This window comes from Cottoperca gobio, chromosome 19, assembly GCF_900634415.1.
Source record: "Cottoperca gobio chromosome 19, fCotGob3.1, whole genome shotgun sequence".
NCBI classification, from domain to species: domain Eukaryota; kingdom Metazoa; phylum Chordata; class Actinopteri; order Perciformes; family Bovichtidae; genus Cottoperca; species Cottoperca gobio.
This window is the reverse complement of record NC_041373.1, coordinates 3,815,626-4,042,248: the sequence shown is the minus strand read 5'-3', so window position 1 is coordinate 4,042,248 and position 226,623 is coordinate 3,815,626. Positions and strand designations below refer to the sequence as shown.

Here is a 226,623-nt window from a genome sequence, read left to right as displayed (position 1 = left end):
GTCATGGAAGAAACACAGAGAGTGAGAAATGCATTGCTTTGTTTTTGGTTTGTTATACAAAATAGTTTATGTGTTTTGTCTAATATTGAGATATTGTGTTTGAGAAAGACATTCTTAGAGTCAAACTTGGCAGTACTGACTACTGGAACTCCTGCTCCATGGACTGCACGAAGCAGCAAGGCTTTGTTAAGTCTCCAGGCCTCCTGCTGCAGGTGTCACTCTTCATCCAACAGGGGATCTGATTACCAGACGCTAAGCTCTACTGTTCTTTTTTTATGTTCCAAGAAGAGCTGACCTTGGCCCACAAGGCAGATGTGATTAGTTGGATATCCTTTCTGATGCAGAGCAAGTAAATGAAGACACTTGCAGAGTGTGAACTTACCATGACATGTGAGGGAGGCCCTGTATTAAAGGTATGCTGCAGGAGCTGTCCCAAGTCCTCAGGTATCAGCAGTATCATGTTATGCAAGTAGGGACAAGACCTGTAAGCCCTTTTATCTCTCCATGCCGGCCGGGAGAGATCTTTCTCGGGCTCACCTCCTGATGTTTGATTTAAACAGCAGACCCAAAGCTGCGTTAGAATAAGTTGTGTTGTAAAAAGAAAAGAAAAAAAAAACATGAATGTATGAATGTTTGACATTATAAATCAATAAAGCCTTGAAATCTGATTTATTAGAAAACTTATGTACAAAATGAATTAAAAAAAATCATATATATTGTTTTCTATTATTCATCCTGAATCTTTTTTTGTTGGTCCTTCTAATTCATTCATTGTTCCTATAAACAATGACAATGTATAAGTAATAAGATCACTTCCTGTAAACTGTTCAGTGTGTCACAAGTGTTTCAGGTGTTTCCAGGGCTGAGCACACCATCTAGTGGTTAACTTGGAATAACTGTGGCACGCATGCATATAGCTTTACCATCAGGATCATGTTTATTATTGGCATCAATACTTTAGGCTTTAATGGTAGAAGTAGCAGTAGAAGTTGTGGAAGGTACATCAATATGTGTTTAAGTATTAGCATCAGATTTAGTATTAATATTGCCACGGTAGCATTAGTATTACTCTAAGTACAAGCTGTATCAATGTTAGCGTTGGTAAACTTGGTAGCAGCAGATGTGTCATACTACAGTCAGGATTAGGATCAAAAAGGTTGGTATTATCTACTTACTTATAATAAGGGGAGAGGCTACAGATGAAAAGGGTCAATTCAACTTCCCCAGTTGATTAGTTACATTAAGACCTTTTTTTTTTTTCAATGTTCAATTATGTTATCAAATATGTACTGATTTGCATTCATTTCCAGAATATATATATTTTTTAAACGGCCCTTAAAGATTGAAAAGTATTGTAAAGCTCCATACATATTTGAAGACAAAATAGGTAAAACAATTGAACTAATAGATATCACCATGAAACTCCGCTCGTTGATTATTTACTTTAAGACAATTGTTTTTCTTTTATGTTTAAATATGCAAATAGGCATATGGGCATATTTTTGGTCACTTTAGGCTCAACTCAATAGACCTCAATAGAGAAAGTAAAAAGTAAAATAAACACCTAAATGTGTATTTTGGATTTTTTCTTTCCACTAGTCTAAAAGAAGAAGCAAAATAACCCAAACTCTCAAAATTGACCAGTGCATGAAAAAACAATGTTTTCTCGCCATAAATACTTGAATACTCCGAGTTCACTTTGACTGGTGTAGTGTGAATTGCTTGGAGCAGACTTTATAATGAATAACTCAAAAATATGTATTATAAACAAATGAATTGGTATAAAAGGTGAAGGAGAGTGATGGGACTCAACTTCCACTATCACAACCTAGCTTTATATTGAGTAACAGAACTGAATACCTCGGAGCACCACCCATCAAAGGAAACATTGATAGCCATAATTAATGTATTCTCATAATATGAAGGCTGCTACGGAGTTCTGGCCCGGTGTACAGGGACCTGATATTTCAGACACACATAAATCACATAAATCATACCATCAAGTTCTTTATCAATGAAAAGTTTATTGAAATAATAACTACAAAACTACATGAGTACAATGAAGGCAATGATTAACAATGAATAACTGAAAGCGGACTTCGTGCGACCAGGTAGAATCAGTGACTCGTATCTCTGTCAGAGGTTCACCCGTTAAACTACATTTGAATAGATTAATGTACCGTTCAACAGTTGAGAGTTTAAGAAGCACCAGGAAAGGTTGTGAAGCAATTTAAATATTTATTCTAATTTTATGGAGACCTTAGTTTTGGTCTAAAGTTAATCAACGCTTATTGAATTCCTAATTTGCTCATTAGTAACAGAATCAAGCATCTAATCATGAAGCTAACATCAATTCCTGCAAACACATGAACATGTTTTACCTGCTGGTTCTGATGGACAGATGAAGTTGCTCTGGTGGGAGTGGTAGCAGCTTCTGTTTGGGCCTCGGCCCTTTTTGGACTGCATCGGTTCTTTGGAGCTCGCCCATGTGGCTCGGAGCGATCTTCTCCATCTCTCTCTCTCTCAGCATGTCGCTAGGTCATCGCACCAATCAGGAGAAAAGCGTCAGACCTGAGAGCGACCTGTGTCTTGTTTGTTGTCTTATAGACTTCTATCCAGGGGTCCAGTGTCACTGGTGTGAAGAGCTGACCACTCCCATTTGTAAACCTTTCTCATTAGATTATTTTGTCCTTTTCATAGGATTAGAGTTCATAATGCTCACTTCACATATTTAATACTTTCATATTTGAAGATCTGGCTGTTTTAGGTGCAGAACGGTACCAAACACTTGATTTCTACCACTGAATAAAACCTGATCTATTGAATAAAAAAAGAATGAAACAATCCCACAATAAAATAGATGCAAACCTTTATTCCTATCACAATGGATACATACATGTGTCTATATATGCATGTGTATAATTGTATCCAAAGGAAATGAGTGAAATAACATAAAATCAACGCAGGTCAGTGCGGATGAGAAGTCGACACCTTGACAAAGCCTCATGTTCATCGAACTCATCATGTTAAAGCACAACTTCCTCTTAATAAAACATGTTAGCTCAGCATAACATATCAATGAAAGTACATTTTATTTTGCAATCAACATCAGTCCGTGTCTGTGAGTCTGCTCCTTATCCCTGGTCAGGAATGTGTGATGGCCATAAAAACAGAAATCTGTTACAGAAATCTGAATATTCTGTAATAATGTATTGCAGTTGTAGTCATCTACATCTGCTACACTAGTTCACATTACATGTCTTACTTGACTTACTCAGCCTGTATACTTTTATATATTATGCTATATTGTGCAATATCTTCTGTAGCTCTGGAGGAAACTTTGTCAAGGCAAGATTACTCCTGATGATGTCATCACTCAGCGTTAATCATCATCATAACCTCTGTTTAGGCCTGGAGTCTCCAGCTTTATAACAGAAAGCCTGCGTTACAAGCTGGAGGCGTGGAGTTTGCATAAACGTATAACACCTGTCAAATCCTCTAAAGTAATTACTATTGAGGATTTCCATGTTTTGCTGTCGGGTTGTTTCTATTTAGGGTTCATTTGATATATTTTGCGTGTTCTCTAAATTAGGCTGCAGAATGAAGGTGCTAGATAAATGGAACAAAAACTCCCACTTACTTGAATACATGTAGGCTACTTCATTACTCACTTCTGGTATTCACATTAGTAACAGTAGGTAGCCACTGATTTCAGATGTTTTCAGCCTATTAATTAGGCTCAGTGGTTATCAGCCTTGATATTCTATTTTATTCTATTCTATTATTCTATTATTCTATTATTGATATCTATTAACACCTCACACCACATTGTAAAAGTGAAACTTAAAAGCAAAAGGAACACGTCGTAAAACTGAGGTCAGTGTTGTCTTCTTTATTCTACCAACTGTGTGTAGATGATAAAATCTCCAAGTCTGTCCCTTCTGACCTACATCTATAAGACCGCTGATAACAGCCATTTAGTAGGCTGAAAGCATTCCGACCGGTGAGTGTGATGTTAGTAATGTTATGGAAGAGCTGTAAGGTTGCAGCTTTTTTTTTACTATTCATTAGTGGTGTTACATTTGCAAACAATCCAGTTATTGTGAACGGCTCTGTTTAATATGAAGGGAACCAAGTCATACTTGGAGAGAGATGTTCTTTTTAATAATGTGTCCAGATTGCCCTGCACTAGATCTACTCCCCTTTACAGAAACAGTGAGAAGCAGCCGGTCACAAGAGACAGACTCGTAGGTCCTGTCACGGTGTGGTGAATGTCACGGTGTGGTGAAGGTGAGGACCCAAATGCAGTTCACTGGATGATGTTAACAAAAAACGAGCTTTATTGAAAACAAAGCCGAAGCTAACAAGGTACAAAAATACAACGTAACACACGAGCAGGACACGAGCAGGACACGAGCAGGACACGAGCAGGACACGAGCAGGACACGAGCAGGACACGAGCAGGACACGAGCAGGACACGAGCAGGACACGAGCAGGACACGAGCACACTGGGGCAGACAGGGATAAATACACAAACACCAAACGAGGGAACAAGACACAGCTGGGGAGAAAGGCAGAAACACAAGGGCAGAGTAAATGGACACAGTAGGAACACATTAACAATCAGAAGGGGAGGGTAAAGACACAGACAGGAAGTACCACTAGAAATATAACAAGGGGGAGTGAACACTTCAACATACAACAGGACACCAAAGAACAAGCAGATTGTTACAGGTCCTTTTTTTCTATTTCTATAATACTTAATATTGTTCAGAAGTTGGATGTAGTATGGGCCTTTTGCACCAAGGATTATTATTTTGATAAGTTCTTTTACGATTTGTTCTTTAAAAAATGTTTTCCAGATAATTGTTTATTTATCTGATTTGTACTTTATTGTACATATATTTTTCTTTATTGTGCTAAATAAAGGTTTTCTAATATTTAATGTTGCATAAATTGCACTCGATGCACGGTGAAATTCAAAGTAGTAAATTCCCTGACAAAGCCAGGGATATTCATGGCACCTTGTGTAATGTGTAATGTTAACAATGCAGATCATTGGCATTGGGTAATGCAGTGCTGCTAAACTAGTCCACACATGCAAAATAAAATGATATTTGTGGGGATGTCTACATTTGAATCTTATCTCTTATCATCCTCGTGATTATTTTTTTTATTTCAGATCTGTGCAGCCAGAAGATGGAGTCATGAGCTCAGCAATGTTTGGTCCCTCGGTTCATTAGGTTCATGATGCACACAAGGGCACGTTTCTCTGCTGATTTGTATTTGAGTTAGAGTACAAGTACAATTACAAGTAGCCGACAAGTTTTCCTAAACAAAAGCATTGCCGAGATAATAAATAATTGGCTTTAGAAGTGGTAAAAACTAAAGAATAAAAAATATAAAATAACTGAAACGCATACTCCGCTGAGGATTTTATTTTGAAAGTTTTAGTATGGGTGGGCGGGTGCGTGCACTTGGCATCTCCAAGCAGTTGCGCTGTCGACGCGCATCTGGAGAGCGGGTTCGATCTGAATTTGAAACAAATTGCCTCCTCCGGCAGCACGCGGAATAAATTATATAATATTAATTGTTCCCCTGTGTCCACTTGTTGACATGTCCGCAGCCAATTCTATTTTACTCATCTGATGTGTTGGAGTCACAGACAAAGTGTGAAGTAAAGACTGAACGGGGAGGCTACGGCAGCTCTAACAATTGGATGAGAGCTGGAAACATCTGCAGCGCCTGGTTCGGAGTGCGTAAAGTGAAGCAGTAGCTGAATGGCTTTGTAACGCTCGTCCTGGTTAAAACATCCCAGGAATGAAGCAAAGCAATCCGTGTGCACCGCTGGCTCCTGGGACATGGTAGGAAAACATTTGTCGTCATTTAAAATAATCTGGAACCGTTTATAATCGAGCAGGAATACTCAAATCCATCAGACAGGAATGCATCAGATGAAATTTTCCTCAGAGGAGTTGCGTTCTCTCCCACCAAGACCCCCGATTTTACCTGCAGCTTCACCAAAGAGACGGTTTGTCAAGTTGGGAAGGAAGACAAGTGATGGATCTCAGCAGTGAGTATGAACGACTCTTTTACACTTTGTACAAATGCATTTTAAGAGAGTTATGATGACTAGAAAAGTATTATGTGTCACTTTTGTTTTGCTTTTAATTTTTTTTAAATTACGTTATTTTCTTTTTATGCTTTTAAAAATGTATTTATAAATACCTGTCAGTCTAGTCTTTTTTTAATGTACCTCAGCTGTAATGGGTTATGGAGATTGGAGAATGATTTGATGGAATAAAATGCAAAAATCAAACACTAAACTCTTAAAAGCACATTTTAAATCATATATGGGTTTTTTTTAACAAGCCTACACAACAAAACCAATTAAATCGTCAGATCTGTGTGATGTATTGAAATCACTAAACTACTGACAATCTGCTCATGTGCCAACATATTACATTCCACTTCCTGTTGTTTTACCACAGATTTGAACCAAATCCTAAATCTTTTATATCCAAGTGTTGGCGTAACTGCAGAGAACCTTTGAACCATAGTGATAAGAAGCTTACAGGCCTGGTCAGAAATACAACAACACTTCATTATTTCATTAATGTACTGAGAACTGGGGGACGCATGGTGAAGGAGACTGGACGGCATTGTGCTGGGGACAGACATGTATGTATGGTGCATTGTAGCATACATGATGGAGGTTTTGGGGAGTAATCCTCATGTATTGTCTAAATGCCTGTATGTTTTGTGCACATTTTCTGCTAATCGTCTTTCTTACCTTCTTTTTTCTCATGTTCACTTTACTTTCTCTTTTGCTGTTGCATCAACTGTAGTTGTAAATTCTGTTCTTCTGTCTTCTGTCTTTATCACTTTTACATCATCACTCCTTTAATTTCTCTCATCTTTGAACAATGTATCTCCATTCTCCCCATCCTTCTGTTCAGATGATGGTGAGAAACTCTGTTGGTCCCTATAGAGAACCCTCCTGCCTCTCTTACTGGAAAAGGTTCAGATCAGCTGTTAGGGATTCAGCGTCTTGATCAAGGACTCTCCTCATCCTTCTCCTCTGTTCATCAGATCGGCTTCATCCACCGGCAGTTCATCCACCAGCAGATCAGCCGAGGGTGTGGCCGTCACACAGCCCAGCAAGAGCCGCATCCGTCGCCAAACTAACCGCCTCTCAGGTGTCTTCCTCCGTGGCTCCGCCTCCAACACAGGCTCCATGGCACTGACAGCGGGCATCAGGTCCTCACTGTCCATCCCAGCCAGGAAGGGAAGCAGTACGTCACAATGACTTTTTATATATATATTTATACTGTAGGCCATAAGGTTGCCAGTGTTATTTGTTCCATTTTAACATTAATAAATCATTGCTGCATTCATTTTGAGATTTTAAAGGAGCATCCTGTTTTAGTTTGTGAATACAGTTGCTTTATGTCTGACGTGGCTCTGAAGGAATAAATAAATAACCCTGATGATAACACCAGAGGCCACACATTTATAACAAAAGGCCTCCATTACTTAGTGGGGATATGGACTTGGATGTGGCGTTTAGCTGGCATGGAAGGGTTTTACAAAGAGATGCTTTGGGTGGATTATAGGAAACCAAGCATTTTTGGAGCTTGAACCATTCTTAAGGCTAAAAGCATGTTGTGATTGTCTTTTCTATTGAGTTTATGGTAAATGGTAAATCTTCCATACATACTAATGAACCACAACTGAGACCCAGCATTTAAAACATCTTCCCTTTGTTGTCATGTCTTGTGATGCAGTGATCTGTGCAGATGCTTTAAGAGCGGATGACCCATCTGAGCTGTCCAATCAGATAACTGCTCCAGGAATCCTGAAGATCTTTGGAAATGAAATCTGTGAGGGAGCTCACTATAAGAGCGTGCTGGCCACCACACACTCTAGTGCAAAAGAGCTAGTCAAAGAGGCCCTTGAACGGTAAGGCCATGTGTTATCTGTGTATGTGTGTGTGCGCCTGCTTGCCATATGTGTCTGCTTTGTATGTGTGAGTTATATTATGTCCATCCACATGCTTCCTCTGCTGTAATGTACCTCTGTGCTACATCATTTGTATATAAAAGCAGTCAAAACAGTCCTTGATGCACAAAACTTTGGCGGTTGATGAAAGGAGAGAATTTTCATTTTGTTGGGATTAATATATTTCAGATGAACCAAATTGACCGTTGTTCTGTTTATTATAATTGTAGTGCAGTGCGCACAGCATGTGTGTATGTGTCTGAGCGTGTGCCAAAAAGTTTATTTAGTAGTTCTGAAAGGTCTAGAGCAAACCACAAATTTGTGTGAAAGAAAGCCAGTGTCGGCAAGGGCTCTAAGGCGGCCTCGAAGGAGAGTGAATGTCTGTCAGTCTTTGCTTGTGTTTCAGCCAAAAGCATAATGGAATGATTAATACAAGTGGTATTCAGCTTGTAGAGGAAAGAGTAAATCATTTTTCTTTTCCCTCAGTAAAAGTTTACACTGTAGCAGTGACATTTAGCTATATCATTACTAGATCTCTTATTCAGTAATATGTTAGCACAATACATTTAGCAAACAGCAAGATTATTCTCTTGATATGTTCATTCCTATATTTTACTCAGGTCTAGTGGAATATCCATGATAAGGGAATCATTATGAGTATTAGTTGAATAAACTACTAAAACATCCCTCCATCTGTCAGCATATTTGCATATTGAAGTGTTTTACATTAAAGCTGCTCTAATCAAATTGTATATATTAATAATGGATTAAATGACAATGTGAAATATCAGTTCTCCTCGGCTCTATGGAGCATTTTAGCGTCTTTTAGCTCATTACAGGCCATAACTTTACTGTCCTGCTTCACCCTCACTTACAGCAGCAGGCAGCTCTTTTCCTCGTAAGAAAGCACTGATAAAAAAGTACCAAATGGCACACAGATAACATTAGCGATTAGCTGGTGAACATAGTGGCATATATAACTGCTATATGAGACAGACATTTCCTGTAAAGAGTTGGTTAAGACCAAACCAGAGCTAAAAGTAAAGTGAATATTGGAAGTATGGTGGCTAGAAAAATGAATGAAAATGAATGCTAATCGTCTGCTGGATGTGTAAATAGGCAATTGTTTGCCATTACGTTCACTGTATCATCTTAGTGGTAATACAAATAAATGTCAAATAAAAAATAGACTAATACAAGTTTAAACCGAATCTATGTAACTTTTACAGAATGGGCTAATAATAGATGTGGTGTAACAGTATCACGAGATGGGACATAAACTCAGTTGGATTTTGCTAACATTATCAAAACAATATTGCTAACATTAACTACTATATATACTATATATACTATACCAGACCAAAGACTGTACTCATTAAGTGTATTGAATTCAGCAACACTGCGTGTGACAGCCTTTTTTTCTTTGAAAATTACAACGTTTTTTGTAGCCCCTATGTTTTGAAATGTTATGTACTTATTGCTGCTTTCGAATTATTTTAAATTTATGGAATATGTAGTTAATGTATGTCGAAAAATTAGATAATGTCATTGAAAATTGGTTCAGTCAATATTGCTTAGTAGAAGTAGAAGTGTGCGTTGAAATAACAAATAACTTATAGGGGCTTTAAAGGTGCAATGTGTAAGATATGGCAGAATGTAAATTTAAAACATTTAACAATAACATTATCAACAGTGTTGACGTTAAACACGTCTCTGTGTTGTGTTGCAGAGATATCTACTGAAGTTAGCATGCTAACAGCTAGCTGCGCTCCGTCCAGTCTGTAATACCGCTTGTTCCTCTAGAGGTGATAGTGAGTCACTGTAGCTGCAGTCTGCCTCAGTACAGAGGGAGAAGAAGCACAGCTGCCCCGTCTGGCTTGTCAATAATACATCCACAGTCCGTGTCTGTTTTATAGTTTGTTTATTAGATGAGATTCAAAGTGGCAGAAACGAAAAAAAGACTTACACTATCACCTCGTCCTCACAGCGGCCAGGAAGCTGTTTTGCCGGGCGTAGCTTCAATCAGTAGGAAGATATCAGGAAGATACCAGAAGTTTGTAGGAGTACTGAATACACTTTGTCCAGTTTTATCCTTTAAATTATAATATTTAACAATGTCATCTAGGTATGGTCTGGGCAAGGAGGAGGCAGAGTCCTATGTTCTGTGTGACACCATCGGCTCCACTGGAGATCATCGGTGGAGGACAGAAGGGTTCCGAGTTGTGAGCGACAATGAGAAGCCCCTCCTCCTGCAGTCACTATGGAAACCCAGAGAAGGCCTGGCGAGACGGTTCGAAATCCAGAGGAGAAGCTTAGTCGAGGAGAAGACCTCCAAAGACAAAGACACCATCACTGCGGGTACGCTGTCTGATTTTAACCTCAGGGTTCAGTACCACATCCTTATTCAGGGTGTCTACATGTCCTGGAATAAAAGTTTGTGCCATTAAATGTATTATTGTAGTATTAAATCCAGTTTTTCAGTTCTCACAGTAAAAATGTGGTTTGTTGTTGGCATGCTGTTTTTCCAGTAAAAATCAGCCAAGCCACACAGACCAAACTATATTTTAATAGGTCTACGATTTCTTTTTTTTCTTTCTTTTCATTATATTTTACAAATGTATACTTTCATTAAAAAGGTCAGAGAAACTTTTAATTTAAATGAACAATGCAGACAGTGTGTGATTCAATTAAACTTCTTCCAGTGACACACCCTTTCTTTACAACACTTTTAACATAATGCCATAAAAGCTTTTCACAGCCAGTGATCTTATTCATTGATATTTACAAAGTATGAAGCAGCAGAATAATACCCAGAACTTTCCATGGCACTGTAAACGTGCAGGGCGGACCACTCACTATCATTCCCACTGCAGGCCCCAGCTGTGGTTGACACAGCTGTGGTCATGGTGTAAGAGTGCGTCCTGTTTTGTGTTTTGCTTTTATGAATGGCACAGCTCATGATAGCCTTCTATCAGTGTCAGCTTGTGGATGCCTGCTGAGTGGGTGAACTTTTTAGTTCCATGAGTTCTGTCTTTCTTTCCACTGAGGTCTGTTTCCTGTATGGGGCTTCTCCGTGTTGACTCTGGCATAAACACACGATGTCCAAATGGCCGAACACACACAGGCTAACACACACCTCACAGTACCTCCGGAAGAAAACGGGTGTTGTCCTATCACCACATTCCATTACTCATGTGTTTTAATGTATTTATGTTGCAGCTCAATGTACACATTTTAAGAGCAGTGTTCAATCTAATTCCCAACTGTGTTATTTGTTTATTCAATCTCCCTGTTAGGTATAAATGCCCAGGCTCGAAAGCTGCAGAAGAGCCGCTCCAGAGTGACCTCCACCCTTATAGAGAGGACCAATGGGAGAGGTTACAAACTGTGGAGGAGCAAAAGTGAGATGGACCTCATAGATTCTGATACAGAGACCAAACAGGACACAGATCATGATCAATGTCAAAAGGATCGAAGCAGTAGTCTGAATCAAACCTCAGAGCAAAGTTACGAGCACTCAAAAACAAGCCCAGAACAGAATCACATTCACAGCCTTGCAGCTCCCGCAGAAGGGGACGGTGGGTCACAGGCCAAAACAGAGACCCTCTGTCCATCGAGGCTGAGAGGCGAGCGGGAAGGAGAGGAGTCAGAGAGGGAGGAGACGGAGAGCAGCGACGATAGCACCACACAGTACTCCATTCACCCTCCTCACGACTGTCCATACCTGCTGTTGCTCCAGGGCTGCAGCCTTGCACAGGTATCTCATTTAGACACACACTCTGGAATAGGGTTGGGAAGTTGGGGGAGCAATTTTGGTCGCCCCTGTTTCTGGAAGTAAAAGTCCCATAGATTTTTCCTATAGATAATGACTCACAGTTAGAGCTCTTCTCTGGCTCGGATTGGCATGAAACTCCTAGTTGAATCATCAGTCCAGATGTAAAACTACATTAGAAATTATTTGGTTCCTATTTAATCAAAGGTTCAAGCTTGTTTACATAAACATTACAGGCTGGTGTTTGAGGTGCATTTCAGCAAGTAACATCCCTAAATACTAAAAATGTGGTTATGTGTGCCACTACCTACCGGTGGGTCGAAGCTAAAATATTGTTGAGAAAACATCAAATATAATATGCAGCTTTAATCAATTCACTTCTAAACTCTGGGTCAATAGTGAGTGAATTCAGCCACTATTCTCCGTGGTTACGACAAAGTGTTTAGAATTTGCTGCCACTCTGATTAGTGCCTGGCTCATGGGTATTGTAGTATTCAGTATGTCAAGCCAAATTACGGACAAAATATGATTTCTCAGAAATAAGGTTGAAACCATTTAAAATGGTGGCCATAACATAAACCTATCAGATTGTTACATCTTCTGCAAGAGTCTAGTGTTTCTATGTATGTAAAAATGTGTATATTGTTGAAAGAAATCTTTTAAATTGGCATGCAGAATGGAGAAGAACACTTACGGAAACAGTGACCCCACAACTCTATAGTCTAATGACATCATCAACAGCAAGTCGTCCATTTTTGGAGGATACCAACTGTCACCTGTACATGTCACCACCCATCTAGCTAGGTAGTCTCAACCCAAGTCTCAAATGTGTCATGTGATTACTTATGGTAGCTACTAAGGATCTTGGCGTGACTGTTTCTACACGGTTAAGAGTGCGATCCGCTGGCTGCTTACTGTTAGTGTCAAAAACAAACTTCTAAGCTAACACAAAACAGTGAAAAAGATTCAAAAGATGAAATGTTGCAGTATACAGTATACAGTCAGACACAATTGTAGGCTACATGTATTTCATTTAGCTAGATACTGGTAGATTATGCATAGTAGCCAATGTTTTGTTATCATTCAATCAGCATAACATTAGCTAGTTTACCTTTGTCTGGATGATAGTGTAGTTACCATTTGGCTTGTAGATCTAAAGGTCCTGTACCCACCTGTTTGTAGATTAGACAATCAAAAGACTTAAAATGTTTGCATTTCTGACTGATGTAGGCGCTAACGCCAAACACCAGATAGGCGCCAACATCAGTGACCATATTGTTAATGGGTGGCAAGCTGTCAAGGTCCTTTGACCATTATATTATATAAATGGTAAGGATTGATATCATTAACTAACTCCAATTTTGTAAATTGCTTTGTCTTTCATTCTTACTTTTTACTGATGATGAAGGATTGACAGCTGACAGCTAACAAATGACTGGTGACAAAAAATGACAACTACTATCTACTAAGTTATCCACCCCAGAAAGGCAAATGTTGTATTTAAAGAGTTTGGCTAGCGACATTTGCATATTTTAGGCAGCTATTACGGTTTTCTCGTTTTTAAACGAGTCAGCTGTAAACATTAAAAAGTCAGCCGGATGTTGCTTTTTTAACCAATTCATAACATTAGTTTACTTAGCTAGCTAGCTATATCTAATCAAATCTGCCAGTCATCATTCTAGCCACTTAAATCAGTGGTCGTCTGCTAAAAATTAGAAGCTGCTTTTGTCTCCCTCTCTGTAAAATGCAGGACCCGTTGTTTCAAAAATTATTTTTAAAAAGCTGTTATTGTTATTGTAAACTGCATACGCTTGATAGACGAAGCTACAGTAACTAAGAGGAGTGGGGTTTAGCAAATGGTAAATGTTACCTCTCGAGCACCTCTTACATAAATTACTCACATGCTCGAGGCCAGAGAATCGTTATGTGAGAGGTCAGTAAACAGTACGTAGAAAAGCTGTGTGTCAAAACACTGATCAGGAAACAGAAAAAGACAACCCTGGCTGCTTCCTGACTGATTACACAAGATTTTAATGCAGGCACACACAGGGAGGATAATTCTAACATAGCCTACTGCCATGATTTTGACTCAAAATTGTTTTCCCAAAAGGCCTATCACATAATCATCTTCCAGAGAAATACTATTGTGAACAAGTTTTAGGGAGTTTATTTGTGAATTAATTCAGCTGGTTAAATCTTTCCTGTTGGAAAAGACCAGCATCACAAGGGCAATACCAAACATAATAACCCCTGCCCATTGTGCTTGCCACTGATTAATAAAAGATTGTTTGTCTAATCAGGCTTGGATCAAGACTATAATTCTAATACCTCCACATGATCCGACTGCTTTCATTGAGAAAGACTGTTGTTACGTAGCCGGTGGTGGAAGTATTACTAACACACCAAAACTAAAAGAGAGGTAATATTAGACTTAGATTCGTCAGGTGGCCGGAAACATGAATGCTAATGAATGCTAACGTTGCTCCGTGTCTGCTGGGTGTGTAAACAGTCAACTGTTTTCTAACCCCAAAACACAAACGATAGTAGGCATATCAACTTCATAAGATTGGAAGGTCAATGCTGTGTTTACAACCTGTTGCGCAGCCCACAATCGATTAATTGTTTGGTTTATAACATGTCAGAAAACAGTGAAAAATGTCCATCCCCGTTTCTCCAAGGTCCAAGGTAATGTCTTTAAATTTCCTGTCTGTCCAAAATCCAAAGATATTATTATTATTATTTTTAATAAGATATGAAACAGAGAAAATCTGGACATCTTCATATTTGAGAGGCTGAAAGCAACATTTTCTGTAAATTTTGCATGAAAAATGACTTTAACGATTTATTTATTATTCTGTCAATTGACTAATCAATTAGTCGTCTCATCATTGCAGCTCTACCCACAACTGACAAAAAATGCATTCAAGGCAGGATTAAGTGCAGTTTTTACGTTAATGTAGGCCAGCTAGTTTTTTTTACTGTTCATTTGGAATAGACGAGAAACAGAAGAGAGGTGAGCTGGCTGGTTAGGATAAGCACGTCTGAACCAACAAAGAAGAAAAGAACGGCACCTACAGGAGCATATCAATAGAAAAGCTAAATGAGAATATGTTACAGTACTTGACACAATGAGTGTGAGCAAAAAATTAAAGAATGGAGAATACCCACTCAGTTGATTGTGTGGTAACTTGTCATTTTGCTCTGCACTCAGGACTTCGTCATCTACCTACTTGTTGGGCCAAACATTGTATTTGGTCGGCAAATTGATCAAGAAGACGAGTCGAAACCTGACGTCCTTCTCTTTGACACTGACATCCTCCCGAAACACTGCTATTTCCATCGCCATGGCGCTGGCAGCCCCACCCTGCTCTGCCCTTGTCAGAAAGCCATGGTCACGAGAAATGGCGAAGTGCTGAGTAAAGAAGTGCAGCTTAACCCTGGTGATGTCATTGGGTTGGGAGAGCGCTACCTGTTTCTTTTCAAGGATCCCTTTGCTTTGACACACAAGGTAAGAGTGAGATGCAGAAGATAAAGGAAGGTGAGGTCAGATTGCACATGTGCAAAGTATCTACTGTATTTGTTCTGTCTTTTTTCCAAATTCTTAAAGTGAGAACATATCCACATACGTATAAATCGTGCTTCATGCTTCATTCTTCTTTCTTTGTTCTGGAAATGAAGGATGTGTACACTGCGGCTCCTGACTCCAGCATGGCTGCTGTCCCCTGGATGCTGGGTCACCCCACTTCTGCTACTACAACAAGCCATATTAAAGAAATAATCCTCTGCAACACCTGCATCACAACCTGCACTGACCTCAATAGATCAAGCAGCAAACAGTCCCTAAACACAGGCCTGCCCTTTTTAAAATCACCCGAGTGTCTGAGCCTGGAGTATGAGAGTGAGGATGAGGATCACATTATCAAGGAAATAGTTGCTATGGGAAGGACCAGCGACAAAGGCAGACCACCACTGACTGTGGCATTTCTGCTGTGTCAGTGTGTTCAGTATTCATCCATGTGTCTTCATACCTCGGATCTGCGCAGGCTGCTGTTGCTTATTGCAAATGGAGTTCAGAGGGCCATGTGGGTGAGTTGTAGCGCTGCAACGATTAGACTGTAAAATACATTAAGTCAAGTGATAATCGATCAAGTAATTTTTCATTTAAAAATGGCAGAAAATGCATTTTCAGCCTCTCAAATATGGAGATTTCCTGCTTTTCTCTGTTTTATATCACATTAAAGTGAATATTTTTGGGTTTCAGACATTTAAAGACATCACTATTTTCTGACTTTTTATAGACTAAACGATTAATCGATAATGAAAATATTCCTCAGTTGCAGCCCTCGTGTGGGGAAAACATGCTATAGGATGTGTGCTACATTAGTTTTTAATTAATTATTACTAAATTGTATAATTTGGGAATATAGCTACAGCATTACAGCACAATAGAAACTAAAATGATAATGTTAGCAACAGAGGTAACAAACTTGCTGTTTTGCCATTAATTGACAGTTAGCCAGCCCTGCCATCTGAAGGACTGTTGGCCTCTTTATTCAATGAAATGATGAGAACAAAATGCCAGCGGGGAGCAGACAGCCCAGTATGGAGAAAATAGACAGAAGCTCTGGGAGCTATTGCGACTGATTAGCGCAAGTATGTTCACGGCTCGCTAGCGTGTCCATGGTCAGCTCGCCAGCTGCAGTTGTTCACCAGCTAGGCCTGATGGTAGTCACTATGTCACAAGATTACACCTACACTCTCAGCATTTACTATCGTACGGACGGATTTCTGAACCGTGCCCTAAGATTCACAATCCGAGCAATAAGAAAGTAGCAACAAAGAATTGCTGCTAATTGTTCATTTTAGTTCCCGAAAAACATCCAAAAAAACACTGACACTTGATTTATCACCTGCTACTGTTTTTTAAATATAATTTCAAATTTGGTGTTGTCTAGGAAGAAGAGACACATTTTATAAAATAAAACCAAGGCATTAACAGAGATAGTATTCTTTATAATAATGTCTGTGCTATGATTTATGGCTGTTACTTACCATAGAAAAAGGTTCAAATTCAAATTAAATTAAATTATATTAATGCTAAGTTAATATTAAGGCTAAACACACATCTCTAGCAAGTACTACCTGTTCCTATTTTACCTGATGTAAGATAGGCTATCAAGGGGCTGGAACTTGTCTGTTTTATTCATAGAGCTTAAAGTAAACACAGAAATCATAGGGAGGGAATGGGACAGGTTAACATCTGTGTTCCGCTAACAGAAAGGGCTTTAAAACATGCCTATTGGATGTTTGGTTAAGACATCGCTGCCGATTATTATAAGTATGGTGGTGTTTATTATGGAAAAATTTCTACGACCCAGACAGAAGGGTACCACGATGAAATCATGCACACGAATCTGAAGGCACGGATTTACACTTTGTTTCCTACAATGTGACTCCAGAGGGGCTGCATACTATTGGCAGTTACAAAGTTTTAACTATAAACAAAAAATGCTCTGTTTTCATTAAAGCCACTGAGGATTATAGGATGTCTCCTCTTAAAACTCACAATCAAGACTTATGGTATCTTCTTGCCATCTTCAAATTTCTATAAATGAAGGTTGTTGTTATAAAATTACATTTTCATGTTATCATTGCAAATGCTTTCTTTTGTTGTCATACAGGAGCACACTAAGGACATAGCTGCAGTTAAACCTGGAGTGTAAGCATACCTTGGTTTTCTTCAGCACTCACTTAACTTATATTAAAATTCAGAGACTAATCTGCAGATCCCTTCTCCTGTATTGCAGAACCAGTATCAATGGAGAAAACTCAACCCTGGAGGACCTCCAGGCTCTCAGCCAGCATGAGGTTATCTCAGGACTGCGCCCCCTGGTGGTGTGGATGTCCAACAGTCTGGAGCTGCTGCAGTTCATCCAGTACCAGCTGCCTCTTATTCTACAGTGGAGAACCCAAAAAGAGCAGGGACATGAAGAGGAAGAAGGAAGGGAAGATGACGAGAACAAGGAGGGGGAGAATTTGGGTTAGTCACCTATTAAGCTTCAAATGTGATACAATGAAAAAGTAAATCTGCTCGACCTACTTCAGATTAAATCATGAACACACAGATTTATTTTTCCTGCTTAAAGTAATTTCTGATTTAGGGTTGTAGACATCTATGCACACATAATGTTAACACATAATATTCTGTGTTAAGTAATTCAGTACATTTACTCTAGTACCGTACTCAGTTACAGGTGGATCAGGTTTAAAGTTAAGACCAAATGCAGAAATGTTTACTACTCAGTACTCAGTACTACTTTTCTTCATCTTCAAAAAAAGACAGCAAAGTAATGAAATATTAGAATATTACTGGTAAAAGGAATCCAACCAAAGAAAATGTTTCTATCTCACCGATAAAAGGTTTAATGTTGCCTGGTGAAACAAAAACACTGGAGCTACACCTATATCATTTATGTTTATGCATGTGATTTCAGCCCTGTTGGAGTTACGTCTGTCCTGTGTCCGTCCAGCCAGTGAGGAGACAATGGCTGTCCTGGAGGAGGTCATGATGCTCGCCTTCCAGCAGTGTGTGTACTACATCACCAAGGTGAGAGGATGACCCAGCACATACCTGTAGCATACACAGAATTCAAATAGACGTACCGTATTGTATGTAAATAGTACTACATTGTCTTAGGAAGCTAAACATCTACCTTACATTAGTCAATAAGGAACTGTTTCGGGCCAAAGGAGAAGTGTCAAGGCAGGCTTGTTGAGCGGCTCCATCTGTTCCTCTCACTGATGATTATGAGGTGTCATTTAAGAAAAGGAAAATAATCAGAGACGGGCTGAGAATAAAGAGCCCAGTGAGCCTCACTGACAGCTTACTTACACACCAACCAGCGACACTCCCAGACCACACTGGGGGCATTATGACATGGGAGAGAGACAGGACACCAAGGGCTGTGTGTGTGTGTGTGTGTGTGTGTGTGTGTGTGTGTGTGTGTGTGTGTGTGTGTGTGTGTGTGTGTGTGTGTGTGTGTGTGTGTGTGTGTGTGTGTGTGGTGTGTTTGTGTTGGGGAGGATGAAGGAATCAAGCTAGGGATCTCCAAGCTCTGCCAAGGAAGCTTTACATGGCAACCTATAATATTTTAGCACAAGGCATGTTCAACTTTAAAAAGACTGAACTGAGATTTTTTTTTTAAATGGCAGCCGGCAAAACTATGCCGTACACCACACGTTACAATTTACAAAGTGCAGACGTTCCTCTGTTTGCTTGCCAATGAAAGGATTCACAGAGTCTCCGGTTTACACAGAAGTCTCAAGATGCATCGCTACAGCGAACACTGAGGCGGTAATATTCACAGTGGAAAATGAAATTCTGGTAGAGCCGTACCATGCGGTGGCTTAAGTAACCAGGAACAGTTGCTTCTCAGCAAGTACAAGCTGCACAAGGCAAGCTCTTTGCACTGATCAATATTTTCATATTTCTTGGAACAAAGGATCGAATGATTGCGTGTAATGTGAGAGGGGTCACTCCTACTGTTAGAGAAAGATCACTCCACTCTGCAGAGCTGTCTTACTCTCATCACCGTTTTCCAGATTGCCCAGCACCAACAGCAGACACGCATAGTTAGTGACTAGCTGATGAACATAGTGCAGCATTTAGCAGCAGAAGAATCAGATATTTCACTCAGGAGTTGGTGGAGACCAAAACAGAGCTAAAAGGAGACTTGGATTTATACTGGACCGCCAAGGAGGTTAAGTTTCATTTGTCAGCAGGATTAGGGAAAAACAACTCGTCCGATTTTCATGAAACCTATTGTAAGAGTGAGGCAGAGAAGGAACCCATTAGACTTTGGATTGGATCCAAATCAGATACGCAAATAATCTTTTACTTTCGTTACCATTGCGAGATAGGGTGTGACCTTGCTGGCGGTCTGTGCTCTCAGAGTGCCGTTGTAGTTATAATCTATTTGTTGGGTGGGCAGAGACACAACTCCAAAAGAAAGATAATGTTATTAATGTCTGTTCGATGTGTAATTAGAGAACTGATTACTAACATTTCAGCCATGACAGCACAAGTCAATATTGCACGTACAAGATGTTCCACTGCCACCAAGTGGCCAAAGATAATAATTAAAACTACTTTTATTTGTTTTATTCTAGTAATTTAAACTTTGTAGATGTACTATTTGCGGAAATTTCTTCTATGGTCACAAACAATAATTATTCTAGTTTAATAATAAGTGATGAATAATTTGATCAAAACTCCAGTCAACATTTATTCCCTGTGTAGTTAAATAACATAGCTTTACATGTTGTATTTGATTGTGCAAAGTCTGTTTCATGCTTTATTCTCACAGAGTGTTATTTGGAAAAAGAGAAAATGCTATTTTATTGTCGTCACAATTCATTTGTGTTCAGTTTCACTGAAGCACCACACCCATTACATGGAAGCGTGCCGGGAAAGTTTCAGACAAATTCCCAGTTGAGCTGTGTGGGTGTGGGCAAAAATACCATCCAAAAAAATAATAATGTGGAGACTGGCCTACTTACTCCTCCAGTCAGTAGCTGAACTAGGAATCATAGCTGATAGCTGAGCTGCACGTGCACATCTCTCGTGCACAAACTCACCAATGTCCTGGATGTTCTAAACAGCAAGGCCCGACGTAAAAGGAAGCATGTCAAGTGTTCACACATCAGAGGTCAGCAGCAGCCGTCCCAAGGTCTCACAGGTCAAGCCTGTTGGGATTCAGACAGACTTTGTGCCTGTAGGTTCAATGAATCTGCTATATCAGTTTCCCATGCAGGAAATATGAAATTGTATCTCCAAAGAGGAAACTATAGGAATTCCTGAAAAGTTGCTGTCGTGCAAGTTTTAGACAGCACATTTTTTGCTCAGTGCAGGAGGATGTGGTTATCTAACTACCTGCCCCAGACAGCATGTACTGTATTTCTCTCGGCAAGTCTGCCTGATGAACGAAAATTACTTCCAGATGTGGTTTGACAGTAAATCCAGAAATAATCTAGAAATATAATACAGTATGTTCATGAAGATTTAACTGGCAGGTTCTCATTTAAAAGTGACATTCACATGTTCCATTACAGTTCCTCTGTCCTGATCACTAGCCAGGGAGGCTGGTTGGGTACAAGCTGATTTGTCTTATAATATTAACTTCATTAAAGTAAACCTTTGTTTCAGTTTTCCCAAAAAGCAGTTTTATTTTCTTGTCAATGTCAAAATTAAGTATATACATGCATAATAAACAAGAGTTTGGCCCTGAATCATATCCAAAGATTTTCATTAGAGGAGGAAATAAACTGTGTGATATGTTGGTATCGAACATACGATGATTTAAGAGTCAACTTTCCATGAAACAACACAGACAAAGACAAATAAAATATATCTGGTGTGCAGATGATCAATAAGTGTAGTTGTTAGTTATACTGTTGATTTTAAGTCTGCAAATTATATTTCTAGACTTTTTATTGTATTGTTTGAAAATGTATTCACAGAAAAAAACTGAGTGCTTTGAGCTAAATGCTAATGTCAGCATGCTAACACGCTGATGTTTAGCCAGTAATGTTAACCATGTTTCCCATCTTTTAGTGTGTTAGCATGTTAACATTTGCTAATTACAGTAGCAGGACTGTACGGAATGGTTTGAAGCTTCAAGGCTTCATTCATGAATCAACATTCGTATGCTGTGCAGGTTTTTTTGTTTTGCATATTCATTCTGTTTAAACCAGATTCCAGTGGGGCTGCATAGTAGTTAGCCGTGGGGTGAATGGGTTCCGGGAGGCTATGCTAACTCCATTTACACAAAATATATATATATATATATACACACACAAGTTATATTCATTAAAGAATTGATTCAGTAAATAATCAAATTGAGAAATTAGTTTGAGTTTGAGTTCAATTTTTATTTTTATTTTTTAGTGTGACATTTGAAGCTTAATTCAAAAAACCTCAATAGAAGCTTGGACTGTAAACAAAAATGACATTAGCTACAGCTCTACTAATTAGCAGTAAACACAAAGTGCAGCTGAGGTTTTGTTTTGCAGGTATATTGTCATAAACCAGAGTGTTGGATAAAATGAACAAACATTAAAAAGCTTCTGATGGCACCAGAGGAAATCTAAGTGGATCACCAAAGTCAGTAGGATTTATCATCGTGTCTGTTGATCTCTGTAGGATTGTGATGGACTGACACATCAACTGCCACACAGACTGTATTAAAACATAGTATTGGTGACCACGGAGAGCCAGAGGGAACAGAACACAGCTTGATGCAGCTGAGAGTTACCAGATGCTGGCTGTGATGCACAATTGTTTTGCATGCTGAACAAAAGAGGAGGAATTCCGTGTTTCATTTCAGTGTGGATAAAGATCTCTACAAAAAGAAATAGTCTCCATTTCTCTTGTCAATCCAGGCGTGTCCTGTCATCCATCATGACTGTCAATTCACAGCAAGCTCCCATCCACATCTTTCCTGCACTGACAGACCAGATTTGTGAGGAATGTGATGGAGTCACCAGCGTCAAGCTGAGGAGTAATCTGGCTAAGGCCTAATGATTTACTCTAGTGTGTATCCTTTCCCTTGACTGGAGCAGTGAACATAGTGATTTATGTCAGCGTTGATTTCAGTGTCTGACCCAGAGTTCAGTTTGTATTAATGTTCCAGGGTGTAAACAAGGCAAACATCAGAAGACTGAGCTGAACTTCATCGTCTTCTGCTTCTAGCTCACCTTTTTATTTAACCTCCCATCAAACAAGACACAACGTGAACTAACCCCTCTATGCTATGGTGTAACATTGCACTATATGTCTGTTTATTTTGGGGTATTTCATGCTCATCCGTCCGATGTGAGGGTAATTGCTCTGGGATGGAAAACAAAGGGCGCCACTGGTGAGCAGCTATTCTAACTAAAGACATGTCATGATAAATACAGATGCAATTTAACACTCTTGTGGGCAGACGCTGTGTTTACTTGTCCTACACAATGAATGCACAAATAGGCAGACAACACAGTATACACACTTTATGTTTTGACTCTGGAATAATGCGTGCCAATGATGCATGTGGTAATGGCAGAATGAATTCTCCTCCGGCTTGGCTCCGCTGAGCGTCATTTTCCAACCAGAAACACTGCAAAATTATTTGGCTTAATGTTCACCCTTTTTTCCATTGTCTCATGTGTGATGGGAGCCGTGGCTGTTGTGTTCTGCTGTTCATGTTCAGCCTGCTCTGGCTGCGGGGCCTTACAGTACATGTAAAACGATCTGCTCAGGGTGGATTCCTTCAGAACTCTTCACTCAGCAGTCCTGTTGCAGCGGCATGCCAAGCCCACATGAGCCATATTCAGCTTTTTAGGAATGTGGATCCACGGCCGGCGCTGGCCTCGGAAGCTTGGTGGGTGTAAGAGTGAGATTGGAGGGGAAGGGGGATGTCTGTGTACAATTAGCCCGAACAAAGCTATCGTTGTCCGGGCTCGCCCTCAGGAGCAGTGAGGACCGTTGGCTGCAAAGGAGGAAATGTTAAAAACTTTCTCTAATATCTGTCTAATCTTATATCATCTATGTTGTAGTGCGAGAAGAGACAGACATGCAGAGGCAATATGGGTGGTCTGAAATCTGGGTTGGAGGGTTACATGTTTTAGTTACTCCCAGTGATCAGAACATCCACCACACAACGTTAACTGTTCCAACCTCAAATCGAGCCACAGGAATTGTCAACAATCTTTGGTTCCACATGGATGAGTGATTTACTCTCATGCTGATCTGCACAGTTCCCTTCATTCAACTGATTCTGTCTCATCAGGTCCTCTACCCCGTCCTGCCGGGCCTTCTGGATTGCAACCCGTTCAGGGAGAGTCCTCACCTGCAGGTGACTGGCGAGAGCGCTCAGGTCCCGGGTAGTGCTGGACTGCAGGTACCTGGTGAGATCCAGCATCTTATGGATGTTCTGACCGACACCTGGAGACTACTGTCTGACTGTCAGCTCCACCCAGAGATTTCCTCACAGCTTATTGGCTACCTCTTCTACTTCATCAACGCATCCCTGTTCAACTCACTCATGGAGAGAGGTACCAGTGCACGAGTGTCCACATACTTCTAAACTCACTCACTCGCCCACGTTTCCTGCTGATAATTCTTTGTAACATGACCTTTGAGGTATGTCAAGTATGTCTATACAGACAGACAGACAGACAGACAGACAGACAGACAGACAGACAGACAGACAGACAGACTATTCTAGGTTTTATGGAATCGCGACACTGCTCCCTAGTGGGCGTTAAGTGACATGGCAGCCACTGCAGAACCTACTCCTCTCCTTTGTGATACTACTCAACTATAAGGACTGACACATGCAGAATGCATAATGAACCTTAAAGAAAGTATTGTTGCTGTAGAATTGCATCATTCAGGGTTTTTGCAAAGACCATTTTTTTACATCTCAAACCTGTTTATGGCACTCAGCCGGCCTGAAGACATGAGTCTTTAAAAAGTAATAGTGAATTTGTTGGGGACTACTTTCAGCTGTGGATTAATACACATGTTATTTAGTGCGCTAGAAACAGAGTCATAGACTTATAATAAACTACAGTATATTGCTTGTGTTCATGGTACTGCCACACGTTGCCGCTGGATACACACACAATACTTGTTAGTATTGCTGGTATAAATTCATTGTTGATTTTGCTTTTTTCCTGGGATTCATTGACGACGAGAATAACAGAATAATGCCAGAATAATCCTTCATTTTTGCTTTGATTGTTGTTTTGCTGTGTCAGTTCTACAAATGATGGGCACCCTGTTTACCTGTCAAACCTGTATTACCTCTCTTTCATACAAAGGCAGATGTCAGATTTCAATGAAAACAGATTCTCTGGAATACTGGAGTTTACAAATGTATCACAGAAACATTATAACTTCCTGGCGGAACTGGAAAAACAAGGAATACAGCGCGTATTGTTGCTGTTGACCTAGAAGCTCAGAAACCCAAGTAAAGGAACAAAGAATTGATTTTAAAGGTGACCTCCCCCCAATTTGTACACAGGCTCTGAGCCAGGTTTCTACCACTGGTCCAGAGGCGTACGAATGCAAGCCAATCTGGACTTGCTCCTGGACTGGGCCCACACAGCTGGACTGGGGGAACTGGCCTTGGAGCACACACACACACTCTCGTCAGCTATCAATCTGCTGGCTTCACCCAGAAAGAATTTACTGCAGGTACAAATCACACACACTACACTTTCAGCACAGTTGGGTTTATTTAACTATAAATAATCACTAGAGACATAACAAGAGAAAAATGATATTGGTTTCAAATCTGAAGTATAAGTTCTGCATAACATACACAACAGTCAAAGTTACAATTCTGAATACAATGTTTTAGTGTTATTTATTAAGAGTTTAACTGTTGAGGACTGTGTGGGTGTAGTTTGATCATTTTAGACTGTATATATACATCTCTAATATCTTTATATACAGTCTGTGGTCACAGCCCTGCACTTATGAATCCTGGAGTAAATGTATTTAAAGAGTGTGTTGCAAATAATCTTTTGTTTTATTACATATTACACTTATTTACATTTTTTTAAAGGGGAATGTGCAGCAGGACTTCCTGTGCTCTGTACTATGTGGTAATACGTTTAAACCATAACACTGTACGGTTTGAGGTTTGCATGCACAATTCCCATGATCCTCAGTTGGTACAGGGCTGCGGTCAGCTGACACATATTTAGAAGACATTTCAAGAAATCATGCAGACTTTGATCCAAGAGCTCAAAGTTTATACAGATATGCTCCTTGTGAAGTGAACCTCACGTCCGTGTGAAGGACCGCAGAAAGAGCTTATGGATAAACAATGTAGTCAGTTTGTCCAATAGAGCCGCACAGTCAACACTACAACATAGCTTGTACACATCGGGTTTGTGTTCCAGGCATTGTCACAGTGCCAATACCATCATTGATTCCTAATTCAAAATCTCCTTTTCCTGCCATTAATTTAAGAGGACAGTTAGGATCTAACTGTACTTATGTAAGTTATGTCATCATCTTTAGGACATTAAAGCCTTTCGTCATCCGAGTAATCGGAACAGATTTCCGTTGAGCTGATATCATTTGTTCCATTGACATTAAGTCACTGTGCAGGTACAATAATTTCCCATCAGAGAAAAATGATCTTTCAAATAAATATTTCCTTAAAGATTCATTGTACATATCAGGGAAAATGTTAAAGCTGATTACCGTTTAAATAGTTCAATATTCGTACTTTAAAGGTAAAGTATTGAATCAGTAATAATAATAATAATAATAATAATAATTATTATTATTATTATTATTATTATTATTATATAATAATAATAATAATAATAATAATAATAATACATTTTATTTGGAGGTAATAGTGGTAAGTCTGATGCTTGCACAGAACTAAAGCAGCAAGGTCATTCATATTGTGTGTGTGTGTGTGTGTGTGTGTGTGTGTGTGTGTGTGTGTGTGTGTGTGTGTGTGTGTGCGTGTGTGCGTGTGTGCGTGTGTGTGTGTGTGTGTGTGTGTGTGTGTGTGCGTGTGTGCGTGTGTGTGTAGACATCTTGGGTGTCTTTGCGGTCGCACTACCCCGCCCTGAGTCCGGCCCAGCTGAACCACCTGCTGAGTCTTTACAGCCCGGCATCTCCCTGCAGACACACCTGGACTCCGTCTGTTCAGGACCAGGCTGCAGCACACGAAACTGGTGAGAGGTCAACAATATGTCAATAGGATAATCCGCAAGACTCACATGAAGATCTTGTTAATATAATGCCATTTTCTTTACCTCAGCTGATATCCTGGAGAATTTTGACACCCACCATCCTCTGGTGCTGCCAGACGGGGATTACCAGTTCCAGCTGAGCAGGCAGGTAACAGATTCAGCCCTGAAGGAACAGCTGGACCGGCTCAAAGAGTTCATGTCCACCCTTTCTAACTCGCAGTCTGATGAGTCCACAGCTCCCGAGGAGCAAAAGGTAAAACATTCATTCCTTTTGATTTTTACATAGCTATACTGAACAATATAAATAATATCATCAATGTAAGATTCACTCTTGGCCAAGGTGGCATATTGGTAAAGCAGACTTCACACAGCTCCCTCTGGAGACACAAAAGGCTTTATACAACTTGTTTCCCAGATGCAGTACTACTCCCCAAAACCTGTAAACAGACTTTGATGTGTAGAATTGGTGGCTTTCCCCTTTAGAGTATGCCAATTTTCAAATGTGGTTTTCTAATTGACCCAAACGAGTGCAGGGTCCAGTTTGGATGATAACTCAGCCTCCGGTATTGCTGCTTGCAGCTTTCTTTTAAGAACCTCTAACTCATACACCTCCTCACTCGACACCATGCGTCCGTGGGTCCTCAGCAATACACCCGCCAAGTCCACCGAATGAACGGTTGTCAAGACACTCAAAGGACATACAGACGGACAAAGAGTCCTTCCAGTTAGATTGTTCTATTTGTATTTCAGGTTGGTAGCATTCCCAAAAAATGGACTGAGATGGATATCTTTCCAAAAGCCAGTCTGGAAACCTTGGATACATCGCCGGTTGAGATGGTCATGTCTCAGGCTATTGTCCGTGACCACCGGTCCCCTTCTACTACCGTTGGTGTCTTACCTCCATCACCCTCATCCCCTCCCTGTCCATCCTCCACCCAACACCTGGATGAGTTCAGCTCCTGTGGTGCCCTCCTTTTGTCCCAGAAGCTAAGAAATCTGGAGCTGCAGACCGGAGGTACCAGTGAGATGAGGAGGTCAGCTCTGGATCCCTCGTGTCTCCTCACCCCACCCAACACCCCCCACACGATAGATCCTGTTGATTTGGGGAAGGCAGACCAGGATAAATGGATGACGGGTGACAGTGAGACACTTCCCTGGTCCACTGGTGTAGATGCACATGATGAAGGTACAGCATAGAACTGCATCACCATTCATGGTTGTCTTCTGGTTGTCGGCAGTAAAATAAAAAACTAAACATGTGCTTTATTTTCTCCTTAGGTGGATTAGTGTCTGAATGTCTGGCTGCTCTAAAAGTAGACCGTTTGAAGTCAGATTGCCCCAGGATGGAAAGCTTTGTTGAACTGAGAGAGGAAGTGGAGGAGGAGGACGACCACTATGATGACAATAATGACGAGGTGTTTAGCTTGGAGCTGGAGCGAGGTGAAAGGGGACTTGGTCTTGCCCTGGTTGACACAAGGGTGAGTGAAAAAGATGAAGACCTCACAATTTAGAGTTAAACCTCTGTTCTCTCTGTCCTGCTGTGATTAAAGACATGTAACAACATCATTCTGCAACATGGGGTTGCCGTTGTAGTCAAAACCTGACAAGACAAAGCTCAACAAGCAGTAATGCATTCCTGTTGTGCAATTCTTTCAACATTGCATCAGGATGAATTTCAACAGCAGCAAGAGTTTTCCATCTGGTAGTGCAGGTTCACACAGGAACCAACCCAGAAGATGAAGAATAAGCAAACATGGATCAACTGGAAAAACTATGCTTTTCATTTTATGTGAGATTACAAAGTTGCAGCGGACTACAACGTAGAACTCAGATTGTAAAAGTGGTTATACCACAATGTAAAAAAAACTGTGACGAGTAAAAGTCCTGCATTCAAAATGAGTATTAGCATTAAAATGTAAAAGTAAAAGTAATCATAATGCAGAATGAACCCTTTCAGAATAATATATATTATTATTGTTGATGCATTATTGTGTTCATCCATTTCATGTTGCAGCTGGTAAAGGAGGATCTTATTTATTTGTACTATATATACTGTTGGGGAGTTTGTGAATTTTACCAAGCGATCAATAAAGTTTATCTTAACCTATAATAATACATGATACATTATTTTTTGATTACATTTTGTATTATTATTCTGCAACCTCAAAGTAACTAAAGTAATCAAATAAATGTAGTGCAGTTAAAAGTACAATATTTGCCTCTGAATTGTTGAGGAGTAGAAGTATAAAGTAGCAGGAAATGGAAATACTCAAGTAACAGTAGCTCAAAATTGTACTTAAATACAGAACTTGAGTAAAATGCTTTCCACCACTGTCCGTGACATGTTGAGCTCATTCCCCAGGACACCTCATTGAGGGTGAAAGGCATCTTCATCCGTGCAGTGGTCCCAGACTCTCCTGCAGCTCGCTGTGAGAAGCTGCTACCAGGAGACAGGATCCTGGCTGTTAACGGAGTCACTCTGCTTGGACTGGACTACCAGAGGTAGGAATGATTCAAATCTAATACAAATATAACAAAATCTCATTTGGATAACAGGCTGTTATTGTTTTTTTTACATGTCTTCCACCTGTGTGTCTCTGTGTTGTGTCTGTTAGTGGAAAGGAGCTGATCCAGTCATCAGGGGACAGACTAAGGTTACTGGTGGCCAGATCTGACTGGATGGCTCGGGCTGTACAGACTGAATGCTGACGGCGTTTATTTACTGCTTCATTTAACCAAGACTCTTAATTCACCACGAGCGCACTTAAAGATGACTGTAAGAGCTTGTTCAACACTCAAGTTCAGGACATGTACTAGGCTATGGGTGTTTTGGAGACAACAATGCACTATAAAGTGAGCTCTGTCCCGGTTGTATTGAGCACCAGGTTTTAGCGTTTTCATTTACATTGTAATATCATGATATATTGATGTGTATATGTGAGGCTGTGTTCGAGTGAAAACAGCATTTCTGATTTCAAACTGAGAAGACTTTGACGTTCTAAATTGGTTTGTTATGGTTGGGTTGAAACATCACTGTTGTGAACACTAAAGTCTTATCCTGCCCCTATTTGAAGCAGTATATTTAAACTCTAAAGCCAGTGGCAGAAGAATATTTCTACGACTGAAGCCTTCCGTACAATCACCCTGCACGCCACCACTAGAAGGAGCTGAACGCTTCAATGAGGAAACATCAGAAGTTTCACCCCATTGTAAAGATGGTCTGATATAGCTGACAAAATGACATCACTGCAACATGGCCATTTGTCAAAAAAACAAGCACCAAATAAGGTGTTATCTCAATGCTATTCTTGATTTTTGTTTTTTTTAATTCCTCATCTGGATAAATGATTTGATATGATGGTTGTTACATGTTGTTGTTAAATGCTAGTCTGAATGATAAACACCATAAAAACATAGTTTTCTTGTGTGTGTCTTCATCAACCAGGGGGCTTCTTTTCATGATTTCTTACCACCAATTTATTTTTCCTTTATGCCAGGGTTCATATTTTATTGTTATTTTTAAATACCCATAGGCTTTTTAAACAGTTTTTATAGTTGGGGGGATTGCTACATGATATTATGTGATATATAGTATAAATAAATTGCTCGATGGAGGCTCTCTCCTGCACCGGTGTCTAATTATTCTCTTCATATTGCTCATATCTTGTGTTAGCACATGTTTTTCCCCTCCTGTGCACTACATGACCCCGGTCTCCAGAGTGCCTGATTGACAGTTCTTGTAGATATCAGTGAGTACTAGAGAATTTTGGCAATCACTTTGAACTGAATTGGCAACCATTAATAAAACAAACCAGTGATGCAACTGCATCTGCCCCTAAAGGATCAGGTTCAGTTTGGTGAAGTCCAAAACAAGCAGTGTGTCACACTCAGGAGGACTGAATTGTTCCTCTGTGTTTAACTGTGCTGAAGGCAACAGAATTTATCCAGCCAACTTTCTTCCCTCTAGCCGTTAATCTGCATACTCTCTATAACTACACATCACAAGGCGCCACAACATGGATTCAGCCCTGTTGTTACCTCTGTCTGGTGGCAGGCTTGTGTTCATTTATCAAGGTTGCTTACATTGCATAAAGGAATTGCACCTGCATGTATTACAGCAAGTGGCTCAAATTGATTCATAATGCAAAAACAGCGACTGTGGACGAGGTAAAGACTGGGGCGAGAAGTGATTTAGATTTATCTGCAAAGCAGCATATGTGCAGTACATAGAGCATGGCTTTCACACTCCAACTTTACCACTGTACTCTTTCTCTCGCATGACAACTAGTTGCTGTAACATAAACTATCGTCCACTTACTCACATGTATCCCCTGTTGTACAGGGTCACTACAGGGTCAAAAACATTTTTTATAAGCTCAAAGTGTTTTAGGTCCTGTATTGATCTAATCCAGAGAATAGCAGCAGCTGTAGTCAACTTTAATTCATTAATAATGAATTAATAGTTAATGGCTTCCACAGCAACCCAGTAACCACAACAACCCAAATAAAACACTGACGCTGTGTTATCCACTTCTCTGTTGTTCATCTGTATTCTCAGTATGTTCCAATTTATTATATTTTCTCTAGATTATGGCTTCAAAGCTAGGTGTAACCGACATAAGCAAACAATTGCATTTGACACGTAGCTATCTGTGCTTGACATAAAGAGCTGCATATCCGATTGTATTAATGTCTGTTGAATTTCCAAGATGTTGGTTGGTACAAAACAAAGTTTGAATTATGTCTTAATTGTATTCCAACATCAACAAGTCAGGGTGACTTCTTGCCTGGAGGTTTTGTGGTTACATATTAAGCTAGCACTGGAAAGGGAAAGGAGAGGTCATTTGAACCATTTGAACAAATGGCAGAGCTGTTTCAACAGTGTTTCCATGTCCTGAGGGACTTTATGTCACATCGTCAGCCTGATGTTTATATGTGCTCTCTGCCTTTGCCATACTAGATCTCTACTAGAAATTGTTGTGTACATAATTGTTCTAAAAATGTAATGATAAACACTATAAAAACATATAGTTTTCTTGTGTGTTTCTTCATTAACCAGGGGGCTTCTTTTCATAATTTCTTATTATTATTATTATCCACCAATTTATTTTTCCTTTATGTCAGTTCAATCAGGAAAAAACCAGCAAGCAACCCAAATCAAAAGCAAAGCATCCTTTAGCGCCTTCTGAGTACAGTGAGTAATGTTGTGGAATATTCTTCTATATTATAATAAAGTTCTCGGTGAGATGTTCAATAAAGTTACGGAAAACCAGGTTCGTCTTTGACACTTTATTCTAAGATCTCAGAGGTACAAATCATACAGAGTACAACGTAGTCCGCAGGAGAGTGCTGGAGAGTGCCGAATACGGAGAGAAAACATAACGCTTATATCCAGGATGTGGTGCCCTTGCAAAACATTAGTTGCCGTTGGGACATTTGTCCTGAGAAAGATGTTTTCTTACTGTTGCTTCAGATACAGACATATTCACAGCAGCTGCATGCAGTGGGAGCAGAACGCCTTTGCACACATAGCAGTTTTCTGCTTAAGGAGGAGTGAATGTTTTGCATTGTTACAGAAGAACATAAAAGTACATGAACATATAATAATTGCTATCACAATGACAAGGACCTGCACGAACACTGGTGGCGAACCATTCACTTCCTCGCTTGTGTAGGCCAAGCGGGCATCGTGCTGAATCCCGACAAGTTCCAATTAGGACAAAGAACCGTGGACTTCTCCGGCTTCCGGATCTCTGAGTCGTCAATCGAACCGCTGCCCAAGTACCTGGACGCCATTCGCAACTTCCCCACCCCAACTGCTACCACTGACATACGCAGCTGGTTCGGGCTGGTCAATCAGGTCTCCAACTATGCCCAGCTACGCGACACCATGGCTCCCTTTAAGCCCTTTTTGAGCCCATGGCAAAAATTCCAATGGACGCCTGATCTAGATGAGGCCTTTCTCTCATCCAAAGTCTTAATTGTAGAGGCTAACCGTCTGGGTGTGGAAATCTTTGACGTCTCCAAGCAGACCTGTCTCTGCCCAGATTGGTCCCAACAAGGCATCGGCTACTTCCTGTCCCAAAAGCACTGCTCTTGTAACTCTAAACTACCCGACTTCTGCACCGATGGGTGGCGAATCACCTTGGCCGGCTCAAGATTCCTCTCCTCCGCTGAGCGACGGTAGGCCCCAGTTGAAGGTGAAGCCTTGGCTGTAGCGTGGGGCTTGGAGCAAACCAAGTACTTCACCCAAGGGTGCGACAACTTGCTTGTGGTTACTGATCATAAGCTGTTAGTCAAGATACTGGGCAACCAAACCCTTGACCCTTGACGAAATCACCAACATCCGCCTGTTTCGCTTAAAGCAACGGACTCTCCTCTGCCATTTCGAGATAAACTACCTTCCCGGGAAGACGAACCTTGCAGCAGATGCAACATCTCGTCACCCAGCTTCCTGCGCCAACATACACTCGACTATGGAGGATGAGGAGCGTGCCATAGCGGCGGCCATCCGTCGAGAGGCCAAAGAGTTCACTGCATTGTCCTGGGATCGCCTCGCCAATGAGACCTCCACCGATCCCAACATGCACTGTCTGATGGACTTGATTGAAGCTGGTTTCCTGCCAACCGCCGCAGTATCACCAATGGTGTTGCCGCCTTCTGGAGTCACCGCAAGTCGCTGTATGTCTCCGATGGTGTCATAATGTACCAGGACCGCGTCGTCATCCCGCCCTCTCTCCGTCATGAGGTTCTCCAGACACTTCATGCCGCCCACCAGTGTACTTCCACTATGGAGTCACGTACCTGTTCAACCGTGTTCTGGCCCATTATAACTGAAGACATTCACATGACCCGCAAAACATGTAGCAACTGCAACAGGAACGCGCCATCCGAGGCTGCCACACCATCCATTCCCTCTGAAGTGCCATCCAGCAACTTTGAGTCAGTGTTCACAGACTTCTTCGACTACGGCAACATTGGCCCAACAGGTTCTCTCGACAATGACAACCTGCTCCACACAATGCTCCAACTCCGCAACACTCCAGACCCGGATTGCAACGTATCTCCAGCGGAAGTTCTATTTGGCAAGCCCCTGTGTGACGCGTTTGCTTCCATGAACCGCATTCCTAAGTTTGACAATCCATCAATCCGCCTGATCTGGCGCAAAGCTTGGTCAACAAAAGAAGATGCCTTGCGCACCAGGTTCACCCGCACTTCGGAGTTATTAAATGAGCACGCTCGTCCACTCCCTCCACTCTCTCACGGCGACCGGGTCTTCATCCAAAATCAGATGGGGCAGCACCCAACCAAATGGGACAAATCAGGGGCAATAGTGGAAAGAGAGACGATAACCAGTATTTGGTAAAGGTCAGCGGGTCCGGACGCCTAACTCTCCGTAATCGGCGCTTCCTCCGGAGATACACTCCTGCCTCGCCTGTCATCGGCCAGTCTCTCCTCGAAACCCAGCCCTCATCGAACACTCCACCCCACTGTTACCCCACCAGTTACCTGCTGACAAATCCTCGGCGCCACTGCCACCGACGACGCCACTGACGAACGCCCCAGCTTCCCCACAACCGTCAAGTCACCTGCCACCCACGACCTCGCCAACACGTGAATTGTCGCCACATCGGCTTGCGACCCCACCTACCATGTCCACGCCTTCGCCCGGACTGACACCTGCACTTCTGGCGCCAGTCCCAGAGGCAATCTTCCCTACCATTCCACGTGTGCGTTGCCCTAAGCACAACTATGAACCTGAAACGGGAAAGTGGGTCTGATGATTTTTGCTTTTTACTTAAAAAGCCAAGGGGGATGTGGAAATGTTACGTCACGGACAGTTATCCGTTGTATAAATGTTATTAGAGCCATTCTTATTGACAATTATCTGTATCTAATTTCAGGAATATCTCTCACATTTTTGAGTAATTAATAAAGATTCTTCAAAAACGTGTGAATTTGACGCATTTAAAAGCTACATTTAAAAAAGAAAAGAACACCAACATACTACAGATCATTTATCATCATTGATTAACCCTACAAAGAATAAAATATTGTTTTTAAACTTTGCCTTAGAATCATTAACATGTGAAGTAGCCTAGTTTGTGCGTCAGCTGCGCGCGCTCCCGCTAGGTGCATGCATTTCTCGCGGCCCCGGACAGGGAGTGTTTGAACCCCGGGCAGCTGTATGCCTCTGTATAAATGAGCCTCGACTCCAACATTTGCATTGAACTATGACTGAGGCAGAGTTATACACGCTGCACAAGGGGGTCTACATGCCCTCATATCTGCACACGCCAAAGAGCCTGGAATACTACGAAGAGTTTACTTTTCGCCCAGATGACATCATCATCGTAACGTATCCCAAATCAGGTGAGTTGACACTGTTCAGTCTTCTCGTTCAACCAGCCTTGAATGTCTTGAATACCGCAGTGTGTCGCACACACCACAAGTGGAATCTCTTGCAATTATGTCACATAAAGACGAAACTCAAGCACATTTTTTCCTTGTAAATGTACTCACCAATAATGTCTGCTTTCCTCTGGAGCTTCAGTGCGAGTTCTCCCTATTGGTCATAAAGAAACATTTTGTTCAACTCGCTTAATTTCAAGCGTCACCTGGACATTTAACATTTTGTCTTACAAGTACTTGAATTGTAAGGACTAACTTTCTCGTTGCATAATCATTTGACCCACTTCATAAAATCCTAGTTACATAATTGTAGTATTCTGAAAAAACGTAGCTGGCAATTTAGTTGGTTCACTGACTGTGGCCAGTATCAAAGGAGCTATTAGCACCTGGAACACATAAAGGCTGCCCTCCTTCACGCCTTACAGTTACATTCATTAATATTTCCGTAGTAGGAATGCTGCTTCTGCTGTCTCCACTGGCAGCTTCAGGCTAACAAAAATGTGTAGATGCCAAGGAACAAATGAGGCAAACTGTAAATCAGATACACCCGTAGTTTAGGATGAACTATATCAGATGGTGATTTACTCTAAATCTACTTATTTATCAAAAGCAAAGGTAATCATTATGCATGTAACCCCTTAGCATTTATTATGTAGTATATTATATGCCATAGCTTATCAGAAAGTACACAATATGCATACTTTCTTACTAGTTAGGCTACTTAGATAGTGCCTATGCTTACTTTTCTTTTTCGTGTGTGTGTGTGTGTGTGTATATATAAACGCACGCACTTCTGTATTTCATGTAAGTTTACCTAAATGGCAGTTAAAAGATGAATAGGGGAGCGGGGGAGCGGGGGATTTGGGCACTTGTCATTCCTCTACTCCAGAGGTCTTTAACAGGGAGTGTGCGACCCCTAGCGGGTCCGTGGAGGTACTGCAGGAGGGTCGTGAAAATGTTGGTTGGTTAGAATTATTATTTATTTTTTTTACCAATTTTCTTTCCACATTTAAATGTCTTTAAATACACATTAACATGAATCCAACATATAACGGATAAATGGAGGCAGAAGACGTTATCGTTCAGTCAGCAATGCACACATTCAGTATTAATTGAATAGCTTGGTAATGAATGCACAATAACAGGGTAGATATGTTTATGCACACATTCAGTATTAATTGAATAGCTTGGTAATGAATGCACAATAACAGGGTAGATATGTTTATACATGGCACTAGGCCCAGTTTAATATAAAACACAATTGTATACAATATATATAGTAGGGGGTCCCTGCTCCATCTCTCCATCAGTTTGGGGTCCTTGGCCTGAAAAACATTGAAGACCCCTGCTCTACTCTCTTTTCCCACATTACCTGTCTCTCTCCACTGTCTCTGTCAAATAAAGGCATAAAATGCCCAAATAAATAATCTAAAATGAAAAAAGATGAATAGAATCAATATTTATTAGATATTAGTGTAACTATACAGTTCAGAAAACCTCTTGTTTCCTTTGTTTAGGCACGACTTGGATGCAGGAGATTGTCCCTCTGATCATGAGTGGAGGAGATCCAGCGTCTGTTGAGACTCTTCCTAACTGGGAACGTGTTCCCTGGCTGGAGGAGACTCACGCCTGCAATTTTAACCTTGAACAGAGGCCGTCTCCACGAATGTTTACTACACATTTCCAGTACAACATGATGCCTCCATCCTTCTTTGAAGTAAAGCCAAAGGTAAACCTATTGTATACTTTGTGTCATGGTCATTGAGGCCTTCAAGGCAGTGAATGAGTTGTAATTCCTGAGATGTAGTTGAATACAACACACATCTTGGGGGTTTGAGTTTGGTGGACATTACATGTTAGGAAAGACGATATTATATAGATGATGTTAGGAAGGGGTTACTAGGATGTTCCAGTTGGTTGCTATCATCAAAGACACTCTATAGGTGAAGATGCTGGGCACGGTCTAATGTATGTATATCTTACTTTGCTAACATTAGATATTTACACAGTTAATAAACATATTTAGCATTATACATTTGAGTTAGATAGGGTGTTCGCGGACAATAGTTGATGTTAGCTTAATATGTTGACACAGTTTGACGAACGTTAACGCTCTGTGTTGCCAGATCTTGGGAGTTTGTTGCTGAGACAAATCAGACAAATTAGTCTCGAACTAAGTTAATGGTGCCTTAATATAATGCTTCATTCACAGAGTTCAATGTGAACATTTACCGGCTCTACATTCTGTTCCCCCCCCCCCCCGCTGTCTCTCCCTGCCCGCACCTGTCCTCTGAGCAGCAGCGACTCTTACTCACACTTCGGAGGCAGCCCATTTAATTAGCTAAATAAAATGACAAATATTGCGCAAAAAAGACAACCGGTGATGTACTTAGCCACTGGCCAATAGCCGACATACCCTAGTGCAGGGGTCGGGAACCTTTTTGACTGGGAGTGCCATAAAAGCCAAATATGTTTTATGAATTTCCTTGAGAGCCATATATTTAATAAAATTGAATGCAACTTTATGTGTGCATTTTTTAAGTACAACACGTCTCCGAGTACTAAAAGCGTTATCAGTGTTTCATCGAACAGGTGCTCTTTTATTAAATAAACTAAACGCTTATGTTATTTATCTCATTTATGTGCACGTTTCAGTGTTTACTGCACGGGTGTCAAACTCAAGGCAATTACAGTATATCTCAAAAGTGAGTACACCCTTTAGATTTTTGCAAATATTCTGTTATATCCTTTCAGGGGATAACATTATCCTACTGAAACTTTGATATAACTTAAAGTAGTCAGTGTGCTGCTTGAATAACAGTATAGATTTATTGTCCTTTGAAAATTACTCAGTACACAGCTGTTAATGTCTAAACAGCTGGCAACAAAAGTGAGTACACCCCATAGTGAACATGTCTAAATTGTGCCCAAAGTGTCAATATTTTGTGTGACCACCATTGTTATCTAGCACTGCTTTAACCCTCCTGGGCATGGAATTCACCAGAGCTGCACAGGTTGCTTCTGGAATCTTCTTCCACTCCTCCACGACGACATCACGGAGCGCACGGATGTTGGACACCTTGCACTCCTCCACCTTCCTCTTGAGGATGCCCCACATGTGCTCAATTGGGTTTAGGTCTGGAGACATACTTGGCCAGTCCATCACCTTAACCTTCAGCTTCTTCAGCAAGGCCGTTGTCATCTTGGAGGTGTGTTTAGGGTCATTATCATGTTGGAAAACTGCCCTACGGCCCAGTTTCCGAAGAGAGGGGATCATGCTCTGCTGCAGGATGTCACAGTATATATTGGAATTCATGTGTCCCTCAATGAAATGCAGCTCCCCAGTGCCGGCAGCACTCATGCAGCCCCAGACCATGATGCTGCCACCACCATGCTTGACTGTAGGCAAAACACATTTGTCTTGGTACTCCTCACCAGGGTGCCGCCACACACGCCGGACACCATCTGACCCAAACAGGTTTATTTTGGTCTCATCAGACCACAGGACATGGTTCCAGTAATTCATGTTCTTGGATTCATTGTCTTCAGCAAACTGTTTGCGGGCTTTCTTATGCATCGGTTTCAGAAGGGGCTTCTGTCTGGGGCGACGGCCATACAAACCGATTTGATGCAGTGTGCGGCGTATGGTCTGGGCACTGACAGGCTGACATCCCACTTCTGCAACCTCTGCATCAATGCTGGAAGCACTCGCACGTCTATTTTTGGAAACCAACCTCTGGATATGACGCTGAGCACGTGGACTCAACTTCTTTGGTCGACCCTGGCGAGGCCTGTTCCGAGTGGAACCTGTCCTGGAAAACCGCTGTATGATCTTAGCCACTGTGCTGCAACTCATTTTCATGGTGTTGGCAATCTTCTTATAGCCAAGGCCATCTTTGTGAAGCGCAATAATCCTTTTTTTCAGCCGCTCAGAGAGTTCCTTGCCATGAGGTGCCATGTTGTCCAGCATTCAGAGAGAATTGTGCCCAAAACACCAAATTTAACAGCCCTGCTTATCATTTACACCTGAATCCTTGTAACACTAACGAGTCACATGACACCAGGGCGGGAAAACAACATCATTGGGCACAATTAGGACATGTTCACTATGGGGTGTACTCACTTTTGTTGCCAGCTGTTTAGACATTAACAGCTGTGTACTGAGTAATTTTCAAAGGACAATAAATCTATACTGTTATTCAAGCAGCACACTGACTACTTTAAGTTATATCAAAGTTTCAGTAGGATAATGTTATCCCCTAAAAGGATATAACAGAATATTTGCAAAAATCTAAAGGGTGTACTCACTTTTGAGATATACTGTATATCTGGTCCGTGAGAATATATCATATGTCCATCATAACTGGCCAATGCATGGCACAACCACGGGAAAATACATATTTGAGGAAGTATCTTAATGTGTGAATGAAATGAAACTTTATAAGAGACAATTTAAGTCTTTTCTGAACATGGCGGTGCGATGGCTCAGTCGAGGGAAAGTGCTGAATAGATTTTACGAGTTGCGTGAGGAAATCTGCCAGTTTTTGGAAGCAAAGGGAAACACACCACAGATCTCTGGGACGAAAAGTGTCGATGTGAGCTGGCCTTTATGTGCGACATAACCAAGCATCTCACTGTTAAACCTCCAGCTTCAGGGCCGTGTGATCACGGACATGTATGATGCCAAGCTGCCTGTGGGAGACTCGGATGCAGCAAGGAAACTTTGGTCACTACGTGTTTCCAAACACTGACAAACCATCTCCATCGCTGTGTTCCCGACAGCATTCTGCTCATAAACTGAGCGCATTTACCGACTTTGCAGCTCAGAAATAAAAATTTAACTGCTCAGCAATCCGTTTGCAGTTGACGTGGAAACCTATGAACATCCAAATGGAGCTGATTGACCTCCAGTGTAACGACACACTGAAGGCAAAGTATGACTCTGTGGGCGCGGCACAGTTTCCAAGCTTCATACCCGAAATGATGCCTCAACCCGCCTTCATGCCGCTCAAATGCTTTGCATGTTTAGAAGCACACACCTGTGTGAGCAGATTTTCTCTGTGATGAAGATGAACAAAAACCCACACAAGAGTCGTCTCACTGATGCACACCTTCACTCACTGAGGGTTTCCACAGAACCCCAAACATTAAACTGGCAGTTAAGAAAATATTCCAAACATCTGGCTCTGACTGCATAAAAGGAGAATGTAGCCTACCTAAATATGTTCAATATCTTTTTGCACTTTATCCAATATGTCTATCCTGATCATTAAATGTGGACCGTGTTTGGCCCTCGACCTCGACGTAGTCCCAGTATTTAATGTTGCTCGACGTAGTCCCAGTATTTAATGTTGGCCCTCTCTGTGATTGAGTTTGACACCCCTGGTCTACTGTTTGCTTTGCGCAGTTTCTCCTCTGCTCTGTTTCGCGAAGGGCGGGGCTTCGCTGCGGACACACACACACACGTGCGCACACACCTACAGTCAGAGACAGAGCGGAGAAAAAGAGAGGGGAGAACAAAAGAAATAAATCCGCTGCTAAATGTTTCACTTTAAAATGACACAGTATACGGTAATTATTTATTACTTGTTAATCATGTTACAAAATGTCAGGTCAAAATTGTCTGCGAGCCATATTGCATCATCGAAAGAGCCATAGGTTCCCGACCCCTGCCCTAGTGTCTTCTACCAAAAACGGGCCTTGTCTTTCTTTGGCACGTGGTATAGACACACATATGTCGAGAAAAAAACCCTTTGTGGCAAATTAAAGCAGAACAGATTAAAATGATATTGATGATGATGCGTGATATATCCCAGTATATTTGACGAAAAGGGTCTTCAAAGCTCCATAAATTATTAATGTGTCCTATCATCACTGCAGGTCATCTATGTGATGAGGAACCCCAAAGATGTATTTACGTCTTCCTTTCATTATTATGGGACGGCGTCCTTCCTCGTCAACCCAGGCCCACAGATCAAGTTCCTCCACAAGTTCCTTGATGGAAAAGGTAGTTCTCATTGAAACACCTATACAATGCACATTATGTATTGATAATACAGTACACGTCAGTAAGTGACAAGAACCCCTTAACTGGACTGTGTTTTATGAAATAGATATATTCTTTAACCTGGTAACAAGATTGTAAGGTGCAACGTGTAAGATATGGCAGAGTGTGAAGAGGTAACAGTGTTGACGTTATGTCAAAGACGTCTAAGTGTTGTGTTGCAGAGATATCTACTGACATACAGTAAGTATGCTAACAAGCTAGCCTCGGCCTGTCTTGTTACACTACTTGTACTTCGAGAGGCGATAGTGAGCGCCAGTCTGCCCTCAACCTGAGAGGCCGGAGAAGTTGAGCTGCCCCAAGTGGCTTGTCAGTAACACATCCATGGTCCGTGAGCGGTTTGATAGTTTGGGTTCCATCCATCCATCCATCGTCTACCGCTTATCCGGGATCCGGTCGCGGGGGTAGCAGCTCCAGTAAGGAACCCCAATCTTCCCTTCTCCGGGCCTCCTTCACTTGGGGTAATAGCTCATTCCCTACCCAGAGTAGGCAATCCACCGGTTTCCTGCTGAGAGCCATGGCCTCAGATTTTGAGGTGCTGATCCTCATCCCAACCGCTTCACACTCGGCTACGAACCGATCCAGTGACTGTTGAAGGTCACAGACCGATGATGCTATAAGGACCACATCATCTGCAAAGAGCAGCGATGAGATCCTCAGTTCACCGAACTGCAACCCCTCTCCTCCACGACTACGCCTCGATATCTTATCCATGAAAATCATGAACAGGATTGGTGATAAAGCGCAGCCCTGGCGGAGGCCAACATTCACTGGAAACGAGTTGACTTACTGCCGAGTATCCGGACACAACTCTCGCTTTGGGCGTACAGGGATTGGGTGGCCCTCAAAAGTGACCCCCTCACCCCATACTTCCGCAGCACCTCCCACAGTATCACCCGGGGGACCCGGTCATACGCCTTCTTCAGATCCACAAAACACATGTAGACCGGATGGGCGTACTCCCAGGCCCCCTCTAGGATCCTTGCGAGAGTAAAGAGTTGGTCCGTTGTTCCACGACCAGGACGGAATCCGCATTGTTCCTCTTCAATCAGAGGTTCGACTACCGGCCGAACCCTCCTTTCCAGTACCTTGGAGTAGACTTTACCAGGGAGGCTGAGAAGTGTGATACCCCTGTAGTTGGCACACACTCTCTGGTCCCCCTTTTTAAATAGGGGAACCACCACCCCGGTCTGCCAACCCCTAGGCACTGTCCCAGACTTCCACGCAATGTTGACGAGGCGTGTCAATCAAGACAGCCCCTCAACACCCAACGCCTTCAGCATTTCTGGACGGATCTCATCAACCCCTGCGGCTTTGCCACTGTGGAGTTGTTTGACTACCTCAGTGACTTTCATCAGGGACATTGACGATGATCCCCCATCAGCTTCCAGCTCTACCTCTACCATAGAGGGCGTGTTAGTCGGATTCAGGAGTTCCTCAAAGTGCTCCTTCCACCGGCCGATAACCTTCTCAGTTGAAGTCAGCAGGGTCCCACCCTTGCTGTACACAGCTTGGATGGTTCCTCGCTTCCCCCTCCTGAGGTGCCGGATGGTTTTCCAGAAGCACCTTGGTGCCGACCGAAAGTCCTTCTCCATAGCTTCTCCGAACTTCTCCCACACCCGCTGCTTTGCCTCTGACACGGCAGAAGCTGCTGCCCTTCTAATCCTTCGATACCCTGCAATTGTTTCCGGAGTCCTCCCGGATAACATAACCCGGAAGGACTCCTTCTTCAGTCGGACGGGTTCCCTGACCACCGGGGTCCACAATGGTGTTCGAGGGTTACCGCCCCTTGAGGAACCTAAGACCTTGAGACCACAGCTCATCACCGCAGCTTCAGCAATAGAGGTTTTGAACATCGCCCACTCAGGTTCAATGCCCCCAACCTCCACAGGGATGTCTGAAAAGCTCCGCCGGGGGTGTGAGTTAAAGATCCCCAGGACAGGGGCTTCCTCCAGACGTTCCCAGTTCACCCGCACTACCCGTTTGGGTTTACCAGGTCTGTCCAGAGTCTTCCCCCACCCCTTGATCCAACTCACCACCAGATGGTGATCAGTCGACAGCTCCGCCCCTGTCTTCAACCGAGTGTCCAAAACATGCGGCCTCAGATCAGATGATACGATTACAAAATCGATCATTGACCTTTGGCCTAGGGTGCTCTGGTACCACGTGCACTTATGAGCATCCTTATGTTCGAACATGGTGTTTGTTATGGCCATTCCATGACTAGCACAGAAGTCCAACAACAAACGACCATTCGGGTTTAGATCAGGGAGGCCCTTCCTCCCAATCACGCCTCTCCAGGTGTCTCCATCGTTTCCCACGTGTGCGTTGAAGTCTCCCAGCAAGACTACGGAGTCCCCTACTGGAGCCCCCTGCAGGGCTCCATTCAGGGTCTCCAAGAAGGCCGAATACTCCGAACTGCGGTTTGGGGCATAGGCACAAACAACAGTCAGAGTTTTAGCCCCCATAACCCGAAGGCGTAGGGAGGCGACCCTCTCGTCCACCGGGGTAAACTCCAACGTAGCGGCGCTCAGCCGGGGGCTAGTGAGTATCCCCACCCCAGCCCGACGCCTCACACCTTGGGCAACTCCGGAGAAGAATAGACTCCAACCCCTATCCAGGAGTACAGTTCCAGAGCCAAGACTCTGCATGGAGGTAAGCCCCACCAGATCCAACTGGTAGCGATCCACCTCCCGCACTAGTTCCGGCTCCTTCCCCCACAGAGAGGTGACGTTCCACGTCCCCAGAGCCAGCCTCTGCTGCCCGGGTCTGGTCTGTTGAGGTCCTTGACTATCACTGCCACCCGTGTGACAGCGCACCCGACCCTAGCGGTTTTTCCCATGAGTGGTGGGCCCACAGGATGGATGGATGGGAGGCACCACGTAGCTTCTTCAGGCTGTGCCCGACCGGGCTCCGTGGCAAACCCGGCCACCAGGCGCTCGCTGTCTGACCCTCCCTCTGGGCCTGGCTCCAGACGGGGGCCCCGGGCTTCCTCCGGGCAAGGTCTCTCCTTTCCTTTCCCTTGTTTTCATGAAGTCGTTTTTGAACCATTCTTAGTCTGGCCCCTCGCCTGAGACCAATTTGCCTTGGGAGACCCTACCAGGAGCACTAGGCTCCAGACAACACAGCTCTAAAGTTCATAGGGACACACAAACCTCTCCACCACGATAAGGTGATGGTTCCCAGAGAGTTTCCCAGATAGTTTGGGTTTTTAGATAAAAATTCAAAGTGGCAGAAACGAGAAAACTAATCGTACGCTCGCCTCGTCCTCGCCAGGATGCTTCTTCTCCAGGAGTGGAGCTGGTGGAAGCTCCAGGAGGTGGACGGAGGTTTGTTAGCAGTACGCTTAAATTCAGCCGGAGCAACACCTAGCTCAGGGGAAATGCAAACTTTCTGTTGCTGATGTTACACACCGGTGCTCCACACAGAGGGCTAACGACTCAAAATGTAGATTATATGGATCAGTAGTAAAGGTGAAATTCTGACCCGTATTCCTGAGTAGGTGGCTCAGTGTTACATATTGGATATTTTAACATGTTCAAGATGAGTTCAAGGCAAAGAAAATACCTTTTATGATTGTTTTAAGTTCAAATGTACTCATGATAATGGAATAATTGTGACTTTCTTTTCCTTCTAGTTATGTTTGGCTCATGGTTTGATCATGTAAAGAGCTGGCTGAATGCTGAAGATAAAGAGTGCATACTGCACATCTCCTATGAAGAGATGATCATGGTGAAATTTAGCAACAATCCTCAAAACTGCTTACTAAAATCTCTTCTCCAAATATTGTATATACACCCAGAAGAATACACAGTCTTAGTGTGAGAATCATTGCCGGAATATGAGATGAGCTGTGTTTGTCTGTGGTGCAGGACCTGAAGGACTCTTTGGCCAGAATCGCTCAGTTCTTGCAGAAATCTCTGGACGCTGAAGTGACAGAGAAGATAGCAGACCGATGTTTGTTCAAGAACATGAAGCAGAACAAAATGTCCAACTACTCTGCTGTTCCTCGTGAATTCATGGACCAGACAAAGTCTGAGTTTCTCAGGAAAGGTGAGTGTCAATAACACATGTGAAATTTCACTGTTATTGATCCGATCTATATACAGCCAAACAACATTTACTGGAAATGACTACCAATACAAAAGTACTATACATACCTTGTACAATTTAGCATATTACATACTGTATTTCTTTCAATTTAAAATATAAACACAGTGTTCTCCAGTCCCTTTCTTTTCCCTTGTTAGCTCTCTGTCCTAGAGTTGAGAGACACCTGATTCAGCTACATTATCAAGGGTTCAAGGATCATTTATTATCATTTAGCAACACAGGGTTGCACAACAAAATGCAGTTGTTACTTAATCCATTTTTCTACACATAAAAAAAAATGTGTGTGTCTTGCTCTCTCTCTCTCAACCGCATTCGCTAGTGTTAAACACAACCTGCAATTATTACTTTAGTTAATAAACATCTTTAAAAATACATTTAAAAAAGATGCTTAGGCCCAGATTGCAAAACACTTGCAGAAACCCTGAAGAAGGTGCAAACATTATGACCCCGTGCTCTCTATTTAAAGACATTGTTCAGCCAGCGGAGAAATCTAAGTCTGTCACCAGAGATCTTAAAGACTTCAAAAAGAAAGACGGAGATTCTTCTGGCATTCTTTCACTCTCTAAATACTGGAGACGTCCAGTAAATGTCCAGAAATGGGAACATATTCAGAACAAATGCCACTTAGATGTGATGCGTCTAACCATTTCAAAAACAACAAGTGAGCACTGACATCAAGACTCTTAAAGATCAACTGATTATCAAGGTCAATCAAGATACTTTTGATTAAATCACCAAGCCCTAACCTCATTCCAAAAACACCTCCATTCCTACAAAATAAGAAAAATGAGCTGGTCACAAAAGACTATGTAGAGGGCAAAGTCTACGACCGGCGTGGGGCTAGAAAGAAATTCTCCAGCACACGACCTTCACTTTCCACAACATTGAGAGAGAGTCATCAGAGGGGAGTGACGTTGAGCAACAGGTCACAAGTCACAAGTCCCACCATTCATTATTCGTCCCTCCCAACGAAACAGGAGGCAGACAATACAAACAGACAAATACAAACGGTCACACACTACAAATGAATGAACACAATATCCAGTTATTATGCAATATTAAAAACAGTTAAAACAGGCACAGTTTTAAAACGATTTCAGCGAGAGATCAAGAGCAATCACATTAACCAAGAGTCAGGCCATTTTCTCTGAACTGTGGACTGAAAGTCCCCCATAGTAATCAGCTCTGACAGTTTCAGGTCCTTTTGGACGTTACTCCAGGAAGAAGGGGCGACGTCTTTAAAAGCTCACCCTCGAAACCATGTCAGGTGGTGACATGATAAACTCACTGCTCCTTCGAGGGAGACCAATATTGGATTCATACTCTTAACACAGTTTAGCCCGTTGGCCTAAAATGAAGAACTGAATAATTCATATTTCCTTTAACTTGTTACTCGTCATGGATGCAGTAAATGTCCTTTGTGTATGTTATCTTTATGACTTGAAGAGAAGAGATGCTCTTATGTTCCTTACAGTTTGTGTTTGTGGTGCATAAGGTGTGGCTCTTAGACACTGATAACAGAAACTCCCACTCATACAATGAATAACCAATTATACAAGGAGAATTACTCACCTGTTGTAGGTTGACTATATATTTTTGCCTTTTTCTCTCTGTCCATTTTTACTCTGATGAAGATGCAGTTAGTCTGTGTGCACAATTAAAGGCTGCAAATTAGTCAGTGTCCTCCGGTCCCTTTCTTTTCCTTTGTTACTTCTCTGTCCTTGAGCTGAGAGGCACCTCCACTAAACCCTGTTTCAACAGTTTCACATACCTTTCCTTCAAATGTTATCTGATTCCTTTTTTTGCATGTTGTGTTTCAGGAATTGCTGGAGACTGGAAAAACCAACTAACAGTGGCAGAAGCAGAGTACTTTGAATCTGTTTACAAAAACAAAATGAAAGATGTCAAATATAAATTTGTATGGGATTTTAAAAAACCCTGAAAGGAAATAGTTATGTCATTCCACTATCCAATGATGCATAAACATGTATAGAAAATGCAGATGATTGTGATTTACTTAAAGGTTCTTTGCATATATAGCATAAAATAACTATTTGCTATGTAAAGATGTTGTGGAGTAATGTCTTGAGAGGCAAGCTAGAAAACATTATTGCTCTTAGTCCTATTTAGAACATGGGGTAGTGGTGCACTTCAGCCTCTTGTAGCCGAAATTAGTATTACAACAACAAGCACTTAACTTTCACAGCTGATCACCAGAAAAACACGACACTACACTACACTAATGCACATCTAACACAGTAAACGCACAATATTTTGACCATTATGACCAATTTGCTCTTCCTAAAACAATCCCCCAAAAGTTGCATTTTTCAACATACACATAAAAAATGTTGCTTTCTAATCTTGTGTTTTTCATTCATCTGCCCTTCCAAACAACTTAAACAGAACTTTACATTTGAAGTCTTCAATTAGTATAATAAGGAATCATTTTATATAAGGAACATGAGTGTGCCACACCTTTCTGTTATTATATACGGTGTAAAACAAAAGACATTGAAAACACATTTTGAATATGTAATACATATGTGCATGAATGTAATCCATTGATTTATTAATAAATGATATACCTTTGCACAAAGAAACTGTGATTGTCATTATTTGAAAAAGAAAAAAGCCTATATTTCTAATTGACATAATATAGTTAATTTTGTGAACATATCTCCCACCAGTCTGGATCTATTCAACAGCGTGTTTAACGGTTTATTGAAAGCTATAAGAAGCTGCACACAGACACAAACAAGCCCAAATCAAGGAAGGACAGTAAGGAAGAAGCCCCTCAAAAGAAAGAAAGAAATGAACTCCACATGACAACTTATAGTTCCAAGTAGTTTTGTAAAAGCAATTCCATAGTCCGCTTATAAGAGGACATTGCAACACAGTAGACACTGGTTGAAGTGGTTGGAGGAGGACCACAGACCACTAAAAGTAATATTATCGGGCTACAGACCATCTGTTGTGGCAAACTCCCCTGCTTTCCTCTTACCACTCTCCTTTCGGTTTCTGTGCGCCCGTATGGTTTCAAAGCCGGTGATGGAGGCATTAGAGTGGAAAATCCCTGTGTAGCCATGTCTCAGGGAAACAAATTAAACTGCACAACCTATATTCCATTTGAGTCCTCACCAGGGAAGTTAGCTCGTCCATCTTATTAGCCAGAGACCTCACATTGTTTATGACGCGACATTTCCTTACACGTATACAGAGATAGATTTAGGAAAAGAAACGCAAAACCCATGAGGCAGTCAGGGTTTTACCAGGTGCTACTAACTATGTTTTAATGCACTGACTAGAGAAGTGGTTTTAACACTACCCCCTCTTTTACATTCACAACTCAATATGCTTTCTTTTTGGTAACTGTAGCTTATAGAAAGTACAGTCCAAGAAGATGTTCATGCTTCTTCTACTTTCCTTTACTCCTGCTACTGAATTTCAACCTAACTAGAGACCATCTTGCGATAGGGATCACACCAACTCACCAGGACCACTTTCTATCTCCTACTTGTGGCCGCCTTCAACACAAAATGAATGTTCATTTTAGTAGCTTTAATGATTTCTGTGTTGTGTTTTGTGAAAAACAATGACAAACAATGTATTCAGTTATTAAAGACAAAAGCTAAATAATTGTCCTGTTACATGTTTTTTTCTTTATTGAAATATGACACAGTTAATGCATACATCTTTGTTTCCTAGATCTGCCATAATTTGTGGCCACCAAGTAGCAAATTAAAGTTACACTGTTATGACTTGTGAGACAGAACTTTGGAGAAAATATGTCATGTCATGGCAATCTGTCTAATCATAGTTGATATATTTTACTACTACTACTGACAGGGGGGAAAACAACTAACACTTTGCTGCTGTGTATCAAGACAGAAGGAAAGATGTCTAATGGAAATCGAGCAATGATTGGAAGGGTTTTGTTTATGAAGGCCAAAACAATCAGTGTGTCCACATAATCCTCTTTTATCAGACCATTTTTTAATAACTTTTGAAGTCCTGTTACTGGACTACAAGCGAGTAGGCAAAATATCCTACGCTCGATGTCTATCTGATAGTGCTGTGACTAAATTTAAGGAAGTGATTCCATCAGCACTTAATTCAATACCAGGACTCAATATCAATATGATGGAGGACTCCAATGCTAACTTTAGTCCCTCCCAAATTAATTATCTTGTTGATAGCGCTGCAGCCTCACTGCGAATAACACTCGACTCTGTCGCTCCTCTAAAGAAGAAGATCATAAAACAGAAAAAGAAAGCTCCATGGCTTAATTTACAAATCCGCAAACTAAAACAAAAGTCGAGAAATCTTGAAAGTAAATGGCGTTCCACTAAATTGGAAGAATCTCGTTTAGTCTGGTTAGATCATCTTAAAACGTATAAGAAGGCTCTCCGTAATGCCAGAGCAGCTTATTACTCTTCCTTAATAGAAAAAAATAAGAACAACCCCAGGTTTCTTTTCAGCACTGTAGCCAGGCTGACAGAGAGCTACAGCTCTACAGAGCCTTCTATTCCTATATCTCTCAGTAGTGACGACTTCATGAGCTTCTTTAACGATAAAATTATAATTATTAGAGACAAAATTAATCTCCTCCTAACCTCAATTGGTAATGACTTAACTTCAACTGCCGGAATTTTAAAAACATCTGTAACTCCTGAAATATATCTAGACTGTTTTACTCCAATCAACCTTAACCAACTAACTTCAACAATCTCATCGTCTAAGCCATCAACCTGTCTTTTAGACCCGATTCCAACTAAACTGTTTAAAGAAGTTTTACCCTTAATTAACACCTCGTTATTAAATATGATCAACCTGTCTCTATTATCTGGCTACGTACCAAAATCCTTTAAAGTAGCTGTAATAAAACCACTTCTTAAAAAGCCTGGTCTTGATCCAGAGGTTTTAGCCAACTATAGGCCGATATCTAACCTACCCTTTCTCGCTAAGATCCTTGAGAAAGCAGTTGCAAAACAGTTGTGTGACTTTTTACATAATAATAGTTTATTTGAGCTTTTTCAATCTGGATTTAGAGTTTATCATAGCACAGAGACAGCACTGGTGAAAGTTACCAATGACCTTCTATTGGCATCAGACAAAATACTTGTCTCTGCTCTTGTCTTGTTAGACCTCAGTGCTGCTTTCGACACTGTTGATCATGACATTCTACTACAGAGACTGGAACATTGTGTTGGCATAAAAGGAACCGCACGAAGCTGGTTCAAGTCCTATTTATCTGAGCGATCTCAATTTGTACTTGTTAACGATAAATCCTCCATGACAGCAAAAGTCAGTCTTGGAGTTCCGCAGGGTTCTGTACTTGGACCGATTCTATTCACCTTATATATGCTTCCTTTGGGCAATATTATAAGGAACCACTCTATAAACTTTCATTGTTATGCGGATGATACCCAATTATATCTATCAATTAAACCAGATGAAACCAATCAATTGGCTAAACTTCAAGCATGCCTTAAGAACATAAAAACTTGGATGTCTAGCAACTTTTTGATGTTAAACACAGACAAAACTGAAGTTATTATACTTGGCCCTAAACGCCTCCAAAACACATTTTCTAATGACATAGAAGCTCTGGATGGCATTAACTTGGCCTCCAGCACCACTGTAAGGAATCTTGGCGTCATCTTTGATCAAGATCTGTCGTTTAACTCCCACATAAAACAAATCTCAAGGACTGCCTTCTTTCATCTACGTAACATTGCAAAAATAAGACACATCCTGTCTCAAAATGATGCAGAAAAACTAGTCCATGCATTTGTTACTTCAAGGCTGGATTACTGCAACTCATTGTTATCAGGTTGTCCCAAAAAGTCGCTTAAGACTCTTCAGTTGATCCAAAATGCAGCGGCACGTGTATTGACAAGAACAAGGAAACGGGATCATATTACTCCTGTATTAGCTGCTCTGCACTGGCTCCCGGTAAAATACAGAATAGAATTCAAAATCCTTCTCCTGATTTACAAAGCAATTAATGGTCAGGCTCCAGCATATCTTAAAGATCTCATAGTACCTTATAAACCAACTAGAGAAAGCATTACGCTCCCAGACTGTAGGGTTACTTGTGGTTCCTAGAGTCTCTAAGAGTACAATGGGTGCCAGAGCCTTTAGCTATCAAGCTCCTCTCCAGTGGAACCAGCTTCCAGTTTGTGTTCGGGAGGCAGACACACTCTCCACATTTAAGAGTAGGCTAAAGACTTTCCTTTTTGATAAAGCTTATAGTTAGGGCTGGCTCAGGTTTTCCCTGGATCAGCCCCTAGTTATGCTGCTATAGGCTCAGACTGCCGGGGGACACCTCCCTGCTCTCTTCCTTCTCTTCCTCTCTCCTCCCCTCCCTCTCTTCTTCTCCCTCTCTATCTGTATGCATTTATGTAAATGTATGTTACTAACTCATCATCCGGGGCATCATCCCCGGAGTGTCTGTCTCTCATGTGGCAGGTTGCCACTGATAAAGTTTACGTCAGGATTATGAATCGTGGCTGCGCCTGCTGACCTGGTCCTGCTGGACACCGGGAAGCCTTTTTGACATTTTCCTGGATTCATCCAAACTTTCTCTTTTTTTTTCAACACAACATAATTTCTGTCAAATGTTGTATTTGTACCATGTTGTTTATCCTGTACACACGACATCTATTGCACGTCTGTCCGTCCTGGGAGAGGGATGCCTCCTCAGTCTCTCCCTGAGGTTTCTTCCATTTTTCCCCCTTTCATTTTGGGGTTTCTTTTAGGAAGTTTTTCCTTGTGCGATGCGAGGGTCTAAGGACAGAGGGTGTCGTAACCTGTACAGTCTGTAAAGCACACTGAGACAAATGTATAATTTGTGATATTGGGCTATACAAATAAGTTTGATTTGATTTGATTTGAACAACCACCCAGGTACAATTAGCCTAGATGATATTATGTATATATATATATATATATATATATATATATATATTATTTAAAAACAAAATATTTAAGGTATATTGATAAACAGGAGGAATCTCCTTTTTTCTGTTTTGTTTTCCTTTTTGATTGTTGAGCATCCTTTCTTACACTTTAAAAAAATAAAAAAATATTCTTTAATGGAAAAATATAAGCCTATACCTTGAATTTGATAGCTCATATAGGCCTATAATGTATATGATGACTGACTATACAAATCTAAGTTATTTAATGGAATAGGCTATCAAATTGTATTTCTTGCTGCCTTCGTGAATATGTGCACCTCTGTTTCCAGTGTATCGATTCAGAATCGAATTCAAGAATGAGTTATTCACGAGGCAGTTACAATCTACAATCCTGGCAAATATTTATGTCGCTTCTTCATCTCAACACTGCATTCAGGCTACCGGTGAGAAAAAACGTCTGACATTTGTCTTCAGGTAGATCCCTCTGAAACCTGTTAACTAGATAGTTAGTCGTCTATTTTTGAGCAACCAAGCTTCTCTTTTACACTGAAAATAAAAATAGTTAATGTGATACGGATTGACTGAAATACATCAACAGCTTTCTACGTCATTTGATTACTATTAATGATAAACATTCACGAACAAAATAGGGGACAAAATAAACAATAATCAAGAAGCATATAACAGCAGAAAGCCGGGATAGGCAATGTTTGTGATTGAAATAAATTACATTTTGGAGAATTCTTTGTACATTAACAGTTTTCTTAGAATAGAGCGTTTGTATTTACAATCTTTGTTATAGAACTTGAACGCAGCATAACGTTAGCTAGGTAGCCGGCTATTGTTGCAAACAATATGAGCATCTTATGACTTTTGCTTCTTAATTTCGTGCCATATGAAACCTAAATGCAGCAGTGATACGATTCCAAATTAACAATACTGTGACACCGGCTTTTGTAACGTTCGTTATTGATCGACTAATATAGTTAATTAATAAAGTTATATAATACTTCTGGTATTAATAGCTAACGTTAGCCGGCATAGCAGCTCCGCTAATGGCCCCATTAGCTCTACATTGCCATGGTTATTTACGTCAGCAAAGAGACGGAGGATGTTGAATGTAAGTAAGCGAAGATACACAATCGACAACTGCAAGGGGACAATAACAAGGTAGCTGGAGAGTCAGTCAATCATGCTTAACCCGCTATTTTAGTTAACATTAGTGTTGCTATTAAGTTTTCAAATATTGTTAGAACGTAAGTGAACTTAGTTGGTGTTTTGCTAATAGTACTTTGTCTCTGGTTGCACGCGCGTTGTGCCATTTAAGTTAACGTTACATTACCGTCTGACAGGGGGAGGAGGAGGAGGAGGCGCACATAGTCATATTCCCCCCCCCCCCCCCTTCTTTACAATGTATTTGCGTAATATTATAAGTAATAATCTAACATGACTGTCTATACATAAAGCTATAAAGCTGTATTCTTTTTTTAAAATACATATCTTATTTTTAAAAGCTAGTCCACAGGCATATAGTAGCCTACATGCCAAGCAAAATCCTCACCGCCTGCCCTCACTGTAGATGGGAAACGTCTCTTTGTGTCAACTATGCTGGGTCACTAGGTCAATACTTGTCAAGGATCGTGAGCCTGGGTTGTAGGACAACACTGATTTAGGTAAACATGTTATTGAACCCTGGGACCTTATGTTTTGAATGACTAGTTTTAACTCAGATAAATGACCCAGAGAGTCCTGTCACTCCTCTGCTCTTAGCTAAGTTTCTATTACATTTGTCTTTCATATTTGTTTCCTCCTCACCAGTTGCCCTGCCTTCCCCATGCTACAAGCTACAACAGCGCCAGCTGTGAGGAGAGAGAGGATATGATGCATTGACCACATAGTCACAAACTGACCAATGCAAGGTATGTTGTTGGTGGCTTTTGCCAGTGGATTTTTCATAAATGCACACAGCTGTTTTTAGTAACCTAACTGACTTCTTACAAACCCTGCTTTGTTGTTCTTGAAGCAGAATAGTTTACATCATTGCATAATATCTGTCTACAGAGACAATGGGCCAGATTTTCATGTAGTACAAGAAAGCACTGTGCCTTTTCAATCAATTAATAAATTGTCACTTAACATTTGATTTACTATGGCTGTAGCTGAGCAGTGCCATCAGCAACACCACTGCCATCTACTTGAACCTTTCAAGTGAAAAGAAGCTAAGAAAGTGCGATTCAGTTGTGTAAGAGTGATACATGCTAACTTAGAATTGGTTGTTAAAGAAGAACTAAGCTGATTTTACACATCAAAGGGTGTTTGTTCTTGGGGAGTACAATTGTGAAGGTTTGCTGGTTATCATCATGGATGGTGCTCTGTACCCTTTGACAGTGGATTTATTAGCATGAATTTTGCCATCCATTCTTTACTGTCAATGTGCAAAGATAACTATTGTGTCAGTCTTTCTGGTTAGTTTGCAAGACGGTTTCCCGAAAGAGATGGGCTGGTAGATGTAGATTAGCTTTTCAAGAAATCCAGTGTCAAAGTTGCATACTTAACTTCTGTTTTGTTTGACGTAACGATATTATAAGGGTCACATGGTTTGTTACACAGCAGTTTCAGGGAATCAGCTGAGGCAAGTCAGGAATGTGAAACTCAAAGCCAGTTTCTTTCTCCTTCCTTCCTCCGTCACATTTCTTTTTGTATTTATGTTCCCGTACAATCAGTTTTACCTACTTCTATTACCCCGTAAGAATAATTACCCCGTCATCTGGTCTCTACAAATATCCTTTGAATATAATAACATGCCTAAATGAATTAGTGCCTCAGACAAAGAGATTTACTGTAGGTCATGAAAGACCTGTATGATGAACTATTTCAATCCCAGCTGCTTTTGTTTGCATAATGGTTTTAGTACTTTGCTGGTGAGATGAGGCATAACCATTTCCAGGAATATGAGAGTCAACAGCAACCATATACTTGCATGAGCTTACCAGTTACTTTCAGTTTCCTTTCTCTGTAATTTTCATCAGAAAGGAAAGTAGGAGGGAGGGAGGGGAGTATGAAAGCTACAACAGGAAGGTTGCTGTTCTGATTTATACACAGTAGTTAACCTTCTGAGAGAGATGAACCACAAATCTTGTCATTTGAAAGAATAGGTAAGATAGACCCGATCTCTATTTCTTTTCATGCAACTTTGTACTGTTGACTTTAGTTTACCCACGTGCCTCTATTTATGTTGGGCATGTGATCCGTAGGCTAATTAGTAGCATCGCTGTTTGATGTTTTGGTACAACTACAGTTTTTTAATAATTATTTATGTAATTCTTATGGTTTAAGAAAATACAGTACATGTTTTTTATTCTTGACAAGCTGGGGTAGTATCATAGATGGGTGTGTTTTATAACATATTACTTCAGCCACATGCATTGTATGTAGTATATTAATGAGTACACAGACTACTGGTAAACTGCTTTGCAGTGTTTATCTGTTATTGATGGTCAAAGGTTTCCTCCGATAGCATCACTCAAAATGGAGAAGGTTCTGGAGAATATAGTGGCCATGGTGAAGCAGCACCCAGCTGGGATCCCCCTTAAAAAGCTGGCTGTATTCTACAGCCAGACCTACCACAGCAACCTGACCTTATCCTCCCTGGGATTTGACTCCATGGCTAGTCTGGTTGCCTATCTGAAGAGGGATCTGGTTGTGGAGGGAGAACTGGTGCTTCACAAAACTCCCAGCCGTTCGAGACGGGCTGGAGCATTAACAAAAGCTACAGAAGACAGCAAGAGTGTGGAAAAGGTTTTGGAAGATGTAGTGGACATGGTGACACAGCATCCAGCTGGGATCCCCCTGAAAAAGCTGGCTGTATTCTACAGCCAGACCTACCACAGCAACCTGACTGTATCCTCATTGGGCTTTGACTCCATAACTAGCCTGGTTGCCTATCTGGACAGAGATCTGGTTGTGGAGGGGGAACTGGTGTTTCACAAGTACCATCGCGGTGACAGACGGGCAGTAACTGGAGCTAGAGCTGGACAAACAGCAAAAGCTACAGAAGACAGCAAGAATATGGAGAAGGTTTTGGAAGATGTCGTGGCCATGGTGAAGGAGCACTTAGCTGGGATCCAGCTGAAGAAGCTGTCTGTAACCTACAGCCAGACATACCAAAAGAACCTGACTTTATCCTCATTGGGCTTCGACTCCATAGTTAGCCTGGTAGCCTCTCTGGACAGGGATCTGGTTGTGGAGGGGGAACTGGTGTTTCACAAGTGCCATCGCAGCCGGGCTGTAGCTGAAGCTGGAGCTGAAGCTGGAGCTGAAGCATCAGCAAAAGCTACAGAAGACAAGGAAGACAAGGAGAAGATTGAGAACGTTTTGGAAAATATTGTGACCATGATGACAGATTTCCCAGATGGGGTTCCTCTGAAGATGGTGGCTATAGTCTACAGCCAGAGATACCACCACAACCTGGCCTTAGCCTCTTTTGGCTTCAAAACTATTTCCTCCCTTGTAGCATCTTTAGAAGGAGATCTAGTTGTACAGGGGGGCGTGGTTTTCCATAAGATCTACCAGCCTCAAAATCAGCCTGTAGTTGGGAAGCCAGCCCCAGAGGACAGCAGGCCTGCCACACCACAGAGAACTGAAACACTTATTGAGAAGAGTAGTGCTACTCCAAGTGTTACAGTGCCACAGGTTGATGTCAGCTCTCATAATGTACCTCCCACTCAGACAGGAATGAACCTTTTAGGTCCTTCTTTGATTCCCATTGCCTCTTTGTTCTCCTCCCACGGTCTTCCTGTTAACCCACTCTTTACTGCATCCGAGCCAGCTGAGAAATTGACTCAAGAGCAGCTGTACCAGAGGGTCATAGAGGTGAGTTATGAAGACAAATATACATATGGACCACAGAGTATTTTTCAGTCCAATTGTGTTTTCTCTGTTAACATTTGTTTGCAGTGTACATCTGAGTACCTTTGACATTAAAGCAAAACATACAATAATACTCATTCAACTTGTACCTAGTAGTGACCCCGACAGTGCATGTTTCATCCTAACATAATGCTAATTACCTTTCACCAAACTCACATTTGGTTAAAGGTCACATTTGCTAGAAATGTGGTTTATGAGTTCACCATGCTTCTGAGGCTGGCGCTCGCTGGTTAACAAGGCACAGTAACAATCCAAATGGAAAATCCAAAACCAAAAATCTTTAAATACTGCTCACAAATGTAAAGTAATATCCCAAAACAGCTGGGCATTATTTAAAAAAACAAAACATTACTGAATTAAAAAAAAACTCTTTTGAAATTTGAAAAAACCGCAGCCTTGTCCCATAACTAATGCTTCACCTCAGTACATTTAAAAAGGGCATGTCATTTAATTTGTCTGTCAGATATCAACCAAGCAAAAAAGGCAATTTTGCATTTGTAATCCCTTTTGGCTGACTTTGACAATGTATTTTTGAGGTATATTCACAGATATAATTAAAGCATTTGAGAAAATTAGTATTTTGTGTGTTAATCAACTAATAACAATTCACAAGCTTATAGTCATTATTGATATAAACACACTCCAAAACAAAACATTTAAAGATATTAAGCTACAGTAATACATTGGACATTGTTGTAGTTTGCATTTGGATGTTGGAGTGTTTCTTTGATGTACCTTTCTAACCTAAAAACTGACCTATGACCTTTACAGCATTCAAAGTAATTACCACAGTCTACCTTTTTACTGTATATAAACCACCTGGTCAGTAAAAGGTTATTGATGTGTTCCAGGTGATGAAGAAGTACCAATTGAGTGCTCCATCAATGGACCAGCTCCAAACCTGCTATTCTCAGCAGTTTGGTGAGCAGTTTCCTATCACACAGTACATGTCTCTGTATGACAGCTGGGAAGCATCTTCCCCGAAGAAGCTTCCCACTCAATCTGAACCAACAGCAATTCCCAAGACTGTTGTTTTGCAGACAACTGCAGGTAGCTAATCATGACAACGTTCACTTTCATGCATAAAAAACAAAGATTGTCACTTATCCATACTTATAAAACAAATTGTTGTTGCCATATCCTTCCACAGCACCACGGGATCTTCTGAGAGAGCCTGAAGAAGAACAACCGCAACAGGCCATTGTGTCAAACTTCCTCTCTAGCTCTGACTTTCCAGTGCTGGGGGCAGATGGGAACTCGACCAAAGAGAAGAAGAGCAAAATTAAAGATGCGACCCAGAGAGAGGGCAGACTCACCGTCTTTAAAGAAGCTTATCATGCCCAGCTGAGGGAGGTCCATGGAGGTAATATGCGAGCAGTAGAAGCGTTGGAGGAGGATGGGGAGGAGATCACAGGGTGGAGGAGGAACAGGAACAGAGTCCTGGATCAGGATTCAGTCAACAGTCTGATGGATGATGTGATACGAGACATCGCTTCAGAGGGAGAGCTGGTCACCAAAGAGAAGGTGAGGAGGAAGAGGACACATTTGTATTGATTTTAATATCGCTCTCATGGGGCGCTAGGGGTGCCTCGCTTGGTGGAGCGGGCGGTCCATGTGACACAGCGGCCAGGATTTTTGTCCAGGAAATCTAAACGGTCTTTCACAAGGTCATCCTATTTACTTAAGTTGCTTAAAAGAAATCTTCCTTAAACACTGCGATCTCCATTCGGCACCAACAGTCAACTGTCATAGATATAAATGTATCAACCAGCAGTAGACAATGATGCAATGTAGCAACATGACATGTTGAACTTTCAGAAAGTGACCTTGTGAGAAATGTTGGAAAAGTAAAGAATTAAATTACAATACTTTAACGCAGAATAATTCATGTGACAAAAACACAAATGTATGGTTTCTATTAGCCCAAGGGTAGATTTTACCCTCAATGTGTTAATTGTGTGAATTAATACAACTAACTAATGTACTGTATCTCATTTCCTCCTTGTTCCCTCAATGCCTTTCACAACTGTATTCAGGTGATATCCAGGGTGTGCAGGCTGATGCAGATTCCCTCTTTGGATGCAGGAAGGATACAACCCTGGAAGATTCCGGCTTTGAAAGACCTTCAATACATCATCAGAGAGATCAACATGTTCATAGAGGTTGGTACACATGCATTTGCTAATACTTGTTATAAGCTGGGTGTTTGCTCGCACCATTTCTCTGAGCACCAGCTCCTCACAGTGCTGCGTTCTGAGTCCACTGCTGTTCACCCTGATGACCCACGACTGTTGTGCCAGGTTCAGTACGAACCACATCCTGAAGTACGCGGACGACACAACTGTGGTGGGACTCATCAGGGACAACAACGAACTGGCCTACAGGGAGGAGGTGAAACATCTGACAGACTGGTGTCACACCAACAACCTGATCCTGAATGACAAAACAAAAGAGATCATTGTTGACTTCAGGAAAAAGCGGCACTGTCACACACCACTCCTCCTCAACGGCTCAGCAGTGAAGACCACAGACAGCACAAAGTTCTTGGGGGTGCAACTCACAAACAGTCTGACCTGGTCCCTTCACACCTCCTCACTGGTGAAGAAGGCACAGCAGCGCCTGCACTTTCTGCGCAGGTTGAAAAGAGCACAGCTCCCCCCTCCCATCCTCACCACGTTCTACAGAGGCACCATAGAGAGCATACTGACCAGTTGCATCTCTACCTGGTCTGGAAACTGCAACACCTCAGACTGGAAGTCTCTGCAGAGAGTGTTGAGGACAGCGGAGAGGATCATCGGGACGTCTCTTCCTTCCATCAGAGACACTGCTAATAAACGCTGCCTCACCAGAGCCCAGAACATTATAAAAGACCCCACTCACCCCCACCATGGCCTGTTCTCCCTGCTGCCCTCTGGCAAGAGGTTCTGCAGCATAAGGAGCAGAACAACCAGATTCTGCAACAGTTTCTTTCCCCAAACCATCAGACTGTTGAACCAAAAATAACTTTTTCTCCTGAGCAATGTGATGTGGACTCCACTCTAAGGACTCTTAAATGTATATATTTTATAGAGTGTATATATATATTTATATAAAGTACATTTATATTTTAAGTACACATTTTATTTTAGATTTATGCATCAGCACCACGACACTTTTAAATATTTATGACCACTTTTACAGTCACTTTTACAGTAAGCCAGGACAAACGAAATTTCATTTGAATTGTACTTTGTATAATCTCGTAATGACAATAAAGTTTTTTGATTGATTGATTGATTGATTGATTGATTAAAGTCTTTTTTGTTTTCTCTTTCTCTCAGTCAAGTGAAGCAGTGGTGTCCATCTGTACGCTGTATGAGCTGGGCCAGTCACTGGCTGGCCTTAAGAACAAGAAGCGCTATGAAGAGCTGAACCTGGGGCCCCTCTGCAAACTCCCCCTCATCCACCGCATGTTCAAGATTGACAGTAACACTAAGGATGACGATATTCACCAGATCGAGACAATTGACATCTTAAAGGTAGCACTCACATGGCAAATGATATTTGGATTCATTTGATGAAACTGGTGATTGATGATATTTGTATTTATTGGTATAGCTGTAATGTACAAGTTACAAAAAACATCAACTAACTAAGAGATTGCAAATTATATCAGGAAGGCCATTTAAAAATAATGCAAAGGACCTCAAGGTGTCACACAACAATAAATCCCTGTGGCTGAGCTTAATTTGGCAATATGTAAACAATGGCGTGCAGCTTGTAGATGACTCGGACTGTATTTTAGTTTGTGCTGCACGATGATCATTCTTAACATTCAGCACAACAAAGTCCAGGAAACCGGAAAGCAAGTAACAGTCACCGATAATACACCTGATGACAAGTCCACACAGTTTTTACATTTCAACCTAATGAAAGTGAGTTTTGTGGCGCTTGATGTGCGTTCTGTCTTGTCTGAGCTTATTCCACCTTTAATTATTTAGCCTGAATGTTACTGCTCTGTTTCCATTGTTTAGCAACTTCGTGTCTATAGGAGGCAGCAGAACAAGCCAAAAGTAGACCTGGCTGAGTTTATGAAGTATCTGGCTGACCACTACAACTGTGACTCTCCCTACGAGCTGGGGATCAGGATACACAGCGTTGGACTGCCCATAGCGGTAAGGGACATGACATCCTGCAGCCTTCCAAGGTTGTTTTATTCTGCACTATTTTATTCTGCACTTATTTTTATTTTCACTATTTCTGATGGAGTAAATCCCGTAAAATATAAAAGTGGCTAAATCATTGCTGAGAATATTTACATCCTCTATCAATCTCTACATTTTCATGTGTTACCTAGTCGGATCTCAGTGTCCTCTTATGATCCAAAGTTAGATGCTTTATAGGCAAAATATATCAATAAAAATATTATATCACATTTTTACATGACAGATTTATGCACATCTTTATTTCACCATTATAAAACCATAGCGTCACCTTCGTACTGGCTGACCTTGTCTGGCAGTTTGATGCAATGAAGAAAATACTGATCATGTTGCTGTTTATAGAGTCTCAACATTATGTAGACTGAACATAGTTTGTCCTGAGAGTGTTAGTGTCATTTCTAAAAGTATTGCTGAACCGAAGCTCTTTATAAAATGTGTTTACAGATTATCTTGAAGAAAACCTAAAATGTTGAATTGGTGGTCAAAATCCTTCCAATCCATCGCACATTTTCAAATAGTTTAGTTGCACCACTGAATCCTGCTTAGCACTGATCACTTTTACTGCACCACATGCTCCCCCCCTTCAAAATAGCCACTCCCCCTGCTACCATGGTGTTGCATAAAAACTTGGCACCTCTCACCTGATCCAAGTGTATTTTGAACACATTGTTATGGAACAGCCACTGGGTAAACGCTAACACTCTTTCTAGTTCAGCTATAAATAGCTAAAACATACTGCTACTTCACCACTGTGTACTTTGTTTATGTGTGTTGTTGTCGTCGTAGTTTTCTTCTTCCTGTTTAGTCTTGAACTTTAAATAACCACGAGATGGATGTGTCGGAACCAAACACTGAGACCGATGAAGGAAACTCTATTTCTATTCTATTTAAGTGCAACGTTTTTAATCTTCTGATTTGCAGATGAGCATAATACAGATGTGAAAATACGAAGAGTGTGGATTCAGAATGAAGAGAAAATATTATTTCTTCCCCTATCATTTAAAACCTTCTCCTGGTGATTTGGAATATTTCAGCGATCAAAACACAGAAGTCCCTTGAGAGTCTCTGATTGCTTGTGAATTAAAAAACTGGTTGAAGTGCCATTACAGTCTCGCCCACGTGGAGGCACTATGACACTATGACACACACTTACCTGTTAGGCAACAACAAGGTCATTTCTTATATCCTCTCATCCTTTTCCCACCAGCTGCATCAACAATTAGACTCTCACATACACATTTCTTTGTTACAGTAGGGCCACAGTTATCTCACAGGGATGTTACAGGGACGCTCAAACCTCCCATCCAGGCTGGCGCCGTTTACCATGAGCTTTCTTGTGCTTCATTTTCAAAACAACGCAGACTTTGCTCTTAATCTACAGCTGGATTTGAGGCACATCTATTCATGCTGGCAAGGAATATGATAACATGAATTCCCCTCAAACACCTTATTGTACAAAGACTCTCTTAAGGAACTTCCTCTCTCTCTATATTTACTTTCTGATCATCTCTGAAAATCAACACACATTTATGCTAATAATATATGTTTTGTAAAAGCAAATAAACACATCTTAGTTGTTAGTAATTTAATTTCCTTCAACACATCACAGGTCCACAAGTACTGGCACACTTCAGTTTGTTGTTGGACGTACTTTGGTAGTAAATCTGCTGGACATGTAGTGGCACAGTTGAGATGAAGAATATGTTTGTTTGTACATAATTCTCAGCTTGTTTAACTGTCCTTCTCCGTCCCCTTTAGACCTTATTGAAGGTGAGTCGATGTGAGCACTCCATCTTGGAGCAAGCCAGGGAAGTCATCCAGAATGAGATGGAGGAGGAGACCTACGAGCGGCTGAGAAAGATAAAGAAGGGCATATTTGAGTCATTGCATGTAGCAGGCAGCTTAGACCTCAGGAAGAGGTATGCTTCCATGCCGGCAGCAGAGGTAGCGCTGGAAGTCTTCTCCAACGTAGAGGGGGTGTTCAGTCCCAAGATGGCTAAGGTGGGTTCTAAACACTGTCAGCTGCATTCCATTAATGAGTCTGATTGGTCAGATGCATCACACGGGCTTGCTCAGTGGCAGTGTGGGAATCAATGGTTCTGACACTCTGGTCTTGTGTCCCTAAATTGCTACTTTAAGCTGCTGGGTGTTAATTCCACTAAGCCTCCCACCATGAGGGGGATAACAAAGACTTACAGAGCTGCTCTCCAGTTCTGAACTCATTAACAAAATTTCACCCTTAATCTCCTAATCCTTAATGAGGGCGTAAGAAAAAAGTTTTAGCTGATGGAAACTGGCTAGACATTAGATTTGTGGCTTAACTCCTCTTGACAGTCGCCTACTTGTACATGTTCTGGAATTATATTTATCCTGTAGAATTTGGCACGGGTGTAAAAATGTGTGTAGAAGTTAACATTTTATGTTTGAGAAAGCATAGACTTCCTGGGTTGCCTAAACAACTAACTGTTTCCCACAACGACAAGGATCAGCTCCCAGCTCCTCCTTCCAAGGCCAGCAGAGGGAGTTAGTAGCAACAAGCACTGTGCAGGCAATCGACCAGTCGAACTTAGCAGACAAAGGGCAACAATGGGTTAAGGTTTCACACTGGCAGCATGTATTCAAACTGCTAAGCTTTTAGTAAAGTCTTAATATTGATCAGAACAGCTGAAGGTGGGCTGCATGGCACATACTGTACTGCCATGCATGAATACTGGCCAGAGTGATTTTGTGTATTTGTGTTTGCTTTGTACACAGATGGGGTGATGCATGTTGTTTAAAGCAAAGACTTTGAAATGGAATGCTTGTTTTGTTTACACATTAACAACAATTACATTTGATGACTACTGGAGGTGCCCTGCCAGAGAACACCTCGTTCTCATTTTACGCAATAGTACTCAATAGTCATTTGTAATGTCAACGACTACCATGTCTGTACCTTTATGTACCTATACCTTTTTTGTTTAATTTCAAATCCAGCACATCCAGAGCTTCCTGCTGCAGGTGTCAGGTAACCGGCTGGCAAAGGCTCTGTTTCAGCTGGCGATCTGTGGAGGCTCCATGGCTGTCCCACTAGACCTGGTGCCCAAAGAGAAGACATCCAACACCACCGGACAAACTAAAGATCAGGACAAACCCACCACCTCCCTCCCCAGTGAAGGTATTAATGCATGATATAGTGTTTCTGCCCCACACACATTAGCTAATCTAATAATGTCTATTATTAATGTACCTGCTCCACATTAGACTATGATTTACAGACATTTCTGCCCTCAGCCAAAGTGAAGCAGTACCTCAAAGACAGCCTGTCCTCTCAGAACACAGCCACCACTTTGGCCAGCATGGCCTCTTTGGAGAAGAAGTTGACCAAACACTTCCAGGTCAAAGATTTCCTCTCTTTAGAGCAAGGAAACTTTCTTGAGTTCCTGGTTAAACACATTCAGGTACAAGTTTTTTCATCTTTTATTTGACTGTTAACTCAGAGTCTGTAAAATAGATCTGAAGTGTTTTACCGCTCTTGTAAAGATCTATAAAAAATCTATATACCGTATTTTCCGCACTATAGAGCGCACTGGATTATAAGGCGCACTGTCAATGAATGGTCTATTTTCGATCTGTTTTCATATATAAAGCGCACCGGACTATAAGGCGCATTAAGCGAAACAAAACAGTCAGATAAGTCAGTCAGTCAAACTTTATTAAACGTGTTCACAATAACTCAACATTGTTCAAACGTTAATGAGCGTATTCACAATAACTCCCAACCTTGTTCAGTTGTAACACGTAAAAAAAACAGTCTGATACCGCCAAATCAAACGTCATCTTCTTGCTTCCTCCACTTCCGTACCATTGATTCATTAATGTTGAATTCTCTCTATTCCCATGTTCTACTGCGTGACTGATAGCCTTGAGTTTGAAGTCCGCGTCGTAAGCGTGTCTCTTGACAGGTGCCATTTTGGGGTCCTTATACACACACACTGTAATATTATGGTGAAGCACAGTATGTATTACTCCGTGACGCTCCTGACTACGGTAGCCGTAATGCTGCAAGCGGTGCGGCTTTGTAGTTTACCAAAGTTGTACTAAAACATTTTGACAGAGCGCCATGTACCACACAAAATCGCTTCATGATCAGTAACCACAACCAGAATTAATCCATGTATAAAGCGCTCCGGATTATAAAGCGCACTGTCGCTTTTTGAGAAAATTAAAGGCTTTTAAGTGCACCTTATAGTGCGGAAAATACGATATCTATATATATCTATATATCTATATATCTATATATATATATATATATATATAATATATATATATATATATATATATATATATATATATATATATATATATATATATATATATATATATATATATATAAAATCGTCCTGTTTATTGTCTGTGGTTGTGTGCAGCTGCTGCAGGACACACTGGGGTCTACTTTGATCCTGGGCAGTGGCAGCATGGAACTTGCGGGCAGTGGATTCGGACCCACCAGACAAGACGTGTTTGAGTTCATCACACAGTGTGGCGACTGTGACTCCACTGATCCAGATGAAGTGAGTCATTTAAATGCACATCTAAAAAACATATACACTTAAGAACTAAATCAAAGCTCTTCCGACCCTTTCCCTGTACAATGTTGTAGAAGGTGACAGGAACATTAACATTCACCTTCCTTTCCCCAGCTCTACCACATTGAGTCGGCACTGAGATCACACTACAGGATCCGGGACAGTCGTGACCTGGGCTACGGCACTCTTCACATGCTGGCTGGCCTGGTCCAACGGCAGAGACAGCTGGCTGGAGGAGGACTGAGCCAGGTCTACTACGAGTCAGCCCTGTTTGCCAAACACAGCAAATCAAGGTTAGCAGTGTTAGTAGTCAGGCTTTCTGTTTTGGAGCCCAAGCTCAGTAACCTTTTTTTCTTTTTCTTTTATTTTGGAAAGCTTCGTCCAGATCCACAGGCTGTACAGTATCCTACTTATCATGATGAATAAACTTAACTTTGTGTGTGGAATCGCTGAAATGCTCCTTAAATGGAGATTGAATAGTTGAATCAAAATGTTCCATCTGCCAAAACATAACTTGCAATGCGATGACATTTTGATCGAATTTTGAAGAGATTGTTGTTGCATGTAACTAAACCTGCAAAACTTTGTCCTCATCTATGTCCTCCTGTCTCCCACATCCCTCCACAGTACTGAAGGTGGGTGTGAGGCAGTGGGGCACCTAGGTGAGATGTCCAAGGTCCAGGCCCTGGCCAGCTTGCTCTCCTGTCCTCTGCTGGAAGATCTAAGTGAGTGGAGCCAATGGGAGCTGATCTTCAAACCCTTGCATGGCTCCCTCAGAGATTTCATTGAAAGAAATGCAGGTAGGAGTTTCTGTATGGCTCGATCATTCCTTAATAAACGTCAATTTTAACTCGCTGTTCTGCTGTTCCTCAGACATGCCCATTTGATGAGAGAAAATATTATTAAATGAGAATTTTATTTGCTTCCAACACAGCTGATACAGGCCTGGCAGCGTTGGAGGTGACACCAGGTTTGCTCCTCAGGATCACCACACTCACAGGAGACAAGCATTTCTCCAGTGCCGCTATGATCCTCGACCCTGTCGGCACAGCTGGCCACCTTGTGTCCATGGTAGTAGCTGATGGGATCGTCAATGCTCCCACAGCCCTCCTGGCCAATCACATGCATAGCTCCCTGGCAGCAGCTGTGGCTAAAGAAGGTAATGATGCATCAGGGCTGATTTAAGTTCAATTTTAATTCCTTATGCCTTTTTAATTTGCAAGGAAATAAGTGCTGCTGGAATGATTAATTGCATTTAAATGCAGCATGATTGTGTCATCATTACTAAAATATGATTGTGTTCCTTAGATCTGTCCCAGGCTGAAGAGGGTGCGTCATGTTACAGCAGAGTGGCCAAATTCTTCTTGGAATGTTTGACACGAATCCCCTCTAGATCCTGCCGGGCTCTTTTGAAGCAGGTCAGTCGCACTGCTTTGCCCATGTAGATTTCAGGACTAAATCATATCATATCATAAATTCATCCCATGGCTCCTTAAGTAGGCTGAAGAGGAAATGGAAATGTATGATGATTTGCTACAATCAGGGCACGGAGCGAGCCAGCCTGCCAGCCAAAATGTTTCCGCACTTGAGCCCATTATACGTAGAGACTGACACAGTAGAGACGGACAGAGTAGAGACGGACAGAGTAGAGACGGACAGAGTGGAGACGGACAGAGTGGAGACGGACAGAGTGGAGACGGACAGAGTGGAGACGGACAGAGTGGAGACGGACAGAGTGGAGACGAACCACAGCTTTTAACAAACGCACACAAAAGCTGTACCAACATTTCAGTGTGTCCTTGTCAAAAAGAGTGGGCAGCTTTAGCCTGTGAATTATATCTGCTAAATTACATTTCTGAGGAGGTGGTTATTCGTGTTACAGTTGTCATGCCAACCTGGTCAGACATATACAACAGATTTCTGGCTAATTGTTGATTATTGTTTTTACTTACTGCAGTGTAAGCATACCATGAGACACAGGATTAAAGCTACCATTCTAACACCTTTTCGCAAGAAATAGTTATTGAAATTGCATTTATGACAACATCGTTTCCGTCAACATGTTTTTGGACATGAATACGGAAACTCTGTTGAAGGGAGTGATGTAACTCTGATTAAGAAATGATTGTGTATGTTCTTGCGTGAATGTGACTTCCAGGTGTTTTTGGAGCCTTTCTCTCTTGTCTTGGGCCAGGCCAAGTCTAAACAGATCCTGATCACTGTGGCCCAGTCCGACCCGAGACACATGAACTGTCTGCATCGGCTGGGGATCCTCCTGGGCATCACGGACTGGGTCAAAGACTACCAGAAAAAGCTGAACCCACAACAGAGCCTCAAATGCAACGCGCACACAGCCCCGGTGGAGCAGGCCAAGGTCAGAATACAAGTCAGAAAAAATGTAAAAACAGTATTACGATTTGGTTGGAGGAGTCATATTTGAATATCAACACGAGTACACATGTCCTAGTGCTTAAATGTAAGGTCCTTGTACATATATTGTTCTAAACATACAGTGTTAACTACATCTTTCTTGGGGAAAAACAAAACAATAATCTGATCCACAGGAAGTGATCGGTTTTACATTCTGAGCAGCAGGATCAGTGAAATAAACAGAGAAAGAATTGGTGCCCAGACGAGTGATCTCTGGGTAGTGTCATTACTGCACTACATCGCCAGGACAGATCAAATCAGCTGCCACCTAATAATATTAATTCCATGAGTAACTTGACGACTTGCTAAAATGAAACCTGGCTGATGTCTGGTTTGTGTGCTCTCTGCAGCCGGTGTCTGTACTTCCACGGTCACACCTCGGTGCAACAGCAAGTGGAATGTTTTGTGGTTCACTGGACATAATGAGTAATGAGTAAAAACGATAGGAGATGCAGTCGACCAGCTCAACTTTTTTTATTCATACCGTACCAATAAGTTACATTTAATGGTCCTGAATCAGGACCTAGAAGTTTTTGGAGGAAGTTACTTGTATAAAATGATGTGTGCCAATATCTATGGGCTACTGTCATTCCCTTGTACCAGATACTTAATCAACATCTCACGTCTTCTGCTTCTTTGGTAAATTAATTGTTCATATATACCGAGCATCTTTGGCACAAAAACAGCAGCGTAACTTTCTTGATTATTTAATCTTGTGTCATGAAAAATAAATGAATTAAGCTCCTCTTCATGTCATTTCTGAAAATGACACAACTGTCATTGCATCCTGTCCCTGTGTCAATGCAGTGACAGGATACATCCCAAAATACATGAGTTTGAGCAGGCACGCCCAGATGCGCTTCAGTTGATACCAACTCTTTGAAGACGTTAATAATGTCCCTGTAACTGCGTGTGGCTTTTAGCACTGATCTTAGTGAATTGGTCTGTTTTTGCAGTCAGGCTCCTTTGCATAGAAATGGGATGATCTGTATGAAATGTATGCATATTACCTACTTTAAATATGTGCAAATAGCACAGGTGCACCAAGTGTGCTTTGAGAAACACATGTTCCTTTTAGTCTTATTTGCACAGTTTTAGCGGCTGCAGAAGCCGTGCAACCTTTCATGAATTATCCCCTGTGTGTTTAATGTAAAAATCTGATTCACTAATGTTATTGACTTGGCTTCTTATTTTCTTTTGTTTTTCTTGACCAGTCTAAATTGATAGATTCTGAGAGCAGTGTCCTGTCAGCTCTGAGTGAAGATGAGTATCTTGAGGATAACACGATGGACAACAGCTTTGCCTCCTCTCAGCTCAACCAGAGCCTACAACAAGGTGATTAAAAGTAGTTCTCCCCTTGGTAGCCGAACGGTTACTGCGCATGCCATGGAACCACAATGTCCCTGGTTCGATTCCAACCCTGGGACCTTTGTTGCATGTCATACCCCCCCTTCTCTCCCCATCTGCAGTCTGCCACTACACTCTTCATCTGTCCATCTTGTCTAAAAGCAAATAATGCCCCCAAAAGACAGAAGTTCTTCATGTAACTTTTCATTTTGTACTGCGTAAGAACCGTACCAGTTTCACTTTCTATTTTATAATTGCTAAATGTTTTCTTCTAGTCAATGGTGAGCAAGACGTAGAGGTTGAGGAGGGAGAGGATGAAGAGGAGCTGTATGAGTTGGCCTCCCTTCCTAACGGAGAGACATCAGACATCAGCAGTGAAGCTGAAGGAGGCCTAGACGAGCAAAATGATGCTTCTCGCTGCCAATCAGCGACCACATTAAATCCCCACAGAGCCATAATTGAGGACATCAGGTTTGTTCTCATTATGTCACCCTTCACAATTACCCACGCAATTACCACTAAAGTGTCATGATTTTGTTTTGCTGATCTATACTTTCTTCTTCTTCTTCTGTCTCTGTCTGACAGGAAGAGTGAGTTTGGAATTGGTGTAGAATTGACCGCTGAAGGCCAGAGGCTGATGCAGGTCCACCAGGAAAGGCTGGGTCGCAGCTTAGACCGCCTCTCCACCGAACTCTACAGCAAAGACACACACTTTGTCCTGGAACTCATTCAGGTGGATTCTCTAATATTTAAAGTGTTTTAAACGTTTTGGTCATTTATATTATGATCAGATTGTTTTAATTTCTGTAAAAGTAAAAAGCCACTTGAGATGTTTTTATTAAGTGTTTTATGTCATAAAGTTTCATTTGAAATGGTCTAATTAAGAGTTATTCTAACCACCTTTGTTTCCATTTTTCAGAATGCTGATGATAACAGTTACCCATCAGAGGTTGGTGTTGTTCCAGCGCTTGCCTTTGTGGTGGAGAGAGACAGCATCACCATTCTCAACAATGAGACCGGCTTCCAGGAAAGGAACATCAGGGCCATTTGCGATGTGGGCCAAAGCACCAAGGGCAAACACAAATATGGATACATTGGTAAGTCATGGTTAGAAGAGGATATACTAAAGGTGTGATGTTAGAACATGTGACTTTGTTTTAACACGGCCTGTTAATGATCCTGATTGCTCTACTCATCATAGGTCAAAAGGGCATCGGCTTCAAATCAGTGTTTAAAGTCACAGACTGTCCAGAGATTCACTCCAATGGCTTCCACTTGCGCTTCGACAAGACCTGCGGCCCCATGGGATACATCCTCCCCCACTGGACTGAAGATGAGAGGCTTCTCGACACACGGGACATAAATCCGCACAGGTTGGATGATTGAGACACAGTATGCCGGAGTAGCAGACTTTTTGACTGGTCATAGTAGGAAAAGCACAGGTGTTGCTAAAAACATTATCGATGGCTCGGTTCTATTCAAGTGTCCCAGTAAGCCATGAAGGGGTCATCGTGAGGCAGCATGCACAACACCAGCACCCTGACACTGAAGCAGCTACATTAACTTCAGCCAGCATTCATTTGATTATTTACACCTGTGCTTTTCCTACTGGGACATGTCTTCTCTGAAACAGGCCTTCACAGGTAACACAAACATCATGTTAATATTCAAGTTATTTCATATACTTAACGATGGCATCCATAATCCAAATGTATCAATAAGTTTAATAATGTAATAATGGTAGTAAATATACAGTACCTAAGAAAAAATAGCACATGACCAAATGGGCCATTTTGGGTGGTTGGGATTGATGATTGATGATTTTGATACTATAATATATTACTACCTGAGCTGCATGCTGCCAATATGTAGACTACTAACAGTATTAATAGTGTGTCGTGTTACAATTCTCACCACCAGAGGTGGTCTGGATGAGCAGCAGAAGAAACAGGAATGACTTTATTTTTAAAGCTTTATTGATTTCTTCCACTAGTTTTCTTACTAGCTAACAGTGTTTGTTCTCTGATCAGCTGGACCACTAAGATCTGCCTTCCTCTACGCTCCGAGAGCAAACAGACCAGGAACCTGTTTCATGACGTGCACCCCTCCCTGCTGCTCTTTCTGCACCGCCTGCGCTCCATCACCATCTACAATCAGGTAGCTCCTGTACTTCCACATTTGATCACGTTCATGCGAGCACGCGTAGTTTATGCCATTGTTTCAATCCTGAAGCAAGCCAAGAAGAAGCACCTGTTTTTTATACTCACACCACCTACTGCCTCTGTCTCCCTGCAGAGCGAGAAGCGTCTTGTGACGATGACTCGAAAAGACCTGAGTCACAATGTGTTAGAGGTGGAGCACACAGAGGGCATTGAGCGCTGGCTAGTGGTCAAAACTACGGTGCAGCCCAAGAAGGTAACGGCGACACACTTACATTCAAATCTCATTCTGTTGCTTCATTTTCAGGCACACTTTCTATATTTCAGAACAAGAAGTTGACGTCTGTGTTTACACCATATACTGTGTATATATATATATATATATATATATATATATATATATATATATATATATATATATATATATATATATATATATATATATATATATATATATACTGTTATATATATATATATATATATATATATATATATATATATATATACTGTTATATATATATATATATATATATATATATATATATATATACTGTTATATATATATATAACATATATATATATATATATATATATATAAAACTGTTCCTCGTTCTGCTCCGTAAAAGTCTTTCCCTCTCTGCTTCTTGTCTGACCTCGTGAAAGTCCCTCATTAGGCAGGCTTTTGGTTGCCACATCAAAAAATCCAGACACTCGTACAACACCAAACAGATTTGAATGATCTGTCGGTCTGAATCGAGGCTGTAATCCCTGCTGCTCTTTCTTCTTACCTTTCCTCTTCCATTTTCCATTACCTGCAGTCAGGTTATTTAAGAGTAGAAACGAAGCTGAGTGAGAGAAAAGATGTTGAGACATTCTGTCCTCCAGGTTCCCAGCAGCGATTTTAACAGGCACCAACATCCACTTCTGTAAGAAGTCCGCTTGCATCGAAGTTGTTGCATCTATTTTGACATTGATGTGTTTCTCTTTCAGATCAAAGAGGATGTTGAGTCCACTGAGCTTGCCCTGGCTTTCCAGCTGGACAGCAACATCACAGAAAGCGACTTTGTGTGTCAGCCACAGAAACAACCTGTGTTTGCGTACCTGCCCTTGCGCAGTTTCGGCTTCCGTTTCATCATCCAAGGTGAGAATGGAGTTCAGATTTCTATTTTTATTTATCTATCCATTCATGGACACGCAATCAGAATCAGAAATACTTTCTTTATTCCGGGGGGAAATTGCTCCATTTTAGAATAAAATAAAATACCTGAGCAAGGTGCTTAACCCCGAGTCGCTCCAGAGAGACTGTCCCTGTAGTGCGTCTGCTAAATGACCTGTAATGTCAAAGTCAAAATGTGCACATTGTACTACAATATAATATTGTTATATAATAAAATCTGTACATTACAATATACAGCAGTGTAATAATATTAATAATGATATTATTGAGTATTGTCCAGAGTATTGCACATTGTAATGAAGAAGAACGCTGACTCATGTCATTCTGTTCTTCAGGTGACTTCGACATCCCTTCCTCTCGTGAAGACGTTGACAGAGACAGCTCATGGAACCAGTGGCTTCGATCTGAGATTCCACAACTCTTCCTCCAGGCCATGGATGTCTTCACTGTGAGAATACACTCATAATACACATCTGCAGCGCCGTCGGAAGAATCACTCAAAGACATGAGATGATCCCTGTCAGGAAGCCTGATCATTTACCAATACAAATATAATACAGCAAACTGGGGAGAAGCACACCGATGCTATTAAGCACAAAACTAGAGCAAGGCGACAGGACATTAAAGCAGAGTATATTACTGAAAGTGTCATTTAGGAAATAAAAGTAAGAAACATTGTGGGGGGGGTAAAGTTACCTGAGATATAACAGGTTCTACTTCTTTTGTTCACATTGTAACTCCAGTGGCTGTCTAAGGGAACCCAACACTTACAAGGAAACAGGAGGGACGATGCCCTTTGAACCACTGAGATGCTTCTAAAGGCCCAAAAAAACACTTTTTCAGATATTAAGCTTTTCTCCATAACATTGGATATTCAGAAATAAGCAACAATTAAATCTTTAGATATGATTTATTGTCTGTTTAGCTCTTAAAAGTAATCTGTTTCAGGATCGCGTGTGTGTTTTTGGCCACTATTTAAGATGTTTTTTGGTAAATGACAAAAACGTCTGGCTCAGCTGCAGGATGTCCGATAACTAATATCACTCTTTAGTCCTTGTGCTCCTTTAAACCAGGGTCCTGTTTTCTCCTTATTCCAGGATCACCCAGAGTTCACGGGGCTGAAGGGCCTCTGCCAGTTCCTGCAGTTTATCCCCCTGCCTGACGAGGTGTTGGACTTCTTCAAGCCTGTTGCCGGGCAGATTATTCAGATGCTCAAGGGCAAGGCGTTCCTGCCCACACTCAGCTCAGGTATTACTCACAAATGCAGGTTGTGACATTTTAAAATCACAAAGAAACCAGCACAAACAAAACAAACGACAATCTAATCATGAAAAATCTATTTTCTACCGATGCTGTGAGCTCTGCTTTGGTTATACTAGCAATTAAAAGCATTGTATCTAACCCTGTAAATGTCCCTCTGCATGCTTTCTCTCCCAGATGGTACGGTTGTGTACAAGCTGCCGTCCCAAGTGGCCGTCTGTAAGGACGCTGTGATCCGCGACGTGATTGGCGGAGACGAGCTTGAAAGGCATCTCTCTCTCTCCTATCTTCATCCTGGTTTGAGCCCTGCCCCACCCACCTCGCTGCTCACTCACCTAGGAGTGCGATACCTGCGGGGATCTGACGTCACCTCGGTAACCACAGCAATGGCCAAGAAGCTGATGGAAGGCATCCATTCAGGTGTGTGTGGAAGGGAGGGAGACATTTCATGAAAAGTCATGTTACTTCAAATTACAGCAGAGCACAATGGATTATAACTGCTGACAGAATGCATCGTGTGCAATAGACATTTTCCCATGAGCACGACAATTAATGATAGAAACTTTGCATTCCTATTTGTCTATGAAAGAGATAGAGAGATTTTGAAGCATTCGCTGCAAACCATCACTTATTTCAACCATGTAATATATGAATACAAGTATAATGTAAATTCATAATTTTCTTGGCACCAACCCACTGTCTTCTAGATGGCGCCCTGCGTCAGCTGGCCAAGCTGCTGGTTTGCAACTTCAGAGCTCTGGAGCATGGTTACGGAGAGGCAGACTCCATCTTGAAAACCCTCAGGGATTTACCCATAATCCCCCTTGCTGACGGACGTGTGGTTGCACTGAGCGGGGAAGGAGTGTTCTTTCCAATGGAGGAAACCAAGACCAATAAAAAGAAAATTCAAGCTCAGACAGGTAATTTAACTGAAGTTTAACTGAACTACACTTATTTTAAAATACAGTTATTTATTCAATTGAGTAAATACCAGAATATACAGTTAATAGTAGTTAGTGGTCGCAGTAATATCTTGGATATCATACATCTCTGATGCTCATTTGGCATCAAACCCCTTTCCATCGCTGTGACATGTTTTTATTTATGACATGTGCTTGGTGAGTTCATCTCAAACTGAGTGTCTCTAATTTGACTTCACTAATAATTACAGATGTTTCATTAAGAAGCTGTATATTTTTGAATAGACATAAGACTAAATCAAAAAGACAAAAAGATGCATATTTTCTTTAGGAAATTTGTTTTCTCACCAAGTGATTTGCTGAGACGCTGCATCATAGTTAAAAATAGGTCCAATACATAATGTACAGGGCCTTGTAGAATTAAAGGGGAATTTGGAACGTGGCGTGTGCGTGTGCATGTGTGTGCGTGTGCAGATTATTATTACCCAGCACCTGCAAAGACTTTATGGATGTGCATGTGCCTCCTGATCGCACGGTGCTAAATCAACCATGACAACAAAAAACCGACAGAGCAAGAAAAGCAGTCTGAATGTAGGGCAGCACCGTTTCACAGGTTTCCAAAAATGTGGCAAACTGATGTAGAAAAACAAAAATAGATAAATAGAGGTGCACATGTAGCACTTTCCATCTGTGCTCATAAACCTCAGCAGAGAAATACCATACTTGCAGAAACTGAATATTATGGTGGAAATTCAAGAGATGAATAAATATGACATTAATTATTTGATCGTCAGATAAAGTGACATTGTAATGCAGGCTGTATGACAGATAAACGCCTTCTTTACCAGTGTCTGAGAAGCTCTAGAAATAGCCTGTGTTGTTTGTCAGAGACTCTTAGCCCCCTCAAAGGACCTGCATCAGCAGATGTGTCTGCTCCCTTAGAACTCAGCACATTCACACACATTGAGGGCAACAGAGTAGGTGTATGACAAACTTCACCTCTTCTTCATTCTAAGAATAAGCAGACATACAACCACTCGCATCAGAACATGCACACGCCAACAGTGTTGTGCGTCATCACATTTAAAAACGGTACCCAAAGCAGAGGTTTATAATACCAAGCATGAATAATTGATTTTTATACTCTGATGTAAGCATCCTGCCACTGCACGTTGCTGGCTTTAATAGTCATGCATTCTGAGTGCTTATTATGGACTTAAAATGAATTCTCCGTTCTACCTACACACTCTTAATCATCTCACTTCACTGCTTCACATGAGCAGCACTAATGTCTTTCATTACCAAACATCAGGTCAACTAACTGATCACATGTGGCTAATAAATCACTGTTCCTTTAATGAACTGAACATAAGATGTCAGTGATGAGCCAGTGATCAGTGTGAAGATGTTAATCAATGAATCCTTTAGTCTATAAAGTGTGAGAAAATAGTGACATCTGATGACCAGTCCAACGCCCGCAGATCTAATATCGTTGAAGTGGATCTCCACTCATTTACAAATAAAGTGGAGCTTACTCTCCATCTCGGCCTGTGGAAATATAATAATGTCTTGCATTGACTTGATCATTTGTTGCTGAGTGTCTAACTTTATGGAAGTGCAACACTAAATTACTGGTGTTCCCCTTTAAATAGGTACATCCCAGCAGTAATGCGTGTATGACAACAGTTACGTTTCATAAATTCTGTTAAGGCATCATGTCAGCCCTTAATATAAAAACATATACTCAACTTCCCTCCAGAACCAGCTCAAAATGAGACTAGATATCCATACTAAATAATGTCTTCCACAAAATAATAAAAAAGCAGTATTCTGCTTCTCTTAACCTTTGCTGTAAAATAATCTAGCCCTGTACCAAATTCGGCCTTGGAAAGTTTGAACCCTTTTGTTACCGTGGCAGAGAAGTGATACTATTGTGCTGCTATCCTCTCATTCATTGTCTTTTCTTAGGCCCTCTGTCTGCATTGTACAAGGATGTAAATGTAGTTCACCCCTCTCTGCTGAGCTGCGTGGAGCCGCTGGAAAGTCAGCAGGTCCGGGAGCTGCTGAGAAGACTCGGAGTTCACGACCTGGAGCCTCAAGAGCTACTGGAGCAGCACATCTACCCTTCAATACAGAACAACAAATGGAAGGTACCATACTGTATGAGCTGGATCAACACGCACAGCAACTATTTTATGCTCATTTTATATTGCAAGTTTTATGCTTCAAACAAGTATTTGACTTAAATATCTCTCTCTCTCTTTCTTTCTTTCTTTCCTTCTTCACCAGTTAAAGCCTGAAGCAGTGGTGGTGAGTTACTTGGTTTTCATCAAGCTGCATTCCTCCTCCAGCCAGGAATACTCCGACATTGCAGTACCCGTCCTCACCAACAGGGGTCTGCTGTGCCCAGCCGATGAAAGGGTGCACTTCTCTGAAGAGTACGGCAACATCGACCTGCCAAAGAAACTGCCCGGTACGCAGAAACCCAAAGTTGTTAATACTGACTCTCATGCACTGTGTTTTTAAAAAGCTTGACTCAACTGAGCATGAACCTTGTGCTTCTTCCAGCTTTTGTTCTGTCTTCATGTTGACTATAGAAAGCTTGCTAAAATATCCCAAACAATCCCCAAGACTTGTTCCTCACTGTACCCAGCTGCACCGCTCCCTTTTCTTTCCTAAATTAGGACATCGTCTGTTTGTATACGCGTATGGGTTTGTCTATTTTTTCCTTTTGTGAGGAAAGTTATGTGAGGCTTTGCTTCCATTGTTAGGGTTAAAGAAAGCATGAAATACCTGTGTGTGTGTGTGTGTGTGTGTGTGTGTGTGTGTGTGTGTGTGTGTGTGTGTGTGTGTGTGTGTGTGTGTGTGTGTGTGTGTGTGTGTGTGTGTGTGTGTGTGTGTGTGTGTGTGTATGTGTGTGTGTGTGTGTGTGTGTGTGTGTTTAAGTGGAGGAGTCGTTGTCTTATGGGAAATGGATCAGAACGCTTGACCTGCCTTTGGAATAGGAGAGGGGGGGCTGAGGTCGCAAATGAATGTTTTCTTTATGATGTTTCTGCTCATTGAACCACATTAGCTGGAAGCATTTTTAAACATAGATATTTTACATTATTGAGGCGATGTGTCATTGTGCTCTATTAGTAGTATAATTATCAACTAGGGACACTGATAAAGTTTCCCCTGGTCGCAGTCTGAAGCCAATAACTATTCTCATTCAATACATATTTTAGAATTTAATTGTGTTAAACTTTCCATGTCTATAATGCGTTAGAATTATACAGCTTTAAATGCTGCTTACAGCACTGTATAATTGTAGTTATAAGCATATTCATAATGCTTTTCAATAATAATCCTAACACATTAAAAATCACTTTATAATGACATACTGGTCAAGTGTCATAATACTTCATAATTGTTGTAGTTTCTTTGCAAGGATCATAATGTATTATAATTCCCATAAATGTTATATATCATGTTTTATAATGTGTTATGTTATGTTATGATTGTTATAAAGCATTATGAATATTTATGAGTGCTTAAACCTATAATTATAGGATCTTACCTTTGGGCCATAAAGCAGATTCCCTTTGAGATTTGACACTAATGTTTCACCTGATCTGAAACTGATACAAACATTGCACTGTCCTTTCTGTCTTTGAGTTCTTCATCTCCTTTGCCTGTTTACTGTTCTGCTTTGATTTATGCCACCTATACAATATTCAGCTTTTGTTCTTCCTCCTGTAAACACTTCTCCTGTCCTCCTCTTTCTCCACCAGGCTGGGATTGGGTGTTGCTGAGTCCCTGCTATGTGCAGACAGACAGCGATGTAGCAGGATGGAGGGAGCTGTTCAGCCATCTGGGAGTCAAAGACGGTCTCATCATCCGCAAAGAGAGACAAACACTCACTGCTAAAGAACTGGTGAGGACACCCCTCAACTCTTACCTCGGCTATTTAGGAATCACACTCCACTCAGGCTGCAAAAATGCAATTATACTAACACAAAAAGAGCAGGCCGAGGCCGTGACACCCCCACCTGTGAGCGCAGATGATAAAGGGCTATGGATGTGTTGTGTAAGGACACAATATTTACTGGTTGCATGGACACCAAAGGCTGAACACGATCTTCCTGAAGCTCACTGCTTTAATAACTAACTGTGACTCACCAGGATGACGAAGATAGTGATTTAAAGGATAAAGTTATTAAGCATTGTGAGTCACACGAGGACTAGAGAGACTATAGCTGCTTTAGGGTGATGTGGTCCGGGCTACAGCCAGCACGAATAGTATTTGGATTTGTCATGATACCATCAGTCATTGTGTGACTTATGCTGGTACTTACATTATTTCGGTATCAGGTGCAGATACGTGGGAATTAACTGTAATCTAACCTATCCTACTCCTCCACCAGGCCTCCAGTCCTTGGTCAGTGGAAAGTACAATGTGGCCCCAAAATCCAGGAGGGGGCTTTGTGCTTGATGACTACCCCTGTGAGGAGTTCCATGCCCTGGCCACAGCCCAGCTGCCCGGCCACCTCCTCCTGCAGCAGAGAATGGCCTTGCTCAAGCTTCTGGCAGAAAACTGGGATACCGGGTAACACACACACACACGGAACACACTCTCACTTACATATTTCTCCTGCGCTACTTTGTTCTGTCGAGGGAAGATCGTCCCATTTGAGAAGCAGGTGCATTCACTCGGTGTCTGTAATGTTCAGGAAACCTAATGGTCAGAGATAAAGACTAAGTTAATGACTTTGGGGTTAGTCCAGTGGTAATCCCTTTATTTTCTGCTGTGAGTAAGTGATTACTGGGGTCAAGTGGGAACATTGTTTGACTGTTAAATGTTGTTTTCATCAGCCTTTTGTTTGACGTTGACAGAAAGATTAGTGAGTTACTATTAAAGCTGTGTGTGAGTAGAGGACAGGCTGATGAACAGTGCACACCATCAGTGCAAGTACAGTATAGAAGTTAAAGATGAATTTGCATACAATAAAACATTATTAGTAACTATTCTGACATTTGATCTGATATAATGACCTTGCATTGTGATAAACAAAATCTATACATCAATCATGTTTATCCCTACTTTTACTTCCAGGGTAACACAGTAGACTGAAGGCAGGGAAACAGCCTGTCGATCATCGGGCAAATAACATACAACAAATACACTTTGTATTTTTTAAAGAAGGCACATGTGGAGTATAACTCTAGTAAACTGGTTGATTAGACACAAGTGGAGTTTTTTCTTTCGAGCGCTGATAATAATTTCTCAGTGCATTGAACTGATCATTGTGCACATGTGATGCTGAGGGCTGTGTGCTCTGCAGAGGAATGTAGGTCACACAGTTCTGCCACTTTGATGAATTGTCACAAGTGGCATCAAGATCCCTGAACGACAACTGAAGAGGCTATAATCCATGCATTGTAGTCAGAGGGTCTTTGAAGGGATATGATCATATATTGAATGCATCGTGTAAGAAGCACTCATTGATTGCTGACCTATTCCAAAAATCCCCTTTCTCGTTCTTCCAGACACCGCTACTCTCAGTACCTCACAGCTCAGGTGATTGACAGTGATGGACAACCAATCAAAAGCATCAAGTCCTCCTTCTACCACTTCTTGTGTCACCTTGAATGGGTTCCAGCCTATCGCCCACTGGAAAGAGAAGAGCAAGAGAGAATGTACCTCTGTCCAAACTCAGTCTACCTGACTTCACCTGAGGTCTCCAGGCTGCTCGGGACTCATGTCTGTTATGTGGAAATAGACCCCAGCGAGTTTAGCAGAGCTTTAGGTAAAAATGTGTATACTATTGTGTAGAGCTCTGGTGGTTATCCTACAATGCTGCAGGTTATTTTGAGTCAGTTACATAATAGACAATCTGTGAGTCACTGTCTTTTCCCCTCTTTAAGGAATGAGACATAGTATCTCAGTGGACACTCTGATAAGCTACCTGAAGAAATGGTGTGTAAAACCAGAAGCCGATGACCAGGAGCAGAGACGAGCTGAGGACGAGTTAGAGGGGGCAAACTTCTCTTCCACCGTTGAGCACATCTGCAATGTCTACACCTATCTGCATATGAACTGTACCCAGAGCACCCTGAAGGACCTGTTCCAGCACACGCCTGCTGTATTCATAGAGTACAGGTACGTCGTCAGCTGTGTCAGCATACTTCTCTTTAAGGTGAATGTCTAAATTGTGTCATCTAAGGCCACAAATCAAACCCTGCCCCCAGGCGGAATGATGAGTGGTGCTCAGGACGTTTCTACCACCTGAAGGATGTGTGCTGGAGTGACCCGACGGGGATGTTCCAGCGCTACAGACAGCTGACCCAAGGATTAGACAGCCCTGTCCAGCAGCCCAAAGTCCTGCATCCCTTCTACAACCACCTGGATGGCATGAAGAACTTCTTCATCAAAGTAAGCTCACAACATTTCCCTACGTCTGTGTTTTTACATGAGATAAGCGAAGTCTGTATTTTACTCACATTTACTGACAATATCTCCAGAATATGATGACAAGGCTCTGGGTAACGTCCTCTTGTATACACAATATAATACAATATTTAGATGTAATATTATATTATGTAGACTTAATTTATGTGTCTATAATATTTACAGATGCTGTGTCGCTAGATGAACCTCCTAAATGTGCACCAAAAATGCTGTCAACTTATAATCCTTTGATATTCTATTATATCCTATTATTATATAATATAATATTCTCAACAGGCAGAAGAAAGGCACAGAGAAAACAAATCATTTCAGTATAGAATCTGTGTAGAAGACAGTTAGTTGTAAGAACTGTTTTGTTATAAACGTTTTGCTTATACTTATATCGTATTATTAGAGTTTAGGCTAGCACTAGTCATGGATGGGGCTTTATTTATTTATTTACTTTAACAGAACCTTTAACCCCACACACTTGTGTAATTAATGAATGAATGTGCTTCTTGGCCTTTGAAGTCTCACTCAGTTACTACTGTAATGAGCTAGTTAGCGGGACATGCTAACATTTGCAGCTTACGTTAGACAACATAAACGTAATGTTTTATTCATTCCTTACACTTTTACTTTTGTGTTTTTGTTTTTTGAAAGGCTGACAAAAGACTAGAGCTCCCTGCAAACTCTTTAATAACGAGTATCTATCTTACTGCAGTGAACCGTCAGTTACTTAGATGTAACACTGTATTGTTGAGGACATAGTATCTTGTCTGTCGCCCGTCATTTATAATCAGGGTTCTGGTTGATGATTGCAGTTTTGGGACTTTAGGTGGCAAATGTGTTTTACTATGAAGGCTCTTCTCCTGTCTCTGTGTTTAAAAGTACACCCTTATTGATGTAGACTATATCTTCATCTGTGCTTGCGGAATCTTGTGTATAGCTGCTGGATGTGGATCTCAGTCCCAATATGAAGCAGTATGTCGGATTGTTGGAACTGATCTGTTCATCATCTCCCATACCAACTGCTGAAGTGCTGCAGGATGTGTCGGTGCTCTATGCCAGACTTGGTGAGGACATTTAGATTTCCAGTGTTTCGCATTCAGTGACTCACACGTTTCCTTACTCTTCAAGCCACTGTCTGCAGCTTGTGATATAATATAACATATCATTTCTTTTTGCTTTCAACAGCTCAAAAGTGTAAAATTCAAATGTCTGGTGACCAGGAAAACATCTCTCCGTTCGGACTCAATTCCGGGTACTGCTCCACCTTAAAGGGTGAGTAATGCATACACCTTCATGATGCAAATCCACCCTTCGTCCCTCTTCAATCTGTGTGTCTACTCCACTTCCTATTGGCCTGAGTATTTACTGCAAAGTATTGGCTGCAACAAGCATCATCCACCACCTGTCTGTTCAGCACATATTTTGAAAGCAGCTGTGATTTCACACTGGAAACAAAAAGGCAGATACCGAGAGAAATGATTAAGGACACGAACAGCATCTATAAAGCCAACTGTTCTGCATGCAGTGCAGGTGTGTGTTGGTTTGGCAGCAGCAGAGTGAACTACAATACTAATGTAATCAAGGACTTTAGGAAACACCATCTGTCATGATTTCTGATTAAACGTCCATAGATCTGCTTAGAATAATAATAAAAAGTCTTATAAGGATCAATCGGAGGATGATATTCCTTTTCAACATAAAAGCATAACAGTCAGCACTCTGGTGAATAAAATGTGTAACAGCAACACTAAATGACCTCAAACTAATTCTCGGCATTTCTGTACTGCAGTGTCTTTTGAAACATGAACTAAAATTGTATCATAACTTTGGCAATACCAACATAATGGTTGGGATTTTTAATTTTATTTATTGTTTACAATATCAGAGCTTGAAAATGTATCTGCATCAAATTTTAAAAAGCCACAAACTATTAGATTCGTACAGAATTATTCTCTGGTGCTTCAGAAGAATCTGTCCTTTCATATTTCAAATATTGGTGTTTTGGTTAGATGCACTGAATGAAAGCTTTACTTTGTTTGTGTACAAGAAAACTAGAGCGGGCACTTCAATGATCAAAGAGCAGCAGATGTGCAGGACTGCAGTTGTGGAAACTGACCCCGGTTGTCCTTTATGCCTCTTGTACAGGTATGGTGTCCGATAAAAGGGTCTTCCCCACCAAGGATAACAGCTGGGTGAGTCTGGCACGCAAACCCATGATTGCTGACAACAAAGAGGTGGAAAAGATCTTTAAACCTCACAAGCAGATCTGTCTGCTCAACCTGCCACCAGCAGAGAAGAAGACTGCTCCCAGGACCAAGACCTGTGGTACGCTGCTGCTACACTATTATTTGTTACGTATATTTGTCAATGTGAGATTTGTACTTGATTACTTTTCACCATACCCACTAGGAATTATGCCCAAAACTGCACAAATATAACCGAGGTAAAAAGGAGATTCTGACTATTGTTGTATTATTGCCTGCCAGTGCCGGGAGAACGAGCCAACACCGTACCTGCCTTCAACGAGGAGGACCGAGGTTTGTTTCTGGAGATCTGTGGGATCCGTAAGCTGACCCAGTGTGTGAAGACTCAGCCTCAGACTGAGAACCTGAGACCCTGTCCGCCCATGCAGGCCATGGTGCACGCTTTGATGCCCTACATCCAGAGGTTCCTGTACCACCACGACGAGCTGGCTGAAGTCTACTCAGAGCTGATTGACAACAAGATCGGGGAGAAAATCAAGCGACTTTCCTTCGGACAGGTCAGGAATCACACGGAGTTTAGAGCAGGTTAACACCTGGAGGCACACACACACACACACACACACACACACGCACTGATTGAACAGAGGACTCTGAACATAATCATACCCATCTAAAGGAAATATGTATCGTATATCCTTTCTAACAGCAGGACGTTTCTCCTGTTTACAGGTGGGTAAGCTGTACATCTGCTACCAGCTGGATGTTGCTGACAGTGAGGCTCCAGTGGTGGAGTTGCAGGATGTTATCTGTCTGCTGAACGATGAGAAGGAGCTCTACATCCAGAAAGATCACCTCTCAGCCAAGCTGGACATCTGCAGGTTCGTGTGATGGATAGAATCCAACACTCACTTCTGTTGTCAGATTCCTACATGTGATCTTGATCTTTTTAAACCACCATCAAATCCAGAAATGTCCACAGGGAACACTTTTCCCACAATGCTTCAGCACATTCACACCTGAGAACAAAGGTTTTTCTAAAAGGTAATTGAATATGATTACAATATAAAGTCAAATGAATAAGCTGAGACTGAAACAATAGCACCTCAATATTCTAAACATTCACACTTCTGACATAAAGAAAATATTTACATATAATGTATATAATATCATGTTTTACAAAAACTATACACTAATTCCATGTCTTATTATTGTTGGGCACCAGGGTAGAGGACAGTGTGTCTGTACAGTTTCACCGAACTGAAAGCATTAATTGTCTGGTGTGATTCATAATCGTGTTCAATATTCTTTAGATGGTTCCTCATTTCAATCAAATTGTATTTAAAATGAACAGTTGGCACTAGTATGGAAATAATTTGAATAGAGATGCTGATCTATGACAGAGATATTGAAACTGAGCTTAATAAGCAGATGAGATTATTCCAGATGTGACTTATACACATTAAATACACATTTTACATTTTTATATATAATTCTGTATTTGTGCAAGTAATGTTCCTTTAGTCATCAGCCACTGATCTTACATTACTTTTCATGAAATTGATAATAAATGAGTATCAGAATAATTCTAGAGAAAGTTGAATGGACCGCATTTATTAAGCGCTTTTCTAGTCTTTGCGAACACTTAAAGGCTTTTACATAACAAGTCCCCTTTTCACACATTCATACACTTGTGACAGAGGCTCCATTAACATTCACACACACTCACACACACTCACACACCGTTGGCTATTCCATCAGGAGCAATTTAGTGTTCAGTATCTTGCCCAAGGACACTTCGACATGTTGACCGCAGGGGCCGGAGAACAACCGACCTTCCAATAGGAGGACGACCGCTCTACCTCCTCAGCCACAGCCGCCCTCCAAGTTCAATCTATCAACACATCGTGTGTGTGTGTGTGTGTGTGTGTGTGTGTGTGTGTGTGTGTGTGTGTGTGTGTGTGTGTGTGTGTGTGTGTGTGTGTGTGTGTGTGTGTGTGTGTGTGTGTGTGTGTGTGTGTGTGTGTGTGTGTGTGTGTGTGTGTGTGTGTGTGTGTGTTTCAGGGAGCTGGTGAAATTGTTCTGCACAGAGAGCAGCCACAGAAAAGAGCTGATGCATTTCCTGAGCGGCCTGATAACCTCCCTAAATGTAAGTGACGTATGATCCCTGCTAACTTTGATCACTAATCCACATCCAGTGATCACACACACACACACACTCACTACTACCACCACCGAGCTGACCGTAGCTAGAACTAATAGGCCAGTTCCCTGGAGGAAGTAACGTTTGTATTACATGGCAATTTACTCTCATCTCTGTCGAGCAGTACAGAAGCAAAACTCTGCAAAGTCCGAGTTAAAAGGCTCACATCAGGCCTCCACTGTGTTGAATATCTTACCTTGTGTGCTTTTCTTAGTGCAGCAGCAGAACTGGGCTGCATTATATAATCAATGTTGAAATCTTAATGAGACTAAGATTAAGTTGTATGTCTGGATTTGCCAAAGTAAATAAAATGGCGTTTTTGAGTGATTTAAGATGTGAATCTGAAGCGTAACAACGATACACTGGAGTCAGACAGATGCAGGTTTTGGGGAAACTGCATACAGATCTGCCTTTTCACTTATTTACCCGCTTATTACTCTAACTTTCATATTATTCCAGGGAAACAAACTGTAACTGAACAGTACATGTTAATTAGGTCAGAGATGTCTCTGAAGCAGCAATGTTGGGAACATCTGCCACTTCCTCTATTGGCAAGAGAATCAGAGAGGAGAAACACAAAATCTACTCTGCTCTGATCTTCAGGCATTCAGAAGTTCTTTTTGCAAATCCTGACTAAATCAGTCCTGCGTGTTAATCCTCAGTTTCTGTATGTAGTATTTAAATTCACAAATGTGATGTTTTATTGACTGAATGATGGAACTGTTCTTGTAAAGCATTAAGAAAGTCATTAACTGTGTTTGTGTCTGCAGGACCAAGGCTCTCTGATGAGGTTCTTAAGCAAGGAGGACATCAGAGAGCTGCCCAGTGGGGAGGAGCTGTGGGAGGTCCCGGAGCCCCCCAAACCAGACATTAACCTGGAGAGAGGTACGGAGAGCACAGACGCTGAGTTAGCCCTCACTGCTCCTGAAGCGAGCGGAATAAATAGAAATAAATTACAAATGATACGTTTAATTCTTAAGCTTTAAAACACAGTGTCATGTTACCTTCTTGTGGTCTCATGCCAAGCTGTCGTCTAATGCAGAGGTCTTCAACAGGGGGTCCGCGGAGGTACTGCAAAATCTTTGGTTGATTAGAAAATTCCCACATTTAAACATCTTTAAATACACTTTAACATGAATCCAACATGTTGTAGCGAACAGAAGACGTTATCGTTCAGTCACATTCAGTGTTAATTGAATAGCTTGGTAATGAATGCACAATAACAGGGTAGCTATGTTTATACATGGCACTAGGCCCAGTTTAATATAAAACACAATTGTATACAATATATATAGTAGGGCGTCCCTGCTCCATCTCTCCATCAGTTTGGGGTCCTTGGCCTGAAAAACGTTGAAGACCCCTGCTCTAATGACTGTCTTTGAAGGACTCCAGAGAATCTAGGAACATCGTGCTTGTACTGTAATTCACTGATTACTCTGTAATTCCCACTTGAGGCCGCAGTAGTTAGTCTTACCTGAAGCCACAAAAACAAATACATACATCAGCTGTTTTTTCTATATGTTTCCTATGATTGACAAACACTACGTGTTAGTCCGTCTCTCTCTACGCTCCGCTTTCTCTACCCCGTCCATTATTCCTCCTGAAGATAAACATGTTTAAACGCCGGTGTCAAATGTTTAGGTTCATTTTAATAAAAAAGCTCAGTAAGCTCCAGTGAACAGGAGTTAGTGCATTTGTTGGAAAATGTTTTCAGCAGCGGATTAATATGTGTGTGTGTGTGTGTGTGTGTGTGTGTGTGTGTGTGTGTGTGTGTTAATGACGGAACATCAAAGATGGAGCTCTTTGGCACAGAGGAATAAGAAACATAAATCTTTGGACACCCTGCCCAGCTGTCTGTGTAACAAAGCAACAATTAAACTGTATTTGGGAGATTTTAGGATTTAGAAGCAGAAATATCTATTAATGTTATTTGTTGATTATTGTTTTGATGGACTCTCCGTCTTCATTAACATATCCACACCATGGTTAAAGTGTAGACGATGTTAGCAAAAGACAGTGTAAGAAGCATGTGTGTTAATGTGGTAAGAAGCAGTTTGATGCAGAACACCAGCTTGTAGCTCAGCGCTCTGACTGGAGCATCAGATGAATTCCAACAACAGCGTCTGTTCGTCTCATCTTACATCTGCACTTTCTCCAATTCTCTCTGAGACACTTGTCCCAATTTTCATTATCATTTCATAACATTCAAAGTCTTTTTTAGTCTCAGTCTCAGCCCTGCTCAAACACTCTCCTTCTACACACACGCACACACGCACACAGAGATAGATAACTGCTGTCACATATGCTAATTCAGGTTTGTTCACTGTTGTGTGTGGTGACATAAAAGTGCAGCTGTTGCCAGGGCTCAAAGAGCGAGAGGAGCAAATCCCTCACTGCAGCAAAGAGCACACACATACTTGCTCTCTCACACACACACACACACACACACACACACAGGGATTAATATGATCAAAAGACATTTTCATTACTATCTGTTTTTAGGGCATAAAAGCACTGAACCAGGCTTACACTGTGATTGGTGCTTTACAACGCTTATCCAATCTTCTACTCCTTTGGCTTTAACTCCCTAAAAATGTTGTTCTTCAGTGCTATCAAGGAGTTACTCCTCCATCAGCTCCCCAGAGGAGCCTTCTCGCCCCGCACAAGAGGATGGGGCACAGACCCTGGTTTGCTGGCCTCCTCGAGCATCTATACTGAACACTGGAGCCTGTCGCACAGGTACACTGAGAAGGATATCGTCTCAGCATGGTCATTTCTTCACAATGGGGAAACTACATTCCTCATTTGCTATAACGTCTATGTGCCAACAGGTCAGGCAGATAGCAGTGTGGTAGAAGCAGTCATGAAGATGTGGCCACCTCCAGCTGCGCCTAAAGACCGAGACCAAGAAAAGGATGCGGCCCCCAGAGGGAGCAGCCATGTCGTCCCCCAGAGTCCCAGCAGCAGCAGCAGCTACGAGGGAAACCATCCACTGGGGAGCATCAGCAGACTGACAGAGCTGCCCGGCCTTCAGAGAGTCCTCAGCCCTGCAGACCAGCCTAACTCTGCTGCACCTCCAGGTTACACATCCAGCAAACTCCTGTCTTACTTCTTCATCTTGCTTTAGGGTTACTCTGTACTTGTAATTGTTGCAAATAGAATCATTTTAAATGAAAGCTGCACTCATCAATAGTTTTGTATTTACAATGGATCAAATTTGAAAATGTGTAATTTATAAGCTGGAAGTTTTTGGTTATTATAAAAATGTTTTAAAAGTTGTATGGTAAAAATGACATGTAATAAGTTCATATTGTTCCGTTTGTCATGTCATTAGATTGTGTGCACGCTGCCCACAGGCCCCATCTTTACTTTACTGTGTTGGTTGAAGGGGTTAAGATCTCTTTGGGATTATGTTTTACAAACCACCTCCTTCATTGTGGAAATGACTAAAGAGAACAAAAACACACACAGCCCTCATTAATGGTTAACTTTGATAAACACATCTGTATTCCCCAGTAGAGGTAAAGCTTAATATTGAGTCCTATGTTTGGTGCTAGAGAGGTAGAATGTTTGCTTCTTAATTCTTTGTAAACAAAGCGTCCTGTGTTAAATGTTTCCATGTGGTCTTGTCGGTCACTGACAGAGAGGGAGTCTGACATTGCTGAGAATGCAGAGAGAAGCCGCGCAGCTCCCAGACCTCCATCTGCACAGCCTGCTGAGACAGCCAGCCACCAACCCGCTCCAAACAGCCTGTAGGCTTCTTCCCCTCATCCCCAAACATTTGAAACATTTATGTAGAAAACTAATATTGATTTTTACTGTTACTCAATAATTAATCCCATATCTCCCTACGCTCTTTTTCACTCCTCTCCTCTCCTCTCCGATCCTTGGTCTCTCTATCAGCGTCGTCCCTGAGGCCGTGGTGCTTCCCAGTTTGTTTCAGGGGGCTGCAGAGACTCAGCGTCCTCCTCTGAACCTGGACTTCCCTCTCTGGAACAAAGTCCAGCCTCCACAGGCCACCCTGGAGGACATGGAGCTCACCTGCCAGAGACCCACCACCGTCAGTACATTCACTCCATGTGATGCTTTCTCACTGATTGAGTGTTGGCAACATTTTCTAAATTGTACTATTCTTGCGTAGGTGGTGTTATCTGATGACCTGATGGATGTGGCAGCGATCGGTGAGTGGGGGGAGCAGCTTGTCAACTCCTTCCTGTGCCACTGGAGAGACAGTGGCGAGCCCGGACGACCTGAGCATGTCCTGTGGTGCAACCACGGCGGGGAGAGCGGCCAGCCCTACGACTTTAAGCTCACTTTTGAACCAGCAGGAGGGCCGGGGGTGCTGTACGTGGAAGTGAAGTCAACCGTAAAGAAAGAAAGGTCGTTCATCAACCTCTCGGCCAACGAGCTGCACTTTGCACTGAAAGAGAAGGAGCGCTATCACATATTCAGAGTGTACAGTGCAGGAGACGCCCAGAACGTCCGCCTGTGTCGCATTCAGAACCTGGCGCAGCATCTCCACACAAAAGACCTGCTACTTTATCTGTTGGTATAAGTCCTTTACACTATAACAACTCACACCACCATAACATGTTAACATGTGTATTCACATGCCTTTTTTAATTTCATCTTTTCTGCACTGATTGTAGTTGTTTTAATGTGCCCATGCTACTACAGAGTAGGCTTTTTATGTTGCATGCTAATGACATGTCTGTCCAAAAATATTTTTATTGCCAACAAAATGTACAATTTTAAAGTTGTTTTTATTCCTTTTTAAATGGCCCCTACCTCACCTTTACTCTAGCATTCCTTTTAGAATAAAATCCTTTTTCTGACAGCTGAATGACTGAATGATTTTGACTCATGGTAGTGAGACACGCGGCCTGCTTTTGTTCCTTAAATAAGCTTACAGACGGTTCTAGTACATCCTTAGTAATGAAGTATCCTGTCACCTTAACCTCCCTGACTGATGAAGTGATTATATCTGAGGGTTCAGGTAAATCACATGGAAGCGGAGCTGACTGGACAGGTCCCTCACAGGCTCCCATCATTCCTGGTAATTACACTGTCACGGCTGTACTCTGAACGTGCACGTACACAGATCATCTATGTGATGATCACAAAGCAATTCATCTTTAACCACTTGCAGCGCTCTTCTTGATGCTATTACTCTTCCAAGAAAAGTCCCTCTGACATTTTAACCAGTTCAAGACTTTAAAACAGAAACTTACTTGATCTGAACTAAGGAAAGAAAACAGATTCTGTGGAGGGGTAACAATGCAGAGAAAGCATCCAGCATCATTTCTTTTCTTCATACTGTATATTTTTCTGGCCCCTGGTGGTTCCTGAACTACACTATATGGTATATAGTGTGTGTGTATATATATATATATATATAGATATATATAGTGTATATCTCTCTATCTATAGATGTATATATGTATATGTAGCATATACTGTATATATGAGCCGCAGCCATGTTCTTGCTGTAGGATTGTAATCCTTACAAAGCGGGACACTTATTACCCATGTGATGAGTGTTGGTGGAGCGATCAGAAACAGCCTCTGGGGACAGCACCTCCCTATTTTCATCGTGTGATGCAACGTCTTGGTAACCAGAGGACTGTTTTCTACAAAGAATCAAGTCACGGGTAATGTGCCACTTAGAAACAAATAATATTAAATGATCCATGTTCAGCACATTTCTGATCAGAACACTGGTCATTTAGTGTGACGCTCATGAAAAAGAACTATAAAATGATCACCATCAAGTGAGAGCATCGCTATCAACTGGCTGCAGTGTTGAGAAGCACAGAGTAATATTATAGAAATGTTTCGTTAGAGAAACCGACACTAAGCCACCGTCCTGAGACAGAACAGAGATGACTACCAGGTAATATTTGTTTTTTTAAACCATATACTGTATGTTAGATGTGGTACTCTTGCACTGCAAAGATGCCTCCCCTGTATTAGATTTATGAGGCATTCAAATGCGGCTTGTAAACTCCATCTTCAGAGCTCTAAAGTCATACGTTAGAGTCAAGAAGTGATTTTGGACTCTATAACTGAATGAACTTGTGACGTGACAGTTATTTGGTGACTTTGCATATTTAAAGGGTTGTATTCTATATAAGGTGTGTTAGATTACTAACAACATTTTATTTATTTTTTTATCTCACTTTTATTTCAACAGGCAAGTTGTATCGAGGTTGGAAACCTCTTTTGTAAGGTAGATAGTAATTATAGAATAAGGCTCAAAGTAGGCTTAGAACAAACAATTAAGAAGTCATTTATTGTAGAGTTTGCAAAATCATTTACCAGTTTAAATGTATTCTAACCCTAAACCTGACTGTCACATGTTGCTTAAAATAACGTGATTTATCAAATGAAATACTTAAATATTTATAATAGGCAACAACTTCTATTGTCTGCCTCTGAGCTGTAATAATGTCCACAATATATATTGAATTCTTCTGGCATTAGAAAAACTATATTTATCTGCATTCAGCAGAAGTTGGAGTTTTAGTTGTGTGTTGAAATTCCAAAATATTAAAGGTGGGTCAAGCGACAACTCCTGAGGCGTGACAATTTAAGGTAAATTCAAAATTCAAAAAAAGATATATAATAGCATATTTCTCACTTTTCCATGGGTGTCGAATAGATACAAGGAGTGGCAGTTGCCAAACTTAAAGTTAATCTTAATATGATTTTGTAGTTTTAAGCATTTTGAACAAAAAATAATGAATTTAAAATGCTGTGAGGTTTATTCGTTTTCACTTTGTCCCCAGATATCTAGTCACAGCCACGGAACGTTCTGCAGTTGTGCTGGATAATGGCAGGAAAACGAGACGCATACCAGTGTAGCATTTATTGAGCTGACACCCCTTTTATTTCTATATATATTTTTATAACGGGACAGATGCATGTCATACGATGCATAATTAAGAAAAACTTATTCCTTCAATTTTTCTTTTCTTCAACAAACATGTTTCTTCCGTTGGAGGTCCATAATATACAAACATTATGTACATTATAATGTTTGGAGGTCCATAATATACAAACATTATGTACATTATAATGTTTGGAGGTCCATAATGTACAAACATTATGTACATTATAATGTTTGGAGGTCCATAATATACAAACATTATGTACATTATAATGTTTGGAGGTCCATAATGTACAAACATTATGTACATTATAATGTTTGGAGGTCCATAATATACAAACATTATGTACATTATAATGTTTGGAGGTCCATAATGTACAGGCTGAACACACAGTGAGTCCATGAGAGAAGAAGAAACCATGTAGAAGGTGCAGTACATTTGCATTCTGTAAATTAAATTTCATTAAGTCTTCACCACCTTCTGTCGGTTGTTTTCAAGAATGGATGTATACAAAATGATTAAATGATAGTGTTATAATTACATAACAATATAATAACAATATAGAAACAAAAAAATACAAAAAATTATATTATTAGTAATAATAATAATGACAAAATAGAAATAATAAATAAAGATACCACATGTGCGGTGACAGAAAGGTTGTGAGTCAACATGATGTAGGCTACAATGTGTTTCGATATACATTAATACAATACAAAAATCATTAAATCATAAAAACCTGGTGTGTTCTATTTTCTCGTGCATGGGATGCCACTCTAACCCAGGTCACCGTCCATTTATCAAATGCCTAAACTTCAGAAAGATGTTATCTCTGTATCACTTGTAGTGACGGGTCTTCATAGGAAGCACATTCCCCAGATCCCTGAGCAACTGTACATCACTGTGATATTTCCGACTGCCCCTAAATGCAACATAGTCTGTACGGAGACAGCGAGCAGCGGCGGCTCCCGGTGGAGCAGCGCTGCGATTGGCCAGAGCGGAGAGGAGGGGAGGGCTTTTCTCCCCCCTCCTCCCCTCTCTACTGGCACTCCTCTCCTCTGCTGCTTCCCCTCACCTCTCCTCCCATCCTAGAGGACAGAGCGATGCGGAGACAATAGGACGCAGAGCCCGGAGAGTCTGCAGGATGCTCGGCGCCACATCCACTGTCACACGGCTTCTCACAGGACCCTGAGATCAGGCGTTTCTCCCGGCTCACCTGGCCTTAGTATGCGCTCAGATCATCCCGTGTGTTTACCAGCAGCCTGGACTGACAGGGCGGACTCCACAGCCTCCATATGGGAACCAATTGAAGGGTGAGTTGCGGAATAAACCCGGATTGACGCTTCATCTATCCTCACCTGCACCCTCACTAACCCGCGTCTGACTCACTAAATCACACAGCAATCACTATAATAACTGGGATGTTTCACACTGTGTGTTCTTCTATTCAGAGCATGATCGATAAGGCCTATTCTGTGCAGTAGCATACACTGAAAACAATACTGTACGTGATCCTTAATGTGTGTGTGTGTGTGTGTGTGTGTGTGTGTGTGTGTGTGTGTGTGTGTGTGTGTGTGTGTGTGTGTGTGCGCCATATATATTCAGCAAACAATACAAATGCTGCATTTTAAATTGTTTACATTACTTCTGTAAAGTGGAATTTATGTTTATATATGTTGATCACAACGCAACCTCACGCTCCCCTCCCTGACTCCCCCACCCCCCCACCCCCCACACCATGCATCAGCTCTGAGCTCTGTTACACTAAGAAACAGTGATTTTGCTCAGAGTCAGTGCAGTCTGAGGACACACTGCAGGTGGGAAACAACATGACGTAGTCCGACAGAAGGCTGAAGCTGAGGATGTCTGGAGAATAGTAAGAGACCATAATGTTTACATCCTGACTGCCTCCGTCCACATGCTGCTTTCACTGTTTTTTTGCCTTCTTTATGAGAATCAAGGCTTGTGACAAAGTGTCTGTACTCATTTTGAAAGAGTGTCACCCAAACGTAGCCTACTACTAATGAAATTCTTGATTAACCTCTTACGACCCTGTAGGAGTGAACTCCCAAATAATTCCTCATTCGGAGTTATCTTCTATTCTGAGCCTCTGGGGGAGGATGTCTGGTTGTGTGTGTGTTAAACCCGGGACACAGCTGATCAAAGTGGGTTTAAGCTCCTTGATGGAACATTAAAAAAAAGACACACACACACACACAAAAGATACACTCCAGCATAATGAGTCACAGATCACAATGTAGGTCACATAGATGGTCCGGTGCTCAACAATCCTCCGAGCCTCCGCTGGCAGTGAGGTAACTTCAGCCGGTTGGAAAATGGGAGCTGTCTTGATGCTGTTTGGTGTAGGTGCAGAGATGCACTGTGTGCACTCTTAAGCAGTACGTGACACAAACTCTTCAGACGTGTAAAAAAACCTACAATAATTTATTTATAATGTTATTTTTTGATTACATTGCTTGTGGTCATAAATTTGTAGAATGCAAAAGAGTTCCACATTTTGTGACCTTTGGTCGCTTTCTTGCCGAGAGCTAGTTCAACCCCACTCTCACATCTGTGGCTATGCTCAATATGAAGCTGAAGCCAGGAGGCAATTAGCTTAGCTTAGCACAAAGACTGAAAGCAGAGGGAAACTGAAGCCTGGCTGGGTCCAAAGTGAAATAATCCTCCTACTAACACGTCTAAATATGTGGGAGATATGTGCTGGAACCTTTTAAGAAGGCCAGGAAAAAGAAGTAACATTTGAAGGTGTTGCTTGGTGGACTCAGCTTCTTCAGACAGAGCCAGGCTAGCCAGCAGTGCTTCTGCTCAGCTAAGCTAACTGTCTGCCAGCTCTACCATCATATTTATTTACATGTAACCAACAACTCGGAATCACAACTAGGACGCTGACACAAGTGTTTTCAGACTTGTTGTCTTTAATTGTGCTTTAAAGGATACAGTGTGAATACTGCTTATGTTAGTAGGCCTATAGGTTATATTACTTCTTAGTATAGGTCAAGCTAATAAACAACCTTGATCCTATATTTCCCCTAAAAATCATTCCTTCTCCCTGGCTACTAAACGCCCAGATCTCTCAGACTCCACGCCTCTGGCTTAACGCAGGTTTTCCGTTACACATTTGAAGTCTCCAAGTCGAAGGTTGTGATAACCCTGATGACATCATCATGAAATCATTACAGTTCATTTAGCTGACACTTTTGTCCAAATCGACTTACAATAAGTGCAAACAACAGCAAGAATCTTGCAAGTACATCAGCTTCAAATAGGTGAAATCCTACAATCGGGGGATTGTTGACTTGTTAATGAGAAGGGTTTAAATGTGGTTTTAGGCTGTTCAAGATTTCTAATTACAATAAAGTCAGAGGTCAGAGGTCAGTTACTGAAGAAGGACCTTCAGACTGAGCTGTAAATATGCTTTAAAATGTGAATTTTAGTTGCTATTATGTCAGTCAGTGCTGTTGGCTATAGTGATGCAGGGATATCGGCCAACACACACACACACACACACACACACACACACACACACACACACACACACACACACACACACACACACACTTGCTGGTACTTTGTTACTCAACGGTCCTTGTCATTACGTGCCGCTCTCCCTCTCTCCTCTCTCATTATTTTCTCTCCCATACACCACTCCCTGTCACTTCACTGTCTCACACACACGGACACTTTGGTTATGTGTGTGTTCAGCCGTCAGCCACTTCTGGTCCGGTCAGCTAACAGAAGACAAATCCTATGTGAGCATAAAATGTAATGAGTTGCTCCTCACACAGGATCTGCAGCATGTATCTCGAAAACTGAAAGGTGATCGACAAAAGGAGGAAGATGGTGTTTGTATTGCTGCATCAGCGCGGGGGGGAGGGGGGGGGGCTGTGTTCATCGCCCTGGCTCGCTGAATGTGCTCGGCCCGCTGGTTGCATAAGCAGTCTGGGTTGCTGCTGTGTTTCCACAGAGTGTTAAACCTGGTGGCACAGAGTGTCAGTGTGGAGAGAGGATCATCGTGTATATTGTGTCTGTGCGTTGCATTTGAAAGCCTGTGAGAGTGTACAGGTGCAGTCCTGAGGAGAACAGTAGGATTTCTATTAAATGGTGCAAGCAAATCATTGCCACATGGGGTAGTACTAGTGTTTGTAACTCACAAGTATTGTCTATAAAATGCCCAAAGCGCAGATAACAATCACTCATAGCACTAGTTAATGTCTTTAAAATGCTTGTGTCCAAAAATATTTATTTTACATTAAAACAGACTAAAACACACACACACAGACACACACACACACACACACACACACACACACACACACACACACACACACAGAGTGGGATGGCAGACATCCTCTCCACATGGAGAGCCGATATTTGCACTGACCTGATGACTCATTCAGCGATGAGTCTGATAATGCTTCTATATAAATACAGAAACCACTGTCTTTGTGGTAAACACACACACACACACACACACACACACACCTCGTCGCAGCACAGGCGGTAGAAGGGAATGCCACACGCACAGTGGGTGAGGAGGTGCAGCAGAGAGATCCTTCATCTCACCACTGTGTTGCACTTCCTGATGCACAGTACTATCACCTCATCCTCATCACCGTGTTGTTTTGCTCTGAATACGCCCAAGTCATGGCAACGTGTCTTCAAAATCCGGACGCTTATGATAATTTGGTGATTCTGGGCTAAATTGCTGAATCGGAGGTCGTCCACTGCAGACATGACACGCGGTGAGCAGCGGCGTCTGTGCTGTGATGAGGTTGATCCCACCGGGCAAAGTGAAGCCAAGTGGCTCCCTGACAAAAAGAAAAACTGTTTTTCCCCCGAGTTTCTTTCACATAGATGTGACTTTAATCTCTAAGAATTTCTGAAAAATGTTCTCACATGTGTGACTTCATAATCTGGAGTTTGAGGTTTTTTCTAACAAATCTTTGAGTTTTTTCTCAGAATATTTTGCCTCCTGTGGTTCTTTCTTCTTACCTTCAATGTGCTGAATACACATATTTAACTGTATCTCTGGTTTAGGAATGTATTTATATTTTGTTGGTTTGGATATTTCATATATAATCTTGATTTTGATTGGACAGTATAATCTAAAGTAAAGTTGCATTTTTTAGGTCACTTTGTGATAATCAGTGACGGTGGGAACGTTTGCCTTATCGACCCGGTAGCTACTGAATTTATGTTGAATCATCATTTTCCTCGTCTTACTTTATGTTGCTTTCTCTCTTAATAATCCTCCGCACTGTATCGCCATAGTTACATGATGTAACTCTAAGGAGGTGCATCTCTGTTACATTGTTTTCATAATACTTAAAGACACTATTCATGAATTGGAAAGATGAAATAAAAGAACACACAGATGTGATTTATGGCTTTTACAACGACACTTCACAGATGTGTGACCTTGTGCATCTCAACATGCTGACTGAAGACGGAGTGGCATGAAATGTGTCGTCTGCGCAGAATAACATTAACGTGAAACTATTAATAACATTCAATTCTTGTGACACGAAGCGACCAGACAGTAAACACAACAGTAAGGATATTATACAGCCATAACAACATGTACAAATATATGTATAGAAGAACACTATATTATATTAAAATAGATTCATGCAAACATGTATCAATATTGCACAAGCCAGCAAATAATAAAGAATAGTAAATACTGCCCGTAAAAGTCATACTTTATACAGTTTCACAGTTTCAATATGTTTAGGTTATAGAAATAATTTAGCCACACACACACACACACACACACACACACACACACACACACACACACACACTGCATGTATCCTGCAGTGCCACAGTAAGCACTTCTGATCCTGGACAGAAACAAATGGCCTTTTCTGTTTACAACTCCCCGCCCCCTCTTGTGTGCGTGTGTGTGTGTGCGTGTGCGTGTGTGTGTGTGTGTGTGTGTGTGTGTGTGTGTGTGTGTGTGTTTATCGCATGTGTCTGAAGGCTTTTAATTTAAGGGAGAGAGGTACAGTACATCCTCTCTGCACTGCCATGTATCACCCAAACGGACTCATCCCTCCTCACCTGCTGGTGTCAACTGCTCACACAAAAAAACATCACACTCCTACAGAGGAACACAGAGGCCTGTGCAGGGGATGACAAGGTACTTACACAAGTGTGTGTGTACTTCGTCACATAGCTGGTGACTTCACAGGTTATGACAGCTGCTCAGCCCTTATAAGAATGTTGTTTTCTGTTTGAAGGATTTGGGAGGAATATTAGATCGATGTAATTTGTGTGTAGATTGACAGAGATGATAAAGCAGCTGCTCTAAACATGACAGGAAGGCCCATTCACAAGTCTGCTCAGGGATGGAGAGAGGGATGCTTTCCAGCAATTCAGGTTATGTAATGTGTGTGTGTGTGTGTGTGTGTGTGTGTGTGTGTGTGTGTGTGTGTGTGTGTGTGTGTGTGTGTGTGTGTGTGTGTGATCCTATCATTCTTCCACATGTTTTTGGATCTATAGAGTGAGGGTCAGGATTTGGCAGGTATCACTGCTCAGGAAGAAAAAAGCAATCACTAAGAATAATCACACTGCAGCAAGGAATGGATTTGCTAGAAAGGACTGTTATTGGCTGTGTGTGTGTGTGTGTGGGTGTGTGTGTGTGTGTGTGTGTGTGTGTGTGTGTGTGTGTGTGTGTGTGTGTGTGTGTGTGTGTGACTCAGCTCACAGCTCAGCTCTGGCATTCCCTTTGGCGAGTAGCATTTAGAATTACTTAAGCCTTCACTGCAGATAATTAGCATTTTCAGTGATGATCACGCTGCAAATCAGAGCAGCCGATTGGGAGCTGCAACATCAAAGCCTTGTTGTCCATCGCTGACCTTGAAAAGCAGCAGAAATATCTCCAACACGCTCCTATTTACGGAGAACAGCGGAACAGCACACGTGTAAGCTGTGTGTTCCTTCACAGATAACTTTTCTTGTGTATAAAATGAAAAGGGGGATATTAATGGAGCTGCCTGCCCTCCACACTCAGGACGCAGTGACAATGAATGTGATTAACAAGGCCAAACATATGTTGCTTTAATAAAAAGTATGCATGTTTTTAATTATCAAGTTTCACATCAGATATAAAATATATTTCATATGTGATTTTACACCACAAGAAGTTGAACATAAAAAAAGTTTTTCCCCATGATCAAGATATTAAACATTTACATCAAATCACTCAATTTAATTAATTAATTTATCTTATTGCAGTTTGCAACCTTTGTGAATACATCAAAAGCTAACAATTATAATGACAATTATTTATAATTACATTTTTCATTATAATGTGATTTCTATCAGACATATATTGCTTTGATGGCATTGTTGTAGGTTTATATATATTACATCAAGCTATAAATAAATCGCTATTCTATCATAAAATAATCTACGGCAAATCTAAAACAACAATTAAAAAACAATTTTATTTATTTTAGTAACAATACTACTAATACACATTTGTATTACATATATTTTATAACAATAAAAATAAAGAGGAATAAAAATGAACTTTATACACCAGTTTAAACGTGTCTTTCTTTTCTCCTTTCTGTACAGTGACACCGGCTGTTAGCTGCTGCTGCTCTTGAGCATCCGATCCCCAGTTTTTTCACCCGGTCCGTCCCCTATAGCAGTCCCTAGCATGAGTTCCTCTCCGCTGGTGTCTCGAGCCAACATGGACATCCTGGACGAGCTGCAGCTGATTGCAGCTCAGAACCTGGAGAGGCTGGAGGTCAACAAGTACTACGAGGTGATCAGGGAGCTGGGCAAGGGCACCTACGGCAAGGTGGACCTGGTCATCCACAAGATCAGAGGTGAGGTGACCTGTATGAACACAAGCACACAATGCCAGCTCTAAATAAGCAAAAAATTAATAATTTTATGTGGTTATTTTTTTCCCATTTCGCCCAATCAGGTACGAAGATGGCACTGAAGTTCCTGAAGAAGAAGACCACCAAGCTGAAGTCGTTCCTGCGGGAGTACAGCATCTCACTCTACCTGTCTCCCTGCCCTTTCATCATCAACATGTTTGGCATCGCCTTCGAGACGGACGACTACTATGTGTTCGCACAGGAGTACGCGCTGGCAGGGGACCTGTTTGATATCATTCCTCCACAGGTGCTCCGTCTTATATTTCATTCTGGGGGTTGTTTCTTGGCATCATTGCTTTTTGGTCAAAGACTTAAGATACAAATATCCACCTAGACAACTTCATAAACAAATACTTTGCCCACGAAATGTCTATTTGTAGATCAATTACTCATCCTGTGTTGTGGAACATTCTTGAAAAAATCTTTATTTTTCTCGCATGCCTCCGAGGAGAGCGAGAATCCAAAAACAGAAAAGTTTTTCTCAAGTGTTCAAGGTGACATGGGTTGAATAATTGCTTTACAAATGATCCTTTTGTGGGGGAAGTTTAAACACAGAGTAAGTTAGTGAAGAAGTGAAGAAGTGAAGAAGTCAGCCAGTGGAGATGTTTTAGTCCAAACTCAGCCAGCACGGTGATGCATGTTCTATTGGTGTTTATCCCGTATGTATTGTGTGTTACACTCTGATCTCCCTCTGTCCGTTCTTTCAGATTGGTCTTCCTGAGGCAGTGGCAAAGCGCTGTGTGCACCAAGTAGCCATCGCTCTGGACTACCTGCACTGTAAGAAGCTGGTCCACAGGGACATCAAGCCTGAAAACATCCTCATTTTTGACCGAGAGTGCCGCAAGGTCAAGTTATCAGATTTCGGCATGACCCGCCGAGCTGGCTCACCTGTGAAAAGAGTGAGTAACACGTCAATGTGTGACCTCTGAAAGTGTGTCGTGTTGCCACCGTGGTGTTCACCTGTCTTGTTTCCCCTGCAGGTGAGTGGCACCATCCCCTACACGGCCCCAGAGCTCTGCGATGTGTCCCGCCACGAGGGTTTCTGCGTGGACTACAGCACTGATGTTTGGGCCTTCGGTGTGCTGCTCTTCTGCATGCTGACCGGCAACTTCCCCTGGGAGAAGGCCCTGCCCTCCGACTCCTTCTACCAGGAGTTCATCCGCTGGCAGAGGAGGAGGACGAACGCAGTGCCGTCCCAGTGGAGGCGCTTCACTGAGCAGGCCCTCCGCATGTTCCGCCGGCTGCTCTCCGTGGAACAGGACCGTCGCTGCTCCGTCAAAGAGGTCTTCGGTTACTTCAGCCACTCCTGGATGCTGGACGCAGAGAACAACAACAACAATGGCAACAGCAACAGCAACAGTAACAGCAACAGCGCAGGTGGTGGAGAGAGGGTTGGCGGTGGCGGCGGAGGAGGAGGAGGAGTGCGAGGAGATGTGAATGGCACTATCTCCTCATGTTCATCCGGGGAGGAAGACGAGGAGCTTCTTGTGGAGAGGATGAAGCAGCAGACTTTATCTCCTCTCTCCCCACTTTCACCTCTCTCTCCCACGTCTCTGGTGGCCGTGGAGAGGGGGAGCGGGGGCGGGGCTAAGGGCGGGATGATGGAACCAGGTGGCGGCCATCATTTCGTGTCCGTCTCCACCAACAGCTCCGTGTCGTCCACCAACAGTTACGATCGAATGCCGCGAGAAAACAATTCACCAGGCGGACGCATGCTGGTGGCGACGCCCATTGAAATCTGCGTCTGAGCGCGTCAGAACGTTAATGTTGTCACAGACTCACTGCTACACACTTTTATACCTTCATCCAACCTCATAGACGTACATGCATGGAAAAATAAACAAACAGACAATGAGTTCTAACACGGAAAGGAAGAGCACACGCGGAAGACTAAACACAGAGTATTTGTAGAATGCATACATTCCTCATGACGTAGGCTTTTTGGTTGAATTGGAGTCCAAAGACTCCACGAGAAGCTCAATTTGCTCTGCGATTTCAACGACGTGTGCAAATGCCGTTTTGTGAAACCCAGAGGAAAATGACAAATTGCTTCCATTAGAGATTCTGTCACTAAAACCATCCGAAAAGAAGACCAAAATGTATTTCTAAAAGCAATACTTACAGCAAAAAATGGCAAATAGAGACACAAGAAGTGGCAGATTGTTGTGTGATCTCTTCAGGAAGTGTCATTTCTGAAGGAAGCCGCAGGGACAAAGGATTTGTATTTTTGAAGAAGACTAAAACAGAGTTCAAGGAAATACCTTGTAAGATAATAAAAGGAGCGAGCGGTGGTTTTAAATGTTTCATGTGTAAGAACAATGTGAAAGTGTGAGGGTGTTTGTTGTGTGTATTACTGTGTGGTTGAGTCCAAAACAAGTGGATAAATCTTACTTTGAGAATTGTATTGTTTATTTGAATAGACGACACACTCTATTTTTTCTATTTCTTTGTTTTTCGTTCCACTTCACATTGTATTTTGTCCACTTCCATTTGGTTGGCTGCTGTTCACATTGGTATGATACAACTGTGTGAGGTTTGACCAGACGGGATATTTTCCGTAAAGCAGTTTGTCCACGAGCAACAGACTGGACTGAGAGAAGGCTTATGATGTCTCTGTAATTCACGTCAAACATATCTACTTCACGGTTGAAAGACTTTTTTTTCTTTTCTACTCCCTCCCCAAAATTCGTATAACTTTCTGTTTTCTTTCTTTCAGCTTGTATTGCTTGTTTTCCTCGAAACTTTAAGCGAAATGTATTGTCTGAAAAGAAAAGAGAAATGATCACTTCAGCATTTTCAATTCAATCTGAAAGAACAAAAAAAAAAAAAATGAAAATGTAGAAGTCACCTTTTTTAAATTGCATGACGAGTAGCTAAAACTTACCTTTACCAAGAATTTGAACCGGCTTTACGTAAATACACGGGGGGCAAGGACGAAGAGAAACGTAAAATGTTGTGATGTGGAATTTTTGCCGTAGCACAATTTCTTGCATTATGTCCCTGAGGGAATATTGCCGTATCTCTTGAGACATCATAGGGCTAAAAAATCTGAACAATAATTAGTTTCTATTCAGTGTTTTGTGTTTGTATTGCTAATAATACCGTGTACTCATCTCACCACCTTCAGGAACAGAAGAAAAAAAAAGCAAAGCATGAGGACGTAGAGCGAGACGCTTGACTTTAAGCTGCAGGTAGGGACTTAGATGATGTAACTTTTCTTCTAAATTGCCACCTTTAGTCAAGTAGTGTGGCGTAGATGTTTTTTTTCTACCAAGTTAAAATGAACAGAAAAGAAGTCATCCATTCCTTTCTTTGACTCAATATTACCTAAATAAGCATTGGATCATGCATAGGAATGGACCTTTTGTGTGTTGCTTTCCAGACATAAATCTGCATGAACTTGTATGTGCTAAAGCTCTGTAGTGAAAACCTGCTCAGTGTTTCTCCTGTCACAAGCTGATGTAGTGTAGCTGCAAACAACACGTTTCTTTATCTTGTGAGAGTGCGGAGCCTCAGCTGGGATCTGCCTGACTGAGGGTCAGCTAAACTCGGCTCCGCCCTAACAGAAACACGTATGGATCATGTCCACCGAAGCTGCTCCCGGATCAGCGAGCGAGTATGCAAATTACTACATCTTGTGACAATCTCTGACCTCATTGGCAGCCTTCTGACTCAGAACAAAGGACAGTGCTGACACAGACTCTGTAGCCTGGTCCCTCTCCATCAGCCAGCTGCGAGCTGTACTGGCTCTGCAGCGTTTACTGTGGAAGCTCCAGCACATCACATTCAATTCACATGACTGTGTGAAGAAGGGATTACACAGACCTGTACATTACCTCATCATGTCATTACTTCTACTAAACCACCCTTCTACTTCTCCTTAGCATTTCCCACAAGTGTTTACAGTGTATCAATCGTCCATCCTAAACAACTATTAGTGTCATTATAAGTGAGAGATTCTGTGAAGCTGAGCTAAGGGGTGGCCGGAGATGGCCTCTAAGGCCTGTCACATGCGCAAATGAAAATTAAATGATATGTAACACAACCCGCAGACTGTAGATGTGCTGTGCCTCCACTGCCTTATTGAAAGTCAAGCTAACATTTGACTTCCGATGTGTTATTGTGGTAATGCTAACGTGGGCATTCGTGTTGTAAAAAGGCAGTAAACTGGTGTAAAGATCCAAAAGGCTTCCACACATTACTTGAGCACAGCTCCTTGTTGCCTTCATTTTCCGTCAGCGAAGACAACAGCAGTGTAGCTTACTGAGGGACACAAGGCAGGCATTAGATTAGTTTATGCAGAGAATTTAAAATTCAGTCAAATCAAAACATATTGAATATTACATCTGTTATCGTGTTCAACAGGTAGTTCAAATTTGTAATAAAAAGTGTCAGCCCCAGAATGAAGACTAAAGCCACGCCACCCCACTGGCCATCACTTTAACAGTCACTCTTTGTTTTTGTCTTTTGCGGGTTAGCGAGCCAACAGTTTCATATGTTGTGCCCTGTGGAGTTTCCATGAAAACAAACATGATGTCATGTACATTGCTACAGTTCTTGGTGTGTTACTGCCACTCATTGTCAGCGGAAGAGCCTGAAACGGATGCCACGATGTGCATTGCGCTACTCGCGCTCAAATGGGGACCCACCCATGAAAGCGGCCAACGAGACAAGGCGGCTCGTTTTAGTCACATTTTGGTCATGAGCAAACGTCTTCTAACATCCACTGACTTGTTTAGAACAGCCCATTAAATATTACCTCTAATGATGTACTGTAAGCTTGGTTTATGAGTGAGTGAATACAAACAGAGTGATCCAGTGACTGGTATTGTGCCACACAGAAAATAAACAGATTTCTGTACCGAAGTTAACAGTTACAGCCACCGGTACGGAAACGATCGGCCCCCCCATCACAATCTGGCTGAGAATATTTCCCTTGTTGCAATGCAGATTTGTTTGCTTAAAAAATTATATATTATAATTATAATATAAATAGACTCAATGGCCAAAATGGTTAGACTGACAGCAAGATTTAAAATAGGCTATACTTGAAACTAATTGATTTTCAGTATAATCTTAGGCATAATTTCACCCTAGTGGATTTTTTTGCGTGATGCAACAATAAGATGAGAAATTATTAGAATGGATATTTAGGTATAGTGGTGTGTTAGGGTGAAACACAACTTGTGTTAAGATCAGGCCCAGTACACACTGCAGCTGAGGACTCACCTGGAGGAAGGATGAGTCACACCAAACTACACATTAAGGGAACAACTCACTTTCCCTTCTTCTTCTTTGCGACGCCCGAATCAGTCGCTGCTGCCTCCCCACCTCGTCCATAATGTAATGTGTTGTAACGCAGTTCCAGTGTCTTTCTGTGGAGTGACATATTTCAAAGCATCATGTGGTGGAGTTTTAGTGAGTAGATGACCACAGCACTAGAACTCGTATCCGGTTCTGTCTTTGCAATACAATTGTCTTCCTGTAAACTGAGATTTAGTCAATAAAATGAGAATTCTTGTGGAGTGATCTTTGGTCTTGGGTTATTTTCCCCAGGACACCTACACTATGTGATGCATGAGGACCATGCAGGACACACAGGTGATGTTGATTAATAGTATAGTTTCTCATCCCATGAGAATTGCAGTTAATTTTTTTATCTTTCTTTTGTCATTTGTAAGAAGAAATGAAAGAAAACTAGATTTTAATTCATCTTAATTTATTCAACTTTAAAAAGATGAATATTGAATACAAAAGTAATCATTAATCATTAATCATTAATTTTAACTGGTGTCCAATAAAAGAATGCAGCCCTTTCACATGCCAATCACATGCCCTCAAGCTTTACACACAGTGATATGATCTATTAATACATATTAATAACTAGTGCAGCTTTAAAGGTTCAATGTCTAAGATACGACAGCATTTCAACTTAAACCGTTAAACAATGAACTAACATTATCAACAGTGTTGACGTTAAACAGGTCTCTGTGTTGTGTTGCAGAGATATCTACTGAAGTTAGCATGCTAACAGCTAGCTGCGCTCCGTCCAGTCTGTAATACCACTTGTTCCTCTAGAGGTGATAGTGAGTCACTGTAGCTGCAGTCTGCCTCAGTACAGAGGGAGAAGAAGAACAGCTGCTGACTCACCTGTATTATTACAGCCATGTTCCTGTTTTATAGTTTGTTTATTGGATTACATTCAAAGTGGCAGAAACGAGAAACAGCCACAGCACCGGGGAACTGCACACTCCCTGTTGCTGCTGTTACACAGGTCCAGCAGCCCGCTGGGACTGCAGGGCTGGGGCTGGTTCTGGCTGAGCTCAAGTCTCTCTGGCCGCTCCACATGAAGATTATCAGACAGCAGAGTTTTCTGACCGGCTCTCACAGTTTCAGCAGTTTGGTCGAATATTTGTTTTCTTGCCCTGCTGACTGACTGACAGGCATTACACAGGAGTAAATGTAATACACAATATAAATAATACATTAGAATACAATAAATATGACATATATGACAAACTTCTACAACTAAAATATAAACATTAGAGATTGTATGGACCCAGTTAGAGGTGATATACTGCACCCTGTTTCTTTGGAGCAGGTGGCTCAGAATGACACATTGAACCCTTAAATATAAAGTTAGTTTAACAAGCTATTGAATGATTTCACAATTAATGGTTTCATATATGTATTACTACTCTTTTTTGTTTCATTGTGCCATAATTCATTTTAATCCCAATGCAGTTTTGGTCAATTAGGAGCTCTATATTATTAGAAAATATATCTTTTAAAGTTTGATTTAATTAAAAACATTGCCACCAGTCAATACACATATTTCTTTCAGAAAACCACAACGTTGAACAAAATATTTATTTTTGACAATTACATGACCTCTAACGTTCCAAGAGGTGAGAAAGACGATACAAAAAGTTGCCATAAAATAAAAAGCATGAAAAAAGTGACATGAGTTGGCAGTCCTAGTCCCATGTTTAACCTAAAAACACCACAGCACTGACAGACACATGGAGGAGGCGTTGGAATGTGATGAGTAGTGTGTACCAGGACAGACGGCTTTGCATCTGAGGAGTTAACATCCTGCTACAGGTATCATTGCTCTCAATGTGGGGTCAACACAATGAGCCCAAAAAACAGCAAAGAAAAATCACAAAACTAAAATTCAAATCAATAGATTATCTGAGATTCAGCCCTGAGATTAACACGTGGACAATAACTTTTTTTAATCCAAACATTTTGTAAAACATATTTCAAAATCTGTATTTGGTACAATGCAAACATTTGCCTGTAATTGAAAAACAATTGCAGTGAAAATTTCACCTCAACAAAATATAAAATACACGAAACATAAGGATGGCACAAATTAAATAGATAGGTGGTGTTGCAGGATAAAGAGATTGGGATGTGTGTGTGTGTGTGTGTGCGTGTGTGTTGTTTCCAGACGAAGCCTTCGGCTGCCTCTGTGTGGCGATCCGTTAACATGAAGCCATGGCTGTAATGGACCTCACACACACTGGTCTCGACAGCACGGCGCTGCCCCTAGTGGTGCTATGCAGAAGTACATAGTTGTTATACCAACACTGGTCACATATAGACTTCTCTCTGAAACAAACAGGCTGGCTCACAGGCCAAAGCCATGACCTCAGCACCCGATTCAACTAGTACAAATACTAATCTCAGTACAGAGATTCAAACAGGTCGACGGGTTCATTGGGAATTAGCCTACCATGCCCCTGGTATCAATAACAATAAAGTCTGCAGCAGAAAATGCATGCAAGCTGCCTTCTGTCATCAAGATGTCCAAATAAAGGTAATATACATCCACTGATTTGTCATTGCACCACAAGCTAGTGAGAATAAGAAAAACTATACGTCTTATACGTCAGATAAGGCTTTTTAAGAAAAGGTTCAGGTGGAAATTCACCATTTAGGCCCAAGTCAAGAAATGAAATTGCAGAAGTCGAGTAGTAGAGGAATCTTTATACTAGCATGGCCATTTCTATTGAAATTAAGATAGATGTAAACCAAAGACTCTCAAGGTCAGCATAGAAATCTGCAAACACACATCCTTCTTAAACTTAAGTGACACAGGTGAAGCCGAGAGGTCTTTTTTATCCCAAAAGAGGGTTTGTTGAGGTACTCCAAAATTGTTTTGAATACTGTGCTGCAAAAATCAGAAAATTAAACTGAATTTTTTGCAGCTCTGGGGAGAAATCCAAGTAAACAGCAGATGGCTTGCATTGAGAGGAATCCCTTTACTTCCAGGAACAAATCTAAGCTTGCTTTAATTTATGATCCCCTTAGAGGGCTCTCAACAAAATCATGTTGAAATTTCATTAAGATACAAACTGATTTAAGGGCACATTGATATTCTCCCAGCCTGAAGTGGGAGGCCAAAGTGCTGTGAGTCAAAAACAATCTCTAAAAACAAGGTCTCACCCTGATGGTTGGAAGACCTGTGGACCTCTAAGAGGCACACGAGTGAGCCTGAATCAAATGATGGGGTGTGGGGTGGGAAGAGACCAGACATGTTCAGTGTCACTCCAAAGTGCTTCCTGCAAAAACCCTCCATGAGAATACATTCAAACACAAACTGTTCAGTCCCCTCGTCAACATCAACTGGGCCCAGCATTTAGTGCAAGTGTTGTTGGGGTGTATGAGAGACTTGCTTCAGGGCACAGCTCTTTGTGGAACCAAACGTAACGCCATGTGCTACGATCCCAAAAGCTGTTCTGTTTAACAGAACCCTGTTGTGTCGACAGCGTCCAATCAGGTACCTTGTTCTGCAAGCGTCATATCTTGACCGACCAGCATCTCCTTGACTGGCTTGATATTTCAACATTAAACTACTTAACCAATAATTTAATTTAAAAACACACAATCAAACCTCTTTGACAACTGCTTAAGAAAAGTCCAGAAATAAATAAACCAGATATAATGAAATACTTAAAAAAATCTTTAAAAAATTAAATATCTTTGATTGTTATTCATATTTACTCCAGGAACAGAAAACCCATATAAATAACTAGAGTAATAACACAAATGACAAATTCAGCACGTTACTGTATGTGAGTGTATGTGTCCGTGTCCCCGTCAGACTGAACTCTGGAGGTTTTGGTGACCGGGCGCCTCCGGCGTCAGTGTCGGGGGTTAACAGTGCAGTTGCAGAGCAGAGGGTGAAGTTAAGGTTTTCGGGTGCTAGCTGTCAGTCAGAAGAACCCTGGTCCACAGTTACCGTGGTTACCAGCAGAACGGGAAGGAGAGGCCCTGCAGGATGTTGTGTGTGAATGTCTGGATGAATAAAACAGAAACATATGTTTTAAAGTGATGAATTCATCTGAATCCATTTATTCTTATTCTGGAGGAAAAAACACAAACACAGCCTCATCTGTAATACTTATTTTAAAAAAGTTAGACAGTATGCCACGTATTTTATTTCTGTCATTTCTATGCCTACTTCCTTCAATTTCATTCTGGGGGCTGTCAGAAACTATTTACACATGTTGTGTGAAACACTGCCTCCATCTGTTTGCTTGATAAGTAACTTGCGTACTCCAGCAATTTAGTATTGTATTACTTTAGTATTTAGTATTGGGGGAAAAAACTGTCAAATTGAAGCAGCAGAGGCTAAGAAATCCCAACTTTTAGTCCCCAGTATACACTTCCCCATAATACACCTTATTAGCATCTGTCATTAGACCTCCATGCCCCCAACGCTGGATTTTTTGTTATAAATTTGCCATCTCCAGTCTACTTTGACCTCGCTGATGAGTCATTTTTTCAAACGTGACACAACTAACTCCAGATCTGCAGAGGACATGAGAGCAGAGCAGGTATTTACTAACCTCGTGAGGTTTCTGCTAACTTTGTCACCTGTCATCCCATTGGTTCCCTGGAGGGGCTCTGAATCTCTTGTTCTGAGGATGGATGAGGAATCACAAAATATTTTAATACAGTCACACATGAGTTTGTTCCAACAGTGGACGGCTAGATCTATAGTAGCATAAACACACCCAGTACTACAGCTTGCTTGTGTGTGTGTGTGTGTGTGTGTGTGTGTGTGTGTGTATATATATATATATATATATATATATATATATATATATATGTTTGCAGTTATTTGTGCTTACCTTGTGCTTTTTACACTTCATGGAAAAATTTTCTTCGATGAGTACACCATCTGGTAGAACAAGAACAGAACAGCAGTTAAAGAAGCCACACTTAATCTAAAAAGGTGCAACCACCCACACTTGCATGTTCAGGTATAGTGGAAGTGATAACATCCAACCACACAAGAGCTATTCACAGACAATAACTCAGACACACTCACACAAAGCACCAGGCGTAGGTGTATTCAACATCACATTTGAACAGATACAATGTTAAAAGATACAGTGTGGATATTTTTCAAAGTCGCATAGTAGGAGGTACTTATCCATAATCAGTGTATTACCTACAGTACATAGTGGACGGCACAACTCCAGTTTGTGTTATTGTGTTCTTTGGTGAATCAAAACTAACCATTTAAGAACACCAATGTTACACAATAACACAAACTGATCCGAGGCAGCGTTAGACCAGCAACTCCCTTGCTTTGCGAGGTAAAATTACTGTTTTTGTCAATGGAGTCTGGTGACTTTGAAGAGAGCATAGATAACAGCTTCAGTTCCCCACTGAAAAAGGCTGTCTGACGGCAAGGTGTGGCAGTGAAAGTATTCTAAATATAGCAACAATTAAACATATTTATTTTGGTGGGACTTTCTTTTGGGTGGCTAAAATATGAAAGGAAGGAAAAGGAAGGAAGTGAAAGGAAGGAAGGGAAAGGAAGGAAGGAAGTGAAAGGAAGGAAGGAAGGGAAAGGAAGGAAGGAAGTGAAAGGAAGGAAGTGAAAGGAAGGAAGGGAAAGGAAGGAAGGGAAAGGAAGGAAGTGAAAGGAAGGAAGGGAAAGGAAGGAAGGGAAAGGAAGGAAGGGAAAGGAAGGAAGGAGAGACAGAAGGAACATCAAGAGGAAGAAGAGTAGGCAAATGTAAAGCGGTGCAAATATTATAAATATAGTGTACTCTTAAACTGATGTTCATTTTTTTTTTTAACATGGACAAATAAAACCAGAACTGACTGCGTGGCTGGATCCCATTCAAAATAAATTGGACCCTTCAAGATTAAAGACAGTTACAACATAGCTATGCACACTGTAGCTGTAACCATGCACACGGATAAGTAACTGTACTTTGTTCACATGGTGTGTGTGCAGACAGGGCAGAGAGCAGCACTTCACCTGACTGCAGAGCACATCTGTAGTGGTACTTGGTGGGACAGCCTTTACAGAAGCAGCCCAGTGTAGCACCCGGGTCACTGCACGCTGAACACATCTAAACACACGGCAGATAAAAGGACCAATGAAGACATCATGTACACGTCTGCTTAGAACAGGCTTAGATACCAGGTATACAATCTGATATCTCTTACAAACATATACACACCATCAGGGATATTACTCTTAAAGCTTTGCAGGTAGTACTTACAAATGACAAGCAGATGTGTATGATTGAACCCCTGATACATGATCAATGCTGAGTTTTGACTAGACAAGAACAATAGGGAAGCTCCTTCAAGGTCTTTCTGTGAATTTAAAACCTAAATGCTGTATTTACCAGCCATCAGGCTTCTATGGCCTTGAAGTTAGATAATTAAACTTGAGTTTTTAATAATAAGGAGGACCTGTAGACACCTTATTAACATATCAGCTTTTCTTCAAGGTCCTCAGTTATCCATATTGCACAGTAATGTCCTAAATTCATCATTATGAAGAAAACTTATTTTTACTATCATTATTATTATTATTATATTATTATTATTATTATTATAAGTTACAATGATCCTTAAAAAACAAAACAAGACCAGAATTATAAACCTGAATAATAGCATCTTAATGAACTAAAAAGGAAGTTATTTTATATGCTAGAAGCACTATAGCATGTTAAATTAGGTACTACATTAAAATAATGTCCTATAATTATTAACGTACATACTGAAGATGCTCCTGTCCACACACCCACCCACACTTTCAAAACCGTAGATAAGAAAATGTACATAGTACAATTACCATCACCTTTGATACCGCGATATTGGTGGACTGTTACAAGCCTAGCTGTAACACAGGTGTTACATTATCATTGGCTCTGTTCCAGCCAAGTGTCCCAGGAACTCATGCCAGTGAGCCAACACACCTTACAAACTCTGAAGTCAGTTTCATAAAGAAATACTCCTTGCTAACCATTTCACAGATCTTCCCGTCAGAAACTGCAGAGAATAGTTCTGATTATGAATAGAGTCATTTAACACACAGCCTTTAACTTTTGTCATATAGCTGGCAGCAATCTAAGGGAAAACATGACTTAGTCTACCACAGCGCCGCTAAAGGAATACTTCCTCTACAAAATGATCCTTAACTCAATATATCAATAACTCACTCTGTTAGCTTGAACTCGTCAAGAAATTGTTTCTCTTGCAGGCCTCCACGGCAAACGAATAATCAAAAACATTGAGAAAAGTGTTGAAGTAAATGTGGGCCACGTCACAAAACCTTACTATTAAAATGATTCAGAATAGTCAGGATTCACAAGCGTGCGACTGTTTATGCAGAAGTGTTTATGCGATTAAAAGCTAAGGGGGAAAAGTACGTGGACATTGACCAAAGATCTCTGTCAAACTCCTGGGAAAGGGAATAATGAAGGTTCAAAACTCAACAAATAGAAATGAGATCTGGACATGTTTGCAGAAACAGATGTAGAGCTCAGTGAGATGTTTCTGTCTGCTCTGGACCAGCAGCAGGCAGTATCATTGCAGACCTCAGCTTTTAAAGAGCAGTTCTTGTTGAAATGCACAACAAAATCAACATTCAAGCAATGCAAAAATGTGTTATATTTAAAAAAAATCACAATGTCAATGTTGTTCTTCTGCACTAATAATTCCCAATCTTTTCCTAACTGACATAATTGTCTAATTATGCATGCTTACTCATGCTTTGATTTGATAACGCAGCTAAAATCTATTAGTATCCTAGAAACTAGAAAAACAAGTAAACAGGCACACTATAAACGCATGATCATCCTTCATCTTTTGTTCATTTACAGCTCCATCATCAACCACATCTGTGTGAATTTTGAAACTGTATTCACATTATGGGATTAAAGTTTAGTTTACCGTCTCCTGGGCCACCTTGACAGCCTCCTCCAGTCCGTAGACTTTGCCCTTAACAAGGAACACACCTGCGGACCAGATGCCACAGTCTTCGTGGAGCCAGTATTCACAGGGCTCCAGGGGAAGCACAGGGGGGCTGTACCAGTCCTCCACATCAGCAGAGCCAGCGTCTGACCGAGCCCGCTTAGCTGCAGGGCTGCCAGTATTGTCAGCTGTCCACCGGTGGCTCTCTAGGAGACCCTGCTGCTTCAGCTTGGCTCCTGGCCTGAGAGGTCGTGATGTGGGTGTAATGGCACGCTTCCTCCCCCTGCCTCTAACGATGCAGGAAGAAGAGTCTGAATCGCTGTTGTCGTCCCCGTCCTCTTTGTGGTCCGACATGCTGGCTGGTCTTTTGATGCCTGGCCGGTACCCTTCAGGGTAATAGGGGCCGTGGAGGTCCCCCAAGTCCATGGCGTTGGCTGGCTGCCGACACAGGCAGCAGACGAGAGCGCGCTGGTGCTGGCTGTGCATGGATGCCCGGCCCAGCTGCAGACAGGAAGTGCTGGGTACAACTGCAGAAATGAAGCCACAGGGGTGAGCCTGCTGCTGCTGGCCCTTCTTGTGTTGTGTCCTGACCTCCTCGGGGTAGTTGATTACAGTGTACAGTGATGACGATGACTGCTGATGCTCCACGCGGATGAATGGAGAGAAACTGTCCAACCTAAAGTGCCTTTTCTCCTCCTTGAAGTTGACATACTTCAACCTGATCTCTGGCTCTTTGGGGGAGAACATGGAAGAAGACTGGATCCATTGTTGTTTCTTTTGCCTCCTCTTGGGAGTGCGAGACCCCTTAGTCTTGGCAGGGGGACATGTTTTGTTACCTGTAGCCTTGCCTTTCGCTTTGCCTTGGCTTTTCTTTGGAGATGTTGATGGTGGTGGGGAAAATGTTGCCATATGAATTTCCCCTGAAGGGTCAGGGGGAGAAAGATGCTCTGGCTCCTTTGAGTTTCTGTGGAGATCAAACTGAGGACTCGACTGTGATGAGGGTTTCCTCTTTGACTTCACAGGGCTAGTCTGCGCTGAGTGTGTAGGGTGTGAAACATCCTCTGGCTCCTTCTTTGACTCCTTGTGCACAGCAAACTGAGAGCTGTTTGGCGGTGTGCTGCCATTAGATTTTTCAGAATGATTGAGTTCTAAATCAGAGGTAGAGTCTTTGCAACTATCAGTGTTAATGTTATTAGTTTTACCTCTTTTTATTGAAGTTCCTGCTTTTTGTTTCATTGTTTTCACTGAGAAAGGTGCTTTTGCTCTGCTTTTCCTTTTCCCTACTGACAGGATGTCATTCCTCTTAGGACTGGCTAACTTAGAATCACTAGCTGTCGATTGGGAAGCATTTGCTTTCTTTTTGGTGCGTATGCATCCTGACACTTTATACCTGCTGGAGTTTATGTTCATTACTATAGCCTCTAACCGCGTCCCTCTGCCGGACCGCACTGGCAGTTTCTTTTCTTTTAAAGTTCTCTCTTTTGCCTTTGCCTTCCCATTCATGTGAGGAATGACAGTCTTGAGTTTGTTTTCTGAAACATCTGACACACAAACGTCATCTGTCAAGTCAATCAAAGGCTCTAGCACTGCCTTTCGTTTATGCACAGGCTGCTTATTTTCAGCTCTTGAATCTAACCTTGTGGTACTATTGCTGATGCCAAAGCCTGGCTGAATGGGACCCTCTATCCTCAATTCATCGCATGCAACCTCATCAGTTGTTTCTAGATAAGAGTTGTCTCCGCTGGGTGAGCTGGAGGCCTGAGGCAGGATGAACACATCCTCCACATTGTCCAGTGAGGTAGCGGACGGGGAGACAGGGTCCTCCAGAGGACTGATGTACTCCCTGCTTAGTGAACACAGATCTCCAGCTCTCACAATGTCTGGGACGACCACCAAGTCCTGTTTCTTAGACATGAGAAATAGCACCTCAGAGCCTCTCCTCTCCTCGTCCTCCCCTGTGGCAGGGGTGAGTGTCTCCGGTGAGGATTTAGCACATACTCCTAAACTCGAACAGCTATCAGCCTGTCCATTCTGCAAACCCTGACTCATTTCCAGAGAAAGGCTGTGTTTCTCTTCGCCTTTTACATGCTTATCCCAGTCGCTTGAAATGACTCCACTCGTGAACTCCTGAGGCCCCTGCGTTGGACATACTCCCCCATTGTTCTCTGGTCCCACATGAGCCTGAGACAATGACTGAAAAAGTTCTGTCTGAGTGGCGAGGTCTCCAGGCCCATCAAGCTGCTCCAAGTACTGCTGGTTCAGTGCATAGCCAGTATCCCCAAGCCCTTCATCTGAGTCACAAGGAGGATGGTGGGACAACTTGCTAATAGGCGGCACATCATACAGAGGCGAATGGCGAGGCAGGGAGTCGTGAGTGGAGAAGACATGAGACCTGCTCACGTAGGAGAGGGTGACTGTAGTGTGGGAGAAGGCATTGTCTGGTTGAATTTGATCCCCTGATTGAAGAGTTGTGTCAGAGGAGCCAGTCTCTGAGAAGGGTAATCCGGGGTTGCTGGTGCCAGAGTTTGGGTACCAGCCGGGGCTCTTGACCATCCGCAGAGCATCAAGGGACGTGCTGTTAAGGACACGATCTTCGCCTTTCCTGGTCAGGTCAATCACAGTGGGGACACTGGAGGTGGTGAGGTCTTGAGGCTGTAGCTCATCTAAGCTCCCAGGTGGCTGCTCCATAATAACTGCAATAGACGGAGAGTATAAAAGGAAGTGGTGCAGCTAATAATGATTTATGTCTAGGAGGAAGCATATCATTTAATTATCATTACTCTCTTCTTTTTTACGTTGGTTAACTACTCTTATCTAACCAGAGTGAGAACATGTGCTCTTCTCCAGGCACTTGAGGTCATAGATTACCTACTTTTAACCTCTTTGAGTTATACTTTGTAGGTGTGCTGTTCAATTCGATGCGTTTTTTCCCCTTACAGCTAACGTTGAACACTCAAATTTCAATAACGTTGGAGAACATAGCATAACTGACCATTTACGTTTTTTGGCTAATTTCCAATCTACATTATTATTTTTTGAATATTCATAATATCAAGTTGATAGGTTAAGAATACAGTCTTTCTTAAGACAACCTACTGACTTTATACGACCAACGGTTGACAGGTCACAGTTGGTACATAGTTAGCTTAGCCTAGCAACAGCTAACGTTAGCTAGCTAGGCCCGGCTTAGCTCCGGTAGCGTTGCAGTTCGCCGAACTACATTGAATATCTGGCAGCTTGTAGGTATTTTCATTAAATATCGAAAACGAACGCCACAGAACGTGACTTTACAGCTTCGACTAATCGTTAGCGAGCACTCCTTATTTCGGCGAGGTCTACTACCCCAAGAAGCTCATTATTACGATAGCATGACAACTTTTATAGCTTACTGCTCCACATAGTTCGTTATTGCCCAATACGACACTTGGTAACTTTCTTGTAAAAATAACGGCCAAACAGATTAATTAAATTGTAATGTAATGTTGTTCTTTGCTGTAATACATGCATACCGAATTGAAAAGTGGATCTTGGCAGTTCGAATAAGTATGTTTTTATTCCTACTACATTCCAAAATTCAACGATAAGCAATGTTTTATTAAATTGCAGATAACTTTTCGTAGAGTTTGGCTGTACGTCCTCTCCATTTACGAGAAGGGTACACGTCGGGCCCGGCCGGCTGGATGAAACAAAGACAGAGCGGAGGTAAAGCGCTGTGCTGCTGATCAAAACTTACCCGGACGAGAGAGAAAAACGTCCAGTTAAGAATTCGTCCCACCCTGCATCTCTTTCAACAACCCATCTACTCTAACAAATCATAATAACACTACAAAGACAAAAAGCCCAACATTAAATACAGATACACACACTTTCCAGGAACACACTACTCTGATACCAGCAGTGTCAAATTGTTCAGACTATAATCTCAAACTTCCGGATGCCCCCTTCATAATAAAACAATTAGTGATGCGTTTCAATATCTTTTTTTATTTTTAAATAATAGGCAGACAAAGTACAATATAATATCAAAAAGATGAAAATTAATAAACGCATAATTTCTCTAAATGTTTGCAGGAACAGCCTATTGTTTGTAAGTTAATTTTTCCTTGACCCAGCTGTTGCATGGAGAGTGTCAAAACTTCAGAAACTATAAACCAGGCGACAAACCCGGGATGATTTAGGCTGCTGTCTTTTTCCTTTTTCTTGGAGTGACATAATTACTGGGCATTACTTTCAGCTGTGTGCTGTTTAACTCTGGGTGGCTTGACATGTAAAGCCACGAGTTAAACAGTTGTCACTCGGCTGTGGAACAGAAACGCATTAAGGGAGTAAAGTGGTATGCCCCATAAGAAATATTATTTGGCGTCATTTTCTAATATAGTTTATAAAAACAACTATAAAATACTACTTTCAAAATAATAATAATTTGCCAGCATTTGTTGTTGCTAACACGTGATTAGCATGCCCCTCTGAAGCCAAGTACTATAATTTATTGTTTTACACTGACTTTATTTGATATACTGGTAAGTGGTGATTAATGAAATACATAATAGGCACAGATAGGCAACCAATTGCAAATTTTATAACTAAAGCAAGAACGTTCAGCATATATTCCACATACCCCAAGGTTTTATTTTAGACACCTCTGGTGGCCTTGAGAGGTTGAAAGGCATTTGTCCAGTTTTTGCTCCATCACTCTCCATTATAATCATGTATATATTTGCCTAAAATCATTGTTGTAATAAATAAATTATTTGCTGCTGGCTGCCTCAGCCATGACTGGAGCAGATGAGCATGTGAAGTGAAGAGAAGTGAAGTGAAGGTATTGTGCATGAAACTTCCTCTTTACCTTCCGTCCTTCCTTCCATTCTTACTCCTTTTCATCCTTCCTTCTTTCCTTTCGTCCTTTCTTTTTAATTTCTTTCCTTCCTCCCTTTTTTTCAACCTTCCCTCCCTTCCTTGTTTGCGTTCTTCCTTTCCTCCTTTTATTTGTTCTTATCTTAATTTTCCATCTTCCATTCTTTCCTTTTCTCAATTTCTTCCATCCTCCCTTCCTTCTTTGCTCCCTTTCTTCTTCTTTTCCTAATCCTCTGTAACTTTCTTCCTTCTTCCTTTCTGATAAAGGAAGGGTAGAAAGCAGGAATTAAAGGAGGGTAAGGAGTAAAAATGGAAGGAAAGAAAGAAAGAAGGGAGCAAGGAAGGAAGGAAGAACGGTAAAGAGGTAGAAAGGAAAGAAGGAAGGATGGATGGAAGGAAGGAAGGGAGAAAGAAAGGTAATAAAGAAGGAAAGAAGAAGGAAAGGAGGAACAAATGAAGGAAGAAGGAAGAAAGGGAAAAAGGAAAGGATGGAAAGAAGGGAGCAAGGAAGGATAAAGAGAAAGAAAGAAAGAAAGGAAGAAAAAAATGAAGGAAGGAAGTAAGGAATGAAGCTAAAGAGGTAGAAAGGAAGGTAGGAACTGTTGTTGACTGCTGTCTGCTTTAATAAAATAAAACATGAACAAATGGGGAAACCATTTCTGTTAAATGAGTCTGAAGTACCATTATAAAAATAGCAGAATTAAAATAATATAAAATAGCAGAATTAAAATAACATTGGAGATCATGCCTAGTTTCCGTATCTGTGCCGTACTCAACGACCCTCCTGTCGGAAAACCACATTCATCACACCATTCTTGTAAATGTTTTAAACTATCAGAGCCATATTTTGAAAGCATGAGATCAACAATGCGCCCCTGTGGCCTTTCAACTGCTTTACTCCCTTCGGTTAAAGCCAGTTTTCCTCCAATACACATTTATCAGAGAAACTTCCTCTTGTTCCCGTGGTAACACCGTCTATTTGATCTCAGGTTTTTCAAAAATACACACTCTGAAATTTATCTCAGTTACCTTTACACATTCAATGTTAAACCAGGTATAGCAAAAATTAATGAAATCATTTAAATTAGTTTAAAGTGGCATAGAGTAGCAGCATTACAACATAATAATTCACCATTAAAAGGCTAAGATAAAAAGATATAAAATAGAGTAGCAGCATTACAACATAATAATTCACCATTAAAAGGCTAAGATAAAAAGATATAAAATAGAGTAGCAGCATTACAACATAATAATTCACCATTAAAAGGCTAAGATAAAAAGATATAAAATATCACCATTAAAAGGCTAAAGTAAAAAGATATAAAATATCACTATTAAAAGGCTAAAGTAAAGAGATATAAAATATCACCATTAAAAGGCTAAAGTAAAGAGATATAAAATATCACCATTAAAAGTTTAAAGTAAAAAGATATAAAATATCACTATTAAAAGGCTAAAGTAAAGAGATATAAAATATCACTATTAAAAGGCTAAAGTAAAGAGATATAAAATATCACTATTAAAAGGCTAAAGTAAAGAGATATAAAATATCACCATTAAAAGGCTAAAGTAAAGAGATATAAAATATCACCATTAAAAGGCTAAAGTAAAGAGATATAAAATATCACCATTAAAAGGCTAAAGTAAAGAGATATAAAATATCACTATTAAAAGGCTAAAGTAAAGAGATATGTTTTTAGCTTACTTTTGAAGATATTGAGCAGGCCAGCCTCCCTAATGTCTGCAGGTAGTGTTCCATAGCTTTGGTGCATAATTGTAAAAGGCTGCATCCCCGATTTTAGACTTAAACATCAGTACATTGAAGGGATAGTTTAGAGTTTTTGAAAAGGGAATTGTATGAGGTACTCATCCATAGCCAGTGTGTATCTACGTTAGACGGCTATCAACACGCAGAGAGGACAAGACAGACTGTTACAGACCAGAGGAGCACAGAAGCTAAGCAAAGTACTGCTGTGGACCTAAAAGAAAGGCCCATTAAAACATTTTTATATTAGTGTACGCTATGAGAAAAAAAAAAAAAAAAAATATATATATTATTCTACCTTATCTTTTGTTAAAGGAGTCTGTGGCTTTAAAGAGAGCATAGATAACAGCTTCAGTTCCCCGTTGGAAGGGGCTGTCTGACAGCAAGGTAAGGCAGTGAATATAACTACTCTTAAACAGATTTCTTTTTTTGGGACTTTCTTTTAGGTGGCTACAATAGTTTGCTGCGTCTACAGCAGCACATTGCTTTGCTTCTGTGCTGGTACTCCCGTCTGTTTCTAAACTATACATTTGATAAATCATTAAACCTGAGTGCTGTGTACTCATCATTTTTTTTATCGTCCAAATGTATGTACTGTATAGCAATTGAATGAAAAACTGAATTGTCATGTTGCATTTGTTTGTCAAAAACAACTTTCAAAACAGTCACGCAACAAAAAGGGTGCAAAAATATTTATTGCTAATAAACCTGTAGTCAGATGGTGTATATTTGCTTTATATTTACAATAATAGAGTACAAAGGAATGGGAATGTGAAAGAAAAATCCCAACCGTTTAAATAAATACAAAGGGACTGCCACTGAACAAGACTACAAACACAACCGACTCCAACACCTCCCATACAGCTGGACCAATGATTGCAGCGAGAGAAAACAAAAACTCTATAGAAATGTTCATATATATATATTTAAATTAGAGTCAGTGAATCCCATCCAGATGCATTAAGATGTCGCCTCCCCCCCGGCTCTCTGATTGATCCAAGGATTGAAGGGAACGTCTAAGATGTAGAAGTCAGGCAGGGAAGCAACATGGTGGGTATTTGTTTTCTAATGCAGACGAGCATTTTTGTTTCATAGCTTGTTTTACTGAGTAACACTTCCATCTGTGCTGGAATGATGATGGAGCGGTGGAGCGTTAACGTGCGGACCTGAACGCCAGACTCATTCCTATGGTTTAGTTATGCACTACTCATCAACATGTAGTCGTGTTTAGCCTTTAAACATCACATTTATGCCTTTGGCAAGCAACAGTCTAGGGAGTTAAAACAGTAGCTTACACAGTCATAGTTTTAGTGTGTGAATGACAATGCTCAATTAAAAACAGTATTTACAGTAAGACATGGCAGCAAAAAATAAACGATACAAAAAATGTCACAGTTAACTGAAGTGCATGGAATGCAAAATCTAGACATGAAATTCAAACTTCATACCATGTTTTTTTTGTGTTTATAATATATGATCTGTGTTTCGTGACCAGTGTGTAGTGTAACTAAATAAGTAATTACAGAGCTAAAATATAGTGGACTTCTAAACATGCAGCAAGGTAGGTAGACATGATGCGTCGCTGTCAGAACTCCTTAGCGTCTTTATTTTCAAACAGGTGGAGTCTCTGCTCGGCTGTCAGCCCTTCCTTTAGACTCTGGAGGGACGAAGAGAGAAAAAGCAGATGTTAATAACGACCATCGTAAATTCTTCTGGACAGATGTGCTGTCCCTAAGCAGGCAGTGCTTCCCTTTGTCAGTATAAATCTGTTGTCACCCAGTGATTAAATCTGTAAAATGGAATCATGCGAGCCCACGCACCACATTACAGTCGTTTGTAAAGCCGTTTATACCCTGTGTGCAATGGAGCCCCCAAAACTCTTGCAACCGTAGCTGAATCCTTCTAGCCGCCAGCTAACACTTAACAGACGTTCACAGACACTATTCGTCTTCCCTCGTTGCTGAAATACCGACAAGCGAGACACAGTGAAGGAACTTCTATTGATACTATTCATTGTGTCATTATTGACATTTTTTGAAATGCGTGTCGTTTAATGTTTCCCCCCTCATAATGTCAAACCAAACTAAAACTAAGTAGCATTATGCAGATAGCTTAGTCAGTGTTAGCTCGCTGGCTAAAAGCCTTTTTGCTGATTCTTTGGGTTTTTGGAGCTCCATAGTAAGCAAGTCATTCACAAAACATATGCCCACTAATGTGAAAGGACACACAGATTAGTAATTATTAAAAACAGTCACATCTCAGACACAGTTATTCACCATCACATGTCTGTGGAGTGGGATATTTGTGCATATTATGTGAAGTAGTAATTCCAAAGTATTGAGTGCTTTAGAGGTGGAGGACACGAGGATGTGTTTACACCACCCGTTTGTGCGTCTGGTTTACCTAAAGGAGAAGGGGAAGGAGGCCTACACGTCCTCTGCAGCCCTAACTGTCCCAGGGCATGTCTCGACTCACAGACTGAGGACAGAAGGGGGAAAACACACCAGCAAGTGTGTTAGGCTACTGTGGTGTTCAATTTGTATCACAATCCCAAGACCGCAGTTTTGATGGAGTCACAAAATAGATTTAAAAAACAGCAGCTTTGCAGGTGACCACTAGATGGCAGTAAGTCATTTGAAACGGCTCCTCAGCCTTTGTTTGGTGGGAGACCTCTAATGTCAAAACAGGATTTTCTGTCAGTTCTGAATCTATTGCTGCTTAAGCAACATGACACAATGAGTGATACAGATCCATACAATGAAAATCCAGCATTAACACCACAGTGGGATGAAGGATTGTTTTTACTCTTCATTTGCTACTTTACAGGAAACCCACCTTTGACCTGATGGTGCGCTCTGAGCGTTTGGCTGCAGCAGCTGCCATCTTGAGGATGTCAGGGTTGCTTTTGGACTTCATGATATCTAGAAGGCAAAATGTGTCAGAGTTTAAATTAAGGGAAGCCATAGAAAAAGGGTCTAGTCCTCAGCTGTACTGAAGCTAATTTAGTTGACACACAATGGGCCTCATGAAAGGACCACCAGATTCAGACTAATTTAGCACATGAGTGATTTTAGATTGAACAGAAAGACAGCCCTTCACCACAGGGGGGGGCACTTTGAGTTAAACATAACAGCTTGGGGCTTAGAGGTTATAACATCACCACTGCCTTATATTCTCCAGTCCACCTCGTTACCTCTCATACTCCCTCGACAGCCTCCCGTCTCTAAGTCACGAAGATCTGACTACTTCTGATCAAACCGTTCTCTCTGATATGCTGATATTTGTTTCAGGTCCCCTAATACCATAACTTACACTGCTTCATTTGGCATTGATGCTCTGTGTTGGGAAATTCTTATTGTTACTCTTGGGAAACAACAAACTCACAAAGGTATTGGAACAGGAACACAGCAATTCTGGGGCATCAATTATGCTAATCAAATCTCCCAAACACGCACCTCCTTATGAACATAAGCTGAAACAAAAAATGTACAACAAGTATGTGCAGTTAAGTCAGTTTGATAACTCTGTCTTGGATCACTTGTCCAAGCAGGTATCAAAATGTCAAAGTTATTCTTGCAAGAGGCCTACTGCATGTTCCTCTTCTTCTTCTTCTTCTCGTAGTTCATACCATATCCTCCTTGCTCCATTTCCTCCAGCGACGGCTCCCCGAGTGCCTCATGAGCCAGCTGCAGCTGGTCTCTGAGCCGGCCCAGGTCCCGCTCTGCTTTGGCTTTGACGATGCTCAGCTCTGTGTAGATGTCCTTGTACTTATCTGTTGCATATTTCTTGTCCTGAAAACACATTGTTTGCCATTTCAGATAAAAGGTATTATTCATGTTGTCTCTCAGCTAGGAATCCATGGATGTGCGCAGTAAAAAGGGCTTTGCAGTGCAATCTTAACAGAAAGAAAACAGCGTACTCTTTGGGCAGCTTGGAGTTCGTCTTTCAGGGAGTTGATTTCCTGCTTCAGGTACTGGACCTCTGACTCCTTCACCCTCAGCATCACCTAGAGGAAAAGAAGGACATGACAAAAGAAGATAAAAAAGATGAGTGAAGCAGTGCAGACTTAATATTATGATATGTTATGAACTTTTGCTTGAACCTTACTTCAAACTCGTAGAGCTCTTTCCCCTGTATTGTGATGTTTGAGTCTCCTAATCCATCCTCAGACGTCATGGAGCGCATCTTGGTGATCTCCGCTGCGAGACGGTTGTTCAGCTCCTAAAAATGGCACAAAGAAAAAAGCTTAGAACATTTAAGCAGAAGGCAGTTATGCTTTCATGCGCACTCAAAACATTGTCCCTGAGTAAACATCTGTACACAGTGCGTTGTGTGTACCAGTGATCGTCTATTACAGTGTGTGTCTGCACCTGGTTGTGTGCATTGAGCTCCTGGTTCTCTCGCTGACACTGCCTGAGGGCCTGCCTCTCGGCCTCCAGCGCCTGGGCCAGGTGGGCGTTTTCCAGGCACTTCTGAGAATACTGCTCCGACAAGACCTCTATCTCCCGCTGGAACGAACACAGCTCCTCCCTAAAACACAACACAAAACCACACTGAGAGAAGATCTAATACCACCAGGTTGGGATCAGGAATAAAAAGGTGCAAATACAGAAAGATGTTCAGGCTCTGGTTTAGTTAACCAGTCAATCCTGGAATGAGGATCATGAAAGCACAGGAAGCTTCGTCTGTGGCGTCTCATAGAGCGAGCGCTTCCTCCATTGCTGTGGTTAATGTTTCAGACTCGTCACAGAGCTTTGGGGTGAGTGAATGAGCCAGTACACAGACCCAAAAAAACTAGCTTAATGAAATTCGGATTGATTTACTGTCAAGCATCCACGCATGTCACCAAGAACAGTGTTACAGCACGCTGAAGACAGGCAGGTGTGCTGGAACACAGAGTACCTCAACACATGTCCCAGCAAGTCATGAGCGACAGCTGCAAAACACTTTATTTAGTACTCAGACCAAATGAAACCTTCTTTAAATCGAGCAGTCAGAACACACAAGTAGTCTTAAAATGTCAAATTATAGACGGTACTTGAGAGTTTAAGACATTCAATAAATCTGTGTTTATTTCTGTAATTTTGTGGTTTTATAGCAACTTTCACAGGACATGAATAGCAACAATTTCTCAGACTCGTTTTGATGCTAAAACAGGCACCAAAAATGAGCAGAATGACGTCAACTCCACAGTGTACTTTAGGGTTATGTTTGCACTCATGTCACATGGGAGCGGTCACGTCAACATCCAAGTCGTAGCAACTGTGAAACTACGACCGAGACATCTTTCTGAAAGAACCAATATATATAATATTATTTGATTTTGCTATTAGGGAAGTTACTGGAAACCAAACATTGTAGTTCAAACAGAGGATGTATGATCAACAGCAGCCCAGTTCTAAAGACCATACTGCAGATAAACTAAGGACAACTTACTCATGCTGTCTGCGAATCTCCTCTATGTCTGCGTTTTCTGTGTTGCTGTTTGCCTTGCGAGCCTTGTCCAGCTCCTTCTCCAACTCTGACCGGTGGGCGTTTTTCATTGCTTCAATTGCTAAAGTAACAGACAATAAAGCTTTAATGAGTACGTACAACTTTCATACTTAGTTGTATACCTGGATTATTACTAATGTAGAATAAGCAAATACATTAGGGATACATTCTTCTGTGAGGTCAAAGGTTATTTGATTTAGGATGTCATTTACCAGCGATGGTGGCTGCTGTCTCCTCTGCAAGCAGCCGCTCCTTCTCCTCCTGCAGATTCTCCAGCTCTCTCTGGTTTTTCCTCTGCAGCTCATCGATCACCTTCTGATGAGAGTCCTCCATGGCAGCAAAGCCCCTCTCACAGGTGGCCTGAGACAGGAAAACATGGTGCAACTGTGAGTTCCGGGACCATCGGGACATGGACCAAAAGGTTCTCCTGACCATATAAGCCCTACAGTATAAGCCATCGTCCTTTATTTCCAGCAAATAACTTGCAAGCTACAGCCTGTTAGCCACGAGCAAGTTGAGCCTGTGTGAGTACAAAAAGGGTTAAGACGAGGAATGACAGGATACACAATACACTGAAGGAATGCACAGACAATGAGAGAGGACAGTGTAACAAAGTATATGCTGCCATTTCCTATCCACAGCAAAACATCCACTGAGCTCTTGTTGTTGAATAGTAACTGCAGCTAATATGCAAATCCTAATCTGCCCATGGGACAAATCCTTTATGGAACGTGGGGTTAAGGTGATCAGTCAGAAAGAGATGAGGAGAATAATCCTCATCAGCACACGTTCAGAAAAAGCCATTACACTGCAATTATAACTACGGTGCAAGTTTCCACAAGAAGGGATTTCAATGGCCTTTCCACTAGCACAACTAAAGAGCTGGTCCTGCTTCCGGACGCTATTCACTGCCACTAATCTGAGGACTCAGACGATGGCTGTGCTCTGGCCTGCGTCCCTGTCTCTGCCTCAATCTAACTCCAGCCAAACAGGGGAAATGGAGGTCCGGTGTGTTTTCACAGGGATAAAAACCCCCCGAGAGCTCAGACCCAGGAACCTACTGTGAGAGGCTGAAACGTCTCCCCCACAGAGCAAATGTAAACTTCCTGCTCTGACATCAGACCCCGCACAAGCTTTATTTAGAAGCATGTCAGGCTCTGTATCTTGTGTGGAAATATATCCTGGGTCACGGCAGGGACATGGACTCACGACTCAGACACTGCAGAGAATTTAATTAGCTGAGATATAAGATTACTTTCTGATCCACAAGTAAAACTCACAAACCTTAAAAAGTACTGATCTTTGTGTCACAAGGTTCCCACAGTCTCTAGACCAAACTGACATCTGGTTTACCGACTGTTTCGAGTTAAGGAATTATTGTGGCTCAACTTTGATTTGTTGCAATTAAAAACAACAATACACGTGGTTATTTCTTGGATTGGCTCCGTGGATACCTTCCATACTTTAGAAATGTAAATGACTTCAACTAACACATTACAAATAGCCTTTAATTTAAGCCTGAGCCTTAAAAATGTTTTAACTATACATTTGTGACCAGTTTTTACAGATTCATGTCTTCGGTGGGAACCAATGGGCTTATGGAGACACAGACAGTATGAGGAAGTGAGAAAGTAGTGAGACTTACACAGTGGAGGACTAACGCATCATTTCTTTTGGTCTTTTCGTGGGATTTGTTAAAAAATATAGAAAAACACCATAATAGGCTAATAATAATAATAAAGTATTTTAAACTAAAGTGGAATTTAAAGGGTTGGTTCACACAAACACACTTTCCTATACATCCCTTGCAGTGTTTAGCCATGAAGATTTAGTTTTAGTTCTGAGAAACGCACTGCTGGAAATGGAGGTGAATCTCATCTGAGGTACACAAACATTAAACTATTACATTTAAAAACTTCACCAGCAACCAGCTATTCCACAGACACTATGAACAGTATTCATGAGGAGCTATGTTTTACCAAAGGTCAAGGGTCAATAGTCTGTGGATTATCAGCGACACTGTTTATGGAGAAAGACATTTCTATTGAGCTTTTATTTAATGCATGTCTTGTGGGTGCTTTGAGCACCAAACAAAACAAATGTTCACCTGTTGGGGAAACCTCCACAAATAAAATCTAAACTGTCTGCTTGGCCAAATATCATTCGGGGCAAGTGAGAAAATATGTATTTCAGTTAGTTGGGTGAACTGACCCTTTATCATGACAAGAAGTATGAAAGCCTTGGGACTAGAAGTTTTACAAAATAGAGTCAATGCTGGCTTACTATCCTTATCCCACACGTCACTGCCTCCACCAGCAAATAAAGTCTCAGTCATCACGGAGATGTCCAGTATAAATTCCGTGCTTTGGTCTCGTCGTCACAGCTGAATTTACTGCTGATGACCGTGAAATGCAGTTGAGAGCTCGAGAAAAAGCTAGTAAGAAACCCTTTAGTTAAAACTACTAAGTGAAATAATTTAAATGCTATGTTATCAATGTTATTTAGAGAAACTAGGGATTCAAATTAAACTGTTAGTAGAAACAGTGAAAGGCAAAGAATTCAGACCCATACAAATTAAGCTTGTGGCTGAAATAAGTTTAACATTTTAAATATTCAAAAGTGTTAAAAAGGGTAAACTCTTTGCCGTTAACAGTTTAAAATGAGCTGAGTCAGTGGGTTAGATTAATAAGCACATTGAACTACGACCAGAGGAACTCATTTCAGAGCAGAAGTGATCGGATAGCTTGTGCTAATCTGATGTTCCCGTTACTCAAAGTTCTGATGAAACTTCAACAAAATGGGTTCCTCAGTACACGACACTGCAGCGCCAATGAACACACAAACCTAGAGGTTAGTTTTCATGCAACACAGAAGAAAGGTGGTTTATAGAACACAGAGCAAGAGTAGGGTGAGCGAGGTTGGGAATGGGAGAGGGGGTTGGGAAAGGGAGGGGAATCTGGAAAAGCCACAAAGGAAGACAAGGAGTTACAGATGGAGGACGGCAATGACAACGAGCGCTTCCACCTTCAGGTTTTCCAGGTCTTTCTCGTATTTCAGCCGTAGAGTCGTATGGTCTCCCTGCTCTTCACGGCGTCTCATCTCTCGGGTCATGACTGAGACTTGGGTGACCAGCTCTTGAATTCTCTCCTTCAGGGCGGATGTTTGGGCTGAGGCGTGATGCGGTGGTCCGTCTACGTCCGTCAAGTTCTTGTCTGGGTTTGTCGGACTCATCATGCATCTGAGCTCTTCCATTTCACGGTCAAACCTCTCCATGAGGTTTGTCCTCTCCGTCTCGTGCTTCTTCTTCAGGTTCTCCATGCAGTTTGTCAGGGAGTCGATCTCTTTCACATTTTCTTCTGAACAGATACGCAGTGTCTCACCGGCCTTAGAAATTTCCTCCCTCAACTTTTCAGCTTCCTGCTCACAGCCGTCTTTGACCTCTCGTAGTTCTTTCCTATGCCGGGCTATAATGTATTCCTCCGTTGAGTCTATGGGCTCTCCTTCAATCTGGATCAAAGTTTGTGGCCCTGTCGCAGTTTTCAAAGAAGCCTCAGATAGTTGACTCTTGAGATCTGCCAGTTTGGACTCGAGATTTCTGGTGGCTTCTCTCAAGTTAGGACAATTTGGACATTCCAAGTTACCAATCTGAACTTCTGTCTGCTTTTGCTTTAATTCCTTCTCATGTTGGACTTTCAGCCTAGTGATCACATACGACATGTACGCTTCTTTAAGGGCATCAAACAGATGTTTGGAGGACGGTTTCTGTTCTCGACCAAAATCAAAGCTCGTCAGAGCCAAAGACACAAGCTGCTCATCTTTGGCCAATTTCACACTGGATGCAATCTGTTTCAAAACATTTGACTTTGCTTCCAAGGTGTCTGTTAACTCTTTTATTATCAGAGCATTCGTTTCATTATCAAGCCACTTGTACATGGATGTAAAATCTGGCTCTGTCACTGACTCACTTTCAACTTTTGCTTGAGGACAAATCCTCCTGCTCAAGAGCATCAAGCGCTTCTGTGCCATCATCTGTTGTGCCACACCTCTTTCACAGCTGTGTCTGTTTTCCTCTGGTTTGATTTCGGACGACCCCAACAGCTGGCTCCAGAATTCTCCCTCTATTATCAACCTCATGTCTTTCTGACTCACAAAGAGTGGCTCTTCTTTTGAATAACCAAATAAAGTGCTTTTTAAATCACTGAGCGTTTTCTCTACATTAACATCTACCTTTGCTAACATCTCTAAAACCCGATTAATCGCCTCAGACTTCATCTCAATCTCTTCTACTACTTGCTTTATAAGTCCTTTATAGTCAACCTGCGTCTCTCCTGCCTCAACACACTCACTAATTGTCTTTTCAACTCTACCCGTCTTCATTTCTAACTTCTCTTGTAGTATCGTTATTTTGTTTTCTGCTTCTCTTAGCATCTCTCTACTGACTTTCTCACATTCCTGGTTTAGCGTCATTAGTTCACTGTTCCTGGCTTCAAGTTCCAAACAGCGCTGCTCTGTAGACTGAACGTTTGCATCCATCTCAAATAATTTAGCTTGCGAGGCTTTGAGTAGCTCTTTCTCTGGGTGTAACTCCTCGTCCTCATAATCTGCGTGGAAGCCCAGACCTTTCAGCGTAGCCTCTTTCAACTGTAGCTTCTTCTCAATGTCTTTAAGGGTGTGGCCAAGCTCCTCCAACGTAAACAGAGCTTCATGAAGCCTCAAGGATTTCTCATTCAGCTCCCTCTCGTAATACTCCCTGTCTATAGAGTTTGCCTTGTTTTCAGCTAGTTCAGCCTTCAGTCTTTTCAGCTCTTCCACGGCCATGTGACGCTGTTCGCCACCCTGCTGGCTGATCAGCTCGACTTTCAGTCTGTCTATTTCTCTGTCAGCCTCCGTCAGTTGGTTCACTATCTCCTGACACCGTTGCTTCAATGCCCCGTTTTCACTTGTTAAAAGTTCCACCTTCTTGGAGAGCATCCCAGTCGTCATCTCATTTGTTTCCGTATGGTTTTCAATTTCTGAGAGGGGTCCGTAGGGGCTTTTTAATCTTTTTTGCTCCTTAACCTTCCCCACCAAATCTTCCATGGTTAGAAGCCGGGATTCGTATTCACGGATGCTTTCTCCTGCGCTGGCCAAACTATTTTTTAATGTTTCAGTTTCTATCTCCTGGTGGTACTTCCAAGTCTCCAAGAGCTTCTGAAGTTGATATTTTTCTGCTGTCTCTTGATTACAACTATGGAATCTCAACAATTTTGCCAACTCCTTTAGGGACAGAGGTTTACTGGCCATCATGTCTTCTAGTTCTTGAATTGCCTCAGCACTGTCCTGGAGCAAGAAGCTAACTGTTTTCTGGACAGGTTCAGGGAGAGGGCCTTCCAGAATGGATGGTTTCGGGGGTTCAGAAAAGTAAGGTTCCTTGATGGGGGGGTGCGAAAGTGAGAGGCCAAGCTGTGCCTGCATATTGCGCTTTTTCAGCTCTTGCAGCTTCAGGAGCTCTTTGGTCTCCTGGTACTTCTTTGTTAAACTCTGTGCTTGAGAACTAACCAGTTCGGGCCTCTTCGTCTGGGGCGTCACATCAGCCTCCAGACCCAAAGGATGCTCCAGCTTGGAAAAGGGGACCAGACAGTTGGTTAACACACAGCAGGGGAGACACAAAGCTTGCTCATAAATTTCAGCGTTAACTACCTATCATTTCCGTCATTCAAAAAGTGACATTACCAAAAGATTTCCCACATATTCCCAAATTATGTAAACTTACATTGATTCAAAACAAACAAAGAAAGAAAATCCCTTGGGTTTTTATGGTGTAAATTCAAAGCAAAAGGAAAGAGATTAAAAGGCCAAGGTTAGTTAATCACAACAGAGCATGCACATTAAACGGTTAAAAGTTACTTCAGGTGGTAAGTAATGCAATATTAGTTTCAGCTAGATGGTTTACTCAAGGATGGATGGCATACCAGGTCCTACAAACACATTTCTGACGTTCTCTGGTCCATGCTCATGTCTTGCACCAAAGCAATTCTTTTCTGGGTGGAGATGGTGAATAGTAATATCAGACTAATATCTCATTTTCAAATATATTTTCAAACCTCCTCAATAATTCCTTGCAAGTCACTTAAGTGTTCTATTTCTCAGTACAAATAATTGCATATACTATAATCTAAAAATCACAGCAGAGCCTAAATTTAACTCAACCAAAGAAATCATTCGGCCTTCAAACCATTTATACATCGACACACAAGCACAAGTTCCTCGAACATCACAGGCCATTACACAGCTTCAGTGTATACAATACTATGTGTTAACAGAACAACACATGGAAGGTCTGTAGAGCAGTTAATAGAAGATGAGAATCTGATGTCCATGCAAATAATTAGACAACAAGCCAAGAAGTTATTATTCATACATGTTGAGCCAAACATTTTAGCAAGTAGATCTATTTATTGTGCCAGTGACCATGGAGGAAATGATCACTTTATATTTAAATAAATAAATATTTGCTGCTAGTCGTAGCCAAGTACTACAAAGAATCAGGCTTTAACTAAAGATTACCAAGAATATCTGAATTCAATATCATCAAACTGTAATTTAAAAATGAATAAAACACAAGAATATTTTACTTTTCATAATGTTAACCGTATGTTAAGAAGGACATTGCTGTCACATTTAGGACTTAGGATATGACAATAAGTGTGTTACTATCAACCTGTTTTTATGCACATTTTGAAGTAAAGTCAAAATACTATAAGAATGTTGAGGATTATTTCACTGCTAGGATTAGGGTTTACCTCAGGTAAACCCTAATCCTAGCAGTTGAGTTCTAAAAAATAACAATCTTTTTAGTTTGGAGCCCCTGAGGCAAATTTGTCATATGTGATATTGAAAATTTGAGTTACTTGGTCAAAGATGAATCAATACTGAAGTAACTACTAGCATGAGTTCAGATACAGTACAGACCTACAACACAGAGACAGGAGAATAACTAGTAGAAGCCAATGTAGTTATAAGATCTCAATGTTTTCTTTTTTTACATGCAATGAACTCATGCAAAGCCACATATCTGTAGCAATTTTGTTGCTTTGATGTCAGTTTTTTTATGTTTTCTTACAATAAAATACAACATGCAAAGAATGTTACAAAATGGAGGAGAAAACACTGCTCAATGGAGAATATACGGATTCAATCTACAACAGGGTTTCCCCTCACAGCAGAGTTACATACTACTAACTCACTGGGGAGATGTAACCTGTCCGGATGTCATGCTCTCTTTCCAGAGCCGTTCTCAGCTGGAGCTCCAGCTCCTGCTTGTGCTTGTTTGAGTCAAGGAGCTGCTGGTGACAGCTCTCCAACTGAGCCTTCAGGTCCTCTATCTGCAAGAGCAGCAGGGGGGGGGGTGGGGGGTTGAACAGTTAACAAATGAAAAGGTGTGTTTTGAATAAACGTGAAGGGATCTATGTTTAGTTTAACAATTAAAACAACAATTAATCGTTTAAAAATATAACATATCACCATTTGTGTATTTTACAGTAGCTGATATTTAAAAAGGCTACTCACATAATTACTAGTCACATAAGCCTGTACTGAGTGAAGCTTTATGAAGGACATTTTGAAATGTAACCTGATGTTCATTGGTGTTCATTCTGTGAGTTGGTGAAACTATGAAACTGAAGCTCTTGGCTGCTTCCTGGTTAATGTGCTCTCTGCCTGCTGTTTGTGTATTTTGTGGAAGAAGAAACACCGCTATCTTTCAGTTTGGGTGTTTGAAAAAATAAGAAATGGGCTGTCTTTTTAGGCTCACACCAACACAACTACATTAACAATCTAGGAGATCACTTCATGTTCATTTCAGAGAAGCCAACAGGCAGCTTGGAAATTGTCAGGTGTAAGTGACAGACAGCTGACGGACAGTAAGTAGTTACATGAACAGTTACTCAATTAAAGAAAACTGGAAGCAACCGAATGTGCCGCAGCGATGAAGGAAATGTATGCCGAATGTTATATGTAGGAATAGTGAGACTGGATTTCATCTTATTTCATGAACGGCTTGTTGTTACCCTGGTTTGCATCTTTAGTGTGTGCACTCACTAAAGCGAATAGACTAAACGTACCCCTTGCTTGTAATTGTCCAGTAGCTGCTCCAGCTCAACAGTCTCTCTGGATTGCACTGTGGTGGGCAGAGTCACCCTCCTCTCCTCCCGTATGGGTGTCTTCTCCACCTGTTGCCAGTGTTGTTCAATCACCTCCTCAACCCTCTGCTTCCTCTCCGATGACGCGGGACCCAAAGAATCTGTTTGTCCGACTCCCTCTCCACTCTCATAGTCAGTCCTCCCTCCTCCTTTAACAGTTGTTTGCTCCGTCGATGAGCTAGTCACAGACTCATACCTCTTCCGCCTCTCCTCTTTTCTCCGACTGCGCTCCAGCTCTCCCAGGTCTACATGGAGGCTCTCGGCCTCTTGAGCCCGCTGCTGAGCCAGAGCCTGAGCGATGGGTCTGAACTCTGCCCAGTCGAAGGTCTTAGAGCGGCCTTCTCTTCTGCGTTCACGCGCCCGGCTCTTTATGACACCTGGAGTGGATTCTCTCTCCATAGACGATGCCTCAGTGGAGGGAGAGTCCTGGGTGACGTCTGGCCTCACCAGACCCTCCAAAGAAGAGAAGGAGCCATGATCCTCAGTTGAGCTGAAAGGCAGTGAAAAAGGTAGGAAGGTAAGTTTTAGATTCACAAAGTGCTCATCGTCCAAAAGGATGCGGCTGTGTTGCAGTTCCGGAGACAATCAGATGCCATTCTGGCCTTGGGCTAATGTTGGATCTTTTTTTCACTCTTCCATCTTGTTCATGTCTATTTTTGCTGGAGAAACTTGTGTCTCTAAAGCATGAAATTGACTATTGAATATATATTATTCACTAGCGATGAGCATTTCTATTTGATATTCACTGGGAACTATTCGACCACTCTTCCCCTATACATAACAGAAGAGTGACAAAGTATCTGTTACCATATCAAATCAATTGAGGTTTTCTTTGTTCAATATGCTTGTAAAACACAAAGAATGTTGGCAAAACAACTATAGACTGTAGTACAGACTGCTTGAAGATGTGGAAGGGTTACAATCCAGAGGGACATTGGGGGTTAATCACCTTTCCTGCTTAAATCAGAGGCTGAATTATCATCTTTATAGTGAAAAAATGTGTGCAGTAGTGCTGACATGGTTGGACTGACCTCGCCACATCGGGGGCCGTGGAGGGTCTGACGTTCTTCATGACTGCCTGGATCCAGTTCCTGCGTATACCTGCTGTCATGGCCGACAGCGTTTGCACGCCCTCCTGGGTCTAAAGATTTAAGAGCACCATGAAATATACACTCTATATGTAATGTGATACAACTGGCCTGCAATAAATAATGATTCAGTGTATTTCATTTGTTGTTGGTCACATGTTTGTAGAACACACTTCAAAACGTAAACATTCCAAATGTGACAGTTTGCTTCTGTTGCAGGAAGAGTTCATTTGTAGAGGGGCTCCAATTTTTGTAGCGGGTTTTAACTCGCTAACTGTTACTTTGTATCCGTTTTTTAAATGTTATTATTATCATTAATTAAAATGTACAAACATTGCAGACATGTACTCAAGATAATGCAATTAAAGAGTAATAAAAACAAGAACAATTCTTTAATTGAACTTCATAAATGATATAGACATAAATAAACTAGATATAAGACAAGAACAAGTATACGTTATTGCAACCTGCTTCGTGCTGGTGGAAGTGATCACCCTGTGACCCTGTGGGTAAGTAACTATGACAACACAATAGTCGCAGAGTGAACCTCTTACATGTATTTGGAAACCGTAGTTGCGCTGAGCCTGGTATTCAGTTACATTGTAGCAAGTGGACAAGTCAATCTCACCATCCAGGTCAGAGGCCTGAGGTCAAAGACGAGACATGGGGCAAACATAAGTTAAAACAAAGAACTGCTCAACATAAAAATATACAATAAGTACTAACATAAAATAATAAGCTCACCTCCTCTGCAATGGAATCCTTGTAGTATCTCAGGCTGTGATCCGTCAAAACAAACCAGTATTTCTTCCACTACAACATTGACAGAAGAGGAAAAAAGAAAGTTCTGTAAAGCAGCCACATCCACAGAGCATCCTACGGTAATAAGATGTATAGAAGAAGTCACATATTGAACATCCAGTCAGTCAATGAAACCTGCTCTACGGTGGCACACAGTTAGCCTTTTCTCTATATTGTATAAAGATGCATTTGAAAGCCTTCAGGCTCCACCCTGGTCTTTTAAGTCCATTGAAGATACAACATCAAAGTGTAACCATCCCTCTGTAAAGGCCACAGAACGCGACAGGCATTCAACAGTGCTTCAGGTGACAGTTCAGCAGTTCAGATGCTGTTTGAACCGGCTGTTGACTTCATAAAGAAACACCAAAAATGCCAACAACACATGTCTAGATGATTTGAAGTTAGATACGTTATTTCAATTTAGATTTTTTTTTTAATTCTACTCAAACGTCAACAATCAAAAATAATTGTTTATTTTACAGCATTTATGGCGTAACTGGCACAAGATCATTTTTGTGATTCTCGATCAAGATTAACGGTTCGTAAAGTACCTGGCCTTGCTCTTCCAGCTTCACCATCCAACCTTTCTTGAAGTTCAGTAAATCCGGCTAAAAGAAAAGAAAAGATGTTGAAAACAGAATAAAACTTTGGGTGTCGATCTGTTCAACGTGCAAAATGACCTCAGAAGCAATCAAATAAACACACACCATGTCTTTTTTATTTTATTTGTGTTGCAGTAATTACCATGACTTACCTTAAAATATAGCTTAATAAGGCAGATTAAAAATTCATCCAAAAAGTATTGTCATTGTAAAAACATATAAGTGTAGCAAAAACACACGCTCACTCAGTCAGCTGAGGGTAGAAGTTGACCCTACCAATGGATCAAAGACAAATTCAGATGTGACATTGTCTAAATGTGCTCCACTGGACAGGAGCAACTTCTGCCAGCTTGTTGGGTCTGTGCTACTCCAGCTGAGGATGCAGAACCCAGTGCTCTATAGTGTTGTAGTCTGCTGTGATTCCAGAGTGGAAGAAACGCACACATGTGACTAGTGACCTCGGGAAGCAGTGGTAAGCACACACAGACAGACATACACACACCTGTCTCGCTTCTCCGTCCGACAGAAATATAGTAACGCACATAACACAGAAAGTGTGCAATGAATACACGCAGCGGGCCAAATCTGCACATAGAGAGAGCAGAATGAGGAGTATAACCTGGAGAGGAGGGGAAGAGGAGGGGGCTGCACTGCCCTCCGCAGCGTGGAGGTTTGGCCTACGACATCCACACCCTCGCACCACCACAAAGAAACGTTAGGGAAAAACTCAAAAAGCTGCAGTACATAGCCGTGTGGATCATAAATGCCCCACTTGCCCTTTTAGCAATTTTCCCAGTAAAATGTTTTCTGAGCAAAGAGACCTTTGCAATTTATTATTCTCCCAACTCTAAAAGAGTGTGGCCTCTCAACCCGAATCACAACCCAGCAGCCTCTCTCCACACAGCTGACGACCTGGCACTGATGCTGACCCTGGATCGTACAGCTCAGCAGAACAGGAGAGGCTTTGTCTGCGACCAGAGACGCACTGAAACACTCTGGACTTCAGAGGCAATTTCAATAATCAACTGTTGGTAAAGTTAACAATCAGAACAAATTTGAACCCAAACGTTCTCATCAGCTTTGTCAGATGCAGCGAACACTTTTTTAGCAGCATTGATTAATTGTTTGACAGAAAATTCACCTTTGATTTTCAATAACCAATTAAAAGTATTTGTTTTAAAGCAAAAATGCCACACACACACACACACACACACACACACACACACACACACACACACACACACACACACACACACACACACACACACACACACACACACACACACACACACACTGTAACTGGCCCAAGCCTCCATGAGTCCTGCCATTTATAAACAAGATGCAAAACACAATCTACTGGTTTAGACAAACACACTGTGATTATGATGAGAAGTTATTTCCTCTGTAAAAAAACATTTGGTCGAGTCGTGTTGATGCAATAGCAGTCACAGAGATGCTGTTTTACAGAAGTGAGAGAAGAGTAAAAACTCACAGTCATGACCGACTCAGTGGTCCTTCTGTCCAGGGACTTGGCTCTCCTCAGAGGCGGCAGGGTGGAGGGGAAGTCCAGAACCTGACCTACGTCGTGCCTTTGCTCCTAAACAACACACACATTTTCAACATTGTTTTTATACATGTGTAAGGTTAATTAGCTCTTGTAGTTAAAAATATACAAAGTAAAAATAGAAACACAGAAGAATTTGAGATCCACCGTATCAAATACAGAAATCACAGATCATTTGGTCTGTTTGGGTGGTGCAGAAAAATGTCATGACAACCGCTCCTTCATTGTCAAACACACATGTTTGTGAGAATCAACTGTGCACCACACTGAACCAAAGAGAATGAAAACAAAACACACAATAAGAGCATGAGGCTAAACTTCCCAACCCTAAATCTGTGTGTGTATTGTTTGGAAGCAACAGTAAGAATGACTGATAGCGTGTGTGTGTGTGTGTGTGTGTGTGTGTGTGTGTGTGTGTGTGTGTGTGTGTGTGTGCGTGCGTGTAAGCAGCACGAGGCACACAAGGCATCTTAATCTGTATATGTGCGTGATCTTTTTTTAAATCTGTGCATGACTGACATCTGAGATCTAGGCCAGGACACAAAACTTGAGTGTTTAACAGGGTCTGACTGTGACTTTGTGTATCCGTGTGTTAGTTCTCTGTGTTCCTAAAGTTGGATTTCAAGTGCTTCTATCCGAGCACTGTGGGCCAGGGTGGGAAAGGGAAGCATAATCACCAGGGGAATCCCACCACAGAATGGAAACTGGAAATGAAAACAGCACACGCTGCTGACCTCTGACCTACAACCAAAACAAAGACAGGACAGAGAGAGGGAGAGATGGAGAGAGGGAGAGATGGAGGGAAGAGGGCACATTGAAGGGAAAAGATAGAAGAGTGGGGGAGATGCACACATGGAAAAAAAGAAGCAAAACCCCATGCTGGTAGGTCCAATGCTGAGCACACGTATGTTCTGCCATGTGATTAGAAACAGTTAGAAGTGTTACTGTATCTATTGTAAACTGCTGCACAATGTTGGCACTGTTAGATCAAATATGTACACACACAAACACACAGCGGTGTTACCTCTCTGTGGAAGCGTCTGTGCTCACTTCGGCCCTGTCTGGCTCCACTCCTCCCCGACTCTTCCACCTCCATTTTCTCTGGATTCTCCAGCTCCAAGGCCTCCAGCTTCTCAATAACACCGGAGCGACTGCAAATCAACCAACAGACACACAGAGCTGAGTTAACCTAATTACAATCCATTTAGTAAGTCCTATATATTATCTGTCTTATTCATTTCTACCCCCCCCCGCCCCAGTACCATGTCCTTGCATATGGGACATGCTGTCAGACAAAATATGTCAAGACCCTTTTTGATCAAATTGTTCCGGGAAGTTAACTCGGGATCTGAACTAGAAACTAAAAGTCCCCTTTATGTTTTCCTCTTTGTGCTTCCACCGCATCTGAAGAACTGTTAAGATTAGGCAAATCAGATTATGGATTTGGAAAACTATGGAGGCATTTAAGACAAAATGTTCCCACATGAGAGGCCAACATGTGCTGCTCTTTGTGTTTCTCATGACTAATGTTTGAATAGATTTATTTCATAGTTTCTGTCTACGCAATAAGCAGTTTGCTGAATGTTTTATGATTAAATGTTGTTCTAGAAGCTATCAGCAGATTTATTGTTATCGTTTAATCGCTTTGTCACTTCCTCTCCCCAGAGAGATCTGAAGGCGCATTGGACCACACATCTAAATAACAGCAGACACTCCCTGGTGTCCATCATCTGTAACCTTCCTCAAACTGTGAGTACTATGCCAACTCTGACACGTTCCCACAAAGCTCTTTTGTTAAATGACAGAGGAATCTGCACTACCGAGAGGAAGAGGGTGAGTGGCAGTGGGAAATATTAATTTACTCATTTGCCTAAATGTTGCACTTATTTAGGGACTCTTCAGCCAAAGCTGTGGACCATACAAGGGACCACGTGAGGCCAACCCCCCCCCCCACTGTAAAAGCTTTTTTTTGTCTAAAATTATGTCTCATTATGACTCAAGTGAAATAGTCAGAATACAGATTTGACATCTTTCCCTAAACTGTGAGGCAGCATCATTTTCACTCCCACAGCTCCCACCATACAGTTTGAATGCGTTTTTTAAAATGTGCAAATAGAGGCATGTACAAGCTAAAACAGGGTGTTAAGTTTAATTAATGAAAATCTTAGTGCCTATTTTATAAAGTGGCAAGACATAGTGCTCTCATGCTGAATGTAAAACATGCTGAAGGATATTCATAAAGTCCTTCATGCAGCTGGACATGACTGAAATAATAAAAAATAAATAAAAATAATAATAATAATAAAATAAGGAGTTGATTCTCAATTTTCAATTCTTTTTATACTATTGTTATGGGTATGTGTTTGTCTTTATTAGATAGCTGATGGTCGACAGAGGAAAGGGAGAGCTGGGGAATGAGATGCAACAAACGTCACTGGCCAGATGCAAACCGGGGACATCGAGGTCAAGGGTCAGGGACTTCACTCCGGTTTGTCTGGCATTGCAGGGGGAAAAAATATTTTTTTTATGGACTGATCTGAAGGGAGATGTTCAGTCACTTATTCAGACTTGAGGCCAACATGTTAAGTTGCCGTTGCTTATATATGATGAGGTACATATCTGAAGTCCCAGCTGTCTAACCCTGTCTGTACAGAAGGGGAGCCTGTGTCTCTTAGTGGCTCAAGTGGACTGATAATGTGTTTATGGGGCAGTAGGTGGGCACTCCTCCTAGTTTCCTTTCCACCTCTTTTTCCTTTCCTGCCTGGTATGGATGGAGGGACTGAAAGCAGCAGGAAAAAGATGACCCCCACCTCACCCACTTGGTTTGTTTGAAATGTTGCCCTTTCTGGCATGTGTGTGTGTGTGTGTGTGTGTGTGTGTGTGTGTCCTCTTCACAAACAGCACCAGTGGCGGAGAGGCAGATTAGGTTGTGTGTGTGTGTGTATACAGTTTATGCTTACAGGTAGTAAGGGGGGGATGGGGGGGGGGGGGATTATTAAATAACTGATTTTCTCAGAAACACACAAAAGAGGGATATTTAAAAGGGCATCACAAACCCCAGTATGTTCAGCCTTTTCTCCTCCCTTCCACCACACCAGTTGTGAAAGTGCATGTGCGCACATCAAAAGCTTTGGAAGTGCGTCATTGAACTGTGTGTGTGTCTGTGTAAGTGCCTTTACAAGGATAAGCTAGAGGCTCAAGTATTTTAAGACCACAGTGTCTGTAGTATGGTGCTGAGATTCCAAGAAAGCTGTCCACTAACCCGGTTCATCGGGTTAAATTAGGGGCTGATAAAGGTGTTATCAGGCCAAGTATAGCACTTCCTCTGCAGTTGGAGCCGTGAGTTCATGGTCAGGCATGGGTGGATCCATTACACGCACTTTTTCAAAATCATAATTTACAGCTTAGAAGAAGCGGAGCTTCATCTCAAGTGTTTTCAGATATTTACTGTAGTTTTGGTGAACCAGACACAACAGACAAATACAAGAATATAGAACCACTTTTAAAATGGGGCTTTTGTGGAGGTTTAGTCAGATAACACTTAAATTAACGCTAAAAATAAGTGTGCTGCATACATTTTGAGTTCCAAAAAATATTGTTCATAATCTACTCTAGCTCCACGAGCTAGCCCCCAGCCAGACACTGACATGTCTGAGCAGATCACGATGGGCTGAAACTTGTAATTGTTCAGCTTTTTGGGATGAAAACAGTCACATTTAAAATACCAAAAACAAATGATCAAACAATGATCAGCAGTTTAAGTCTGAAATGAGCAGTTTCTACCTTCAAGTAAAGGATCTTTGCCAATTGCAGCATGTCTTTCTCCAAAAGTTACAAACTTTGTTTTTTTAAGTCAAAAAGTTGGGAACCACTGAGAAAAGGAAATGCGAGGTAAGATAAGACGGTAAAAGGGACATTTAAGAGCCCTGTTATGGATAACCACCGCACAGCAGCAGACACTGACCTTCTCTCGGGGCTGAGGACGGCTTCCCTCTCCTGCCTGTCGGGGCTCCTAAACCGGCTCCTCTTCTCAGCCTTTCTGGCCTCTGCCTCCAGCCTTCGAGATCGCGGCGTGTCGTGGTGGCTGAACGAGTGGCTGCCCCTCTGGTTTGCCGGATGGCTGTCGGTGCTAGTCACAGTGCTGCCGCTGGCGTCTGAGTCCAGAGAGCTGACCGAGCCGCTGATGTGGGAGCCATTAGAGAGCAGCGAGCTGCCGGAGGGGAAGGGATCACTGGGGGCTGGAGAGAGGCAGCGCGGGACGCCCCCCAGGCTGGAGCATGAGCCTGTCGGGGAGAGCAGGTCACTGGAGGGCTGGGGTGCAGAGCCATGCAGTGGCTGGCTGCACCGGTCCACCTCATCGCCATTCACCGAGCCAACGTCAGAGCCCTGTGGTGCAAGGTCACCTAGACAAGAGAAACATACGCCATACGCTTTACTTTCGTTTGTTATTATCTTTACTGTAATTCTTTTTTTTTTTTATATACGTCCAAAACCTTCACAACATTCGTTTAAATTTTTTATTAACTAATTAATTAAAGACTATACATAGTTCTTCAATACAAAGATGTTATTCCTCCTTACCTGCGGGGGGCAGCGGTGATCCTGGAGGCAGGTCAGCAGGGGCCCACACAGCAGCCCCCTCAGCCTCTCTCTGGTTCAGCTCCTCCTGCCAGATAATGGAGCTCGAGTCTGGAACCTTCTCTGCCTCTGGGATACCGGAGCCGGTCACTGCTACCTTGGCGGGACCTGGCTCCTGGACATGAACACATGAAAGAGTTAAAAACATTGAAACAAGGAGAGTGGAATATGATAAGTACCCTTTGTGTACTGTGTAATAAGTATTACCTGGGAGGTCGTAGGCTCCACCTTGCGTTTCTTCTTCTGGTTCTGTTTGTTGGTCCGGGGGTATACCACCAGCTGTTCACTCCACCTGGAGACAGAGGGGAGCGTTCTTGACATTTGCGTGTGCACATCCTTTCCCACCCAACCCATCTGCAGACACATCAAGACAACTAACCCGTTAATGATCTCTTTATTCTCTCCTCTGATGAAGTACTCCTGGTCTGGGGTGATGATGCACAGGGAGTTCTTCTGACCCGTCTTGGGCTCAGCATCTATGACATCCGTACAGAGATTCATGTTCACTGTGCCCTGAGGCAGCGTGCTGGGCTAGAGGAGACACAGGAGGAGATATTAGCCAGTGTATTAGCTTATATGTGACCTTTGGATTAAATGAAAACTGGAATGTTGGAGCAGACAACTGAATATAGCAAAGGAAATAATACTACAACTGAAGAGTAGTTTACACATCATTTAACAAAGTTGAAACTAATACTAAATACTAGCAGTGGAAGACAAAAAAGATGGCACATTTAAACGGGATGCTTGAGTCACTGGTTTGTTACAGACTTGGCTCAGCAGCAGCACATCGAGCCTGAACTGTATGGACACTGTTGTTATCACCAGATCGCCATGGTAACTAGGCAAATTCTTTCAGTTGTAGCACACACTGAGTGAAAAGGGGAGATGACAGCAATGTGATGCTGGATTTGAGCTGCTTTGTGGGTGTAATCAGTGAAGAACGCAGAGCTGCGTCTGCTTTGTAAACCAGCTACGACACAGAAGTGCTTACTTATAAAACTGAAACATCTCAGTAGTAAAAAAAATGAAATGTATTCAACATCATTTGAACCGGATTACTTATTGTCTCGTTACCAACAGAGCGAAGAAATCCCCTAAACTTCCTGTCCAACTTCTCTGTGTCTGCAGCTCTGTTATCAGGTTTGCTGCTCCAGATGTAAAACAGGTGCTGGGTCCCGTTCCAGCTCCTTTTAAGGCCACTGAACACAGATCCAGCTTTATTAAGATCTGCCTGTAAACCCTCAGGGGCTGCCAAATATGGCAATTACAGTGCGTCGCACTTTAGAACTCAGATGCCATGGAAGAATTTCCTCCACTATAAAGAAATAATCACGTTTGAGAAGTTGATAAGTACAGTGTGGAACTGTAGAACCCTGTGGGTGGTAAAACAGGCCACATCAATATTATGAGGATATTTGCTAAATTGAGAACGGTAACGTACATGCTGTACTTTTAGTGTTTAGTGTGAGTATTATGCACTTGAGAAAACTATTAAAACTAATAGCCCTTTTTGAACAAACAGTTCCAGAAAGTATGGAGCCACAGGAACTGAACTCAGGAACTTCGGTTCCTTTTGCACATTTTCATCTGAATGACAGTTTCTTCCCGACTGCAGTGGACCTCATCAACAAGACCCGGGACCCCCACTGACTCGGTTTATGTCCTCTTAATATGTTTATTGTATGCACCAAACACCAAGCCATATTCCATGGAAGTGGACCCCTACTTGGCAAGAAACCTTATTCTGAAGATTAGGAACATTTAGAGCTGCAAAGGTCAGTCGGTTAGTCAACAAGTCAATTGACAGAACATTTATCGGCAACTACTTTGATGATCAGTTCATCGTTAATATTATTTTTCAAAGCAAAAACGCCAAACTTTCCCCAATTCCAGCTTCTAAACTGTGACAATTTGCTGCTTTCCTTTGTCTTAAGTGATAATAAACTCAACATCTTTCGGTTTTAGACTGTTTTGGTAGGATGAACAAAACATCTGTCGTCACCTTCGGCTGTAGAAAATTCAGACATTGAATAGACCAAACTGTTAATCGCTTCACTAAGAAAATGATCAGCAGATAATAACAATAATCATTAGCTGTAGCTGAAACACAGATTTCTCGCTCTTCAATCCATCGATGACACTTAAACCAGGAGCCTAGCTGTAAAAGGTTTTATTGACCAACTCAACAACATAATCTTTTTTTTGTCTGCAGCGTGGCGATCTATAGACTAGTTTGAGCAAACAAATGTTTAGCCCTGGAAATGTCCCACAGTCCTTCCACATAGTGAACATATGAGACCAAGCAGAGATGAAGTGACGCTCGTCGCTCACTGCCTGAAGGTGAGTTATTTGTTGCTGTTAGGTAGAGTCCAGCTGCTCCTCGTCCTGAGAGAGTAAACGCAACATGTTGCTTAGAAACTGCGCTCTGCTCCTGGCACCAAAACAAAAGAGCTGTATCTGCCAAGTCGACCATTCAAACGCAAATTAATTGTCATGGGTTTGAGTTCTACACAACTGGACCTATTCCATATCCGCCAATTGTGTCTGCTTTCCCGGGGGGCTGACTATTTTTAGCTTTGCAATGGGATATTATTCAAATCATCAACTTTCCCAGAGGCTCCACTTATGATTTCAGTCACTCTGGCTGACATGACACATGCCACAACAACACACTGAACTAAACAGAACAATACATCCCACAGGAGACTTGACAATGCAATAGTTTGTACTAAAAGGGGATGTTTCTAAAAGGCAATTACCACGTGCTAAAATCTTTTTATTGCAACCCATTCCAATAGTAAACTTTCAAGAAAACCTGTGAAAACGGCATGAAAAACAACAGAGCCAGCTTTAGAATTAAGTGGAGTACACCCACTCCATAAATAATAAATCCTCCAGGAGGTTTTTACAGGCCGAGCCAAAGGCAAGTCCGCCCCAGCAGGCTCTGGAGACTGCAGTTTAATACGGTACATGTGCCTCTACACAGCACCCTCCATCAAACGCTCTCAACACATAGGAACTGCCAGTCTAGCTTCTCCTAACACTGCCCTTATGGAAGTACTTTCAGAAAATCAACAAAAGCAGATTCAAAACAGAGAATAAAGTGAGTTAATCCGACTAAAACATGAGTGACAGAACTGCTTTGAATATTTTCTAAAATATAATGTAGCACAGGAGCAAGGGGAGCAAGGGGAGCAAGGGGAGCAAGGGGAGCAAGGGGAGGCCCCCCCCCCCGACCGCTCCTTCAGCATGTTCTCATGGTCATTGACCTTTTAACCATAAAGCTTTCATGGTGGTCTTATTATATGTCCATCCTTCTGGAAAATCTGTTTCTCCATGACAGTTGTTCTCACTATCCATCCATTTAGTCATTCCTCCAACAGTTGAACTATCTGATGTATAACCAGCGGCAGCATCAGCAGAGCTTGGTGCTTGCTGTGGCAGGCCGTGTGTGGAATGTCTGGGTCTGGGGCATATCTAGCGTTCCCTCTGTGGTTTTTAGGGGCTACGGCTCCCTTTCTCTTGCTCTCTGTGGTCCCGGTGCTGCAAGCTCACTGCAGTTCACCAAATAAGGGCATTGGAGGAGGAATGCTGCATTATATGGTAGAGCATCTTTCCCTCTGCTCGTGGTGAAAATAGTTCTGCTTTAAGAGGCCACTGCTTCAGATAGCACACTGCCGTCTACTTGGCAAGAAATATGAGACAATGTCATCGCTCCCTGGACCTTGTTCGAATCAATATGGGAAAAACTCTTCAATACAACCACTTTTTTGCTTTATAATCTGTAGTGTAATGTAGTAACTGGGAGCTGACAAAAGGCTGTCTTCCGATGTTTGCCACAGAATCATTATCATAGTCCTATATGTATAAGCATACACACCATGATCCCAGACTAAAAGAAGAATGACACAAAAGCAGTAACTGTTTTACTTTACTTGGTTCTGCGCTGCAAACAGCCATAAATCAAGATGAGGATTTCTACAATATTGGATCAAACACATGGACATTTTCAAATGCAGGCCTTAAAGCACAAACAACTATAAGATGGCATAGATTGTTGTTGTTTGCTGTTATTATTGTATCCTGTGTGTCAATGAATAAACACAAGTGAACAGGGATTCACTATTGGTGGTGTAATCTGGGGTGAAGTTGTTTAAAAATGTTTCACTTGAGTGTAAAATTGTCCCTTATCCTAAGGTTTTCTGTTCCTACTTCATGGATGTACGGAGATATGAAGAAAATGAGAGGGGTCTAGAGGAACAGACTGTACAGTTGGTACTTTGGCTTTTTATGGTAAAGTAAACACAGACTACAAACCAGTTATCAAAGTCACACAAGGCAAATATCATGTGAACACACCTCAAAACAACACAGCCTCTGCTGATGTGGGAGCCAGCATTCTTGACTTAAAGTCAAAATATCTTAGCCTCGTCTGCTTTTGTGTGATTGCCTAACTTCATAGAAATGCAATACCACATTGCAGGAGTACATGTTTAATAACGTCAAGACCCCAAAATAGTACTCTCATGGCACAGGCCTCAGCAAAATGAAGGAAGAAATCTTAAAAATGTAGAAGAAAGCCTTGCGACTGATGCCTGGATATTTTCTCCAGGTAGTCACTGCTTCCAGCCAATTAATAGTCGTGCACTTAACCCCCCGTAAAACACATTATTAACAGGCTGATTCTGTTACCTTTGGATAGTCAGTGTTACCGCTGTTACATGGGGTTTGGGAATATACCGATTACATTACTTGCCACCGCCCCATTTATTATAGAAATAAAACCCATTTAGTTCATTTTCACTGAGGCCATCAGCGCCCACGTTCATCAAATAAATTAACTCTAATTGGTAAAAGGTGTTATCAATACTTCGGACAACGGACAATAGTGTCCGACGAAAACTGCAACTCTCTGTTCCGTGCAGCAGCAGCAGCGTCGCAGTACAGAGCAGCAGGAGTTGGATTTCACTCTTCAAATTGTTCTCACCATGTCATCCCTACATTTGGAAAGAGCCAAGCTGCCATCTGTCAAACTGTTCCTTTAAAGCCATAGAGAACATCTAGTTCAACCTCAAGTTTACTGTGGGCCTAGCTTGAGAATGAGGACGCATGTAATGTGTGTGAGCCATTTTAAAGAAACACAAATTAAGAAATAACATTAAGTGAGATCTTGTAATCACAGGAATCAGTCGGAATGGAAAAATAGACATCGTCCTTCCATTTCTGCCGTATATTGTGAGAACATCTTGAACATGTTAGACGGTTGTGGACCGCAATCAAATTCAAAATGATCGTTTTGTTTTTAGACAGCACAAAACATGAATGTGAAGACTTGACTTCAAGCTCTCGTGACCATTAGCTGCTAAAGTGCCTTGATATGGCAACTATTAAATATGGAGACAAAAATAACAAAATACTGCCATGTTGTATGGCATGAACCTTGACATGAGAGGTCTGTTGATTAACCACAATAAAGTGGAAACAATGTGATCAACCCCGATGAGAAGAATGGGTTGTATGAATGTAAACCTTAAACCTGACCTCAAACAAATCACATCTGCACCTCCACTGGTGGCTCGAGCCATTGGATAAACAACGATGAGCTTGAAGAGATCAAGACTATTACTGTGTTCTTATCAGCTCAGAGGTTTTGGAGAGTTTCTATCCTCAGGGTCCAGAGCACAAAGCAACCATTTCCCTGACCCAGTTTTCCTGCCTTTTGGAGCACATGAAAAGACCAAAGGACAATGAGGCAGACAGTTTTGGAATCACTGTTACAATGAGAGGAAAAACACAACTGCACACCAACCTGGGTGTCACTGGAAACACATTACACAGTGGAAACATGCACACGCACAAACGCAACTAAGTTTCCTCTCATTGTCATCACTGGCAACACAAAGAGATTCACCAAATGTAACTTCAAAACGGCCGGCCTATACACAGAGGCATAGTCAGGCTATTACAGAGTCAACTCGTCTCCTTTCCTCTCACCGTCCTTACAGGGACACACCTGCTAAAGAGTCCATCTCTTTCATATAAAAAGATAGTAAAGACATCTGAAGTCCAATTTGGTCAGGCACAAAATAAATATTCAGAGTTTATAATAGTACTTTGAATAAACAAGCGAACAGCACTCAGTGTTGAGGGAACGGCAGCGGGGGCTTCAGTGACAACGCTGCAAGCAGCAATAACAGGAGCCAAGCATTTATTGTGTTCAGAACGAGCACGCGCTCCGAACGGCCACTGCACTAGTAGAGAGAAAGAGAGAGACTACATCACCCCTGCATCTTGTTTAAGTCACAGTGAGTCACGCCCGGACCACAACGCCTACCTCTACCTGTCTGGACGGCTATCTTGCTGACCTGCTGCGACTCGCACATGCGTGTTGTCAACACAGACAGCGCAGCCTGCCAGCCCAATCTTTCTACATTGAGTTTGCCTTTGATAATGGCCAACTTAACCTAACAACATAATATAATATAATTATAGCCTACATGGGGTTTCTGCTATGACTACCGTATTTCCACAATTTAAAGCTGCTACTCCACTAATTTATGGAGCCGTGCAAATTCTGAATATTTCACAACAAAAGCCTTTTGTTGATAAAATAATATGTCTCTAGAGCAGCCACAGCCAGGTCATAGCACCTGAGCCAAAAGTGGATGCAATTAGGGATGTCACAACATCAGAAATTCTGTAGTCGATACAATACCAGTGAAATTCCAGGATTTTCAATACCAATTTGATACCACAAGTAAATAACAAAAAACTAAACAATAAATCCCATGTACTTCAACATACACTCCTAAATTACAGTTTGCATATTGGTTTTTGTTAGAAGTTAAACAAGTTATAATTGCTTTTCTAATATGCATTTTATAATGCTGTGAAAACATTCCTTTCAAACCCCTGTATTATTCAGATTTCTCGCTTAAAACTATATTTTACAAGATTACATTTGAACACATCATGATAACGTTACTTTATGTCAGAGTTACTCATGGCGCGGCTTGCCAAGCTTTAATTGGTGGCTCGCGTGGCAGTGGGCTAAATAAAGGGGTGATAAAGATATGATTATGAGTCAATACAGCTATTTCATAAAAAACTAAAAACAAGCAGGGCTATTACATACAACCCATTAAAACAGTGTCTGCTCTATTAGCCTACAAATAATTGATGATGATAATTGATAAAAGATGCAAATATAGACTAGAAACAAGATATTTAAACTTGCTCAGCCGGAACACTGACTCACTGCGGAGTTGCCAGTTTTGGCGGTCTATCAGCGCTACAATGGTGAATGTGCTCTTGGACGGGTAGATACGTGGTGGGCTAGTATAGAAATAAATAAACTTAAGGTCATTAAAAATATGTTAACATCAGCATGCTTATGAATATGGACATTTGCGAAAAAATAATTTATATCGCTAAATTTGAACATTTAAATTGGAGGATACTACGACCAACCTGGCACTTCATACTCGCGTTAGCTTGGCCCCGGTCGACTCGTTTCACCATTTCATGCTAGTTCGCGTGTGTTTCTACAGACGTCAAATGGATCGATTTCTTATTAAAAAGTTGCACACGCAAATGGAGAGGAAGATGCTGGAGATGGGGTTTGTGGACAGACAACAGGTGCTCCCTTTAAAAAGAAAGAAAGGTATCCAAAATTCAACGAAACTTACGCACCTGGAAGAGAAATTAGTAAAAAAAATAGAGCAGCTTTCTTCTGTTTCTGGACAACAAAGGCTCGTACACAGGACAACTAATACAGCTGAACGATTAACTCAGGCATCTTTTGAACTCAGACTCAGATTGTGAAACTGCTTTTTGGCTTCAGCTGAAATATTGTTTGCAGAGTTTGACAACATCCCAGTATTAAGGTAATCCTGCTTTTAATGAATGTATTGTTTGGCTGCATTGCATATTGTATGTTCTGGGTGGGCTGACAGATAAATAAGCAGACATGCTTTTTATGACTGGATGTAGCTTTTCATACTTTGTGGTAAAAATGGCTCTCCTATTGACTTTGTCCTATCAATGTGGCTCTCATGTAAAAAATAGTGAAGACCACTGCTTTACGTGATGATTTACCTTTTCCCACTACTCGTTTTTACTGTATAGAGGATGAACGCACCGTGACAACTCTTATCAGGGGAAAAAAAGGTTGTGCTTTGATAGCAAGTTTACTGCATCCCAAACACATTCTCTGTTGTCCCTGAGACAACCGTTAGTCTTGAGCCCTGACGGTACCTGCGGTACTAGTTTTTCCACCGTCCCTTTTTAGCCTTTTGGCATAGACCCTGTCAAAGTATAGATGGGCTTGAACCCCACATTGCTCCCGATGGCATAGCCACCAGTGTAAGAATCTGTGTGTGGGAATGGGTGAATGCTTCCTTGTGCAGTAAAAGTGCTTAAGTGGTCGCAAAGACTAGAAAAGCACTATATAAACGCTGTCTATTTACCATTACATTTACTGCAAAATGCAAAGCTGGCCAGGGCAACAAGTCACACATGTGCTTCCTCTGGGACACACAAGACAACGTTCTCACGCTCTGCACTGGCTGGAGGTTATAGGGATGGGTTTGGTAGAAGAGAGTGAGGTAGAGAGGAGATTTATTTTGTGTGGTGTGTAAAATAATAAATAAAATGTACAAAATAGATAATGCTGAAATTAATTTTTTACATCTGAAATAAAGAATCTTATTAGAGAGAGTAAAGCACTGATAAAAGGCACTGTTGACCCAACAGTGCCTTTTATCAGTGCTTTACTCTATAGCTATAGGTTGAAATGTGAACAGTACTCAACCCTGGTAGTGTTTGGCCCCGTGTTTACACAGACAAGCAGTCTAATCTCCAGCCTGATCACCCGGTGTGGGTTTGGTCACCCGTGTCACATTTCCCTAGTGACACACTACAACCACAAACACAGGCTTACAGTGGGCACCAAGAGGTGGCTTCCCAGCGATTTCCCATAGCAGCCTCTATGGTTCTCAGATCCTTTTCACTGCACTTTGCTTATCCAGGAATCTCTTTAAGACATATTGCTATGATGCTGCTTCCAAAATGTGTTGTACCAACATATTTTGAAATAGAACATAGACCACACACTGTACATAGTCTATGGTTAAGATGTAAAAGTGTATGATGTACATGTGGTTAATCAGAGCTGAAAAACCTTTAAAAAATAAACAGTGAACATTAAAAAAAAAAAAAAAGTTGCCCCCCAAATATTCTTTATTGCTCAGATTCAGTTTGATCAGCTTCACAATTAAAACCAACAGCATGGCTGTTAACGCTGACAATGAGTCACATTATTTACTAAATAACCTACATTATGGGAGAGACTACTCTTCCCAAAACACATGTTGGCCTACACCTTATGTTCTCCTAACTGGAGCCTATAAATATTATATAGGTTTGTTTTTAATGTTTAGTACAGTATCCTTTTTAATTTTGTAATAGCGTTATAAAACAAAAACAAATATTGTTACTCCTACTCTTATTATTTTTACTTTTTTATTTAATGATCACACAAAAAAAGGTTAACGCCAAAACACAATATGAGAGATTGGTAATATTGGTAAATTGGTAATGTGAGGGCATAACAAGAGTCAAACAAACCATAAAGAGTACGACCGGCTGTACATGTTGTACTCACTATGCCCCAAAGAAAGATAAATATGTGGGTAAAGCTGTGGCTGAGAGTGGTGACGAGGGACTACTGATGCAAATACTAACAGGACACATGGCAATGAAATTAACCATGGTGGCTGTAATGTTCAGTGAAATGAAACAATTTGCCAGGAAAAGGCAGTGAAGAAGACAGCAAGCTAGAAAACATGGATATAAACAATGCAGGTTTCACAATAAATCAGCTTTGAAAATGTTCTATGGTTCTATGTTCTATGAAAATAAATGTATTCAACTAGGGGTGGGCGGAATACCAGCTTCATAACCGGTGTCACGTTGTCACAACATCACTTTTCACGGTTGTTACTGTGATAAACACACACACATTTTGGTTGTAGCACACGCACGAGGGATGTTGCCACAACACCAAACAAACTAAACCCACACAGGTTATACCTGTCTGTCATGTCTACATACAGGCTGCCGCCTACCTGGAGTACACAATCTACCTGAGCCCACCTCTTGCTTCTTATTTCGGCACCCATGTTACCAGGTAGAGTAGCCGCACAGCCCGCATGAGCAGCACGGCTGCAGCCTGAACTGCATTGTATCTGAGTGGTGACCATACAGACAGAATGGCTGTATGGTCACCTTCAGTCTACTTTTACTGTCACGCAAAAATAAAAAAGGCGACACACGGCGAATCTCTAGATGAGCCGCCCGCAGCCGAGCCGGGCTGCTCACGGTCCATGTGTGTTTTGTACAGAACTGGTCCAACAGCGTCTATTTTCAAACTCTTTCTTCATGTGGGTTAAGATGTTTTTCCCAGTTGGGCTGTTATGTGGTATGTCAGATCACAAATGATGTGGCACCTTTATTTCTGAGGTGAAAAAACTTCAATCATAAAATAACATTAAATCTGTGAAATATATTATTTATTGCTGAAATCCTGGTTTCACTCACAACTCAAAACAACAGTATAAGTGTTACTGACTGAGAATTAATCACATTACATTAACCTCCATCATGGGGCAGGCTGCTTCTCCCAGAACACATGTTGGCCTACACCATTTTCATTCCTATTTGGAGCTAATAAACAAAACCCTTTAAAATAAAAAATTATAATTTAACAAACCACAAAACCCCAACCTTTAGAAATTAAATGACCCCTCACACTACTGCACCACAAAACCAAGAACAAGCATAGAATCAAGATTTTTACTCTTAAAACATTTATCTTTTTCAGTTCAGATTCGACCTGCTCTAGAAAGAAGTCCAGTGACCCTAACATCAGGAAGCAAAACATTGCAAAACATCTACTCTGACAGCCTAAAACTAGTGACAACTTGACCCACTTGTTAAATTGATCATTAATTGGTGGCTCTCGCTGTTCTAAAAGTCATGTAGTATTTCCCCAGGCCATGTAGCTACTATGGAAGGACAGAGGGAAGTCTGAACAGTTGAAAAGATGCATTACTTACCGATTCATCCAGGGCAAAGCGCAGACAGCCATGTTCGTACAGCACAAAGAATCTCCGTTGCCATTTCTGTTGGGAGAAATACATGCTATGAGAGAAGCTCAGTAGGTGGTTTTATAAATCACAGACACATTGCTCTTTCTCGATAGACCACAAACAATTAAGCATTGGTGTTTAACCTCACTTTTTATTATTTCAGAAAAGGGCCGTAGAGACAGTACATTTCCATTAACTAAAGGGAGGCATCAGCTTATATGTGTGTACATCATGTGTACACCTATTTAGTGAACAAATATACAGGCCTGTAATGTATGCCCTTACCCGGGATCTCTGCATAGGATTGTCAAAGTCTGTTCCCTCAGGGGCCAAGCACAGCCATCCACCATAAATAGGTTTAGCCTGTAAAAGAGAGGGGGATAGAAAAAGAGCAATTTAGGTGATCATTAAAACTGTAAGAGCGTGTGAGCTGAGGGGGATGTGAGGGAGAGAGATGAGATGATGTAAATATATATGGGGAGAGAGAGCGAGACAGAGTGTGAGAGAGAGTGACAGAAACAGAGAGAGGCAGACAGAGAGAGAGAGAGACAGAGAGGCAGGGAAGGAGAGAGAGAGAGAGAGAGAGAGAGAGAGAGAGAGAGAGAGAGAGAGAGAGAGAGAGAGAGAGAGAGAGAGAGAGAGAGAGAGAGAAAGAAAGAAAGAGACAGAGGGAGACAGAGAGAGCGAGAGAGACAAACAGACAGACAGAGAGAGACAGAGAGGCAGGGAAGGAGAGAGAGAGAGAGAGAGAGAGAGAGAGAGAGAGAGAGAGAGAGAGAAAGAAAGAAAGAGACAGAGGGAGACAGAGAGAGCGAGAGAGACAAACAAACAGACACACAGAGAGAGAGAGAGACAGAGAGGCAGACAGAGAGGCAGGGAAGGAGAGAGAGAGAGAGAGAGAGAGAGAGAGAGAGAGAGAGAGAGAAAGAAAGAAAGAGACAGAGGGAGACAGAGAGAGCGAGAGAGACAACAAACAGACACACAGAGAGAGAGAGACAGAGAGGCAGACAGAGAGGCAGGGAAGGAGAGAGAGAGAGAGAGAGAGAGAGAGAGAGAGAGAGAGAGAGAGAGAGAGAGAGAGAGAGAGAGAGAGAGAGAGAGACAGAGACAGAGGGAGACAGAGAGAGCGAGAGAGAGACAGACCGAGAGAAAGAGGGACAGAGAGCCTTTTGGTGTAATCAACAGTATTTGATGATGACATGCTTAAGGGCCTCTCCTTCCTGTTTACCCACAGCAGATGAGACGAGTATGACAAACACTGATTGACTGACAAACTCAAAACAAACAGAGCACATCTAGAAACATGATTCACCTTCTGGACATATTAACATAGAGACTACTCCCATTGGGCAGCAGGTAGGCTCTTTGAAACGGCTGCACTTTGCTCTTCATTAATGGTGACATTCTCTCTGCTTTAAGTGTTAACCATTAGCAGAGCAGCGCTCATACCAGCAGTCACTCCCCCACCTCTATTACACACCTTTCTCCTGGAAGGTAGAACGATCCGATTATTAGTCTACTATTCTATACTGGCCCTGTTACTGCTCCATGTCACTGCATGCCTGCCATAAAGCTATACGTGCCTTGTTTGAACTTGTATGGACGAGCCTCAGAAGGCAGTTTTGATGAGCAAAAACCATTAAAAAAAGATTACTTTAGTTGCATGTTGTGACCCACATAAGTCAAAATCAGTCTGGTGGTTTGGCAAAAGATGACCAACGATTCATTTTATGTTCTGATGGCCTGCAAAGAGACAGACAGCTTGAGAAAGGTTTAGCGGTGGAGAGGGAGAAAACAGGGAGAAGCAGTTTCAGAAAGAACAGGAGCATCCCTGCATACAATCACACACTCACCCGTTTACACAAACACACAAGATAACTTCCTCTCCACTGATCCTGCAGTAAACACCTCACCAGTCACCACCACCCTTCCAATCTGCAGGTATACTGCGTTCTGCTTTTCACACATCAAGTGTAATGTGTGTACAACATAATCTCTGCAGAAACAATAAGCCTATTGATATGTCACAGTATGAAAAGCACAGGAGTAAATAATACAAATTAATGTTCAGTAAACTTGTCCTGACTTACTGAGACACTTGAAAAGAACAGAGCCATGGGTGATATTTTAACCACTGTTTTTCCTACTGTGAGAATTCAAAGTGTCTGCTGGGAAAAAAAGACTATTCTCTGTCCTGGCAATTACAACCACGGTGCAATAAGCACAATGGGCAATGTATTTTTACACTAATGTGCACTTGCATGTATTTGATTTGCCAACATAGTGAGGTGTATTGCATTACAATAAAAGTTAATTTGTGATGTATACGGCTGTAATCGTTTTGCTAGCTTAAAACAAAACAGGTTATCCTTTACAACTAAAGAATGTCTCTACCATAGCTTCAGATGTTGAAGCTGGCACATTCCTTATTGAGACAGGATGTTTTTGCTGCATTGGGACTTATCTACTGTTCCATTACAGCCAAACACACTAACACGCTTACTGACATATTTCTGTTATTGCTGCCATAAAACTGCAAAACAATTACTTGGGATTGGATCACAGCTCATTACTGTCTATCACAGGCTAAAAGTACTTCCTGGGCAGAGCTTCAATCAGCGCTATAATTGTGCTAGGCAGCACTTTAAAGCAGAAACATTATATTGACTACATAGTATTGTGTGTTGGATATATTGATCTGTTCTGAAGAGCATTTTTAAAAGCTGTTTTTAGAGCAAGTTCATGCGGAGCAAATGCAAAAACTAATGAAAACTATGCATTTTCAAATGCATCTTCATTAGTGTGGATATGGTCATAGTTGTAGTTGCAACTCAGAACAGCAGGTTCGGTCTAGTAGGGGGTGCTGTTGTCACTGACCAGGTCGTGGGTGACGCAAAACGCAGCTGGGTGTGACACCAGGGGAACCATGTGAAAGTAATTCCATTATCACAACTTAAATCCTAAACACAAAAGCTCTTACAGAAACACAGTCATAGATATAAGCTATGGTCTATTTGGCATGAAGTGATGGCGTCTATGTTTGAGTAATGAAAACAACTGAGAACAGACCGCAGTCAGTAACTGTGTTGGAACAGTTGGTACGCGTTATTAAAGCTATAGGCTTTGTAAAGTTTGGCTTCAGGGTGTATCCTTATAACCTCACATGGTGGGATGTTGAGCAGCAGCCACTTTGGAAACTGTACTCGGATTTCCGAATCCTGCATTTCCTTTCTCTCCTCGTGTCTGTTCCACTCCTTAAGATTCCATCACATCCCTGTATTTCTCAGTATCTCCCACGTACATGTAACCCATAAGCCTGCCTGCATCCTCCATCACTGCCCACCACCTCTGCCGGATAACGTGATCACTTTTCTCAAACAATTCCTGTGACCGAGTGAAATCTGTAACAACAGACTTTGGAACTCTAGGGGAAACAAAACCTCCTTTTAGAGCACATTGACTGAAATAAAATATTGCACTTGCACTCCAGCAGCGGCCCCTCCCCCAGACCACCTTTTATTCCACCAGTGTTGAACTTAGAGCTTGTTTGTAGACGATACTGTCCTTCCGACATTCAGCTCTCTTCCCTTTGATAACTTTTCCACATGGGCTATCTGTTTCAATGCTGCATTCTCGAGCTCCAGCTCCCTTAATCTAGGCCTCAAATTCACTTAGCCAAATCACCTATTCATGGTGTTTTAACAGCATTATGCAGCTTTACAGGAGTGTTCTATTCACTGGGTTATTGAGTTTATCTCCTCTAAGTCAGCCCCTATCAGTTTCTGAGCATTTTACAAAGTCTGACCCTTATTGTGGGCCTGTTGAACAAGGCTCAGAAGTTTAACACCGTTTATGTGGTGTTACATAATACAGCTTTAGGGCAGTAATGGCCTGATGCATAGCCCTAACTGGTTCGAGGACTGTCCAGACAAAACCTGTTTGTGCAACTGAGCTCCCTGCTATCTGTTTGGATAGCTGACAGACTGGAGATGTTTTCCAAAGCCTGTGGGCCACTGTGACAACACTGATGAGCAAGGACTGATGGCATATCAATCTCCGGCCAGGGCAGTAAGTCTATCTGGTGTCATCCTACGGGCTACAGAAGAGAGTGTGGGCTAGGTCGCAGGGAGATTAGAGGAAGTGATGTAACCATAAGCCTTCTATCCTGACTCAGGAGTCTCACTTATGAAGGGTTAACCTTCAATAAACTCAGTACAGCGAGAGACACACACATAAAAAATAAATTAAAAAAAGAAAGCAAAGGATGTGTGTGTCCCCCTCACATCCTCTTCTGGTCTTTTCAGAGGACAAGAGGATGCTGACGTTGCCGTTTGGCTCTTGAGCCGTGTTCAAGGTCCCATCTGGGTCTCATGTCTGGGATCAATTACAGGATACAACAAAGACTAAACTTGTGATCTGATAGAAAGAAACATGGACTCTGAAAATATGCTTATAATATGATCTCCAGTTCTCCACAGCTGAATGGAGCTTCACTTAATCTTTACTGCACTTATCTTTGTTGTTCTTCAATCAGGTCCCCATTAGCTTCTACATATTGGTCACTAGTCTGCCTGGGGTACACACTAAAAACAAACAACTGTAGATAAACAACAGCTGAGGGTTACACAATCAATCACAGAGACCAAACTGCTGGCAAATGCAAATCCACAGGATTTCACTTTCACCACTCTGGTTCAGTCAAATGAGAAGAGAGAGGCATAAGGAAGATGTGAAGAAACCATAGATGGCTTGTGTTTCAGCCCAAATAAACACCCTAACCGTCTCTACACCATAGCTGTAATGGCATATTTGCTTATCAACTAGCCGACTTAAAGATTGATCGTACCACACACAGATATGTGGTTAGATACAAACAAGGGACATCCAGCTGATCATTACATCTCCACATTGATAAGAAACTCATTAAGAGGGATGTTGATAACTTTTTTTTTAATGTAAAAAATAAATCAATACTATAGAAAGTAAGGGGTTTTAAAGCTATAATGGTGTAACTGTCAGCCTATATTTTCATGAGCTCTACAACTAGTTACCCAGCAAAGCAATTTTTTTTCATTTCCACAGTTTGGCAGCAAACATCAGCCAATAAAGGTACTTTAAATTATTAAAAGGCACAGGGGAATACAAATGTTATAAATGTTAATATTACTGTTCGTAACATGCATTGCTTACCTGGGTCAAGTCCTGGTCCGTCAATAGATGCAACTCTCGTGGTTTGAAGCAGTTCTGACATTTACTTTTGTTGAAGAAGTTTGCCTGGAATTTCCTACAGGGGTTTTCTTTTGCGGCAGACATTATATTTCACCTCTTTTTTAAATCTCTGGGATAATTTCTCTGGAGGATTCGTTATCAACAGTGGAGTAGTCCCGCTGTTTTCTTGTGCGTCTCTTCTATCCCAACTTGGAAAAAGCTCCAGCACTCCGATGCATTTTCAAGCACACAGACCAAACAGGAATTTAATTGTTCGGGGACAAGGTTCAAATATAACGCTTCTTTTGTCTGTTTAGTTGTATGCAATTGCTGCTTCCCAATAAATAATTACCGCCTGCCATCAAGCCAGCCTTCTCATCACTCAGTCAGTGACGGATGCTTTTCAGTCCATGGCCTGCAACCACAAAGCGGAGTGTCGAGATAGGTGGCTAATATCCTGTTAGCTTGCCAGTGGGTTTCCAGATCAATAACGTGATTGCTTACGCCACAAATAAAACATTTGCACTCACTTATCGCCTTCAACCTCCGAGGCGATAGTGCCAAATAAGTAACAACAGACTCCCATGTGAAGGACCCAACTCAAAATAAAGCTTGCAGTCAGTCAGCAGGCTCCTCTCCCAGTCGCAGCAGTCAGTCCATGCGAAGTTCATCCAGAGCTCCTTTGCTAGGCTACGGCTAGCCCAGTCAGCTAACTTGCAAATAGGCTAGCTAATGAAATCCTCTACTGGCTGGCGTATTTAACTTGACTTTAAAAAAAGAGACGGTCCGAAAATACAAAGGGTTCCAGTGCTTTTCTTCCAGGTAGAGACGCTGCATGCAGGAAAAGTACCTCTTGGCCAGTCACAGAGGGCAATAGGGTTATTTAGGGGTTGGTTCCATAACTAGCCTGGTTAGCAGCATTAGGTTTATTTTCTTCTTTACCAACGGAGAGCGAGGGGGGAGCAGACAGAGCACACACAAGCTCGTGGAATTCTATGGAGTCTCGCGATGACTGCTCACTGTCGCCGCCCACAGCGAGAGCACAGTTACTGAGTTTTTCAACAAAAATGCAAAAACGTCTGTTTTAAATACCCCAGATTAAATAACTTTATAAATGTAGCCTAATCCTTCATTTAGGTAAAAAAAACAACCAAAAAAACAATACAATAATGTATCCAAAAGACTTAGCTAGTAACAGTCCGCCATTCAAAATGTTCACAAGTAAAAGAGATGAAAGTACAGAGATGAAAGAAGTATAATACAACAAGGTAAAATATACATACAAGAAAAAGGGATGAATTCAAAATGTGCCTAAAGCAGCCTATTATACAAGTGGTAGTAGGCTGCTCATTATGCATAACTGCATGCATTTCATACTGTTATGTACATACAATGTAAATAAAATAAAGGATTTATGATTCTGATTATTATGCATATAATGAATGTTATATATACCATATTGTGTCATATTTAGTGTGTCATTTTATAGCTGGTCAAGGAGGGCTGTTTTATATACAGTTGGGTCTTGTATTCTAGGACAATGCCAAGATAATATATGTTGTATGTGAATTCTTAATCTGCCTAACTATAACTGTCAGATCGGCCTAAATGGAGAGGAGTAAAAAGCACAATATTTCCTTTAAAAAATGTTGTTAAGTAGAAGTGCTCATTAGGGAAAAAAGATCCCTGTTATTATTATGTATGATATTAATGGATAATAACTAGTGTGTTGATGTGTAAGCAGGTTTTTTTTTATTGTTGTAGTTGGTTGAGGTGGAACTGATTTTCCCAACTGTATATATTGCTAGGAAGTTTAATATGCACAGTAACTTGTATCTACATCTGTCAAGAGTAGATACAAGTTACAAGATACAAAAAGTGCAAGATTTCACTCTTAAAGGTGCTGAAGTATGATAATAAAGTAAAATTGGAATACTCAAGTATAGTACAAGTACCTCAAAATTGTACAAATTGTGTGAAGTACAGCATTTAGTTATTCTAGAATTACCCAATGAATTAGAATAAATCTAGTGAGTCCGCCAAATGAAAGTCCTAGTAATGTCGTCTTAAAGCTGTATCCTCACTTAGGAAAGTTCCTTAATCAAGTTATTTCCGCATTACATTTTTATTTATAAGAGTAATTTATCAGTTGGAAAACATACTAAAACAGCAGGACAATGCAAACACTTGCCCCTTAACACAACCGAGACTCTCACTTCTTGTCCATCCCTTCATGCTGGCAACAAGGGGACATGCCTCAGCTACCACGCACGTATGTGTGTATTAATGGCTGACTGAAGCAGAGGCTATTATAAGCAACAGGGTCCAGTAGCCAGACAGACGGAGAGAGGAACAGAACTGTGTGAATGGACGAGGGACATAAAGAGGGAGAAGAACCTCTGTTACCTAACTAAATCTGGAGAAAAAAAACAGTCGGCCCTGCTGAAGGATTAGCTCCCTATTCGTGCTGTAAGTGAACCAAGAATAACACAGATTACAGGTGTGTGTGGGTGTTGTGTGTTGTGTGGTTGCTATAGATTTGCACTCACAAGCTGACTAACCCACTGGCATCCAATCATGTGTCAACTCAAATATGGGGCTGAGCTGGGAAGTGGGTCTCTGGAGTCATCATAAATACTAGTTTTATTGTGAATGAGGGGTTATCTTCATGCATTTTCCCAAGGAGGGCAAGTAAGGTCATCCATTACTTGTAAATGTGAGCCTCCTCAGTTGCCCCCTCTGCAGTATCTTATGACAATATCCTGGAGGTGACATAATGCTAGGAATTCTATGGCGGCAGCATGGCAAGAATATATTTAGCTGTTCTCCTCAAACTCACTTCACATGGTAAGTGCGTTAGCAAGGCCACCAAATGCAAAATCTTAGAGCAGAAAACTATAGTTTGTCACAGTCAAAGCAAATAAAGGAACACAAACAGGAGGACTCTGGGCTCAGAAGTAATTTACACTTATCTGGCTTTAGCACGTGTTGACCACTTTACAGTCATAGTTTGTCATACGCTTATTCCCTTTCTTGCCAAGAGTAACTGTAGAAGAGAAGATCAACACAACCCTCACATTTTAAAGTCTCATCTAAATCTAGGGCAAAAAAGCAAATAGGAGTATTTCCCAAAATATCAAACTACTGCTTTACATGCAACTTCAGCAGCTCCATAGGTTTAAAATGAACCTATATTTGAGTTCCCTCATCCCATTCCAGACTGGAATAGACACATGATACAGAGACTGTATCGCATTGTCTCATGCTTCTGAGCCGTTACTGTTCCATCAGTACACTGATAAGGGGAATCCTGATTTAAAAAAGAAAATAAACATCATCCATTATTGGTTTCCATGATTGAAACAATACCAAACACAAAAGATTTATAAGTTATAAATGAAGAGAGTCATTTAGAGATTTGCTTTTTAGCTTTCAGATAAGTGACCTTTGTTCGGCATGTACTTTTTTGTATTGGCACTCTAGTTAGTTTACACCACACATGAGGCAAACACCTTAGGCGACCTATAAACCTGATCCCAGTTGTCCTGTCAGCACATACTGCTGGCTCTTCTAATGCAGGTCAGTAGGTCTGAAGCTATTTCCCGCACTGATCCTGTGCTCTCTCCCCGACAGAACATGGCTCTACCCTCTGTGGTGGTGTTGCCCCTGCTGATCGTCGTGGCGGCCGGGGTGTACTACATCTACAATGTAGTCTCGCAGTTCATGTCCAAGTCCATAGTGCGAAACAAAGTGGTGGTGATCACTGATGCTGTGTCCGGACTGGGAACTGGTAAATGATCACATTTGTGTTTTTAGTTTTTAACCTTACTTTTATTGCCATAGAGGTTTGGTTTTTTCCCTGTCCGTCGGAAGGATGTCTCAAAGACAAACGTCTCAAAGGCAAATGTCTCAGAGACAAATGTCCCAGAGACAAATGCATGCTGCTGCCACAGATGTCTCAAAGGCAAATTTGTGTCATTTGATGATAATTGTATTGTATTCTAATGGAGACCGACTCAATTCAACGTAGCCTATGTGACTTTGAACTGCATGTTCATGGCAATAGTTTGACATCTCAGGAAATAGACTTATTCACTTACTTGCCAAGCGTTAAAAGAGAAGATCGATACTAGTCTGTAATATCTGTATATTAAATATCACGCTGTAGCAAGGAGACGGTTAGCGCAGCGTAAAGACAGAAAGCAGGAGAAACCGATAGCCTGACTCTTTCCAAATGTAAAAAAGTTTTTACATTTTTATTTACGTCTTAAACAAACGACACATAACGTGGTAATTAGTGAGCTATTATGTTTTTTCTTGGGACAAAGCTAGGCGAGCTGTTTCCTGCCTACTTTCAGTCTTTATGCTAAGCTAAGCCTCCTGGCACTAGCTTCATACATACAGACATGAAAGTGGTATCAATCTAAGCAAAAACATGCAAAAACAAAGAGTAACTTATATGTTAGAAGTTGTCTGACACTTTCCCCTTCATAACAAGATCTATTGATTAGTGAGCCGTAGAGGTGGCCATATTTCTTTCCCTCTGTTTTCAGACTATATGTTAAGATAAGCTAATCAGCAGCTAGCTGTAGCTTCCTATTGAGCGGCTTTGAGTTTTTAGAAAAGCGCTATACAAATCTAATGTATTATTATTATTATTATTATTATTATTATTATTATTATTATTATTATTATTATTATTATTATTATTATTATTATTATTATTATTATTATTATTATTATTATTATTATTATTATTTAGCACACAGGCATGACAGTGGTGTCAACCTTCTTATCTGTCTCTTATCAACAAAGCGAATAAGTATGTATCACAAAACTATTCCTTTAAATGAAGTGATGAAGTTATTCAACAGTTATTTTTCTTTCTGTTCAGAGTGTGCCCGTCTCTTCCATAAGGGTGGTGCCAGACTGATCTTGTGTGGGAGTAGCTGGGATAAGCTGGAGTCTCTGTATGACCATCTGACTAATGACTCTGACCCCAGAGAGGTGAGGAAAGGAAATAAATAAAAATGCTGCATGTTTGCATTTATTTCAATTTGAAGCATCATAAATTTGCCAGACTCTGAGTAAACTCTTCCAAACTAAAACCATTACTCGTTTTTGTGGTGCTGAGTCATCGTTTTGGCATCTTCTCTATGGCTGCTCTAGTAAACATGACTATCTCATGTCTGTTAGTATACACTGGAAGCTTTGGTAGTACAATGACAAATCTTATCAGAGAGCAAAGACTTTTCCATACTGCAAAAACAAAACTTCAAATAGCCATTAAGACTCTACACAAGACACCGACATGGTTGGTATACAACGTTAAGCAAGAGGATAACAGGTTCTGTCCTTGTTTTTATCATAATCCACTTCTCTGTCGCCACATCCCACATCACCACTTCCACCTTTTGTCAACACAATAGCAGGATATCCACTCTTACAGCTCACTGTCCTCCATGTATCTTCTGTACACAGGACCGAGCAGATGTGTTTATTGTTGTAAGGGATTTGGATTTTTTAATAGACAGACATAAAGATGACATGAAATGATATGCAACAAAGTTCCCCGGGCAGATGTGGATCAGGAACGTTGTGGTTCATAGTCAGCCCCCAGGCCACTAGGGCGCCCTGAATCCAGAAACTTTCCTCATTAAAACACGATAAGCTGCAATTGTATAAGAAATTTCCATATGAAAAAGACTGGGTCCTGTATTGGCGAGACAATTGGCTGGTTGGCTATTTTACAGTGATTGATGAAGATTTATTTAGCTACACAACAAACCAAGAGATTGCTCATCAAACCATGAAATAATCAATAATATGAGTTAATCCTTTTTTCTCTGTTAAAGGGGTAGTTTGGCATTTTGGGGAAAATGATTAGAGCTAGATAAGAAGATCAATACCACTCACATCACTCTCATGTTTAAGAGTGGTATTGATGTTCTCATCTAACTTTCAGAAACAAAGTGTATTTCTCAAAATGTAGAACTTTTGTGGAACATAATATAAAAATACTCTATCAAGACAGCAAGACATCCGTCAGATTGATGCTTGACGAACAGAGCATATTAGTGAAGTGCCAAGTAAAACAATCCTGTGTCTCCCTAGACGTTTGCCCCAAAGCTGGTGATCCTGGACTTCAGCGATATGGACAGCATGGAGGACGTGGTGGCTGAGGTGGTGGAGTGTTACGGCTGCGTGGATGTGTTGATCTGTAACAGCAGCATGAAGATGAAGGCCCCGGTGCAAAGTGTCTCCCTGGAAGCGGACAGAAACATCATGGATATTAACTATTTCGGCCCCAGCACTCTGGCCAAAGGTGGGCTGGACATTACTGAGAACGTCTTCACCAAATTGGCTGCCGATACTGTTTCTATGATGTTGTTTCAAAGTCTAAATGCTAATATGTCCAAATGATGTTGCAGGTGTTCTTCCAACAATGATCTCAAGAAGATCTGGTCACATTGTTCTGGTCAACAGTATCCAGGGAAGACTGGCTGTCCCATTCAGAAGTTCATGTGAGTTGCCAACAACAGACTCTATGAGCTTCACTCAACCAGTTTAAAGGGTTCGTACACCTTTATCACAAAAAAGATATTTACACACTCTCCTCTTATGGCAGCCAGCCATTATTACTTTATACTATATATATGTTCAGCTTTTGTTGAAACTGTTTTAGAAAGGTGTTGACTCAACTCGATGGTCATTTTGGAGGATGTAGTTTGAGGTGCAGTTGAACTGTATTTCGTTTGAGCTGTTTCTATTATTTTGTCCACCATCCATGAAGGTATGCCAAATAACAGAAACAACTTTCTGGACTCAACATTATAACACATACAGAAGTTTTGTTTTCCTATTTTATTTCATTGTATTTAGAACATGTAACAAACAAGTAAAAAATCAAATAACAAATCAAATAAACTTTAAACATATAGCAAACTCTTAATATGCAATTTCTCACAAACAATATAAATAAAAGACTTTAATTAATATCACATGTCCGTAGATGTGTTCAGTATGATGCAACAGAAGTCTTCCTGTGACAGGACAGAGCAATAAAGAATGTCCTCTGCAATGTGAGGAATGAGACTTCTTTACAATTCTGTCACACCTCCTTTGTGTGTGTGAATAACAGTTACTATACGTGTGTGTGTGTGTGTGTGTGTGTGTGTGTGTGACACCTGTCAGATGCTGCATCTAAGCATGCCGTGCAGGCCTTCTTCGACTGCCTGCGGGCTGAAGTGGAGGAGTTTGGGATAGTCGTCAGCAACATCAGTCATACCTTCATCAATGCCTCCGACCAGCAACCTGCGGAGGAGTCCGCCCCTAAAACAAACACGCTGGCTGCATGTGAGTAAAAGAACTGGTATCAAAGTGACTCGCAGGGTAATGATATATGAATTATCATTCCAATGGTGTAATGATGTGTTTCAGTTTATAGGAAATGGATATGTGAGGTCTATTTTCAAATGTTTGGAATATCAATTTTTTGAAGTACATAAACACATCTTAATGTATCTGTTCCTCCACAGTTATCGCCAGCCAGTTGACCCATGGTGTGTGCCCGTCAGTCCTGGCCAATGAGATCATGCAAACAGTAAACAGGAAGAGGAAGGAGGTTGTGCTGGCCCACCCCATCCCCAGGGTGGCCCTCTACCTCCGCTCCCTCTTCCCCTCCTTCCTCTTTGCTGTGCTGGCTGCTGGAGCGAAGGACTCAGTCCTGGCTGAGCAGATGCAGTAGGAGAACTTCTGAAATGGAACAATAAAGAGATGTGAAATAAAGCAAGGATGTGTGGAAATGGTAGATATGTAATAGTATGTGTTTGGCACAAGGCTGGATCACAAGCTGGGCAAAGCGGGCAACTGCCCCAGGGCCCCAGGGCCCTTAGGGGGCCGAAGGCTTCAGGTTTATCATATGGCAATTTATTTGTGGTAATTTATGTTATAATCTTTAAGATTTTCCAGAAATCAAACCCTGTTCGTCATACTAATTGTGGTCTTACACATTTACACTCTGTAATGACCTCTATTATAGTTCATTGTTAGTGGCTGAGTCCCACGTTTCATTCAGTTTAACTCCACATCCAAAACAATGCAAGCATGTAATCCAGCGCTACAGTGTGTAGCTTTATATCAGCCTCATTGTTTACTGTTAGCTCCTCTTACCACTGTATCAGCGCAAACAGCAAACCCAGTGATCTCTACTTGCAGGGCTGTGTAGTGGCAGAAGTTCATTTCTCAAGTACTTAAATACAATTTTGAGTTGAATGTTGAATTCAGGATTTCAGTGTTATGATACATTATGGAAGTAAAGGAAAGGCCGTAAGGATTTGAATCATGTAAACAATTGAATAAGTCATTGTGATTGTATTTGTGGCAGGAAGGAGGAGGAGGAGGCTTCTTGGTGAATGATGTACACATTAAATGAGCTGACGGGATTGTATTTCACTGGAGCTTTCATGTAACAAATAAAATGTATTGATTATCTGAATGTATGTTGTCTGGATTCCCCTCTTTCAGAAGATAATATTCATTCATGTTGAAAGTCACCAACATTTTATATGATATGAAAGTCAAAAAATCAAGGCAACATCCAACGATCCAACAAAGATTATTTAAGGTGAGTGACAGGAAAACCTGAATACACATTTTCTATCTGAAATGACACAATGTGAAACTCCCCTCTTGAAACCTTTTAGAGGGTTATTAAATTAAAATATCTTAATTTACATGTATTTACATTATAACAGTTGGATTTCAGAATAAGGCATTTCGATGATTATAAAACTATTATAATTCTAATAATTATTATGACTGTATACAACATATATAAAAAACATAAAATAGTTTGAAGGACTTTTTGTATTGGAGTATTGTTTTCTATTGTGGTTTTTATTACTTCTACTTAAGTAAATAATCTCAATACTTCTTCAGGACAAAATCAATGTTATCTATATCTATTTATTTTGCATATCATCAGAGGGCAATGCTTTGACGCAGTATTCTATGTTTAACACTAGAGTGAAGCCTTAGAATAACATCAGTTGTCTTTCTCTGTGTGTCCTCTAGGTGGCAGCAACATATACTTAATAATACTGTTGGACTTTTAATGCTGGAGAGATCAGCCTTCCTTCACAATCAGTTGTTAATGTAGCATGTTCTGTTTTGATACAGTTATTAACTCTTATTAACCCTCCTAATTTGACAAAAAAAGCGGTGAAGAATAAACTTGAGGAACTCAGATTTTTTGTAAATACAAAAACTCTTCTAATGTTGCAATAATTGCTCGCACATAAAAGTGTAAAATAAACAAAACATTATTTCTCTACAAATAATACTGCATGCGAAAGACGTTCTTCAAGATGCTATGTTGTTCACACAGATGCAATATGTCCAAATATTACAGGACATTTACCTTGTTACAGCAAAATAACAAGAAAGTACAGGAGATGCTGCCTGCCTGATAATATCCTGTGATGATTACATTGGTGGGATCAATGCTAGTCCATGTGCTCTGAGTGTGTGTGTGTGTGTGTGTGTGTGTGTGTGTGTGTGTGTGTGTGTGTGTGTGTGTGTGTGTGTGTGTGTGTGTGTGTCAGAGAGAGAGAGAGAGAGAGAGAGAGAGAGAGAGAGAGAGAGAGAGAGTGGGAGAGACTATGGGTGTCAAGTCCAGCTGGTATGCGTGAGTCTGTCCTCCAGGTCACTCTCCTCTGGGGAGTTCAACATCTTTTGTCTCCGGGTGCCCGGGGACAGGAATGTGCCTCTAATGTTCACATGAATAAATGCAGCTTTATGACATTTCCACCTGTCAAACCTGGAAGGATTTCTTCTGAGCACTCAGCTGGACTCTGCAAATTGGCATTTTGATCTAACACATTTACATGTGTCACACCGCACGGCCTGGTCATGTATGTTTCCTGGCATACAATGGAGGTCAGCCCATGATATGAATAATTGTTTAACAAGAGTTTCCAGAGAGATCGCTGTTATAGCAATCTATTCATATTTGATCTCATTTAACCACACGTATGTAAGCTTTGACTTATATATGTTTTGAGCTGGAATGTGTTAAACCTGTAGTGAACTATGAGGCCTTTTGGTAGATTTCCATGACAGCTGTACTTCTTTGTTTAGCTTTGTTTCAGGTCTGTGGAACTGTTGTTTTTCATCGGCGACAGGGTGTAACATGACCTTACAGTATATTTCCATTGTGAATTTAACTGCATCTACATATCTGTGAAGCTCCTGTTTTGATGTGAGACGTAGGTTTCAGTTAACCTCCTGTCTTTGTTGAGATAATGCCACAAAAGGAAGCGTGCCAATCACCCCCACATTCTCTCTGTCTCACTGTGTGTGTATAAGTATTTGTATTTGTATTTTGTATTTTGTATTTTGTATTTTGAATTTCGTATTTCGTATTTTCTGTTGAGCAGGGTCCGTCTTTAGCAGCACTCGACGCTGTGGGAACTCTGTCCTGTTAAACTCTCTTTTGATAATGGATTGATGAACCACCAAAGACAACTTTTGTAGGAACTCCCGTATTTGTTCGTCTCACTTGAAGATTCACTTTTCATTTCCATAACCATCGCCAGCCTGTTGTATCATATCATCCATTAAATTGTCAGATTCATCTCTACCTAAAGGTTAATCAAACAGAAATGCATCAAATTGTGCAGAGATATCTGAGAATGATCTAAACTTAATAGATCTTTATAGAATATAGAATAGAATAATGATCATCTGTCTGGGCTCTCTGGTGAGCAATATGTTGGGAAGGCCTAAACGCAGCAAAGATGATTGTCCTGAAGCGATATTCAGAGTGATGCGTCCTGAACGTGAGGCATGACTTATATATGAGAATCACCTCACAGGGACAGCTGCTGCTCAGAAATGGTCTTTCCATGAGCGAGGTGATCACCCTTATTAATTTTTAAAGCTCAGGTTATTGACACTAACCTGATTTATGGAGGTTATGCTGAGGCCATAGTAATGATTCCCTCAGCTTTCACATACAACACCAGAGGGGCTGGCCCGACGCTAAAATATTGGTTGATAGCGGATGTTATTGCTTCAATGAGTATTAAGATAAAGTCTCACAGTGGGGTTCTCTTTCTCCATCTGGCATTTGTATTCTGGCCTGTGGAGTAACTGTATAGAGAGACATATAAACACAAGTGTGTCCAAAAACCGACTGAAAGCAACAATAGAGGTTCCCTCATTACCACAACAATGCCAAAAATAACTTCAAAAATGATATAAAATTCTGTTTCTATTTCTGTAACAGTCCTCAATGTTGTTTTTCTTCTTTCTCGTCTTCTTCTTTTTTGTTGTTCTTGTAGCTGCCCTGAGGCATTAGGGGAATAAATGGCTGGTTGGTTAAGCCCCGAGAGCATCAGCGTTCATCCAGACAAGCTTAGACATTTTGAAAAAGCAATTACTTTGGCATATCTATGTATATTATTCTCAATTTAAAATTCATTTCAATATAATTCAGCGTTGTTATAAAGCATTCCACACAATAATGCTAATTACAAATGCAAAGTATTTTAAAATGACACTTTCTATAAAAAGCAAAACTGTACAAATAATGTTTGTGTAGGTTAATTTATATCCAGTCTATGAGTGACTTTAATTGATGTTGATTATGAAAATGACGATTTCATTGCTGGTTAATTTTGGCGACATTTGTGTTTACTTATGGAGTGCTATGCAGGTCACAGTTTGGCCTTTTGCTTAAAATGACACGTGCAACGACCACTAAACACATCTTGGGCAGCAGCTCTGTGAGACACGTGAATTGAGCTCACGTTACTTTCAAGCTGCACTAATTAATATATTGACGTTAACGATGGATCAAATGATAAGGTGTAGTGTGAAAGTATTAACTTTTAAAAATAAACGCACAGCTCTTTTAGCATCTTTTATCTTCTTGTTTTGATTTTGCGTCCAAAATGTACTGTTTTGGTTCAGTGTCGCCCCTTTCATCGACCTCATCTCCAGCCGCAGCAGGCAGCTGCTTTCTTTGAAGAAGCTCTGATAAATCCACTGTGCACTACCTGCTAAGAAGCAAACTGCAGACAGACAAAGTCAGTGGCTCGCTGGTGAACATAGTGGAGCGTTCAGCAGCTACATAGTTGGAAATGTTCCTCAGGAGTTGATGGAGAACAAAACAGAATTAAAAGCAAATGGAACATTGGACCAGAAAAACTAATCCAAATGAATATTGCACCAGAGGCAACTTTATACATAACAATATGTCATTGTTGTGTTTATGGATTGTTCTGCTGCCATCAAGTGGCCAGAAATATTTAGTGATCCTGCTACATAAAAAACAAAAGACTAAACAGGACAGTCTGCAATGTCATCCAACCTTGGCTGTTGACTTCTGGACACAGTGTGCACATGCAGTGTTTCCTTGTTCATGAAAACTGCAACATGAAAGATGATTACAGAATGCAAACACTGAAGAGATATTGCTGAAAATAAAACGTGAGAAATAAGGTGCTGATATAATGAATACGTTTAAAAACACTGTATGGAAACACTTTATAGCGTCCCATTAATGTTTTTACATTGACCTACCATTTTGTGAACACTGTATTATGGGATGGGAAACCTCAAACGAATATGATTTCAGTCAACACTACAGGTCTACATACTGTAATTGATCAAATTGGTTCAAGTGTAAATAAGATAATATATAATTTAACTATATGAAGAAAAAGGAATTATAAACACAATTTATATGACATCAAAATACACAGTTATGATCCTTGTGGCGGTTCAGCTCATTTAAGAAGTAATATCTGATGATTCAAATGGATGATGAAAATTATTAATTTTTAGGATTCTGAAAAAGCCTTTTATTCATTGCCTGCACTGCACACAGAAGCAGAAGAGTTTGGACACACACAACCCGTCAGCTGGAGCACACTCTAAACTCTTCTTCCAGAGTATAATCTGAGCATCACATGTCATCTTGAGAAGAGGATATTTTGTAGTCATAGAAGTCTTGCTAATCCTTCAGTCTTGTTTGGTTTTAAGATTACACATATTTAATCTTAAAGGGAAAGTTTGCCTTAATCTCTTATAAATCCCAGAGGGCACTGCTTCTAATATCCCTTCACTTTCTCACAGACACGCAACAATCTCCACGAGAATAAGACCGCGCTGCCAGTTCCAGATTAGCAGTTTTTAATGTTGGTTACCGTAATCCTTCAATTTTCTTGCTTTTGGGTGGAAAAGCATTATAATGTTTCCCATGACCCTCAAATCAAGTGGGACCACAGATATAATTATGTTACCAGCTGATGTGGGAGAGAGATTTCAGTAGAAACTTGAGTGAATAAGCATTACAAATCCTTTGTGTGCAAATCCAAACAAAAGCCAAATTGAAGCGCAAATCCTTATACTGGAAATAGACCTGGATTAACTTGATAAGTGTGTACTTACTGTTTCTTGAACAGCTCTTTGTTAGAATATCAGCATGCCAGTGTGTCAGAGCCCTTATTGATCTGTTTGGTCTAACTAAGGATGGTAATAAAGTTTGAGTCTCTCTATTGATTGTCTGCCTATTTTCAGTCAATGTATCGGGCGGTAACTCAATGTTCAATGTCAGGAGCTGCGCTGATGTGTTGGCTTTAGTGCTGCCCTTGTAAATAACCAAGTCTTATTTTAGATTATACACACACACACACACAACAGACAGACAGACAGACAGACAGACAGACAGACAGACAGACAGACAGACAGACAGACAGACAGACAGACAGACAGACAGACAGACAGACAGACAGACAGACAGACAGACAGACAGACACACACAGACAGACAGACAGACAGACAGACAGACAGACACAGACAGACAGACAGACAGACAGACAGACAGACAGACAGACAGACAGACAGACAGACACAGACAGACAGACAGACAGACAGACAGACAGACAGACAGACAGACACACAGACAGACAGACACAGACACACACACACACACACACACACACACACACACACACACACACACACACACACACACACACACACACACTTTCTTATTATCCATTGACAAAGAGTGTTTCATCTGGCGCTGTTACTATGAACCATTGAGAATTATTATTATTATTATTATTATTATTATTATATTAGAGTTCTGCTCCAGAATGCCTCACGTAATGTTGAAATGAAGTACTTCCTGTAGCCTATTGATTACTTTTTTTAATTATTTGCTTAAAATCAAACTGTTTTAAAGACGTGGGGGAGAATATAAAGGGTATTCCCCCACCCCCTCTGTCGGACTGGGGCTAGAGGGTAAAACAACATCCTGGAACAAAGCTGCTGTTAGTAGGGGAAACTGCAAAAACTGGAATAAAAAATAAATAAGAAATCTGCTTAATTAAAGGCAGTCGGACTCGCCAGTGTTCTCTACAACTTATCAAAGAACCAGTGGTCCGTGCATATTGACCTGCGGCCAGGAATCATAATCTTGAGCAGGTTTAGCTGCTTTGGTTCAACATTGTTCAGGCTGGAAAAACATGCGTGCAGTCTAAAAGTCAACAACGTTCTTCTGTCGGCAAATGCAATGACTGAAACAATCCAGCAGTGAGCAAGAAAACAAATAAATAATCATGTGTTGGTGAAAGACTAGGCAAATCTTTGCAAGCTAAAATGCAATCGGCTTATGCTAATAACGTAAGCATCTCATAGGCAACATGCACTGAAAACTTGACAAGCAAACGACAAGTATTTATTCTGTGAACCTTGTGAGTTATAATGGAGTCAAATGTTGTACTTGTGTTAATGCTGTTGCTGTTAAGCCATGTGTTTCAGTTGAATCAATCTGAGTAAACTTAGGTGCACTTCAGTAGAAAAATGGCGACCGCAAATCCCCTTTTCACTGCCAGGATTCCTGTAGTTTCTGCCAATTGCAACAATCCATTTGTTTCTTTTTGATAACGCAGCTCCTCCAAACCATTAGGAGATTATACAACAGTGTGTACAGGCACAGGACTAGTAAACTGACCTTTATGTAAAAAATGGTGGAGTTTAATAACATTTTCTTAATTATACCTTTATAGGATGAGTATGCAGTTACTATTATTCGTTTTTTAGTTTTTGAAAAAGCATTTGTCTCTTTCTGTGATCACCAAAGGATCAAATAAGTAAATTAAAGCAACTTTTCACAATTGCCAATTTAAGCAGCAACTTCAAAAGCAGAGCTGCCCTAAGAAAGACAAAATTCACACACAGATTTCAACCAAAGTGTAGAATACAGACGGCGACTGCAACATGATATCATCGTTTATGCACCCTAGTCAAATTGCTAAGCTCCAGCGTATCGAGTTCCTGTGCATACTATATGAGAGCTATGGGAATCCAAATGCAACAATATTGACACTGTGCAATTAGAGTGGGGTCATTAGGTATGCTGCCATTTTAGGAGGGAGAAAAGAAGGAGTTGCATCACTGGAATCCTGCCTGGCTAGGAGAACACACACACAAGCAAATAAACTTGAACACACACACACACACACACACAGTCTCGACCTTACCCACCCCCACCCTCACACCCGCTCTTCATCTAAATTAGAGGGCGTTGATAGAGGGAGGAGGGGGTGGCTAATGAAACAGAAGGGGCACAGGGCGAGCAGGGATTTCTAAAGCCCGTCACCGCTTGATGCCTTGACCCCAGCTCAGCTCCTCACCTTTTTGGCCTCCTTGGGCCACCATATTCTGACGTAGCAACGCTTGAGGAGAGGTAGAGGCTTTTCAAAAGGACTTGATTGGATTTTTCTGTAAGGAAGAAAAAATATTAACTTGGGGGAACCGTGCCTCTCAGCCTCACAATGACAAAGAAGCATGCGTGTGCAGCGCCTATCAACTTGGAGAGGATCACATCCGAGTGACCCTTGGATGGCCGAGAGTAACCTTAAGCTGTGCTCAAAGATAAAAACACACTTGTGCACATACATGCTCAATGAAATTCAAATGTGTTGTGTTCAGTCACACATTATAGATCAGAATTAATCCGCCGGCTCCCTGTTTTTGTACTGGAAAAATGTTGAATGAATATTAGTCTCATCTCCAATGAACACTTGTCGACACCAACATTTGGTGACATACAAATGTAAAATAAAATTTGATTGGTGCAATATGTGTGTGGGAGGGAAGCAAAATAGTTTGTTATATCACTAGCTGGGTTGCTGGTGTTGATACCTGTTGCCTAGAACCATCAGTGACCTCAGTATGTAGTATGTTACTCCATCCTCATTATTCAAACTGCAGAGTAACATATAGAGTGCGGATGTTACCACACGCTGCTGTGAGTTTCGACAATCTGGTCATGGGTAATCACCAAATCTGAACCCACAAAATAAATATAAAATAGAATAATGCCAGTCACATACAACTCTAAGTGTCAGAGCTTGATAACGCCGCTCAGAAGATATTGAAATAACCTGCACAACATTAACATTGTCGGTATCAGTGTTAATCTTAGCAAGCTAGGCTAACTAGCTTCCATTATCCAAATGTTTAATGTTGTAAAGGGACAGATTGCTTAATTCATTAATGGCAAATAGCCAATGCTGTATGGGCTTGTTGAAAAGGGGGGGGGGGGAAAAACGCGGTCACACTTTGTTCATTTTTAAGTTAAGGTTTTGAATTTATGTAAAAAGAACAGAACAGAAAAACTGTTTAGAGATATGTCAAAATATATTTTACTTTAATTGTCTATGGTATATTTATATTAAATAAATGTATTGGCACATTTGCTACAGTATAAGCTCATATATTGTACCCGTCTTTACTTCCTTTGTATTTATTCCGTAAACTGGTTGTTTAATCAAATCAAATCGAAATCAATAGTCACAAATATGTCCATATTATGAAATATCATAAGAAAACATATGCATAGTACCAGTAGCACCATTATACTTTATATTTTCATCCTCAAAAATGATTTCAGTTCAACTTAAGAAACAAAACACAGAATTGGTGGAGCCTGCCATGACGATAGACATCCTTGTGCATTGTGGGAAAAATTATGGCCAAATTGCAGCCACAAAACTAAGTCTTCACCAGTACACATCATCAAAGCAGAAGGTGAAAGGGGCTACACACAGCATGTACACACTGTATGCTGCTTAACCTGCAGATGTTAGGCAGGTTTTTAGCCTTAAGTGTTGCTTTGAGTCACATCACCTTACGTTTACCCACTGGCACTTGTGTAAACTTTTCCGGTGTCCTGTCTCTTTATGACTCTTTTGCTTTGGTCCTAGTTGGAGCTCACAGCGTAAACAGGCCTGGAGGAGGTTCTGTTCAGGGGGTGCAGAGGGGGACATGGATGGGAGAGGGAGATCAGAGTGGAATTACAGAGAATATGGGAGAAGGAGGGAAGACATGCATGGATGCAGACAAGGACAGAGGCAGGAGTTCTAATTGTCCGATAAGACTTTTGTTCTCTTGAACAGTGCTGACAGCATGTTTCTTTATGTACCCGCTAAAAGGTCCAGTGTGTGTGTGCGCGTGTGTCTGTGTTTGTGTGTCTTACAGGGCCACTAACAGGTCTCGGATCACTGGTTATGAAAAGAGCGGCTGGTAACCGTTGTGTTTCTGCTGGTGGAACTCTGCCCTTTGATTGGCTCGCTGGAGTTGTGCTGCCGCTGCAGGCAGTAAGGGTTATTTTGGATTCGTGAATGGAGGCCATGTTGGCTGTTGGGTAATCTCTGTGACCAGTTACACGATCCCAACTGTATACATGTGCCTCTATTCACCAAGCTGGTATTCAGCGGGTTTCTTTGTGGCATAAGAAGATATTTAAAGAAAGTTTAAAAGGGCCATTTCAACATGTTTTCCATACTTTCAAGCAATTCTATAAAGTACGACAAAAAAAAAGATTGATTAGTTAGTGATATAATAATAATGTGTTTTTATACAAATTGAACAACCACTACTGTTAACCTATGGTACGATTTGTAAAATAAAGTGTTTACGATTACAATTGAGAGAAAAAGGGTTTAAAGTTTTCAGGCTGGCTGGGAAACTGTAATAGGTATAACAATTCTATCAATTGAATTGATGTACAAACATGCAGCTACTGCACCTTTGTATAATCTCAATGTTATGCGAGGGTAAAATGCAGAACCTACAAACAAAATGTATTTTTTTAGCTTTCTTGTCCATTTTGTTTAAGCTTAATTTGGATCATTTTCAGCCCATAGGAATTAAATATGTGCCTATCCATCTATTATTAATATTCATATTGAAATTAATATAAAGAATGAATCTATGATATAATATTTAAATGTATGACTGAATAGTAGTTTTAAGGCCCTGACAGTGTCTGTCCCCTTAGTTTTTGGAGCGTGCCCTTTCAGTCAGCACATTGAATCGGTGGTGGAATTGACTCGTTAGACCTCCGAAAAATCCAAACAGACAAACCAGTAAGGGATATGCAGAAGATGGGTCACGGTCAGGCAGAGGATCAGGAAACAGACAAGACGGGCCGGTTAGGGGCAGGCAGGGTCGGCAACAGGAAATCTGTCAGGAACATTTTATTTGTTTATTACAGGTCATTTAGCAGACACTCACACTCACAACCATTCTGTGTTCTGGTTGGCCATCACCACCCAGAACAGTGTGCTGGAAAGTCTTGCATGGGTCCAAGTACAATCTGCCAAAGAGCAGATGAGCAGGTGAGGCTTAAGTACTGGCTTGATTGAAGATGAGCTGCAGCTGGAGCCCAGGTGAGCTAAAAACTACAGAGGTGCAGCTGGTATAGAGAGAAGCAGACCGTCTGTCCATCCTGGGAGAGGGATCCCTCCTCAGTCTCTCTCTGAGGTTTCTTCCATTTCCCCCCTTTAATTGTGGGGTTTCTTTTTAGGGAGTTTGTCCTTGTATGGTGCGAGGGATCTGAGGACAGAGGGGGTCGTATGCTGTACAGTCTGTGAAGCCCATTGTGACAAATGTGTAATTTGTGATATTGGGCTATACAAATACATTTGATTTGATTTCATTACTAAGAGCTATCTTAAGCAGTTTAGGAAGTTTTTATTCTCCAAATTAATTACATTGAGCTATCGTTTAGTTATGTGGAATAACAAACTAAACTACGTAGTTTGATTTTTGGTTGATCAAAATGTTTTTTTCTTTCAGCTAAAGATAACAGCTAGGGAAAAAATCAGTTAGTATAATACATTCTAGCTAAACCTCGCTGTCTCTATCTCACCAGCTGGCTGTCATTTGATATAGCTTTAGCTTTATTTTGAGTGGAGCATCTGCGACAATAGGTTGTAGAGCCCACAGATTACCAAGCCAGTGCAGTTACTGGAGTTTGGCTCTGTTTTCAGCTCTGTTTGCTTTCACAGAAATCATACATTTCTATGGCATAATATTTTTGTCTACGGTAAAACGGATATGAAATTCTTGACCTTACCTAGTGGATACGCATCTGCATAAAAAATGGATAGGTGAAGGGCACTTGTTCTGGCTCTGATTGAGAGGCTGTTCCCAAATAGTATCACACAGATCACATCTAGTACGAGTCAACAATAGTTACCATAAACCTTCTGTCTGATTGGGGCCCTGCTGTGTTTCGGCTTTGAAGGGCAGCGTACTTGATGTTACTGTATCAGCCTATTACCATTTGATGAATTTGGGATTGTTATTAGTCCTGATGGAAGCCCGGCTATAGTGGTCACCACAGGGACTCAGAGGACTTGGGGATTGATAGGGACTGCTAGCTGGGCTCTCGCCTGCTCAGCTGCTCAGCTGCTCAGTGGAAATAATGGCAAAACCATTCTGGTCTCTACGGGAGAATTAGTATGTAGATAATAGCCAGGCTGTTTTTTTTATCAGACTGGACAAAAATCTATGTGAATAAATGCATGTGTATAAACCATAGACTGTATGTGCTGTAAACAATAACCTTGCTGACATATTTATGCCTAGATGACGTTATTTTGAGTGTTGATGTAGAAGCTACAATGCTAGCTTAGCCTAGCTGTGATTGAGCTAAACTCCATTAAGAAAAAAAGCATTTAAAGTTGTTTGCTTGTCGTCAAAGAATGAATTCAGACTTTTTCTGGCATCCTTTTGATCTGCAATTAAACAACAGCAAATTCTGTTTCTTTTTACATTACATTACATTACAGTTCATTTAGCTGACGCTTTTGTCCAAAGCAACGTACAAAAAGTGCAAATAATCATGGCGATACAACTCAGAACAGCAAGAATCTTTTAAGTACAATAGTTTCAAATAGGTACAATCGTATAAGTGAACACTGTCTTCAAATAAGCCAGTTTGAAGTGCAACATAAGTGCAACATACAGAAACAATAGAATACAAATTCAACGATTAGATATAAATAAGCCAGTGCAACATACAAAGAACAGTTAATTTGTTTCTTCATTCGCCGAGGTGCAGTCGAACCAGTGAGTTTTCAGTCTGCAACGGAAGGTGTGAAGACTGTCTGCTGTCCTCACATCAATGGGGAGGTCGTTCCACCATTTTGGAGCCAGGATAGCAAACAGGCGGGTTTTGTTTGAGGGAAATCTGGGTCCCACTCGTAGTGAGGGAGTGATGAGCCGATTGGTCGACGCAGAGCGAAGTGAACGCGCTGGGGTGTATGGTTCGACAATGGCCTGGATGTAGGAAGCACAGCACAGTAGGCCAGCACGAGAGTTTTGAAGCAGATTCGGGCCGCTGGTAGCCAGTGAAGGGAGCGGAGAAGCGGTGTAGTGTAGGAGAACTTGGGTAGATTGAAGACCAGTCGGGCTGCTGCATTTTAGATGAGCTGTAGAGGTCGAATGGCACATGCAGGCAGTCCAGCGAGGAGGGAGGTTCAAACCGCGATAGTAAACCAGATTAATTCATCCGACATATGACTTGCTGAATACAGTGACATTCACTGACGCCAATAAACACAAATTATTGTCTGGGTCACAAATACGCAACAAGAAGATTCACCTCCCATTCACTTTAATTCTATCCACGCGAAAAAGCATTTTCTTCCAGTGGCGAAGCAAATACGCATCTTCACTTTGTGTTGAGTTCAACTTTGGTAAACTTTCAGGTGCAAATTTGTTTTGTGTTTGCTGTGAACAAACCCAAATGTAAGACTTGAGACTTGATCTGGGACTTGATAGCTTGTATAATTAGTATTGCTACAGCTCCTTCCTTGGATCTTTTCTCTTTCCATCTTTGTCTTTGTTTCTGCAGTGCAGCGTCAGACAGTGTAGTCAACCGTAATGAACAAACTCAAAGTGTTTGTACAATGTCCTCATCGACTGTAAATGGTTCTTCATAAAGACAATAGAAGGTGCTAATTGCCCTAGTAACAATTAGGCTGTAATTGCGTTTGTGGGTGTGTGATTATTGTGTACATACAAGTAAGCAGTTTCTCTATGGGTGTGTCCATTAGGAGAGCACAGCATATGTCACAGCTCAGTCAGATGGGCTTCTGTCTCAGTGGAATACACTCCCTACAGCTGGCATTCACAGGGAACACACACACACACACACACACACACACACACACACACACACACACACACACACACACACACGAAGATGAATACGCTGTCCTTCATGCTTAACCAGGGTAGAATTGGGGCCATTTAGTAACAAAAAAAGTGTGTATGTTTTTGTTTACTGTAATTTTTTTTCCTATTTTTGTTTGAGTATAAAATTCTCTACAGATGAGGAATAGTTTACAAACAGGAGTGAAAAAATATATCTTATTAATAAACTTGGAAAATATTGCTCCCCTAGCTAACAAGCTTAGTGGCAGTTAACTGACAGTTAGCAAGCATTTCTCTGTCTTGAATATGACTCTTTATTGAATGAAATGATGTACAGTCCTGAGAATAAGATGCCAGGGGGAGTAAACGGCTCTGTACAGAGAAAATAGAAAGAAGCTCAGGAAGCTAATGCGTCTGACTAGCGTTAGCATGTCCTGGCTGACTAGAGTATTAGCGGTTAGCAGCTACAGCAATTCACCAACTTTCCCTGCAATATACAGCATCTCCAAATGATGGATTTGAATGTTTAACAAAGAAGTGCAAAGGCAATGCCACAATCTGGTTCGACCAGGCCTTACGACAGTATTTAAGAAAAAGAAAACACAGCAGCAGTAGGCCTATATGACAGCATGACGTAACAGTGAATATAAAGTCATGTTGTTATTATATACATTACCTACAAAGCACTTAATGAGAGACACCTCTCCAAAAGTGTCACTGCATGTGTTCACTCTTGTGTAGTTTTGTGTGGCCGTACGTTTGTGTCCTATTAAGAGCCAATAAGATGAAAGCCCCAAGGGCCGGCTAAACGGACATAGTCGTTAGTCTCTGACTACTTGCTGCTCATAGAGTCGGGGGGAAAGGGAGACGAGAGGGAGCATGCGGTGATTTTTGGGGGATGTGAACAATATATAGGTTGAAATGTTGAAGTGGGGATGACATTTGATGGGTATTATTGAGTATTGAATAACGCTATTAATAACATCAGAGTGTGAGAACAATGAGCTCAGGATTTAGGGATACTGATGAGATCTAGTTGAGAGAAATATATCCAGGATTCAGACACATTTTGGGGAAGATCAAAAATCCTGCTTTGCCCTGAAAATAAATTAATCAACAAATATCCGAGCATGAGTGGATTTAAAATTTACTCTGAAGAGAATCACTTCAAATATCTCCCTCATCAACACTTGTCGGGCTCCTGGTGCCCACATTTGATGAAAGGAAATACGTTAGCTAAATACGTTAGGATTATGGGTCAACTGGGGCGGCTAAACTAGTGGTGGAAGATGCAAGAGGGAACAATTAATCCCTATTTCCACACACGCATAACATGTTTTAATTAAACATACCCCACTTTCTGTCATCTGACATATGCATAAGGACTAATATAGGCCACAGCATGTTTTGCTTTGCGTTTTAGACTGTTGGTAGAAAAACACTGTCAGATGGAAAGCTAATGGGTCACTTGAAATACATAAAAGAATGATAATGAGTGTGAACAAAAGTCCTATTGTTTAACTTTGAGCGGCCCAGAGTGTCAAATCACTTTATAGCCACAACAAAGTTATTTTTTATTGTTATCAAATGAAAGCCTGGAGACAGACAGAGCGAGACAGAGAAACTAGTTCCAATTCATCCATATGAGCAGTTTTTAGGATCATTTTTTTATTGTAAGCCATGGAATGAGGGAAAATAAACAAGACTTGCGCCAGTAACACATCCATCAAGTGTCGAGGATGTCTATGAACCTTAAAATGAGCTTGTAAAATTCACCAACACACCTCGTAGACTTTCATGAGGAGAAGTCCTTCTTTCCATGACAGCAGGTTTTATAAAAGGTGAAACAGGAAACTGGATGGTATTACTCCCATATTGCTATACTCTCTCTCTGTCTTTAATCCCCTTGGAGAGAGTATCCTGTACAAACCCTGGATAACAGATTTATCTGGGATAACGTCCATGTTGTTACATAGTCTCCCTCCTTTTAGAGGCCAAGGGGAGCAATAATCCATTTCTCTTTACAACAGGGATGTTAAACAATGCCAGCAGATGTGTCTGGAAGCCTGCGGAAATGAGGACAGGCTTTCCAGCAGGTAGTCTTAATCTCTTTTTTTCCTGATCTGTCTCGCTCTCTGTCCCACACACACACACACACACACACACACACACACACACACACACACACACACACACACACACACACACTGCACTCCCTGCCTCTGAGTGTTGGGACATTAACCTGTTGTCTCTGGCGGTTAGAATCCGGTGGTGCGATTCAGTGAGCTGTGAGTGTGTGTGTGTGTGTGTTGGTGAGCATTTTTGCATGTGTGTACAATTGCTGTGTAATAATACATTTTAATGGCAGAAAACTGTGTGGAAAATAGATCAAGCTGGATCTCCTTGTAAAAGCCCAATCAATATGGAATGTGAGGTGAGGCAGACGGGTCAATATCAGAAATGCATCAAGACCCGGGAAAATTGTATTTGCAATTACGATTCATTATTATTCCATTAGGATCCATAGAGAAACATTTCTGTCGATAGAGAGAATCGTGCAGCACCTGCAGGCTCGTTCCAGCTTCTGAACAAACTGTAAATGTCGTCCGTCCTTCCATGCGAAAAGACTTCATCCCTTCGACTGTGTTAATCTTGTAATTTAAAGGGGTTAGAGGGTGTGGCTCAGCTGATTAGCCCAACTCTACTGCACTGTAAAGATGTAGCCATGCTGATAGTGGCGTTGGCACCAGCAGCAGGGCATTAGGGCAGATTAGCGTTGGCCTAGCAAGCCCATTAAACCCCCCCTGCCTGTTTTTGAGCTCTGGAGACGACATGACAAACCATAACCCCTGATCAAGGCATTGGAGAGTCAAGTATTAATCACGTAAACAGGCCAGTGTAAAGCTAAAGAATTAGCCTGTACAGCGTGTCGTAAAGCCACATCTAAAGACAAATGTGTTTATCATGTTTAATGGTCACACTTAAAGGCGTAAATGGTACCAAGCCCATCTTTTAAATCCTTAGGATTTTAAATGGATAGACAGTAGAAAGAATAATAGGTCTTGGGTGAAATGTAAAGACTTTACAGACACCAATCCAAAATGTTCCGTCCACAGAGAACTCGGAGCTACATACCAAATCAGGGAACCAATCAGAGAACCTGATCCAGTCTCTATGAATCATGGCTTCCACCACTTACTGGAAATATGTTCATGTTGACAGGAGGTGCCTTTCCACATGGCATTCCTAATTTGTCTTTTAACTTCACCAAAAGTGGGAATGTGTCAGTTGTTGTTATAGTTGTGTAAGATAGTTAATGCCGTAACTTTGTGCCGAAGATCTTCTTTATAATCTGATGGTGTCAGCATAAGGTCAATCAGGGTTGTGAAGTGCGTGGAGGTAGTGTTTTTTACCACTGTAAATCCCATTTGATCTGAATCTGTACCACTGTAATCTTCAACACACAAGTATTCTGGATAATTCAACATTTACGATTGCTGTTTATGTTATGGTTAACAATTTGAATGATTTCAGAGAAATCATGCAAAACTTGAGCAAAAACATTTGAAGTTATCCTGAGGTATAGGAACGTGTGGAGATAAGAAAAAAGAAGAGATACTGGCAGAAAACAAATAATAAGAGTTCCTGGAGAGATTACACAGAAGCTTTGCTGTCAACACATTCACTTTGCACATGTTGATAGCTAGCTTGCTTGCTAGCTGCTATCGGTACACTGATCGTGGACTGCAAAATCAATCTAGGAGTCAAATCTGCGTGAGGTTACAATTTTTCCCACGTTCAGTGGGAGCACATTTTAACATTGACCAGTAATTAACAAATTACTTCTAATTTAAACTTGAATTTCGTTTTGGTTTTGACTTATCTCCTTCCGTTTTTGTTTACACAGGGTTCACTTTACTATATTAAAGAACCACATACTTCCTCACACACACACCTTTTATTATTTTATGCTCAACAAGCAGAAATTCAAGCCCATTCAAGCCATGGAAGTCATTTTTTCTTTAATAATTTTTTTTTTTGTTTACTGTGATTGGCTTGTTACAGTCCCATTCTTTGGAATTGGGAATTAATAATGAATAACAGCACATATAGCTGTCATCACAGAGGAACCTTTGTCTTTAAAGACCAAGTAAGCGATGTCAGATATTTAATAGAAGGGTGAGATCTGGCTCTGCTGCAGAATTTACTTTCAATATCTGAGAAATTAATGCAATAATTGTGTAGGTTTGAAAAGCCCACACATAAAACCTGGCCACAGCCTACAGACTTACTTATTTTAAACAGCTCAGTAGATCAGTCGACCATGACCTGTATTTAACAACTACACAATAACCCCATTGCAGCTACAACATAGAAGGGTCAAAGAAGCACCCTGCTCATTAAAACCAAAACCATATCGCCTCCACATGAAAAGGCCTGAGGGCTCACACAAAGGAATTGCTCACACACACGCACGCATACGCACACAAACGCACACAAACACAGACACAAAAAGCAAGCCCTCCCAAAGCAGCATAAGTAGAGCTTATCCCTTCTTGAAGTGCTCTGATCTGATCTGGCACCTCTCATCCCTGTACACCCGATGGGTCAAACGCACCCTCACACACACACACACACACACTCACACATGCAGACACACACACACACACAACACACACACACACACACACACACACACACACACACACACACACACACACACACACACACACACACACACACACACACACACTCTTTATCAGTATTCAGTGTTTGATTTCTTTGCCAGCGTGTGGATCAATGACAGGTGGAGAAGGTGTTGGTGGAGCAGGAGGTGCAGGTGATCTGGGTGTGGCACTGCCAAGACCCAGTCCCCCTACAGGCCACCAATCCATGGACATCCAGACTCTTCAAGGGAGCTGTAGGCATGAATTACCTTTTCATCCAGATCGAGTTGAACAGAAACTCAAATTAAGTTAAATGTAAAAAAAGAACTCACTATCTCTTTAAACCCCTGAAAAACTGTAAAATAACAACTTAATGTGTTAATAGGATACAGGACAACCCATTCAGGACAGGTTGCTATGATTCAGATATAAATAATATAGCATGCTTGTTTCAAGGGTGACGATGACACAGTTTATACGATAATACATTTATTAGTATTTATGAATAAAGGTATTCGCTAGAAACCAGTAACATTACTGTTTAGGCTCTAGCTAGCTAACATGATGCGTAATGCAGTGACAAATGACAGCTACTGCAGTAATAATTCTAACTGAGAATACACAAAGTTAGCTCCTGCAGGTCAGAGGTGACCTGTTAGTGTTCTGAAACGTCATGGACAACACAAGTTAAAAGCACAAAAGCCCTCCTCACAAAAGTAACGTTAGCATAAGAAATTCCTGCTGTTTTCCTGGTGCACAACTAATATTACATCCAGAAATGTTATATTAGTAAAATCAAAAGGTATGAAAATCAGGTCTGTTTACCATTTACCATTAGTGTATACCAGTGAAGAGAGTATCAGTTGACTGCTGTGTACAGTATACAGGACTTAATTAGATAATAAGTATTATTTGTGCATTTTCCATCAGTCAGCCATCAGTCACCTCTATCAGCTGTCACCAAGTCACATGATAAAACTTATTGGCAATATTGATTAAAAAGCCATAGACACATAGTAACAGTGTGAGCTGTTCCCCACCTTGTAAACACTGTGGGCTCTGAGCAGACTGCTAGATGCTAATAGCTAAATCTAACTCTAACAGGGTTGTCATTGGAATTGGAATTGGTCATTTAAATATTGAACATCTCCCACCTATTACCTGTATAAGGCACAAAAACAACTCCTAATGTTGATCTCCTCATTAGCTCTAAGTCCTTTTTGTTTGTTTTCTTGCCACCATGCTGATGGTGTTGCTCAGAAACATGATGATTAGTTCACATACTGTCTTTTTGCTAATTTCTGCTTATGTGGTTTCACGAAAGCTTACCAGCATTTAAGAAGGTAATTTCAAACTGGATTGATGTCACACAAACTACCATGACATGTGCCACTAGTGGCAGATTGGTTTTAAAGGGTCAGTTCACCAAAACTACATCATGTCCTCTCAATGTACTGTATCTGCATGGCTTGATGTCACGGTTGATAAGTAGGAAAATATACTCTTCTGTAATTTGGATGAACTGACCCTTTAAAAGCACCACACAAACCATATTGGTTTGTCTTGTGGTGCTGAGAGAAGTGAATACCAGGTCCCTATGTGGGAAATGGATGGTGCGATCAGCGGTCAGTGAGTGTGGTTCATTAGTTTGCATCTGTGATTGGCTTCAAGGTATACGGCTCTCCACTCAGTGACTTATGGCTGTAATTTAGCATTGATTACATACACCATTACTTTAACTCTAATTAGACTGTCACTCAGGGGAGGGATTAAGGATTCATACAAACTCCTTGTAAGAGATTCATAGATGTAGGGTTGATGACAAATATGTTAATTTGGAAATCCCAGCAAAAATGTATGATATGGACCAGGAATGTAAAGTAACAGACGTCCAAAACACTATCAGAATTAATGGCAAGCCATTTACGCAATGATGTTCAGTTTAACACATTTCTAAAACATCCTCATTTCATACATTGTGATTCAGGAGTGTATTAATCAGCTTGCTCTGGCCCTTTGTCAGAAAATGAATCACTGCCTGGGCTCTGGCCCTGACCCCCGGGTCACGCTTTTATAGACGACCACTTCATCACGGAACAATCTTCTGGGCGACTGCAGACAAAAGCCACACAGCCTCACCTGATGACCTTGCCTTATGATCCATGGAGGGAGGTTGGAGAATAAAATAAACAGGAAATAATAAGAAAGTAGATTTATTATGTCTGTGTATAAATTTGGTTCTACTCCACTCAATACATGTTTCTCATGACACGGTGGAATAAAGGGATACTTAAGGGGGACTTTGGAGGTAAGTGTTATTGAGTAATTGGGGTACGTAATGATTGTCTTATTTCAGGGTCAGTTGGGCACTGCATGGAGTTTTTACTTGACTGATACCTTTGACTGTTGGTTTCGTATCAGTGCAAGGGGCAGCTAACACGCTTTATTATACCTTACTTATATTTGGCTTTGTTGACTTATTATTACTAGTATTAACAGTATCAACATGGTCACTATAATTGCATTAAAAGTATTAAGGCTCATTAGCATTAGTATTAAAAGTATACCGATATTATGATTTAACAAAATGTATAATGGATTAAGATTAGCTTTTTCATATTGAAAATTGTTAATAATCAGAAAACTTTATTTCATTTTCAGTTTTGATAAAATATTGTTAGAATATTAGTTTATGAAAATTTCTACCAATTGGTTGAACAAGTTAAAACATTTATTTAAATAATCAAAGTCATCAGAACTTTTGTTGGGTAATTGTTTACATTATGAGTTCAGTAAGCCTTCTGAAACTAACTAAATACATTTTGAATAAAACATCATAAATAGGCCACATGCCAAGAGCATTTTCCTTCTACTGCTGTACTTCCTGGTACCTCACACAATATACAGTATGTACAGGTGTACAGTATAACCTATCACATCCGGTGATTGGTTGTTTTCTGTCTCTTTAACTCGTGGATGGGACAATGAAAAACCACAATGTTTTATCTTGTTGTTGAAAATGGACGACAGATCTCAGTGCAGAACAATGCAGTGGTTTATGGCACGGGTCACATCTGCTATGGGATAATGACAGGGGTAAGCCAAATGGAACATGAAGCATGTGCTTATTTGTGTGTGTGAGTAAATGTGTGTGTGCGTGTGCTCGTGCACGGTTTGTTGGAAGGGGGAACTTATGAGTCTCCTATGAGCTATTATCCGTACCTCAGCTCCGCACTCTGCAATAATAAAAGCCAACATTGCAGAGCTCGCTAACAGGAGACAGCAACATAACACTCACCTCTGCTAATTCAAGTGATAAAGCAGCCGCTCATGAAGTGCAAACCTCTTCTTGGATTAAAAACAATAAATCAACAGATTGTTTGTTTCATAATATGTGTCAGTTAATGATATCATTTTAAAGGTTTTTTTTGTTCAAATTTGGTGGAAATATGACTGTATCTCACATTGTTGATATGATTGTAATATTGTTAGAGATTTCTGCATGTTGGTTCACACAGACTATCCTCAGGTCAGAATCAGCCTCTCTATATGGTCGAATACTGCCTGTTCACTAAGCCAATTATGTGATTGGTCTTAGAGTGCAGAGTACTAGCTCAGAGAGTGATAAACCCAGTACCAAATGGCACCAATAACCCACACGTGTTTATCTACTGTTAGAGAGAGAGATTAGATGTACTATTATATGGCACAATGCAGCAGAAGATACTACACAATGTGCGACAGATTAAAAACCAATCAATCATATTAGATGAGAGTGATAATGTCACATATGAGATATGGGACATGCACATCTACTGCTCACTGGACCCATCCCATCCCAGGTTGCCCCAATAAAGAATACTGGAATTATAGGCGCCTCAGGCCATGACCCTCCGATCACAGGTATCTACAAGAGAGAGAGCGCGCGCGCGAGAGAGAGAGAGAGAGAGAGAGAGAGAGAGAGAGAGAGAGAGAGAGAGAGAGAGAGAGAGAGAGAGAGAGAGAGAGATATCCCGGGACGCAAATCCCCGTGAGATGAGCCGTGGTGGAGAGACGCAGAATAATCCCTTGGAGTGGAAAGGGAGAAAGATCCCTGCAACACTCCGGCTCGGATACAAGAGCTTTATTAACTTTGATGTCACGCAAAAACTAGTTTTGATTCACTGAGGCTGAATGGTTGGTTGGTTTGGGGGGCTCACTGCGCTCCGGACGCGCACCATGAAGGAGGAGGAGGGCAGCGGAGCGCACTGAGAAAGACTCTCCAAGAGTTAACGTTGTACGGCGTTAGAGTATGAAGGGATGTGAGCTGAATGTGTGGTAGAATGGCACCTTATCTCACATGGATCTCTGAGGGATGGCAGCTTTTCACCACCACCACCATCATCACCACCACCACCATCCGAGCGCGGACCTGCGGCGGCTCTTCCATCGGCTCACCATTGCGTCCTCTCTGAGCGTTGTCTGCTTCTCCTTGGTTTATCTCCTCACCGGGTGCTGCGAGTCGGAACTGACAGAAAACATTGAGATCAAGCCACCCACTCGCGAGTTTCTCGTGTCAGGATGGCCGTACGAGAAAAACGGAACCAGCGTTGCGAAGGAGGTTACCACCGCGGTTGGCGAAGGCGCGTTCAGCGTTCATCCCGGGCTGGTGTCGAACAGCTCAGGGAAAGAATGGACTGCTACTCGGAGGTTACCCCAGGCTCTGATCATAGGGGTTAAAAAGGGAGGCACAAGGGCTCTGCTGGAGTTTCTGCGGCTCCACCCGGACATCCGTGCCTTGGGTTCGGAGCCGCACTTCTTCGACCGGCATTACGCACGGGGACTGGACTGGTACAGGTACGCACTAATTACGCAGCGAAACTATCTCAGTGAAGTCATTTAATCTACCACAGAGTCTCCACATGTTATTGCTCTTTATGTTTTCTTAAGTTAAGAAATATTTATAGGCATATAAAGGAAAGTATTTCTTATTCTGGCCAAACTTTAGAATACACGTCTCTCCTAAAAGCAAAAGAGATTTTCTCACTTACATTCACATAATGTAACTCTAGTAAGATTTTGAGTCGAGCAGACTTAAAAATAGTGACTTACTGTCCTTGTCATTTAAATAGAAATGACTTATGATGATTGATTTAAATAGACTTTCACTTGAGTCCTGCTTTCTGTGTTTTTGTGTAAGTAGGAAGTGGTTATATCAGAGATAAGTAAGAGAGCCGACTAGGAGCCTCCAGAAATGAATGTCTTTGTGTTGTTTGCATACTCAAACATACCCACAGCCATTCCACGGAGGTTTAGGTGACAGTCAAAGAGACTCTGCCATCTGGCCATGCCAATCTGTGCATGTGTGCATGCGTGTGCCTGGAGTGCTTGCTGTGTGTGTACAGTAGGAAGAGAGAGAGAGAGAGGCCTTGCAGGATGAGTTCTCACAGAGCAGAGAGTAATCATCTCTGGAGCCTGAGCCAGATGTTACTGTTGTCATGTGGCTTTGTTCTCAGCCTATTCCATGAAAACTTGTAAATTCTCAGAACACGTGCTTAAGACATTCAGGGGAACCAGATTAAAGCCCTTCAAACTGCTTGAGGATGATTTGAGAACATAGAGGAAAATAAATGGACCCAAGATCTCAGATATCCGGGCTTTATGTTTTGCTTTTTCTAATTGGGCATAGTGTAACTGCATGAACCTATAGACGCACAAACAGCTCCAAATATGCCAGATTAAACATTCATCCAAATCTGGACGGTGTGGCGTGCTGTCAACCAGTTTACAGTATATTACTGGGGCTCAATAGTAGCATTTGCTCAGCTCTGGGAGCCTCTTTGGCATGTCAGCAGCAATTTAACCTATGACAGAGATAGAGTAAAATGATAAATTTCCACCCTGGATGTTTTTTGTTTTTTTTACGTTGATGTGAACACACACAGACAGAAAAACACAGCACCATGTCAAAGCTGTGGGATGTAAACAGAGCCAACATCTGATGTTACTGAAGAGGCCTCTGTAGTCTCTCCTGTCTGCCAGCATGTCCAGCATGTCTGTGTGTGTTTGTCACACCAGGTGATATGAATGTGATACCAGATTGTCACGTCTTCCCCTCGTGCCAGATGGGACTCGCTGCATGTCGAGCCACTTGACATCACTGTCAGCTCTGTCAATTGACCTCTGACTCCAGGTCACTTTACGCTGGGAGTTAATGATGTGTTCACACCACTTCATGACAAACAGCACACACCCAGAGTACAGACTGACAAAGGAAAGGTGTCTTTGTTCTGGTTGATTAAAAAGGGATATATACAAAGAAGTTGCAAAATTACTTTAAATATTTTATTAATTTATCAAATCTCAGCATATTTTCTTGTATTTTAGCAGATAATTCTAGTTCATCACAACTTGTAGTTTTGTTTGTATGATAACATTGTAACCAAAGTAATTGTTGTGATCTGCGAACACAATGACATGACTACTATAAAGTCTGATGGGGCAAAAACACAGGCCAATCCGACAGCTTGTAAAGAAAACCTCAGTCTACCCCGATTACCGAGCACTTTATACGGAGAGAAAACTAAACGTGAGCGCACCCGGAATATTGATACTAATCCTTCATCGTACAGGAAAACCGTGTGAACACAACTGCAGAATAAAAGGTCAAAGCTCAACCAGAAAGTCAGTCTGCGAGGGGAGACTCTTAACAAAGTACTACAGCAAGAGGGGCACTGACTCATGCAGGGGTAACATGAAGTACGTCTTCTGTCTCCACTACGCATATGTTAACTAAATACTAACATTACACTGTCTCACAGTGTCTTACATGCCTGTGTGTTACATTTTAGTAGTTAAGGATAGTTAAGGATAATGGAATGGCAGCAATCGGATTGGCTCTTGTTACTCCAGGCCACTCCCTGGACACACCCCTGTAGCTGAGCCAGCCATAATGCTAGTGCGCTAAACTGCTAGCATGTTTATTGCTGACTCACCACTATTTGCTGTGTAAGCGTAGGTGTGTGAGTGTGGGTTTGACACAATGTTGTTTTTTGAGATATAACAAAAGAAAAACTACAACGGATTTACACTTTAGTTTTACTACAGTAGCAATGAGCTGTGGCCTCTTCTGTGGAAGTATTTCCTCCCACACATTGAAAAGATGGAGAGACAATTCTGTAATAATAATATTGGAAAGTAACTTATATTTAGGGAATCCTTAATCCTTGTTGTTACTATAAATATTTGTGAGTACAATATCTATTTTTCAAGCAGGTTAGTTTGCTACAACTTTGTAATTAGTTTATTTCTCATTATCATAACTGATAAAGCAGAACGTTTTTGCATTGACTCCATTTGAATTGCAATGGATAAGCATTTTATTTCTTCAAAGCGGAAAAACAAAGAAAAGGCAAATACATACAAAGTTCACCATGTTTTCCCCTTTGCTGTACAGAGTTTACATTTTTCATACACTTCTTCACTGATTAACATACAGTACAAATAGACCAGTTAGCAAGGTGACTGGAAAGTATCTGAAGGTTGTAGCGGCCCATCAAGAGTCTCTGAAACTGTGAAACTGTTTACAGTAGACTCATGAATCATTTTACTGTTTGCCTCCATTTTCTCCTCAAAATAAATGTAGCTAACCTCAGGTGTTGTGTAAAATTCACTTGACTTTTTAGTCCAAACCTTTAGCAGTTATATTATTTATATGAAATATGGCCATAAATGTGAAAATAAGACCCAGGTTGTAATAAACCAGAATGATGCTTCTTCACACAGCAGACGGAGGGTCAGCTGCAGTGTTACTAGTCCACATTACATTTCTCTGTAGATGCTTTTTTTCTCTCAAACTATCATGGACAATCAAAGAGGATGAGATATAGAGTATCTTCCTCAGAATCACCCCTCGTCTCTCTTAGAGTAAGAATAACATTTAGCTTCTCCAGGGCAATTTAGATCAGAGCCCCTGACAAAGATCCACTAATGGCGTTTGGAGCGGAGATTGAATCTTGAACAACGCTGCGATGAGCCTGAGATGGACTGGAAGTTTCCTGCTTACTGTGTTGTCTGGGATCGATAACTCTATCTCCTCGCTCTGACCTTGGGTTGACTCCAGCATTAGAGTGGTTAGCGTTGGTCAGCGCGGCTTCTGTTACAATTAGCAGGAAGCTTTATTCTACGTTGGCATAATCCCTCCGCATAGGCACACAGGGGTCATGTTACACATAGCTTTCTCTCTCTCTGTAGCGCTGGAGAAATCCATTAAAATTGCTCAGCTGGAAATTCGCATCTTACTCGTGATGGTTTCTTGCTGAAAGAGGGCATGACAGCTGCAAAAAAAAGGGAAGATAAAAGAGAGGGAGAAGAGATAAGGCTCGGGTGGAGTTGGAGGTTAAAGCGTGAAGTCAGTGTTACCGCAACCTCACACATCTCCGCTGACCTTTGCTTCAACCCGGGGGACTGTCATCAGAGCTGGGCTTGTGTGTGTGTGTGTGTGTGTGTGTGTGTGTGTGTGTGTGTGTGTGTGTGTGTGTGTGTGTGTGTGTAAAGGCTTCTTCAGGTTCTGTCACAGTCTGGAGACCGGGGACAGGTTGTAGTTTGTTCTTGAGGAACAGCCAGATTCATCGATACATTATTGATTCTGAGTTACTGGCACAACTTTAACCTGATAGGTTGCATTGTAAGGGATTCCAAGAAGACACATTTTTCTAAATAAAATCATAGAGAACATGTCAAGTCAAGAGCTTTATTTGTGTTTTGGTGGTGGACATTCTTTCACCAAGTCATCAACCAAATGTATAATTCGACATGATACAATTGAATGAACTGAGTGAAATTCAGTAATTCAAAACTTTCTTTAGATTTGTACACAGAAGTAATCAGAAGCAGCTCCTCGTTTCAAGCTGATAATTATCAATTGTATTTGCTGAAATAACAAATAGCTAGCGTAAGATAAAGCTAATGCTAAATCTCTTTGATCTCTTGTTGAAAATAAATACATCATATTAGCTTTTGTATTTTGTCTTATGTTGCCATTACTTATCTCTTGTTGATGTTGTTGTTTGATGTCCTGTCCAGCATCTTTAAATTCCATCAGTAGGACATTGGATCGACATTCATTTCACCCTCCTGTTGGGTGCAAAGTTTGTGTTAACCAGGTGGTGGAAGAAGTATTCAGATCCTTTACTGAAGCACTAGTATTGGGGCCGGCTGTGGCTCAGGAGGTGGAGCGGTGGTCATTGTAAGGTTGGTGGTTCGATCTCTGGCCCCTGCAATCTACATGTCTTTGGGCAAGATACTGAACCCTAAGTTGCTCGTTTGAATGTTTATCTCTCCTGATGAGCAGGTATCTTTTAAAAATCCTTCTCATTTCTAGTCGACAACCATCTATTTTATCGGCTGAAACAACAATTAGCTGGAGTAAGATAATGCTAATGCTAAATCTTTGTGAGCTTTTATATGACGTATGTATTTTCAACACGCTCACAGAGATTTAGCACTAGTATGGTAGCTTCTGTCTGTTTGTGTGAATGGGTGAATGCTGGCTTGTGAGTCATTGTGGAGTCAAATGTTCCTGTTTTCAGCTTTGAGACGATGTTTTCTCAAGATGATCACAGAGGCTTTTTTATTATTTAGCTTAAGAAATTTTGTCAACACATTTAATCCTTCAGTTTATCACAAACATTCAAAATCACCAAATTTGAAGATACATGGTTTTCAGTGGACAGGAAGGGGTCGAAAAACTGTAATCTGAAAAGTAACTAAAGCTGTCAGATAAATGTAGTTGTGTAGAAGTATAACGTTTTATAAAAATGATAATGCTAAAATAAAGTACAAGTTCCTCAAATGTGTACTTAAGTACAGTACTTGAGTAAATGTACTTAATTACATTCCATCACCAGCCAAGTGGCAGTGATTAGATGGAAACTTATAGCTGAATTGAAGAGTTATGTTCAGGTGTCTGTGTTTAAAAAAAAAAAAAAAGATTTATTATATCTCTGTTTCCTCATGGACCAACTATCTTCTCCTTTTAGAACTAATATCTGGCCTTTTAATCAAGATGCAGAAAGATGCCATAGCTGCCATACCAAGCAGCTAGAGCCCGAGCTATATGCACAGTTTGGATGTTACTTTTTCAAAGGAATCAGAATTTTTTTTTATGTTTCATCTTTGAGGCCTCAGTTAGTTTAAATTAATGTAGAGACACCACACCTGTCAGGACACACAATGACAAGAAAGGATTATATAAATGACTCCGTATTTTCAGCGTCAGCTGCTCTGATGGCACGGATTAATTTGCAATTCATATTGAACTCATTAGGGGAGGCTTTTAAATTCGTACCCATACGTCGGTGGCTTTGTCCAGCCATGACACAGCACATGGTGCTACTTGTGTTTTTGTGTTTGTACAATGGATATAATTGCCGTGCAAGTCACAGGAGAATGGCTGCCATACCATTTGATGTTCAGCAGCATTCAGTGGGGAAGGAATTAACATCAAACACGGATACGCATATTTTCTGATGAATCAGATTTGTTGATCTGCGGGAGGGGAATCAAATATTTAATATTTTTACTATCTCCTGTGCTACAAAACATCATGCTGAAGTGTGAAGTGATTAAAACTTAAGATTGTTTGGATGAGTTCTGTTTGTTGTGTGTGTAACTGAGGTTCAGGTGGGGTCTGTCCTGTCCCAATACTGTACTGAGGTGATCACCATAAGGCCCAGACGGGTGGGGCGATCTGGTCCTCATTAAGGCCCTCCCCTGAGGTTTGGGAAGTGAAGGCAGGGGGGGTCTTGGGCCCCTCTATGATGGATGTCTCCTGGAAGTGGACAGGGCACAGCCACAATGGACCGACCCCTTAATGGTCCCCCATACCGAGGAAATGGTTGTGCGGTTCCCTAATATCACACACAATAACACACTCATGCATACATACAGATACTCAAATCTCATATCGGAGTCACAAATAGGCGCTCAGGTGTGTATAATGAATACAGTCAAAACTCTGCTCTTTGATTGGCTATTGTCTCTTCCTTAGATCAAACATCAAAGATAAAGAGACCAGATTTTACATCTTTGATCTAGCACAGCCTCAAATCCCCCAATCTGTGTCTATGTTCCTGCTGTAACTACTGTGATAAACATTTGCAATTGCTTTACACACACACACACACACACACACACACACACACACACACACACACACACCCACACACACACACACACACACACACACACACACACACACACACACACATGAGACATGACACATGACATCACATAACGCAGCAGCATACTACTGATGGGACTCCAGAGGGTCCTGGCTCCCCCAGTCTCCACCTGCCACTCATGGTCCCAGCTGAGCCCCAGTACTGCATTACCATTCTCGGTCCATCCCATACATTTACATCAACACCTTCTCGCTTCATACACCCAATTACACCTCTCTCATCTCAATACACACAATCCCTACTGTACCTGGTTGTACATCATCCACACCCGCCTACACGTAGTTACCCTAAGCCCCCATAGGATCAATAGCCAGTGGCCTTGGCTGGCCCGAGGTTATTCACCAGGGACGCCTGCGGAAAAATTGGGAAATGGACGACAAAAGAGAGGTTCCTCAAAGGTAAAAGGCTTATTATAAGCTGCTGGATAATCCCTGTGTTCATCATACTGGATGTTTGATCTCACACTCAATAGTAAGTAAGCAGTGTAAGGAAGGTATGCTAAAACAGGGCTTTTAAACTGCCAATTAATTGAGCTATCATTTTGGGGGGGATTTCTTCTGAAACACATGGTGCAGCCAGACGGTTCCATCCACCTGCCAGTGATTGGCTCTAATGCTTGGGAGTTTAATACCCCCCCACCCTTCTGCATTACACTCCCTCACTGTGCAGGCACCCAGGTCAACCAATAGGAGTCACTAGAGCGGGAAGAAGGAGGATATCTCTCACTGGCTTCACACCCGCAAACATGGCCAATAAATTGTGCTTCCAGGAATCGGCCCACACTTTCATTTGAGATACAAACAATCAACAGTGATGAATACCTACCCTTGACCATGGCCATTATATTTCCCAAACCTCGACACAATGGTCGTGTCGGCCGATTGTGGTTTTCTGAACAGTCATATGGTATTTATGGAAGACACTGGTAAGCAAACCATTTTGTCCTTTAGATATGTACAGCAGGTCTCAGTCGTTTTCCATGAATCTAGATTCACATTTTAATTTACATTGATCCAACAAACAGTGGTGTTGAATCTAAATATTACACTTTCAGGGAGTAATCTTTAACACAAGCCATAGTCCAAGTTACAAAATAAAAATCCAACCCTTTGACACTGTTTAGTTTAACCTTATATTCTTTGCTTTTGAGGGCTCTTGAGAAACGTATCATGTGTTACTTCTACCAACATTATTTCATGAGTTTAAATAGCAAAACTACAATTCCTTGGCCCCGCCCCCTGATGATTAAATCAACCAATGACATTGTTTGTGATTCTGAGAAAACATTGCAGAACTAAAACTCCTGTCTGCAATTATTCAGGCATGAAATGGAATTGAAGTTATAGACGTAGCTCTGAGATCACAAAGTTTCTAAGCCTAAGTGGGATAAGGACATATTTAGTTATTAAAACAACTTTGTCTGTCAATTAGTGTCTTTGCAAAGCTCATAGCAGAAGCCTATTTATAATAAATCTTTTCTTTTACTGGTGCTCTTAGGCGCAGTAATTAGCTCTTTGTGTTAAGGTAATGGCACGGGGCTCTTGGCTCTAAGGCTACTCGCAGACAGATTGCTAATGGAGGCGCGTTTGTATCCACTCCCATCATTCCTTCATCAGTCATCCACCTTTCATTTAAAACACAGTAAATTCACCTAGAGACACGCACAGTTGGATGAGCACACACACACACAGTCTTTAAAGAGTCTGGTAAAAATCCACCACACCCACCCTTTATGTCTTCAGAGTGTTTGTGTTTGTATCATTTTGGGATTTTTTTTATGTGTTGGAGTGTGAGAGATGTGTCCACTGGGAGGCCAGAAGCTTGATAGCAAATGCTTTCCTAATGAGTGAATAATGAGTGTATGTTTGCGTTTTGCATTGTCTGTGTATTTGTCCATGTGCCTCCTAAATGTGTGTGTGTTTGTGTGTGTGTGGGTGTGTGTGTGTGTGTCTAACAGACTGTGCGGCTCCTCCTGCTCAGGGTATTGGAGTTAAAAGGGAAGTCTTCAGACTAAGTGGCGGTAAGAGCTGCCTCAAACCGATCAGATCAACTGAAATCACTGTGTGTGTGTGTGTGTGTGTGTGTGTGCGTGCGTGTGTGTGTGTGTGTGTGTGTGTGTGTGTGTGTGTGTGTGTGTGTGTATGTGTGTGTGTGTTTGTCAGATTCATAAAAGAGGGGCCGGTTTGGGGGGTGGATGTATTGACAGGAGGTCGTGTTGCAGGAGCATGTGAAACCTGAGAAGATACCAGAGGACAGTCAGAGCTTCCTGTCCTCACTGTATCAGCCTTCTGTCCCCTCTGGTCTTTTTTCGTTCGTTGTTCTTTTATTATTGTCTCATTTATAACTCCTTGGGAACATCTTTTATTGATTCTCTTAGTTCTGTAATACATCCCTAAAATAGGAGACCACGTAAAAAACAAGGGCACTGTAGTTCTAACTAATACGTCTTCTTATTATCAAAGGGGGAAAATACTGAGAAAACAGTAACAAAGAAACGACTCATTTAAGAAGGTGATGGGAACTGAAGGGACTGAATGGGATCATAACAAAAATGATGAATTATCACCTGACTCAGCAGATCCCCAAAGTAATTCAGTACGTGTGATGTGGCTTTCAGCACATTGTTTTGGTTTTCTGGCTCACAAATGAACTATTTTGGTTGAGTCTCATTGCTCTCAATGACCCATTCTCCAGCTGCAGCAGGAAAGCACTGATGAAACCGACTGTACCGTACTGTACCTGCCCAGACTAAAAACAGGTGACTTAGCGACTACTGGCAAATTGGCATTTGTTTGCTAAACCTTTATTATAATAAAGTTAGTGATAACTAGTATGTAAATGCTTTGTTTACAACTCATTATACTGCAAGCAATTAACGCAGCTTTAATGTTTTGTTTGGCAAATGCCATATTATGGAACTTTAAAAGAACTGTTTCTGACATCAGTTCAGGGAGCGATGTCAGTATCATGGTCGATACTTGCAGATGTTTTTATTTGTATATTTTAAGAAACTTTGACTCAGGAACAGATTCAGGTAAAAGAGGATTTTTTGGGTTTAAAATCTGATATTTATAAATCCATATCAGTTAAAAACTTAAGGACCATACCCATGGACTTCCATGTTTTTAATACTGCTGTATTTTACAATTATTTCAGCCATTTTAGACCATTGATTACCATGTATAGCTTAAGAAAATAAATTATAAACCAATGGCTGAACAGTAGCCAATGGTTTCTTTTGGCAAACTCAAATGCAATCCATCACAGTAAACATCAAGTCTGAATAAATATTTGTCAAAAGAAAAGGAAAATCTGCACGTAAACTACATTATTACAGAGCTATAACTTAACATTGATATAAAACCTTTATTCTATTACTGCAGACTTGATGTCGAACAATTTTTAAAAGCCTAATTGATTTTTACTGTATAGAAATGAATGGAAACTAATGGATGCATGGAACGGTATAGGGAAAATAACTCTGCATGCATTCACAGATGGTCAGCAAAAATATAAAGTTTGCATAATTTGTAGTTAAAGAGATAAAACTTGTTATGGTCACACTGGTATGGGTCTTTAAGCTCCGTTTAAACAAGTTAAGATGATAATACAGAGCTGTTTGTGACCATGCCGCAGAGGCTGTGTGTGTTTGGTCAGTCAGTCAGGTGTGGGGCAGGTGTGTTGGCAGATGTCCCCGTGTCCCCAGCCGGTCCTGTGGGCCCTCTGGAGTCATTTATCTCTAAATGAGTCCCATCTGCTGGGCTTCTGTGGAGCTAGAGGTGAGCAGAGCGAGACACATTCAAGGAAAGACTCCTGTGTGTGTTTAAGTAGCACAGCTGTCACGCTACACTATGGACACTTTGTTACTGCGCATTCTGGGAGATTGTGATTTCTGTCGAAGTGCATGTGGAATTGTATTATTGGATGTGTTTGATGTGTCGAAGCACTATGGAGAATAACTTCACTCATAAATAAAATATCTATCGGCTGTACATCCTAACTTCCTGAACTTCATTCCCCCATAGTTAGCTGCACATTTTTAAAGCAGCAGTTTGACATTTTGGTAAACACACTTTCTTGGTGAGAGTTAGATGACAAAATGATCACCACTCACACGCATGTCCGTCAGCCGAAATATGGACAAAAGCCTGATAACGGTTAGCTTAGTTTAGCAAAAAGTCTGGAAGCAAGGGGAAACAGATAGCTTAGCTCGGTCCACGGTTAAAAACATCTGCGTTCATTTTATTGAGCCACTCCCCCATGCGTCCAAGTCCAGTGTTGTGGCTCTTCTCATATAACTCTTGGTAAGAAAGCAAAGGTTGTATTACCATGTTACACACTAATCAATGTGATGTATGTATGTATGTTTTGGTGAATTACAGAAAATGTGGTCTTTTGATTTGAACTAAATCAATATCAGCTTTTCAAATGAGTATTTTGCCAGGAATTTGACTTCATATTTTTCCTGTCCTTTCAGAAGTATGATGCCGAAGGCCCTGGACGGTCAGATTGTTATGGAGAAGACGCCTCGTTACTTTGTTACCGTGGAAACGCCAGCACGAGTCCATGCTATGTCGCAGGACGTGAAGCTGATAGTGGTGGTCCGTGACCCCGTGACCAGAGCCATATCTGACTACACACAGATCATCTCCAAGAACCCCGACATCCCTCCCTTTGAGAGCCTGGCCTTCAAGAACCGCAGCACAGGTAGAGATCCGGGGTTTTGTACATGAACTCAGTCATAAAATAAAACATACCTGGGGTGTTCCTGGCTGATGATACATGACATTGGCTCGACCTTGGAGCTTTGCTTTATTTATCTCTGTCCTTTCCCTCTCAGTCTTTGATTTATTCTCTACTGTGCACAAGTTAGTGAAGGCAAAAACAGAAGAAGACATAACACTGACCAGCACACAGCAAACAATCCCAATTGCAGATTTACAGGCAATAAGCATGAGACTCGTGTGTGTGTGTGTGTGTGTGTGTGTGTGTGTGTGTGTGTGTGTGTCTCTGCTTCTGGACTGTAGTCATCTAGCATCTGCTCATAACCGGTTCCAGAGACCGCTGGAGTAATTTAATGAAAAGCTTTTATTGTTAAGTTTGCAAGCAGGTCACGTAGAAGGAGCCTTCTCGGCACTCACAGGTAGAGCAAAATGCACAGTCTATTGAAAGCCACTTATATAGTAAAGATACAGTGTAAGGTTAAAGGGACAGGTATTCAGTTATTGCAGTTTGGCTACTGATGTGTCCCACTTACCACACAGCTCATCGAGGCTATTAAGGTACTTTAAAACATTAAACGCCCGATTGCTGAAATTTTCAGTCAAAATTTGTACTCCATCAAAACGTCATACAACAAATTGAGTACACAGGCATGATACACATTTATTTTGCTAATAGCTAATTCTGAATATTTTTAATTTGCCAAAATGTAATCAAATATAGGCTAAACAGAGTTCAAGTTGTAGCATTGTACTTCCTGTTTATAGCCCCAACATGTGGAAACTGTAGTTAATCGAAGCAATAAAAGAATAATAGGAGTTACAAAATCCCTTAATATTAAGTATTTGCATTTTTCACTATCAATATTTTGAACAGTAATAAGGCTTAGAATGTCTTCGTTTGTCTTAGGGGGCCCTCAGTGTCAGACTTTGATAACCTCGGCACTACTGAAGGCCAAAAGCTTAAGGGTGATGCCTTGAATGTAAAGGTTGGATGAGGGTTTGAGAGGATGGGGACTGTAGCAGTGATGATTTGGAACACAGTGCCTTGATATAACTCTGTCTTGTCTTTAGGTCAGATCGACTCTCTGTGGAGCCCGCTGTGGATCGGCCTGTATGCCCAGCACCTCGAGCGCTGGCTGGCCTGGTTCCCCAGGACTCAGATACATCTGGTCAGCGGGGAGAGGCTCATTTCCGACCCGGCCGGTGAGCTGGGCAAAGTCCAGGACTTTCTGGGTCTCCAGAGGATTGTCACTGACAAGCACTTCTACTTTAACAAAACAAAAGGCTTCCCCTGCCTGAAGAAGCCAGAGGGCAGCAGTAAACCTCACTGCCTGGGGAAGACGAAAGGGAGGATGCATGCGTCCATCAACCGGGAGGTGATGAAGAGGCTGAGGGATTTCTACAAGCCGCACAACCAGCGCTTCTATCAGATGGCGGGTCAAGACTTTGGATGGCAGTGACCCGTTGATTGGAACCAAACGTTTTGTTGGCAATTCTCTGCTTTTGGTTAGAAGCCTGAGCAATTCTTCCATCTGGCTGAAACAGATGGAGTGCAAAAGATCCAGAGAACAGAGCCATTTGAACACTTCTGACCAGCAGACGGGCATCTCAGAGACTTCATAAGAAAAGCCCAGTGTCAATACATTCACCTCTGTCAATCAATCAATCCTCTTCTTCAAGTGTTTGCAAGACAGCAGCGTCCTTTAATCTACCCTAGATGTTCAGTTAAAGATGCACTTTGGTGGAATTAAACAACCCCTCACAACCTTCTTCTTCAGCAGGCTACTTATTCCAATGCCAGGTGGATGAATAAAACATTTGTGTGCAAAGTTGGTGATGAGACAGTGGTTGCTATAGGTTACAGCTTTAGAAAGTGAAATGGTGAAATGCACAGTGTAGCATTTAGTGTATCTGGTTTGCAGTTTACTCCTGATGCTCTAGTTGATAGGCTGTAGTGGCACAATGAACCCATTCCTGAATTTCCATAACTTAGTTTTTCTTCCTGTTTGTTCTTCAGTCACACTGGTTAAGAGTTGAAGGGCAATCAATGCATACCTATTGAGTATCGTCCTCCAAGCATTGTTCCTGAAATGGGGGGATGAATCTTTTATGTGGTGAGCAGCAGAGGGGTGACAGAGTAATCTTTATATGAGCTGAGATTTGACTGAGTGGTTTTGTATTCTTGAATAATGAATGTGGATAAATGGATGTAGGGGAACTGGTGTGGATCACTTGCTTCCTCGCCTTCACGTGCGAGGCTTAGGTTAGCATCCGACTGCAAAACCACCCTACTGCACCTTGAGTGGAGTAAAGGGACCCTTGGAGGACAACCAAAACAAGACCAGGTCAAACCATGAGCGGTCGACCTACTATATCGACAGCTATGTCTCTGAACGTCATGTATGAAGCTTTCAGCCTTTACTGTGTTACTGTGAGAAGGCCTGCTTACAGGGTTGTCTGTTTTCAGTTTGCATGTATTTGCACTAGTTTGAAAGCATAACAAATAAACTATTTTTAAGCAAAGGATTTGCAATTAAATGTTTGTGTTGATGTTTCTCACATTTCTTCTTTTTCTGATTATTTGCCATCAAATGCTGTTGTTATAATGTTTCATTGAGCCTTAATGAGTATGGTTTGGATTTATGTTGAATGCGAGCGCAGACAATATTAGTGCAATTGCTTTGCAAGTGTAAAACAGCTCACGCCAAAGATGAAGGGCTTACAAACTGCCTTGGTCAAAACATGCAAAAAGGCGGTAATAATGACACTGAAATTGATTTAATTTCTGAGTTATACTGTTGGTTTGTATTGGTGATTCTAATTTAAAAGGGGTAAATAACAATTAAAAATGTAATCTGTAACAGAACACATATGTGAGGTCTTGTATGTGTGTATACATATATTTTAGATAAAGATTAAAACATATATCCAAGAGCTTATTTTCATAAGAACAATTGAAAACTGCTGGGTTTAAAGACAGAAGACATCGTGCTAATGTCAGATGAAGACATCACCGCCATCTTGTGTCCAATAAAGGAAATGGTAAGAAAAGGTCCAGCAGAAAACATGGTTAAAAACAAGTTGCTTCTTTATTATGATGTTCTCTCCTCGTTTACCTTTAAATATTATTTTTTCATATAAATGTATTACTATTAATATATTAGGTTGCAAAAAATTATCCACAAAAATGTAACTAAAAAACACTACACAAAAAGTGCCACCGTAAATAAATCTGACATACACAAAAGTCACAACAATCCATGCGTCAGCATATAATTCAACCCAGGATGATGGAATTTAAACCAGAATAAATCTTTAAGCTATCCACAACACATTTGACTTTGAATTGAACAAATAAATAAAATACATAATATACAAATGCACTTAAAATTACTGTAAATAACAACAATCCTGGTCTGTGTTTTACATGAATACAATTTGTGTAAATATACATAAGAAAAGTTCCCCATCACGTAAATATTGAGGTTGAAAAGAGGCGCGCTCCTCTTGCTGATGACTTTTGGCAGTTTGCACAGACAGCTACATGTTTCCTCTAAAGCAGTTATTAGGGTTAGCAGCATCGCCCTCGTTAAAATGTGGTGAGCACAGAGCATGCCGCTGTAATTAAAGGCACTCAGCATGGCCAATAGGCATCCTTCATCCATGTAACACTCTTTCTTTACACTTTCCCACTGAAGCGACAGTCCTCATGTCCACCTTCTGTTACTTCCCTCCTTCCATGGCGAGACAAATACTCTGTAAATACCGAAACTGTAATACAGGGATTAACAACTGACATTTTAAGCTACTTAATGCTATTTGGTTCACATATTGGGTGGGAGGCAGTGTATCATCACTCCACTACACAGCGTGTACCATGGTAGAATCAATATGTGGAGCTCTTTATCACGGGGCTCATCCAGCCATGTGTATCTAAAGCTGAGTGAGCCACCTAGAGTAATGGACACACAGCTGTAACAGTGACAACATTTTCCTCAATGAATACGATCCAGAGGGCAGCAAACCAAGAGGCTTGACAGTCTTTAGAGTGTGCGAGTTTTGAATGGAAGAATGTTGGCTGAGGGAGACGAGTCCTGTCCACAGAGCTTTATCTTGACTCCCGGTTTGTCACTCCTGTCCTCAGCTTCCCTCCTCTCTAACTCACAGGGTTTAAGCAGTGACCCTTCACAGCACTGTTGCTCGGGCAGAGGTAAACAGGAAGGTTACACCTCCTAACTCAACTGCAGGGTCGGTGTGGTTGTTCAAAGATACGGTGTGTGGTTCAGCTCCTTATAGGCGCTACATGCTACATGTAACATTTTAGCATCAATGCATTGTCACCACATCAATTCTGAGACATTAGTATAGTTTCTGTAAACAACTGAGACCTTTATAACCTTCATCTCGCAATTTACACTGAATGCTCCATTATATTTGTCTTCTTTGGAAAGTTAAGCTCCCACCAGGTCTGTAACCAGGACTTTACAAACACTGAGGTTAAGAACATTTTCTGCCTGTTTTGGTTCTAATAATGCCTAAGGAGTGGGATCACCATAATGCCATTTCATCATCATAAAAAGGTCTTATTTAATGTAAATGTTCAAATAGAAATATTCTAGGAAAGAAAGTAGGGCCCTTAAAACATTCAACATTAATCCACTGGCAGATGGTTAATACTGCGCCACAGAGGAATTTCAAGGAAACTTTATAATTTTGCTAAAAAATCAGAATAATAGTAATATGTACATATTTTATTGGGTATTTCTGATTCAGATTTTGAACTATGGTAGGCCATCAGTCCGGTCACACCTTCTTAGAAACCCAATCTGTGTGTGTTGTATTACTATCACTGTTTAGCCAGCTAGCCTTACTTAAGTCTTTTTGAAAGGCTTTACGAGCGTTTTATAATATCCAATTGTTTCGGTTGCATCATTGCAGCTAGTCGACAACAATGTTGTCAATATAATGTGGTTGAAAAAGTTTGAGAACACCTGAAACAATAATGCTGGTTTGTTATATTACAAGTATAAAATCAGGTCTTTTCTATCCATAGCTGAAGCGGGGACTGTAACTCACGCCTTTGTATCATGGACTGGATTTGTTTAACGTTTTGTTGTCAGGTCCTCCACGTGCTGTACTGAAAGTCTTCAAATGGTTCAGAACGCTGCTGCTGAAATCCTAACTAAACATTTATCTTCTCTTTATTAGCTCCCTATCAATGTCAGACTTTAAGGTGCTCCTGATGACTTAAACAATTATAAATGGACACACTCCTACCTATCTGACCAACCTTATGCTCCTCACAGCTCTCAGAATAGGGCTCCTGTCTGTCTGTTTGTAAAGAATAATTTAGCAGACTAACCTATCTTCTTCTGGAATAACCTCCCTGTGGACATCAGGCAGTCTGATGATGTTGAGGCCTTTACATCCAAACTCAAAATGCATAACTTTCAATGAATTGCTTATTCTTACATTATCCGCCTGGCGGGTTGGTTTCAGCTTCAATGCATCATTTAAGCCTTGTAGTTATTGTCCTTATTTGTCCTGCCTACAAAATAATATTACCTTTCTGCAAGCCACTGCATCTCAATAACCTGTCTGTCTGTTTGTGTCCACAAGCCCGTCTGTCTCTCTCTTAACTCAGGCTTCTCTGTGCTGAACCCTCAGCCGTCCTGGGACCTTCTATCTCTCTCTCCTGGAGGTCGGTGCCTCATCACACATATTGGATCTGGATCTTCGTCCTCTGTCTCTGTCTCTGTCTCTCTGTCTCTCTCTCTCTCTGTAGCTTGGCCTCTTTCCAGGTCACATGGTGTAGAGGAGGTCGTATGGCTCAGGTTCTAGCTGTTTGTCCACCTTTTGTATATATATGTTCATCATTTGTGTTATTTGGATTGTCTATACTATGAAGCCTACTGTAATTATATCATGTTGGTTATTCTGTACACACGACATGTATTGCATGTGTGTCCATCCTGGGAGAGGGCTCCTCCTCTAATGCTTTCCCTGACTTCTCTTCCAGTTTGGTGTCGTATCCTGTACAGATGTAAAGCCTCTTGATGCAAATTTGTGATGTTGGGTTATACAAGTAAAACTGACCTGACATACTGTATGTGACCACTTTCTTTCAACTGCGCCAAAAGGAAAAAAAAAAGGTTATTGCCCTGTTCTGTTTCTGTTTCAAAACATGAAATATTGGAGGCCGACGTTTCAAAATAGAAAGTTGTTGATCATTACCCTGGAGAACATTTTCCACACCTGATTTCCACCATAATTTAAAGTTACATTTAGTAACAAGATAAATGTGTGAGACTTCCATTTATCAGGTGGGCAGAAAACACAACTCCAAATGATCCGTATCTGCTAGATGTTGAACCGGTTTGCTAACTTCATAGTATGTGTCGTGTGTGTGATATTCCGCTTGTTGTGGGTAATCAAGCACCATGGTGTCATCTTGTTTACAGTAATTATATTATTGTACCACATTGAATATAACTGCTGATGTGTGAAAATGCTACACGCGGCTCCTCTAACAGTACTCCTCTCCCTGTGGGTCGGGCAGGTCGTTGAGGTCCAGGAAGATGGAGGTGTTGGAGAGTTTGCGACCATTGGACGACAGATCCAGCAGCTCCTCGGCAGTGCTTGGCACCGAGCTTATGTACATGTCCCACACCTGCTCCGGAGAGTCCAGCTCCAGCAGCTTCTGCTTGATCTTCAGGTTCTTCTCAATGTTCCTGCGCTTGTGCTTGAACTCCAGGATGGTTTTGGTGTAGCGATTGATGGTGGTGACTGAGGACGCCATGCAGGCTGTGAAGGAGCTCCACGCCAAACTGAGCGAAAGAGACACAAACAGTTTGAGCGTCTTCAATCAAACTAGGACATTATTCTTCCGTAAATGTCCCTGTTGTGGGACTAATAAAGGATTTATATGGACTAGATATTATCAAAAAGCGCTCCCTGAACAAGAAGCCAGAGAGAGAGGATTAAAATCAAGATAAAAGGATCATTAAAAAAACTTATGAACTTTCTTGAAATCACAAAATAATTATTCATTGAATTAATCTTATTATCTTGACATAACAAATGCTTCATAACAAGCTGTCAAGACCATTATTGTCATAATCGACTAATAATTATTATGTAACAGGGGAACAAAGCTTGTTATGATAAATACATATTACAGGCCTATTTTTGAAGTCCTTCCACATTAAACTTATTAAAGTTGTTAATTATCAGATGTGTGTATTTTTAGTCTGAGGCCGTTGTTCATGGTTCCAATGAAACCTAATGATACAGCACACAATGATATTTTAGACAATAGTGTGCTTCCACCTTGGTGGAGTTTGGGTTTGGTCCTTTCCTGTTGAAACATGACAATAGCACAATATGTCTCTGCAGATTGTGAACTCACATGTACGACCAGCTGTAGTCCCATGTCTGAGGTTTCCAGTCCTCTGGGCCAAGACTGACAGTCAGCTGGAAGGCAGTGGTAAACATCATGTGGGCCACCATACCCAACAGACCTACCGGACGGAGAGGGCACAAGACATGAGAAAGAAACATCCTCTCCAGGCCTGCACTTCTCCTCAGTCACCACTTGGTGGCAGTGTTATATTATACTACTGAACACCCATCGGAACAGCAAAGTAAACCGATCATCTGTGAGTGCCGTGAAAGACATGAACAAACTAATCCACAGATATAACACATGCCACTACTTTCTGACTCCAAATACATTTCTGTCTTTTGTGTCTCGCTAATCAAATCTACAACACCAAGTGTGGGCTCACTTACTGCCAGTGATGGAGAGCGACTAAATACATTTATTCAAGACGTTTAGTTCTACTAGATGATCCTCACATCATGTTGATATGTTTACTTAAGTAAAGTGTGCTTCCTCCACCACTGCTTATTGAAAGCTGTGAGATACATTAGCAGCTTGTAACTGAGTCATACCTGGTGCTGGTAAGTTTTGGTTTCCTGTTTGGGCCTGATTACATCACCTGACCGTGATCACACATCCATATCAACAAAACAGAAAAAACTGTCCACCTTTTATACTGTTGCAATGTCTACCTATGCATGAATCCCAAGCCTCTGCCTATGACACATAGGATCCATGCAATGGGTGCCAGTCACGCCGCATCGCAGCACCGCCTTGGAGGAAATGGGCTAAGCAGCCCACCCGTTGAGAAGAGAAGTGTAAAAACTCTGTTCCTTATGAAACTGTGGCGGGTCCACTATGGTGGGCCACCATAGTCTAGGTCATTAATGGGAAACACTGTTAATGATATGATCATGAGCTTTGGAATTCATTCAAGATTCCTCCTGTAAGTTATGTAGTAAGATAGTTAGCCGGACGATACATTTGCATTCAACCTGAGAGCAGATCAACACGCAGTTTAATTCATTCCTTACACTTCTGTGCTTGTGATTTTGGATTTTGAAAGGCTGGAAAAAGACATGAACTCTATATATACAGTATCAGTGTTACTACAGCCCCGTACACACACAACTTGACAGGCCTGCCGTAAATGATGATACAGAAAAGCTAATTCAAGAAAGCTGCGACTGGTTATGTCTGTATGTCCTTTTCCAAGTACACTTCTCCTCGTCTTCTTTTCCAGCTCTTGACTGGTTTTCTCTTCTCTCATTCATTTATTTTCACCCCATTATTTTTCTGTTTTGTGCCAGCTTTTGTCAGCTGCAGCACAGGCTCTGGCTCTCCTCACAATGGACTCATCAATGCCTACAAAGTAGAGCAGGAATAAAAACCAGCATGTGTAGCCCACCAATCCGATTACCACATAAACCCCCAAATCCCTGGACGGAACAACAGCGCACCAGATTCAGCGCCAAACACCTAAATTCCCACTCCATCCCTATCAATGCTCATGTTTATTCCTAAATATATTCCAGTGCAATATTATCATAATGATATGCAGATCAGAGGCAGCTTTGTGTCAGCTTGAGCGGAACAAATCTGAGATCTGAGTCCTGGCACGTTGTGTGATGTGGAAATTATTCATGCTCTTCTCACACAAGGTCAGGTTATTCCATACCAAGTCAATAAGTGTCAATCCAGGTTGTTTATTTTTAGTGCCAAAGCACATAACAAGGACGTATAGAGACCCTACGTTCCTTGCTCTGTTAAGCTCTATTACAGAAAGACAGCGGTTTAGTGTCATCAGTAAAGGTTGTCAAGCCCGACAATTGCGACTAGAGGGCAGCACCCTTAACCAGGTGGGAAATAATTTATAAATTCATTCATTTTTATCTTGACAATTACTGAAAATCCCTAAACTGGTCACAACCACATGTGAGCAGCAACAAGGCATCAGAAATAGACGTTCTCTCAGTGTATACCCATCTCCTTACCTAGTTCTCTTTTAACTCTATTGACCAGTGGTGGGATGTAATGTACTACAGCTGTCAAGTGATTCAAATAATTAATCTAATTAATTACATGCTTTGTGATTAATTAATCGCATATATCAATATTTGCTGTGAGAAGCATTTCAAAATATTCAAATGGTTTTGTAAGATGAGTGAATCAATGAGTAGCATTATAAACTTAAATGTAAACACATCTTTTATATCAATACTATTTCTCCAATATCTTGTATGCTATGATTATCTTAGACAACACAGACCAACAGTTTGACATAAAGTGCATTTTCAAATCAACATCTTTCATTGCACAATAAACAATAGGTTTAAAAGCTTGTGTCTTTGACGCCATGTGTAAAGCCTCCATTCACCCCCTGTCCTCTACCACCTGCAGTCCATTGCAATACATTTCATGGAGTTGTTAACGTGTCTCAGGTAGACCGACTCATTCTGCGTCTGAACGCCTGATCGAGATGTATGAGAGACGGGTCGCTCACTTTAGCATCAGCGGCGGTGCTAGCTAGCTCCGAGCTGCTACGTGCTTTGCGTTGAGGTGACAGGCCGTGGTATATGCTCATTATATCACAGTTAAGGGGCATGGTACAACCCCCTTAACTGTGATATAATGAGCATATATCACGGTCTGAAGTTTATTAATGTAAACTTTCCATTCACTGGGCCAAGTAACGTTTGGCCGCTGTGACCGCGCCGTAAAGAGTCAAGGAGGGGGGGGGGACTAATATGACAGCCCTAATATTTACTCAAGTAATGTACTTTAGTACAAGTTTGACATACTTTACTATACATTAGTACATCAATAGTCATAATAGAGTCATTTCATATATATATAATTCTAGATTTTTGTCTTGGAGGGGGGACTTTGTTAGAACCCACACTACTTCACTCCATTAAACTCCACCTGCCACTGGCACGGACTATATATCATGGCAGACACTCTAACGAGGGGGTCATGTTTCCTACATCTACGACCGTTTGCTTCTAATTAATGAAGCCGTCAGAGAAAAGATCAGAGAAGACTGAGAGAAGGAATTACAGATTACCCTCTCAGATGAATTCTGGGAAGAAGCTTTGGAACAGTCAGTTCATCCTCCTCCTGTGTGAGGCTTAGTCTTATTCAATTCAAGGTGCTCCATAGAGGCCAAGATAACAGAGCTGAACTCTCCAAAATGTTCCCAGACTCAGATGATAGATGTATTAGATGCTTAACAAATATAACAATGATTATAAAACGGACATATCAAATCAAGCAATCTGATTGGTTCTTAGCCGTGATATAATGAGCGTATATCACGGGTAGAATTTTAGTTACTTTTCACAACAAGTCAGTATCCCTCCGCGTCTGAGAAAAAGCTACACCGTTACAGCTGTTAAATTACGTCCGTTAGTTAATTGATTAAGTACAATTACACACCTAGTACAACCTTACAGCCTTGGTACACTGTTCTAAACAAGTCACCACGCAATACAAGTGTTGATTTACATACCGTCTTCAATCAGCTGTATGTGTATTCGCTCAGAACAAAGGCGCTGTTTCGCGGGCTTCCGGGAGGGCCGTAAGTGAAGTTACCGTAATGAATCAATATATGATGTAAAGCGCAGAGTCTCAGCTTTCAGAAACCGTTGAAATCTTTTCGATAGCGCAAACTATGACATAATTACGGTAATCCAACATTTTGCTTGCAATCGCCGACACATTCCGTGTTAAAGGGAAACAAATTTACAAAGCTTTACTCTGGAGGAGTGGATTGATCAGTGCCTATCTCCAGAGAAAAAAAACCCTAAAAGAAAAGCCCCTACGTGAAGAGCAGGTAGACCAAATAATCGATCAACGTTGTCTATGTTCGCTAGCTGTTAGTGTTGTTGCATAGCATCCACCTCACACTATGTTTTGTTCAGAAGGCAACGGAGGGACTATTTTATTTTGAACATCATTATTTAATAATAAAAACTATTTAAATTGGAGTGTGTATTTTTCTTTCATATTGCCACACTTGGTAACCGTTTTATAAAAGCAATAGCTCACTTCAGACCTTGATATATGGTCATTATATCACAGTTAAGGGGCGTGGTACAACTGTGATATAATGAGCATATATCACGGTCTGGAGTTTATTAATGTAAACTTTCCATTCACTGGGCCAAGTAACGTTTGGCCGCTGTGGCCGTGCGGCATCGGTGAGTAAAGAGTCAAGATGTGTTAAATAACACACACAAACATGTTCTGGTATGAAGTCTTTGAACTGATACAGTGTAGAGTCTCGCCATCTCCCCACGTGGCTATCTTATGAAGATAACACCACAACAAATAACCAAATCAGTGTGATTTCCTGAATCTCTCTTCTCGCCTGTAAAATAATCCTCCTATTATGGAAGTCCCCCCCATCTCTCATTCAAATTCTGTCTTTGTGACGTCTTGTTTTTCATGGAATTGTAAAAAATGAAGTTCTCTACCAGAGGCTCCTCGGATCGACTCCAATTGGCAATCGCTAATAAGGGAATGTATTTTGAGTTTACCTTCAGAGGAGAATACATTAAAAATACGTTTAATGTATTTTTTCAATAAAGAAAGAATTTAATTAAAACAAAGAATTAGACTTTAATTATAATCAGTGTCAGACAGTAAAATAGCAATGCCTGTGAACCGTGACGCTACAATGCAAACACAAAACTAAATTAAAAGAAATATATTGTGCATGCTCTTAGCCTGTGTGTTAAACTGTTATCTCTAAATATACGCCCAAAAAATAATTTTTGAGTACTTTTATATCTAAATCCCAATCCTTTCTCTTCCTTTAAAATATTGTTATTATATACATTTTAAACTCCTATACATACATTTATCCAATCAAATGGGATTTGAGGTGATTAGCTAACCCCTCCCATCATACATACACACTTGACCGTGATCCTGATCTAATAATGTGGGTGGAGGCCGTCACAGCTCTGCATCTTTTTACAGCTTCTTGTTGTGCTGTAACCAGCTCTAATCAATTCAATCACATTGAAAGGATGGGATTTAAATCAGGAATACGTCACATTAAGGTTGATAAAGACACTCCAACTTCTGTTCCACTGTGTAATCAGAAACGGGCTCACTTTCGGTGTATTCTGCATCAGTTCATGTTATATTCTGATAGGTTGGCTTTTGGAGATATGGATCATTGCAGCAGCATCTCATAGGAATATAAGATTTCACCATTCTCCCTCGACTGTCAACTTTCAACGCTCAGTGTATAAATCTTTAAGGGAACAAAAGCCAAAACGGTTGGGAAGCACTGCTATATTCTATTTCCATTTGACATAATATAGTTTATAGTCATTATTACTGAAGTACAAAACATGCCGATTACAGTACAGCTTAGGGGGCTGTAGAAAAAGATTTGTAAACAGCACATTGTTGTGCATTTGGAGCACAGTCAGTAAAAAATGCAGAAATAGCTGTTTAGGTTGTTTAGCAGAAACCACTTTTAAATGCCTTTGTTAATTCAAACATGTTACCACACTAAACCATTGGTGGTGATACACATGGGAAGCTGTTAATAAGCCAACAGGCTGACACAGATTCTACAGAAAAATGTCAAAACGCACATCTTTTTGAAGAGGATAAAAACAACTCTCAGTATGAACGTTACATGGTTCACCTCCCACCTTACGCAGACAGCTCACTTCTCCAGATAGTGAGTCACATATAAATAAAACATTTCACGCGCAGATGGGGCTGAGAGGTTAAGTTACCTTTCCACTGAAACTTAGAACGGGCGGAACATAAGGGCCAGGCTATGAAAACATAACTCACTCAAGCTTGAGTTTGAGAGGCTTCAGCATCAGGAGCGTCTGCTGGGTTTAACTCCTGTCAGCTAAAAAGGAAAAGATGAGGACACCATGACAGGATGACTGAAAGATGGTCAGCAGTGCATTTCTGTTGTGACATACTGATACTGAAGTTGGTATGTTTTCTATAAAAACAAATGTTGTCCTATCGTGGTGGGATGAGGAGCTGGAGCTGATTATTTCTTAAGGGAATTTGTACTAGGTTGCCACGGACCTTGAAAGATTTCCAGAAATAGTCTGCCAAGGCCAAAGTGGCAATTGGGAGCTAGTTACAGTGGGGTCAACGTCACCTGGTCGTCCTGTTCCTGTACGGAAGCCAAAAAAGGGTTTTGGCTTCCGTTCAGAAGCCCAGTCTAGCCCTCGTTGGAGGCAGGAGATGAATTAGCCATATATATATGTCAATGTCGTAGTTCCACTGCCCCCAAGTCGCCAAACGAAATCAAGTAATTATCAAATTAACTTTTAATTAAGAAATATGTGATAAGTGTTCTGAACAACAAAGGCTAAAGATAACTTACTTTAAAACAGATGGATATGCTAATGATTGACATTTGTAATATAAGATGGCTTACTGTGAATATTAATTAATTAATATTATCTTGTTAATTGCTGTGAAGCACTTTGGGCTGCAATTCTTGTATGAAAGGTGCTATACAAATAAAGCTTATTAATAATAATATTATTATTATTATTATTATTATTATTATTATTATTATTATTATTATTATTATTATTATTATTATTATTATTATTATATTAATATGCACAGTGAACAACTTCCCAAAGAATTGTTGCAGATTAGCTCTGAATCAGCTGACACACACACACACACACACACACACACACACACACACACACACACACACACACACACACACACACACACACACACACACACACACACACTGTTTTCAACAGAGATGCCTGGCAAGGGCGACGCTAGCCGGCTCATCTGTCCTTGCCAAAGGTCACGGCTGCATCAGACAACACATTCAGATGATAACATTGATGGAATAGCAGAGCGTATGTATTACACTATTGTAACAAACTATATCTTTACTTATTAACTAGTGTGGCTAATGATGGGACATGATGTAAATATTAATGTGAGCTCTGAATATCATTATTAAATAGTTTTTTTAAATTCTACTCAATATGTAAATATGTATAAGGTATGTATATGCATTTCTACTAAAACTTGGTAAGCATTTCTTTGGTTTAGCTTTATATTACAGTAAATGAGGGCCCTTAAAGGATAAAAGACCAAAACTAACAACAGCAAAGTCCAAAATCCATCTGTGGTCCTCAGCCCATTGGCGTCTTTTGATGATGTAAATCATTGAAATTTAGTCACAATTATATAATTTCATTTTCAAAAAAGGCTTAGTAATTTCCTTAAACAGTTGGGCACTGTAGCTTTTACCAAACATTGCTCAAATAGTGCACTTTCTGAGAACTATTTTCAGCTGCGGATGAATACACAGTAGCGTACAGCAGGAAGGTGTATGTATGTGGGATTGACTCCTGATTTGGTTCTTACTTGTTTCTTGGTAGAAACTCTGGATTTGATGCACTTTAGTGTTTCCTGATGTTTTGAAGTAGAAATGTCATTTAAACTTAAATGTACAACAAGAACAGATGAGTGTCACATGAAACTAATGAGGAACCAAACAAGTAACACAACGCTTGAAGAATATTTAACCAGCAAGGGCACAGCATCTTCATTGCTTCACATGCCAACAAGATGAAAGAGGACTTAACTCACTCTGTACTTTGTCTAAAATCAAAGCACAAGTCAGACAATGAGAATCCCATCTCTAAATCCAGGCTGATCAATATGCAGCCTCAGGCTCAGCACGGTTTAAATATCACATGTTTCTGAAAAGAGTTTCTCCAGATCTTTGTCTGTGGAGTAGAAAGTGTTGCACACAAGATTATCTCAGCTGTGTTTGCAGGGACATTCCTTTACAGACAAAGTGTTGGATGCTTCAACAAGATAATACTTGCTGATCTCAAGATAGTTCTGTGAATATGATAGTGAATTCAGTGTTTAAACGTGGACTTCACTCTCCTTACCTTAACCCAAGAGAGACATAAAGGAAACTGTTTTAGTTTATCTTGTGCATGCGCATGGAGACATGACTCACAGTCCTATCGGTGGCGTCACACTATTCTACTGATCAAAAGGTAGCGGTAACATAACAAGATATGCTGCAATGCACCAGCAAAGACATGTAGAAGAGTAAACATGGATGTAAATAATGCAGGATATAAAAATCGGATTTGCATTTCGATGAATGATACCAAACGTTTGTTTGCAAGAAAACGCAATTTCCTCGAATGGCAAACTTGAGGCTGGCTCCATAAGGCAGCAATCTCCACAGACCCCCACGTTAAAAAGCTCAACTTTACAGCAGAAATAAACATGTTTACAGCCTGGTACAAAAAACTGTTCTGTTCTCTACAGATAATTTTCCTATTCATGACAACTGTACGGGGGGTGAATTTGTATATAACTCATGCGTTTAAATTATAATAGGCTTAAAGTTACGCATTATTAGGGGCATGGCCGGTTTGAGTGACAGGTGGGTGCTGTCTCAGGTCGCTAAACGCTAACTGTCTGCTCTGCTGCGACACCTAGGCCCGACCCAATTTCACAGATGATGATCATTTTTAGATTAGGCCAGACTTAGACGGTGTCACTGCCAAGATGGCGACGGCCTCAATTATGGATATGCTCTGAATTTTGTAATAGGCCATTTTAGTGGTAGGCTACTACCTGGTTGTTTCCAATAAAATAGATATGTTACAAACTTCCAAAATCAAAGAAAATTTTAAAGTTTGGAGTCAGGGTGGACATTTTCCATTTTCCTGAGCCTGACCTGTAAAGTCAGTAAAATGCTGCAAGTCTTTGTTGTTGAGCAGAGTATCTTTCTCTGCTTATTCACTGCCCAGAGTGTGGTGGTCAGGATCATTTTCACAGAGTGGATTAGAGAGAAGGTCATTGTTAAGTCCTCAACCCAGAGAGGAAGGCAAACTGGAAACTGGCTGGAAGTCTTCTCAGTCTGAAGGGGGCTGATATGTGATAGGTCTAATGTCAGCATGGAAGCGGGACTCAGGACTAAATTGTTCACTTAAATAAAATCAATTTTCGAGAAAAAGAAAAAGTAGAAATGAGTTTACAGGATATATCCTATCCTGTTTGTATACTTGTGAATAGGGGCTTTGCTAAATGCAATTGGGGCTTAAGCCTGCCCCTTGTGCCGCTCATGATGAAATATCTGTCCGGCACAAAAACTGTTTGTAATATCACCACAATCCACACAGACAGTTAAGCAGCTGGGAACCAATACTTTTAGGCATTAAGTCCTGTAACCGATTTTAGCACTCCCTACGTTACTCCGTGACTCTGTACAGGGAAACGAAAGTGTTGAGGTTACAGGACTACGTGTTGCTGGTTTGTTTAAACAGTCTTTTATCTCCACCATGGACCCATGAAACAGCTCATTCTGTAATGCAGGACAAACACAGCACTGAGTTAGCAGGAGCTGCAGATGACTCAGCAAGGAGTTGAAGTAGTCTTGTGTAAATCCTACTAATCTTAGCATGCCAGTTTAACTAGCGCACACTTTCTTGGTGGAAGCTAGTAGGCCTAAACCTGGCTGGCTAGTTTTCATCTTTCCGAGTGGAATACAAACTTAACAGCAGGAAGGGTCCTCCCAGGTGCTGAATGTAAAGACAACTTAAATCACTAAAAGTTGATAGACAATGCGGGCTGGTGGAAAAAGGTTGCATGAGGATGTGTAGACTATACAAGGCTATAGCATTCTACAGTTAGTAGCACACCACAGAAGACAAAGAGGAAGTTGGCTCTCAAATGTCCCCAACTCTAAACAGAAGCCTGGAAGCATTGTTCACACAAACATACTAAACATTTCTATCCTCCTTTGAAAAATGGAAAACATACGCACTAAAGCTGCAGTGTCAATACAGTTGAATGATTTGATTAATTGAACTGTACTCCATTTGATGGCAAAGATGGCAAATATACTGGAGCCCCTCACCTGAGAGCACAGTGAATATGGCAGCGAAGGCGTTGAGCTTGAGGCCGTCGATGACATTGCCAAAGTGGCACACCTCTATTGACATGAGGATGCCTCCGGTGGCCAGCAGCAGGATGTATAGGCACTCAGCAACAATGCACAGCCACAGCACTCCTATGAGAGAATTGATTATGGCGAAGGAATAACAAAGACGAAGAAAAAATTAATATTGTGGGGGTGGGGGTGAACACGGTTGAGCAAATGATGGAGGGGGTGTAGGGATAGGGATGGAGAGAGAGGAGAGATGGGGGATGGGACATTGAATATGAATATGGGGAAGTCAGGGCTAAGGGAGATGATAGGGACTGGAAAAGAAGGAGGATGGGGAGGAGGATGAAACGGGAAAGATGGACCAATGACCCCGTCACCCATATCAACAACCTTCTCAGTCAGAGAAAGGGTATATGATCTACCAAGGGACGAACTACAACCTGAACTCAGGTCGGTGTGCTCGGGAGGACAAAAGATCAACGGGTTTATAAACCGGTAAATGTAAGCTGTGGTGTAATTGCATACATCACCCAAGGGCAGGTGTATTGTGTGGTTAAGTAATGAAAAGGTGCCTGTTACTCAAAATATATCAGTATACATTTTGAATAGATTTACATCCTTCAGCTAATAATTGCTTTTTGAACTGCTCTTAATTGAATTCCACACAAAGATTTCTTGAATCAAATGTATAGAAGAAGGCTGAAGATGATTAAGGAAAATGTTATTAGATACATTTAAAGTCTTAAAACAGTCATTTTAAATCCCACCAGCATACAAAGACGGATGCTCTCAATGTAAAACGTAAGGATGCAGGTGATAACAGAACCTCATACCATCTAAATGCTCGGGCATCCAAGCCGTCCTTTCACCGTCTGAAGAGCTCTGTCTTTCAGGGTCAGTGTCTGGTTTTCTTGAGGAGAGGCAAACATGGAGTGGCCTGTTATCAGAACCTCTAAATTCCTGCTCACATACGTTTGGTTTCCACAGTTGGAAAAAGGACGGAGCCAATCAACGGTTTCTCGGTGGGATTAAAGGATAAAGATGGTGTTATTCAAATGTTTAGTCCTTTCTGTGGGACTTCCCAGCCTGTCCGTGGCTCTCAGCTCCGAATCTTTAAAAACACCTCACAAAAATATAGCTTCATTTTTTTAAAGTGCTCAGTAATTTCCTCTACTGTAGCAAACGTTACTCAAACAGGAGGAAATAAAGCATTTGTTGGGGACTATTTTCAGTGGTGGATTCATTTGCATCCGTGAGTAGCAGCAGCATGATGCCTGTGGAATTGATTTACGATGGACCAAAGGTTTTGGCAATATTCTCTTTGTTACACTACAATAAAGCATATTGAATTGAATTGAATTACTGTATAACCCTGGACAATTGTGTGGCTTATTAGTGTTTTTAGTCCTATGGTAATATTTTACTTTTGTCTTTTTGACATAATGATGCCTGGCAACATCATCAGGTCAAGATTTCAGTTTGTCCAATATCTTGTTTTATAACCAAGTGCCCTCATAATGAATACCTGTCAGCTTTTTATGGGGTTTATTCTTAACAATTATAAACATATAGAATATTACCCAGCCTGCTCCTTTAAGGATGGGGATCATCTTCCTGTGCCAGAGCCAAAACTACATTTACAGAAACATTGCCCAGAAGAATTGCACAGAAAAGTGTTGATGAGATATAATACATGCAGTATGTAGTTTGGTGTAAGCTGACTTACATAATTAACTTTTTAATTATTGTAATACCTTGATCAACAAACTTCTCCTACAACCTCGACTGCAGGTTCCATGGAGACTGAAAGTAGGATGCACACGACACTCGCTATTCATTGATTCGGGGAAAATAACAATGCCTCCCTCACAGCAATCGGCTAACATGAACAGGCTGTCAGACTGAATAATGAAGAGAAACAAAATGACTATCAGTCTATATAATATTGGAAGAAGCAGGTTTCAGCGTGGGAATAGTGCTGAGGGAAGTGAATAGAGGGCATCAGACTGTATGAAAGAGATTCCTGGAACATCACTTTACTTATTACTAGATCAGTAAGCTCTGTAATAGTGTTAGTATTACCTTGTTTACTTGATTACATAGATGTAGAAAAAGGAAGATTTAGGGATACTATAAGCTAATGCCTCAGTACGGCATAATAGTAATACTTTCATTACCAATAATCAGCCGTAAGCCTACTGGTGTAGCTTCACAGTTAATGTAGGAGATGAAGAGGCCGACAGATGCTCTAACAACTGTCTGATTGGTGCAGGCGTTGCCAGTATTTCATCACAGTGACAAAAGATCTTCAGTTCTTTTTCCAAAACGTCCACTTCAGTCAAAATGGTCACCACAGCGCTAAGCAGCTTACTTGTAATCAGAGAACAGCCCAAAAGGTTTGTTTCTCTGTGACGAGCAGCTTCTCACAACTTTTAAACCCACATGAGCAGCAAGGGACACTTTTTCATTAGATCGGAGGAAGTCTTGCTGCTTTCGAAGCTGGATTTTATAAACATATTTAATAGAAGGGAAAAAAATACTCCTTTTGCAGCAGTGAGATGGTACATCCTACTGAATTAGTGATGTACTAGGATGGAAATGGAATATGGAAATGGGGGATTTGAATCAAATCCTCTTTCTATCGTCACACATACACAGCACAGACTCTGCATTTAACCCATCCTGGTATTAGATGCAGTGAGCAGCTACTATACAGCGACCGGGAAGCAGTGCGACTTGCTCAAGGGCACCTCGGCAGCATCTCGGCAGCGCCCTGGCGGCGAACTGGCTCCTCTCCAGGTAACAGTTCACACTACAGACTGAGCTAATGACGCCGTCCTTCGAGCCAGAGTTGAACCAGAGACATGAGGATGTATTTGTGTGTCAGTGATAACATTTTGAAAATGCTTACCTCTTTCATTTGAAGGAGCAACATTAAGGAAACTTCTGCAGTTTTCACCTAGAAAAGATTAATTAGACATTTAATTGACACTCTGTGACAGTCTAACTGCAACATGCTGATAAGTGAGACAAGAAATCCACACGTATTCAATATTCTAGATTGAGATAGAGAGTCACAGGTAGCCTTTTCCACTTTGAGTGACACAGATAAAGCTGAGATGTAAAACAAATAAAAAATCACCATTTGATCCTATCTGTGAAGGGATTTCCGTTGTGTGTTTGTGCAATAACAAGCTCAACAACTTCCCCCAGCATGTCCAAATCTCCTGCCTCAAACCCAGCATGCAGCAGCAGTGTGCTGACCAAACACTCAGAGGGGTTACACTGTCACTGTATGGCAGTATGAGGACAGACAGATGACAGCTTTCACACACAGCACTAAATGCTGTCGGTAAGAGGATAATACATCAACTTTGATTTCAACATAATAAGACTTCTTTCACATTGACAGAAAGTAAAATCAGGAACTGCTTTAATCCATTTGAGGGTTTGAAAAAAATCTAAATTGCCAAACATTGGAAATATATATATATATATATATATATATATATATATATATATATATATATAATATAATATAATAAGTCTTATAATATTGAACCTTTGGACTTTGGATTTTGGATTATTAATAATAATTAACAAGCAATTCGAATATGTTACAGTAATTTGGATATTGTTCATTTTTCACAATTTTCTGTCACTATATTTACCTAACATCCTCATTCTCCGTTGAGTAAAACCTTGCAATGAAAGTCCTGAATCATATATCATTTGGATGACCTGTTTTTAAATTCAACACTGATGACCAGTGTTCAAATTTGAGATGCGTTTCTGTTGCTTTTTTTAATTTAACTTGTAAATTAAATTCTATAACTCACGAAATACAGTTTGTGTTTAACCAGATTTTCATTTTATGGAAGATGTTACTAGATGTTACTTATTTTTGTGGGTTACTGGATTGATGTGCCTCCCCGTGACGCACAGCCCGCGCGCCCCGCTGCGCTCCCAGACATCTGCGCGGTGCCTTTCTTTAAAAACTTACCTGTCATGTTAATGTTCTGCTCGCAGGAGAACCAGATGCCGGTGTGAAACTTCCTCATCACGTACTTATCCTCCCCGGTCTCCCAGATGTACTGCACCAGCCTTGTGTCGTTGATGTTGGAGCTGTTGAACCTGATGCAGAACGACTGCTTGGTTGTGACCGGGCCGGTGCAGAACGGCTTCACCACTTTCCGCGTCCCATCGCACCAGTAGCTGGTGGTGAGAGCCGACACTGCGAGGAACAAAGCGAGGAAGTTCAAGGTGAGAGCCAGCGATGCTCTCCGGCGTCGGTCTATCCCCATAACGGCGACTTTAGAAGTGAACACGCCTAACTTAATCCCTCGCCTTGTATGACACTGAATTCTGTTGAATTCTCCTTAAATCTTCATAATCCGGTTATTCCCGTCACTATATCCGCAGCTAATTGTCGTGGCGCGTCTGGCCCCTACAGTGCGTCTCTCACATCTGCTCCTCCAGTGCAGCTGACTCTCTCATTTTGTAGACACCCCCCCCCCCCCCCCCCACATGCCCATCTGATACACCCCCTCACACACGCGCCTCTTCTCAGCCTTACTCACCGAGGAGATGAGCAGCGGAGCTCATGTGGTCTTCCAAGGGCTCCTGAAAGGCTGCAGTGAAAACAGGTGTCATCCCACTGGCAGAGGTTTTACAAACACATTTCAATATATATATATATATATATATACATAAAACTATATATACATATAGTTATATATATATATACAACTATATATACATATAGTTATATATATATATATATATATATATATATATATATATATATATATATATATATATATATATATATATATATATATATATATATAGATCTAGAACACCGCTACACCCATCACACCCAGGACTGGCTGAGCATCTCAATACTTCACTATTGCTATTATTGTTCTTCCACTACATATTTATACACTATATATTTTGACTAATGTACATGCTACACATGTTCATACTGTTTATATATTGGCATATTCATGTTACACTGTTCATAGCATACATATTGTTGACATAGAGTTTATTCTATTATTTTCAGTATACATATGTACAACTCTACACTTCTCTGTACCTGTACTCACAATGACAATAAAGATGAATCTAATATTCAAGCTTAATCTATTGACATGTTCAAATTAAATGCAAATGACAATGGAAAGTAATGTGCAGGAAAACAAATCCCAAGAGGGATTTATCACCATTGCCCCAATAATACACAACAGTGTTTAAAGATAAAAAGGGAAAGACAAAGACATGCAGTCATTTTTAAACATAGCTCTGTAGGACTTTAAGGAAGGTCGTGCTTTAACCAAGAAACATTACTCCATTAACTATGACCTCTACCTTCCTGAAAACAAAATCAAATGATGTTTCATTTGTCTTTCCAAATGCCTTTCAAATAAATAGCTGCCTGTTGAGTGGTAAAGCTTTTTTTCAGTGAAAGTAGAGCCACATTGATGTGTTCATAGGTCGATGGTCCGGGTGCATGTTGGGTGCATGTTGGGTGCATGTTGGATGCAATGCACAGGGCTTCGACACGGCACTGCCATCTTTCCCTCGCCTCAACAAAGAGCTGCTCTTGTCTAAACATAACCACACAACGTTATATTAAGAGTATATAGTATAAGCGTAAATATCGTGTAGAAATTAAAAAGAAAAATATTTGAACATTTGGCAATATAGAAAATATGTTTATTAAAAACATTTCCTCATCATGATATAAAAATACTGTATTTCTGAGAGCAGTATGTTTCTCTCACAACATATTTGCTGTTGCAAATTTGTAATACATAAAGACTGGATGACTGGAATGAAGTAGAAGATTTCCATATCGTTACTGTTCTTTGCATGCAAAAGCATATTAAGCATCACTCATATAAAGCTCTTCTGGGGATCCATGATGAAAGGGAAACAGAGATGAGAGGTGGCAACACATATTATGCCGTATAATAAAAGAATAACACAATGTTATATATACTGTAACAAACAAATGATGTAACTCTTTCCCCAACGTGAACCCAAACAGTGAAGCAACTGATAAAATGCTCCTGCATTAATACATGTCATATTTTTTGCCCTTAACATTTGGGACCTCTTGCAGATCCCCCCATGAAAGAAGAGAAGAAATTTACTGCTGACAGCAAAGGTTTATCACTCGGACAGTTACAACCTCCACACAATTGCTACCAGGGGGATAGGTCTGCTGTTATTGGGTCAGGCTGGCCAGACAGCTTTCAATCAGGAACAGAGATACAGAGAAATCTTCGAGGGTGCTTAAACATCCAGCCCGCCCTGACTGTGATGGCTTTTATCTTTCGTGCAAATGTTCTGCAGTCTGGATATGCTTGTCTGAGGAGTTTCAGCACATTGTGATGCCCATCAGTAAATTTCCTCTGACCGCATGCTATAGAGTAAAAAGCACAGTGTGTTGATCTATGTGTGTGTAAGAGTGACATGGGGTGAGTTAGAAGGAGGAACTGCAAACGTTTGTCCCGTGAGATTAAAAGTCATCATTCTTTCTTCCTTGCCCTCCCCCTTCTTCTGACCTACACCACCCTATTACACACACACACACACACACACACACACACACACACACACACACACACACACACACACACACACACACACACACGCACACACACTGTATCAGTGCAGCACTCTCATGCCGATGTATCCCTTGAAGCCATACAATACAGGTCGGTCAATTTCAGCCCTCTTCACATTCTTCCCAGTCATCATAATTAATATGAGATGTATGCACTGTCTCTGCTTCCCATTACTCCCACAGGACACCAGGGATAATCAATAGTGGATAGCAGTAAATGCACAGCATGGATGTGACATACAGACTGTTCGATCCTGCATCCTCAAGCCTGTTATCGTAATTCGAAGCAGGCTGAGGAATCTGCTGCCCTCTGTCACCTTCAGGTTGATCTATAGTGTTACTGTAGATGATCACTCTGGCTGGAATATCTCGCTGAGGGCCAGCGCTAATGCTTCACAGCTTTTGTGCCCCAAAGCGAAATAAGGAAAAACTCCAAGGACGGACGGTGCCATAGATTCTCATCACATGTGGTGACCTTGCGGGGGCAGTGACATGGATATGTGAGGATGAGAAATGGAGACGGAGAGATAAATATTGTAGAAGTCTCATCTGGTTGGTTTGCATAGTCGGATCAGGGGATGGACTGTCAGAGGAAAAGATGCTGGTTTTTAGTGAGTTCATAGGATAAGCTCAATAGGAGAGTCATCACTTTTTCTTTTCTACCTACATCAGCACTTATTCATATATGTGATTTATTTGTAAACATGCAAATTCGTATCTTGTTCATAGGAAGATCAGCAGCACCCTGCTTTACAGGGTCCCACATTCACACCTGAGAAGATCCCCTACACCCTGCCAGAGTGAACTCCGTGTGGAGTCATTAGACCCCCTTCTTTAAGGTGCAGGGTGTAAATAAAGCGACAAGGGTGTAAATAAAGCAAGAAAAATAATAAATAATAATAATAAAACTCCAAAAATGATTTTGTTTTTAACTCTGATATATATGTTTGGTTTTTGCATCAGTCCCTGGAAATATACAACACTGTTCAATCAAAGGAACATGTCCTAACGTTGCATAGAGAAGACCTGGGTGTATTTAATCCTAAGTAAAATATAAAAATACAAAGTAACCTTTAAGATGTTAAGGTCTGTATGACAATATTATGCATAGTTGACTATTTTTACACAGCGTGTTCCCTGAGGGACACAAACAGCGTTGAGCGTGGTCAGTGAGGGCAGCTGGTTCAGTCAGGATCGATGCAGACTCGCTGTTGGAGGGTTTTAT

At 41.2% G+C, this 226,623-nt stretch overlaps 9 protein-coding genes across 20 annotated transcripts; 6 read left to right on the top strand and 3 right to left on the bottom strand.

The window, feature by feature from the left end:
* Positions 1-5,861: 5,861 nt before the first annotated feature.
* On the top strand, positions 5,862-29,956 carry radil2b (Ras association and DIL domains 2b). The gene is made up of 18 exons (XM_029455871.1): positions 5,862-6,074; positions 7,094-7,296; positions 7,789-7,963; positions 10,128-10,360; positions 11,299-11,759; positions 14,986-15,282; positions 15,453-15,860; positions 17,456-17,493; positions 17,582-17,814; positions 18,269-18,381; positions 23,603-23,867; positions 24,842-25,014; positions 26,378-26,522; positions 26,609-26,793; positions 27,291-27,726; positions 27,819-28,018; positions 28,903-29,042; positions 29,156-29,956. Exons 1-18 carry the CDS (start codon positions 5,947-5,949, stop codon positions 29,247-29,249), a joined length of 3,927 nt encoding a protein of 1,308 aa, XP_029311731.1. The 5' UTR covers positions 5,862-5,946; the 3' UTR covers positions 29,250-29,956.
* A 4,745-nt stretch (positions 29,957-34,701) lies between these two features.
* Positions 34,702-47,672, top strand: LOC115024401 (sulfotransferase family cytosolic 2B member 1-like). Its single transcript, XM_029455910.1, has 6 exons — positions 34,702-34,913; positions 36,470-36,681; positions 40,833-40,959; positions 44,654-44,748; positions 44,889-45,069; positions 46,950-47,672. The coding sequence occupies exons 1-6, from the start codon at positions 34,775-34,777 to the stop codon at positions 47,069-47,071; spliced, it is 876 nt and encodes a 291-aa protein (XP_029311770.1). The 5' UTR covers positions 34,702-34,774; the 3' UTR covers positions 47,072-47,672.
* A 5,485-nt stretch (positions 47,673-53,157) lies between these two features.
* Positions 53,158-90,733, top strand: LOC115024372 (uncharacterized). 6 transcript variants are annotated; one of them, XM_029455861.1, is made up of 48 exons: positions 53,158-53,175; positions 53,874-53,974; positions 55,573-56,927; positions 57,836-58,034; positions 58,135-58,508; positions 59,021-59,146; positions 60,305-60,502; positions 60,998-61,138; positions 62,945-63,187; positions 64,163-64,343; positions 64,460-64,626; positions 65,596-65,739; positions 65,869-66,047; positions 66,382-66,554; positions 66,689-66,913; positions 67,063-67,172; positions 67,913-68,128; positions 69,399-69,519; positions 69,807-70,002; positions 70,117-70,264; positions 70,451-70,628; positions 70,733-70,904; positions 71,562-71,688; positions 71,827-71,946; positions 72,681-72,831; positions 73,203-73,315; positions 73,965-74,115; positions 74,305-74,547; positions 74,835-75,047; positions 77,016-77,197; positions 77,337-77,520; positions 78,821-78,963; positions 79,454-79,635; positions 80,577-80,836; positions 80,955-81,189; positions 81,279-81,462; positions 82,427-82,553; positions 82,675-82,761; positions 83,635-83,814; positions 83,976-84,250; positions 84,423-84,571; positions 85,755-85,839; positions 86,664-86,778; positions 88,501-88,632; positions 88,725-88,973; positions 89,537-89,645; positions 89,797-89,953; positions 90,035-90,733. In XM_029455861.1, the coding sequence occupies exons 2-48, from the start codon at positions 53,968-53,970 to the stop codon at positions 90,446-90,448; spliced, it is 9,420 nt and encodes a 3,139-aa protein (XP_029311721.1). In that variant the 5' UTR covers positions 53,158-53,175; positions 53,874-53,967; the 3' UTR covers positions 90,449-90,733. The 6 variants fall into 6 exon arrangements, 5 of the variants coding, with proteins under 5 accessions (XP_029311721.1, XP_029311719.1, XP_029311720.1 ...); XM_029455859.1 differs by lacking the exon at positions 53,158-53,175 and adding an exon at positions 53,202-53,225; XM_029455860.1 differs by lacking the exon at positions 53,158-53,175 and adding an exon at positions 53,714-53,728.
* Positions 90,734-91,106: 373 nt separating this feature from the next.
* bsk146 (brain specific kinase 146) lies at positions 91,107-105,470 on the top strand. Of its 2 annotated transcripts, XM_029455902.1 has the most exons (6): positions 91,107-91,786; positions 93,876-94,096; positions 100,389-100,645; positions 100,747-100,949; positions 101,410-101,601; positions 101,683-105,470. In XM_029455902.1, the coding sequence occupies exons 3-6, from the start codon at positions 100,474-100,476 to the stop codon at positions 102,448-102,450; spliced, it is 1,335 nt and encodes a 444-aa protein (XP_029311762.1). In that variant the 5' UTR covers positions 91,107-91,786; positions 93,876-94,096; positions 100,389-100,473; the 3' UTR covers positions 102,451-105,470. The 2 variants fall into 2 exon arrangements, with proteins under 2 accessions (XP_029311762.1, XP_029311759.1); XM_029455899.1 differs by lacking the exon at positions 91,107-91,786 and having other exon boundaries at positions 93,824-94,096.
* Positions 105,471-107,554: 2,084 nt separating this feature from the next.
* On the bottom strand, positions 107,555-117,846 carry LOC115024380 (transcription factor 20). Its single transcript, XM_029455877.1, has 6 exons — positions 117,675-117,846; positions 113,921-116,634; positions 111,993-112,086; positions 110,848-110,897; positions 110,563-110,634; positions 107,555-110,008 (listed from the first exon to the last, which is right to left on the bottom strand). The coding sequence occupies exons 2-5, from the start codon at positions 116,627-116,629 to the stop codon at positions 110,587-110,589; spliced, it is 2,901 nt and encodes a 966-aa protein (XP_029311737.1). The 5' UTR covers positions 116,630-116,634; positions 117,675-117,846; the 3' UTR covers positions 107,555-110,008; positions 110,563-110,586.
* Positions 117,847-121,237: 3,391 nt separating this feature from the next.
* Positions 121,238-160,303, bottom strand: LOC115024378 (myosin phosphatase Rho interacting protein). Of its 6 annotated transcripts, XM_029455873.1 has the most exons (25): positions 159,270-160,301; positions 154,365-154,442; positions 154,047-154,112; positions 143,306-143,457; positions 143,134-143,218; positions 142,870-143,041; positions 142,253-142,691; positions 139,313-139,439; positions 138,217-138,321; positions 136,674-136,730; positions 136,066-136,134; positions 135,876-135,965; positions 135,265-135,374; positions 134,156-134,723; positions 133,280-133,417; positions 131,592-131,651; positions 126,266-126,413; positions 125,997-126,114; positions 124,931-125,090; positions 124,668-124,781; positions 124,480-124,566; positions 124,189-124,351; positions 123,396-123,481; positions 122,964-123,038; positions 121,238-122,217 (listed from the first exon to the last, which is right to left on the bottom strand). In XM_029455873.1, the coding sequence occupies exons 1-24, from the start codon at positions 159,390-159,392 to the stop codon at positions 123,006-123,008; spliced, it is 3,348 nt and encodes a 1,115-aa protein (XP_029311733.1). In that variant the 5' UTR covers positions 159,393-160,301; the 3' UTR covers positions 121,238-122,217; positions 122,964-123,005. The 6 variants fall into 6 exon arrangements, 4 of the variants coding, with proteins under 4 accessions (XP_029311733.1, XP_029311732.1, XP_029311735.1 ...); XR_003834120.1 differs by lacking the exon at positions 122,964-123,038 and having other exon boundaries at positions 124,149-124,351; positions 159,270-160,303; XM_029455872.1 differs by lacking the exon at positions 122,964-123,038 and having other exon boundaries at positions 159,270-160,302.
* Positions 160,304-161,620: 1,317 nt separating this feature from the next.
* dhrs7cb (dehydrogenase/reductase (SDR family) member 7Cb) lies at positions 161,621-167,784 on the top strand. Its single transcript, XM_029455908.1, has 7 exons — positions 161,621-161,756; positions 162,921-163,077; positions 164,182-164,294; positions 165,402-165,612; positions 165,719-165,811; positions 166,482-166,643; positions 166,826-167,784. Exons 2-7 carry the CDS (start codon positions 162,924-162,926, stop codon positions 167,032-167,034), a joined length of 942 nt encoding a protein of 313 aa, XP_029311768.1. The 5' UTR covers positions 161,621-161,756; positions 162,921-162,923; the 3' UTR covers positions 167,035-167,784.
* A 21,812-nt stretch (positions 167,785-189,596) lies between these two features.
* Positions 189,597-203,925, top strand: hs3st3l (heparan sulfate (glucosamine) 3-O-sulfotransferase 3-like). Its single transcript, XM_029455904.1, has 3 exons — positions 189,597-190,318; positions 201,182-201,411; positions 202,500-203,925. Exons 1-3 carry the CDS (start codon positions 189,837-189,839, stop codon positions 202,886-202,888), a joined length of 1,101 nt encoding a protein of 366 aa, XP_029311764.1. The 5' UTR covers positions 189,597-189,836; the 3' UTR covers positions 202,889-203,925.
* A 579-nt stretch (positions 203,926-204,504) lies between these two features.
* On the bottom strand, positions 204,505-223,203 carry gsg1l2b (gsg1-like 2b). The gene is made up of 5 exons (XM_029455909.1): positions 222,765-223,203; positions 221,673-221,720; positions 218,732-218,884; positions 208,837-208,948; positions 204,505-208,255 (listed from the first exon to the last, which is right to left on the bottom strand). The coding sequence occupies exons 1-5, from the start codon at positions 223,063-223,065 to the stop codon at positions 207,955-207,957; spliced, it is 915 nt and encodes a 304-aa protein (XP_029311769.1). The 5' UTR covers positions 223,066-223,203; the 3' UTR covers positions 204,505-207,954.
* Between the last annotated feature and the right edge of the window lie 3,420 nt (positions 223,204-226,623).

Bases quoted from the DNA above. Each gene is read 5' to 3' on its own strand.
- LOC115024378 (XM_029455872.1), bottom strand. From the start codon at position 159,392: ATGTCTGCCGCAAAAGAAAACCCCTGTAGGAAATTCCAGGCAAACTTC. The intron at 135,966-136,065 runs GTGAGCTTATTA...CTTTGACCTCAG, and splicing joins AGGATTCCATTGCAGAGGAG to GCCTCTGACCTGGATGGTGA. The intron at 124,782-124,930 runs GTGCAGACACAC...TGCCATTTTTAG, and splicing joins AGCTCAATGCACACAACCAG to GAGCTGAACAACCGTCTCGC.
- LOC115024380 (XM_029455877.1), bottom strand. From the start codon at position 116,629: ATGGAGCAGCCACCTGGGAGCTTAGATGAGCTACAGCCTCAAGACCTC. The intron at 112,087-113,920 runs GTAAACTAAACT...CCGTGTGTTTAG, and splicing joins TCAAGGTGGCCCAGGAGACG to ATGTGTTCAGCGTGCAGTGA. The intron at 110,898-111,992 runs GTGAAGTGCTGC...TTGTTCTACCAG, and splicing joins CAGATGTGCTCTGCAGTCAG to ATGGTGTACTCATCGAAGAA.
- LOC115024372 (XM_029455861.1), top strand. The intron at 68,129-69,398 runs GTCAGAATACAA...TTTCTTGACCAG, and splicing joins CCCCGGTGGAGCAGGCCAAG to TCTAAATTGATAGATTCTGA. The intron at 74,116-74,304 runs GTATTACTCACA...TTTCTCTCCCAG, and splicing joins CCTGCCCACACTCAGCTCAG to ATGGTACGGTTGTGTACAAG.
- hs3st3l (XM_029455904.1), top strand. From the start codon at position 189,837: ATGGCAGCTTTTCACCACCACCACCATCATCACCACCACCACCATCCG. The intron at 190,319-201,181 runs GTACGCACTAAT...CTGTCCTTTCAG, and splicing joins CGGGGACTGGACTGGTACAG to AAGTATGATGCCGAAGGCCC. The intron at 201,412-202,499 runs GTAGAGATCCGG...TCTTGTCTTTAG, and splicing joins CTTCAAGAACCGCAGCACAG to GTCAGATCGACTCTCTGTGG.
- bsk146 (XM_029455902.1), top strand. From the start codon at position 100,474: ATGAGTTCCTCTCCGCTGGTGTCTCGAGCCAACATGGACATCCTGGAC. The intron at 100,646-100,746 runs GTGAGGTGACCT...TCGCCCAATCAG, and splicing joins GGTCATCCACAAGATCAGAG to GTACGAAGATGGCACTGAAG. The intron at 100,950-101,409 runs GTGCTCCGTCTT...CCGTTCTTTCAG, and splicing joins TTGATATCATTCCTCCACAG to ATTGGTCTTCCTGAGGCAGT.
- radil2b (XM_029455871.1), top strand. From the start codon at position 5,947: ATGCATCAGATGAAATTTTCCTCAGAGGAGTTGCGTTCTCTCCCACCA. The intron at 11,760-14,985 runs GTATCTCATTTA...CTCTGCACTCAG, and splicing joins AGGGCTGCAGCCTTGCACAG to GACTTCGTCATCTACCTACT. The intron at 17,494-17,581 runs GTAAGCATACCT...CCTGTATTGCAG, and splicing joins GCTGCAGTTAAACCTGGAGT to AACCAGTATCAATGGAGAAA.
- dhrs7cb (XM_029455908.1), top strand. From the start codon at position 162,924: ATGGCTCTACCCTCTGTGGTGGTGTTGCCCCTGCTGATCGTCGTGGCG. The intron at 163,078-164,181 runs GTAAATGATCAC...CTTTCTGTTCAG, and splicing joins TGTGTCCGGACTGGGAACTG to AGTGTGCCCGTCTCTTCCAT. The intron at 165,812-166,481 runs GTGAGTTGCCAA...GACACCTGTCAG, and splicing joins TGTCCCATTCAGAAGTTCAT to ATGCTGCATCTAAGCATGCC.
- LOC115024401 (XM_029455910.1), top strand. From the start codon at position 34,775: ATGACTGAGGCAGAGTTATACACGCTGCACAAGGGGGTCTACATGCCC. The intron at 40,960-44,653 runs GTAGTTCTCATT...TTTTCCTTCTAG, and splicing joins CAAGTTCCTTGATGGAAAAG to TTATGTTTGGCTCATGGTTT. The intron at 44,749-44,888 runs GTGAAATTTAGC...TCTGTGGTGCAG, and splicing joins CCTATGAAGAGATGATCATG to GACCTGAAGGACTCTTTGGC.
- gsg1l2b (XM_029455909.1), bottom strand. From the start codon at position 223,065: ATGGGGATAGACCGACGCCGGAGAGCATCGCTGGCTCTCACCTTGAAC. The intron at 218,885-221,672 runs GTAAGCATTTTC...ATTCTCTCATAG, and splicing joins TGCTCCTTCAAATGAAAGAG to GAGTGCTGTGGCTGTGCATT. The intron at 208,256-208,836 runs GTGAGTTCACAA...TCTTTCGCTCAG, and splicing joins GACTACAGCTGGTCGTACAT to TTTGGCGTGGAGCTCCTTCA.